The following is a 288,358-nucleotide window of genomic DNA, read 5'->3' as shown; positions in this document are numbered from 1 at the left end:
AGTGGGCTCCATAGATAGATACATCTACATGCACACATAGAGATAGCCAGCACTAAGACATGCACGCCTGCCGGAAGCAACACAGATACCACATACAGAGGGGAGGAAACCATCATTCTGAATGAGGGACCGAAATGAAATAAGCCTGGAGGCGCTGACCTGGCGCAGTCGCTGTTGTGCTGTCGTGCGTCTCAGTTGGAATCAGACTCGCCAGAGAGGAGCTTCCCCCTAGTACCATCCTGACTCAGTCCTGTGGGAGGCCACAGCCATACATACAAACACAGCAGGTGCGGCATTTTCAGCTCATCGAGTCCCGGAAGCCACCCCAGGCTGTTGTTTCTTTCATCCCTGCATCCACATGGCACAGGCAGGACTGGCGTGGATGGGAGACCTAGGTGTGTGGGTCACCTGGACGTACGGCAGCGCAGAGCACCTGGGCTTCCTCCCCACCCCCCCACCCCTGTTCTTTGAGACATCCTCATCCTACAGATCCAAGTCTCCTGTCAACTCACAGCTCCATCAGCCCCGGTGAAGTCTCCCCAGTCAGATAACCTCCCAGACACAGCCTCCCTCCCTTGTCTTATTCTGCCATTTACACCAAGCGATATTAGGAGAAAACATCCCTTGAGGTCACCCAGGCCTGAGGGCAACCCTTGGCTCTCAGGTGTCATGTTTCAGAGACAGGAGCATTCAAGAGGTATGCTCCACATCAGCATTTAGGTTTGAGTATTTAGCCCCTGCAAAACTCACCTTGAAATTTAGTTGCCACTGTAATGATATTGGGAAGCAGGGCATTTAAGAGGTGATTAGGTTGTGAGGGTTCCACCTTCATGAGTGGATTTAATGCCTCAAGAAGAGAGCTTTGGGGGCCGGCGCTGTGGGGTAGCAGGTAAAGCTGCCACCTGATGTGCAGGCATCCCATATGGGCACCAGTTCAAGTCCCTGCTGCTCCACTTCCAATCCAGATCTCTGCTATGGCCTAGGAAAGCAATAGAAGATGGCCTAAGTGCTTGGGCCCCTGCACCCATGTGGGAGACCTGGAAGAAGCTCCAGGCTCCTGGCTTCAGATCAACCCAGCTCCAGCCATTGCAGCCATTTGGGGAGTGAACCAGAGAGGAAGACCTCTCTCTCTCTCTCTCTCTCTCTCTCTGACCCTGCCTTCAATTAAATAAATCAATCTTATTTTTAAAAAAATTAAGGAAGAGAGCTTTGGGGGAAGTGGCCTCTCTCTCTTGGCCTCTCTGCCTCCCGCCATGGGATGACACAGCAAGAAGCCCTTTGCTAGATGCCCATATCTTGCTATTAAACTTCTCAGTCTCTGAAGCTCTGAGCTAATAAATTTTTATTTACGATAAATTACCCAGTCTTGGGCGTTCTGTGATAGCAACACAAAATAGACTACTGGGAAGCATCGTGTTGGGCTAAAAGAAACAGAGGAACTTCACCCAATATTTGCTTCCACCCACCAGGCCGTATTTTCACACAGCAAAATGCCCAGGAATGCAGTGTTGAGCTGGCGCGGCTGCCCAGGGGAGAATGCGGGGGTCGTGCACCTCTGATGATGCACATCGCTTCTGGAAGTCATGGAAAGGCAGCAGACTCCCAGAGAGACGACAAGCAGGAAGAAGAGGGAAGAGGAGAGGAACCCCAGACAAGAAAGCAAAAGCAGCAACCCTTGGCGGCGTCCCATGGCCACCACTAGCTGCAAGAGCGTCATGCAGTGAGTCAGCCTAGGCAGGCACAGACTGACCCCCCAGCAAAATGGGGTGCTGTGGATTAAAACAAGAAGGGAGACTGGATGTTGGGTAATCTGCCATCTGTGTCACATAGGACGACCTTGAACCTAACCTCTCAGGTCCCCCAAGGCCAGAACAATTTGAGACAGCCTCTTCCAAGCTCCTCCCCCAGGCTCAGCTCCTCCCTCCCATTCCCCACAGCAGGGAACTAAACACAGGTGTCCCTTCTCAGTCCTCAGGGCACACACACCCCCACCCAGCCTCCAAGGAATTTATAGCCCAGGCCTCCTTTTTAGAGACTTGGGAAGATCCTAATTGGTACAATATGGAATTTGGGGAGAACTGCTTAAGAGCATAGCAGAGTGGCTGGCAACGCACCCTCAGGCAAGCCCCTGGGTCTGCTCGTTTTTTCATTCTGCCAACAAGAGGCTAGCCTCCAAGTTCTGCTTTAAAAAACCAAGTGGCGGGGGCAGTTGCTATGGCATAGCAGCCGCCTGCAGTGCCAGCATCCCATATGGGCACTGGTTCGAGTCCCGGCTGCTCCACTTCCTATCCGGCTCCCTGCTAATACTTCTAGGAAAGCAGCCGAGGACGACTCAAGTGCTTGAGCCCCTGCACCTGTGTGGGAGACGGCCATTGCGGCCATCTGGGGAGTGAACCAGCAGATGGAAGACTTCTCTCTCTGCCTCTGCCTCTCTGTAACTCTGCCTTTCAAATAAATACATAATTTTTTTTAAAAAAAGTGGCTGCTATGACCTAGATACTTGGAGAGATGTGTGGAACTAGTCCATTGCAGAGTCTTTTTGAACTGCCCGTGGGCGAACTTGACTTAGGAGGTAGTAAGTTGCAGCCCAGTCATCTGCCAGTCCCTCTTAAAGACCACAGAACCAGGTGCACCCAAGAAAGCCTTGACTCCAAAAGACATTGATATGCATCTCTGTGGTTTTCTTTGGTTTCCATCATAAAAGGGCAGCAAGTAAAAGTTATGGGGCTCCCAAGGAACACGCAAAGGTGAGTCAGAGCATTCAAAGACTGAGTCAGGCTGTGTAGTGATGAATTCATGCTGTGGCTGGCTGGGATCAGGTTCCAGGTAGAAGTTCACAAAGAATGTCCTCAGGAGAGGTCGCCCCCAGTCACCTCAATGGCTTGGGAGCAGGGATCTAGGAGCTCTCTGGAGAACCACCCCCCACCCCCCAGCTCAGATTTCAGCACTTCAGGGACTGAAGCAACAAGGAAACTCAGTAATCCCTGGGAATTAGGACACTGACCAAGAACTAACTCAGCGTCTTCGGGGAGGGAATCTAGGGGATGATGGGAAGGCAAATGCTATTGGAAGAAAAAGAAGACAGCCCTAAGTGTGGGATTTTGAAAATCATAGCACTAAGGTTTTAGAGGCTAAAGGCTCTATTAAGAAGGGATATTGTGGCATAGTTGGTTTAGCTGCCACTTGGGATACCGACATCATATGTCAGGATGGCTGGGATCAAGCCCTAACATCTGCTTCCAGTTTGCTACCCGTGCGCACGCCTGGAGGCAGCAGGTACCAGCTGAAGAGGTTGGGTCCCTGCCACCCACATGGGAGACCAGGATGGAGACCAGTCCAGGCTGTTGCCAGCATTTGGGGAGTGAACCAGCACATGGAAGCACTTTCTCCCTCTCTCTCTCTCTCTCTCTCTCTCTCCTTTTCTCTCCCCAACTCTTCCTTTCAACTAATAAACTTTAAAAAGATGCCTGAAAGTCACAGGTAGGTCTCAACATCACAAGCAACATGGGAGAAAAGATCAGTAAATAGATAAAAGTCCTCTCCTTTTGCTACTGGGATGATATTCAGAAACACAACAATCCAGATATGGAAGACAATTACCAGGAAAGGCTTCGATTCCTCAGCCACACTCTTTAGCAAGGAACCTCGCCACCTGCCCCTCCAGTGGAGAGCTGTGGGCTACTTTCCCAGCTCAGAATCCAGGCCAAGCTCTCTGGCCAACGGAATGGGGCAGAAATGAAGGGGGGGGGGTCCACAGCCATGTTTCATCCTCAAGAGACCACGCTGGGGTTTTGCGCTGCCATAAGCTAGGCTGGCATGGTCCACAGGGGAACATGGAGGCTCAGGAGCCAGAGCCTATTTTTCCCAAACTATGCCACCCTGGAGATCAACTTCCAGCCCAACAACCTCTAAACACATGGGGAAGGCCAACTGTCAGCAGCAGAGCCACCTACTGGCTGGTCTCAGCATCACAAGGGAGTTCACCCAGGAGCCACAGAATGCAGACTTCCGAGAAATAACCAGTGGGGACTGTTTTAAGCCAGGGCCAGCAAACTGTCCCCACAAGGGCCAACAAGTCAGTATCTTCGGCTTCACAGGCCACGGATGGTCTGTGTTGCGCATCCTTTGTTGCTTCTTCAACACTTTACACATGTAAAGCCAATGCTCTCTTGGGGACCCTACCACAACACACCGTGGGATATGGCTGGCCCCGTGGCACAGCAGGCTAAGTTGATGCTTGCAATGCTGACACATCTCATATCAGAATACCTCTTGGAGTCTGGGCTACTCCACTTCCAATCCTGCCCCTGGAAAGTACTTGGACCCCTACCACCCATGTGGGAGACCTGGATGGAGGTCCTGGTGCATGGCTTCAGCCTGGCCCAGCCCCAATTGTTGCATCTCTCTCTCTCTCTCTCTCTCTCTCTCTCTCTCTCTCTCTCTCTCTCTCCCTCTCTCTCCCTCTCTCTTTCTCTTTCCCTCCATCCTTCCTTCTGCTTCTCTATAACTCTGCCTTTCAAATAAATAAATTAATTTTTAAAAAGATTTATTTATTTGAAAGAGTTACAGAGAGAGGTAGAGACAGAGAAAGAGGTCTTCCATCCACTGGTTCACTCCCCAGATGGCCACAATAGCTGGAGGTGAGCCGATCCCAAGCCAGGAACCAGGAGTTTCTTCCAGGTCTCCCACGCAGGTACAGGGGCCCAAGGACTTGGGCCATCTTCCACTGCTTTCCCAGGCCACAGCAGAGAGATGGATGGGAAGAGGAGCAGCCGGGACTCGAACCAGTGCCCATATGGGATGCTAGCACTTCAGGTCAGGGCTTTAACCCACTACACCACAGCGCCAGCCCCAATTAATTAATTAAAAAAAAAAAAAAAACTTTGGATTAAGCTGAGTCTCCTGGACTGGACTCAATTTTGGTTTTCCTGGCTGCTCCATGTGCTGGAAACTTAAAAGAGGACAGATCAGTTGTAGGAAATGATAAGAGTTTGCTAGGGGTTGAGGTGTGCTTCCCCCCACCCCCGCAAAGCCCCTGCAAGCTTACTTGTAAATAAGTTAAAAGATGAGTTCCTCGGGGGTGGGCACTGGTCCATATGCTGACCAGGTGCCTGAGAGGAAGAGGAGATGTAGAAACAGGAGAACGCCGGGCGTGGCTGACGGCAGAGACTGCGGGGATGGCAGCTCTGAGCCCACAGGCACGGGGACGTCAGGCAATGACAGGTGATGACAGGCGACCACAGCAGAGGTGCAGAGAAAGGCGTGCCGCCCTCCAGGGCGCGTGGCCCCACTGATAGCTTCTTTTCAGACCTGTGGCCCCGCGGCTGCGAGGAGAGAGCACACTTCTGCCTGGTGCCACCCAGTTCATGGTGCTTTGTTCATGCAGAGAAGGGAGAGTTATTGTTCCCTCCCTGGGGTGGGGGGTGGGGGAGGAGCCTGGAGAACCAGCAGGAGGGCAGAGCCCAGGTGCGCTGAGACCTCTGCTCCACTTTCTGATCCGGTTTGGAGCAAAAAAGCTGGCGAGAAGAGTGTTTTCTGGGGCCAACTCTGTGGCATAGCGAATAAAGCTGCCATCTGCAGTGCCGGCATCCCATGTGGACACTGGTTCAAGTCCCGGCTGCTCCTCTTCTGATCCAGCTCCCTGCTATGGCCTGGGAAAAACAGTAGAAGATGGTCCAAGTCCTTGGGCCCCTACACCCATGTGGGAGACCCAGAAGAAGCTCCTGGCTCCTGGCTTCGGATCAGCACAGCTCAGCTCTGGCCATTGCGGCCATGTGGGGAGTGAACCAGCAGATGGAAGACCTCTCTCTCTGTCTCTCCTTCCCTGTTTGTAACTCTGCCTTTCAAAGCCTTTCAAAAATTAAATAAATAGAAATTTAAAAAAGTGTTTTCCTAGGACGGCTCACCACTGCAAGGTCCCAGCTTTAGAAGCTCATAAAAATCACTGGGAATATTCTCAGAGATTCTGACTCACTGTGTCCACAGAATGAAACACAGAGCCTGCATTCTGGCAAAGCAAATTAAAACAAAATGAAACAAGGAGAAGCCTTACCCAGAAGGAGCCGTGGAAGGACCCCAAAAATCCAAAGTGGCAGAGAGCTCTACTATCATTGGGCAATGGAACTGCTCACCTGTGAGGCCTCCCAATAAGGGGTGGAGTGGGGGAGGGGGAGAAAGGAGGTACAAGAAGAGGGGAAGAAGGGGGGGGGCCTGGAGCTGCCCTTCCTCAGGGCTCTCCCTGGGCGAGGTTAAGACCCTGGACAAGAAGAGTCTGGGAGAAAGGCGCCCCCTAGTGGCCGCGTTCGGTTTTCCAGGTATCCAGCCCCAGACAAACACCAGGAAGGCAGGGCCGTGGAGCCGCTTACTGGGCTCTTGACCCACACGGCAATCAACATGAGATCGGGACCCACACTGAAGCGGAACAGCCACAGGAAGTGGCAGCTGCATTTTCTGGATCTTAAATTTCACCGAGGTCTTAGGTTCTCAAATGCACTGCAGAAGAAAGTCTACACGAAAACTGCAGAACCCAGGGCTGAGCCGCGGGCGGGTCAGCATAGGACAGAGGAAATGGAACCCAGTTGCTATAAGACAGTACAAGGATAGACCCCCAAATTCAGTGCCTGTTTCCAATCAGGTCCGTCCACTGGCAAGCATCTGTGTGTCGGCGATAAAATCATTTCACAGTTTCCCTGCACGTCTGCTAGGTGGCAGGCCCTTGATAGCTGACCCCTCTGATCCTATCTGAACCAGCATGGTATCCAGTGCACGTCTCAGGTGCGCGACCCCTGCTGAGAGGAAGCGACCCAGCTCCCGGGTTGTGAGTGAAAGAGTTGGGATCCGGACTCGGGTCTTCACAATGCCACAACCCAGGGGTCATCTCCTCCCAGCCTCGCTTCTGCAAAGACCTCAGAACATGTCTCCACTTCCATATTCCCTGATAAAGACAGTGCTGGGCATGAGAACTAGCACAAAATGAGGGAAGGGGCTTCACGGGGGCATTGGATGTCCACAAGCTTGGGAGTAGAACTTGGGGTGTTCCTAAAGGAACAAGCTTCGGTCCCAGGAAGGACGCTGTAACCTCCAGCCTGCCTCTCCAGCTGAATTGCCCACATCCCCATCAGCGTTGGTAGTGATGCCTAATTGTCCCCTTGCAAGCAAAGCCTGTGTGCAGATCTTGCATTTATACTAGTGTGTAAAAGACTGACTCGTGTTCAAAAGGCTTCCCTTCTGAAAAAATTGCAAAATGCTAAAGCTCCAAATAGGACATATCACTCAGACAGCCAAGCTACTTTGAAGTCAACAAGCTAGGGTTAAACCCATTACCCTGGCACCTCCAGTGGCCCCACTGGCCAAGCTGTCTCCCCATCTAACTTCCCTCACTCTGCTTCTCTGGCTCCAGTCTGCCGACACAGGTCTTGGCCAACTCACAACGTCTCCCAAGTCCCCCAGCACTTGTAGGGGTGACATCCTATCGGTTCTTGGCTTGCCTGAGGTTGGCACATGGCATTCACCGTAGGTACATGACGTCCTTGAGGCCCAAACGTTACTCTGCTGGGGACCGCCAGTGCCAGTGCAGGGAGCGCCTTTGCTAGCAGGTGTTCTGCTTTTGATGTGTGAATGCTTGCATGGCCGTCCCTCCCCCCAGCACCGCCAAGACACCACGAAGGACCTCAGTTTGCATTCAGGGGACTCTTGAAGATCAGAGCACGGTGTGGCACCCCAGGCTCTGAAGTTGCTCAGCTGAAGAAGTTTCCAGCTGCATCCCGCCCTCCTCGCCCCTACCCCATGGAAGAGAACTCACGAACTAAATAAAGCAACATTATCTAGGCACATTCTCTTTCTTGGAAGGCCACCTCGCAAATTGCCTCCCCTGTCATAGATGAAACCACCACGCACGGCTCCTCTGTAACCTTGATGGGCAAACTAACCAGGCGCTCTGCACTCTGCTACCCGGAGCAAAACCACACGGCCAGCAGCTTTGAGAGCAACCCGTCCCCGTCCAGTGAAGCTGTAAATTACCCCGGCTGCCAGAGGCCAGAAAAATTAATCCTGCATTGCTTCTGATATCATCAGCACACAGCAGGTCCCAGAACAAGACAAAAAAAGAAAGAAAGAAAGAAAGAAAGAAAGAAAGAAAGAAAGAAAGAAAGAAAGAAAGAAAGAAAGAAAGAAAGAAAGAAATCACCAAGCTCCTAGCGATTTTGCAGGGTGCTGTTTAAGAAATCAACCCCCCAAAATTCCAATTAACAGATGATTCTGGGCCGGTGCCGTGGCTCACTAGGTTAATCCTCCACCTGCGGCACCGGTACCCCGTGTTCTAGTCCTGGTTGGGGCGCTGGATTCTGTCCCAGTTGCTCCTCTTCCAGTCCAGCTCTCTGCTGTGGCCCGGGAGGCAATGGAGGATGGCCCAAGTGCTTGGGTGCCTGTACCTGTGTGGGAGACCAGGAGGAAGCACCTGGCTCCTGGCTTCAGATCGGCGCAGCGCGCTGGCCATGGCAGCCATTTGAGGGATGAACCAAGGGAAGGAAGACCTTTCTCTCTCTCTCCCTCCCTCTCTCTCTCTCTCGCTGTCTAACTCTGCCTGTCAAAAAAAAAAAAAAAGAGAGAGAGAGAGAGAGAGAGATGATTCTGTGAACTGATTTTCTTTTTTATAAGTCAAAGTATTAGTGTGCTAAGAAGCCTTACTCCTTGTGCATCTGGTTGGGTTTTTTGTGAGATTGATTGGTTGACTGATTTGAAAGGCAGAGTGATAGAGATAGAGGGAGAGACAGAGAGATCTTCCATTTGCTGGTTTGCTTTCCAAATGCTGCAGCAGCCAGGTCTGGGCCAGGCCAAAGCCAGGAGCCAGGAACTCCATCCAGGTCTCCTACTTGGGTGGGTGGCATGGGATACACGTACTCGGGAGGCATCTTCCACCGCCTCCCCAGGCACATCAGTAGGAAGCTGAGTTTGGAAGCAGCTGGATTGGAAGCAGCTGGGACTTGAACCAGCACTCAGATACCAGATGCCAAAGTCCCAAGCTGTAGCTTAACCCACTGAGCCACAATGCAGACCCCTCTGGATTTGTGGTTTTGTCTTTTGTTTTTTACCCCTTATTTTAATTCCTTGGTTTTAAACTCTTAAGTGTTGCTTTTTCAATGGATTATGCTCTCAAAACACTTTTTAAAAAACAGGAACTCGGCCCAGCACTGTGCTGTATCCCACTGGGCGGTGTGATACAGTGCCGGCATCTCATATGGGCGCCAGTTCAAGTCCCGGCTATTCCACTTCCAATCCAGCTCTCTGCTATGGCCTGGGAAAGCAGTACAAGATGGCCCAGGTCCTTGGGTCCCTGCACCCACATGGGAGACCTGGAAGAAGCTCCTGGCTTCTGGCTTCAGATCGGCACAGCTCCAGCCCTCATGGCCATCTAGAGAGTGAACCAGCGCATGGAAGACCTCTCTCTCTGTCTCTCTCTGACTCTCCCTGTCTCACTCTCTCCGCTCCTGCCTCTCTCTGTAACCCTGCTTTTCAAATAAATAAATAAATCTTTAAAAAATTAAAAACAGGTACTTTTAAAAAATATATATAGTTGAAATGAAGCAACATAAACTTGATTTCGTTTGTGTCTCCTGGGATGCTATAGCACCTAGAAATATCAGGCGCCCCCTCCCTGGGGCCCCAAGATGTCTTGGAAGCATCCACTCCCCCTCCCTCCCGGCTTTCCTCGCTGTCCTCACTGTCACAGGGATTGCGGGCCCCATCCTATTACTTGCTCCTTTCTCTGTGGACAGGGTTTGCAACGTATTTCCCTAAAGAGCTTTCACACTTTTCCCTGCAGTTAGCATTCTGAGAAGGAAGCCAGATAAACGCTTTGGCGTTGCCTGCCCTGTCTTAGGAAATGAGAACGAGAGGGCACAGCGGTCTCCTCCTTTGCCACTGTGCTCGCCATGGCTCCAGCTCCCGCGCAGCGAACTGCGGTCGGAAAATGCTAGTGTCGGCCTTTACTCTTTTCAAAGAGCCCACATTCACATGACTTCCATTCCACGGCATGGTGATATTGGCTGCGTGTTACGACGGGTCAGTCTCTTACAATGCCAGTTCATAAGCTTTATCATAGCTAAGTAGGAGAAAGCATGGCATGTGGTTCCAGGCACCTGCTGGGGGTCCTGGAATGTATCCCCCTGGGGTGATGGGGGTTGGGGAACCACTGTGTGCTCCCAGGCAGTGCGATTTCACCAAGCCAAACCCATCAGGACATCGCGACCCAGCAACTCAACACATCTCACAACCTGTGCCATCTGAGAGCAGCATGGCCAACCAGGGATTTTCCAGCAGGTTCAATGCTCCGAGTCACGCATGAGTCACCCACAGAACACTTTGACACTGCAGTCCAGCTGGGCAAATTAAATCACCTGCAGAGAAGCTATTAGAGAACAGAAAAGCACCTGCTAAGCTACAGGCGCCCGACTCTTGGGAACACAGGAGCTCAAGGAAAGCAGAGGGGATTGTAGGAGGTGAGACTGAAGCTGGGCCTCATGGAAAGGGCCTTAAATGAGGCTGGGGGTGGGGTGGGGAGCTGTGGAGAAAGTGGAAAGCCTGTAGGAAAAAGGCATTCACAGGGCCGGCGCTGTGGCGTAGCAGGTAAAACTGCTGCCTGCAGTGCTGGCATCCCATATGGATGCCGGTTCGAGTCCCAGCTGCTCCACTTCTGATGCAGCTCTCTGCTGTGGCCTAGGAAAGCAGTGGAGGATGGCCCAAGTCCTTGGGCCCCTGCACCCACGTAGGAGACCTGGAGGAAGCTCCTGGCTTCAGATTGGAGCAGCTCCGGTAGTTGTGGCCATCTGGGGAGTGAACCAGTGGATGCAAGACCTTTCTCTCTGCCTCTTTCTCGTCTCTGTGTAGCTCTTTCAAATAAATAAACTAAATCTTAGAAAGAAAGAAAGGAAGAGAGAAAAGCACTCAGTAAGCCGCAGGAAGAGGGGGAGCCTCAATCAGCCAGGGCTGGGGCAGGCAGACAAGAGGCTCCAACCCAGCAGGGGTTGAGAAAGGTGCACAGGTGGCCGCAGGTGTAAAGAACCCTCACATTGGTCAATAAATCCTGAGTCCAGCACCAGTGGGGCGCTGCTTTGCCCCTAAACCTAAGGCAGGCAGAGGAGAGAGAGCCAGTACCGGGACCAGGAGTGGCAGCTCTCTGGAGAGGACCTCTCGGTGGCTCATTGCCTCCCTCACACCTGCTCAGGCCAAGCAGATGCCAGAAAACCCGCCCGCTCCTCCCGAGATGAGAGGCTGAGGCGGAAGGAGACAGGCAGGCAGCAGAACTGGAAGGGCCCTGGGAAGAGAACCCCGCGTAGGCGTCACGGCCGGAGCCAGGCGCACGTGGCAAGTCTCCCAGCACACCTGGTGCAGGTGACGGGCCCCGGGACAGGGAAGCAGGCTTAACCAGCCCGCTTGCAGCCCAGGCCTGCACTCAGATCCTAAAAGTAGCCCCCCAAACTCCAACCTCCTTGGAAAGCATCGGCTCTCCTAGATTTTTCCCCACCCCAGTTCTCTGCTTCCTTGGAGAGTGGAATTTTCCCAGGAAAGTCTGGCCCTGGGAAGAGTGCCTGCTGGGGTGCCCACCTGCTGGAGTCTAGACGGTGAGCCCTGGCGCATGCGCAGAAAACACGCAAGCCCAAGGCCCAAGCTCTGGGCTCCGAAGGAGCAGCTGGGGCGCGCGGAGAGCAAGCAGTGGCCGGGAGGCAGGGCGGACATCGCCCCCTTCCCAAGTGCCCCCAAGATTCGGGGCTGGCGGGAGGCTTGGGGGGGGGGGGGCGGAGCGGAGGTGAGGGGGGCGGCGGCGTGGCCCCGGGCCCGCGGGCCCTGCCGTTGCCATGGAAACCGGCTCGCGGGCGCCTCGTTCTGCCATTCCTGGGGTTCAGACACGCACGGGGAGGGGGCCGGGACTGTGCATCTTGGACAAAAGCGCATTCGGCGGTTGAAAAACCGAAGAAGCTGGAGAACAAAGCCGCCGTGCCCGCACGTCCCGCAGAGGCGCCCAGAACGCCGTGGGGGCGCGCTCGGGGGGTGCAGCCCGCACACACCCGTTGCGGTGCACCAGGACCCGGCAGCTGCCCGGGGGCGGCGGCTCCAGCCCCGCAGGGCGCGCGGAGATCTGTCTCCCTCTCGTCCCACCCATGGCGGCTGTGGGGCGTGGGGTCCCTTCCCCTAAGGTTTCCGGATCCAGGGTCCCTTGGTGGTCAAAGACTGCAAGGATCCCCGCAGAGTGCTGAGGACCAAGGGCGCGTGGCTGGCGCGCGGGCCGCGCTGCCACCGCAGCTGGCCTGTCCCAGGAGCTGAGCCAGACTGGCTCGGGAAGAAAACGACAGCCTGCATGGACAAAATGAAACCAAACCGCCCATTGGCCGAAGCACTTGCGCGGCAATTCTGCACGGGGTGTTGGGGGAGTTCATCATCCCAGTCCCCCAGAGTTTCCAGGGTGTTTTCCTGGGGTTGTGAGCGCTGGGTGTGTGTGTGTGCGTGTGTGTGTGTGTGGACTCGTTTTTAAGGAAATCTGGGCAGTGTGGACACCGATGATGGTCCCTAAACCCCATCATCCCTGCTTTTTTCTGAAGTTTTTTTTTTTTTTTTTTTTTTTAATTTTTTGACAGGCAGAGTGGGCAGTGAGAGAGACAGAGAGAAAGGTCTTCCTTTGCCGTTGGTTCACCCTCCAATGGCCGCTGCGGCCAGCGCATTGTGCTGATCCGAAGCCAGGAGCCAGGTGCTTTTCCTGGTCTCCCATGGGGTGCAGGGCCCAAGCACTTGGGCCATCCTCCACTGCACTTCCTGGCCACAGCAGAGAGCTGGCCTGGAAGAGGGGCAACCGGGACAGGATCGGTGCCCCGACCAGGACTAGAACCCGGTGTGCTGGCGCCGCAAGGCGGAGGATTAGCCTATTGAGCCGCAGTGCCAGCCTGAAGTTTTTTGAATACTGGGCGGGGACAGCTCCTCCAACTGCCCTCTGAAACCAGGGAGTGAGTGAGGAGAGGAGGAATTCCAGTGCATTCATGGTCACGGTCGACCTGTTGTCCACAGTGTAAGTATTCTTTAAAAGCCAAGCACGGGTTGATGCTGTGATGTAGCTGGTAGAGCCACTACCTGCAGTGCCGGCATCCCATATGGGCACCAGTTCCAGTCTTGGCTGCTCCACTTTCGATCCAGCTCTCTGCTGTGGCCTGGGAAAGCAGTGGAAGATGGTCCAAGTGCTTAGGCCCCTGCACCCATGTGGGAGAGCTGGAAGAAACTCCTGGCTCCTGGCTTTGGATCAGCCCATCTCCGGCCATTGCAGCCATCTGGGGAGTGAACCAGCGATGGAAGACCTCTCTGTCTGACTCTACTTCTCTCTGTGTGTAACTCTGACTTTCAAATACATTAAAAAAAAAAAAAAAAGCCAGGCATATGTCTGAGGAAAAATGGTTTTCCCTACTACAGCTCACCGGGTTACTGTCAAGTTAGGATTATGTACACGTGATAGGGCCCCAAAGGAATAATGGCTGTGATGATATGAAAATGCATTTATCAGCAGCCTAGCATCATCCTCATGGGCCACCATCACTGGTAGAGTACCAGCCCTCACAGCTGCATTCCAGAGAGCAGGATGAGAAAGAGACAAAAAAAAAAACAAAAAACAAACAAACAAACAAAAAACAACCAGGGGTGGCATGGCAGAGGAGGAGGAGTGCAAGTTTTTTGCCTTGAAGACTTATGGGAGCTTCCATACAACAGTTTTGCTCACGCCCCACAAGTCAGCACTCCCTCACGCACAAATGAAGTGTGCGCGCTGGACAAGACATTCCCAGATTAAAGTCAGGGCTTCTAGAAGCAGGGGAGGAGCTTACGACAGCGCCAGCGGCTGCTCACACACTCTCATTCGCAGACTTTGCTTCGACCTCACTTGTTGCCAGTGGCACAGCTGCCGCCAGCCTCAAATCCAGGTTCAGTTTCATGCAACCAGGAAATTTCTGAGCTAGGCTGAGCCCTTCCACCCCAACCCGCCCTGGTGCGCCACTGCCCAGCACACAGCCAGCAGGGCTGTGGAAGGGTCAGAGCAGCTGGATCCACCCATCTCTAGCCTCCAGGGGCTTCCCTCCTTGGGCAAATCCCTTTACTTCTCCAGACACCCAATGGCCAGAGCCCAACCCTGCCCAATGGAGGAACTCCCTGGTGAGTGCAGGGTTCCCTTTGTGGGAGGCTATGGAGCAGGTGTTATCAGGCAATTACTCCCAAGGTAGCTCTTTAGATGCTCACATCCTCCCCGAGAGGGACTGCTGGCCTGCTCCAGGTAAGGATCATTTCCAAACTGTACAGAGAAGTGTCAAGCTGGGCTTTGTTTAAAGAAGCCAGGGGCTCTAGGAGATTCTGTCCTGCCTGGCCGATTCTTCATGGGTTCCTCTGCAGGAAGCCAGGAAGGTATGCAGGGCTGACATGGGGGTTGGGGAGCAGGCCGGCTCCATGCTGGGTTGTGTGTTTGGCCAGCTGCTGGGAGCTCAGGCAGGCGGGATGTCTACCTACTAGAGGGTGGAGGTTGCAGACACAGGAACCAGTGCCTTGCGGAATCTGGGGATCCACCCACACCCCCAGGGCATCTCACCCTGATCCTCAGAGCCTGGCAAGAGGACCCCTGCCGACAAGAGTAAGAGAGTGGATTTTGGGGTGCAGGGCTTCTCCTGAATTGTGCCCCCGTAGGAGTCCTGAACCTTACCTGGCTCAGGTCAGGATGGATTCAAAGCAAGAGTAAAGGGGGCCGGTGCTATGGCTCAGTGGGTTAAAGCCCTGGCCTGCAGCGCCAGCATCCCATACAGGTGCAGGTTCTAGACCCGGCTGTTCCTCTTCCGATCCAGCTCTCTGCTAATGCGCCTGGAAAGCAGCGGAAGACACCTCAAGTCCTCAGGCCCCTGCACCCATGTGGGAGACCCGGATGGAGCCGGGCAGTGTTGATGTTGTGAGTGGCTGCGTTCCTGCCGCCACGTGGACACTGTACTAGATTTTCAGCTCCCAGCCTCAGCCCCAGCTGAGGGCCAATGTGGACATTTGGGGAGTGAGTCCGCGGAGGCCAGTGCTCTCTCTCCTTCCCTCCCTCTCTTTCTCACTCGATTTCTCTCACCCAATTTCTCTCTCTCAATCTTCTCATCTCAAGTAAATTGTTTTAAAAATTATTAAAACACTAGACTTTATGTTATACATATTTTATCATGATAACAAATTTCGAAGTGTAGGATGGGTAAATTATGAAACATTCATATAAAGGAATACTAAATGAAGAAACTACCGCTTATACAACATAGACTTTAAAATTCCTAAAGCCAGCATCTACAACAGTATTTAGTGTGAATATATATATCAAAAAGTAAAGGCCGTAAACCACACAAGGATATGTTCACGTCCTTGGAACTACAGAAAAGAACTTTCTGAAGTTTCAGAATCATCATTGCTGTCCCAGTTTTAGCCATGAAGCTTCTGAAAACAGAGCCCAAGAAAACGTCAGCTGATTAAGACAAATATTTACAAGACATTTCTTTGAATACTTTTTTAAATTTAATGAGCAAGAAACAAGAGAGCCAGCCTGTGTCACCAACCCAGGCTCTGGCACCCGCTCCCCAGTGGTTTGCCCACGTGCTGTGGCATTCCCCGGTTGTAAGCAGCTGGAACCCAGCATGGTGAGGGGGCTGACGCAGGACAATATGTGATCTAAGATGTGAAAGAGACAGAGCCAGCCATGGCCATTGGGGGAGGGTAGGTTCTGTAGGAACGGCCAAGTCCTGATTCACTTCTGTCGCCACAGGAAGAATGCTGGAGCGTTTCAAATGTCCAAGAGCTAGAATTGCACCTGGCTGTTCCAGCATGCTTTGCAGTGAGAGAAGATTCCAGAAGGGGTCACACGCGGCCACCCCATCAGCCAAGTGCGGTGCAAGGGTGCTCATTCCCCAACCGTAAGATCTGAGGACCATGCCATCTTTCAAAGAGCAGGAAGACCAAGGCCAGTGCACACTGTGACAACTTGGAGCCCTAACAACTCTCCTTTAAAATATACATACATGAACTTAAAACAATGAGACAGACAGTATAGTAGGTTCAATAGTTCCTCTCCCCAAAAAAGAATTTTTTTTAAGATTTATTTATTTGAAAGGCAGAGTTACAGACAGAGAGAGGGAGAGGCAGAGACAGAGAGAAAGATCTTCCATCTACTGGTTCACTCCCCAAAAGACTGCAGAGGCTAGAGCTGGGCCAATCTGAAGCCAGGAGCCAGGAGCTTCTTCCGGGTCTCCCATATGGGTGCAGGGGCCCCAGAACCTGAACCATCTTGTACTGCTTTACCAGCCACAGCAGAGAGCTGGATTGGAAGTAGAACAGCCAGGACTCGAACTGGCACCCATATGGGATACCAGTGCTGCAGGCCAGGGCTTTAACCTATTGCACCACAGCATCGGCCTCAGAGAGAAAAATCTTCCATCCACTGGTTCACTCCCCAGATGGCTGCAGAGGCTGGAGCTGGGCCAATCTGAAGCCAGGAACCAGGAGCCAGGAGCTTCCTCCAGGTCTCCCATGAAGGTGCAGGTGCCAAGGACTTGGGGCATCTTCTGCTGCTTTCCCAGGTGCATTAACAGAGAGCTGGATGGGAAGTGGGGCAGTCAGGACTGGAACCAGTGCCCATATGGAATGCCGGCACTGCAGGTGGAGCTTCGCCCACTGTGCCACAGTGCAGGGCCCTCCCCCCCCCAAAAAAAGAATTTTATGTCTACCCCAGACTCTCAGAATGTAACTTGGTTTGTAAATAGTCTTTGCAGAGGTAACCAGTTAAGAGGACTTCATACTTTGGAGGTTCCTTGGAAAACTAGGAAGAGAATTCCCATGCAATCCCACAAGTCCACTTTGTGGGTTTGAACATAAGAAAATAAAAGCAGGATGCTCCAGAGACACCGCCACTCCCTTCTTCTTCGCAGCGCTGTTCACAGTAGCCCAACAGGGAACCAACCTAGATGACCATGAGCAGATGAATGGATCAAGAAAAGGCGGCATGCATGTATACAATGGAATATTATTCAGACGTTAAAAAGGATGCAACGCTGTCCTCTGGAGATGGAAGACATGACATTAAGTGAAATCATCCTGCACATAAAGACAAAGGCCACATGTTCCCAGTCCGAGATATTAATATCATGAAACAGAGAGGAGAATGATGAATACCCAGCACATGGGAGTGTTAAGAGTGGGGGTGGACCACACTGGGAAGGGCCAGTAAGTTGCTCCTTAACAGATACAGGGCTGCAGTAGGATAGGAGTAACTTCTGCTATTCTATCACACAGCACCTGACTTTGATTGACAGCCATTAACGATTTATCTGAAAACAGCTAACAGAGCATTTCGAGTATTCCCGACACACAGAAATGACACATGTTTGACATGATGGATATGCTAATTCCCCTGCTTGGTGTATGCATGTACTGAAACAGCACACTGGGCCCTTACAAGTTAAGTTTGATTGTTAGGTGTCAATCAAAAGAAATTAACATGGAAAAACAAAATGGTGAGTCCTAGATCTGGGGACTGGTATGAAGACATACAGGCTGGCGCCGCAGCTCACTAGGCTAATCCTCCGCCTGCGGCGCCGGCACACCAGGTGCCGGTTGGGGCACTGGATTCTGTCCCGGTTGCTCCTCTTCCAGTCCAGCTCTCTGCTGTGGCCCGGGAAGGCAGTGGAGGATGGACCAAGTGCTTGGGCCCCTGCACCCACTTGGGAGACCAGGAGAAGCACCTGGCTCCTGGCTTCAGATCAGCGCAGTGTGCCGGCTGCAGCAGCCATTGTGGGGGGTGAACCAATGGAAGGAAGACCTTTCTCTCTGTCTCTCACTGTCCACTCTGCCTGTCAAAAAAAAAAAAAAAGATGAAGACATACAGAGTCCGCCATAGGAGCTGACCTTGGGCAGGTGGAGGCACTGGAGTGACGGGGCTCCCAGGATGGCCTTGAGCCACCAGAAGCTGTAAGAAACAAGCCACGGTCTTCCCCCGGAGCCCCCAGATGGAGCATTGGCACAGCCAACACCTGAAGTTCACCTTTGAACCGTGAGAATAGGTGGTCTGTGTTTGAAGGTATCCCAGGATAACAATGTGTTGTGTCCACCCCAGGCTACTAATACAACCTCTCCTAGCAAAGGGTGCATGCAATTTAAATAGATGGCCCCAAATTAACAGCAATAAAATGCTCACCTGTCTACCCAGGACCTGACTGAGGAAAGTTCCTGATCATTTTGAAGTCCCCTTACGTGGTCCTCTCACAGCCCCACCCCTGTCCTCTCCTGTTCCATGTCCGCTACCTTTCTGTGGTTTCTTGTGCATACCTAAGAGCACACGCCCAAACAAGACAGTGTTTATTTTAAGATTTATTTATTTATTTGAAAGTCGGAGTTACACACAGAGAGAAGGAATGGCAGGGAGAGAGAGAGAGAGAGAGAGGAGAGGTCTTCCACCCACTGGTTCACTCCCCCAATTGGTCACAAACAGCTGGAGATGGAGCTGTGCTGATCCGACAGCCAGGAGCCAGGAGCTTCTTCAGGGTCTCCCACGTGGGTGCAGGGGCCCAAGGACTTGGACCATCTTCTACTGCTTTCCCAGGCCCTAGCAGATAGCTGGATCAGAAGTGGAGCAACCGGGACAAACCGGCGCCCATATGGGATGCCGGCACTGCAGGTGGCGGTTTTACCCAATGTGCCACAGTGCTGGGCCCGGTAGCATTTAGTTTAACCTGCTTTGAATGTTTACAGAAATTGAGTCAGACTTTATATGGTCTTCTTTGTGAGCTTTTATACAATATTCTGTTTTTGAGCTTAATCTGTGATGATATAGGACATCACATGTATCACAGAATACTTCAGTAGTCATTTTGCTATCAATAGCACTGTTGTGGTTTCCAATATTTTACTATCATAAACCAGGAACATCTTACATCTCTTAATACACGTAAGCATCATTTCGGGACTGGAAAAACTGGAACTGCAACAGGCCAAGAATCAAATACTATAGAATCAAAACCTAACAGAATTGCTGAGTTGAAAGACATATGTATGTTCAACTTTATAAAGAGCATACTTGTAAGGATATAATAGAATTAAGGGAAACTTTTTGGATGTCAAAAACAACAACTCTAAGGAACAAAATAGAAAATATAAGCTAGAGAATAATTACTTCATAATCCCAAAGTTGACAAGGATAGGAAAATATGGATAAATCTCATAAATATAAACAACTCAAATATAAAGTACATAATAATAATACACCATTACCAGATTTACCCTAGAATGGAAGGATAAGTATGAAAAAGAATGTATGTGTGTATAATTTATAAAAATAGGTCTGGGGTCGGTACTGTGGCATAGCAGGTAAAGCCTCCACCTGTAGTACAGCATCCCATGTGGGCGCCAGTTTGAGACCCGGCTGCTCCACTTCCAATCCAGCTCTCTGCTTGGGCCTGGGAAAGCAATAGAGGATGGCCCAAGTCCTTGGGCCCCTGCACCCGCATGGGAGACCCAGAAGAAGCTCCTGGCTCCTGACTTCAGATCGGCACAGCTCCAGCCATTGTGGCCAACTGGGGAGTGAACCATTGGATGGAAGACCTCTCTCTCTCTCTCTCTCTCTCTCTCTCTCTCTGCCTCTCCTCTCTCTGTGTAACTCTGCCTTTCAAATAAATAAATAATTAATTAAAAAAGAAAAACCAGGTCAAAACATAAACATATGTTGACTATCTCAATCAGTACTGAAAAGCTATTTGATAATATTCAGAATCAATTTCTCTCTTCTTTAAAAATCTCTTTATGAATCACTACTGAAAAAGCAAATTCCTAGCATGATGGAAACCATCCAAATAAACTAACTTAAGAACAAGACTGCCCTGATTAACACCCAATATCCAAAATAGTCCTGGGATTGCTGGTCTATATACTAAGGTAAAGAAAACAAGGTGAAATATTAGAAAGGGCACAAACATTAGACCGGAGAACATTTTGTTTGCTTGTTATGTGATCTGCAGATGATTTTCCCTAGAAAGCACAAGATTAAGCACCAGTGTCCATGGGCAGTGTTTGGCCTGCCAGCTAGGACATCCATGTCCCACGCTGGTGTGCACAGATGCAAAGCCTGGCTCTGGCTCCTGATACAATTTCAGTTAATGGAGACCCCGGGGGAGGGCAGTAGTAATGGCTCAAGTAATTGGGCTGCTACCTCTCACATGGGATACCCAAGTTCCTTGCTCCCATCTTTGTTCTGGTCATTTTGGCACTGGGGGAGTGAACCAGAAATAGGAGCTCTCTCTCTTCTCTGTTTCTCTCTGTGTGTGTCTGTCTCTCTCATATAGCTCCTCTCAAATAATGTGTTAAAAACTGTGTAAAACTTTAGCATTATAAAATTACCATTGAAAATCTCTCCCTGTGGACAAACATACATAGCACTCATCAGTGTGTCCAACGAAGACAATTCCTCCTTCCCCATTGGCACCTGTCTTTAGTAGGGCAACAGATCAAGTAGGAGGCTGGAGTAAATGATCCTTATTACATGGAAAATATTAAAGCAGCATAGGACAATGGCCCTGTCATTAATGGAAACAGCTGGGTCACCTCCCCTTTCTCGTGCTGCCTCTCAGCCATTTTCTGGGAGGAACAGGCAATGGAATTATCGAAACACTTTCAGGATTGCCTCTTTCCCCTTTTCTCTTTCTTCCCCTGTTTTCTTTCCCAACTGAGCAGATATTTGAACTCGTGTACTTGAAATGCATCTATACTATGACATCATTACAGATACAACCATGCCCAAAGGTGGCCTGATTTTGCTTGATGCCAAACTTGCTGAAAAACTCAACCTGCAGCCGGCGCTGGAGCTCAATAGGCTAATCCTCCGTCTTGCAGCGCCAGCACACCGGGTTCTAGTCCCGGTTGGGGCGCCGGATTCTGTCCCGGTTGCCCCTCTTCCAGGCCAGCTCTCTGCTGTGGGCCTGGGAGTGCAGTGGAGGATGGCCCAAGTCCTTGGGCCCAGCACCCCATGGGAGACCAGGAGAAGCCACCTGGCTCCTGGCTTCGATCAGCGTGGTGCGCCGGCCATGGCGGCCATTGGAGGGTGAACCAACGGCAAAGGAAGACCTTTCTCCTCTGTCTCTCTCTCTCTCTCACTGTCCACTCTGCCTGTCAAAAAAATAAAAATAAAAATAAAACAAAAAAACTCAACCTGCTATAAATCCCACCTCCCCAAACCATTCTCTTCCCCAAAACCTATTAGCCAAAGATCGACTGTGCTAATTGCGGAGCGCATTGTGAGCACTGGCGGTACACGGCACATGCTGCTTCTGTCGGCCAATCCCTTGCTGAGGGTCTCTTGCCAACAGGACCAGATGTGAGCAGCCAGGGCCACAGTGGCCCTTGGTCCCAGGATGGCAGACCCCAGCTCTGGCTTCTTCCAGCAGAACCCTCTTCCAACGATGTGGGGTCAAGAGTGTCTCCAAGGCTACCTCATTGTCCCCATCTGCTCTCTTCTCTCCTAACCATGAAGCCTTCTTCTTCCTCTCTCATTTTATTTGTTATTATTATCAGAGAAGCTTTTGTTTTATTTTCATGAAACCCCAGAGCAGCCACCTGATCCCACAAACCCATCAGCAGCCTTCCTACAGCAGTAAAACCGAGCTCTTCATAAAATGGCAAGTTAATATTTGTTGCCCAGAAGGTAACATAGTTTAGCCTCATTTACATATACAAAAATCAACTGTCTGTTACAAAGTAGCAATCATTTGTTCGAAAATATTAAGGAAAAGAAGTCTTGTTCACAGAGACAAAATAACTAGAAGTAAAATCCATAGAAAACATGTAAGATATATACAAGGAGACTCACTTTGCCAAGATCCCAAAAGGTACAAAAAAAAAAAAAATGGAGAGATAGTCCTAATTAGAAGCTTTTGTGTTGCAGGGGTGGCAATTATCTCGAAATTAACATCTAATGATATGAAATTCCAAATTCCCAATTGGGCTGTAAAAGTTTTTCAACAATAAAAATAAATGGAATGGCAAAACATTTATATTATCATGTACTGAAGAAAGCCTCCCTCGTAAACATAGAATGAAATCCAAAACCAATCACATAAAGTCTCAATAGATTTCACTCATAAAAATTTAAACTTTCTGCCTGGTAGAAAAAAGTTATGGGAAGGAAGAAAGTAGAAAAGTAGATGACAAGCTAAAATACAACATGTAAAGCAGAAAAGGGAATTTATATGTTTAAAGAGGTGTTTTTACTCAATAAGTTAATTAATGCTAAAGAAATTATTAAAGAATATGACTAGGTCAAAAGCGGCCAATAAGAGTATAAACTATTGCCCAGATGCACTAATAATCTAAGAATTATTTTTTTTGGTTTTTTTTTTTTTTTTTTTTTTTTTTTTTTTTTTTTTTTTTTTGACAGGCAGAGTGGATAGAGAGAGAGACAGGTCTTCCTTTTTGCCATTGGTTCACCCTCCAATGGCCGCTGCGGCCGGCGCATGTCGCTGATCCGAAGCCAGGAGCCAGGTACTTCTCCTGGTCTCCCATGGGGTGCAGGGCCCAAGGACTTGGGCCATCCTCCACTGCCTTCCCAGGTCATAGCAGAGAGCTAGCCTGGAAGAGGGGCAACCGGGATAGAATCCGGCGCCCCGACTGGGACTAGAACCCGGTGTGCCGGTGCCGCAAGGCGGAGGATTAGCCTGTTAAGCCACGGCGCCGGCCCAATCTAAGTATTCTTAAGATTTAATTTTCCTTATCATTAGACAAAAAATAAAATTCTCAAAGTCTCCAAAATTGCACATTTTCAAAAACCATCAGTTGATGTACACCTGTATAATTTTTTTAAAGATTTATTTATTTATTTGAAAGTCAGAGTTACACCGAGAGAGAAGGAGAGGCAGAGAGAGAGACAGAGAGAGGTCTTCCATCCGAGGGTTCACTCCCCAGATGGCTGCAACCAACGAAGCTGCACCAATCCGAAGCCAGGAACCAGGAGCATCTTCTGGGTCTCCCATGTGGGTGCAGGGGCCCAAGGACTTGGGCCATCTTTTACTGCTTTGCCAGGCCATAGCAGAGAGCTGGATCAGAAGTGGAGCAGCTGGAACTAGAACCAGTGCCCACACGGGATGCCAGCACTGCAGGCCAGGGTGTTAACCCACTGCACCACAGCACCGGCCCCACCTGTATAATTTTTAAAGATGATTTGGTGATGCAAGTGTTTGGCCTCGCCTGGACACCCACATCCCACATTGGAGGACCTGGATTCGAACCCCAGCTGTGGCTATGAATCCAGCTTCTAGTTAATACAGCACTGAGAGGAAGGAGGTCATAATCCAAGGATTGGGTCCTCACCACCTACCTGGGAGACCCACATGGAGTTCCTGGCTCCTGGCTTTGCCTGAACCAGCTTCAGCTGTTGCAGGCATTTAGGGAGTGAACCAGCGGACAGAATTTTCTCTGTCTTGCTCCCCTACCCAACCCCCTTGCCACCCCACCCCTCTGCCTTTCCAATTAAAAAAAAAATTAAAGACCTATTTATTTATTTGAAAGGCAGAGTCAGAGAGAGAGACCAAGACCCTCAGGGGCATTAGCAAAGACCCGGATCAGAAATGGAGCAGCTGGTTGCCCACATGTGGGAAGCCGGTGTGGCAGGCAATGGCTGAGTTTACTGGGCCACGGCGCTGGCCCCAAAACAGGCAGGCTATGAAGAGGCAGCAGATACGGAAGCCGATTCTGTGGGCAGCTGCATCTCCTCGGCCATCTGCTCGCTGTCCTCCTAGCTCTCCTGCTGCCTAGCGATGCTGTGAACGCAGGGTTTTTGGAAGAGCTAGAAATAAGCATGAGTGGCCGGTGCCGTGGCGCAGTGGGTTAATCCTCCACCTGCGGTGCCAGCATCCCACAGGGGCACCAGTTCTAGTCCTGACTGCTCCTCTTCCAATTCAGCTCTCTGGTATGGCCTGGGAAAGCAGTAGAGGATAGCCTGAGTGCTTGGGCCCCTGCACCTGCATGGGAGACCAGGAAGAAGTTCCTGGCTCCTGGCTTTGGATCAGCCCAGCTCCGGCTGTTGCGGCCAGTTGGGGAGTGAACCATCAGATGGAAGACCTCCCTGTCTTTCCCTCTCACTGTCTGTAACTCTACCTCTCAAATAAATAAATAAAAATTTTGAAGAAAAAAAAAAAAGAAATAAGCACGAGCAAGAAAGGAAACCTGCCTCGCCCCATTTAGTTTCATTACATTTTGAACACACGTAGATAAAGTGCAAACGCCGTGCTTAAAAGGTGCTTCTTTTTCTGCACAGTCAGGAATTAGCAGAACATTGAATTACGAAAGGCTGTGGTCGCTGGTGTCACAAGTTCACATCCCCCTGTAACACGAAGCACAGTTAAGTGCAGTTTGCAGGCAGAGCCCTGCACTCAGCGGTCCCCCGCATTTTTAATTGCTTAGCTTCAGTGCCCATGTTCTTTGGTAGAACAGGTTCCTCGAGCTCCGCTCTCTGTCAGAGCTGAATGCGTTCTGTGACATCTCTGGTGGTGGTCTTACAATGTGCTAATATGATGTGAAAATGTGACATTTAAAAAAATGTTCTTAGGACGATATTAAGTCATCAACCAGCAGAATTTCAGACCAAATGACTTTCCAGTATTTTATTATATTGGTCCTTGAAATTTCCTTTTTAAGGATAATTTGGCTCTAAATTGTAACTGCAGGGTGTGAGTATTTTAAAAAATTATTTATTTATTTGAAAGTCAGTGTTAAACACGGGGCAGGGGGGAGTCTTCCATCCACTGGTTCACTCCCTAATTTGCCACAATAGCCAGAGCTGCGCCGATCTGAAGCCAGGAGCCTGGAGCTTCTTCCAGGACTCCCAAGCAGGTACAGGGCTCAAGGGCTTGGGCCATCTTCTGCTTTCCCAAGCCACAGAAGAGAGCTGGATTGGAAATGGAGCAGCTGGGGCTCAAACTGGTTCCCATATGGGATGCCGGCACTGCAGACAGGGGCTTTACCCTCTACACCACAGCACCGGCCCCATGGTTCACATTTCAAATGCCCACAACAGCTGGGCCAGGCTGAAGCCAGAAGCCAAGAACTCCATCCAAGTCTCCCACAAGGGTGGCAGGGGGCCCAAGTACTTAAGCCAGTACCCATTGCCCAGCCCGGTGCATTAGCAGGAAGCTGGATCAGAAGCAGAGACAGAACTCCACCCAGGCAGTCCTTATATGAGATGCAGGCATCCCAAGGGGTGGCCCAGGCTGCTACACCACAATGCCCACCCTGGAGTAGATTATTTAGAAAGACGAAGAAGCAGGCAAAGGAGTTGTAAGAGCTGCAATAGAGGATGGGAAGTAAAGAGTAGGGTGAGGAGGGGGCGGTGCCTGCTGGTTTTCATCATAAGCCTGAGAGCAATATTTAGCTTCCAACTACTTGTATGCATGAATCACACACACAAAATATGAATTTTTGATAGAAAAGCAGACACAAACACAGACAATTACAGCAATATAAGATAAATACCCAAAGCGAAGCACGATGTGTGGTATACGTGAACCACAGTATAATTAAAGTTGTGTTTGGTTTGGTGGTTTGGTTGTAGGATTGGGGTAGCAGAGAAGGCTTGGGAATATTTTCATTTCTTTCATCCTGGGATGGTGTGTAAGAGAAAGATATTTTATTTTTTTAAGGTTATATTTTATTTATTTGACAGGTAGAGTTGCAGACAGTGAGATGGAGAGACAGAGAGAGAGGTCTTCCAGCCACTGGTTCACTCTCTAAATGGCAGGGATGGACAGAGCTGAGCTGATCTGTAGCCAGGAGCCAGGAGCTTCTTCCAGGTCTCCATGTGGGTGCAGGGGCCCAAGGATTTCTACTGCTTTCCCAGGCCACAGCAGAGAGCTGGATGGGAAGTGGAGCAGCCAGGACTCGAACCAGTGCCCACATGGGATGCCCGCACCACAGACGGAGGATGAAGCAACTGTGCCCCAGCGCCGGCCCTGAGAAAGACATTTTAAACAGCGAACAGGGAAAGGCCAAATAGCAGAGTTCCTGCTCACTAGTTCTGCTCCTGCGTGTGCACAGCTGTGAGGATGCCTGCCTTGAGCCTGGTCTGTTTTTACACACTTGCCTGGTGGGAACGAGACTCTTTGCTGACACCTGGTGGATGAGAGCCATAATGGACAGTCGAGTACAAACAGTCCCACCACCTGCAGAGCACACCCTGGGCGGGCTAGGCTTGGAGCAGCATCACTTGTAAAACACCCGCTGGCCTTGTGGCACCTGCTCCCACTTGCCCTAACCTGCCACATTTCTGTTGCCCTTCTCTTTCTCCTTCTCCCTGGGCTTTCTGTTAAGGGAGACAGTCTCACCTCCCACTTCCGGCCCCACTGAGGGACCTCCGGAAAGCACCCTGCTGGCTTCGGGCTGATTCTTGCCCCGCCCACTGGGACCAGTGCTGGGCCCGGACCCAACAGGGGCCAGAAAGCTTTGGGTGCCCTTTCTCTCTCCTTTTTCCTTCCCTTCCCTTGGGACTCTTTTTTTTTTTTTTTTTTTTTTTAAGATTTGTTTGAAAAAGTGATGAGAGAGATCATCCTCTGGTTCACTTCCCAAATGGCCACAACAGCCCAGGCCAAAGCTAAGAGCCTGGAGCTCCATCTGGGTCTCCTGTATGGGTGGCAGGGGCCCAAGCTCTTGGGCCATCCCCTGCTGCCTTCCCAGGCGCATTAGCAGGGAGCTGGATGGTAAGTGGAGCAGCCAGGACTCTCGACTGGTGCCCAGCCATGCGAGGCCAGTGCTGCAGGTGACAGCTGGGCCACGGCACCAGCCAGCCCAGGACGCTGGTTTTATTTGACTTGGCCTCGGCTCAATGCTCCTGACTCAGCCCCGTGGAACATCTGTCCCTCCCGTCTCTGCTGGTGTGCGTCACTCCGAGGACTGGCTGACACACACGGGCCTGACAAACACCCTCCACTCTCCCTGGGTCTCGGGCCTTCCTCTCTCGTACCGTGTGTGGGAACTTGAATGAGCAGGTTTATGATTTGAGAACGCAGTCCCCTATGCCGACCTGCACGGCGTGATGCTACCAGTTCTCTGGATTACTTTCTAAAACCCCTAATCCTGTGCTGGATTAAAAGATTGATCTTGTGTGAACCCTTTCCTCGCTTTCCATCTCCCCTAACACCACGGAAGGGGAAAGGAGGAGCCTGCAGCAAGGCCATCGCTGCTAATGGGAAGTTTCTGGAATTCTCTGGAACATTATCTAGAAACCAAGAACACTGTGAATCCAAGGCCTCCAGCCAACTTCAGTCCCCTATTGGGTTTCAACCCTGCGAAAACTTAAAGGAATTGCAGCAATTCAGTCCAGAAAGAAAAGAAAGAGAAAGAAGCTGGGAACAGTTTGAACACTTTCAAAAATTTTAAAATTAAATAAATAAAAAAAGGATAATTAAAAGAGTCTCACCATTCATTTTTATTTATGCTCAATAAAATTGTCTAACCTGCAATTACATAATGTTGGATTAGAGCAGTTGGTTAAGAGTGTGGATGGGGGCCGGTGCTGTGGTGCAGCGGGTTAAAGCCCTAGTCTGCAGTGCCAGCATCCCATATGGGCGCCAGTTCGAGTCCTGGCTGCTCCACTTCTAATCGAGCTTTCTGCTGTGGCCTGGGAAAGCAGTAGAAGATGGCCCAAGTCCTTGGGTCCCTGCACCTGCATGGGAGACCCAGGGGAGGCTCCTGCCTCCTGGCTTCAGATCAGCGCAGCTCCAGCCATTGCGGCCATCTGGGGATTAACCAATGGATAGAAGACCTCTCTCTCTCTAACTCTGTCTTTCAAATAAATAAGATAATTAAAAAAAAAAGAGTGTGGATAAATTAGAATGTGAAAGAGCACCTCACTCACACTGGAGAGATTTTTTTTTTCTTTTGATTTGTTGTAAGTCCCCTAGGGACTCTCTTGGGAGCTACCTAGAGCCCTGGGATTCTAGGTTATTCTTTCAACACGCACTAATCTGCAATGCTGCATTGTTAGACACCTGTGAAGCACCAAGGGTGATAACTCACATGGAGGCAAGCATCTATCCATGTATCATTTATTATCTATCCATCCATCCAACTACCTACCCACCTACCTGTTATCTATCTGTCCACCTGCCCACTCATATGTCTATCTATGGATCTATCACCTATCTATTGTCAACCTATCTTTAGTAATAAATAGGTTATTATATCTAGCATTTCTAGATGATCAGAAAAGGAGTGAAGCAAATCCTCCTTCCAAAAGGTACCATCGCCCTAGCCACTCAGCCGCTGTGCACTTTTTGTCCAACTCTGTATCATCAGAAACTAACTGCCATCCTTCATAGGTCATCGGAAAATCTAAACTACCGGTAACACCTTAGTAAATGCATCTAAGGTGTAGGAAATTGCACAGTGATAAAATTTCCAACCCTCTCCTACTTTTTAAATACCAATAATCCTTACTTTTCTTCTCAATGTTCCACTAGATATAATAATCTATTACTAAAGATAGATTGACAATAGATTGTCTACTGTAGATAGATTGATAGATTTTGTAGGTAGATCGATAGATAGCTAGAAATATAGGTGGGCAGATGAACAGACAGATAATAGGTAGGTGGGTAGGTAGTGGGATGGTGGATAGATAATAAATGATAGATGGATAGACAGGCGATAGATGATAGATACAGATAAGATAGAAATACGTGATACACATATACAGAACAAATGTATGTTCCAAAACAATGAGACTCGCCATTTGACATAACCAGTAGAATACAAATATCTACCTTTTCTCTCTCCCAGCTCCCACTGAAATAATAAAAGAAATAAAAATTATTAAAGTAAACCCATAGCAATTCCCATAAGCCAGAGCAGTGCCACAGAAAAGACCAGATGGGCGACAAATTTAGAAATAAAGCAGAGGGGGAATAACAGGTGCCAAACTCTACAGATCTGAGGAGCTCAGCAACCGAAGTCAACCAGGAGGGCCACCCAGTTAGGGTGCTACCCAGCAGCACCTCTGATCCAGCCCGAGCACCAGCGGTGGGTGCGCCCAGCTGGCGCTTGGCTCTTCTCTCTGTAATGGCCCATTTGCGAAGTTCCAGGTGTGCCCTTGAGCTCAGGAGTCGAGCTCTCGCACATCTGCCTTGTCACTTACCTGGCTGTCGGGTCCCAGGGCTCCTCTGGGGGCACTTTGGAGAGGGTCCCAGGCAGATCCACAAGGCACTGATGTGAAAACACGTGGCAGCTCAGGGAGTCCAGCCGTGCGTGTTGAGGGCGATGTTAAACAAGCATAGTGTTTAATTTTTTGCAGAGTAGTAATGAGAACATGGTTTGTTATATTATTATACTTCTTGCATGAGTAAAGTTCTTCCTAATAATTTTTAAGAAGTGCAACAATCTCATGATGGGAAAAAATATTTATCTGTTGTTTTGTTGCTGTTTCCTTTAGTTTCTTCTTAAATGACTTCAAATAATATTAAACTTAGGGGGTCGGCGCTGTGGTGTAGTGAGTAAAGCCGCTGCCTGCAGTGCTGGCATCCTATATGGGTACCGGTTCGAGTCCCAGCTGCTCCACTTCCCATCCAGCTCTCTGCTATGGCCTGGGACAGCAGTGAAAGATGACCCAAGTCCTTGGGCCCCTGCACCCACGTGGGAGACCCAGAAGAAGCTCCTGGCTCCTGGCTTTGGATCGGCTCAACTTTGGCTGTTGTGGCCATTTGGGGAGTGAACCCTCGGATGGAAGACCTCTCTCTCTCTTTCTACCTCTGCCTCTCTGTAACTCTGCCTTTAAAATAAATACATAAATCTTTATTAAAAAATTAAGCTTCGTAAATTTTGTTTTTACACACACTATGAGTGGTACCATTACAATTTTCTGAAATTATTTCTGAGAGTGCTTGTGTGGACACACGCACACAAATACACAGAAATGCGTCTGTGTCAGTGTCCAGAAAATATTAACATAGGTGTTTTTCAGGATACCTGGATGTAGTGTGATTTGTGGTCTTGAGTTTTATTTTTAAAATATTGTGGTTTTTTTTTTTAACAATGAATGTATTAGTCCATCACTGTAGCAAAAACACCTGACAAAGGGCTCTTTTAAATAAAGAAAGTGAGGTTCATGGAGCTGCAGCTTTGGAGACTCCAGGGCACAGCACCTGCACTGACTTATTTCTGTTGAGAACCTCCCAGCAAATGGCAGAGAGAGGATGGCATTGATAAGCATGTGTAGTGGGCAAACAGTCACATCTGGTTTTTATAAGATTTGTTTATAAAAAAAAAAAAAAAAGGCTGGCGCCGTGGCTCACTAGGCTAATCCTCCGCCTTGCGGCGCCGGCACACCAGGTTCTAGTCCCGGTCGGGGCACCGATCCTGTCCCGGTCGCCCTCTTCCAGGCCAGCTCTCTGCTGTGGCCAGGGAGTGCAGTGGAGGATGGCCCAAGTCCTTGGGCCCTGCACCCCATGGGAGACCAGGAGAAGCACCTGGCTCCTGCCATCGGATCAGCACGGTGCGCCGGCCGCAGCGCGCTACCGCGGTGGCCATTGGAGGGTGAACCAACGGTAAAAGGAAGACCTTTCTCCCTGTCTCTCTCTCTCTCTCTCTCACTGTCCACTTTGCCTGTCAAAAAAAAAAAAAAAAAAAAGATTTGTTTATTTATTTGAAAGGCACAGTTACTGAGAGCAGAGGCAGAGAGACAGGGAGAGAAGTCTTCCTTCTACTGGGTCACTCCCCAACTAGCCTCAACAGCTGGAGCTGTGCCAATCAAAAGCCAGGAGCCAGGAGCTTCTTGTGGGTCTCCCACGTGGGTGCAGGGGCCCAAGGACTTGGGTCATCTTTCACTGCTGTCCCAGGCCATAGCAGAGAGCTGGATGGGAAGTGGAACAGCCGGGACTCAAACTGGCACACATATGGGATGCCGGCACTGCAGGTGGCAGCTTTACCTGCTACACCACAGCGTCAGCCCCATGGTCACATCTTGAACCAGGAGCAGAGAGAACAGGAGAGGTCTGCTTGCTCCTCTTATAAAACAATCTTCTCTCAAGTACTCAGGGGATCCTTCAAGGACTACCTTCCAAGAGCACAATCCCAGTGATGTGAGGACTTCCATGGGACCCCAGCATCACCACCCCGGGGACCAACCCTCCAATCATGGACACTTGAGGGCACAGAACTGGGCATATATTATTTGTAGGGGGAAAAACAGGTGATAAACCTTTTGAGTTGAAAACCTTGGGACCTGGACCATGTTCAACTTCAGCATAACGCAGAGGGAAGCAGTAGTCTCCCATTGCTCTGTGGAGTAGCCGAGGCTCGCATTGGCAAGCAGTTGAGCAGTGGCTGCTGAGAGAGGGTAGGAGCCAGCAGCAAGGCCAGGGTGTCAACAACACCAGCTCTGAGCCCAGCCTCCCTCTCTGCTGATCACACCCACAAAAATGAGCGAATCACCAGCACAACCAACAGTGCCCGGGAATCCAGCTCTGGAGAACAGAAGGCGTCCTGTTGAACATGTAACCGCCATGGCAGTGAGTGTAAAGCCTGCATGTCAGCCTCATGGGGCCCTGGGTCACCTTGCCATGGAGCATGTAGATTGGGCAGTAGGGCTGGCATTGTGCTGTAGCAGGTAAAGACACCGCCTGCAGTGCCGGCATCCCATATGGGCGCCGGTTCAAGGCCCGGTTGCTCCACTTCTGATCCAGCTCTCTGCTATGGCCTGGGAAAGTAGTAGAAGATGGCCCAGGTGCTTAGGCCACTGCACCCGCATGGGAGACCCAGAGGAAGCTCCTGGCTCCTGGCTTCAGATTGGTGCAGCTCTGGCCATTGCAGCCAATTGGGGAGTGAACCAGGGGATGAAAGACCTCTCTCTCTCTCTCTCTCTCTCTCTCTCTGCCTCTCCTTCTCTCTGTGTAACTCTGACTTTCAAATGAATAAGTAAATCTTTTTTTAAGGGCTACATTCTGTATTATCCCAATCATAGCACATCCTAGGGAAAGCAGATCAATGGAGACAGATGAGTAGCTGCTGGGGATTGGGAGTTGTGGGATAGAGTGACAGCACAGAGGATTTCTAGGGCGCTGAGTGGAACCCTGTGAGCATGGATACATGACATGACATGTGCATTTGTCCAACACCAGGAGTGAGCAACAGTGTCAAGTGTGGGCTCAGGCTGACAGTGCTGTGTGCGTGTAGGACCATGAGTTGCAGCAACTGCACCACCCTGTCTGGGCTGCTGAAGACAGGGGAGGCTGTGCAGGTCCAGGGACAGGAGGAAAGTCCTAGAGAAGGCCAGCACCATGGCTCAATAGGCTAATCCTCCGCCTGCTGCGCCAGCACACCGGGTTCTAGTCCCGGTCGGGGCGCCGGATTCTGTCCCGGTTGCCCCTCTTCCAGGCTAGCTTTCTGCTGTGGCCCTGGAGTGCAGTGGAGGATGGCCCAAGTGCTTGGGCCCTGCACCCCATGGGAGACTAGGAGAGGCACTTGGCTCCTGCCTTCGGATCAGCGCAGTGCACTGGCTGCAGCGCGCCAGCTTTGGTGGCCATTGGAGGGTGAACCAACAGCAAAGGAAGACCTTTCTGTCTGTTTCTCTCACTGTCCACTCTGCCTGTCAAAAAAAAAAAAAAGTCCTAGGGAAATCTGAGTCTTCATAAAAGTCTTTCTCCCATTTCAGTGGTGGAAAAAAATTTCAGATACGCCGAGCACCACTGGTTCAGAATTCATGGTTTCTGCAGATCGTGGGGGGCAGTTGTGAAGGTTCCAGGAGCTGGGTCCCTGCCAGCTATAAGAGAGTTCCCAGCTCATGAATGCTTGGTCATTGCAAGCATTTTGAGAGTGAAGATGGAAATCTCTCTCTCTCTCTCTCTCCTCTCTCAAATAAATTACCAGCAAAGACATTGTCCCTGTGAACAAAAAAATTGGCAAATCTCAAAGATTCTTGTTCCAGCACAACTTACTATCCCATCCCTAACTTGACACACATCTGTAGGACTTTGTCAGCTAATGCATCACCCTGGACCACCATCAATTATCAAAGGAACCTTTCCCTCCCACAGAAATTTCCTTAAGAGCATCAGATGCAGGGACCAGAGTGATGCCCTGGATTAGGCTCACCCAGACCTGACTGTTGTGGACACGGGGGGGGGGAGACCCATAGGATGCCAGATCTCTCTCTCTCTCTCTCTCTCTCTCTCTCTCTCCCTCACTCCCTGCTGCCCTGCCTTTCAAATAAATAAATAAGTAAATCTTTAAAAGAAAAGAAAAGAAAAAAAAAAGAGCCTCACATGCAGCAGGAAAAACAGCTCAACAGGGACTGGCGCTGTGGCACAGATGCCCTGGCCTGAAGTGCCGGCATCCCATATGGGTACCGGTTGGAGTCCCGGCTGTTCCTCTTCCGATCCAGCTCGCTGCTATGCCCTGGGAAAGTAGTAGAAGATGGCCCAAGTGCTTCAGCCCCTGCACCTGCATGGGAGACCAGGAAGAAGCTCCTGGCTCCTGGCTTCGGATTGGCGCAGCTCCGGCCGTTGCGGCCAATTGGGGAGTGAACCATTGGATGGAAGACCTCTCTTTGTGTCTCTACCTCTCTCTGTAACTCTTTCAAATAAATAAAATAGATGAAAAAAGAAAAGAAAAGAAAAACAGCTCAACAACAACCGCAGGAAAATCTGCTCACGTAAAGATGTTTATAGAGGCTGCTCGCTGCTCTTCAGGAACCTGTACCTTGGATGATGACAGGGGACAGCGGGGCATTAGGAAGGTTCCTGGGGAGCTGCAGGCTGCAGAGAAGGAAACAGAAGTGAAGCGGACAAGCAAAAAGACACGGCTGGAAGCTGCACCACGAGCTTACTGGAAGTGAGCTTCAGGGGAGGTGTAAAACCCGACCAGCTCGCCCACACTGGGGCCAACACGGTACAGCTGAGTGAATGCACCCTGTGATGAGGCTGGGAGAGGAGCGAGAAGGCAAAGGAGTTCTGAATAAAAGGCAGGTGCAGATAAGCATCAGGCGGTGGTCCAAAGCCAAGTCCAAGTCCGTGCAGATCTGACACTGGCGGGTCGTCCAAAGCCAAGTCCGTGCAGATCTGACACCGGCGGGCAGGCTGACTCGGGGCAGCCCACTGATGCTGACAACAAGCTGAACTTCACATAAGAGCCGTGTCAGCTCCGCATCAAGGAGGCTACACTGCGCTCCCCGTGCCTGCAGGCCCCGGAGGGGATCTCTGCCCGTGGCTGTGGCCAGCCGCGGCTGCCTCGGGGCCATCGGGGCATGGGGACTTATTGTTGTGTGTGCCCCGGCGAGCTCAGAAGAGAGAGTTTTGAATTGATGAAAAAGCGAGGCCTGCATTTTGAAGGGCGGCTTTGGGATTCTATAAAAGATCTTGCTGAAAGCATTGTGAAGCGATTTATGACAGTGGGTCCTGCTCCCGGGATCACAGCTAGGGAACTGCTGGTTAACCAGCAACTAGCAGGCAACCCACTGCTTTGGCTGCATCAACAGAGACGGTAGAAGTGATTGAAGAATGCAAAAGAACCCTGGGGAACAGGTGAGGAACACACAGCAGCCCCAAAGAAGCACCATCAGCCACTCCAGGATGGGTGGGAAGGTACCAAGGGTTGTGGTGGGGAATGTCACCAGCATCAGACACCGAAGAGGAGAAACACCCACCCCCTCGTGGAAGGACAGCCTCCGTGCCCACTAAGGAGGCGAGCTGGATGGTTTGCACGTCTCCTCCTCAGGTTGTACACCTAGCTACCAGAGACACCCCATGTGACTTCAAGGCCAGGAGTAACAACCAAGTGCATGGCTCCACCCAAGCCCCGTGTAGAACTGAAGAGGAATGTTTAGGTCCCTCCAGGCAGGCTTCTGTTTCCTGAGCTCATGGGGCAGGAGAGTCTTGTGGCGTCAGACTGAAGCTAACCCTGCACAGTAGCCGGCATTGCATTGACATGATGGGAGAAATGCCAAGGGGCTGGGGGCAGGCTGCAGCTGCAAGGAACTCAAGATACAGTGTGTGCAAGAGTTGCCTGGGTGGGCAGATGCCCTCCAAGCAGCAAGGGCACTTGGGAAGGCGTAGGGTATATGTGCAGTTTTCCTTATTCTGATGGTTAATTCTGTATGTCCTGGGGCTAGCATTGTGGAATAGCAGCTTAAGCCTCCACCTGCCATGCTGGCATCCCTTATGGGCACTGGTTTGAGTCCTGGCTGCTCCACTTGCAATCCAGCTCCCTGCTAATGACCTGGGAAAAGCAGTGGAAGATGGCCCAGGTGGTTGGGTCCTTGCACCCATGTGGGAGATCCAGAAGAAGCTCCAGGCTCCTGGCTTCAGTCTGGCACAGCCCATTGTGGGCATTTGGAGAGTGAATCAGCAGATGGAAGATATCTGTGTGTGTGTGTGTGTGTCCTCCTCTCTCTATAACTCTGCCTTTCAAACAAATTTTTTAAAAGATTTATTTATTTAACTTGAAAGTCAGAGTTACACAGAGAGGTAAAGACAGAGAGAGAGGTCTTCCATCCGCCGGTTCACTCCTCAATTGGCTGAAACGGCCGGAACTGCACCTATCAGAAGCCAGGAGCCAGTAGCTTCTTCCGGGTCTCCCATGTGAGTGCAGAGGCCCAAGCACTTGAACCATCTTCTACTGCTTTCTCAGGCCATAACAGACAGCTGGATCGGAAGTGGAGCAGCCGGTTCTTGAACCAGCGTCCATATGGGATGCTGGCACTGCAGGCGGTGGCTTTACCCGCTATGCCACAGCGCTGGCCCCTCAAATAAATTTTTGAAGAAATTTCATGTCACCTTGACTGGCCACAGTATGCCCAGATTCAACATTATTTCTGGGCGTGTCTGGGAGGGTGGTAAATCCCTCATACAATCCAAATACAACCAATCCACACTTAAAGCCAGATTGTCCAGCTCTAAGCCTCACCTATGGTCTGTCTTCCCATGGGACAATCCTGACTCCACCTCTGACCCAGCAGGGCTGAACACCACAGCCTGGCTTCCAGGAAGGGCAGGGGCCTCTCTTCTCCCATTGCTTAACAGAAAAGCATTGCGCAGCTTCTGCGTGCGGGCTGCATGCTGGGTGTGGGTGCTGGCAGTGCAGAGGTGAAGAAGAAAGTCCCGGCCCGCGACACTGCACATGGAGGAGCCTGCTTACGGTGAATAAGGGGGTGTGATGAGGGAGGCAGTGGGACTGGATGGTCAGAAGATCCAAGGAGATCACGTTTGGAATGAGACCTGCAAGTGTCAGCAAGTGTCAGCAAGATGGAGGGTGGGAAGCCAGGACCCACCTTCACCCTCTGAAACATCCGTTCCACAACAATCCTCAGACAAACTCCCTTTGTGAGGAATCTGCAGCGATTCAAAGAGGAAAAATAAAACTGCAAGACTAGTAGAAAGCAAACAATAACATAGTAATAGTAACCCACCCCTTTAAAAAATATTGAAAATCCAAATGGATAAGCTCTTCAACCAAAAGACGTGATAGATGAATGGGGGAAAAGTTAAGGGACTCGGGAAGCCAGCTATTTTCTATCTACAAGAAACTCCTTAGAGTTAAAGGCATTTGTAGGTTGGAAGTAAAGAGGTAGGGAATGACATCCCACACAAATGACAGACAAAAGAGAGCAAGGATGGCTACACTGGTAGCAGATACATCAGACTTGAAGTATTTCAATTAAGAAATTGCCACAGGGCTGGTGCTGTGGCGTAGGGGGTAAAGCCCCCACCTGCAGTGCTGGCATCCCATTGGGGTGCTGGTTCGACTCCCAGCTGCTCCTCTTCTGATCCAGCTCTCTGCTATGGCCTGGGAAAGCAGTGGAAGATGGCCCAAGTCCTTGGGCCCCTGCACCTGTGTTGGAGACCTGGAAGATGCTCCTGGCTCCTGGCTCCTGGTTTCAGATCGGTACAGCTCCGACCATGGCGGCCAACTGGGGAGTGAACCAGAGGATGAAAGACACCCTTCTCTCTCTCTCTCTGCCTCTCTTTCTCTCTCTGTGTAACTCTGACTTTCAAATAGTAAATAAATCTTTTAAAAAATTACAACAGAAAAAGAAGGGCATTATACAATGACTAAAAAAAAAAAAAAAGGAAGAATCCATCAGGAAGATGTAACAGTTATAAATACATATATACCCAACATCAAAACACATAAAGCCAAGTATAGAAAGCCAACACTGGCAGAACTAGGAGAACAGATAGAATAATAATAGGAGACTCCAACACTCTGCCTTCAAGAATGGATAGAACATCAAGACACGAGGTCAATGAGAAAATAGCAGACTTGGACAACACCATAGACCAAACAGAGGTAAAAGACCTTCTAAAGGACATTTCACTCAGCAGCAGAACGAGCACCCTCCTCCAGCTCATGCACAACACACTCCAGGAGAGATCACGTCAGACCACAAAGCAAATCTTACAACTTCAAGAAAACCAAAATCATACTAACATGGAGACAACTGTGAATCAGTAGCAGAAGGAAAACTGAAAAACACCCAAACGTGTGGAAATGAAACAAAACACCACTGAACAACCCTCTAGCCAATGAAGAAATCAAGAGGAAATTGAAAAGTACCTCAAGACACATTACAATGAAAACACCACATGCCAAAAACTTACGGAATACAGCAAAAATGCCGAGAGAGAAGTTTACTGCAATAAATGCTTACAATTTCAAAAAGAAAAAAAGAAAGACCTCAAATAACCAACCTAATTTTATACCTCAAAGAGTTGGAGACAGAAGAAAAAAGCTAAGCCTAGACTTAGCAGAAGGCAGGAAACAACAAAGATTATATTAAAAATAAACAAAGTAGGAAGTAGAAAAACAACAGAAGAGATGAACAAAACTAAGAATTGTGGGGGTTTTTTGTTTGTTTTTTGCAAAGGTAAACAGAATTGACAAATCCTCACCTAAACTAATCAGAAGTGGGAAAGAGCAGAGAAATAAAGAAAATCAGTAATGAAATAAGACCCATTATAACTGATACCATAGAAATAAAATGGATCTTAAGAGACTGCTATGAACAATTGTCCATCAACAAAATGGCTAAGCAAGAAGAAATGGATAAATCCCTAGAAATACACCACTTGTAAGACTAAATCAGAAATGCACTTAAGTGTTCAGAAAAATTTTTATCTCTTTAATTGAGTTTATTCCTAAGCATTCACTGTTTGGCAGTGTGTTATAAATGGGATTATTTTTCTTTTCAGATGGTTTATTGTTAGAGTATAGAAATGCAACTGAGTTTTATACCCTGCAACTTTACTTAATTCATTCATTAGCTACAATAGATTTTTTTAAAAAAATAGAACCTTTAAGGTTTTCTACCTATTAGACCCTGTTGGCTTCAAACAGGGAAATTTTCTTTCTTTTCAGATTTGGAAGCCTTATATTGTTTTTATTGGCTAATTGCTCTGGTTAGGATTTCTTTTTTTTTTTTTTAGGATTTATTTATTTATTTATTTGAAAGGCAGAATTAGAGAGAGAGAGAAAGAGAGAGAAATATCTTCTATCTGCAGGGCACAAAACTCAGTTGCATTTCTATACACTAACAATAAACCATCTGAAAAGAAAAATAATCCCACTTATAACACACTGCCAAACATTGAATACTTAGGAATAAGCTCAATTAAAGAGATAAAAATTTTCTGAACACTTAAGTGCATTTCTTGATATGTATACTGAATGCATTTCAAGACCCCTAATGAGTGCATTGAAACTTGGATTGTACCAAATCTTATATATACTATTTTTTCCTACAAAAAAAAATACTATACAGTTTAATACCATTTCCATTTTTTATTCAAGATTTATTTATTTATTTGAAAGTCCAAGTTACAGACAAAGAGGGAGAGACAAAGAAAGAAAGAAAGACATATCTTCCATCTGCTAGTTCACTCCCCAGATGACCACACTGGCCACTGCTGAGTCAGGCCAAAGCCAGGAGCCAGGAGCTTCATCCAAGTCTCCCACATGGGTGATATATGCCCAAACACTTGGGCCATCTTCTACTGCTTTTCCCAGGCCATTAGCAGGGGGAGAGCAGGATTGGAAGAGGAGCAGCTGGGACACAAACCCAGTGCCCACAATGGGATTATGGCATTATAGGCACTGGCCTTACCCATTATGCCATAATACTGGCCTCACCTTTGCCATCTTAACTGAACACTTCTGCACTGTCACTACAAATTTTTCAGGTTGAGGTGTGGCAGCAAAATACTCAGGAATCTCTTTCTCCTTGCAATTTCGTGGCGAGATTTGTTCTTACTGCAGACCTTAGCAACCTCAACGTACACTTCTTTTTCTTCCATTAAATCAAGAACTTGCACCCTTTCACTTAGAGGAGGCACTTTGCAGTTCTTGATGGCATAGCTGAGTTGCCAGTACCATTGCTCTTGTGCTCTGGGGCCATGGGTAAATAAAGGTTATCTGAACACAAGCATTGCCACACCATGACAGTCGATCTGACCACCAAGGTGGCTGCTGAGTGACTAACATACTTAGCATGGAGGATACGTGGGCAAAACAATGAGCCAAGTGGCACGAAGTGGGACAGTAAGAGACGGCTCATCACACTCCTCAGAGTGGCCAACAGTTGAAAGCTTATGAGTTGCTTATTTCTGGAATTTTCTATGGAGGATTTTCAGACTGTGATTGACTGTGGATAACTAAAGCCATGGAGAACCAAACTGCAGGTAAGGACAGGAACCACTGTCTAGAGAAGAGAAGGGCCCAGGGAGAGAGTCCTTTGCTTATCTATAAAGTTGGAGCAATAAATTCGGCAGGGCCAACCTTGCAGGGTCTTTGCTTGGATTCGATGAAGTGAGGTTGGAGTTCTGCTCCAGGGTCAGCCATTGTCACTAAGCTTCAAATGCTGTCCAGCTGTTGCTTCTCAGAGGTAAGGCGGCTGACTGAGGATTTCCCAGAGTGGGAAATGTCCCAATGGTGGGAAAGCTCTCCAGAGGTGAAGAGCCTGTAAGAGCCACTGGCGAGACTGCCACCTTGCACTCGAGAAACAGCCGCTTGCTCCGAGCCACAGCCTCATTACAATGACCCTGGGACAACTGAAACTGAGCCGCTTTTCTTCCCATTCTGCCCATTGTGTTTGGGAGGCTCATTTACAAACTTGCAGAGTCTGTTGTGTTGTTGTGGTCCCATGATCCATTGGGCAGTTGCTCTGAGGAGTTGGAGCAATGCCAGTCCTCCCTCTGCTTTGGGAATCTACCACGTGCAAGGTCTCATTTTGTAAATGTTGGGTATTCTGTTATCTGTGAGGAAGACAAATTATGTTCCTTTTGGTGCATTAAACACACACACATGCAGGCAAACATCCTCCCGTCTAGTTGCAAAGCCAAAACATTTGTACTGAATAGTATATTTTCCCTTCTTTGGAAATGCAGGCCAAGCATGGAAATTGTCCAGCCAAAGGAAGAGTCCCTCTGTAAACTATGATGCAAAGCAGCAGAGGTTGGTGATGGTGAGGTGTTGAAGGTGTGTTCCTCTTGTCCAGAGGGACCACGGGTGGTCCAGGAGCCCAGACATCTGCACCTGATCCACAGCATCCCAGAGTGTCCAGCCTGGCAGCTGTCTGGGACTCCCCTCCCCTTCAGTGAAGTGAACAACACCATTTCATTTTCTCCCTGGAGACGCAGTGGGAAGAGTGTGCCACTACACACTCTTCTGATCTGAGTCACGGTAAAGTGCAAATAGAGTGAACATGTAGCAGGGTGAAACACAGGCTTAGGACTGCTCTTTGATCTCTCTTGATTAAATAAGTCACGATCGTTCATGCAGTAACAAGTGTCTCCTGCTTCTTCCCTTAAATATATTGTGTGTGTGTTTGTATGCACCCATTAACATACACACACTTCTCTACAATTATACGTAAGAAGGCTGGGCCAGTGCTGTGCTAAGCGCTGTGAATTCCAAATGAGGAAAAGACCTCTCCATATGGTGCTCACTCTCCAGCGATATCACACAGACCTGGAGACACACTCTCAGATGTGGACAGTGTTCAGAGGAAGACTCCAAGCAAGGCTATCTGGCAGAATGTGTGGTGGGTGGAACAACATGCCGTAGGTGGTGGCTCAGACGGAAGTTGAGTTGGAAGGCTGGAAGTCCACCATCAAGCTGGCAGCAGGATTGGTCTCCTCTGAGGTCTCTCTGCTGGGCTTGCAGAAGCCATCTACTGCCTGGGCGTTCACATGGTCAACCCTTGGTGCCTGTTCTGTGTTCTAATCTGTTCTTTGCAAGGACATCAGTCGGGTTGGATAGGGGCCACCCATACAACCTCATTCTTGACTTAATGACCTTTTAAACACGCTCTCTCCAAATATGCTCCCATTGTGAGGTACTAAGGGTTAGGACTTCAGCTTATGAATTTGGAGCTTTGGGGACACAACTTGGCCCACAGCACAAGGCTAAGTTCAGAGTCACTGAGAGTAGTGCTGGGGGCAGGATCCTGGGGAAAGGCAGGGGCAAGAAAATTTAGGTCCATTAATGCAATCCACCTGCTATATGATGAATTCAGAATTTTGATTTTGATTCATTAAATCATGGGAAGTCTGCAGATTTTTAACTGGGAGAGTATCATGATGAAAAATTGGATTTAAGGACATAACAGTTCCAAATATATTTCTTACTACACAGAACACTGACTTAAAGAAAATTAATAAAAGCAGATTCTAAATGTCACACCTCTGATCCAACATACTGATTTCAGTTATCAGCTGCACAGTAGCCCAAGCTTGTATGGATTCACCAACCATTTTAGTCAGTTTCACAGTTTTGTAGCTCAGGAACTTGGACTCAGCTAAGCTCAGCACATCGGAGCACCCAGAGAGTGTTCCAAGAGAGAGAGCGTGCTAATTTACAGCCTTTCAAAGACTGGACCTGGGAAGTAAGACGGAGTTACTTAGACTGCATTCCATTTGTCCAAGTTGCATTAACTAAGAGTGTAGGAGTCAGGCAGGAGCGGGCACAGGAGCTGGGCAGAGGATCCCGGACAGTCCTCTCACCTGAACTTGATTTTCCAAGGCTGTTCCGGGAAAGCTCACCTTGGAACATTGTCCTTGGAGGGCCAGACCAGCACAGCCAAGGGGAGCAGCAAGACATTAGGCTGAGCCAGAGGGTTTTTGTTTATTTGAAGATTTATTTATTTATTTGAAAGGCAGAAAGAGAGAGAGAGAGAGAGAGGTCTTCCATCCATTGGTTCACTCCCCAAATGGCTGCAATGGCCAGAGCTGCATCGATCTGAAGCCAGGAGCCAGGAACTTCTTCCAGGTCTCCCACATGGGTGCAGGAGCCCAAGCACCTGGGCCATCTTCTACTACTTTCCCAGGCCATAGCAGAGAGCTGGATCAGAAGTGGAGCAGCTGGGACTTGAACCTGCACCCATATGGGATGCCGGCACTGCAGATTGGGTAACCTGCTGTGCCACACCGCCAGCCCCTGAGCCAGCGTTTAAACACACAGTGGATGAAGAAGCATGTGGCTGGAGCAGGAAGGGCCTTCCTGCACCCCCTCTCCTCCATCCTGGACGCTCTCCTACCCATGGCTATGCAGAACGCTTCTCCGGGAAGCTACTTGTTTAAGGAGCTCGCCTTGCCTTGTCACAGAAAAAGTTCTCCTCTGAGCAGCTCCCCCTGATGGCTGATAATTTGGTGACCCCTCGCAGACAGATTGCGTGTCTGCTAACAGTACTGGCAAACAACATGAATCCATTCTCTCTACCCTGTTCCATCAAGGGGTGCATTGGCTCAGTGAAGCCTGCTTTAGGCCCTGGGTGACTGGCACCCCCCTCAATGACACACCTAAGACAGGAAGTCCACGTCGCCTGGCAACAACTGGCCCCAGATATCAGCTGCTGAAAATGAATCCAAGTAAGCCAGAGATTACGTTAATGGTGATGAGATTATCTTGCAAGCTGAGACTAGAATTATAAACATAAATGCCTTTTATTCAATAAAACTCAGACTGTAATGGTAACGGTGCATTAACTCCCAGCAAGAGGAAAGAATGCATCAAGCATTTAAAGGGTTTCGGGAGTAAATTTTCAGACCAAATTGGATGAGAAGGAAGGAGGAGGAAGTTGGGGGTGGGGGTGGGATGGGAAACTGACACTTTGTGCTGCGCCAGGCTCTGCTTAAACCAGCTCCTTCCATCCTCACAACATCATAAAGTATTAGGACGAGGCTGGGGTTTGAGTAAAGGTCTCCCTGAACTGAGGGGTGAGGTCCCCAAGTCTTAACAGTGATGAGGCTAAGCCAGGGGGCAGGGTGGGGGCGCGGGGAGTCACTCCAGTTGTGCAGTCTTGGAGAGGTGGTTGGGTTGGATCGGGTTGTTAGGGTACAGTCCCTGGGATTGACTCCTGCTGGCTTTGCACAGCTATGGACATATGGGCACACTCACGGTCTTGTGCCATAGGATGCTCTGTGCTACCTAGTGATTGCCAGCAAGGATGCCATCATCAGAGGTTGAAGCCATTGGCCCCTGATCTTAGACTGTGCACCTCCAGAACTGTAAGCCAATAGAAACCTGTTCCCTTAACAAAGTTGGGCTGCCCCTGGCATCTCTGATAGTCCTGAAACAGTGACTAATCCCATGGTGTTTCCCACAGTGCAAGGTAAAACTCGGACACAGAGTCATTTAGCTTATGAATGGCAAGACCAAGATGCAGGGCCCGGCATTGTAGTATACCTGGTAAAGCCACTGCCTGCAGTGCCGGCGTCCCATATGGGTGCTGGTTCGAGTCCTGGCTGATCCTCTTCCGATCCAGTTCTCTGCTGTGGCCTGGGAAAGCAATGGAAGATGGCCCAAGTCCTTGGAGCCCTGTACCTGCATGGGAGACCGGGAGGAAGCTCCTTGCTCCTGGCTTCACATTGGCACAGCTCTGGCCGTTGTGGCCAATTAGGGAATGAACCAGTGGATGGTAGACCTCAGTGTCTCTCTCTCTACCTCTGCCTCTGTATAACTCTGACTTTCAAATAAATAAATAAATCTTTAAAAAAATGCAAGACGTGAACCCCTGTAACCTGATGAAGCAAAAGCTACATCTTTGGTCAGAAGTGAAGAAGAGAGGGTTCATGGGTTAGACTGCCTTGCAGGCAATGGCTTTACCCGCTATGCCACAGCACCCGTATGGTGTTCTTGACCTGGCAGGTTGCCCCCAAAGGGAGGCATCCAAAGGGGATCCTACCAGATCCCACTAAAGAGTTGGCTTCTCGGCCGGTGCTGCGATGTATTGGGCTAAGCCTCTGCCAGCGGTGCCAGCATCCCATATGGGCACCGGCTCGAGTCCCGGCTGCTCCACTTCCGATCCAGCTCTCTGCTATGGCCTGGGAAAGCAGTGGAAGATGGCCCAAGTCCTCTCTCTCTCCTCACTGTAATTCTACCTCTAAAATAAATACGTTCAATCATTAAAAAAAAAAAAGAGTTGGCCTGTTTTTCGTAAGGATTTCCCAGTTGGTCCCCGGAGAACGGCGCAGATCTGCGTGTCTTCCCAAACTCAGAGCCCTGCTTTCTCCCTCCCCGTGCTCCCAGCTCTGCCTCCACAGGGCCTGTGCGGTGGAACTGCACTGAACACATGCTCCTTTGTCTTTGGCCAAAGCAGCTTCTGCAGAGCGAGGAGCAGTACATCCCTGCAGTCGGTGGACTGCTCTGTGTGTTACCAGTTCCCGGGCGGCCAGAAGTTTGTTCACTGGGGAGCGGTCCCCTAAGCTCCCAGCAGGTGCTTAGATCTTGTTTTGATGCCCTCTGATCATTAGGAGCAGAGTTTGAAAGGGTTTCTGTCTGAGGAGGCAAGCCTCACACTACTTGCTGACTACGCGATGTTTTCACAGTTGGGATGAATCTGTGACCCAGTGTTTGTTTGCTTAGTTTTGTTTCTCATCCTTGCACTCTGGATTCTGAGACAGCAAGGTGATGCAGGGTCCTTGACTATGTTTTTTTAAAGATTTATTTATTTATTTGAAAGTCAGAGTTACACAGAGAGAGGAGAGGCAGAGAGAGAGACAGAGAGAGAGAGAGAGGTCTTCCATTCACTGGCCGCAATGGCCAGAGAGCTGCGCCGATCCAAAGCCAGGAGCCAGGATTTGGGCCATCTTCCACTGCTTTCCCAGACCATTGCAGAGAGCTGGATTGGAAGTGGAACAGCCAGGACTCAAACCAGCACCCATATGGGATGCCGGCACTGCAGGCAGCGGCTTTACCTGCTACGCCACAGCGCCAGCCCCCGACTATGTTCTTAATTTGTGTTTTGTTTTCCCCTGAGCTCTAAGGAGGCAGTCTTGGGCTCCTTGCTTGCTGCTGGATTTCAGAACAGGGTTGTGCTGTGGGGTAAACAGCAGGACCCACCTGTACACCTGTTTGGGGGACAGGAGGCATCCCTAGGAACGTGTCTGAGTTTGGGAATCTCCAAATCAGGCCCCGAGAGTCCAGGATGTCGGTGCACGTAGCTTATCTGGGAAAATAAGATGGTGACGGAGGGAAGGGAAAGAAGCCACGAGAAGACATTGGAGGGGGTGGGGGCAGGGTCTAGGAGCCGGGGACACCTGGGGGCCCAGGCTGGCTGGGCACTCTGGGAGACAGTGGAGATGGCGCTAGGGGCGACCCCTGTGAAGGAGCCAAGGCCCTAGGGCTGCTTCCAGGCGGACAACAATTGCCCCAGACCACAGCTTGCCCTGTGCAGGTGCAAGTGGGCTCCCAGCAGGGTTTGAGTCAGGGGGTTTAGAAATGATGAAGCCTGGGGGGACGTGGTGGACATCACCATCCCTGCCTTGGTGCCACTGAGGAGAGGGCGGAGCTGGCACCTCTGAGGACCATAAGAGAGGAAGAAGGGTGCTCCTAGGGTTGTGGAGAGCTCACGGCTCCCACAGGATGGTCAGTATGCCAAAGCTTATGGCTTCTTGGACTCCCGGTTGGTGGCTGGACTACATTGACCACCCTTGTGTTTGCTTCCACGCTTACAGCCTGGGAATGAATTAGCCCTGGTAGGAGGGACTCGCCTGCGTAGGGGCACTCCACACTGCCCAGCCGACACGAGTGGACATTCAATCAATCAGGATAGATGTCTAGCTCCAACGAGTGAGGTCAGAGAAGCAGGGATCGGAACCAGAACTGGCCAGTGGCAGTGGGGCCTCCCAGCTGTGCCACCTGCTCTAATTGCAGGCAGAACAAAACCCAAACTGAGAGTTGAGGCCGGTGACCTTGGACTTCAGCTCCCAGCCTCATTGCAGCATCCTCTCCTCTCCCTCCTGTGCTGTCTCTCTCAGCACCCCGATACCTTCCTCTGGCCCGGAGCTCTTAGTTTCAGAATCCTCACTCAGGACAGGCTAATGGATCAGTCACTTACATGTAGTATGAATGTAAGATCCTAAAGCATCTGCATATCTCTGCCTGTGGAAGAAAAAAAACACGGAAAAAGAACGTAGAGGGTGGGACCAGCGCTGTGGCACAGTGAGTTAAAGCGCCAGCATCCCATATGGGCACTGGTTGTACTCTCAGCTGTTCCACTTCCAATCCAGCTCCCTGCTAATTCACCTGGGAAAGCAGTAGAAGATGGCCCAAGTCCATGGGCCCCTGCACCCATGTGGGAGACTTGAAAGAAGCTCCTGGCTTCTGATCAGCTCAACTGATGCATTGCTATGTGAAAAGACCCCTCCACAGGAGATGAAGGACAACCAAGCAGGCAGGAGAACAAAGCGCAATCACCCAGTCTACTACTGGGTTTCCAGAACAAGGTGTGTGCAGAGCAGGTATTAAAGTGGCAAGTTTACAGAAGCAAGAAGCAGGGCTAATATGATAGGTGTTTAAAAGAAGTAGGAAGAATGACCAAATGGACAGATGAGTAGGGGTGTGGATGGATGGATGGTTGGTTGTGCAGTTGGGTAGGTGGATGGATGGATGGATTGGGTGGATGGGTGGATGGAAGGATGGATGGGTGGATGGGTGGATGGAGGGGTGGATGCATAGATAGCTGGGTGGATGTGTGGATGGAGGGGTGGATGAAGGATGGATGGGTAGATGAAGGATGGGTAGATGGTTGGATGGATAGTGGGATGGGTAGATGGATGGGTGGGTGTGTGGATGCATGGGTAGATGAAGGATGGATGGATGGACAGGTGGGTGGGTGGGTAGATGGATGAATGAATGGTTCACAAGCTCATGGTTTCAGATAGTCCAAGAGATCACTGAAGCACTTACATTTTCCATCCTTTAGGGGTTTTTGTATATTACAAATATGGGAGAATTAGAGTTTATTCATAAAGCAATTCTTAGAAAAACTTGAGAAATAACAACAGTTTCCTTTCATAGTCTGGCCATGATGTGTGTGTATGTGTATACCATTATATATATATATATGTATATATATATATATACATATATATATATTATATGATACCATTTTTTCACAATGTTTTCCTTCTAACTATGGTTAAATGTTAAACTCATATTATGGGGGCTGGAGCCATGGCGTGGTGGGTGGAGCCACCACCTGCAGTGCAGGTGTCCAGTACGAGCACCAGTTCGAGTTCCGGCTCCTCCACTTCTGATCCAGCTCTCTTCTATGGCCTGGGAAAGCAGTAGAAGATGGCCCAAGTCCCTGGACTGCTGCACCCACGTGGGAAAGAGACTCAGAGGAAGTTCCTGGCTCCTGGCTTCGTATCGGCCCAGCTCCAGCGGGCCACTTACAGAGTGAACCAGTGGATGGAAGACCACTCCCCCACCCTCCATAACTCTGACTTTCAAATAAGTATATAAATCTTTTTAAAAACCTCATATTGTGCTTCTAGGGAGGGAGTGTAGAATTTGTGTTCACCATCTGGTAAACACAGTACAAATTGCCATCTTCTGGCTTTAAAAGCTCATTGGTGCCAATGGAATGTCCCAGATATGGGGCCAAAAATAAATAAATAAATAAAAGACTTAACAGAACTGCATTGCTGAGGGTTTTGGTGGCTTAAAAAGAGCCAAATTGAGGGGAATACCTCAAGCCCCTGATGGCGCTCTCTCTCTCTCTCTCTCTCTCTCTCTCTCTCTCTCTTTCTCTCTCTCTCCCCTCTAGTGCAAATACTAAATGTTAGTCAAAATTGGCATTTTGATGATTTCAAACCTATTGCAAACAGGGTTCCAAAAGAAAGGCAGAGTTTTGGAAGCAGAGCAGAAATCCAACTCAGAGACACACCCCAGAAATCTCCCCGTGTGCGCCCCCTACTTTCCTGCAGGGTTTATGTGAGTACACGGGGAATGTAACTCTTTAGTTTGGTATCATGGATCATATTTAAAATGCCCTGTGAGCTCATATGGACCAAATGAATAGAAACCCAGGCCTATGTAGGAGAAAAAAATGGTGGCGTTTTTAATACAGCAGAGAGGGAACAGCTGGCCACCGCAGAAGTCTCATCTCTGATGGTTTGGGTTCACTCCGCAGGATGTAAACGTGCGGTTTCCTCCTGGGGCCCCGGGTGGGGTTCGTGTGGCTTGGCCTTTACTGAGAAGCTCATAAAAAGGAGAGGAAAAAACCACATGGTCGCCAGGAGTACAAAAAGGACGGGATTCGGTTCAGCAGGCCAGAAAGTTTATTGCTTGTTCCACAGTTCGTTAAGCAACCTGGGGAAAGCCGCGTTCTAAATGCAGTGGACTCTCCGGGCAATGAAGAAAGAAGAACCGGCCATACTTTTCCCCCACAGGGCATCAGAAACAGGACTGGACCAAAGAAACTGGCAGCAGGAGGCAGGGAGCACACCCGCCTGCTCTAGCCCACAACTAACGACCCTGTACAAATGAGAGGGCCACGGCGGGCCAGCGAGACGTGGGCACCACCGCCGCCATTGTCACTGCAGCCGCAGCTGCTACTTTTTAAATATATTTTATTTTATTCGAAAGTCATAGTTACAGAGAGAGGGAGAGGGAGAGGGAGAGGTGGGGGGGGGGAGATCGTCTATCTGTAGGTTTACTCCCCAGATGGCCTCAAAGGCCAGGCCAGAGCCAGGAGCCAGGAGCTTCGTCCAGGTCCCCCATATAAAAGAAGGGGCCCAGGCACTTGGGCCATCTTCTGCCGCTTTTCCCAGGCCATTTAGCAGGGAGTGGGATTGGCCGTGGAGCAGCTGGGACACAAACCAGCAGCTGCAGTCTGTGTGCTGGGCACAAGAAGCCCCTGGAAGGTACCACCCTATCTTCTTTGTGCCCTGACACTGCCTCTGAGCCAGGGCCCCTCATCGCCAGGAGTACTTGGTCACTTGCAAGGAACTGTCCCACGCCCACCCAGGTCCCCACATGGCCCTTCCCCGCGGCAACTGATGAGATGAAAAACAGTCCCAGGTGGGATTCAGATGCAGGACCTGGGACTGAGAGCCCTGAGGGGTATCTCCAGGTACCAGGGGCTTTCCAAAGGTTCACAGAGGGACCAGCGCCATGGCGCAGCCAGCTAACCCACCACTAGTGACAACCGACATCCAATATGGGGCACCTGTTCGAGTCCCGGCTGCTCGGCTTCCAATCCAGCTTCCTGCTCATGTGTCTGGGAAAGCAGTAGCTGCCTGGGCTCCTGCCACCTACATGGGAGATTCCGATGGAGCTCAGGGCTCCTGGCTTCAGCCTGGTCACGCCCTAGCCATGGTGGCCATCTGTGTCCTGAAGCAGCAGCAGCAGATGGAGATACCTGTGTCTCTCTCTTCTCTCTCTCCCAGCTCTTCAAATAAAATAAATCTTTAAAAACTTAAATAAATAAGGCCAGCGCCGTGGTTCACTTGGCTAATCCTCCGCCTGTGGCATCGGCACCCGGGGTTCTAGTCCCGGTAGGGGCGCTAGATTCCGTCCCGGTTGCTCCTCTTCCAGTCCAGCTCTCTGCTATGGCCCGGGAAGGCAGTGGAGGATGGCCCAAGTGCTTGGGCCCTGCACCTGCATGGGAGACCAGGAAGAAGCACCTGGCTCCTGGCTTCGGATTGGCACAGCGCACCAGCCTTAGCGGCCATTTAGGGGGTGAACCAACAGAAGGAAGACCTTTCTCTCTCTCTCTCTCTCACTAACTCTGTCAAAAAAAAAAAAAAAAAAAAAAGAACCCTGGCTCTTTCAAATATGAGAGGCTGGTGGGGGCTCTCCATGAAAGTAGAAAACTCCCTATAAGAAATAAAAGCAGGGGCTGGCACTGTGGCATGGTGGGTTAAGCTACTGCCTGCAGTGCCGGCCCCGCCCATATGGGTGCCGGTTCGAGTCCCAACAAGCTCCCCTTCCGATCCAGCTTCCTGCTAATGCACTCAGGAGGTAACAGATGATGGCCCAAGTCCTTAGGCTCCTGCACCCATACGGGAGACCCAGATGGAGTTCCAGGCTCTTGGCTTCCGCCTAGCCCAGCTCAGCCATTGCAGTCATTTGGGGAGTGAATCAGTGGATGGAAGACCTCCCATCCAAACCGGGGAGAAATTCTCAAGCTATCTGTGACAAAAGGTGGGATGAGGTCATGGGGCTGGGGCCTCTCTTGCTCTCCTTTCCTTGGGGCCATTTGTTTAAAATAATAATTATTATTTTTAGAAGTTGTCTACAATAAGCACCTGCCAAAGTCTCCATATTTTCTGAGTATCTGGTGGAATTCAGCATGGAAAAATGGTGCTCCAAGGCCAGAAACAGAACAGGTGCAGCTGTCTTAGACTGTCTGAAAAGAGCCCTCGCCACACCCTTCCAGGTGCTCCATCAACCCAAACACAGCTGCCTGGCCAGGCTAGAGGAGACCTGAAGCTGCCCCCGAGGCAAGTCCTGGTTTTATACCGTCTGACAGGGCGCTGCCATAGCCATGTGCACACGGCTTCTGCGTGCAGACCAATGGGGCATGGACTGAGGTGACATGCGCAGTCTGCACCAGAACTTAAAGGCCAGGGCCAGCCGCTGGGCCTCCCTCCCCCTTTCTGACAGCTGCAGGTACCCTGGTGGGAGCTGGAGCCGCCGTGGAACCTGCTGTGAGCAGCTGAGTGATCGGGGCAGACATTCTGGATTTAGCTCGCTCTCCATCCCCTCAGAATTCTCTTCGGAAGCTTCGCAGTCTCACGTGCATCCTATGGGTCAACAGCTAAGACACAAGTGCCCCAGCACGCAAGCCCATGTGACAACCCCCACCCCCATCCTCACCCCCCCGCACGCACACACATACACACACAAACTCCTCTGGTGCAGGTCACCCAGGGTCCACGGCAGTGCCCTACAAACTGGCAAGTTTTATTAAGGAACCATTTTGCATGGCCAACTTTGCAGCACTCGGTTGCGGCAGGCACCGCGTGGCTCCGTGCTGGCCGTGTGCACACCCTGTAGTTTATTTCCATGCACTGGGCCCAGCTCACTGTTATTGACACCACAGCGCCGCTTTTGGCCAGCATGCAAGAGTTCTCTACTTGGGATTTCCTCAAAGCCGTGTGGTTGCCGGCAAGGGTGACCAGTTTTGCTTACAGTTACAGAAGATAAAGAGAGAGATGCCCTCCATCCGCTGTTTCACTCCCTAGATGGCCACAATGGCTGTGGCTGGGCTGATCTGAAGCCAGGAGCCAGGAGCTTCTTCCAGGTCCCCTCCTTCTCTCTCCATAACTCCGACTTTCAAATAAATAAATCTTTTAAAAAAAAGTCAAAGGAAAGGAGAGAGGGGACATAATCTTTAACACCTAGGAAATGTGATGCACTGTATCAGGGTAACTCGAAAAGTTCATTGAAAGTGGAATTAAAAGGTGTTTATTTTGCTGCAAAAAAATTCTGAAATCCATGCATACAAGGGGTCTTTTAAAAGTTTAAAAAAGTGGGAAGCTGGCGTTGGCAGGAGGTTAAGCCGCCACCTGCAACACTGGCAGCCTGTATCAGAGAACTGGTTCAAGTCCTGGCTGCTCTGCTTCCGGTGCAGCTCCCTGCTAATGCTCCTGGGAAAGCAGCGGAAGACGGCCCAAGTCTCTGGGCCCCTGGCACCCACATGGGAGACCTAGATGGAGTTCCTGGCTCCTGGCTTTGGCTGGCCCAGTCCCAGCTCTTGCAGCCAATTGAGGAGTGAACCACAGAATGGAAGATCTCTCTCTCTCTCTCTCTCTCTGTCTCCCTCCACTCTGTCACTCCACTTCTCCAACAAATAAATCTCAAAAACAAAAGTTCATGAAAATGCATGTTATGGAAAAAAATACTATGCATGGATTCCCCCAATTTCTCATGCCTCATCAATGTCCACTAATCTTCAGAGGTCAGTGGCACCCTCATTTCCAGATGAGAGCATTGGAAACGGGAGACATTTGGTAATTTGTCTCAGATCCACAGCAGAAGCAGAAAACCCTAGTGGGGTCAGTGCTTTTCTCTCGGCTGTGACATGTCCGACCCTCTGCGCCTCTGTGTTGCGAAGTCCACCTGTGTCAGGAAGCCCTTCCCCCGCTGCTACCAGCTCCAGGCTCCTGGGCTGTGGCAGCATTCACCCGTGTGACAAACCCCAGGCTCCGTAAAAGGCTCTGCGTCTTTGGAGGATCCCACCCCCGAGAGAAAGAGATGAAAACAAGAATCCTCCAGCTGAGGTCTGCTGGTCTATCTGGCTGCTTTTCCCTGCTTGCTACATCACTGTTATTCCTAGACGTGGAGGTTAAAAATAGCTTGGCAAACACTCTGCCTCCTCATCTCCCTAAAACGCAGTATGGATGATGTGAGTGTTCACACCTTGCAAGAGGTGCCTTGTGACATGATGCCTGCTGACAGGTGCTCAGGGAATCCACACATGTGGGCTCAGTGTAAACAGAGCCCCTGTCCCCAACACACACACACACGAAGCCGAGAGGCTGAGGCCCCTCTCTCTCTTGCTCGCTCCTATGCAGGTAGATGATCAGAAAGATGCCTGATGCGGCAGAATGCTAAGGAGCAGGCTTTTCTGACTGCCCTCTGTCTGCAGGAACTGAGTGCCTCTTCTTCAGAATCCTGGCTCAGGCTTCAACAGGTGCAGAAGCGGTGGGTGGGGCCTCCCCTGCTGGCTGCGCTGGGGTGGATCCCTTCTGACCTGCTCACACAGCAGCCTTCTGGACAGGAGAGAAGCCCTTTGCTGTGGAGCCAAATGCCACCCAGGGCATGGGAGGCACTGTGGTGTGGCTGTAGACTGTGCTGGAAGCTTGGTTCCCTGCAGGGCCACAGCGGGGGTGGGGGGCGGGCTCGTGGGGGTGATTGGGGGTCCACCTTCAGGAATATATTAAAGGGGGTGCCTGAACCAGTAAAAGGAAGCTCTATCAGCCTGCCCTTCTCTCTCTCTCTCTCTCTTTCTCTCTCTCTCTCCAAATCACCACCAGCCGCTCCCACCCACCCACCCACCTGTCCCCGGGTCCCAGAGGAGGAAGAGGAGCCCAGCTTGGAAACGCCCTGGTGCAGTATCTATCTGCTGCAGCCTCCAGTCCCCTTGCATCCTTGCAGAGACGGGGAGCTCACTCCTCCTTGGCTGGCTTTTTCCATCACCTCCAGCAGTCGGGCTCCAATAGCAACTCTCACCCAGAGCCTACGGGATCCCCTGGGGCCAATGCACTCCATCATCCCCACAACACCGGCCCCATATCTTGAGCGGCTCTCAGCTCTGGGGTCTACCCACAAGACAGTTTTCTTTTTCTCCAATGAGTCCCACCGCACCTATTCTCCCGTCTCCTGCCTTTGGTGGCATCGGGTGATGGATTTTGATTCCATGTAAGCCTCCTCCTTGTCCCTAGGCTGGGACAGGGCTCTGGACCCCATAGTCAGGCGTCACAGCCTGCTCTAAGCCCTCCTTCTTCAGGGACATAAATGGCACGGCTTCTGTTCTCTGGGTCTCACCATGGTCCTCTCTCGCCATTACCTCTGCTTCCAGGGCTCAGAGTTGGAGGATGTGGCTCGGCCCCGGCCACACAGTACACTCACTGGTAATTGTTGGTCCCCCTGAGAGCTCCACAACCGAGTCCCTCCATGGGCCCCTTGCAGTCCTCTCAAGGCACAGCTCCTAACAGCCTGAGCTGCGCTCAGCTCCCACTGCCAGCCTTGGGTGAGGGGGGTGGCAGGACAGAGTGGGACCATGGGTCGGGGGGCAGGCATTTGGCCTAGTGGTTAATACCAGTTAAGACACTCACATCCTATATTGGATGTACCTGGGTTCAATTCCAAGCTCTGGCTCCTGACTCCAGCTTCCTGCTGGTGGGGGCCCTGGGAGGCAGCAGTGCTGGCTCAACTACTTGGGTTCCTGCCACCCACGTGGGAGACCTGGACTGAGTTCCATGCTTCCAACTTTGGTCTGGCCTCATCCTGCAATCACGAGTACTTGGGGAGTGAACCAGCAGATGGGAGCGGTCTTTGTTTGCCTCTTGGATAAATAGCTTTTAATGTCTTTAAAAGTGACAGGGAAAAGACCCACCGCAATGGATGGAGAAGCCTGCCCGCCCGCCTGCAGGAGGAGGTGGAGGGGCGTGAATGTTTGCTGGACCACAGTCCTAACAGTTCCAGAGGGTCAAGGATGGTCACTCATTGTGTAGGGGCTGGGAGAGATTTGCTCCTGCCTCCAGCTTGCACCTGCTCTGCCCACTGTAAGCTCTGGGGCTGCCTGTGTCTGAGCAGATGGATTCTGTTTGCCAGATCCCTACAGCTGTCTTGCTTGCTCATCTGTTTTCCAACTGCTGAGATGGTGTGGCTGCTTCCTAGTCTATTCTCTGGGTCCTTCTGAGTTTGTAGCTATTAGAAATTACCTCTCTAGGGTTCTTCCTGTGCTGGACCAGTTCTGCATCTTCTGTTGTTACACAGAGTCACACGTGATGACACTGCATGGGACACGCACGCACACACACACACACAGGTGCACGGGGAATTGGAGAAATCGGAATAAACTCCGTGGGCTGTACCAATGTCACTTTCCTGGTTTTGAGGCTGTATTTATTTTTTTAAATGCATTTGCACTTTAATTCCATTCTCCACATGGATTTTTAGAAATTTTTAAAAATAAATTCTTGTAAAAATTTATGCATTTGAGAGAGAAAAGAGAGAGAGAGAGTGTCCATCTGCTGGTTCACTTCCCAAATGCCCAAAAATAGCCAAGGCTGAGCCAGGGCCAAAGCTGGGAGATGGGAACACAATCCAGGTTTCCCATGTGGGTGGCAGGGACCCAATTCCTTAAGCCACCACCCTGGCTCCCAGGGTGTGCATTAGCAGGAAGGTGGAGCCAGGGGCCAAGCCAGGACTCAAAACGCAGGTAATACAGGGTGTAAGCATAGCAACCATTTGGCCCAGTACCCACCATGTTTAGCATACTTCAAATATGCAAGATATTACCATCAGGAGAAACTGGATAAAGGGTATACAAACCTTCCCACATGTGTTTGGCTATTTTCTTGGAATCTTTATTATTTAAAAACAAGATAAAAAATTCTCCTGACTCCTTGCAGCGAGGTGTTGGGGGGGTGGAGTTTAATGCAGCTTCCAAACCCCTGCCTTGAGTTGAATGTCCTCCCCTCCCTAAGTCATGAGTTCTAACTCCTGGGTCAGACATGTTAGTAGGAAGTGCCCATGCTGTCACACACAATGCTGCATCCGAAAATAACTACTGGTTTTCTTTGTTTTGAACGTTTTATTTATTTATTTATTTATTTATTTATTTGAAAGTAAGAGTTAGAGAAAGAGAGGCAGAGAGGCAGGGAGAGAGAGAGAGAGAGAGAGAGAGAGAGAGAGAGAGATGTCTTCCATCCAATGGTGCACTCCCCAATTGGTTGCAATGGCCGGAGCTGTGCCAATCCAAAGCCAAGAGCCAGGAGCTTCTTCCGGGTCTCCCATGTGGGTACAGGAGCCCCAGGACTTGGGCCATCTTCTACTGCTTTCTCAGGACATAGCAGAGAGCTGGAGCAGCCAGGACTCAAACCAACGCCCATGTGGGATGCCAGCATTGCAGGTGGCAGCTTTACCCGCTACGCCACAGCACCGTCCCAGCTTTTTTTCTACAAAGGTTTGTTCTTGTAGTCCTCACTGACCTTGACAGAAACACCTTCCACTTGTGCAGGTGGCAAGCCCCAGACAAACCTATCCTAACACATAGTTTCACCCATGAAGCTGCCCTCAATGGTTTACAGAGACGGAGGGCTTCTGGTACTTCCCATTCAAAACCTTGACAGACTAAGAAGCTCACATTCAAGGAAATGTGCTACTGGCCCACCACTCGGTTTGATCCAGGCACATGGAGCAGACACGCTGGCTCCCTGTTTACGCTCTCCCCTTGCCCAGACGACAATGACTCAGCAAATTCACCAACTGGGAATTGGTTCGCAGAGAGAGAGAAGGAAAGTTCTTTGTCCATTCCTACAGAGGGCCTGCCAGCCAGCCTGAGAGAGCTGTCAATCAGTGCCGACACTGATGCTGCCTGGAAGTCCTCAGCTGAGAGGTCCAGACCTGCAACACGCGAGAGCTTGTGTGCCAGGTTCACCAGCCCTGAGCCCATGTCCCACTCCACATGACTGAACCAGCTTTGTAACCTGGGACAACACACTGGATCTCTCTGAGCCTGGGCTAACACAACAGTAACATGGCAACAACGGTGCCTTTTTTGAATTGTTGTGTGGGTTCAATTATATTCGTCAGACATTAGGCACAAAATATTCGGCACAAAATAGGAGCTAAATAAATGGTGAGGTTGTAGATGGTGGCCCCAGTGTGGCTTGTCCAGTGATTACAGTGGACATGTGACTTCCGGGCTGCTAGGACAGCCTGCAAGGGGCCCTGGCCCAGGGAGAGGGTGGGTCCCAGTTCTCAGAGCCCCTTGTGAGTTTGTGGTACAGAGAGTAGGGCTTGAATATAAACTCATCCCCAAGGAAGAGCACTGGGAGGCGACACTCCTCCAGCTGATTCTTTTGTCCTAAAATACAGCCATCACTGCTGGCTTGGGACACCCCCCACCCACACCCACACCCAAGTCCATGACTGGACCCTGCTTCCGGCTCCTCCGCTCCATCCTGGATGCCTTCCCCCGCCTCTCACTCCTCACCTGCCAGCCCCCTTCTTGAACAGCTCGATTCCCCAGGGTCTCCCTGCATTGCACACCTCTCCCCGGGGACCTTGACAGCATCTGTCACCTTGCCCCTTGTCCCAGCACACTGTGCCCTGTCCTCCATTGCTATCAAGTTGGCTTTGACCAACGTGACCAACAGACTTGGCATCTGGCTCTTCCGTGGGGGCTCCAAGTTCCTTGCTCCCTTTTCCATCACTACGCCATGGGAGTTTGCAAAGTGCTGCTACCCCTTAAGCAGCTTTCCGGATCTGGTATTTGCCTCCAATCTAATGGCATTTCACCTCCAGGAACAGAGCAATCGATCATTTAGGTGAAGGGAAAGAAATTAATTTTTTTGATAGATTTACAAACAACTAAACAAAGGACAGAGATATCAAACACAAAGCTTTGGGCTTGTGTGTGTGTGTGTGTGTGGGGGGGGGGGATAGCAACCTAGAGGTATTTTGCTACAACTCTGCAAGAGAATCAAAGCCTTCATCAGTGTTTGGGCAAGGACATGACATTTTGTGTCTTTCAAAATATAAAATGCACAATGTCAGCGCAGACCTCTGATCAGACAAGTGCTGTCCCTGTCAAGTCCATTACCAAATCGCATTTGCTCAGACTTCTCATTTCACGCGAGCTGTCATCCTCTGCCACCACTTAACAGCCTCATTATGAGGCAGTGAGTGCACACATTTGGATGGAAGAGAGCATTTGCAATTATATTTCAAGGGGCTTCCCAGAGCTATAAAGTCAGAGCTATAAATGTGTGATGTTAATTCTCAACAGAATATGAAAGGAGTCTGAAATTAAGAGTGAGCTCCACTCAGCGTAGTGGATTGGGGGGATGGGGGTGGCACCCAGGGGCACAGTCAGAAAGCTGGGTGACCACAGACAAGTTGCTTAACCTCTCCTGGAGGAATTTCTTCATCTAAGTAAGAGAAGGGCACTTGATGATCTCTGACGGTCCAACCAGCACTACGGGTCTCTGGAAAGACAGGGCAACCCCCAAATATTAAGTAGAATCCATGAAACTGAGCCAAATGGGCCACCATGCACAGCCTCAGTATTCATGGAGCTGTTATTTTGTGCTGAGCTTTGTACCTGATATAGTACCAATGTAATTCAATCCACGCAATTAAAAAATGGCACCGCTGTTGCCATTTTGCAGTGGTGGGAGCCCAGGCTCAGTGAGATCCAGTGTGTCATCCGTCCCACGTCACAAAGCTGGTTCAGTCATGGGCAGTGGGACGTGGACATGGACTTGGGGCTGACAGAGCCAAGTCCTTCCAATGAGGCTATGCTTTCTCTTAGCTCCTTGCCTTTCCCTCTTTTTAGAAAAGACACCCAAGTGTTGATTCTGCACAAATCTCACATATTGCACTCATGTTGTCTACACCTTTTCAAGGTTGCCCCGATAGCTTATTTAAGTCCAGCTCGACTTAAAGCAACAATGTGAGTTCTTGGGAATATTAGGTCCTGATTCACCAATAGAGACCATAAAAAAAGGACTTGGGTCCAATAAAGAGAAACGGTGGTGTGAGGGAGGTACAAGCCTCCCGAGCTTGCCTTTCTAGTAGTTCACTGGGCAGAGTGTCTCCAATGATCATGAAGTCTTAGGAATTTTTTTCACCCAAAACAAATAATTTCTAGGCAGTTCAAATCAAAAACAGAGGGAACAGAATAACTGCTGCTCATCGTGTTTACAAAACAGACTAAACTGTGTTGTGCCCTTTTCCCACACCCCATATGTGGCTGCTACTGCCCCAGGTCTTTTAAGCTCATGAGCCATGAGCGTGATATTGGGTGACTCGATTACATGGACATTAAATCGTCTCCACCCAGCACAAGCTCATCCCACATTAACCAAGGAGAGCTACTGCAAACAGCATCCTGCATCCAGTTATTTGAAAGAAATCTGCCATGAGTTGAAATCCCAGGATCTCTGAGCTAGGACACAAAGTACACCCCCTGCAGCCCGCTGGAGACCACGGGCCGCTGGAGAGGTCAAAGCCCAAAACCATCGCTTCAGAGCCGATGGTGAACTTAACACCTGTGGGTGGCACAGCTGTCCCTTATAAATTCCCAGCGGGGAGAGCCGTGACCTGGTTGAGGACTGCTTACAAATTCACCCACTGTGCCGGTTCTAGTCCCGGTTGCCCCTCTTCCCATCCAGCTCTCTCCTATGGCCTGGGAAAGCAGTAGAAGATGGCCGAAGTTCTTGGGCCCCTGCACCCGCATGGGAGACCCAGAGGAGGCTCCTGGCTTTGGATTGGCGCAGCTCCAGTCATTGTGGCCATCTAGGGAGTGAACCAGCAGATGGAAGACCTCTCTCTCTGTCTCTATCTCTCTAACTCTTTCAAATAAATGAAAATAAAAAACAAAAAACCAAATTCACCCACTGAAGAATTAAAGGTACATTGTGGGTTCATCTTCCTAGGGGGACCTTTGAGGGGATACAATGTCAGAGACAAGTTTCCACTTTTCTATGTCTCTCAAAGTCAGTTTCACTGTCCTGGTGAAGTTGACATTTGAACATGCAATGCCAAAAGTCTGTTCTTCAGGCACGGGGCCGGGGCCTGCTCACAACTGTTCCTCAGCCCACTCTGCCAAGTATGTGATACAACACCTCCCACTCAGGTTGCAGCAGACGGCACCTGCACACGATCAAGTGTTGCGTCTCATCAGAGACCGTGCTGGGCTCCACACACACAGCCACCCGCACTGCACCTCCAGTACATCCCAGGAAGTGCACCAGGGTGTAGGGCTTGCTTAACCTGGGACTTCCCTCAGGAAGCAACACTCACATTCTGATTTCATGGAGCCTTCAGGCTTACAAGTAACACCAAGCTTTCTGTTTGTTCTCAGTCCCTGCATCCATCTAGACAGCAACACAGTTCTGTTTGTTTTCTCCCTTTCTAACAGTGAAGTCCACAGTGAGCATTACTGGCAGCTAGGCCATGCGGTGCCTGACCTGGATCCCACCAAGAAAGCGTGGGATCCAGTGGGGTGGTCTGTGGAGCTCCCAGAGAATGCCAGTGTGGTGGGACAGAGGCCACTGCTGCTAAGCCTCAGGGTCCAGTGTACATGCCACTGCTTTACCACATTGAGGGGATCATAGGTCAAATGCTGGGCCCACATCAGTAAGCCCACTCTTGTGCCATACTATGCTCCTCAGACAGATATGTGGAACCTGGAAGAATGCTACTTTATAAAACTCCCAGGGCCGGCGCTGTGGCGCAGCAGGTTAATCCTCCACCTGCAGCACCGGCATCCCATATGGGCACCAGTTTGAGTCCCGGCTGCTCCTCCTCCGATCCAGCTCTCTGCTATGGCCTGGGAAAGCAGTAGAAGATGGCCCAAGTCCTTAGGCCCTTGCACCTGCTTGGGAGACTCAGAAGAAACTCCTGGCTCCTGGCTTCAGATTGGCACAGCTCTGGCAGTTGCAGCCAACTGGGGAGTGGACCAGCAGATGGAAGACTTCTCTCTTTCTCTCTTTGCCTCTCCTTCTGTCTGTGTAACTCTTTCAAATAAATAAATCATAAAGAAAAGATAAAAAAAAGTGTAGCCAACAACTCTATCATAAACTAACACAAAGTTGCAGTGTGTCAGCCATCTTGTTCTGCACCATAGAAAGGTTATATACTTCTAACTAAAATTGCCTCTTGAAAAAAAACCAGGTAATTTGGGGCTCATTTCTAGAACCTGCCTGTGAATGTGACTGAATAAACTATCTTCCAAGTGAAAATGTAAATTCTTTAAAGAAGAGGAAGCTAAAAAAATTACTTTGTACAGGTCTGTTTATATGAAATTCCCCTCTCTCGGCATCACGGATGGAAAAGCGCCTTGTCCTACACCATCACCTATTTTGTTAGACATAAAATTAAAAAAAGATTCAAGGCTCTGGAGAGGAAACACGATCTTTTGTCTCTCCCTCCATCATTCTGCCTTTCAAATAAATACATCTTAAACAAACAAGTAAAAGTATGAGAACAAAATTTTAATTATTTTGGTGCAAATTACTCTGAAACCCAAGCATCGTTTTCTCATAACACACATCTTCCAGGAACTTTTTCAAGATCCCCCATACATTCCCATCTTTTTTGCACCCAAATAATCATCTCTTTTCCACCGACTTTTTTTTTTAAGGGAAAGGGTTTATTGGGGAACACCCAACAGACCGGAGTGAAGGGGCGGCGAAGGAAAAAGAGAAGGAGACTGTAAGAGAGAGAGACAGAGAGGAGGGAGAAGAGAGACGAGAGGAGGAGAGAAGCCAAGAGAGGCCAAGAGAGCAGGGAGCAGAGCCAAGAGAGCATGTGTTCAGGAACAGGCCCTTTTAAAACTTTGCCTAAGGGCGGGCAGGGAAGCAGGAGCAGTGAATCCCATTAGGATGGGGGTGGAGCCTGGCTCAGGTAGCTGGGCCATGCAGCCACCTGGCTAAGACTGTGCCAGTTTCCTACCATTCCCCCCTTTTGTTTTTTATAAAGCAGGATTTGTATGGGGTTACATTAGTCCCAAAAGTCCAAGAGGGGTAGAGGGACGATGATCTGTCTTTAAAGCTACTTCCTGCTGACATGGGGTGACGAGGTACTCTTTCCTGGCATGGGGCGATGTCTCAGGCCGCTGTCTCCTGGGTTCCACCGACTTTTTCGAAGTTCCTTCTTACTAGCTCTGAACACACCCAATTTAAAGTCTCATCACTGGAAAAAATACTCCAACTTTAGGGCAATAATGACAAAAATGTGGCTCACTTCTGGTCCAGCAATTAAAAACTGGTTTGCCTGAGGTATTAGAGCAACATCTGCTGTTCTTGCCCCATGTCTAACAGAACTCAGCCCTTAAACTTCCCGGCCGCTGGGCGGTGGGGGGTGGCGGAGTCATAGCTTCAGGAATGGACACTCGGAGGCACTGCTGTGCAGACTACCTGTGACCTGTGCTGTGCGCAGGCAAATGCAGCTCAAACAATTGGAACAAGGAAAGTGACTCACCGGCCTGCAGAAGTCCCTCTCGGTGCGGCCAACATCTTGGTGCTGTTCCTTTGACGTTGGTGAGCTCTCCTCCGGGGGCTGCAGGATGGCCGCTGGCGACTGTCTTTCCTTGCCAGAGAAAGGCCTTGTTCTAGCATTGCCATCGCCAGGGCTAACATCCACTCTGCTGGATCTGGCTCAGGTCACGTGCCCACGGGCCCCAGCGAGTCACGGGGGATGTTGGTGAGCTCACAGCACAGAGATCCAGGCCATCAGTTAAGCAGAGGTGAGAATGAGTATCTCCCTCCAGGGATGTGGGGATTTTCCCATACGTGACAGTCCCCGTGGTGGAGTCTGGGACATCATTTCATTGTGTACAGCTCTTGTGGGAAGGAGAAATGAAACACTGCAACTGTACACTGGGCACTGTCCTGGCTACATTACATACAGACAACAGCTGTGTACAAGGGATATTTTCGGAGTTTCAAGTCTATCTTTCTTTGTGTGGTTACACAATTCACTCTATTTCAAGGGCCCACATTTTGAAACAGAAAGAAAACAGATGGGAGTGTCAAGAATTTCTAAGAATATGAGGAAGACAGGAGGAAGCAGCAATCACGGATGAGGTGAGGGAAGAAGGGGAGTGTGCAAATAGTAACAACGTCAACATCGTTTGACTTCATTGTATCTTTAGCACTGAACGTCAAAGCAAGTCCTTAGTTTAAAAAATTCTCTACCATATCGTTTAGCTGGAGAAAAATGTACAGAGAAGCCAATTCATTTTCAAAGGTGCAGACTTTTATTAAACTCTAGTCTTTTCTATTTCAATTTTCAGCAACAAGCATCTTCTGCCTTTTACAATTTCTTCACATGTGCCATTTCTTAAGGATCTTTTTATGATTTCAAAGTACATTACAAACATTTGCAGGATCATGCATCATAATTACTCAGACCAGGTTTCTGCAGCCGTGCACCTCATACTCAGTATTTTTTATCAATGATGTCTTTAAAAGGAACAGTTGTACACCTGGCTACATCTCTGACCTTTTAAAGTCTTCTAGGATTTCAAGGAGCAGAGTACCACAAATCCATGCCCACTTCACAGGGGTTTGTATGTGTGTTCACAAAAGCACATCCACAAAGATCACCACAGTACTCAACAAACCGCCAACCACATCCAAGTCCCTGTGTGGCCCCAGAAATGCCATTGCTAAGAGAGTCCATTGCTTGGATGTGGGCCATACGTAGTCGGCAATCTCAAATTGGGGGGAAAAAAGGCTAATCATTCAATGTGCCCAACATTCAGCCAAGCTCTGAAGAAACAGATCTGACAGAGGATTTCGGGAGTCTGCCTTGTCAACAGGACTTTGTGGAAGGAAGGGGTGACCACAGACCTGAGTTACTGCACACTCACAGCTGCCCAGGACAGGCACGTAAGAGTGCTCTGTAAACACGGCTGACAGGGGACATCTCGAGGGTTAAAGAGACTTTAATCAGAGAAGTATTACTTATCAGTGACATTCTATTGCATCAAGTAGAAATACTGTTTCAACAGGTTTTTCCTCGCGGAAAGAACTCGAGTTTGTATACAGCTACTAAACCTTCACCAAAACAAGAAAAAAAAAATGCATCGCTATTCAATACTTTGCAATGTTTAAGGTCTGACTAGGAGAACAAGATTGATAAGGATACATTTGAAGATTTGTTACTGTCACTTACTACCATGCAAACAATTCCATTAATACATTTATCGTCCACTTCAGCGCTTAAACTAACATAGTCATCTTGATTTGGGTGCTGCTAATTTAGAGAGAGCATATTCACTGCTCTCAGTGCCCTACCTGGAGCAGAACTCCAGGTTACTCGGTAATTAGAATTCAGACAGGTCCACATTTCTACAAAAAACTAGAGACTGATTCCTCTTCTTGTGTTCAAGCAAGTCTAGGACCAGGACAGAAGGCCCATGGGAAGCAAAGGGTCCTGCCTTCTACCTTGCCTGGACAGATTTCACAACTTCAAGACACTCTCAGGCTTTGCACAGTCCTTGCTCTTGGGGAGGTGGGGAGAGGCAACAGGTGAGCAAGTTGTCAGGAGACCCTGGCTCTGCCTGAGTGGCCCTGTGACCTTATTTGACCTCTGTGCCTCTATTTCCTGGACTGCACCAATTGGTGACCCTCAAGGTGACAGCCTGCACTGATATCACCAGCTGGGAACTCGCACAGGCGGCAGGTCCTTGGGCCCCAGCCCTGATCTACACACCAGCAATGTGTGTTTGGAGAGGCTTCCAGGCCCAGAATTCAAAGTTCCAAACACAAGGGGAATCAAAAAGATCTAAACTGGATCATTAGGCTCAGTTTATCAGGCTTTGTCACTGCTGCACAGGGCAGAATATTAATTTTCAGGACTATGGTATTGAAGATTTTCTCCACCATTCTTTGGGAAAAAAATGAGGCCACAGAGTTAACATGAGGCCAATTTTAGCTACTAGTAGCCAATAAAATGTAGTTACAGTCCTAATTAGGAAAGTTGGGATATTAAGTTATTTTTTATTTTTCCAAAGCTACTTACTGTTGACCAAAAAATCATCCTTTAAGTCTAAAGACTTTCCCTTCCATCTCTTTAATAAAAAAAGTATATTCAAGTTTGCAATATATGCTGAAAGTTATACTTAATGTAAAATGTTCTAACAGTACAAAGTAAGAGATTTTTACACTGCTAATGTAATAAACTTAAATTGCTAAGTCATCCCGAACATGACAGTAACTGTAGTTAGTTACCTGACATACATGGCTACCTTGGGTTTTAGTTTCTAATTTTCAACTCTGTAAAAGCCGCCAAAAATTCTTATGTGGGTGTAATGGCTCCATAATCTACCCTCTGCAAAAAATATGATTTTAATGACAGATGTAAATTATTTACATTTTAAAATATTATAATTATAAATAATTAAATAAATAGTACTTTCCCTTGCTACAGTATCCTGATCTTTCCTAAATTAAGGTTTGTGTACTTAGAGAACTGGTTCGATTTCCCAGCCCGGTTAATCTCTATTTCCTGAGATGGATAAGAAGTAAGTGCCTTTCAGCTGCCCCTTACTATGTTTTTAAACACGGCTCCCAAGATGACAAAAAGAACTTACATTACAGATGCAATACCTTCAGTTGTACAAAGAAAAAAATCAATGGTTTGGAGAACTGTAAACCTGAGAAGCACGTTTAGAATTTCTTTTCCATTATAATTAGTTGAAAAATATTCTACTCTAGGAACAAGCAAGGAAGATGGGTGCCCAAACACTTCATCTTGGCAAGAACCGGTTACTGGAGTACCTTCTGGGGTGTGTTTTGTCACAGCAAAACCTGTTGCCCATCGCTTGAAGACAAAGGCATTTCCTGCAGCAGCGTGGCTACAATTCAGGAAGCTATCGCCACACAAAATGCTGTCCGTCCACTGCTGTCACCTTGGACTCTACCTTTCACATCAGCAGCCCCAAGACTTTCCCATCAGCAGCAGCACTACTCAGGGGACGCTCACAAAACACACCATCAGGGAAAAGAGGTGTGCAAATACATCTTTTATGATATGTACAAACACACCCATACATCATAAAAGACTTAAGACTAGCAAATTGGGCTTTTCTTTTCTAAATTTATCAATGTGTCCAGAGATTCTCACACAGTGCTATGGACCAAAACATCTGAGCTGGCCGAAAAGGATGACGAAATAAATGCAGCATTCAATAGAGTTTTTATTTGCTTAATTTGGTAAAGGTAGAATGTGATGGTTTCAAGGCAAACGCTTGGAATATTTCAGTCACAACCCATAACATGATTCTGAAGCACAGTCTTAGATATCTACCTGACCTTACACAGACACATCTATAGAATTCCATGTACAATATATACTGGTCACCAACGACTCAGGGATTTCAACAGCTCTAAATTTAGATGTCATATTCTGACACACTGCAGGACATAAGTATAACAAGATAAAAAAAATCCATGCAATGCTACTCGGGTTTCTTTTTAAAAGTAAATCTAGTTTTGGATCATTCAATGCTATATAAAGTGCATTGAATACCTAAAATAAAACAAGTGCCAATTTTATCACGAATTAATAACATATTTATTGTCTTGAAACCAAATAGGCCCAAGTTACTTTTTGTCCTTTTGAGTCAGTTCTCTATAAACTCATTTCAGCTTCCCCGTGCAGGGTATTTCGCTTCTTCTTTGCGGTTGGTCAAGAGATGACAGGGGCTCAAGGGAGGTGCGTTCTGGATAGTTCTGAGTCAGAGAGCGCTTCTTCGTGAGCAGAAGGTTCATAGTCTCCCACATTTTCGGTCAGTTCGATATCTAACTCATCATTACTTTCTGCGCTGTAATCAACTTCTTCAAGGAACCGAGGTTCATCTTCATCCAAAACGTAAGTGGTAGGGCTGTGGTCAAAACATACACAACACGCAAGACTTCATGAGACGCTGCTGTTCTAACACAAGGCTAGCTCGCTAAACGGGATCAACTTGGATTCCCATAGAATACGAGCAGCTTGTATTAATTTTTAAAATTTTGTCCAAATGAACAAGCTGAGAGATGTATGACAGTTGAAAGCTGCTTGTATGAACAATCAAGGGTGACATGCTTACTTTCAATTCTATTACAAGAGTGTCAATATACATCCTACTCAGATTTCTAAACAAAAAAAGTGGGGCTCTCTCATTAGGTCCTTTCTTGGAAGGATTTCAACCGTTTGCAGGCTATTAAGATTTATATGTAAAGTTCTGTAATAATTAATGTAAAGCAGACTGTATAGGAAACTGTAGGTATTTGGTTCAACTGATGCACTGACACCACTTGTGCCAAGACTATCGAGTGATCAGCCACTATAAACACAGCCCAAAGACCCATTCCCACGGCTGCCGCAGGTCGGGAATAAAAGTGAAAAACAAGTGAACACTCCATCCTGAGACTAATTACTCTCCCCGGGGACACAGAGTAATGTCTGCCCGAAAGCACCGGGCACTTCTCAATGCTCAGTAGGTAGGCTGGCTGGGAATGAGACCGCCTCTCCACTAGGTCTCCTGACATACTCTTTATTCTTGAAAAAGAAGTCACAGCATTCTGATTTCTCTCCATTTGTGAGATATCAGACACACGTGTAAGCAGCACGCACACACGTGCACACTGTAACAAAGAAACATCACAAACATTTGCAAGTTCCAAAGGCAGTGACCAAAACCACTGTGATTTCACACAGAGGTACGTTTGTTTATATCCTGTCTGTTTCCAAAAGGCATTTCCAAAAGCCATCAACTCAAATAATGCAAAGGAACAATAAATTGCTAAGATGATCAGAGAAGCAGATGTCATTAGGAACCTAAAATTAGGGCATTCCTGCAACTGACTGTTAAATAAATCCAGTTTGGATACCCACAAGGCAAGGATGGAGAATTAACGGATGGTATAGTTCTAATTTTTGAAACGGAGAAAACAAAATCAATCTGGCAGGAGCACTTTTTTTCCTAGAGTTACTTTAATCTTACTCATTAAAGAGAAGAGAAAAATGCATTGGAAAACCACCTTGAGCTAATATAATATAGCAAACTCTGCAGTGCTCAGAGCTTGCCCATGACAGAGCAGTCCTGATAAATCAAGCTGAACAGCCGGGGATCATGTGAGGCTCCACGCCATACCTAACGCAAGAACAATGTCACAAGTTCAATACTGTAAATCAAATATGTAGAGTAAATTGGCTAGGTCTTTAAAACACGAAGCTATATCGAAAGAGAAGGTTAGGTGCCCTTTAAAATGCCTGTTGCCACCTTTCTTTCTTTTGGACTACAATCACTCGTTTCCCCTCCTTGACCACGGTCTTTCAAATTCTCAGGAGACGTCCCAGGTGAGTCTTAGAATAGATGGAAATGGAGTTAAAGAAGGAGGCGAGAGAGAATTGAGAAAAGGCGAGTTGTCTATTGCCACAGACTCGGGTGTCACTATTTTCTTCCTGGCGATGTTGTAACAAGAAGTGACCATGGAACGCAAGAAGGACCTGCTCCAAGGCCATGCCCTGTGTATGCACAGGGGCTGGACCCAGAGACAGGGTGCACGGGGATCGATGTATCCTGACACAGGCAAGGAGTGTACAGCCTCTGTAATGTGGCCGGCTGGGTGAGTGGGCTCCCAGGACCCCAGCAGAAAGCCGAAGGCCATATATGAAAGTGGTTGTGGGGACTGCAGTCATGTGCTGGTTCGGGGCCAGGACCTAGCTTTCCACACGAAAGTGAGTTACCAGAAAAGTCAAACCAATCTGAACTAAAGGAAAGGGTTTAAAGAAAAAGCCTTGTGTCAGAGGCTACGAGGAAGCAGGAGAGGAATGTGACATGGGAGGGACAAAAATATCCTAGGTGGAGCCAAACAAGCTAAACAGCAAGAACACTCAGAACAATGCTGATATTAGATGCTGATGTGCACTAAAAAAAAAAAAAAAAAAGGATTTATTTATTTATCTGAATGGTAGAGTTCACAGAGGGAGAGACACAGAGGTCTCCCATCTGCTGGTTCACTTCCCAAATGGCCACAACAATGGCAGTGCCAGGGCTAAGCCAGGAGCCTGGAACTCCATCTGGGTCTCCCTTGTGGGTGGCAGGGGTCCAAGCACATGGACCGTCTTCTCTTCTGCTGCTGTTCCCAGGCACCTTAGCAGGGAGCTGGTTCGGAGGTGCAGCAGCCAGGACACGACCTGGCATGCACACGGGATGCAGGCCTCTCAGGTGGAGGCTTAACCCGCTACGCCACAGCGCTGGTGTGTACTTTTTAAGACAAAGCAGCACACCCTGGAGGGCAAGCTCTTGGAAAATCAGAAGCAGCGCCATGGCGGGGAATGTCCACAGTCCAGAAAATGATTTCACCCTGTCAGCTCTTGATGGTGGCTCCCTCTTCAAGCCGTGACAGAAAATATGGGTATGAAGTAGTCCCCTCCTCTTATCCCACTCCTGTGACTCACACTGGCCCTGCTCTTTCACTCCTGTTCCAGCAGATCCCAACAAAATCATGTTCCAAGACCTCGTTTCCCTTAGACCTACACACCGCGACTGAAGTAGACCATGCGCGACCAGCATGGCCCAGTGCTCCCTGCAGAACACGAGCAGGATCGAATGGACCACAGGGAAGAGGAGGCTGGCTGGAGGAACAGGCAGGCACGGCGGGGGTCGGGGAGTGAGGAGAGAAGGTTCCAGGCTTAAGTAACTCAAACGCTAACACAGTAGAAAGACAGGCAGGGATTACAACTCTCAACACTGACACTCACCTTTGTCATACTATACCAACTGCCATTTCCAATCCCTTTTTTTACTAGATCTTTCCATTCCATGAAACAGTGGTGAAAATCCCTGATAGCCTGCTGTTCTGATCTGCTTCATTCCTCTCTCCTTCTCACCGGCTTCCCGTTATCTAGATAGTCCTCAGTAGGTATCTAGAGAAAGGTTCTTGGTGGACAGCTCTTTTTATGTGAGGGAGTCCATCGATTTTCATCTGCATTGGGATGATTCCCAAATCCAAATTTCTAGCCCCCACTTCTCCACTCAACTTCTCCTGGAAAGTGTGGCCTTGCAAGATTGATTCTCAAGGCTCTCTCACTGCAGCCTGTTGGAAACACAGCACTGTTGCTCCTCCACCCAGAGCCTGCTCTACCCCAGCACTGCCGCTCCCCCCACCCAGAGCCTGCTCTACCCCAGCACTGCCGCTTCTCTACCCAGAGCCTGCTCTAACCCAGCACTGCTGCTCCCCCCACCCAGAGCCTGATCTAACCCAGCACTGCCGCTCCCCCCACCCAGGGCCTGCTCTACCCCAGCACTGCCGCTCCCCCCACCCAGAGCCTGCTCTAACCCAGCACTGATGAGTGTCCCCCACCCAGAGCCTGCTCTACCCCAGCACTGTTGCTCCTCCACCCAGAGCCTGCTCTACCCCAGCACTGCCGCTCCCCCCACCCAGAGCCTGCTCTACCCCAGCACTGCCGCTCCCCCCACCCAGAGCCTGCTCTACCCCAGCACTGATGAGTGTCCCCCACCCAGAGCCTGCTCTAACCCAGCACTGATGAGTGTCCCCCACCCAGGGCCTGCTCTACCCCAGCACTGTTGCTCCTCCACCCAGAGCCTGCTCTACCCCAGCACTGCCGCTCCCCCCACCCAGAGCCTGCTCTACCCCAGCACTGATGAGTGTCCCCCACCCAGAGCCTGCTCTACCCCAGCACTGCTGCTCCCCCCACCCAGAGCCTGATCTAACCCAGCACTGCTGCTCCCCCCACCCAGAGCCTGCTCTACCCCAGCACTGCTGCTACCCCCACCCAGAGCCTGCTCTACCCCAGCACTGCTGCTCCCCCCACCCAGAGCCTGCTCTACCCCAGCACTGCCGCTCCCCCCACCCAGAGCCTGCTCTACCCCAGCACTGATGAGTGTCCCCCACCCAGAGCCTGCTCTAACCCAGCACTGATGAGTGTCCCCCACCCAGGGCCTGCTCTACCCCAGCACTGTTGCTCCTCCACCCAGAGCCTGCTCTACCCCAGCACTGCCGCTCCCCCCACCCAGAGCCTGCTCTACCCCAGCACTGATGAGTGTCCCCCACCCAGAGCCTGCTCTACCCCAGCACTGCTGCTCCCCCCACCCAGAGCCTGATCTAACCCAGCACTGCTGCTCCCCCCACCCAGAGCCTGCTCTACCCCAGCACTGCTGCTCCCCCCACCCAGAGCCTGCTCTACCCCAGCACTGCTGCTCCCCCCACCCAGAGCCTGCTCTACCCCAGCACTGCTGCTCCCCCCACCCAGAGCCTGCTCTACCCCAGCACTGCTGCTCCCCCCACCCAGAGCCTGCTCTACCCCAGCACTGCTGCTACCCCCAACCCAGGGCCTGCTCTAACCCAGCACTGCTGCTCCCCCCACCCAGGGCCTGCTCTACCCCAGCACTGCTGCTCCCCCCACCCAGGGCCTGCTCTACCCCAGCACTGCTGCTCCCCCCACCCAGGGCCTGCTCTACCCCAGCACTGCTGCTCCCCCCACCCAGGGCCTGCTCTATCCCAGCACTGCTGCTCCCCCTACCCAGAGCCTGCTCTAACCCAGCACTGCTGCGTGTCTCCCCACCCAGAGCCTGCTCTAACCCAGCACAGCTGCTCCCCCCAACCCAGGGCCTGCTCGTTATAACACAGCACAGCTGTGTGTCCCCCCACCCAGAGCCTGCTCTACCCCAGCACTGCCGCTCCCCCCAACCCAGGGCCTGCTCGTTATAACACAGCACAGCTGTGTGTCCCCCCACCCAGAGCCTGCTCTACCCCAGCACTGCTGCATGTCTCCCCACCCAGAGCCTGCTCTAACCCAGCACTTCCGCTCCCCCCACCCAGAGCCTGCTCTAACCCAGCACTGCCGCTCCCCCAACCCAGAGCCTGCTCTACCCCAGCACTGCCGCTTCTCTACCCAGAGCCTGCTCTAACCCAGCACAACTGCGTGTCCCCCAACCCAGAGCCTGCTCGTTAAAACACAGCACAGCTGTGTGTCCCTCCACCCAGAGCCTGCTCTAACACAGCACTGCCGCTCCCCCCCACCCAGAGCCTGCTCTAACCCAGCACTGCTGCTACCCCCCACCCAGAGCCTGCTCTACACCAGCACTGCTGCTCCCCCCACCCAGAGCCTGCTCTACCCCAGCACTGCTGCTACCCCCACCCAGAGCCTGCTCTACCCCAGCACTGCTGCTACCCCCAACCCAGGGCCTGTTCTAACCCAGCACTGCTGCTCCCCCCACCCAGAGCCTGCTCTAACCCAGCACTGCTGCTACCCCCACTCAGAGCCTGCTCTAACCCAGCACTGCTGCTCCCCCCACCCAGAGCCTGCTCTAACCCAGCACAGCTGCTACCCCCCACCCAGGGCCTGCTCTACCCCAGCACTGCTGCTCCCCCCACCCAGGGCCTGCTCTACCCCAGCACTGCCGCTCCCCCCACCCAGAGCCTGCTCTAACCCAGCACTGCTGCTCCCCCCACCTGGAGCCTGCTCTAACACAGCACTGCCATTCCCCCCACCCAGAGCCTGCTCTAACCCAGCACTGCTGTGTGTGCCCCCACCCAGAGCCTGCTCCTCCTTCTAGTAGTCCCAGATCACTCAGCGAGTCACGCCAACCAAAATTACCCATGTGCAAGTCAGCCACTGCGTCCTTGGCCCAACTCCTCGTCTCACACTTCACGTCACAAGCCTTCACCGATGTCGCTTCCTCTGTGTGAGGTCTACGTCTCACCACCCTTCTGCTTCTGTTTCTTTCCAAACCCAGTTCATACTCCTCTTCTGGTATTCTTCCGTAAAGCCCACCTTGGGCCAAATGCCTTCTCTCCATTCCCGCTTCTACCCTGCACACACATTCTATCGGAGCGCTCACCATCTGCAGCTGACCACCCACTGGGGCCTGTATCCCTCAGTAGGATGTCAAAAGCCTCAAAGTCCGGAATGGCAGCTTCCCCATCTGAGTCCCTCCTGGAGGTCTGACAAGATCATCAGTTTTTTTCTGGAGTACGATCCCATCCCACTGAAATTACATTACTGAAAACGCACTGCAGGCACAAGACCAATCACAGGAATTCATCTTTACTTTTATTATCAATTCTTTTTTTTTTTTTAAATTTTTGACAGGCAGAGTGGACAGTGAGAGAGAGAAAGGTCTTCCTTTTGCCATTGGTTCACCCTCCAATGGCCGCCGTGGTAGGCGCGCTGTGGCCGGCGCACCGCGCCAATCCAATGGCAGGAGCCAGGTGCTTCTCCTGGTCTCCCGTGGGGTGCAGGGCCCAAGCACTTGGGCCATCCTCCACTGCACTCCGGGGCCACAGCAGAGAGCTGGCCTGGAAGAGGGGCAACCGGGACAGAATCGGTGCCCCAACCGGGACTAGAACCCGGTGTGCCGGCGCCGCAAGGCGGAGGATTAGCCTAGTGAGCCGCGGCGCCGGCCCTACTTTTATTATCAATTCTAACTCATGCTTCGCGCACACAGCTTATTGAGTGTCTTCATACCCATCATCTCGCTTTATTGTTGGGGCAACCTTCACTTAAAAGACAGACCAGCCCCTAAGGTCACTTGCCTGAGGGTTCTAAAACAATCCTTGTGTGTCGGCAGATGGGAATTCAAATGTCCTTGGAACCATAAGAAAGAGAGAGGCTGAATCAGGAGGTGACTATTTCCCATCTCTGTTACTTTGCTTTCCTGCCACTCCCGACTGGTTCCCTTCATTCCCTTCACGCACGTGTACTTCTTTTCTGTGTTTTGTTTCATTTGCCAATGGCCCTTTCCATTCTAGATTTTTCCCATCTTTCCATTCTAGATTTGAGTTCTTATGGTGAACGGGAGCAAGGCATTAAGAAAATACTACACTCTAAAAAAGGACAGTAATTTAGACCAAAAACAAACGCTGCTTCATGCAAAATATCAAAACCTGTGCTCCAGGAGCCTTCTCAAAGGATGAACGCATTGACACACTCTGCTGTACGGCACCACTACAATGCACAGGTTTACGATGCCAACTGCTTTCTAAAGAAAACAAACAATTCTGCTTCATGCTAAGCTAGTAATCACTATACAAAATTAAACCTAAGAAATCTACCTTCTCTCTCAAGTACCCACCGTCTACTTCTAGTAGAGCTACTCTGCCAGCCACAGCAGCAGATTCAAGACCTGCACTGCCCACGGAGCCAGAAACTCCGGGCTTCTGCCTTGATTCTTCTAACCAGCCGGGGACCCAGAGCTGAGCCCAGGGTCTCAAGTGCGGAGCTCTCTAGCTCACAACGCTGTTTAGCTCAAGTTAGGTAATAAATGCGAAAACACTTACTAACATTATAACACAGAATGTTATTATGACAAGGATAAAACCTATCTTGTTAAAGAAAAAAGGAAATCAACTTTTCTCAGCTTCTAAGCAGGTCAGACAGCAGCCTGTCCCAGGCCAACTGGACCAAAACACTCGTTCTAACCTCTGTAGCCCAGAATCCTCCCTTATGCAATTTTGAGAATAATCCACCTGTTTTAAGACAGGACAGTAAAACATCACGGGGAGTGGAGAGGGGTGTTGTAACCGATGCACAAACAAAAACATCCCAATTTGTGGACTGCCTGTGTCTGGCTTTCTTGTGTTGAAATGTCAGATAAGGTGAAAGCACAAATACTAGAGGATAATTTATTTATACAGTTTGATTCCAGTCTTCTGAGATAATTACATCACATCCTAAACATCACAAAATAAACAAAGTCATCCACAGAAAATACAAGTAACAATTTTTGTCAGTAGATACTGCATACACACAGAGCTAGTGAACAGAATATCTATTTGGAAAAAAAAGGAAAGAAATTTGCCAACTTATTGATACTTTTGTTGAAAAAAGTACAAGCCAATTGCAGGAAACAGTAATTAGTGAAGTCACTAAACTCCACTTCACTTGCTATCCATCTAAAAGCATTCCTTACACATAAAGAAAATGTTCAATGGTTAGAATACCATGCAATAGAGTTCCACCAGCTGAAACCAGTGTGTTTCAGTAATTCTGCTTATATATTTGGAGTGCGACACAATGTATAACGAAAGAATGGGAGTTTCCAAGTTAGAGCTGGGTCCAGTTCCTGGTTTGGTCAGGTACTGCTCCGTGGATTCTTGGGTCACTTCATCTCTCTGAGCTTCAGCTGCACACATATGTAAAATGACCACAATGCCATCTGTCTCTGACTGTTCTTACGAGAACACTAGACTCTCTGACACGACCACACTCAACAGAAATTCATCCAGTGTCCCAAGACCAGGTTCGGCGATTTGCTAGGGAGACTTTGGACTCAGCAAACAGTCAGGTTCACGGTTGTGACTTATTACAGTGAAAGGATACAATGCAAAATCAGCGAACAGAAAAGGTGCAAGGGGCAAAATCCAGTGGACACCAAGGTCAAGCAAGGCGCAGCTGCTAAGAAGCAGGGGGGCCATCCAAGTTTTCAGTAATTTCAAAGGACTGCAGGCAAAAATTGGAGTTCAGAACTGCCAAATTTCCTGAAAGAAGGGAGTTGCAGAGATGTGACCCCAATACTTGACAGTTTTCTCCTAGAGGCATCTGACAAGTTCTTAAACTATACAGAGCAAGAAGCTAAAATAAAATGCAAAGCAGATAGCAGCAAAACAAACAGAACAAAATTAACAAATGAGCAACGTGTATATCGGCAGTCTTGTGGAGCTGAGGCAAGGAGGAGCGTGGGCCTTCCATGGTGACCTCTGGAGGGCTACAACCTAGAAACCAGGGGAGGGTAAACCAGGCATTAGATGACTTTCACACATTTTTGCGCCCTATCTAAAGTCAGCTCAGGAATTGAGGTGATCTGCTGCGCTCTGTTCCAACAGCCTATCAGAAGAGAGAAAGGAATTTACTTAGAGCCTTTAGTTTTGATACACAATATCTGGCATTTGGCCAATATTACCCAAGTCATGTCAAGAAACAGAATGTGAAGGAAAAAAAGTCCACTAGAAACAGATTCAGAGCTGGTGCGGTGCTGGAGTTTGTCAGATACGAACTTTCAAGTAACTGTGAAATAGATGACAACAGCAAGAATTAAATGGAAAGGGTGAACTGAAAAAATAAATGAAGTTAAGAAGTCCAAAATTGGTTTCACAGAACTAGTGAAGCAGAAATAGGGAAGCAGAAAATTTCCATACAGAAGCAAAAAGAGTAGAAAAAAGGACAACAAACTTAAAAAAAAATACTCACAAAAATTAAACCTTCAGAAAGAAAAGCATGTGGCAGAAGCTACATTGAAGAGCTAATGGCTTTGGGTTTTCACGAACAATGAGAGACTCCAGCCATGTATTTAGGATGGACTAAAATTCCAACAAAGTAGAACAAATACAAGGAAAATCCACTGTCAGCACTCATAGCAAACTTGCTTAAAAACAACAGCAAACAACAAAGGAAAGATATCCAAAAGAGACACCCCCACCTTCAAAGGAACAAGGAAAAGAAGACTGACAGCCAAGTTCAACAAAAACAGTGGTGCTGGGTTTACGGGAAGTGACATTAAGCATCCTAAGATCGCAGCATTATCTGTGAAGAGGTAAACAGTGATTAACTTGTAGCCTAGTAACTCAAGGACTCAAACTGTCATCTCCAGGCTGTCAATACAAGAGAATGCAGAGCATGGAAGAAGCTTAAAGAGAGACAAACATGGAGTAACAATAAAATAATTAATTTCAAAGTAGACAAGGGAGACTAAAGGAACATAACACAGGTGAGACTAACAGGAAGTAAATATGGTCCCTGATGGCTCTGCTGCCATCAGTAATTCATTACATGGAAATGGAGTAATACTCCAATTAAAAGACAAAAATAAATATACAATCATAAGATGCATACAAGATTCACCTATTAATTTTAAGGACACAGAAAAGCTGAGAGTAAAAGGAAGGAAAAAGACAGATTATGCAAATACTAACCAAAGAAAGGCAGGGTAGTTGTGGCAAAACAAAGTAGAATAGGAAAAGATATTTCATGATGCTAAAGGGATCAATCCGCCAATCAATCGATTGTTCGATCAATCCAGGATGGCGTTAACAATGCAAACGTTTTATGCATCTGGTATATAACCTCAAACTACGTAAAGTAACATAGACGGGACTAAAAGGAGAGGCAGACATGTTCAAAAACATAAAGAAACATGCAAATACCTCTTCTTCTGAAGTGTGGCTGGAATCAGGAAAAAGAGGAAGTGGATGAGATCTAAGGGGAGAGTGGCATGAGAGGACAGCTGTGCTGGAACTCAGCAGTGGCAAAAACAAGAGGGGGCCCTTGAAGAAGACTGAGAAGGACCTAGGCAATAGGAGACTTCAGAAAGTGCTAGAGCCGCAGAAAAGGCTCAGAAAAGGGAGGCGCAGTGTCAGATGCTGTGGAGAAAGAATTCAACATTATCTTTTGGATGTTGACACCAGAAAAAGTGATTTAAGTGATGTGGTGAGGGCAGCAGCAGACCGGGCTGTAAGTGAGCAGGTGGAAGCAGACAGAGGCTGCCAGGGGCACTAAAGTGGGGACTACACCAGCCCCAAAGCCAGCTGCAATCCGAAAGCAGGAATGACAGACTCAAAAACTCGACTTTATCAGGGATATGTGAACACCGCACTCAGCAACTGAAGACAGCATGTACTGAGAACGTGTGTACCTATGCTTCCTTCACGTCATGTGCTACATTCTTATTTTGAAGTCTCAAATAAACACACGTGAGAAGAATGACTTCACTTGTCCGAGAAAAGTCTGTAAGCACAGACGGTCACCACATTGGCGGCACAGCCAGGTGCTGGAGGCTAACAATTACGAATGGGCTCTCTAGGTCTCAGTTAGGAGAATCATTGAACTCTCTTACGTTCAGTAGCAAAGCTTTCACTGTGATCCACTGTGTCTAGGATCCTGAAAGGTTTACATCAGGGGCCACCTCTTGCTTGCATCTCACGTACTTTTCTGGATTGTTTCGATCTCCTCTGTGTTTGTGAATTCAATAGCATTTCACCCACTTACACAAACACAAATGCTTTACACTTAGTTATAAGCAACAATGGTTTCCAATGGACTAGAAACTGAGAGAGTGATTTTCAGTTATATGGCACGATTTATCTGCCTAGAAATTATTCTAATAGCAATTCAAGCTGTAAGAATTCTCTACGTGTTAGCAATAAATAACCCCAGAAATGCAAACCCGACTGACTCATGTATGTTTATCACAGCTATTAAAAAATATTTTTTCTTAAGATCATCTTAAGTGGTAAACTGTACAAGTAAAATAAAGCATGTTAGTATCAGTAAGCTTTACTACACAGTTACGTACCAGAAATTGCAATTAAAATCTGGCCAGAGGACGGATGTTGTGGTGCAGTGGATTAAGCCATTGGTTGGAAAGCCTGCATCTCAAATGGGAGGTGCCTAGGATGGAGTTTTACCTCCATGCTTCCAACTCACCTTCTGGAGTCTACCCTAGGAGCCAGCAGACTACGGCTTAAGCACTGGGGTGATGGACGGGGAGAGTAAGGACTGTTCCAAGTTCTGCTGAGCCCCTCGAAAGCCTGCTACTAGGTGTATGTCCCCACAGCTGTATTCCTAAACTTTTCAAAATCGCCCCCTAAGGAATATTTCTAGACAGTTATTTTTCCTAATTTCTTCCTTGATTAACTACAGCTAAGAATTAATTCAAAGGGTAAAATCTTAAATCTGATAAGATCCAGCTAAAGATAGAATGGACCAGTTAGAAGGCAGGTTAAGAAAAACCCAGAAGAAAGCACAATAGACAACAGGGTAGAAATTTATTCACAAGAAAATATGACACAGAATATATGAAAAGGTCTACCTAAAATATAGAGGAAATCCCAGAAGGAGAGAGAGGATGGGGCTGGGACAGAGACAATGTCTGAAGAGAAAATGACTGAGAGTTTCCAAAAATGATAGACACCAAGCCATAAATACAAAAAGAGAGAAAGAAAATCGCGAAGACTAAGACAGACTTGTAAAAGCGACTTAGCCTTCAAGCAGGCCACCTTTCCAAGGGCAGCAACTAGGCCAAAGGCTCCCTTGACAGTGAGCAAAAGCCAGCAGAACGCTTTCTTCCAGGGCTGGGAGAGAGCAAATGTTACCTCGCTTCTCTCTCCGGCAAAAAGAAGGTTTAGACGTAAATGTTGAGAAGAAAAATGACTTCAGATAAAATCCCCAATGTAGGGAGCAATGATGAGAAAAGAGACGAAATGTGTGAGGGGAGCCACGCCTGCATGAAATGTCTGTAATGTTGAGAGTACTCACAGTAACAGACTGACAACAGTAGTATATGTGTGTGTCGGGGGTAAATGGATTGGACATGCTCCAAGGATCCTGGATTGTCCAAAATGAGACAGAAGTACAAGTTTACATTAGGAGTTTGACAAATGGAGAATTATGAAGTAAAACCAAGAGGATAAAACCAGCCCCAAAGAGGGTGAAATAAATACCCTTACTTGAGAAGAGCCCCCAGTCCAGCCACGAGTCTACTCAACTCCAAGGCAGGCAGAAGTAGCTCCTATAAGGCTTACAGAGCGCCCCAGAGGCAGGAAACTAAACCCAGACCCATGAGCCCAGTAGCTGGAGTGGAGATACCCATGCTTCAGAGAGATTTCACAGATTGTAACGTCAGAATGGATACAGAAAGCCACAGCCGAAACCTCCTGCACTCAGTAACTCGGCCCCCACAATTCCTAACCACTGAGGGCTGGAAGACTAGTACCGTGACAGCACACAGCACCACGGGCTCAGCTGCGAGCCCTCAGCGCAGAGACAAGACAGGGTGTGAGGTGGGCACTTTCTCCTCCAAATGAAGTCGAAGAACTACAAGGCTCACGAGAAGAATTCACTGACACTGTGGGATTAAACGGCAAAATCCACAATCAACTTCAGGGTCTCCAAAGAGTAACCACCACAGGAATCCTCTTCTGATCCAGTTCTCTGCTGTGGCCTGGGAAAGCAGTAGAAGATGGCCCAAGTCCTTGGGCTCTTGCACCCGCGTGGGAGACCCAGAAGAAGCTCCTAGCTCCTGGCTTCAGATCGGCTCAGCTCTGGCCATTGTGGCCATCTGGGGAGTGAACCAGCGGATGGGAAGACCTCTCTCTGTCTCTACCTCTCTCTATAACTTTGTCTTTAAAATAAATAAAATAAATCTTTAAAAACACACACAGAAACAAACAAAAATTGAATTAGATGAGAAATATAGAGTCAATAAAATACAAATCTCTCATGAGATAAGCTCTATGGATAGTGAATTATAAACTGCTACTGAAGACTCCACCTAGGGGCTGGCGCTGTGGCGAGGAGGGTTAAAACATTGCCTGCAACACCATCCCATATGGGAACTGGTTTGAGTCCCGGCTGCTCCACTTCCAATCCAGCTCCCTGCTAATGGCCTGGGAAAAGCAGTGGAAGTTGAAGAAGCTCCTGGCTCCTGGCTTTTGCAGGGCCAAGCCTGCTGCCATTTGGAGAGTGAACCAGCAGATGGAAGATATTGCTCTCTAACTCTTTCAAAATAAATACATAATTTTTTTTTTTTTTTTAAGACTCTACCTAGAGTGAAGAGGTAGAAAATAGGACAAGACAGCCAACAGCCATGTGTGAAGAAGAGGCTCCAATACAGGAATTCTGGAAGAACACAATAAAGGGAATAGTTAAGAAGCAATTTTCAAAGAGGAAGTGGTTCAGAACTCTTCACTCAAATGTGTCAAGGTCTATTAAAAATAAACCCATTCCTGTACACAATGTGCCAAAATTAAATAGCACTGGAGGTAAGGATAAAATCTTAGAGTTGGAGGCAGCAACATTCTGTTCTAGAACAATGCTACTTAAAGTGTGATCCACAGACCAGTGTGGCTCACGGCCCTCTGTCCACAAGGACGAAAGCACAAATAGCAGCCAGTATGATGTGTTTAGAAACTCACACAACAATCGGACACCGTGACTATGTGCTTGGTGACCCACAACGAGAAACTGGAGCTGAGGTCTGTATTCCCTTAGGCCCCTTCTGCCATTTTCATAGTATTTCATTCTGATATTGTCACTTGAGTATCAATCAAACAAATCGGAAAACAGAAACTAGCTATTTGCTCTGGCTGGTTTCGAAGCACCCTCAAAAGCTAGACCGGTGAGAAGAGAGCGCGAGTGGGGCCGGCTGAGAGGAGAGGCAGGCACGGCTGGCTCACGCTGCCCCTCTGAGACGCTGGCAGTAGATGGATATGTTTGCTGAGGACACAAGGTGGCTGCTGCGGGCAAAGCGGACGGGAGCAAGACTTAGGAGGCCACAAGAGGAGCCCTGGCAGGAGACGACGGCAGCTGGAACTTGCCTAACGGCAGAGACAGCCGGGATGTGGAAAACCAGCGAGACATTTCAGCGGAGCAACCCGAGAGCACCCGGTGACTGATTAGATTAAGGGCAAGGCAGGGAGTGGGAGACACCAAGATGTGAGCAACTAGGGGGGTGGAGAATGAAGATTTGCTTTGGGACAGGTTGGGGGGGGCGAAGACTCAAGCTGGGTTGTAGACAGGTTAACCCAGTGTGCAAGTGTGTGTCGTCAGGTTGGAAGCTGGACACGCAGGTCCAGAGCTCAGAGCCAGAGAACGAATGGCACCCGCAGAAGATGCAGCAGAAAAGCTCAGAGAATATTTACGGTCACCTCCCACCTGCCCCCTCCTTTTTCCTCCTCAACAAACATACTCAAGTGATCTGTATTACATTCCCTAGGGCTTTCATTTCCAAGGTAACTGGTATTAGTGACCACTAAATGACAAATACAAAAAGCTAGGAGAAAAGAGGTTAAGATACGTACAACCCTCCACCCACTTTACCCATAAAGTAAATAATGACAAGAATCTACAATTATTCCTGAAAGCTTTCCGAGAAGAAAAGGATAGTTGAATGAATAAGCAACTGCTATAAAATGATTGAAATCATAAATGGTAGTAACTGAGAAAAGCTTTGCTAAAATAGGGGTGGGGCAGAGGGGTGGAAGTCCGGCTTAGTGGTTCAAACACTGCTTGGGGCACCCACATGCCATATCAGAGTGAGTGGGTTCCAGTCCTGGCTCTGCTTTTGATTCCAGTTTTGTGGAACGTGTGCCTGGGAGGCAGCAGTGGGGTCCCTGACATCCACGGGGGACACCCAGATTGCGTTCTGTGCTCCAGCCCTGGCTGTTCAGGGCATCTGGGGAGTGAACCAGTACATGGGAGATGTCTCTGTGACTCCTTCTCTCTGCCTCTCAACAAAACAAAAATAAACAAGTTTTCAAAGAAGTCAGACTTAGAATCATCAGTACGTGCCAATTGATCCTGTCTGGAATTCTGAAGCTGGCTGGGATTGCCTTCGGCCCACACTCAGAACTTCTTTGCTCCATCTGTATTATATGGAAACTGGTTCAACAACAAATGTACATTGAAGGCTCTAGCAGTGTACTACATTACACTGGAGCCACTGGCTCTGCGGTCACCACTCCTCTCAAAGCGCCACATCGCCTGCGGCTTGTGTCCATTCCTAACATGCTGAACTTACACACTGTACATGGAGGATGCATCAGATTATCATTCCATGCTTAACAACATATACACTTTCTCACTCTCGCTCTCTCTCTGCCTTTCAAATAAAATCTTCAGAAAAGTGGGAAGGGAGCACAGCCTTGTGGCACACCAGGGTTAACCCTCTCTCTGCCTGCAATAACAGCATCTCATAGGAGCACTGATCTGCGTCCCGGCTGCTCCACTTCTGAGTCAGCTCTCTGTAATAAGACTGAGAAGACAGCAGAAGATGGCCCAACCGGTGCTGTGGCACAGCGGGTTAACGCCCTCGCCTGCAGTGCCAGCATCCCATCTGGGTGCCGGTTCTAGTCCAGGTTGTTCCTCTTCCCATCCAGCTCTCTGCTATGGCCTGGGATAGCAGCAGAAGATGGCCCAAGTGCTTGGGTCTCTGCACTCACATGGGAGACTTAAGTTTCAAGCTCCTGGTTTCTGCCTGGCCCAGACCCAGCCACTGTGACCATCTGGGAATGAACCAGTGGATGGACGATCTCTTAACTCTCCATCTCTCTCTGTAACTTTGCCTCTCAAATAAATAACAAATCTTGGTAAACACACACACACACACATCCATTTACTATTTCTTCTTGAGCCTAGATCTGGATACTGGCTCCCTTGATTCTTCCACCTTAGCTTTTGTAATCGCCCAATAAGCCTTTCTATCTTACCTCAATTAGTCTATTTCCCATGGCTAATTTTGTTTACTCTACATTCAGCTGCTGTTTCTTTGCCAACCCTTATCTAGTACCTTTTAAGTCGTAGCCTAAAACTCAGGGAAACTTTCAGACACACAGTAACTCCTCGCTGTCGGTGATGTTTCACTGTTCCCCTTCGTGAGCCCCGCTGTGCCCCTGCACGCGGCTCAGCTGGGCAGCTTCCGTTCACATTAGCTCCCTTGGCACACTGAGCTCTCACCCCTGCTTCCCGTTTCTTCTGTTCTCACAGAGCCTTGGACAACACTCTGCCTGCAGCAGGTCTGCAGTAACACCAGAAATAAGGACTCACGAAGAAGACACGGCCAGCCAGCCAGCAGATACCACACGGCAGGCTCTGAATTACCAAGACTGCCTTTAAAAAGCTCCTTGCTTTGGAGAGGTGGAGCCTGAGCGGGGTGAGGAAGATACCCAAGAGAGGGCCGTGGGGATGGGAGACTGTGATATACAGGTGGGCTGACCAATAAGTAAAAATACTAAAGATCATGGAAGCCAGGTTTCTTCTGTTAAACAAGGGAGTCAGAAATTCAAAAAATAGCCTGAACCCCTAGTTATAGGATTGGAATGAAAGGTTTCACTGGGAACTCAGGATTTTCAAATTATGTCTATGTTACGCCGGTAAATACTTAAATATATTCTAGATATCTCTGTCTACTGAGAGAACTTGAGAGCAGTGACACCACAAAAGCATTCAATACAACCAATATCTAGACGTACTGTGTTACACCAAAAGCAATCAAGGAACCCTGAAGAAACGGCCGATCCCAATGCTGGGATTAAGCTCAATGCAAACACGTGCCTGGAAAGCCTGTGTGCCAGAAAGGAAGGAAGTCCTCAGAGTATGATAGGAATGTGTCCAAAATGTAGGGAAGTTGTTCAAAGAGGCCAAATCCAGGCAACTGTGAGTTTCAACATAAATAATAATAAAAACTCATTGAATTAGAACTGTTGAGCCATAAGTCAACACATATAAATTTTAAAATGAATTCAAAGTTTCCTAAAAGATAGAATATTGGGACTGGTGCTGAGGCATAGTGGGCTAAGCCTCCACCTGAGGTGTCAGCATCCCATATGGACCCTGGTTCGAGTCATGACTGCTCCTCTTCCAATCCAGCTCTCTGCTATGGCCTGGGATAGCAGTAGAAGATGGCCCCAAGTCCCTGGGCCCCTGCACCTGTGTGGGAGACCTAGAAGAAGCTCCTGGCTCCTGGTTTCGGAACAGTCCAGCTACGATCATTGAAGCCATTTGGAGAGTGAACCAGCAGATGAAAGACCTTTCTCTCTCTCTCTGTAACTCTACCTCTCAAATAAATAAATAAAATCTTAAAACAGAAAGAAGAAGAAATAGAATATTGACATATACCCATAAAAACACTTGTTAGTTATGAACGGGGAGAAGAGTAAGGTTGACAGACACCACCTTGGTAAAGTGTGGTCAAGAGAACGTTCTGAGTAGTGGACCACATCAAATCTGTGTTTACAACAGCACAGATACAAGGAAAAGAACACAGTATTCTTGCCAGGGTTGCAGAACTTGAATATAATGCCAAGGAAAGGCAGACAGACTCAGACGAAGGATTTATGATCTTCAAAAGCATCAAGATCAGGGATCCACGGAAAATTCACTTGAGATTTCATAAACAAGAATGGCAGCATGGAGGGAGAAGTCAGTAAACAGGAAAAAAGGGCAGAGTAAAACTTCAGGGGCAAACTTCTTTCAATTTCTAATTGGCTCTAGTAGGCATAGACATTTACATGCATACACTGATGAGAAGTAGAGACTGTTAACCCCTTCTGTGCCACAGTCACCTTGGAGAGTCTGATGAGGCTTAGGAACTCCTCAGGGCAGTACTTTTAAATACATAAAACTAAATAAATGCAATTACAAATGAAACCAACTATACTGAAATTCAATGATCAGACGCTAAGAACAAATATAACTGTGTATGTGGTTTCTTTAAAATATGTGCTTTTCTAAACACACATATATTCATTTTAAGAGTAAAATTAGGCAAGAGTGTAAAAAATAGACAGTTATGAAGTACTGGTAAGTCTAAATGATATTTCAGGATATCTAAAGCAACTGTAGTATGCCTGTAGTTTCTGGGTTATGAACTCATCAATTAAAAGTTAACAGGAAGCTTCTAAATTCAGTGAGAACTTCACTTCCATTGTTTTTAGCAGGCACTCTGAAGAACAGAGAATGCAGATGACCACCTGTCTAAATTAGCATATTTATAAATAATGAAGTTCCAAGTAATGCTTCAGTGACACTCAAAACTGCAATGTGTATCAGTGATACAGATGATAATGCATGCCAATAAACTAACAAAGTTGAAAACAAGTTCATATCTAACAACGAAAATACTGAAGTTTCTTTAAAATAGAACTATTCTTACCCATATGCACCAAAATATAGAGTCTAAGCCCTGGCATTATAAAGATAATTATGGTATTGAGCTAATAACCAAGCAAAATTTCCATAGCTGGCATTAGAAAAGAAAAGGATGAGCAAATTTAGAAGAGGTAGAAATAGGCCTCCAAAGGGAGGCTAAATTTAGATGTTTCTAATATGTAGAACCAGAAAGTTACTGGATAGACATCCGATGTGTGTACACATCAACAAAATAAAGGTTCTTGATGTATGAACCCTCACTCTAAGCCTATTCTTTATAGATTACCTAGGTGCAATATTTCTCACATTGTTTCTTTCTGAGTTAAAAGTAGGCTTGTAAGATCACTACCAACAGCTGCAAAGTATATCCATTAAAATCTCATCCAAATATCAACATGCAGAGAATCAGGAATATGATCACAGTTTGGAACAAATGTTAGATAAGCAAAATTAATTATTGTCAATTCTAAGCATATTCGTGGCAGTCAAACTCTCCAAAGCCTAAAAGTACACTACAATAAAATAAAAGATAAAAAGGTGTGTCCTACCTAGTTACTTTGCAGCTTGATTCAATTAAGTCGTTTTCAAAGTCAAGCAGGCTGGAAGGCAGATTGTATTCCAATGGGGATGTCAATCTTTTCAAACGCAACAAACCAACACAAAATTTTGCTCCCATCTCTTCTAGTTCTCGAGTACCAATCTGTAGACCCTAGAAACAAAGAAATATTACATATGTACTTAGAAAGTCTAGGGGGCAGGTATTCGGTGTGGCAGCAGAGACACTGCTTGGGATGCCTGCATCCCATATCAGAGCCTGGGTTTCAGTCCAGCTCCACTCTAGCTTCCTGATAACGTGCACCCTTTGGAGGTGATGGTTCAAGTATCTAGGTCCTTCTATTTATGAGCTACAACTGGACTGAGGGCTGGTGTTGTGGTGCAGCAGGGTAAACCACCACCTGACGCCAGCAGCCAGCATCCCTAGGGACACTGGTTTGTGTTCCGGCTCCTCCACATTTGATCTAGTTTACTGCTATTGAGCCCAGGAAAAGCAGAAGATGGCCTATGTACCTGGGGCCCCAACACCCATGTGGGAGACACAGTTGGAGTTCCAGGCTCCAGGTTTCAGACTGGTCCATCCAGGCTGCTGTGGGTATTTGAAGAGTGAACCAGCAGATAGAAACTCGCTCGCTTACCCTCTCTCCCTCCCTCCCCAACCCAATGCCCTGTAACTCTGCCTTTCAAATAAATAAAATAAACCCTTAAAAAACTTTTAAAAACAAAGTTTGCTATTCTCTGCTACACTGCGTTAAAATTCCAGAAAAAGAATTTAAGCTATATTAATAAAATTAAAAAGCTGAACCAGAACTTGACAGGGATAATGTCTTTAACATGTAACCATTCTGGGTCACAAAGGAACTATCTTTCCTACAGGACATTGCTAGAATGTCTACTGACATTCAGTGTGGTGCAAACTGTTATCATCAATGCACTGGGGAGGAAAAAAAAGGTAGATGAATAATTTGTGGTTGCTGTTACTCTTGGAGTCAATATGCTCAACTATCCTTAACAAGATCTTGATGGTATTTCTTCTAATCTGCTACTTCGGATGCCAATGTTGAGCTACTACAGTGTTTAAATGAAGGCTCCAATATGAATCCTTCAATATATATTTTAGGACTTTTACTGTATGATAAAAGAAATTGGTCAGTAAAAAAGCAACAGACAGGTAACTGTCAAAAAAAGAAACAAATCTATGTCAATGAGGCATTAGTAATGTTAAATATCTATGATCCATGTCAATTAATGTCCACTCCAAATTCTCTCTACCAAAGAAGACTTTATCTCAACTTCTCCCCTCTTCTTACCACTAGTTTCTAAATAAGCACCATAAAGTTTACCAAAAGTTAAATGTTACCACAGAAAATAAGACTGTAAACCAAGATACTGCTTATTGTTTATTCTTCAGATATAAAAACCAATCTCTAATCTAAGTGGGATTCTTGTACCAACCAAAGTTGCAGATGAAGATGAGAACAGAGCCCCAGAGAGAGGCATCATGGAACAGCTCCTCAGTGCCTGGGCTACAGAGCTCCTACGGCTCATGGTGACTGAGGAAAATGAACCGTGGAAGCCACTACTTACTGTACATGATGTATGTGCCTTTACAATGGTTTAACTAAACAGTCGAGCCAGCTCCCACATAGCCTAGAAAATATGACTCAGTGGCTTTATCAGAACGTGTGTTTGCTCCTCAACTCAAAAGTTTTAAAAAGGCCAGGCCTGTTTCTGAATTAGTTCATACAAAATAAAAATAAAGAATATTCAAAGCCAAAACTCAGCTCATAAAAATATTGTTGAGGCTGAAGGAGACTGCTTCCTAAAACATTATTAGATTCCTAAAACAAATCAGCAAACAAGTTTAAAACTTGTTATGCATGATAAGCATGTGTGGGGAGAAAGCAATACGGGAATTCGGTACTTCCCAGTCAATTTTGCCCTAAACAGGAAAGCTATTACACACACAAAAATCCTGACTTGGTAAGACACACTTCTCTCCATTAGTTTTGAATGAATGTACACTCTATTAAGTGAATCATATAAAAGAGAAATGAGTATTTGTTACATATTTTATTTTTTAAAGGTTTAAATATTTATCGGTTATAAACAACAACTTCAGAAAACTGGTTTAACAGTGTATGTTTCAAAATAGATTTTAGCTTCCTTTAAAAATTTGGATATTTCATGCCCAAATTTATCAAAACACAAACATAGTGTTTTGTTTTTATTTTGAAAGACAGAGTTATAGAGAGGCAGAGAGAGAGTCTTCCATCTGCTGGTTCACTCCTCAGATGGCCACAATGGCAGGAGCTGCACCCATCCAAAGCCAGGAGCCAGGTGCTTCTTCCTGGTCTCCCATGCGGGTGCAGGGCCCAAGCACTTGGGCCATCCTCCACTGCCCTCCCGGGCCACAGCAGAGAGCTGGACTGGAAAAGGAGCAACCGAGGCTAGAACCTGGCACCAATATGGGATGTCGGCGCCACAGGCAGAAGATTAACCAAGTGAGCCACGGCGCCGGCCCCAGAGCGAGATCTTCTATCCACTGGTTCACTCCCCAGATGGCCATAATGGCCAGGGCCAAGCCAGACTGAACCCAGGAGCTTGATCCTGATCTTGATGTGGGTAGCAAGGACCCAAGCACTTGGGCCATCTTCTACTGTGGAAGTGGAGCAGCCAGGACAGGAACTGATGCCCACATGGGATGCCAGCTTTGCAGGCAGTGGCTTAACCCATTATGTGTGTATTTGAAATGCGAATCTCTTCACTGAAGAAGAACCAACGGAAGGAAGACCTTTCTCTCTGTCTCTCTCCCTCACTGTCTATAACTCTACCTGTCAAATTAAAAAAGAAAGAAAAAAAGATCTTGCTCTATTGCTCCCTCTCTGTAACTCCTTCAAATAAATAAATAGAAATATTAAAGACACAAAATCTAACTAGCTGATTTATGAATACACAAATCATGTTTAATTTTAAATACATAAAAATAAATTTATATCCAACATATTAAAATATTTTTGTTAACAATGTCTCATTCATTATAAATTACTTATCAGTATTTGAATATTACTCCAGTGTATTTTCTTAAAACTTATGAATGTAAATAGATGCGAATAACAAAAACTTAAGCATTCCAAGCAAGCTCATGAGTTCAGAGAGGTAGAATAGAAAAACCTGTTCTGAAGATTGCATGTAATTCAATTCCATTATCATAAATTACATATAACTCAACAAAACAATTGCATTATTTAGTACATACTTGAAAGCCCCCAGAAGTACATAGGAAAGCAAAGTCCTCACATGTTTTTAATGACTGAGAGCCTTAGAGTGTTTTACCTTGTACTTTCCCTGGTCACAGCCACACAAAGTGCTCTCCATGGTGTAGCTTCTTTGCACTCCTATTTCTCTCCAAACCACAACACGTGCCGTGGATTCTTTAGACTTCTCCACTACGAAGCTACAACTGCTCATGCAAAATGCTGGGGCAATATGACTCAGTATCTTAGGCAAAGTCTGTAAAACAGGAAAGATAATAAAGCAAGAGTTCTTTTTAATTAAAAATGTTTAATTTTTTTCATGAAACCATAGTGTTTATAGTGAATCTCCTCGCTGACATATCCTCTGCTAATCAAATATCAAAATGATCCTCTTGTAAATTTAGAATGTTCTGCATTGCTAAACAGATAGCAATCAGAGCATATAATAGGATACAGGATCACATTTATAGCATCAATCAATACGCAGACTAAAATGATGCAAGCCCTGCTGATGGCACTAAGTGACCGTCAGGAGACAGAAGTTCCTATGGTACACAAGATGACTATGGATAACTATAGGACTGTGTGTATGATTTTTTAAAATAAACTATAGGAGAGGATTTTGATGTTTTCACCAGAAAGAAATGATGAATGTTTGAGATAATTCAGTTTACCCTGAAGTGGACCTTGCACAATGTCTACACATTTCCAAAACATCACATGCTACTCCCTAAATGTTTATACCTTTTATATATTAGTCGAAAATAAGAATTGTTTAAAATGTGGAAATTTAATCATGAAAGATTTAACACTATAAATGTCAGTCACTCCTAAATTAATCAATAAAGCTAAGAAAAATCACAATTGAAGTGTACCCAAATTTTTGCAACTTGAAATTATTCCTGGGACAGGTGTAGTGCAGGTTAAGCTACCACTTAGGAAGCCTACTTCCCATATCTGAGTGCTGGTTCAAGTCCCAGCTACTCCACTTCTGACTCAGCTTTCTGCTGATGTGCAGCAACCAGGTATGCAGTGGGTGAAGGCTCAAGGGTTTGGGCCCCTGCCACCCATGCAGGAAACCCAGATGGAGTTTTGGGGCTCCTAACTACAGGGCCTGGCACAATGCTGACTGCTGTGGGCACTGGGAGAGTAAACCAGTGAATGGAAGGTCTGGGTCGGTTGGTCTCTCTCTCTCTCTCTCTCTCTTTCCAAGTAGATGCAAAAAAATAAATAAACATTAAAAGATTATTCAAATTCACCTGGATGTGTAAATAAAGTATACATCCTAGAAAATCCTTAGGAAAGAAAAGCAATGCCTGGAGAAATAGTCCAATAGAGATAGAAACCTGGATCACAAATCTAAAATAAGTTACACTGTGACAATACCGTAGGAACACACAGATTTCCGGAAAAGAGAGAATCTGGAATTAGAACTAAAGGTATTACAGTAATCATTAGTGAAGGAAAGATATGTCACTGCTTAAATGTGTACAACTCAGTGTTCACTGAGAAAAACATCTTAAGTCACTCTTCATTCAGTTAAGTTCTATCTGGACTCAGAATTTAAACTTAGTAAGTAAACTTTTCAAGTGAAAATAAAAATAATGAACATGAAACTGTACTTTGAAAAATTTGGAACACAAATGCTACGTTAAAAAATCAACAAATACCATAAAAGTTCTAAATTACTACATACCATAATAAAAAGCTAGAAAACATATTTGTAATATGCAAAAGAGTTCTTATTTTAAAAGTAATAACTAGATAATTAGTATAAAAGGAACCAGAGGGGCTGGCGCTGTGGCACAGTGGGCTAAGCTGCCACCTGTAGTGTCAGCATCCGATACCGGCAACCGGTTCGAGTCCCGGCTGTTCCTCTCCTGATTCAGCTCTCTGCTATGGCCTGAGGAATCAGTGGAAGATGGCCAAGTCCCTGGGCCCCTGCACCCCCATGAGAGACATGGAAGAAGCTCCTGGCTCCTGGCTTCAGATCAGCCCAGCTTTACCATTGCGGCCATTTGGGGAGTGAACCAGCAGATGGAAGACCTCTCTCTCTCTGTCTCCCCCCTCTCTTTGTAACTCTGCCTCTTAAGAAAATAAATTTAAAAATCTTACGAAAAAAAAAAAAAGCAACCAGAGAATATAAGAAAATGCTATTTGAAAAGAGGGAGATCATAACTGGCCAAACATAGGAAAAGATGCTCAGCCTCATTTATAATTACAGACATGGAGAAACAGCACTTTCATGGTATCTCTGAGACTCAGTTCTACAATCTTTTTTTTTTTTTTTAAGCAGAGTGGCAGACTGGCAGAGAAAGGAGGAGAGGCAGCAAAAGAGAGATCTTCCATCCACTGGTTCACTCCCCAAATTGCTGGAACAACCAAGGTTGAGCCTGGCCGAAACTAGGAGCCTGGAGCCTCTTCCAGGTCTCCATGTGGATGGCAAGGGTTCCCGCTGCCTTCTCATGCTCATTAGCAGGGAGCTGGATCTGAAGTAGAGCAGCTGGGTCTTGAACTGGCACCCATATGGGATGTTGGCATTGTAGGCAGAGGCTTAACCTGCTATGCCACAATTCTGGCCCCCAGTTATACTACCTTTATGATGAACAGTTTGGCAATATGAATCAAATTACCACCAACAGTGGACTACTGAACAAATACATTGTGGAACACCTGTATAAGAATAATGAAAATGCACCATGGAAATCTTGGATAATTATTAAAAGACTGAGATAGAACTAGCAAGAGGCAAGAAGCTTCACTGAGCACACTGATAAAACTGACTCATTAGTATTGAGAGAGAGAGTGGGAGATGACTTTCACTTCCTACTTTATGTGCTTCTGGAATGTTCTGTTTTACACTAAACATTTTATTTACTTGGAAAGGGAGAAAAAGAGACAGGAGACCAAAAAGAAAATGTGCTTTAAAATTCTGTTAGGAGCACTGGTTTGCTACCAAAACCTTTTTTAGGAAAACAACCTGGGGTGCTTGTTTTGGCATAACACTGTGACAGAATGTAGAAGTTTAGAACTTGAAGCAGTAACATCTCATCCCAGTGTGATCCACACAACGTTTTAGCCAAGCAAGCGTGTCAAGGCACATAGAAGTTCTGTTCTCTCGTCTGTCCAACAGCAAAGATAATCTTATTTAGGATTAGGGGTCTACTACAAGCATAGTTCAAACAGTTCATGGGAAAACAGATTAGAAAGTAACTTCATTTTGTTGCAAAATGAATTGATACTCATGAAGTTTTTGTCACAGTATGTGTTTTCCATAAACTTTTTGGACATCCCTCGTATCTATAATATTTAGCGATATTAGGTGCCTTAGAAGCTAATATTTCATTAAGCCTAAATCATATGTTTTCTCCCAATAAGATGATTATCACAGTGTAGTAATAGTAATAATAAAGGTTTACTTTTATAACTTATTTTGAACTTATTTAAACAGTGAAAAAGTGCAAAACTAGTACAAAAAAAAGTCACCTCTCTCCCTCAGCTACTCTTAATGTTAACAACCACAGAACAGCATCAGGACAAAAAATTAATCCTGATTTAATACTCTTAGCAAAACCACAGATCTGTTTTCAGTGTCATCAGTTTTTCTAATATCTTGTTTCTGTTTCAAGATCCCATCCGGGGCCGGTGCCATGGCTCAATAGGCTAATCCTCTGCCTTGCGGCGCCAGCACACCGGGTTCTAGTCCTGGTCGAGGCACCGGATTCTGTCCCGGTTGCCCCTCATCCAGGCCAGCTCTCTGCTATGGCCCGGGAGTGCAGTGTAGGATGGCCCAAGTGCTTGGGCCCTGCACCTACATGGGAGACTGGGAGAAGCACCTGGCTCCCGGCTCTGGATCAGTGCAGGGCGCCGGCCGCAGTGGCCATTGGAGGGTGAACCAACGGTAAAGGAAGACCTTTCTCTCTGTCTCTCTCTCTCACTGTCCACTCTGCCTGTCCAAAAAAAAAAAAAAAAAGATTCCAGCTCCCATCCGCAATCTCATACTGCATCTCGTTACCAGTTCTCCTGCGGTTGCTAGTCTTGCCACAGCTTTCATGATCTTAACAACCCTGAAAATTACCAGCTTTTGTATCAAATGTCCCTTGATTTATTATGCTGTAACTTTTTGTATTTTTCCTCACTAAACACATACACTAACAGGACACAAGAGAACTAAGATTTATCATCAGAATCCCAGCATTTTTGAGTATTAATCTATCAAATTATCTGGGGGGGGGGCATGGCACTGAGTGAAAAACAGAGGCCCATCAAAGATGTTCACGTCTTAACCCCAAACCAGGGAATTCGTTGGCTAATACGGTATGCGACTCAGAGACTCTGAGCAGGAGCAGGGTCTCGATGGACCCTGTAAGCAGAAGTGGAGAGAAGCTGATTACAAAAATGGAAGCAGAGGTCAGAGGTCATTTTATTCCATGAAACAAGGAATACAGGCAGCCTTTCTATCCCCCTTGCTCTCTGTCTCTGTCTCTGTCTCTCTCTTTCTCTCTCTCTCTCTCTCTCACACACACACACACACACACACAGATTCCCCTTAACATCCCTGGAATGCAAGATGATATTAAAGAAATGAAGAAAAATGGACACCATAGGTAAACACATTTTCTCTCTCATGACTGTGCAGCAAGCTCATTTCTGGAGGCTAAGTAAGAACTCCCAGAGGGAAAGACGACAGAGAAGCAGGAAGGATGGTGATGGCAGTGGTGTCCTAGAGGCCAACACATGGGAAAGTGCGCCCTCTGCCATCCTCCGCGCCTCACTGGTGACTAGTCCTGGGCTCTGCTAAGCTACCGTCTCCTTCACTTAACGTGGCCTCACGCCACAGGGCTCCAGAGCCCTGGACGGCAGGCAGGGCAGTGGCATGGCTGCTGTGCCCACACGCTGGCCTTCTACTCTCTTCTGTGGCCTCTCACCCCTATCCTGGGCCTCTCTTTTCAATTTAGTTTCCTCACACTTTCATCGTTTTCAGAATACTCCTTTATTTTTGTGAGACTATCTTCCAGTAACTCCAGAAAAAAGCTATTTGTGATGTAAATTATTAAGATTTTCAAGGTCTGAGAACATCGTTTTTACTTTCACATGGATGCACAGGACGGAGTATGAAATTTTTAGGTTGGAAATGTGAGAATTGTGAAGGCTTGCTCCATTGATGTTTTAAGTGGGGGCAGGCAGATAGGATTCCCAAGCACAGCAAAACTTGCACAGTACTTGGGAATAAGACTAATGAAGGCAGCAGACCTGGCTGCAGAAATTTTCTCTTTGCTGAAGAATATGAAAGACTAAATTACATGGACAGGCATAAAATTCACAAAGAAGAATAAGAGGCATAAAAGAGTCACAGTAATTTTTTTAAAAGAACAAGAAAGAGAAATTCGCCCTACCAGGTATCGGTACTAACTTAACACTAAAATGATGTGGTATGCAAAGAAACAGAACCAAGACTGATCGCAGGAACAGAGAGCCTGGTAACACATAGCTACAGCAGATCAACACAGGAGAGACTCTAGGGGAAAATGGTATGGCTACAACTGGTAGCCAGGGGAAAAATAAAATTATACCCTCATATCTCACACAAAAATAAATTCCAAACAGATGAAAAATCTAACTACAAATCGCAAAACCTCAAAATAAAAAAATCTAAAACATAAATGGCAAAGTGTCAACATCAACGAATCTGAGTAGTTCATGAATATTAAGTCACTTTCTGTAGTTTTACACGCTTGAAATTGGAAAACTCCTGAGTTATCTGTAATAATTACCCTGTATCCCATGTCTTCCACAACATCACATGAAGAGGCATTTTCGTTGGTGTGCCACACTGTCTCTTTGATGCTGCAGCCATACATAAACACATTTTTCTTTCGGGAATGGCCATGATAATCACAATAAACCTTGAAAAAATAACAGATTTTTAAAATAACAAGATTTCAAATTCATATACTGCTAAGGAAAGGTAGGTAATATCATGCCAATGAACAAGTCTGTGTCCCTTCGTCGTTTTATTGTAACAGAACCACTACTTAACAAGTAGAACCAATAAAAGTAATGACATCTAGTTTTGGAAAGGATTTATAATTAATTCTAGAATTGCTAAATGCTTTGAAGATCCTACATCAAGCAGCAAGTCCCACTCTACCTTTTGTATCTACTTTCCATCACTCAAAAAATAATCAAATCTACAGCGAGGCAACACTGCCTCAAGAATACTAAAACATTTATTAATTTAAAAGAATATAAAAATGTTCTCATGAAAAGTATCATAAAAGAGGTATGGTTTCAATGCAATTTTTAAGAGCATCATTTTTAAAATAAGAATAAAGGACAGACTCACATGTCAATTTAACCATTCTGCAAAGTTTTTCTACCTTCCCCAAAGAAAGATGAAGTAATTTAAACACGATACAAGAATATTCTAATGAAAGGCTGCTGAAAACACATGGAACGTGTGTGTGTGTGTTTACACAGAGTTCAGGATCGTCTCACAACACACCTGTACCACATTTCCCATGTGTGAACTGGAGACATCAGTATCCGAGCTGACAAATGAACCTAGAAATACTCCTAAGTTTGCACTAGTGAGAATTTGGAAGACATACACCATCCATTGCCTTAGTACTGTTCAACAGTAAAGTTAAACCCCTAAAATTCATAACCAGGGATTATCAACATTCATAGACCAAAAAGAAAAGCAACCTGACAACGTAATACAAACACAGTATATTAATCTGAAACCAAAGTGACTAAATGAGGAATTGATAATAAAGAGACATCTTAAATAAATTGCTTTTGACATTATAAACAGAAAATACGTACAAAATACTGAGTTACTCATCAACAAAAACAACATGGATTAGACTAAGTAAGAACAAACGCGGCCACCTACCAGGGGTAAACGCTTCACAGCAGCCAGGTACTGCAGCAGCCCTTTAGCGTGGTAGATTGTCGGGTGCAAATCTGGATTTGGACTCTGCCACTGTCTGTTTAAATCCTCTCCACTTAAAGAACAGCGGTGACTACACACACAGAAACACAGAGATGGAAAACACTGCTAATGCACATCTGCTACACACCTCTGACCCCTTCATGATTTTATTCCACTAACTACTTCCAATAGGTGTAGGTGGTGGGCTCTACCCAATACATGTTATATTCATCAGGTACACAGCTACTCCACTATTTGCTGCATGCAAGATCTTGTGTCGCATGCATTAAGCTGTGGTTTATAATCGAGGTTTTCCAACTACATAAAAAAGTCTCAATTCTGGGGTTTTGTTCTATTTATGAAATGGATTGATGGTCACATCTTCCATTCTGAGTACATCATAATCATTGGCTATGCCGACATTCTTTATATTGACTGCATTAGTTGTTTTCTAAGAGTGCTGAGCCCTCTTTCTGAGAAGAATAATGAGATAAACAGGATTCACATTATTGTAAAAATTCAAATACATTTTACTTATCTACAGGTACTAAATATTAAAGCCATTAATTAAGCAAAAACTTAAGCAAACCATCAGGTGGAAACAGAAATATAAATAGAATTCTGACTGGTTTATATGTTTCTGTATTAAAAATAGACATCAAATTAATTCCATAACTGTAATATACATATTAACTAAAAAGATACTTCCTTTCTAAAAAATTCAGTAATTCACTAAAAAATGAGCAACATTCATGTTACTTCTATTGAATAAACAAGATGAGGTATTGTTCTCTTTGGAAATGCTCATGGCAGCTAAAGTAAATCAAATCCAGGAGCACCAGAGACCTTGTCCAACGGCCAGAATAAATTATAAGTCACCACCACTTAAAAAGTAATTATATTCCAGTACTTCTGAACTACAGAATTCGTCCTGTCAGAAACTACACTTCCACGTATGAAAAGCCATTAGCAGATGGGACTAACGTTCAGTAACAGTGGAAAGATTCTAGAAGTTTCCCTATCTCAGAAAACACTGATTGTACCATTAACAACAACAAAAAACGTTTAAGTATGTGTTAGAAGTCTTTCTCATATTCTGACACTGTGCTTTTTCTAAAATATATAAGCAAAACACAGATGCTTTATAAAATCCCATGCTCATGGATACAAAATTTATTGATTTATCATGCTACTAGTAATATATATGTATATTTAGAAAAGTTTATCTTAGATGATAAATTTATTACAGAAAAATCACTAATTTGATTCCCAAACTAATCTGGACACTATCACTTCAACAATTTTATACAAGACAGACACAACAAACCAACAGAATTTCTACAACTATTGTTTTACTTACTTTCCATTGATGACACCATCTGGATTGAGCATAGGGACAATTTTAAAAATATAGGACTCTCGTAAGCTTTGAGCAGTAGGGTTATTACTCATGAGATACTCCAATGTTCCTTTCATAACCCAACTTGCATTAGTTTCTCCAGGATGTACCCGAGCAGACAGGAAAATGTAAGGGCGATTTCCTAAAGCACACATAAAATCTCAAATTAAAATGAACAGCTACTAAAAGTTCGTATGATATTTCAACTTTGGGGCTTTAGAAATGTCTCTACTCAATTGCGAATTCTAATATAAATTCATAGTAGAACTCACTGTGCACCTACCACATCCAAGTACTGCACTATAAACCATGTCCTAAAGGAGCTCATAACAGGAACATTAAACAACAAACAGCACTTAAGTCACTTATTATTTCCCAATGATTAATCCAACAGACAAAATCAGTTCTTTTACGCAATCCTGATTTTATTCAGTTAGGAAACCAAGGTACAAAATTATTTTTCACCAAATCATGAGAAAATACAATATTATCCCTATATTATACTCACTATAAGAAGCACGGGGGAAAAAGTATATTTGCTCAAAGACTCACCAATAAGGCATATTTTCCACCACACATTTAGGTAAACTACAGTTCTACAAAGCTGATCGCTAAGTTTTCACACATGAAAAAAGCTCGCTCTTTCTCCTGAAAATACTTTACCTTTCTGTCAAAACTGGAACATCTTCTTTTTACTATCACAGCTATACAGCTAAGGCAATTTTAAAAACATAAATGGCAGGGAAAAACAAGTAACTATTCAGTGTTAGCTTTTAAAATACTCGATACATTTCTGGTTTTTTTACTGACAAATAAAACCAGCTGCTGTTTTTTAAATCAATGATACTGTTACGTGAAGTCTCAAAATATTTTCTTGTACTCTGCTTCAAGTAGGACTTCCAAGAATAAGAACAAAGATCAACGTTATCATAAGGGACTTAGAACATCTCACACGGCTCCTTTCCCTTCAAGGTGAGGGACGCCAGGCGCAGGAGGTAGGCCCGTGGATCGGCAGTTACAGGATCAAAGCTGGAACCCATGCTTTTTGATTCTTGTTCTCGTGTGGTTCCCACTATACAATACACGTAGGACAGAGAAAACTAAGTGAGAAAGACAGATACTTTTACTGACGACAGACTTACTGAATTGACAGATATGTTCGTAATAGTTGGATTCTGGCATGGCCGTGATAGTCACCAGTGGACAGCTGTTTCCGGACAGGGTTTCACACAGCACATCTTTTCGGAAATAGATTTGCTGAGGATTGTGTGCTGATTCCAATTTCTGAAGATGCATCTTGATAAAACATGAAAGTATATAATTATTTAAAACTCCCTTTGATATACAGAAATCATGCTTCCAGATTTCCGAATAACTAGATGTGAATCAGGTTCTTAATCCCTTATCCAAAACCCTCTGGATCAGACATAGTTCAAACACCTGCATCTGGGAGACGTGAGAAGGGTGACACCACGTATACTCCATTAATTATGTAACAGCACCAGCTGGGTCGGGGCAGCAGCCTGCAATAAACACAGTAATCTTTCTGCACTAAAACATATTGACGAGTCAGACCAAGCGTAACCAATACTCTAAATAAGCTGACAGCAGTGTGGGTCAGGATTTGCTATCAAGTGTGTTACAAAAAAGCTCTTGATTTTCAGAATTTTTTGAATTTTGAGTAAAGTAACTAGAGAGCTGTACCAGCAATCTAAGGAAGGATGAAAGATATGTAGCACAAATTTTTAACTACTTATTTTTCCAATTTCAAAGTTAATACAAGTTCACTGTAAAACATGTGAAGGAGTATAAAGAGGGGCCTGCGCCGTGGCTCACTTGGTTAATCCTCCGCCTGCAGCACCAGCATCCCATATGGGCGCCAGGTACTAGTCCTGGTTGCTCCTCTTCCAGTCCAGCTCTCTGCTGTGGCCCGGGAGGCAGTGGAGGATGGCCCAAGTGCTTGGGGCCCTGCACCCGCATGGGAGACCAGGAAGAAGCTCCTGGCTCCTGGCTTCGGATCAGCGTAGTTTTGGCTGTGGCAGCCATTTGGGGAGTGAACCAATGGAAGGAAGACCTTTCTCTCTGTCTCTCTCTCTCACTGTCTAACTCTGTCAAATAAAAAAAAATAACGAAAAATTTTAAATGTCTACCAACTGCATCACCTAGATTACTACTAACAAATGCAATGTATGTAAATAAAAGTGTGATTATATATGACCTTTTTTTTTGGACAGGCAGAGTGGACAGTGCGAGAGAGAGAGAGACACAGAGAAAGGTCTTCCTTTTGCCGTTGGTTCACCTTCCAACGGCCACTGCGTCGTGCTGATCCGAAGCTGGGAGCCAGGTGCTTCTCCTGGTCTCCCATGTGGGTGCAGGGCACAAGCACTTGGGCCATCCTCCACTGCGCTCCCGGGCCATAGCAGAGAGCTGGCCTAGAAGAGGGGCAACTGGGACAGAATCCGGTGCCCCGACCAGGACTAGAACCTGGTGTGCTGGCGCCACAGGCAGAGGATTAGCCTATTGAGCTGCAGCGTCGGCTGATTATATATGACCTTATAATCTGATGTTTTCACTTATTAATTTATGCATGCATAACTACACACATACAGTCACACAATACCAATAAACACAGTAAGTGTTTCTGAGTGCACAAATTTCGATGGTTTTATTATATAGCTATACCAAAATTGCCCAAGTCCTTATTTTTAGGTACTTAGCTGGTTTTCAAGGCCTGTACCTAGGGTCATTCATACAATCACTAGTGACTCAGTGGTCACTAACTGCCAGGGACTGCAGGGCACTGGAGATGCACCAATGAACAAAAGGATCCTGTACCCTTGGGAAAATGCAGTGTGCTATGCGAGCTGGGGGGAGCCTCACTGGGTCTGGGCAGTGAGGACAGCTCTTCCAGAGAGTTACACACAAGCTGAGATCTGAAGGATGAGCACAGAGGACAGAGCACAGAGCAAGACCACAAGGTAAGACAAAACAAAGGCATTGTAAATACCTCAGAAATCTTCATTATAGCTGGGGCAGAAAGAACAAGGGTAAGAACCAGAGAACCCAGGGCCAGTGCTGTGCTGTAGCAGGCTAAGCCTTCACCTGCAGTACTGGTGCTGGTTCGAGACCCGGCTACTCCACTTCCCATCCAGCTCTCTGCTATGGCCTGGGAAAGCAGTAGAAGATGGCCCAAGTCCTTGGGGCCCTGTACCCGCTTGAGAGACCTGGAGGAAGCTCCTGGCTCCTGGCTTTGGATAGCCCAGCTCTACCCGTTGTGGCCACTTGGGGAGTGAACTAGAGGATAGAAGATCTTTCTCTCTGTCTATCCCTCTCTCTGTCTGTAACTCTAACTCTGAAATAAATAAATAAATAAAATCTTAAAAAAAAAAAAAAGAAAGAGAGAGAGAGAGAGAGAGAGAGCGAGCCCACTACAGAATGAAGAGCCTCGTAGACTGGTCTTTCCCGAAGCATGGTCAATGTACTTCTGGAATTGACATAACTGATATGTGAATAGTCTTCACAAAAGAGCTTAAAAAAATTTAAGGAAAGTGGGACTATGAGATAAATTTATTTTGGTGCAAAACATTTTTTAAATCCCTGCATACGTTTTCATAACATGCATTTCCTATGAACTTCATACACAGGGATTTCAAAATTGTTCACACCAAAATAAAACTTATCTTTTAAATCTATTTTTTAAGTTTTTTTTTAAAAAAGTCAACATCTTTTAAGATTTATTTTTATTTATCTGAAAGGCATAGTTACAGAGAGAGAGAGATACTCCATCTGCTGGTTCACTCTCCAAATGGCTGCAATAGCCAGGGCTGGGCCAATTCAAAGCTAGGGGTCAGGAGCTTCTTCTAGGTCTCCTACCCGAGTGCAGGGGCCCAAGCACTTGGGCCACCCTCAGCTGCTCTCCTAGGCATGTTAGCAGGGAGCTGGATGGGAAGTGGAACAGCCAGGACCTGAACCAGCACCCCTATGAATGCCAGCATCACAGGCAGCAGCTTTACCCACTACATCACAGCACCAGCCCCTTCCATCAATTTTCTGAAAGGTATAAATTAGAAAAAAAAGTCAAGCAAATTAAGCTTTTTATTATTCCACGTATATTAACTTAGGATCAGGTCATTTAGGAAATGACCTATTCTGAAGTATGCTTGAAGATAAACATTAAATAAATAATAGTGCAAGCAGTAGGTGGATACGTCCAAAAAAATGTGAAAAAATAGTAGAGAAAGGACAGAAAGAACCATGGTAAGCATTACAGCCGTCATACAGAGGGCAAGACCAATCACTAAGAGTTTTAAGCAGAGGATTTATGATAAGATTTTCTGTAAAAGAGCCCATCTGACAGCAGTGTGAGGAAAATACGGATGAAAAAGAAAGGGGTAAAAATGAATCTGACAACACCAGGCAGGGTTGGTAGGGTTCCAGGCAAGAAATATGGTAATGTCCTGCCAAGGTCAGGGCACTGTGACTGCAAGAAGGCAGAAGTACTCAGAATAAAGATAACACTAGTATGTTGAACCAACCCTGCATACCAGGGATAAATCCCACTTGGTCTGGGTGGATGATCTTTCTGATGTGTTGTTGCATTCTATTGGCCAGAATTTTATTGAGGATTTTTGTGTCTATGTTCATCAGGGAAATTGGTCTGTAATTCTCTTTCAATGCTGCATCTTTTTCTGGTTTAGGAATTAAGGTGATGCTGGCTTCATAGAAAGAATTCGGGAGGATTCCCTCTTTTTCAATTGTTCTGAATAGTTTCAGAAGAATTAGAGTTAGTTCTTCTTTAAATGTCTGTTAGAATTCAGCAGTGAATCCATCTTGTCCTGGGCTTTTCTTTTTGGGAGAACCTTTATTACTGATTAAATTTCTGACTCGGTTATGGGTCTGCTTAGGTTTTCTATGTCTTCATGGCTCAATTTAGGTAGGTTGTATGTGTCCAGGAATCTATCCATTTCTGGTAGATTTCCCTGTTTGCTGGCATACAACTCTTTGTAGTAATTTCTGATGATTCTAATTCTATGGTGTCTGTTGTTACATTCCTTTTTTCATCTCTGATTTTACTGATTTGGGTCTTTTCTTTTTTTTAGTTAGTTGGGCTACAGAACTAAGTCATCAAGTGCCATGTATTCTAATGCTATGGTACTGCACACAGACACATACCCGAACATGACCAGAGTGTAGGCTGCAGCCTACATTTAGTATTCCCAGCCTTCATTCTTTCTTTTATGCTATATAGATTATGTTTCTCTCATCCCCCTCCCCCTCCAAGCCTGCTTCTAATCACAGAGCTCAAATTCTTTCCTGGTCAACTGACCGTATTATCATGATCCTCAGCAATCTGGATAGACACTCTGCTCGCAGAATGAATCTACCTTAGTTGCTCATTTAACAAATATACTTGTCTTAGTTTGATTCTGTTTTATAATAAAAATATCCAAAAGTCCCAAAAAGTCTGACAAAACAACTCCTATAACTCACTATTTTCAGAAAATCTGGATCTAGTACTCCGTAATGAAACCATTTCCTACAGAAAAACCCACACTGCATCTTTACTTCTCCAACACTTCTGATGGCAAGTAGAAATCTTACCTAGTGAAAACTTATAAATCATGGGATCTTACCTATAGCTTTCTACAAAAAATGGGAAGTAAAAATTATGTCAAATTTCCTTAACATTTCTTTCTATTAAAAGTAAGGACCAGGGAACCCATGCTGTGGCACAGGTTAATCCTCCACCTGCAATGCTGGCATCCCATACGGGCGCCAATTCAAGTCCCAGCTGCTCTTCTTCCTATCCAGCTCTCTGCTATGGTCTGGGAAAGCAGTAGAAGATGGCCCAAGCCCTTGGGCCCCTGCACCCGTGTGGGAGATCTGGAAGTAGCTCCTGGCTCCTGGCTTTGGATCCGAGCAGCTCTGGTCATTGCGGCCATCTGGGGAGTGAACAAGCAGAAGGAAGACCTTTCTCTTTGTCTCTCCCTCTCACTGTCTGTAACTCTCTCAAATAAATAAAATCTTTAAAAGAAAAATAAGGACCACATTCCCATTTTACTCCCTTTAACATTTTCAGTAAACACTATAATGTTTTCTAAAATCTTCAACACTGAATTGTACTTTATTAAGATATTCAATGAAAAGCAATTTTGCTTCAATTGTCTGACAGACATGCATTCAACACAGTAATAGCCACAATACAACTCAGAGTTCTCACCTGTAAAGTGGAATACGTATATGGATAGTGATAAGCGAAGTAGCAAACATCATCTTTATGTGGGAAGTTGACAGTAAATGTAATTGTATAGTAGGATTTTCCCTTTTGCCCACCTGCAGCAACTGAACTTCTTGAGAAGTGATTTCTGTAATAGAAATGCATAAAATGTTTTTTCAGTCCACACAAATTCAAATTTTCCTGGCCTCTTTTAATAAATAGAATCCCAGAGTGAGAAAAAAAGAAACCCTAACCTGTAAGAAGTTTAATTTATATACCCTATAAAAAAAACCAGATTTGATCTATGAGCTACATGGAATCTGTTCTCTTTGTATTAATGTCACATTAACACGGGAATTGATGAGAACTGTGTTGTAGTAATTACCATGCATTTGCAGTGACCCTGAGAATCTAAACAGCAATAAATTCCTTTCAAAACTAAAAAAAAAATCTAAATATAAACTGAAGAGAAAACAGATTAGGTGCTCGCAAAGCAATTCATCATTACTAGTCAAAGACATTACTTATCATGCCTGGATTTCTACCTAAATGGAACTACCTAATATGACACATCAATAAAATTTCAGAAGTCCATTCTTTGATGACTACGCATACTACCCAACATAAGCAATGAGCAGCAATGGCTGCTACAATCAGCTGATGAAAGGCTACAGAAAAGTACATAATAACAGATCATTTTGATACTGGACTCATCAGGTTACAATCCCCGAATTCATTAATCATCTTAAAATTACAAAGACACAAATTATCAAAGATAATTTTGTTTCTTGATGTGATACAATAGGAATTCACTGCACTACCTCCGAAGTATTCTTGCCAAAAACCAAAACTGAAATTGATTAAGCTTCCAGAAGCACCAGTTTAATCAAGACAGCAGAATTTGTTGGAGCTGGCATTGTGGTGTGGCAGGCAAGGCAGTCCCCGGCAATACCAGTATCCCATATGGATGCCGATTCATGTCCCAGCTACTCCACTTCTGATTCTAGGAAAAGCAAGAAAAGATGGCCCAACTGTTTGGGCCCCAGCACTCACATGGGAGACCTTGGCTCCTATTCGGCCTGGTCCAGCCCTAGCCATCTGGGGAGTCCAGCAAGATAGAAGATCTCTCTCTCTCTCCCTCTCTCTCCCTCTCTCTCTCTCTCTCTCCCTATCTTTAACTCGGACTTTCAAATACATAAATAAGTCTTTAAAAAAAGACGTATTTGTTAACATTCTTGGAATTCAATTTACAAAATCCAAATGTGAAAAATTTTTCATGATGAATAATCCAGTTTCTTTGACAAATGAACAATTTAAAAAATAGAAAAAACAATGTGAAATTGTGATTGAAACAAACCAACTATAAAACAGTAATTTTGAGGCAACTGGGGGATTTTGAACACTGACTGGATTTCTCATCATACCAAGGCACTTTCTTTTCTGAGGTAGGATAGTGGTACTATAGTCAGATTGTCTTAAAAGATCTTCATCTTTCAGAGATATACTTTTGAGTATTTATGGATAAAATCCGCTATCTGGAAACCACTTTAAGGTTCAGTGTGGTAGCAGGGGTGAAAGTATAGCTAAAATAAAGCTCCCCATGTACTGATAGTTACTGAGAGGGAGTGATGACCTGGGGCCTCCTGCTCTGACCCTCTGCTTGTGTGAATGCCTGAAGACATCCATAATAAAAAGGTTTTTAAACTATAAGTACTTCCCAGACTTGAAGGACCACTAGCATATGCTGATTTAAAGAGGCTATCTTTACCAACGTTACTTCCAAAATCTGTAATCATTTTGAATCATTTAAAGCTTAACTGAAGAAAAATCAGGGCCTGTAGTGATTTATTTGTGCACATAAATATTCAGGTATTTTCAAATTGGTATAGTCTGCATCAGCTTACTGAGTATATGTCCAATGGCAAGTGCTAAGGACTAAGAAACACACACAACAAATTCAAGAACCACTCTTTGTCAACTCTTCCTTAAAAAGTTTAAAACCTAGTTGGAAAGGTATGCACATCACCATACTGTAGCTTACGGCAGTTTACAGCCAATAAATCTGTAAAACTCACATTATTTCATATATTTGTGGAAGGTAGGTTTATTCTGTTTCATATAAAAGGCAAACAAGCATCCCATTGACTTAACTAACATGAAAAGGTAACACACTGCAAAAAAATAGGTTTCACTCCATGCTACATGAAGTTCAGGCTTTGGAAAAGCAACCAGAACAATGTCTACATAGAAAATGGTTAATAAATGTTGAATTGAACTGATTCCAATTCCAGATCTGGAAGCTGCCGAGAGAAAAAAACAAAAACTGAACATGTGAAAAAGCCTTCCATCACTGCTCACGTAGAACAATCTGCCATGCTATGACCAGTTAGCCTGCAATATGAAAATCATCCATGGACTGATGACTGCCGTGCAAAAGCAGAGATGCACCGAAGAAACAATGTATCCTTAAAACATTTCACCCTAGTGGTCTAAATAACTCTGCAAAAATCTAGCCAAGCACTGCCCAGATTGTCAGTGCTCCAATCCAACCTAACAGAATGAGAACAAGATCAAAGAGTATTTCCCTATGAGCCAAGGGGAGTATGAGATACTCCCAGGTACACATGAATTACTCTATCTCTATTCCTCACTTATTTGCTATTTATTTTGCTAAGAAAAGTCAGGCTAGGGGTTGGGGGACTTTACTAAGATAAATATCAAAGAATATTTTCCCCAAAAAGTAACAGCACTTAAGAACAAGATTTTTCCAAAGCCATGCCATAAAGTGTTAACAACAGTTCAGTTTTTAAAGTCTGCTAACTGACAATGCTAAAAAAATAAAGGACACTAGTGTTAGCTAAGCACAACATAAAAAGTCAAAATCCACTCTGGAAACACCAGGACTGAGACCACAAGAGAGAAGAAAGGGGATGTCCAGTGGATTCAGCAGTGGAACATGTCTGGACACGTCACATGCAGTAACAGGTAAAACTGGGAAGCAAGAGAGACGAGAATCCCGGATTATCTAGAAGCAGAGTTGGAGAATAAGTCAATTTTTCCACAGAAGCAATAAATGATTTCTAGCATTTATTTCTCACTTGCTGAGCACATCACCTGGTTGAAGTAAAAATCGCACTGTGTAAGCTGACGTAACGTACCTGTGGGACACATCTCCAATTAAAATATTTTGGAAATCAAGGTGAAGTAAACATTTGTAAATACAGGAAGGGAAAAGGTAAGAATTTTAATAGCTATCACAGGAACAAAAAGCCACTGTAAATTACCAGCTGTAATTCCTAACTTCAGTTTTATTCAATGACGTTTTCAGTTTAAAGCTAGGTTAAAGATATTTAGTAGCAGAGACAAGGTTTGGGCCTAGCTCTGTCCACACACACATTTTATTTCTATTATATGTGAGGGGAATATGTTTTATGAAAAAACTACACACAGTTATCAGTATTTTTATGCATCAAAATAAACTTATTTTATTAAAAAGACTTTCTGAAGTCCCCTTCTATACTTCCTAAGTGGACCTCAAATTCTAAAGGACTTCTTAAAATTGCAAAGGTGTAACATCACAACTTGACGAGTGCAATAATTCTATTTTTATCTTTACATTGAAATAGAATGAAGGCACTATCCCCTTTCTGTAAAGTTGAAATCCTATTATTCTTTGCATACTTACTTATAGTAACAAATGTCAGTTCCCATACGAATCCACCATGGTCTGGCATTTAATGCTTCCTGAACCGAATACATGAGTGGTTGCATACCTTTGAGAGACAGAGAGGAAAAAAAGAGAGAGAGAAGAGAGAGAATTCTTTTCAGCATCTTTTAGTTAAAAAGTAGTCTTGCCTTTGTAGAAAGCATCAAAGTTCAGGAAATCCGAACTCAGTTTCTTCATATGTGTAAGAAAAAAATCTGAGAAATTTTTTTTAAGAATCTAGGTCAATCAATATTATGCTTTTGCTCTTTAGTTGAACTAAAACAGGATTACAATTTTTGGATGAAAAACCACTAAACTTTTTTCTATTAAATTTTCAATATTAGATCAATTAAAGATCCTTATAACAAGTCAGTCAGAAATATATGAAGAAATACTGTCTAAGCATCTCTGCAACTCCCCATGAATTCCCTTCTCCACTAAAATTCCATGGGAAAAATCCATCCAAATAGGTCTTTTCTTTCCTTACTCTTTTCCATACAAAGGCATGCCTGCAGTAGAGAAGAGGAGGAGTGACTGTTAAAAACAGTATTAAGTATCGCTTTTCGGCCTTTTGGCTAAGATCAAGTGTAAAAATAGGATTAAATGTACAGTATGCTTTCTTGGACATACTTAGAAAAATGTTTTCCATGTAAACTTTAAAAGCATCTCATTTCTTCAAATTATACACTACTTTGCTAACAAGAAATAATTTCACATGTTAATTTTAGAAAGACGGACAATTTTTACTGAGATCTGGTTTGACTTCACTTAAACTCTGCTTTAAGGATACGATCATATTCTTGGCACAGAATTTACATTTATCTCTTACATTTATCTGGGAGGGGAGGACATTTGGCCCAGCAGTTAAAGATGCTGGTTAAGAGGTTCACATCACATGTCGTAGTGCCTCAGTTCAACACCCACTCCCCTCCGGCTTCCAGCTTCCAACCAGCGCAGACACTGGGAAGCAGTGGGTGCCACCCACCCACGGGGCAGACTTAGATGGAGTTCCTGACTCCCAGCTTCATAACCAACCATTGCAGGCATTTAGAGAGTTAACCAGCAGATGGGAGTGCTCTCTCTTGCTCTCTCTCTCTTTCATAAATGAAAAAAAGTTTCTAAAGAACTTATTTGCATCTTTACAGGATTTTTTCTTTCTGCTTTTCTTCTTTTTCCCAGTTTTTATTTATTTGAGACACAGAGCTAGATAGAGAAAGAGACGGCTCGTCCATAGGTTCACTCCCAAACTGCCTGCAACAGCAGAGGCTGGGCCAGTCTGAAGCTAGGTGCCCAGATCCCAATCCAGTGTCTTCCACGGGCACCGGGGAAGTGAGTTCCTGTGGCTTCCCTGGGTACACGTTAGCAGGAAGCGGGAACTGGAACGGATCTGAGACCTGAACCCAGGAACTCTCACTTTCTTTCGCATTTCTAACTGCTTGTTTCAACAAGGAATACTGGTGACTCTTTGAATTTATCTTATATTCACACTGTCCAATACACTCACTACTTGGAACAGGTTTTGGGTAGTCTCTGGATTTCCTAGGTATACAATCATATTATTTGCAAATTAAAATCTTTTATCTCCATTTGTTGCATTTAGAGTAGTTATTTCATTTTACAATTTCATTGCATTTAAAGAAATCAAGCAACCTCAAAAGATGATACTAAGTTAGAGCAGTAATATAAGCAGGTATACACGGCAGGAGGTGGTTCCTGTCATTATCAGATGCATGGCAGCACGTTCCCCCAATGAACACTACTCTCATTCTAGCCACATGATGCCTTCCCAGTCACTGTTAGAAAGCCCCACATGATGCTACACTTCAAGGCTGACTCGCTGGCTCTGCTGTTCACCCGGGCCACAAGAATGCTTTCATTCTTTTCTGGATTTCTCTTACAGGCAGCTGGAGCATGGGATACGGCTGACTGCTCTGGATCTTAATCAGAGCTCCCCCAAAGGTCTGCTCCTGCTCCTGAATGTTCTAGGAAACCGGGGGCTCCCTCCCCGCAGCCTCAATAAAAACCCCAAACTGGCCTCAGGATGCAAGGTGGGAGTTCTTCTACTGACAGGTTAAGCTTTCTCTTTTACCCTCAAACCTTGTCCTTGTTGTTTTGGTACGGCAACAGGGACAGAGACCAAGCTTTGGTGACAGTAAGAACACACAACAATGTCTTGTCTCTAATTTTAATCAAGATGTTCCACCACTCAATGTTATATCTGCCATTTCCTAAAAACCAACTGTATCACATTTAAGTAACAAAAACAGCTAACGCTGAATAGTTTCTAAGCACCAGACATGGTTCTAAATATGTTTACGTATACTAAGGTATTAAACCCTCACATTTGCATTATGTGCAGTAGATACTACTAGTATTCCCATAATTTGGGTGGTTTCACCATAATTCTTATTACACTAAAAAGTTTTAATCATTATATCAAATGCCTCTTCAGTCTCTACTAATAGAATCATAAGGCTTTTCTCCTTTAAACAATTGGCATAATACATCATGCTGGTAGGTATCCTACTGTGAACTCATTCTGGGAAAATATTATTCTTCTATTAGCATGTAATTTAATGAATTGATATTTAGAATTTTTGCAATTAAATTCCTAGGTTTTTTTTAAACTACCTATACCAACTACTGGTTTTCAAGATTAGACTAGCTGCAGAAAAATTAATTCAAAAGCTTCCTAATGTTCACTGGAATAATAAAACCACAATCTATTTTTTAAAATATTTATTTATTTATTTATTTGAGAGGCAGAGTTACAGAGAGAGGGATGGACATACACACACACACACACATACACAATCTTCCATCTGCTGGTTCATTTCCCAAACAGTCACAATGGCCGAGGCTGGACCAGGCTGAAGTAAGGAGCCTGGAACTCTGTCTAGGTCTCCCATGTGAGTGTAGGGGCCCAAGGACTTGGGTCATGATCTGCTGTCCTCCTGGGTACATCAGCAGGGAGTTGGACTGGTAATGGAGAAACTGGGACTCAAACCAGCTGCCCACATGGTATGCCAGTATTGCAGGCAGCAGCTTAACCTGCTGTGACACAATGCCAGCTCACATACAATTTTTTTTAAAAACATAATAATTTGCACAGTTCATCTGGAATACCATCTCAATATGGTAACTAATAAATACATATATTTATTTCAACAGTTATAGCTTGTATAGAATCATTTTGTTTTCTTTTTCACTATTTTTGGCATTTATTGTTATTAATTCTTTTCTCTTCCTTTTGGCTTTATTTTATTCTTCTATTTTCTCTTTCTAATTTCTGAAGTTATTTTCAGTCTTTTTCTACTTTAAACAATGGAAGCTACTATAGACTTTCAAGTTCCTCTGACGGCCAGCTGACTACAAGTCATACTCCTGAAGTCCTCCCCCCCAGACTCCTTTCTAGATCAATGCTGGCCAGCTCAACTTCCATTAGGAAGCAAAGGTTTTATATATGCTCATCTAGTCGGGCAGCCTCAAGCACAGGAAATGAGCCTAGCTCCACTGAAGATCTGTATTTTAAAAATATTTTAATTCACTTAAGTTTAAATAGGGAGATGAGAAACCAAGATGGCAGCTGAGTAAGGCGCTCCATAACCACCTTCCTGCAGAGACACCAACGTGAACAGCTACACACACAGCAGGTCTCCTTTACAGCGAAGCCAGCTCAGAGACCGCAGCATCTCATCTTGTTATGAGTCACATTACAGGAAGCAGGAAGGAAAGGGTTGTCTGCATCGCCCTCCTTTGGCTCCATGGAGCAGGACATGGAGCAACCATCCCTCTTGGCAGAGAGAGACAGTAGACTGAATCTCATTACCAGGCCCACTGCAAAAACTCCAATTGCACTCAGCACCCTGCCCCAGCACCCCGGCACAAACATGTGGAATGAATATTTGGATTTCTCCACAGCCAGGTAGCCATTGCCACTGCTTCCCCAATGATCGGCAGAAAGAAAAACTCCAGTTACACAGAGAGGCCAGGAAAGGGAGCTCAGAGCTGGGCCTACCATGCTAAGACCCAGGACCTGATAAGACCCAAATGTCTCTGGCCTTGGGCCAGGCTGGTGTTCCCAGACCGAGCCTCTAGAATTGCCTGCCATTGGCTGGAGACCTGAGCTCTGGGGAGTCTGCTCATGTTGGGCTGTTACTGCTGGCCTCTGGTGGGCTTGGTGGTCATCCCCAGGACTTTGTAGGGATCTGTGACTGGGACCCAAGGGTGACCAGCCTAGGGCAGACAGGAAGGGGCCATGAAACTGTGTCTTGGGACCCAATACTGAGCAGGTCTTAACAGTTTTAGTCCCAAGGCCAGGACCGGCCCCAGGATCAGGCAGAGAACTTGACCTCGGTGACACAGACTTTTTTGGTGTGTATCAGTACCAGCCTCTTGTGGGCCTGGTGACTGTGATGCCCAAGGATGAGCTACCCTAGGGCCTGCCTGAAGAGTTGAGGGGCTGCCTCTGTCATCTTCCCCATCCCCACCACCTTGGGCAAAAAGCAAAGAACTGGAGGAGTGTTTGGGGACTCAGCATCAGGCTGATTAAACTCAGCACAGAGCACATCCTATTGGTCCCTGCATCCAGGACGGTGCCTGCAGAGACCCTCATGACAGACGCTGTTCCATGGTCCTGGCTGAGCAGTCCTACACCCCAGCCAACAGCACCAGTGGCTGATGGGTGTGGCGTCGGGCAGTGAGCCCACCTCAGCAGCAGACAGCCCACAGCAGGCTGAGCCCTGGTCCTACCCCCAAGCTGCACTGGTCGTTGGTAGGCTGAGGGCTCTGGAAATGTTCTAGCATTGTGGTGTTGGTGGACACAGAACAAGGAGCCTGAGTCCTCCGTAGGCCAGGAAAAGGCGTACAAGGACAGACTACTCCCTCTAAGGCCTCTGCCCATCAAATGCCGATTTTGGGAAAATCTGAGATTGGGGGGAATTATAAATCAGTAAAAACATATCAATTGTGGGCCTGGAACAAACCACAACTTAGGGTACTATCTAGTGTTGAGACAGAAGTATCCATAGGCTCAGAGAAAAGAACAGATGGCTTAGGATTTCTAGAAAGCGAGCCACAAATGCAGACAGATGATCACACTTAAGCCATCAATGCACAGACAATGTGCTACACCAAGAAGCATCCGGAACTCCCAGAAAGCTGTGATTTCACCCAGAGGGCAAACAAGGCATTAGAAACAGGGGCGGAGCCAAGATGGCGGAAGAGTGAGGGTGCACACAACAGTATGGGAAAAGAAATTTTAACAAGGGTGGAGTTACTGCACCCTTAAGAAGAGACTCAGAGGAAAAAACTGCAGAGGAAACTCTTCCGGATCTAGTGGATGTGACACGGAGGACCTACGAGGAGAGCAAGGTGGCCCACTGCCGCGCCGAGCCGAGCCCTGCCGAGCTGCACGGAGCTGCGCTGAGCCACACCTAGCAGCACCCAGCCGCGCCACTCTGACCCGACCCGTGCCACAGACACGGGGGCCACGAGAGTTGGGAAACAGCGAGACCAGCTACAGAAGCCCACCCACAGAATTTGAGCCCCGGCGCTGGAAGGAAAGGTAACCTGAGACATTGGCCGTGAAGATTAGACCGTGGTCCGAGCTCACGCGGTGGGGAGGGGGAACTACACCAGGCTGACTGAAGAAAAAAAAGGGGGGGGGAACCAGCTGGGACACTAGCCTTTCTCTGCACTCTCCTTACAAACCCCAGAAAGACAAAGAGCAGGGACGACGTTACATAAGAAAAACAAACTCTTTAGCCTAGGCAACACTGAAGAAGCAAACAGAGCTCATTGGCCACACCTCCAAGATGCCAAACAAACGTAGAAACCAAGGTAACAAGAGCAAGGAAGACACTATAATGCCCCCAAATGAAAAAGACACCCCAATTCAAGATTATGAAGATGATGAGATAGAAGAAACACAAGAAGCGGATCTCAAAAAATTGGTAAGATCATTAAGAAGCTCTCAAAAACAAATTCTTGAACTACAGAAATCCTTAATGGACAAGATAGAAAATCTCTCTCGTGAAAATGAAATATTAAGGAGGAATCAAAATGAAATGAAACAACTAGTAGAACAAGAAACAGTGATAGTGACGAGAATCCATAATGAAATGAAGAATTCAATAGATCAAATGACAAACACATTAGAGAGCCTTAAAAACAGCATGGATGAAGCAGAAGAGAGAATATCGGAATTAGAAGACAGAGAACAGGAAAAGAAACAGGCAAACCAAAGAAAAGAAGAGGAAATTAGAAATCTAAAAAATATTGTCGGGAATCTACAGGATACTATTAAAAAACCGAACATTCGGGTCCTAGGAGTTCCTGAAGGCATGGAGAGGGAGAAAGGATTAGAAGGCCTTTTTAGTGAGATACTAGCAGAAAATTTCCCAGGTTTGGAGAAGGACAGAGACATCTTAGTACAGGAAGCTACATAGAAAGACTTTACATTCTTCTCAGCAGTACATGGAACCTTCTCTAGGATTGACCACATGCTAGGCCATAAAGCAAGTCTCAGCAAATTCAAAAGAATTAGAATCATACCATGCAGCTTCTCAGACCATAAAGGAATGAAGTTGGAAATTAGCAACTCGGGAATCCCTAGAGCATGTACAAACACATGGAGACTGAACAACATGCTCCTGAATGAATAATGGGTCATAGAAGAAATTAAAAGAGAAATCAAAAATTTTCTGGAAGTAAATGAGGATAACAGCACATCATACCAAAACCTATGGGATACAGCAAAAGCAGTGTTAAGAGGAAAATTTATATCAATAGGCGCCTACATCAAGAAATTGGAAAGGCACCAAATAGATGAACTTTCAAGTCATCTCAAGGATCTAGAAAATCAGCAGCAAACCAGACCCAAAGCTAGTAGGAGAAGAGAAATAATTAAAATCAGAGAAGAAATCAACAGGATTGAATCCAAAAAAAAACATTACAAAAAATCAGCCAAACGAGGAGCTGGTTTTTTGAAAAAATAAACAAAATTGACACCCCATTGGCCCAACTAACTAAAAAAAGAAAAGACACAAATCAATAGAATTAGAGATGAAAAAGGAAACGTAACAACAGACACCACAGAAATAAAAAGAATCATCAGAAATTACTACAAGGACTTGTATGCCAGCAAACAGGGAAATCTATCAGAAATGGATAGATTCCGGGACACATACAACCTACCTAAATTGAACCAGGAAGACACAGAAAACCTAAGCAGACCCATAACTGAGACAGAAATTGAAACAGTAATAAAGGCCCTCCCAACAAAGAAAAGCCCAGGACCAGATGGATTCACTGCTGAGTTCTACAAGACATTTAAAGAAGAATTAACCCCAATTCTCCTCAAACTATTCAGGGCAATCGAAAAAGAGGGAATCCTCCCAAATTCTTTCTATGAAGCCAGCATCACCTTATTTCCTAAGCCAGAAAAAGATGCAGCATTGAAAGAGAATTACAGACCAATATCCCTGATGAACATAGATGCAAAAATCCTCAATAAAATTCTGGCCAATAGAATGCAACATCACATTAGAAAGATCATCCACCCAGACCAAGTGGGATTTATCCCTGGTATGCAGGGATGGTTCAACGTTCGCAAAACAATCAATGTGATACACCACATTAACAGACTGCAGAAGAAAAACCATATGATTCTCTCAATAGACGCAGAGAAAGCATTTGATAAAATACAACACCCTTTCATGATGAAAACCCTAAGCAAACTGGGTATAAAAGGAACATTCCTCAATACAATCAAAGCAATTTATGAAAAACCTACGGCCAGCATCCTATTGAACACGGAAAAGTTGGAAGCATTTCCACTGAGATTTGGTACCAGACAGGGATGCCCACTCTCACCCACTGCTATTCAATATAGTTCTGGAAGTTCTAGCCAGAGCTATTAGGCAAGAAAAAGAAATTAAAGGGATACAAATTGGGAAGGAAGAACTCAAACTATCCCTCTTTGCAGATGATATGATTCTTTATTTAGGGGACCCAAAGAACTCTACTAAGAGACTATTGGAACTCATAGAAGAGTTTGGCAAAGTAGCAGGATATAAAATCAATGCACAAAAATCAACAGCCTTTGTATACACAGGCAATGCCACGGCTGAGGAAGAACTTCTAAGATCAATCCCATTCAAAATAGCTACAAAAACAATCAAATACCTTGGAATAAACTTAACCAAGGACATTAAAGATCTCTACGATGAGAATTACAAAACCTTAAATAAAGAAATAGAAGAGGATACCAAAAAATGGAAAAATCTTCCATGCTCATCAATATCATCAATATCATCAAAATGTCCATTCTCCCAAAAGCAATTTATACATTCAATGCAATACCAATCAAAATACCAAAGACATTCTTTCCAGATCTGGAAAAAATGATGCTGAAATTCATATGGAGACACAGAAGACCTCGAATAGCCAAAGCAATCTTGTACAACAAAAACAAAGCCGGAGGCATCACAATACCAGATTTCAGGACATACTACAGGGCAGTAGTTATCAAAACAGCATGGTACTGGTACAGAAACAGATGGATATACCAATGGAACAGAATAGAAATACCAGAAATCAACACAAACATCTACAGCCAACTCATATTTGATCAAGGATCCAAAACCAATCCCTGGAGCAAGGACAGTCTATTCAATGAATGGTGCTGGGAAAACTGGATTTCCACGTGCAGAATCATGAAGCAAGATCCCTACCTATCACCTTACACAAAAATTCACTCAACATGGATCAAAAACTTAAATCTATGACCAGACACCATCAAATTATTAGAGAGCATTGGAGAAACCCTGCAAGATATAGGCACAGGTAAAGACTTCTTGGAAAATACCCCAGGAGCACAGGCAGTCAAAGCCAAAATTAACATTTGGGATTGCATCAAACTGAGAAGTTTCTGTACTGCAAAAGAAACAGTCAGGAATGTGAATAGGAAACCGACAGAATGGGAAAAAATATTTGCAAACTATGCAACAGATAAAGGGTTGATAACCAGAATCTACAAAGAAATCAAGAAACTCCACAACATCAAAACAAACAATCCACTTAAGAGATGGGCCAAAGACCTCAACAGACATCTTTCCAAAGAGGAAATCCAAATGGCCAACAGACACATGAAAAAATGTTCAAGATCACTAGCAATCAGGGAAATGCAAATCAAAACCACAATGAGGTTTCACCTCACCCCGGTTAGAATGGCTCACATTCAGAAACCTACCAACAACAGATGCTGGAGAGGATGTGGGGAAAAAGGGACACTAACCCACTGTTGGTGGGAATGTAAACTGGTTAAGCCACTATGGAAGTCAGTCTGGGGATTCCTCAGAAACCTGAATATAACGCTACCATTCAACCCAGCCATCCCACTCCTTGGAATTTACCCAAAAGAAATTAAATTGGCAAACAAAAAAGCCATCTGCACATTAATGTTTATTGCAGCTCAATTCACAATAGCTAAGACCTGGAACCAACCCAAATGCCCATCAACAGTAGACTGGATAAAGAAACTATGGGACATGTACTCTATGGAATACTATACAGCAGTCAAAAACAATGAAACCCGGTCACTTGCAACAAGATGGAGCAATCTGGAAAGCATCATGCTAAGTGAGTTAAGCCAGTCCCAAAGAAACAAATATCATTTGTTTTCCATGATCGGCGACAACTAACTGAGCACCAAAGGGTAACCTGTGGAAGTGTGATGGACACTATGAGAAATAGTGACTTGATCAGCTATGGTGCTGACTATTGATGTACAATGTAACACTTTATCCATTTTAGTATTTTTTTTTTGTAAACTCTGTCTAAATCTTAACTGAAAAGTGATCCCGGTTAAATATAAGAATGAGAAAAAAAGAGGGAGGAGATGTACAAAAGGGGACATGCTCAATTGGATTTGCCCCAAATGATGGCGTTAGAAAAGTGCCAGGGGATTCCAATACAATCCCATCAAGGTGGCATGTACCAATGCCATCTCACCAGCCCAGGTGATCAATTTCAGTTCACAACTGATCACACTGATAGGCCTAAGAGTCAAGGGATCACACAAACAAGATTAATGTCTGCTAATACTAACTGATAAAAAAAAAAAAAGGGAGAGAAGGATCCAACATGGGAAGGGGGAGACACAGCAGACTCATAGAATGACAGATGTCCTAAATAGCACTCTGGCCTCAGAATCAGCCCTTAAGGCATTTGGATCTGGCTGAAGAGTCTATGAGAGTATTTTAGGCATGGAAAGCCAAGACACGCTGGGGAGAAAAAAAAAAAAAGATGAAGAAGAAAAAGGAGACCTAAACGAAGGATATCAGCGAGTGTGAGCCCAGTGGAAAGAACAGGGCCATCAAAGTAGGAGGTACCTTTCTCTGAAGGGAGGAGAGAACTTCCACTTTGACTATGGCCTTGTCGGAATAGGATCGAAGTCGGCGAACCCTAAAGGCTTCCATAGCCTGGCAACTCATGGCTAGAGCCTAGGGAGATTACTGACGCCATAAACAAGAGTGTTAAATTGTTAAATCAACATCAGGAGTCACTGTGTACTTACGTCCCATGTGGGATCTGTCCTTAATAGGTTGTCCAAGGTGAAGTAATGATATAGCTAGTATTGAAACAGTATTTTTTACACATTGTGGTAATGTGTGGGTGGAAATTGATGAAATCTTTACTTAGTATATACTAAAGCGATCTTCTGTATATAAAGATAATTGAAAATGAAAAAAAAAAACCCCTTGGTTTTAAATTGGAAATTACATAGAAAAATAATCAATCTTTTTTTAAAAAAAATATCTTGCAGAATCTCTGCCATTAATGTGATGTACACTGTTATTTAATGCTATAACTAGTACTCCAACAGTATTTTTTTCACTTTGTGTTGCTATGTGAGGGCAAACTTTTGAAATCTTTATATATACTAAACTGATTTTCTGTATATAAAGAGAATTGAAAATGAATCTTGATGGGAATGGAAGGGGAGAGCGAGTGGGAAAGGGGAGGGTTGCGGGTGGGGGGGAAGCCTTTGTAATCCATAAGCTGTACTTAGGAAATTTATATTCACTAAATAAAAAATAAATAAATAAAAACAATTAAAAAAAAGAAAGACTTTCAACCCCCCCCCCCAAAAAAAAAAAAAAAAAACCACCAGGAACTGAAACTTCCAAAGGCTTAGATGAAGATCTCCAGAAAGCTGTTTAAAGAAACTCAATGAAATTCAGGAGAATATAGAGAAAGAATTCAATATTCTAACAGAGAGCTGATGGAGAGATGGAAGTAATTAAACAAAACCAGGCAGAAACTCTTCCACTGATGCCAAATAGATCAAACAGAGAATCAGTGAGTTCCAAGCCAGGCTATTTGAAAATACACAGTCACAGGACACAAAGGAAAAGAGGATCAAGAGGAATGGAGACAGCATACAGGAAATATGGGGTGAAAAGAGCAAATATGCACATTATTGGGGTTCAGGAGGGATTTGAGACTTGCAATTGGGTAGAAAGCATATTCAAAGAGATAATGACAGAACACTTCCCCAACACAGAGAAGCAAACAAGTATCCAAGCAGGAAGATCAAAGATTTAACCCAACCAAGTCTACCTTAAGACCTAATCAAGTTCTCTGTGGTTAAACACAAACAGATGATTCCAGAGCTGCCCGAGAAAAGACGCAAATAAAATGCACAAAGGGATCCCACTGGCCCAACTGCAGACTCCTCAAGGAGCACTTACAGGTTGCGGGCATGAGGGACACCTGTGACGGCACCCAAGGGGGAGAAAACTGCCAGCCAGAACACTGTTTGCCTGGACAAAGGATGTGAGACCTTAGCACCCTCAGACCTGTGTTAGAGAAATGCTGCGGAGAGCTCCTCAGACTAAAAGAGAGAGACACAACCAAGCGGGAAGAAGACATCAGAAGGCGGAAAACTCACTGGTAGAGGAAACAAACGCAGAATGCTCTGACATCGCAAACATGGTGTGTGTCTTTACCGTGGAGACTTTAACAAATTAAAATCACAAGGCCAGCGCTGTGGTGAATGGGTAAAGCCGCCACCTGCAGTGCTGGCACCCAACATGGGCACTGGTTCAGTCCCAGCTGCTCTATCCGGCTCCCTGCTATGCCTGGGAAAGGTTCCTGGCTTTGGATCAGCCCAGTTCCAGCCGTTGTGGCCATTTGGGGAGTGAACCAGTGGATGGAAGTCGACCTCTCGCTGTCTAACTGTGCCTTTCAAATAAATAAATAAATCTTTTTTAAAAACATTATAATCACTGCATTATAATGTTAAGAGATAGGTAATACTGAAAGAGATCAAATGGAATATCTAAAGTTCAAAACATGGAGAGGAATGGAAGACAAACCTAGAGTTCTTTGCTACAATTTATCTCTGTTTTTTGATTCTCTATTTCCCTATGTTTATAAACAAGGTTTTTTCCATTTCAAGATAGCTGGTTATACCCAAAAGAAAGTTTTTGTAAGCTTCATGATGACCACAAAGTAGAACCTATAACAGTCTTGCCAAAAATAATAAGTAACTTTTCTATAAATGAAGATTGCAGGAGAGGGAGAAAAAAAGAAACAACAATAAAATATAAAACAAGTATCAAAATGGCAAAACTAAGACTTTACCTAACAATAATTACCTTAAAATGTCAATGGACTAAATTCTCCAATTAAGATACTGAGTGGCCAAATAGATTTAAAAATTGGACTCAACTATATGATGCTTAAAGAAACTCACTTCACCTTTAAGGATACATATACATATATTGAAAGTGAAAGGATAGAATAAGATATTTCATAAAGGGGCCGCACTGTGGCATAGCAGATAAAGCTGCTGCCTGCAGTGCCAGCATCCCATATGGGCACCGGTTCGAGTTCTGGCTGCTACACTTCCAGTCCATCTCTGTTCTGTGACCTGGGAAAGCAGTAGAAGATGGCCCAAGTTCTTGGGCCCCTGAACCCACGAGGGAGACCCAGAAGAAGCTCCTGGCTCCTGGCTTTGGATCAGCGCAGCTCTGGCAGTTGCGGCCAAGTGGTAGTGAACCAGTGGATGAAGACCTTTCTCTCTCTGTCTCTCCTCTCTCTGTGTAACTTTCAAGTAAAATAAATAAATCTTAAAAAAAAAAAATTCCATGAAAATGGAACCCAAAATAAAGCAGAAGTAGATTTTAAATCAAAAGCAGTAAAAAGAGACCAGGAAGGTCACTGTACACAGATAAAGGGCCGAACAGAGAAACAGGAGACAATGCTTATAAATACACATGCACCTAATCCTGGAGCACCCAAACACACAAAGCAAATATTAACAGACCTAAAGAGAGATACGGACTCCAATACGAAACAACAGTGTGCTTTAACACCCCACTTTCAGAAATGCGCAGATACCCGGGCAGGAAAGAAACAGGAAAGTCAAGTAGCACCTAGACCAGCTGGACCTAACAGACAGTTACACAACTTTCCATCCAGCAAGTACAGAGTGCACATTCTTCTCACTGGCACACGCAACATTTGTTATCCAACAAATCATACGACAGCTCACAAAACAAGTCTCAACGAATTTAAAAGAAATCATATGGAGTATTTCTTCTGACCACAGTGCAATAAACCAAAAATCACTAACAAGAAAAACTTTGGAAACTACACAAATATATGGAAATGAAATAACTTACTCCTGAACAACCAATAGATCGAAGAAGGTATCAAGGAAGAAGTTAAAAAATTTCTTGACATGAATGAAAATGGAAACACAGTATACCAAAACCTATGGGATACAACAAAAGCAGCAGTAAGAGGAAGTCTGTAGTAATCAATGCCTGCATTAAAAAAGAAAAAAAAAGGGGTAAAGTCACAAAGAACTTACTACTGCACCTCAAGGAACCAGAAAGAAAAACAAGAACAAACCTAACCCAAAATTGATAGACTGATACAAACAACAAAACTCAGAACACAAATAAATGACACAGAGACCAAAAAACAACACACAAAAATAAAATCAATGAAGCAAAGAGCTGGTTCTTTTAAAATACAAAAAAGTTGATAAATTCTTAGTGAGACTAAGAAAAAAGAAAGGATTTAAACACATAGAATCAGACAGGAGAAAAGAGACACTATGACTGACACTACAGAAATACAAGGCATTATTAGAGATTACTATGAAGTTATATGAACAAATCCATTAATTTTGAAGAAATGGACAAATTCTCAGACACATATGCCTTATCAAAATTGAATCACAAGGAAAGAGAATACCTACACAGACCAGTCTTAAGTACTGAGATTGAATCTGTCATTAAAAGATAAAGGAAAGAAAAAACTCCCATGAAAGTCAACCGGCTTTACTGTTCAATTACACCAAACTGTTTTTTAAGATGTATTTCTTTTTTATCTAAGATTTATTTATTTTTAATTCAAAGTCAGAGCTACACAGAGAGAGGAGAGGCAGAGAAAGAGAGAGAGAAAGAGAGAGAGAAAGAGAGAGAGAAAGAGAGAGAGAGAGAGAGAGAGATGGTTCACTTCCCAACTGGCGGCAACAGCCAGAGCTGTGCGATCCAAAGCCAGGAGCCAGGAGCTTCTTCTAGGTCTCCCATGCAGGTGCAAGGTCCCAAGACTTGGGCCATCTTCTATTGCTTTCCAGGCCACAGCAGAAAACTGGATGGGAAGTGAAGCAGCCGAGTCTCAAACCAGTGCCCATATGGGATGCTGGTGCTTCAGGCCAGGGCGTTAACCTGCTGCACCACAGCGCTGGCCCAAGGTTTAATTTTCTTTACTTACTTACTTGGAAGGCAGAGTTGGGGGTGGACTGGAAGGGGGTGAGACCTTCCAGCCACTGATCTGCTTCACTCTCCAAATGGCCGTAATGGCTGGAGCTGCTCTAGGCTGAAGTCAGGAGTCCAGAACTCCATCCAGGTCTCCCATGTGGGAAGGGGCCCACATACTTGGGCCAGCTTTCCCAGGAGAAAGCTCGATCAGAAGCAGGGCTGCACTCGAGCACTGTTGCAAGCAGCAGTTTAACCCACTGCGCCACACCCCGAACCCCTTCTACCGAACTTTTAAAGAAGAAAAATGCCGATCATTCTGAAATTATTACCAAAAATAGAAGAGGAAGGAATCCTTCCAAATTCATTCTATGAGGCTAGCATTACCTTTAAACAAAAACCAGGCAAGGACACACACACACACACACACACAAGCTACATACAAATCAATATCTTTGGTAAATACAGATGCAAAAATCCTCAACAAAATAGTAGGAGATCGTATGAAATGGCACATTCAACAGATCTTCTGACCATGATCTAGTCACTCCACGGATTCCAGGGTTCAACACATGCAAATCAACAAATATAATATACCACATTAACAGAATGAAAGACAAAAATCATATGATCAACAAAAGGCAAATAATAAAATCCAACATGCCTTCAAGGTAAAACTGAACAAACCCAGTACAGAAGGAACACACCTCAATATAATGAAGACCATATCTAACAAGTCAACAGCTAACAGCATATTGAACAGGGAAAAGGATGCTCACAAGACAAGGATATCCACTTCTATCACTCCTATTTAACATAATACTGGAGATCCTAGTTACTGTGATCAGGCAAGAGAAAGAAACAAAAGCAATCTAAACTAGAGAGAAGGGACTCTAACTGTCACTGTATACAGATGACATGACCTTACCCACAGAAAACCTCCATGGAGCCAGCATCAGGGTATGGAGGGCTAAGACACCATTTGCAATGCCCGCATCAGTTCAAGTCTCAGCTGCCCCACTTCCCATCCACCTCCCTAGTATTTCACCTGGGAAAGCAGAAGATGCCTGATTACTTGGGCCCCTGCCAACCACATGGGAGACCTGGATGGAATTCCAAGCTCTTGGCTTTGCCCTGGCAGAGCCTACGCTGTTGTGGCCATCTGGAGAGTGAACCTGGCCATCTGGAGAGTGAGCCAATGGATGGAAGATCTATCAATCAATTTCTCTGTCTCTCCCTCTCCATATGTAACTCTATCTTTCAAATAAATAAATATTTTTATTTGTTAAAGATTTTATTTATTTATTTGAGAGGTAGAGTTACAGACAGAGAGAAAGGTCTTTCTTCTGTTGGTTTACTTCCCCAAATGGCCACAACGGCCAGAGTTGTGCTGACCTGAAGCCAGGAGCCTCTCCCAGGTCTCCCATGCAGGGCCAGGGGCCCAAGCACTCAGGCCATCCTCTACTGCTTCCCCAGGCCACAGCAGAGAGCTGGATTGGAAGAGGAGCAGCCGGAACTAGAACAGGCACCCATATGGGATGCCGGCACCGCAGGTGGAGGATTAACCAAGTGAGCCACGGCCGGCCCCATAAATAAACAAATCTTAAAAGAAAAGCTCTGGCCGGCGCCGTGGTTCAATAGGCTAATCCTCCGCCTTGCGGCGCCAGCACCCCAGGTTCTAGTCCCAGTAGGGGCGCCGGATTCTGTCCCGGTTGCTCCTCTTCCAGTCCAGCTCTCTGCTGTGACCCAGGAGTGCAGTGGAGGACGGCGCGAGTGCTTGGGTCCTGCACCCACATGGGAGACTAGGAGAGGCACCTGGCTCCAGGCTTCGGATCAGCGCAGGGCACCAGCTGCAGTGCGCTGGCCGCAGCGGCCATTGAGGGGTGAACCAACGGAAAAGGAAGACCTTTCTGTCTCTCTCTCTCACTGTCCACTCTGTCAAAAAAAAAAAAAAAAAAAAAAAAAAAAAAACCTGAAGACTCCACTAAAAAGCTGCTAGAGTGAAAGAATTCAGCAAAGTTCTGGATACAATCAATATACCAAAATCAGTAGCACTGTTAAACACCAATAGTCAATTATCTGGGAGTCAATGCTATGGCATAGCGGGTAAAGCTGCTGCCTGCAGTGCTAGCATCCCATATGGGCACCGGTTCTAGTTCCAAAGACCCCAAATAGCCAAAGCAATTTTTAATAAAAAGGACAAAGCAGAAGGCACTCTACTATCTGACTTTAAAATAGATTACAAAGCTACAGTAATTGAAACATGGTATTGGCCAAAAAACAGATCCAAAGACCAATGGAGCAGAATAGAAACCCTAGAAGTAAACCTACACAACTAGTCAATTAGTCTCCGACACAGGTGCTGAGAACATTGGAAAAAGGATGGTCTTTTTAATAAACAGTAATGGGAAAATTAGATAGCCATATACAGAAAAGTAAAACTAGATCCCTATCTCTCACCACGTACAAGAATCAAGTTGGGGCCAGCGCTATGGTGTAGTGGGTAAAGCCACCACCTGCAGTGCCAGCATGCCATATGGGCACTGGTTTGAGTCCCAGCTGGTCCACTTCCGATCCAGCTCTCTGCTATGGCCTGGGAAAGCATTAGAAGATGCCCCAAGTCCTTGGGCCCCTGCTCCCACGTGGGAGACCCAGAAGAAGCTCCTGGTTCCTGGCTTCTGATCGGCACAGCTCTGGCCGTTGTGGCCACTTGGGGAGTGAACCAGTGGATGGAAGACCTCTCTCTCCCTCTCTCCCTTTCTCCCGCTCTCTGCCTCTCCTTCTCTCTGTGTAACTGACTTCCAAATAAATAAATAAATAAATCTTTAGGAAAAAAAAAGAATCAAGTCAAAGTGGAATAAAAACCTAAATGTGAGACCTGAATCTCTGAAACTACTAGAAGGAAACATAGCAAAAACACTTCAGGACATGGGAACAGCAAGGATTTTCTGGGTCAGATCTCAAAAGCACAAGAAACAAAAGCAAAAATAGACAAACAGGATTTCATGAAACTAAAAAGCTTCTGCAAGACAAATACACAATCAAGAGAGTAAAGAGACAACCTACAGAGTAGAGGAATATATTTGCAAGCAGTATGAACATGTAACAAGGGGTTAAGATCTAGAATATGTAAGAACGTCAATAGAAAAACAAAAACAAAATCCTAATTCGAAAATAGGCAGATTCAAAAAGACATTTCTCAAAGGAAGAAATATATATGGCCAACAGGTACATGGAAACACGCTCCATATCACTAACCACCAGGGAAATACAAATCAAAACCACAGTGAGAAACCACTTCACTTCAATGAGATGGGCTACCATGAAAAAGACGAAAGTTCTGGCCTGGACATGGAGTAAGGGAAGACTCGCACGCTGCTGGTGAGTGTAAATTAGCGCGGCCATCGTGTAAAACAGTATGGAGGGTTCCTCACCAAAAAGAAAAGGGGGTGGGGTGTCTATAATATGAGTCAGCAATGCCACTCCTGGGCGTTTATGGAGGGGAAGTGCAGTCAGTCTGCGGGGGACATCTGCACTACCGTGTTCACTGCAGCACTATTCACAATAACCAAGAAAGGGACAGAGACAACGTGGTACATATACACAGGGCAATACTAACCCAGCCACAAAAATGGATAAAATAGTTTCATGGGCAGCAACATGGATGGAACCAGAGGTCATCATGCTAGGTGAAACAAGACAAATATCATGTGATCTTACTTAAAAAAACAGGTGATCTCATAGGAGCTGAAAATACAATGGCAGTTACCAGCGGCTGGGGAGGGAAGTGGTGGGGAAAGGTTGATTGACAGGTACTAGGCTATGATTAGATAGGAGTAGGAAGTTCTGGGGATGAAATCCTGTCATTTGCAGCAAAATATATGGAACTGGAGACATGGTGTTGACTGAAATTAACCAGTCACAGCAAGATAAATACCACATGTCCTCCCTATAGTGGCAGCCACAATTAAACAAAGAAAACAAATCTCAATCTACACACAGAATGTTAATGAGCAGAGGTCAGGAGGGGAAGCAAAGACAAAGGAAGTGTGGAGTAAAAAACAACAGAGGAAGCTGAGTATGGCTATTTATTGTGACAAAGATAATGATAAGAAATGTTAACAGGAAAATGAGGTGAGGGGTACACGGGGAACTCTTTGTATTACCCTTCGTAATTTTTGTTTTATAAATTTAAAATATTTTGAAATAAAATGTTAAATTTCAAATGCAAAAATGATGGGAAAAAAGAAGTTCTGGGGTTCTACTGCATGGTATTTTTCTCTATATTTTTTCTCTATTTAAAAAAATCTAGAAGATGGGATTTTGGATGCTTTCTCTTTAAAAGGAAATGTTAAACGCTTAAAAGGAAAAATAACTTTACCCTGATTGGATATTACACAAAGTATATATGCAACGAAACATCACACAGTACCTCACAAATAATCATGATTTTTGTATCTGATAAAATTTCTTATAAAAGATAAAAAGACTTTTAAAGAAGAAAAAATTTAAATAGCCACATGTAGCTGGTGGCTATTGCATTAGCATTATTCTAGATAATCTGCAATAGCAGATTTAAATTTTGTCTCCTGGACTTTTTTAAAGAATAGTATATAATTTCCAAGTGCCAAATTTTTAATCCACTTTTTGTTGATCCCTAATAATATTTTGGTACAAAAGCAATGACATCTGTAGAGTTTTTTAAAAAAAATTTAAAGATTTATTTCAAAGGCAGAGTTGGTGGCGGGGTTGAGAGAGAAAGGGAGAGAGAGATCAATCTTCCACTCCCCAAATGGGCACAACAGCCAGGGCTGGCCTGGCCAGGCTGAAACCAAAGGCCTGAAACTCCAAATCCAGTCTCCCACATGGGTGGCAGGGGCTCAAGCATTTGGGCTATCCTCCCATGCTTTCCCAAGAGCATCATCAGGGAGCTGAATGGGAAGTGGGAAATGGGAAACGAGAAACAGAGCAGCCAGAACTCAAACTAACACTCATATGGAATGCTGGCACTGCAGGCAACAGCTTAACCCGCTGGGCCATGATGCTGGCCCCTGCAGAGTTTTTTTTATAAATCAGTATCTTCTTTGTAACAAAATATATAACAAACTTTAAATGTTTCATGCACCTAAAGAAGATTACTACAAAGCGAAGGTATATACTCCCTCCAAAAAACTGCTCCCAGGGTCCTTTCACACTTCATCAAATACTTCAACTCGCAGACATTTTAGTCCCCCCCCCCCAATTTGTTTTGTGATATTTTTTGCAGTCCTTATGCTATTTTATCCTATGGGCAAATGCTCATGGGCCTTCTGACCATAACTCTAATAGGTAACCTACATATTTCCTCCATCTTAGTTTCTTTCTACTACTTACTAATTGCTTTTCTTCTCCTTTACCTTCCTCCTCCACTGGCTTGGTTGCATTTCCTCACACGTCCTTTTCTTCCTCCTTAACATGGAGGATTTCTATGGTACTTTCCAATTCCACTTCCCATCCTTAAGTCATGACCAACTGATGCTTTTCTAACATTACACCAGATGAAAGCCATTATGCCAAGACAAGTTGATTTTCACTTCTCCCACATTACCCTCTTAAAACATTTTCAGTTAACACAATTATACATAGCAAGTCTTATATCTGCCGACTTTGTGCTCATCGATCTTTCTCAGAGAAGGATCAGGCAGTATATTTTCTGAATTCTTATATACTCAAACGTGCCATTTTTGGCAGGGACAAACAAATTATAGATGTTGCAGAGGCCACCTGTCTTCCAGCTTACAGCACCACTGATGAGTCATCCAAAACTAGTTTAAGTTTTCCCTGCGCAGGACAACATGGTGATTAAGTGCATGCAATCCACAAACAGACCACCAGGGCTTGAATTCTAACTTCACCACTAGCCTTGGATGTATTATTAACCCTCTACGCTTCATTTCTCTTCTGTAAAATCAGAGTAACAACCTTGCTGGTTGGTTGCTGTTGAATTAAAAGCACTATATGTGCTAGCACTTAGAACAAGGCCTGGCAGGCACATGGTACACAGTCAATGGATGTCACATGTTGTTGTTATCATTATTTCAAGTAATTCACTCTTTCAAAGTAAAGATGTTCAGATTTTTCTCTTTATACCTAAAAATCAGCAGTTTCACAGGAACACATACATGATGTTTGCCTTTCTTATCCCTAACTGGAACGGTCCATGTTGATCCAGATTGCTTAGAAGTAGCAACAGTCCAATGGCTGACTTCAGACTGGGGCAGGGGGAGGGGCAAGGGAATCCTTACGTATCTTGAGCCCCAAATCAAGGACATTACGAAGAAATAATGGGGACATGGCAAGAACCAATGTGAAAGGGAGCCTACTGGTTAAAGCCTGGCTAGCCTGAGCATCAAAATAAATAATGATAGCAACAGATTAACCCATTGAGTAAAGACAGAAACCAAGTCTATACGAATATTAATAAAATGAAAGCTTGAGCAGGCACAAGATAGTTATAAAGTCTCAAAATACTGAAATGTAAAATACAAGCTAATTACAAAAATAAAAAGGATGGCTTTATAATGAGAAACCCTAGTAGCCCCCGACTTAAGCAAGTTAACATCAGGAACAGGACAAAAGAAAATTCTGTGCCATCAGAACACACCGGTTCTGTGATATTCCTGCCAAAGATGCATAACTTACATCAAACCATAAGGAACAGGAGGCAAGTCCAAACTGAGAACCAAACCAACAGGCCTATTTTCAAAGCATGAAGGCCACGAATTTCAAAGGCTGCAAATGTGGTTTGGAGCTAAATTCTCAGACTGAGGAAAAACTGGAGCCTTGACATGGGTCTCAGGACTAGAAGGAATTCACGATATCAATGGTAATTTCCGGATCCTGAGAGTTACACTGTAGTGCTACAGAAAAATGCCACTATATAGAAAAATTTGGGTAAAAATATACCCAAAGCACTCTACGACAATGCAGCAACAATTCAGATGCTCAGGATCATCTGGATAACGCGTACAGCTTTCCCTTAAATTTGAAATTATTTCATAGTAAAATATTTAGAGAAACTTGATGATTGCAAATCGAACTGGGATCTCGTTGACATCTATTTTGTGCCTGTTCACTTTATGTCCCCAGTGGGATCTTTTCCACAGTGCATTCAACCACTGCCTCATGCACTGGACAAACACTGCCTGAACATCTACTAAATGCCATGGTATGAATGCTGACCACAGTCAACAGCAGGAGCGCCATTCCTGATCTCAAGGAGCTTATAAACAAGGTGGGGCGGGGGAGAGGGGGTGTTGCCAGGAAGGGTATTCATCAGTCACACACATAATAACATAAATCTGTAAAAAGTCCACCGAAAGAAAGAAATTTATGAGGAACATTTGTCAAGGAGACCGCTCCGGTCTGGGGAGACAGAGAAGACTCCCCTGGTCCAGGGACAGCTCATCTCAGAGGTATGGAATTCTCTAATGTGAGCCTGGGGCTGGAACACTACAACCTAGAATCCAAATTTCTGCATCGTTGCCTGGTTCCAAATGCATCCAATTTATGCAAGAAGGTAATTAAAATCCTCATATATCTGAGAGAAGGCAGAGAGAAAGTGAGAGAGAAGCCTGCTACTAAAGCTTCCAGATACAAAGTCAAGACTGCCATCTAGTGGTACTTTGAGCAAATCCCTTTCAAGGAATGGGTGGAGGGGGAGGGTAAGAGGAGATGTGGCACATTATTGGAGGGAGCCTACACTCTCACATTCAGCATTCAAAGGCAGCACTCTCTTCAGAAATAAGAACAAAGCAACAAATGTAAATGCTGTGACTGCTTAACATGACGATCATTCATTTGTGAGAAAACCAAGTATTTAACAGAATCACCTAAAAATCTCAAGGAAAAGAATGGCCACGAGGGGACACTGCCAAAGAACACGGCCTCTATTAGGCACGTATTCCACCATCCAACCAACACCTAAAGACTCCCTCGACCACCAAGCGCTCATCAAGTGCAGGAGAACGCTGGCAGACAGTAAGCTGCTTCTAAGTATTACGACCTCCTCATTGCAATCGTGTGAACTTCAATCGTGTGGACAAGTTTCCACGGCAGGCATTTCCCAGGGCCCTCAGCACCAACCCCGGAATGAATTCAAAAGGGACCTGATGGCCACAGGGTTAATTACACATGGGTTAGTTATGATTTATTGGTCCCTTTATTCTTCTAATTGTACTGATGTTAAGACAAAACAAGATTTACCTTATGCTATATTAACCACACAAATCAAATGGCAGATTTTCGTAAGAAAATTACATCTACCTGAACAGCCTCTTTAGTTTCTACTTACTTCCTAAATACCTACAATTACATGGGAATAAAAAGAGAACTCACGACAAGCAATTTTATGTTAGAATATGAGAAGAATCTTTACTAAACTTAGGACAGATGGAATAAGACTGAGAGAAATCCAACGCAGAGCATGTCTCATGATCTAATTTTGGGGATTTTTTTAATAGATTTTACATTTTTTGGCTTCCACAGCTAAGAGAAATGTCATACTACACTTGAGGTCCATTAAGGATTAACAAATAGAAAAAAAAAGTGAAGAAGTATAAAAATAGAAAGCATAAGAAACCAAAAATAGCAATATAAGACAACTTTAAACAGGTTAAAAACACCTATCAAAAGAAAAAAAAAGTCAAACATCAAAATTCAACTCTAAGAAGACCAAAGGCAAAGAAAACTCAAAACATCACACAAATTCAACTGAAAACAACATAAAATAGAATTCAGGACTAGGGATCTTGGGTGAGATGATGTGATTACTTTATGAACTATAAAAGGTAAACACAGCAGGAAGACAGAAAAACTAGAAACACTTTTTTCCAAATAATACTGCATCAAAATAAGAGAAAAAACAATTGAAATGTGGGACAGGACCACAAGAGAACTGAAGAATGGCCGAATTTAACTGTTAGGAGGATAGAGAAAGCCAGACTAAACCAGGATTCAAAAAACTGAATGAACAGGATGCATGTTGTGACACAGCAGACCGGGACACTACTTGAGACACCTGCATTCTTGTAGACAGAAGTGCCCAGGATAAAATCCCGCCTATGTTTTGGATCCAGCTTCCCGCCAATGCACCTGCTGGGTACCAGATGATGGTCCAAGTGCTTGGGCTCTTGCCTCCCACATGGGAGACCCGGATGGAGTTCCCAGCTCCTGACTTCAGCCTGACCCAACTTTAGCTATTGTGGGCATTTGGAGAGTGAATCACTGTATGGAAATCTTTCTATCCCTCCCTCTCTCTCTCTCTGTCATGCTGCCTTTAAAATAATTAAGTAAAGCATTTTTAAAAAGAAAACTGGATGAACAAATCTACACAACTAAATGTGAAATTAGCATAGGTACATCTTGCTATCTGCCCCCCAAGTTCCTGACACAGAGCTCCTCAAAGACTTAGGATGTGTCATGTGAAAAGGGTGCTAGGAGCACCTTTTGTCCCAAGATGTGGTCAATGACCTCAGTTCCTGGTGTACAGTTCCTAAAATCCTTGTCATTTTGTAAGTTGCAGAGGAGTGCTGGGAATTTTTTACCACTATATTTGGTTTTTGACCTGGGTTCCTGAAAAACAGCTGCTAAATAAATCTCTCAGAATACCCCGGGTAATCGGAGCACCTTCGGTTCTACTCGGCTCCTTGCATAGGGGCTGGTCAGCAGAAAGGCCAATCACCATTGGAAGCCACCCCACATCCTCCAGGGAGGGGAAAGGAGCTGGGGATGGAGTGAGTCATCAGAGCTATAAAAAAACAACTATGCGGGTCAGAGAGAGAGTTTCTGAGTTGATTAATCCTTCCAGACGTCATTAGAGTGGTGCATCCCCACTCCCCAAGAAAATATGCTTCTGCGCTTGGGGCCCTCTGGGCTCCACCCTATATACCTTTCATGTGGCTGTTCACCCGTATCCTTTATCATATCCTTTACAATCAGTCGATGAACCCAGAGTTTTCCTGAGTTCTGGGAGCCATCATAGTAAATAATCACCCAGCCTGAAGAGGGGATTGTGGGAACCTCTGATCTGTAGCCAATTCAGACAAAATGTGGTAACCTGGGGAATCACTACTTCCAACCAGAATCTGAAGTTGGGGGTAGAACTAGGGGGTGGTGGGTGTCTATGCCCTTAACCCACCAGGTCTGCACTAATTCCAGGTGGTGCTGTAACTGAATTGTAGGACACCCAGCTGTGATGCTGAAGAACAGGAGACTTGCAATGTGTGGGCCAATTATCACACAATTGGGCACAGAGGGTTGAAGTGGCATGAGTAGTAAGAAAACACCAAGAATTTTTTTTTTTTATGATTCGGTGAAACAAAATTTATAACTAAGTACCAAGTGATAAAATATCCACATAATTTTTAGACTATATATATTAACTTCCACAAATTACAGAAAATGTAGCATTTGCCTTTCTAGGTCTAGCTTATTTCACTTAGCATAACAATCTCCAGTTGCATTCACTTTGTTGCAAATGTCAGGATTTCATTCTTTTTATGGCTGAATAATATTCCATCATGCATATATATCACATTTTCTTTACCCAATCATCAGTTGACAGACATCTAGGTTGATTCCATACCTTTGCTATTGTGAAGTGAGTTACTACAAACATGGGTGTGCAAGTATTTCATATGCTAATTTAATTTCCTTTGGATATATTCCCAGGAGTAGGATAGGTGGATCATACGGTAGATCCATTCTCCATTCTGTTTTCCATAATAGTTCAAACAATATGCATTCTTACCAATAGTGTATTCAGGTACCTTTCTCAACACAACCTCACTGAACATTTGTTATTTTTTGATTTTTGGAATAACAGCCATTCTAACTGGAGGGAAATGATACCTCGCTGTGGTTTTTATTTTCTTTTTTCTTTTTTCTTTTTTTTTTTTTTAAAGGCAGAGTGGATAGTGAGAGAGAGAGAGAGACAGAGAGAAAGGTCTTCCTTTTTGCCGTTGGTTCACCCTCCAATGGCCGCTGTGGCTGGCACATCTCGCTGATCCAAAGACAGGAGCCAGGTGCTTCTCCTGGTCTCCCATGAGGGTGCAGGCGCCCAAGCACTTGGGCCATCCTCCACTGCCTTCCCGGGCCATAGCAGAGAGCTGGCCTGGAAGAGGGGCAACCGGGATAGAATCCGGCGCCCCAACCGGGACTAGAACCCAGTATGCCGGCTCCGTAAGGCGGAGGATTAGCCTGTTAAGCCACGGCGCCGGCTATTTTCATTTCCCAGATAGCCAACGATCCTGAGCATTTTTTTTTCATGTATTTCATCCTATGAAAATTGCCTGTTCATATCCTTTGCCCATTTCTAACTGGAATGTTTTGTTGCTGTTGAATTTCCTGAGCTCCTTATATATTCTAGATATTAATCCTTTAATGGAAGCATTGTTTGCGGTCTGTCACTTGCCTCTTCACTTTGTTGTTTCCTTCACTGTGCAGAGCTTCTTAGCTTGATAAAATCCAATTTGTCTATTTTTGTTTTTATTGCCTGTGTTTCTGGAGTCTTATGCAAGAAGTCTATGCCTTAGTCAATGTCTGGCAGCATTTTCCCTATATTTTCCTCTAATAATTTGATAGTTTCAGGATTAAAATTCAGATTGTTGAACCACTGTGAGTTAAGTTTTCTGCAAGGTGTAAGGTAGGGGTCTTGTTTAAAATGTCTGCATGTGGAAATACGCTTTTCCCAACACCACTTGTTGAAGAGAATGCTTTTTCCAGGGGATGATTTTAGCTCTTTTGTTAGTTGTAGATGTGTGGGTTGATTTCTGGGGTTTTATTCTTTTCCATTCATCTACATGTCTATTTTTGTGCCAGTACTAGGCTATTCAGATTATAACAGACTTATCTTAAAATCTGGTATTGTGATGCCTCCAGCTTTATTTTTATTGTTTAAGATTGCTTTGGCTATTTGGGGTCTTTTGTGTTTCCATATGAATTTTAGGATTGTTTTTTCTAGCTCTGTGAAGATTGTCCTTACAATTTTTATTGGGATTGCACTGAATCTGTAAATTGCTTTGGGTAGTAGGGACATTTTGATTATATTACTTCTTCAGATCTATGAACATGGATTTTTTCCATGTTTGGGTGTGTGTGGGTGTGTGGTCTTCTATGAAAATTATGCTGTGGGGTGAGCACTTTGTTAAAGTGATGGGCTAATCACACCCCACATCAGAATGCTTGGGTTCAAGTCTCAGCTCTACTCTTGATTCCGGCTTCTGGCTAACACATACCCTGGGAAGCAGCAGGTGATGGCTCAAGTATCCAGTTCTCCACCTCTCATGATGGAGTCCCAACTTCAGTCCCAGGCTTCTAGTTTCAGCCCAACCCAGCCCCAGTTGTTGTTGATATTTGGGAGTGAACTGGCAGATGAAAGATCTTTCTGTCTCTGTCTCTCTGATTTTCAAATAAATAAAATTAATTTTTAAAAAAATTATGCTGCCTACAAAGATTACACATGACTTTCCAAGTGCCTATGAAAACAAGAAGTATCCAGATATTAAATTATAAAAATATTGCAAATGATACGTTCTATATGCCTGAAGACAGAATGGGTTAAAATTTGAAAGTAATGAGAAAAGTTCAAACAAAATAATTCCAACTAAAAATATAACAAATCCCTTCCTAAATAATTCTTAAGTCAAAAATGGAAGGGTATCAACACTCCACACAATTAGAAGAAATATAAAACAAAGAGAATTTACCATTAAAATCTGAAGGGAATACAGAGTTGTAATAAGGAGCAAATGCAAAACTTAAAATGTTTTGATCATCAAAACAAAGAGCTTGGTTTTGTTCTTCTTTTTTTTTTTTTTAAGATTTATTTATTTATTTGAAAGACAGAATTACAGAGGCACAGAGAGAGAGAGGTCTTCCATCTGCTGGTTCACTCCCAAAATGGCTGCAACAGCCAGAGCTGGGCTAATCTGAAGCCAGGATCCAGGAGCTTCTTCCAGGTCTTCCATATGGGTGCAGGGGCCCAAGGACTTGAGCCATCTTCTACTGCTTTCCCAGGCCATAACAGAGAGCTGGATTGGAAGTGGAGCAGCCGGGAATTGAACCAGTGCTCACATGGAATGCCAGCACTGCAGGCAGTAGTATTACCTGCTATGCCATAGCATCGGCCCCAAGAACTTGGTTTTTAAAAATGTTAAAACAATGTCAAATGTTTAGTCTAAGGGTTGTGAGGCCCACATCCTGTAACAGAGTACCTGGGTTCAATGCCCAGGTCTGTCTCCCAACTCCAGTTTCTTACTAATGAAAACCCTGGGAGTTAGCATGATGGCTCAAGTGACTGGATTTCTGCCACTCATGTGGGAGACCTGGATCAAGTTCTTGGCTCACAGCTCTGGCTCCAGGCCTGGTTGTTAATAGGCATATTTTGCAAGTGAACTGCTGGGTGGGAGTGTTCTCTCTTTGTCTCTCCCCCTCTCATAAAAATAAATTTTAAAAAGTAAAAAATAATAAAAATAAATAAAATAATAAAACAAAATCGTGTTTTAAGTCAAGAAAGAAATACACATACTGAAAATGCCACATACAAAACTCTCTGCTACTTGAAACTTGTCTACCTCATGACCAGTAAGATAAAACCTTTAAACAAAATACTAACAATAAGGCAAAACCTTTTAAGCAAAATACTAACTAAGAAATGGTATATTAAAAGATCAATCCATGTGGCAAAGTGGCCTTATTTCTGAAATTCAAGGATGGTTTAATGATGGGAACATTATTAATAGTGTATAATCTATCAACATATAATGGCATTATACAGTTATATATACTGATAAATATGAAAAATAAAGTAACTGACTTTTAAAATCAAGTAAAAAGAAATTCTTAATGTGAGAAAGAATATCTATCTCTAAATAAGAGTTAACATGTTTAATATAAATACTAGTAGCATTCTCATTAAAGGGAAAATAAATCAAGGCTGTCCAATGTTGTTTTCTTTTCTTTTTCTTTTTTTTGACAGGCAGAGTGGACAGTGACAGACAGAGAGAAAGGTCTTCCTTTGCCATTGGTTCACCCTCCAATGGCTGCCACGGCTGGTGCGCTGCGGCCGGCGCACCGCGCTGATCCGATGGCTGGAGCCAGGTGCTTCTCCTGGTCTCCCATGGGGTGCAGGGCCCAAGCACTTGGGCCATCCTCCAATGAACTCCCTGGCCACAGCAGAGAGCTGGCCTGGAAGAGGGGCAACCAGGACAGAATCCGGCGCCCCGACCGGGACTAGAACCTGGTGTGCCGGCGCCACAAGGCGGAGGATTAGCCTAGTGAGCCGTGGCGCCGGCCCCAATGTTGTTTTAATTTTAGAACCTTTAATTCTCAAAGGTTCTATCCATAAACAATGAAATAATGAAAGACACACAATATAACCATAAAAAACAGAAATTCTAGGTACACATTAGAGCCATGAGAAGTTATAAAAAGTTCAGTACTGAGACTAATCTTCAAGTAAATTAATAAATCAATACTAGGTTTTAAAATAGAAGAGTACGCTTTAGTAACAACATCAAAAAGCATATTAAAAACTTTTAAGAATAAATATAAATACAAATATAGAAAACTGATAAAAACAAAACTAAAAAACTTAGGTGAGGGCACAAAATAATTGAAAAAACAAAATATACCACGATCCTAGGTAGCAGAACTTAAATTTTAAAAATCCTCAACAAATTATTCTATAAATCTAATACAGTAGAAATTTTTGGCAATTGATAAAATTATTGTGAATGGTATTTAGAATAAACTGTTCAGAAAAAAATGAATGGGTAGAAAAAGTTTTTAAATTGTTTTTGTAAACAATGACAGGATATTAAGCTACATTATAAAGTCAAAATAATTTAAAAATAAAATGGTACTAGGGCAACAAATAGTTCCCAAATATGAGTGGGCACTTAGGATCATAGCTTACGAGAACTGTGATATTACAACCTAACAGGGACACAGAATGACTCAACTCAAATTCAAAACGTGAGGAACTCTTTGCAAGACAGGGTGTGACCACTTATCAACCAATCTCTAATCTGTGTGTACTAATCTGACCATTTGCTATACCTGCTAACAGAGAAACAAGGCATGGTGTCTCTAAGCAATGTTTCTCACCCTTCTTTTACATGTCAGGTATGCAGCTGCAAATGAGTTATAAATGTGAGATGCTGGACAACTCAATAAATTCATTAAAGCAGCATTTCCAAACTCTGATGAATGAGAGAAAGTTCAGTCAAAGTTACTTTACTAAGAATAGGATTAACTTAAATCCCAATTCACAGAAAATATCTAAATAAATTCAGATGGATGAAATCAAATATAAGCCTACTATCAAACATCCATCAAACAGGGTGAACGAATTTAATACTTCTTCCAGGACCCATTTCCTCCTAATTCTCAGCAACGTCTGTTCACTCTCAATGGGGAATTCTCTTTCTAGGAAATCATGGCAAAGTATAAGTAAGCATATCCACTTCAAGAGAGCTTGTAATTCTGAAATGCTGCTGTAGACTTAAATTTCTGTCAATCTGTTACCATTTACTATACATTATTCAATAGACTATTACACACTATTACACAGATATTATTTACAACGTTGCTGGATAATATTTAAGGGCATAGGGGAAAATTTTGCAAATGATTGTGTAGCTTTAAAAAATGCAATGTTGCAATTGAGTTTTCAAACTGCAACCTCAAATCTGTAAAAGGATAAAATTTAATTGCAAAATTATGTGAATCAGTTTAAAGACAGACAGCAAGTATTAAAGACTGGTTGTCTGGATGTTCTCTCCTTTCCTACCTAGAGTTTCTTCTCCGCACTGTTTTAATCTTGCTAAATCTCAAGTCTATTCTTAGTTTCCACTGCTTTGTAATCAGAAAAAAAAGACGTACGTCTAGAGGGCACACAGATGAGGAAATTCCACTTCCATGAACCTGTTACTAAGAAATTACATACACAAATATAATAATGTTCATCTAAGTAATATTTAAATAGCAAATAATTAGAAATAAATGCCTAACAGAGTTTTGAAAAAATGAGTTACAACACCCCTCCACTGGATGTCCATTAAAACCCTGCTTCAGAAAAGTATTGCTGACAACATAATATTTGATTAAAATATAGAATATGAAATTACCTGGTTATGGCCCTTATTCTGTACAGCAGGTACCTGACTATGTGTATGTAGAGATCATACAGAGCATTATCTTAGCTGGTGGGAACTGACAGATGATGATCTCTGGGTGTTGTCAATAGTTTTAATTTTCTTCCTAAGGCCATTCTGTTTTCCAAATTCTCTACAAAGTCGGTTTGGAAAGTGTGATATACATACAAGAATATCCAAAGGAGAAAGGGGAAGTAGGAGAGGAAATTTAAAAATAAAGCAACCATCTGTCCCGCTGCTTTGATTTAGATTTAGTTACAGAATCTTAAAATTTCAAATGACACTAAAGGAAGAAATTATTCTATCTACCACATGGAGGTACAAGTGTTTTTCTTTCTTTCTTTCTTTTTTTAACCAGGAAGCACTGCTCCAAATGCACACTTCTAATTTTCAGGTTTAAAATACTTAATAAAGTTTCAAGTGTTGAGTATTATTTTTTAAATGAATAAATAAATGCTGTTAATAAAAATATCTATTTGTAACACTATTTGAAAATTACATGGACATATCAAGTATAAATCTGGCTGAATATTTTACTCTTGGGAAATACCCAAAATATGAATAAAATTAATTTAACTATTCTTCTGTCTTCCAAAAATATTATGCCTAAAACTGTTAACATATACTTTTGGGTTAAATAGGGGAAACATAAGATTTATTTATTAATTTTGATGATAATTATATGTCATTATTTTTATATGAAAGGTTAAGGTCACTGAACAAAAGTTTCTGAGAAATATTATGTTCAATGATTGGTATTTATTCACTAAACTCACAAAAATCAAGAATGTGAAATAGACTACATCAATAATACTCATAACAGTATTAAACAAATCAACATAACCACTGAAGAAGCTTTAGTAAAATATACATACTTTAAAATCATAAATCACTTAAAATTAGATTTAAAACATTTAAAAATCTGAAAAGTGTTTATAACTAAGCTAGATATATATGCTACATTATCTTCCTATAATTATTGCATTAAATAAATGAATCTGATTAAGCTCGTATCCCTAATTTTAGAGTATACAATTTCTATTTTCCACATATGCAATGACAGGTAGGAACAACCTCTTTTGGAAATATTAATTTTTCAGAAACGCCTCCTTAAAGAGTAACAAGACACTCATGCTTTTAACAACCTAGAGGACCCCTTTGAAACAGACAACATAGCATTATCGCGCCTCAGTTGTTTAAGTCTTTTCTTTCAGATGATTGAGATCTCTTGAGATTTTGGAACTCATCACACACAATACAAATTTCTCCTCAACTGCAAATGTAAGATTTTTTATTATATACCAGAAAAAAAATCTTCTTTTACAGACAAAAAATTGCTATATTCAGGTTAAGTACCTGACATTTAAGGTTTCAATTTTTAAATGCTGGTGTGAAGTATACAATTATATTACTTTCCACGGACATGCCTGACTATAAAGACAAAATGTGTGGCCAACAGCCCTTAGTTTTATATCTGTTAAAGTACTAAACAAAAAAGCCTTAAATGAGGCTACATATATTTAAGATTTTTGCTGGCATATCACCAAAGTTGCTTAAAGATAGTCTCATAAGAAAAGATAGTAGAGAAAAACCAACCCTTGAAATTGTCCATAAAACCAGGAAATCTCTGGAAGACTGACAAGGAAGGAGAGGAGCCACAAATTCTCGCTGGGAGGAATGAGCCAGGGGCTCTCACTGCAAACTCCATGGACCTAACAGGAGAGTACAAGATTGCTACAAACGGCCCTACACATGCATCTGATAAGAAAAGTGTCCAATTCTCAAAAAGTACAAACTGCCACAACACAACTCTGAAACTATTAAAGAAACTGAATTCCTAGCTTAAAAGATTACCAGTGTCACTGGAGAATTCTACCAAACATTTAAGAATTAACACCAATTCTGTACAAGCACAAGGGGAATACTTGACTATTCCTCAACTCATTCTGCGAGCACTACTATGATATCCAAAGCAGATACCGTACCAAAAGAAAACACTACACATCACGCTGAGTATGAATACAAAAATTCATAACAAATATTAGCCATGAAAACCAAGTGGGTTTTATTCCACAGATTAAAAGGCTGACTCAGGGTTCAGCGCAGAGTAGGCTGGCATAGTAGGTTAATCCTTCCCTGCACTGCCAGCATCCCATTTGGGCACCTGTTCCAGTCCCCGCTGCGCCACTTCCTTTCTAGCTCCCTGCTGATGGCCTGGGAAAGCAGTAGAAGATGGCCTTAGGTCATCTTAGGTCCCTGAACCCTCATAGGAGACCAGGAAGAAGCTTCTGGCTCTCAAGTAAATAAATAAATTAAAAAAAAAAACCAAAAAACAAAAAACAAAAACCCCATAGCTGAGTATTCAAAAAGCAATCAATTAGGCTAAAGAAGAAAAATCACATGATCAGATAGAAGCACTGGAGCACACATCATAAGTCTTTTAGTCTATTCAACTTGGATGAAATTAACCATACCTATTACATTTTAAAGCACTTGGCTATATACAACGGTAACTCTTCTCATCATAAAATCAAAGCTTAACCTATTTCAAATTTTGCATAATAAACATCTGAATTTCGAGAACTAGAGAAAACAAAAGATACTGAAACATTAAAAAAAAAAGTAATGGTTTTTTAAACTTCAGTTCTACAGTTACAATGCTTATTGGCCCTCTCAATTGGGAACAAAAACTGTCTTACCATAATTAAACTGACTGTTGGACTTCTCACAGTTAATGATGTTAAACCTGTAAGCAACACCTGGCCGCATCCCACTGACTTCAAAGTAAAACCACTGATGATAGTGATTACTGTTTATATCTGAGTTCAGAATAAGATCATACTCATTTCTGAAAAGAGAAGACAAAGAAATTTAATGAAAATTCGAAAAACTTCTACACACAAATACACACACACACAAAATAAGAAAATCTGAAATGACTTACTTTCTAATCTGAATTACTTTACGTAGATTCCCAGATTCAAATTTGGAGTTAAACTTTAAAATATCTCCTTCTTCTGGAACAGTGTAACTAAATAAAAATTTTAAAGCAAGTACATTAAAATACATTGCATTTAAACACTATTGCCACATCACCTTCCTTGTTAATTTCAATACCAAAAAACCTAACAAACACATGCAAAGTACCAAGTCTGGCTATTGTTTATAGACAAAAAAATAATTTATAATTAGTTAGAGACTTCCTTGTATGCTTGTACTTGTGTAAGAACTTTTGCCTCACTATCTTAAGGCCAGACTTATTTTTAAAATTGTTTATGACCTAACAATAATTCTAATAAACCATTCTCAGATGAAAATATTATAATTAATTTAGAAACAGAGAATATCATCTATTAGCACTAAAAAGGCACACGAAACCTCCAGTGCAAGGGCACAGAATTCCAGCTTAAGAACATAGTACCCCTTCGTGACCTTTACCTTAACCCCATTAACAACTCACCTAAAAGCAAACAAAGCTTGTGAGAGACTCAAGTTAAGTAAACAAGTAGGATTTACCCTTAGCATAAATCCCTGCCAAAAAAGGAACACGCAGGGAAGATAAGCTAAAATGATGTCCATTACAATTTCTTAGCTTTTAGAATGTTGCAGGAAAATAAGTTTTTTTAAAAAATCACACTTACTTTGGATTATCTAAGTCATACACCACTCGATCTATGATATCACTCTGATGTATCAGCCTCTCGATATCTTGGGCAATTTTTGTCCTGAAATCATAAAAGTATGTTCAAAGTTCATTATTATGCAGCAGTGCAAAGCTTCTGCACAAGTGTTGGATGAAAAATAATAACTTCTCAAAATGAGCATTCTTCCATCTACGTATTTCATGTACAAAAAAGTATCAATACATAACAAGACAATAATCAATATTTATCAGTCTCATTCTAGAAAACAGACATGTAGAATATAACCACAAGTCCAATGGTAAAAACAGAAACAAAAACCTTCAATGTGTATTAAGACTTTTTTATTAATTAATTAATTTATTTGAAAAGCACGGAGAGTGACAGCAAGAGACAGACAAGAGATCTTCCATCTGGCTGGTTCACTGCCCAAATGGCCTGCAACAGCCAGGGCTGGGCCAGGCTGAAGTCAGGAGCCTAGAACTCCATCTGGGTCTCCCAGTTAGGTAGTAGGGACCTTGAGCCATTACCTGCTGCCTCCCAGAGTAGGCTTCATCAAGAAACCAGAATCAAAAGCCCAGCTGATACTGGAACCTAGGCACCATGACGTGGGATACAGGTATCCCAAGCTTAGTCTTAAACCACTGTGGCAAATGCTCACCCCTTTTATTACAACTTTCTACATAAAAATGGCATGGATCCACTACCTAACCCTTTGGCGAATCATTCTGTATACATAACAACGCATTATTACAAGCAGTAAGAAGGAGACTTTTGTAAACAAATCTAGAGGGAGTTAAGACACCACTTAGGACACAGGCATCCATAATGCAGTCTCTGGTCGGAGTTCCGGCTACTCCCCTTCTGATTCTACCTTCCTGCCAGCGCACACCCTGGGGGGCACCAACTGACAGCTCAGGTACATGGGTCCCTGCCATCCTCATGGAAAACCCACACTGGGTTCTGGGCTCCTGTGTTCAAACTGGCCCAGCTACAGCTGTTGAAGGTACCCAGAAGTGAACCCACAGATTCTGTCTCTGTCACTCTCCCTTTCAAAAACCACATCTACGTGGAATTTAGCTAAAAGGCAACTGGCAAACAGCTTGTGTGTTCTGCAGTACACCCCTCTCCTGTGGTAGGAAAAGGAAACAAACACCCATCAGGGAGTGAAGGTATCCCTTCAGGATTCCCCAGGCCAGATCCCCTGAATCAGTCCAATGAAATGGACACAAACTGGAAAACTCCTAAAATCCCACCACCAAGGCGCCCACAGGACCCACAATCTTCCCCAGCGGGGCTAGCGCTATGGTGTAGCAGGTAAAGGCACCGCCTGCAGTGCCAGCATCCCTTATGGAAGCCGGTTTAAGTCCCGGCTGCTCCACTTCCAATCCAGCTCTCTGCTATGGCCTGGGAAAGCGGTAGAAGATGGCCCAAGATGGGCCCCTGCACCCGTGTGGGAGACCCAGAAGAAGCTCCTGGCTCCAGGCTTCAGATTGGCACAGCTCCAACCGTTGCAGCCAACTGGGGAGTAAACCAGCAGATGGAAGACTGACTTTGTTTCTCTCTCTCCCTCTCCATCTCCCTCTCCTATCTCTAACTTTCAAATAAAATAAATAAATCTTTCAAAAAAAAAATCGTCCCCTTCAATATTGAAGTCCACAAAGATAACAATCACCAGACAGAACTAAACCATAGCTGAATCCCAAAGCCAAATGCCTGGAACTGCAGGTAGACTGGCCCAAGACCCTGCTAGAGCAAAGCTACCTCTCCAGTGTTAACTTGTTCTTAAAGAGGAAGCCCACTGTGTGCACTCATTGAAATCACAACTTTGCTAGTTTCAGCTAGAGACAGGGTATGCCGATCAGAACTGTGGTTTCTAGATTCATCAAAAACAGAGTAAGAAAAAAAAATCTGTCAATATGGTGAAAATAAAATCTCAGGAACACACTAAACCCTGAAAGTCTCCTTCACTTTGGACAAACGGGAAACTAGTCTCTTGCACAAAAGTACTTCCCTGTGGTTAAACTGTACTCCCACACAGTTTAGAAATGTGCCTAACATCACGGTGTCATCTTAAATTCAAAATAAGCCAAGAACCTATTCTAATTGAAGAATTAAAAATCATTAGGAAAACACTAAGAAGTGTGATAAACAAATGAAAAAGAACACTGAAAAAATAAAGTGCAATGATAAAATTCTTAATCTACTAAACAGTTAAGCATAATGTACTTTTAATTTTATTCTCCAGGTGATGGATAAAGTAATTGGGCCCCTGCAATCCATATAGACCTCAATTGAATTCCTGGGTCCTGACTTTGACTATTGCATGCATTTGGGGTCTAAAGCAGCAAATGGGGGGCCAGCGCCGTGGCTCACTTGGTTAATCCTCCGCCTGCAGCGCCGGCATCCCACATGGGAGCTGGGCTCTAGTCCCAGTTGCTCCTCTTCCAGTACAGCTCTCTGCTGTGGCCCAGGAAGGCAGTGGAAGATGGCCCAAGTGCTTGGGACCCTGCACCCGCATTGGAGACCAGGAAGAAGCACCTGGTTCCTGGCTTCGGATTGGCACAGCACCGGCTGTAGCGGCCATTTGGGGAGTGAACCAATGGAAGGAAGACCTTTCTCTCTGTCTCTCTCACTGTCTATATCTCTACCTGTCAAATAAAAAAAATAAAATAAAGCAGCAAATGGAAGATCTCCTTGTGGTTCTCTGTTTCTCTGTCTCTCTGTCAGTGTCTCTCTGTGTATGTAATTGTCTCATCTTTCAAATAAAATGAAAATAAAATTTTGAATTAAAAAAATTTATTCTCCAAAAAATAATTCATTACTAACAAACCAGTCTATCAGGGAAAAAAAAAGACTTAGTATCAAAGAATTAAGCTATAAATTCTTGATTTAGGTTCAATGTCATAACTTTAAAATACCAAATTCTTTCTAGAGAAACAAACTTTTTTTTGGTAAGGATTTATTTATTAATTTTAAAGTTAGGGTTATAGAGTGAAAGAAAAGAGACAAAGAGAAAGAGATTTTCCAGCCACTGGTTCACTCGCCAGATGGCCAACAGCCCAGGCTAGCCCAGGCTGAAGCCAGGAACCAGAAGTTTATATACAAAAATCAAATATGGCATAAAGTAGAAAATGAAAAAGAGTTTCATTTTCAACACAATCTGTATCTACCTTTTGTTACTTTCCTTTCAGATGCTATTTTAGGAAACTGCACACTTGAATTGCTTTCTGTCTTTGGAATACAAAGCCTAGAATGCCATAAACAAGCACCCTGCTTATTTCATTTAATAGTCCATCGTAAGAGCTCCTTCATTAGTGCAGACAGCTTTTCGGTTTTCAACCATGGCATAGTCATCATAAAATGGATACGCAATAATTTGTGACTAGTCTCTGATTGATGGGCATTTGAGCTGTATCTAATCTCAAAATAATGCTGCAATGAAAAACCTGGCACACCATTTCATACATATGTGGGGTGTGTGTGTAGTTGTATGTGATTTATGAGATAAATGTACCCCATAAGTTCCCGGATGCGAGGTCAAGTGTGAGGAAATCTGTACTACTAACTTTGATAGTCCCTGAGAGACTGTCCTCCACAAGGGATTACCATGGACACTATCACCCTGAATGTATTAGGAAAATGTGTTTGTTCCCACAGCCTCATCCATAGAATGTGCTGTTAAAACTCCTAGTTGCTAGGTGTGAAATGGTATCTCTGTACATTTTAATTTGCATTCCTTTTATTTTGTATGGAGTTGGATACATTTTGTGGTTAAGAGTCACTGAATTTCCTTTTCATTTTATTTAGATGAATGTATTTTCAGCAAAACCTTTAATGCCCCTTAATGCAGCCTGTATGTATGAAATTATAATTTTAATACATATATAAAATGTAATCTTTTGAGGCATGAGGAAATAGAAAATAAAAAAATGCCAATTCCAGTTAATCTTTCTTCTCTCTTTTTCTCATGTTCTAATTTTATGCAATATGAAGAAAAGGAAAAATGCATAAAAATCCTAAATATAGTTTACAATGAGTTGAGTTTCATTTTCAAATCTAACTTAAACCAAAAATGAGAGTTTACATCATCAATATGATTACACAAAACTTTTTTAAATCTTAGCATGTTATGTATAAGATCTGAATGTTATAGTAGACTTTTTCCCTTCTAGATTAGGTGATTTGTTTTTTCCAAAATTTTTAAAAATGTATTTACTTGAGAAACAAAGAAAGAGACAGAAAGAGACCTCCCAAGCAGCGGTTCACTTCCCAGATGACCACAGTAGGCAGGCATGGGCCAAGCATAAGGTGGGAACCAGGAACCCAATCCAGGTCTCCCACATGGGTAGCAGAAACTCAGTTACTTGGGTTATCATCACTGCATCCCAGAGTCTGCATTAGCAGGAGCCTGGAGTAAAGAGCTGGGGCCAGGTATGGAACATTGGTACTCCACCCCGGGGTACAGAAGTTTTAACTGCTAGGCTACATGCAGCTAAGTCTCAGCAGAGTTTTTTCAATGCAGTGTTACTCATTTTATACTGAACTTTCTTTTAAAAAGATTAGTGACTGCATACAAGAAAGAGAACCACCCAGCAGAAAATCAAAATAATTTTAAGGAGTGTTAAGCTTCCTTTCTCTGAAAGCACTAAAACACTAAATCTGTGTTCATTTACCACGCCATTGGGACTAAGATGAAACCAGTAAGTAATTCACAAAATGTTCATCATTGTTTTATTAAAAAACAAAACAAAGAGGCTCTAGAAGACTAGGCAAGTAAACAAACTATAGTCAACATCTCCATGTATTCCAAAAATAAGCCATTAATCAGTGCTTTAGAAATACCTATGATCTGGCCCATATTTGAATTATAAGGACTACCTAGCTTCACGGGTCAGCATATTTTTTCCTGTGGGGGACCAGACAGGAAATATTTTAGGCTTTTCAGGCCATATGGACTGTCACAACTATTCAACTCTGCCACTCTAGGAAGAAAGCAACCATAGCTAACATATTTCAAAGTAAGCATGTATTTACCTTGTGGATACTTACGTGGATTTCATATAATTTGCATAATAATTTTCTCTAAATCATTTTAAACAGTTAAATACGTAAAAAAAAAAAAAAAAAAAAACCAAAAACTAAGATTTTATTTTATAGAAAGCCAGAGTGATAGAATGAGGGAGAGAGGGAGGGAAAGGGACCGGTTCACTCCCCAATTGTCTGCAACAGCTAGGGCCAGGCCAGGCCAAAGTTAGGGGCCTGGAACTCCATCCACATCTCCCACTTGCGTGGCAGGGGCCCAAGCACAGGGGCCATCCTCCCCTGCCTTCCCAGGTGCATTAGCAGGGAGCGAGACCGGAAACAGAACAGCCAGGACTCAAACCTGAGCTGATATGGGGTGTCCAAGATCAGGAGCAGCTTAACTCACGGGGCTACAACACCGGCCCCCATGAATAAATATTTTAAGTTTGGAAGCAGAAGGGCCGCAAATGACTATCAAACTTGTCAGATGACAATCAGTAAGTAAGAAATGAATTTAAAAACCACAGAGGAAGAGCTATGAAATAAAACGAGGTTTGAAATGACACTTGGTTGTACACTTGGTGTGACATGCTATTATTTTCTCTTTAAATATTGGTTACTAAAGAGTATCAGTTAAATTTGAAAAACACTAATCTAATTCTCTGCTTTTAGTTGAGCAAATTGGTATCTGGAGAAAATGAAGTTATTTGCTCCCACTCACACAGAGTCTGTGGGAGAGCCAAGTCTAGGAGTTGCTGTTGGAGAGTCCTCGCTGCCAAGTTGTCTCAGCATACCACACGGCCCACCACCCTCAGCAAGTCTACTCCAACTGTCCAAGTACTGCTGCTCTACACATCTGTTCTCCCAATCTTGAACAAGTGTTACTTAAAGGAGTACGCAATTCTGAAGACTTCCTGCCCATTATTCAAAAATAATGGGTAAAAAAGTGAAAGACAAGAGAGGCTTTAAGGTATACACCTCTGAGCATCAAGACCATGCTGCTCATGCTGGAGCTGTGACGCAGCAGGCAAAGCCACTGCCTGCAGTACGGGCATCCTATATGGGCGCTGGGTCAAGTCCTAGCTGTTCCACTTCCCATCCAGCTCTCTGCTGTGGCTGGGAGGGCAGGAGAAGATGACCCAAGTCCTTGGACCCATGTACCCGCATGGGAGACCCGGAGAAGCTCTGGGCTCCTGGCTTCAGATCAGCACAGCTCTGACCACTGTGGCCATCCAGGAAGTAAAACAGAAGATGGAAGACCTCTCTCTCTGCCTTTGCCTCCCTCTAACTCTGCCTTTCAAATAAATAAATAATCTTAAAATAAAAAATAAGTCCACATTCCTCAAAACTTCCACATCAACTCTTGGAAAATACTTGCAGGCTATATGTAAACTAAGGAGGGGAAAGGCAATAACTCATAACCCTGTTGCATACTGTACAATTTATAAACATTTCTAAATAAAAATACCTTATTTTTATAGTAGCTATAGCTAAGTTAACATTATTGAGGAAAGTTCTACATATCTAAATAATTTCAACTAAATCTTATTGTTTCGTTGAAATGTGAAGCTTCATCCCCCATCAACCTAATCACTCTCAGGCACAAAGGTCCATACTGAAATATGGCTAGATTTATCCTCATATCAAACATCTGTTTCCCGTGGAAATTCTGGCAAATATGACATGAGAATGCACAAGTATGATAAAAGGTATTCTGTGCAATACAGTGTATAAAATTAAAGTTGGTTATAGTCACCACTTCACAAAATAGATGAGAAACTAACAGAAAAAGGCTTTCAGATGCTTCAGAAATAACTTATTTCTTCACCCACAAATCAGATGGCAAAATAATGTTTTCATCAATAATGTTTCATCAAGAGGGAAGTCTACAAGAAAAAAAAATGCTTCAAACTTATGGAGAAACACAGATCCCTCAACGTTAAAATGTATTCTGGGAGGATGGCCCAAGTGCTTGGGCCCTGCACACGCATGGGAGACCAGGAGGAAGCACCTAGCTCCTGGCTTCGGATCAGCACAGCGCGCTGGCCATAGCGGCCATTTGGGGGGTGAACCAATGGAAGGAAGATCTTTCTGTCTCTCTCTCTCACTGTCTAACTCTGTCTGTCAAAAAAAAAAAAAAAAAAAGTATTCTGGGGCCAAATTCTGGTTTTTCTTTCTGCAAACTTTCTAAGAATAAACAGGCCAGCAGGTGATTTCTGTCTGTGTTTTTGCTGCCCTGAGCTTCCTCTCTGTTATACTTTAACTTGCATACCAGCACACCCTTCTTCAAAACACACACACCAACTCCTTCCTCACAGTGTTCATCTCACAGTGTCAAAGTCTTCTTAAAGATTCAGTTTGGCTAGCAGACAAGCTTGGTGGTACATGACACAGTGTACACACGCAGCTAAACAACAGTCAGTCACTTCCGGAAACGTCCCACAGGCGGCCCAATGTGAGGGAAAAGCTGGACTCTGATCTGTGGAACAGACTTTGCAGGGGAACTCTAACAGCTGTGTTTCAGAGACAAGGTGAGGAGAGAGCTGCTGAAGGGGACAGTAATCCTCAGTCTCTATAAACTCCTCAGCCATCAGGACAAGCCCCATGCGGAGGACAGAGGAAGTGCAGCGTGGGCCACATGTGGAAACACAGGTCAGGCAAGGACAAAGCCCATCAGGAACACCTGCTCAGAGGAGCACGCTCACAGGTCTGCGGGAGGGGCTCCTCCTCGGCAGTAGGAACCTGAGGGCTCACAGCAGTCTGCCAGCTATTGCAGGCCAGCACACACTTCTCTGCAGTAAGGCTACATTAGCAAAACACCAAGTTTCCTTCCATGTCGATGCCTGTATCACCCAAACAGGGTTGGCCCTGGTTATCCAATGTGGAGCAAGGAATCTTCTAGAAGCTCTTATGCCCCTTATTAACATAATTTACATAAATTAGCATAACATTAAGAGAGTTGGTTGATGAAGGCTTTCAGAACATGAGATCCATGATGGGAAACAAAAAGGACTGGACTCTCAGTGGTTAAAATTAAGGCTGGACTGGTGCCGCAGCTCACTAGGCTAATCCTCTGCCTGCGGCGCCGGCACTCCAGGTTCTAGTCCCAGTCAGGGTGCTAGATTCTGTCCCGGTTGCTCCTCTTCCAGTCTAGCTCTCTACTGTGGCCCGGGAGTGCAGTGGAGGATGGCCCAAGTGCTTGGGCCCTGCACCTGCATGGGAGACCAAGAGGAAGCACCTGGCTCTTGGCTTTGGATCATCGCAGCACCGGCTGTAGTGCGCCAGCCGTAGCAGCCATTTGGAGGGTGAACCAACGGAAGGAGTACCTTTCTCTCTCTCTCTCTCTCTCTCTCTCTCTCACTGTCTAACTCTGCCTGTCAAAAAAAAAAAAAAAAAAAAAAATTAAGGCTGAAAGGCTGGTGCCGCGGCTCACTAGGCTAATCCTCCGCCTGCAGCGCTGGCACCCCGGGTTCTAGTCCCGGTTGGGGCGTTGGTTCTGTCCCGGTTGCTCCTCTTCCAGTCCAGCTCTCTGCGGTGGCCCGGGAAGGCAGTGGAGGATGACCCAAGTGCTTGGGCCCTGCAGACACATGGGAGACCAGGAGGAAGCACCTGGCTCCTGGCTTCGGATCAGCACAGCGTGTCAGCCACAGCGGCCATTTGCGGGGTAAACCAATGGAAGGAAGACCTTTCTCTCTGTCTCTCTCTCTCACTGTCTAACTCTGTCTGTCGGAAAAAAAAAAAGAAAAAAAAAAGGCTGAAAATCAAAGACTCATAGAAAAGTCCCATCTCTGTCCCACAGTCCTCTCCATTCTAACCCTAGGCTGGTAAGGCTAGAAAGAGGGGGGGGACACCTTTGGTTTGAGGCAACGTAATAAGGAAATTTGCTTTCAGGGTTCAAAGAACACTTATAATTCAGTAAGTGCCTTCTGTAGACAAGATGGCAACTCCGCATTGTCTATTTCCATCTAAAATTCCAGATCTGTGACAGGTATTTGACCTAGCAGTAAAGACACCAGTTAACACACTCACTTCCCATACAGGAGTGGCTGGCTTCAAGCACCAGCTCCACTCCTGATTCCAGCTTCCCACGAATACAGACCCTGGGAGGCAGCAGGTCACGGCTCAATTAGTTGAGTCCTGCCACCAAGGAAGGAAACCCAGACTGAATTCCAGGCCCCCAGCTCCAACCTGGCCCAGTCCTGGCAGTCACAGGCATTTGGGAAATGAACCAGTTGATGGGGACTCTGCCTCCCTGACTCTGTCTCTCAAATAAAAACATAATTTAAATTTTGTCCAATTTTACAAGAAAACAGTACTGTCCATATTCTTTCCTTTATAGCCTATTTTAAAGATCACATACCTAAATCAAGTTCAAATGATTTACCAAGGTAATATTTACTCAAAGATCATTAAATAATCTTTTATACTTTTAAGATTCAGTCTAAATAGAAAATGTCTAAATTATTAAATGGCCATGTTTACTATTCTGGCTTCATTTGAATAAACAAGGAACTTAGAAAATAAAGTCCACCCACAAGGACAGTTTGAACACAATGCAAAATTTTCAAAGCAGGATGAAAAATCATAGTACCTTTAATTTAGAGCAATTTCACCTTATTTAGAAGGGGAAGAAACCTGCAACTCACCTTTGTACACCATAAGGCCTTTCCAAAATTGGCTCTTTGAAGGGCGGTGGAATGTGACCAAAATAATCAGGATAAGCCACCTCTGAATATTCTGGGACAGACTTTGTATTTTTCACAATCTCGATATAGAGGTCTGAGTCATGGAGTGTTGGCCCGTCCGGCAATTCAACGGACGCCTGTTCCACGGAGGAGTTAGACTCGGTGTCCTCATCGTCTTCAGTTTCAACTCCTGCACAGCACAGCTTCCCCAACTGAACTGTTCTTCCCTCAAAGAGGACATTGCCACAGGTGGCCACGTGCGGACAGACTTTCGTGCACGTGAGGACAGTGAGAGGGAGGTTGTAGTCCTTCTTCACCCCTGGGGCTGCTGCGGAAGGCATATTCTGCAAGGTAATCCTGTCCAAGGCCTTCACAATGTCGTTGTTTAAGCCATGGGTTGATGAAACAGTTCTACTCTGATCACCGAGAGGCGGCTGTAGCGTCCGGCCACTGTCTTTTGTATCGTCTTTTGCAACATCCATCGAGGCAGGTTTCCTATCACCTTCCTCTCCTCTAGGCGACACATTCTCCTTCGCAGCAGCTCCTCTTCTCGAACTGCCTGAACTCCCGGACGCCTCCTCTCCAGCCGTAGGAACAACAATAGGACCTCGTACCTTCCCCTCAAACACAAAAGGCTTTGGTTCTCTGGAGATTAAATCATAGCCCTTAAAAAAAAATTCAATCTTTTAACTGCAAATATTAAAATATATAAGCAAAACTAAGGTCATATTCATTTTATATGCTGCTTCAGAAATCTAACATTTGAAATCTTTACAGATAGACAAGACAGAGTACCTTTTCATTTCACTAATGAAAAACAAAATATTTAGCCACAATACAAATTCATAACAATTTTCTTTTCTTATATAAAATACTGCTTATATACCACAGAAACAAGGGAACTTTTTGAAAAGTAGAAAAATATTTATGGAATATCTGCCTTGTGCCAAGCACTGATCAGACACCTAGACACATCAGTTTAAACAACAATATGAAATTCTTTCTTCTAAAAACTACATTTGTCATAGGTATGGAGGGGGTAAGATCGTCAATACAACAAGAGACAAATATTATATAAATGCATCTTACAGAACATTCCAGAGGTAAAGTGTCACAGGAAACAAAAAAATTTAAAAGGTGGAGGGAGAAGGTGAGAATGCCAGGGAAGAAGAGGCGAGCGGCATTTCTGAACTTCCGATGCCACCTGTTAGGGAGCCTCACTGGACAGAGGAGATACAAGCAAAGACTTCAGGAGAGGGAGCCACACACGTGGACAGCACTCCAGGAAGAGATAACTACCAGCACACGAGACCTAGCATAGGAGAACGCTGAAGAAATTAAAGGTTGACAAAGCATATTTTTAAACCACCTAAAAGTAATCAAAATTCAATGCCTAATGTGTATTTCTGATGCAATAAACTGGATACAGCAAAGAAAAATAGAGATGAAAAGCTTGTAGAAGAGATTAGCAAACATGGAAGAGAGTAAAAAGTTCCAAATTCAATGCAAATTGCAAAAAGAAGAGAGAACAAAGGGCATGAGAAGTAACCAAAAAAGAGATTTTCCAGTTCTGTGAGAAAACAACATACAGAAGCCAAACTCAGTGAGCATTATCAGGCATCTGCAGACCACTAGACAACAAAGTTATCTAAAGCACCACCAGAAATTGTTTCTTATAAAGTAAAAGCACACTTAACCATACATACTACTCAGTTATTTACCTGAGAGAAGTGAAGGTGTATTTCCACCGAAAGTTTTATACACAAATGGTTGCATCAATTTTATTCATAATAATACAAAACTATAAATTTTCTAATACTCAACAGCTGAATAAAGAAATTGGAATATATTCCATGGATAAAAATCTCAAAAACACAGCTGAGCAAAAGAAGCCTTATACAAGAGTAAGGATTCCATCTATAAGAAGTTCTAGGATAGGCAAAATTCTACAGTGATAGAGACCAGACAAGAGACATGAAGGGAACCAAGGACTTCCGGGGATGATAAAAACAATCTTACCTCTTGATTGGGGTAGCAGCCACACAGTTGTTCAAATGTATCAAAACAGCAATTTTAAATAAATGTAATTTATTGCATTTAAATTGGACCTTAATAAAGGTGATGTTTAAAAAGTAGTCAGAGAAAAAGGAAAACAACTATCAAAAATGATTATGAAATAAAGGTATTTTCAGAGAGAGAAAGAGAAGCATCATTCCTGGGGGAAATAATCACAAACAGAAACTCTAAGAAACAAGAAGAAAGGAAAATTTTAAGGTATTAAGAATGTGAATACATCTACAATGAAGAAAACAAAGCAGTAATATCATAGTTTTTTTAAGCTAGAGTTAAAATATAAATCAAAAGCATGTAAACTGATTTGGAAAGTGATTAGAGTACTCTATTTCCTTTTTAATTATTTTTAGTGACATTTTCATTTTATTTGAAAGGCAGAGAGAGACAGAGATCTTCCCTTTTCCAGTTCACTTCCCTGGGCTGGGCCAGGTTGAAGCCTGGGACTTAACCTGGGCCTCCTACCTAGGTGAAGGGACCCAAGCACTTGAGCCGTCACCTGTGGCATCCCAGGGTGCACATTAGCAGGAAGCTGGATCAGAATCAGAGGAACTAGGACTCCAATATGGGATGGAAGTACCTCTGTGCCACACACCCGCCCCTCTAAGTTTACTTTACCACTAAGGGAAGGAAAGGTCCTGATGTTTCAGACTGTTGTAAACAGAAGTAGACTTCAAAATGCTTGAGGAAAATATAATTAAAAATAAGTTTATTTACTTTTTTTTTAAAAAAAGATTTATTTATTTTACTTGAAAGTCAGAGTTACACAGAGAGGAGAGGCAGAGAAAGAGAGAAAGGTCTGCCATCCGCTGGTTCACTCCCCAAATGGCCACAACAGCTGGAGTTGAGCTGATCCGAAGCGAGGAGCCAGGAGCTTCTTCCAGGTCACCCACGTGGGTGAAGGGGCCCAAGGGCTTGGGCCATCTTCTACTGCTTTCCCAGGTGACAGCAGAGAGCTGGATCAGAAGTAGAGCAGTTGGGACTCGAACTGGCGCCCCTTTGGGTTGCTAGCACTGCAGGAGGCGGCTTTACCTGCTACGCCACAGCACCGGCCCCCAAAATAAGTTTATTTTGAAACAAAAAAAAATTTGAAATCCATGCCAACAAGAGGTCTCCAAAAAGTTCATGAAAAAACACATAATATGAAAAAAAGTACAGTGATTTCAGAATTTTATATCAAAATAAAGTCATTCTTAATTCTACTTTTTCCCATAAACTCTGAGACTCCTTGTATGTTAGAATATCAAGAGTAACTAAAAATTGTGCACATATGTCAACACTCAAGCTTATGCATTCAGTGATGCAGCTTATTATACATAAACTGTACCTCCAGAAACTTAATTAAGTTAAAAGTAACAAAAATATGTAGCTTTCAAACTTGTGGTAAAACAAAATAAATTGAAATGAATGAGGAAAACATAGGGACTAGAGTTGTGGTACAGCATGTTAAGCCACCAACTGTAACATCAGGATCTCAAATGGACACCAATTCAAGTCCTAGCTGCTCCACTTCTAGTCCAGCTCCCTGCAATGCACCTAGGAAAGCAGTGGAGAATGACCTAAGAGCTTGCACCCCTGCCACTCTCACGGCAGTTCCAGGCTCCTGGCTTTGACCTGCCTGTTGCAGCCATTTGGGAGGTAAACCAGCAGATTGGAAGAGGTATGTGTGTGTGTGTGCGTGCATGTGTGTGTGTCTTCCCCCTCTAACTCTGCCTTTCAAATAAATCTTTAAAAATAAAAAAAATTCAAATGAAGGCAAGACAAAACAAATGAAAATCAAAGTAAGTTCTCCCACACATAATTCTAGATGTACGAATAGTATGTAAATCATCTAAATGTTCGATACTTGACAAAACTCAGACTCAATTTTTTAAAAACCCAACTACATGCTTTTAAAAAACACACATCCAAAGATGTGTAAAGCAGCCAAGGATACTGCAAAACTGAAAGACTTACCAAGACATCAGGCAAATAATTAAGGTTAATGTGACTACATTAGTATTTTTAAAAATGCTTTTTGTCTTAAAATCTTAAAAACAAAGATAATAATTTCATAATGATAAAAAGTTCAATTCCAAACGGAGTAAAACTCGATTCAACTTTATGTAAAACAAACAAGACTCAAAGTCTGCAACAAAAACTGACTGAGCTGCACATTCACAACCACGAGAAATTCTTAACATACTTTTCACTTTTTAACTACTTTTCACAGTAATCAATATAAGAAAAAAATCCATTAGGATAGAAAAGAACTTCCGGATATAATCAGCAATCTTGTTTAATAAACAAATGCACACACCTGTGCCTCAAAACAGCCACACAACGTTTATCAAACACATTAGATTATACAACATAGAAAAGGCTGGATATATTCAAGGACAAAACAAGCCTCAAAAATTTCAAGATAATACAGAATATGTCGGGGGCCAGCACTTTGGTGCAGCAGGATAATCCTCCACCTGCTGCACCAGCATCCCATATGGGCGTCGGTTCTAGTCTCAGCTGCTCCTTTTCCAATCCAGCTCTCTGCTACGGCCTGGGAGAGCAGTGGAAGATGGCCCAAGTCCTTGGACCCCTGCATCCACATGGGAGACCTGGAAGAAGCTCTTGGCTCCTAGCTTTGGATCGGCACAGTTGCAGCCATTGTGGCCAATTGGAGTGTGAACCATTGGATGGAAAACCTCTCTCTCTCTCAGCCTCTCCTTCTCTCTCTGTGTAACTCTTTCAATTAAATAAATAAATCTTTTTAAAAAAATTAAAAAGAGAGGAAAAAGAAAAAAATACAAAATCCACATGGTGAATGCCATCACACTACCACAGATATATACAAAAAACAACTGTGAAAATGCAGAATTTCGACATTTCCAATACCCTGCCATCCAGAAATAAGTGGCTGGCGCCGCGGTTCACTAGGCTAATCCTCTGCCGGCAGCGCCAGCACCCCGGGTTCTAGTCCTGGTTGGGGCACCAGATTCTGTCCCGGTTGCTCCTCTTCCAGTCCAGCTCTCTGCTGTGGCCTGGGAGGGCAGTGGAGGATGGCCCAGGTCCTTGGGCCCTGCACCCACATGGGAAGGCCAGGAGGAAGCACCTGGCTCCTGGCTTCGGATCAGCGTAGCGCGCTGGCCATACCAGCCATTTGGGGGGTGAACCAACAGAAAAAGGAAGACCTTCCTCTCTGTCTCTCTCTCTCACTGTCTAACTCTGCCTGTCAAAAAAAAAAAAAAAAAAAGAAATAATAATAAGAGCAAATAAAATTGTGACTATGAATAAATAAGCATAGCTTTAAAATCACAAGGTCCTTTAATAAAGACCTTGATATTTGCATTGTGGCATAGCAGATAAAGCCGCTGCCTACGATGCCAATATACCATATGGGTACCGGTTTGAGTCCAATTGCTCCACTTCTGATCCAGTTCCCAGCTAATGTACCTGAGAAAGCAGTGAAAGATGGCCCACGTGCTTGGGCCCCTGCAACCACATGGGAGACTTGGAAGAAGCTCCTGACTTTGGTCCTGTCTGCTGTGGCCACGGGGAGTGAACCAGCAAATAGAAGATATTTTCTCTTTCTCTCTCACTCCCTCCATCTTCCTCTCTCCCCTTTCTCTCTCTCTCTCTCTGTCTCTCTAACTCTGCCTTTCAAATAAATAAAATAAATCTTGAAAAAAAAATCACTTTTGGGGCCAGAATTGTGGCAGAGTGGGTAAAGCTGCCACCTATGATGCAGGCATCCCATATGGCCACCAGTTCGAAACCTGGCTGCTCCACTTCCCATCCAGCTCCTTTCTAACTCACCTGAGAAAGCAGCAGAGGATGGCCCAAATGCTTGGGCCCCTACACCCATGTGGGAGACCCAGAAGAATATCCTGGATCCTCGCTCAGCCTGGACCAGCCCTGGCTGTTACAGCCATTTGAGGAGTAAACCAGCAGATGGAAGATCAATCTCTCCCTCCCACCCTCCCCTTTCCCTTTCTAACTATGCCTTTCAAACAAATGTCTTTAGTAAAAACTGTAATTTGCGATACTATATACTTCTTGTATGCACAAAAACAGAGGGTAGGTGATGTGCTCACATAATGATCAATTCCCCCCTCAAATTTGTTGCCTTGATTTACCAGTATGTCTTATCTCTGTAGTTTTGGCTGGACACAAATGTGTTAAGAGTACCCGGATAACTGCTATAGGCTGAATGGAAGAAAACGATCCTATATTCTATCCCAAACACCTCTTCTGCCTTCTGCTTTTCCTTCTTCCCGACCACTTCTCTTTCTTTGAAAGGAAGAGAGGGAAAGACAGAGGACAGAGAGCTCCCATCTACTACTGCATGCTACAAATGATCAGGGCTGGGCCAGGCCAGCGCCAAGAGTCATGAACTCCATCAGGGTCTCCCACGTGGGCAGCAGAGGTCCAAGCACTTGGGCCATCTTCCCCTGCCTTCCCAAGCACATCACCAGGAAGCTGGATCAGAAGCAGAGAAGCTGGGATGCCAGTGTTACAAGCAGTGCTTTAACCTACTGCACCACCATGCCGCACGCCCTCCCCCTTTTTTTCCTCCCCCAGACAAAGCGCTTCTCCTTCAGTCTTGCCATCTTTTCTATCATCCCCAATCTCAAAGTATCTTCAGATATACTTCAAATCTACGGAGAGTACCAAGGAAGGAGTGGCAAGAGGAGGGGGGAGTTGTTCCCTCTTCTACATCCAAGGCTCATAAGGTCCCAAAGAGAAACTCGAATAATTAGAACCTTAGAACTGTAAAATGTGAGACCATGGCTGGTAACTGTTCCCCTCTCCTCTCTTTTTAATTTCTCATATGTATATGAGGACATTGAAGAGTTTTTCTTTAAACAGGTAGCTATTACATATATGGAATTTGGGAAGCAAAGGGGCTTACTAAGGGCTCAACAAATCTTTGACGTTATTTACTTCTAACTTTTTATTTTACCCTTTAAGTCCTGGGGAGTTTCACAGGCTTATCCAAGGGCTCACCACAAGTCAGCAACAGAGTGGGAGTAAGAACTAGATCTACTGACAGCAATCGATTCACCTGTCCTTGCTGTGTGATCCAGGGGGGTGATTACACTGATAAACAAAGGTAAGAAATGTTACTGAGAAGTCACTTCGCTGTGAGCACTGAGCATCTGTCCTGACAGCTGAAACACTGGTTGGAACACCCATATCCCATACCGGAGTGCAGAGGTTTCGCACCTGCCTCCAGCTCCTGCTGATGCAGAATTGGGAAGGCAGTGGTGATAGCTCAAGTAATTGGGCTCCTGCCACCTACATATGACACCTGAATGGAGTTCTTGGCTCCCTGCTTCAGCCTGGCCCAGTCCCTTTGTGAACCACTGGATGGAAGTTCTTGTTGTCCCCTCTCTCGCATAAATAAATAAATAAAATTTTACAGCCATTCTTTCTGTGAATCAATTTAGATTTAAAGTCTTCAAAATGTCATCTTCCCTCTCTCCCCAACCCTCTTCATGGTTACACAGTAAACTACCAGGGAAGAAACTTAACATACATCAACTCTATTCTTAATTCAGCACATTTTAGTCCCACCTCTCCTAAAACACTAATGATACAGGAAGACTGTAACAAAATGCGTAACACGATTTTGAAATGTCATTTTAAAGAACTAAGAAAAAGAATAAAAAACTGTTATCAATTAAAAGTGATGAACCAAAGTGGCAAAAAAGTTCAAAAATAGCCCATTTCTTCTCATTCTATGGATAAGCAACTTGCTGAGTTCAGAATGGTGGTATATTATTTTAACATCACTCAGAAATGCAACACCAGTTTCACTTTTTAGAAATGAACAGCAGAATAAAGATAATTATTACAGGAAAAAAGAGAAAGATTCTTTTTACTAAAATCAGTGAAGACATTAAATTTCTATATTATCTATAATTATCTATATTTATACCTGAAAATCATCAACAAGCTCAGGAAAAAGGTGTTCATACATTTTTAGTTCTTCAATTGTTCGTCCTGGTTCTTGCTGGGGCTTTAGTTTGTTAATATCTGTTTCAATATCATCATTCTGAAATATAAAAAAAGCATATCACCAGTTTACAAAATATTGAAATTACAAAACACATTGTGGAGTTAAAATGCCCCAAATTACTAATTAAGCGTAATTAGAGATGACCACCAAATACAGACAGCATTAATTTCAACATAAATTCAAATCTGCTTATTATTTTTGGGTTGTTTTTTATGATTGTTCTGGTCACAGTTATTCCAGTATCACAGTATAGCTGGCTCTTCAAGAGAACTACCTGTGTCAAGACTAAGACTAACATGTGTTCTCCTCAATCCCCCTAACTGGCATTATTTTTGCTCAGTACAACTGAAGAAAACTAAACTGAAAAAAACGTGTATGTATGATGGTGGTGATCAAAACAGCTAAGACTTACTCTGCACTGAAGATATATGAAGCATTATGCTAAGCATTGTATTATCTAAATTAATCTACATAAGAACAATGAAGATATAGCATCATTACCTCCATGCAACTTAACAAAAAGAAGAGATACAGAGAAGTAGCTTGCTTAAAATGATACACCCTGCAGGGACAGGAGCCAGGACACTGAGGGTGACCCCAGGGCACACACTGCCAGCCAGGGGGATGCACCACCTCCGTGAAAACTGATGAGCATCACACTCCTACACTTCATGGCAAATAAAGCCCTTAGAAAACTGTCAACATCCACTCTGTTTTTCAGGGGGAAAAAAATAAACCCTGGAACAACAGTCAGGAATGATTTCCATGCCCCACTAGGAAAGAAGGAGGTACGTTAAAAGGAAAAGTATGTTCTTGTATAGCAGGATTCCTGTACTGAGACAAGACAACAAGGCCTTGTAACAGGAAGTAGTCTTTATTATGGCGGCATAAGGCCCAGGTGGAATTTCTTATCCAAAAGCCTGAGCCACGGCCGGCGCCATGGCTTAACAGGCTAATCCTCCGCCTTGCGGCGCCGGCACACCGGGTTCTAGTCTCGGTTGGGGCGCTGGATTCTATCCCGGTTGCCCCTCTTCCAGGCCAGCTCTCTGCTATGGCCCGGGAAGGCAGTGGAGGATGGCCCAAATCCTTGGGCCCTGCACCCGCATGGGAGACCAGGAGAAGCACCTGGCTCCTGGCTTTGGATCAGCACGATGGCAGCGGCCATTGGAGGGTGAACCAACGGCAAAAAGGAAGACCTTTCTCTCTGTCTCTCTCTCTCACTATCCACTCTGTCTGTAAAAAAAAAAAAAAAAAAGCCTGAGCCCCAAACAAAGAAGGTTTTCCCTTATACGTGGATTTAGCCTCTTTGTCTCCCTTACCTGCATACATTTGATTGGATGTTCTAACGCTACACAGTGGCACAATACTACAGAATGTAGTTACCGAGGATGATCTTTCCACACACATACTGAGCCGTCTGCCGTCCGGCAAGGGTTAACACCACTGTTCTGTGCTAACAGGCAGAAGCTGAAAAGGCTGTGTACAAGCAGACAGGGACAGGTCGAAGCACTCACAGGCAAACAGGGAACAGCCACACTTCATTCCCAGAACCAATGCCTCCCTCTTTCTTCTTCTGACCTCGGGAAGGCTTCTCCCATGACGTCAATCATGTCAGTTAGAAATAAGTCTAATTCAAAGACAAAGGCCACAACTCTAGTACATAACTCATACAGGTAACTAAAGATTAGAAGTTTACTAACCTTAAAATTCTCATCTGGGTCATCTTCGTTTTCATTTTCAGTTTCAGCTTCTAAATCAATATCATCGTTGTCATCACTTTCATCTACTACGTCATCCACTGTGATACAAAATGTGCTATAAGTAGGTCAGAGGTAAACACTCGACAACATGCACATCAAAGGGAGAACGTTATATAGAAACTAACGTAATCGCCCAAGGAAAAGCGAGCGAGATTTCCTATCAAAAGAGCTCTACAGCTAGCCTGCTGCTGAAAACCCATGAGACATGTTGGAAATGCTGTAAGATTTGTGTTCTCTGTTTTTAAAAGGCAATAATACCTTCACTATAACAGCCTTAAGGAAACACCCTGTTTTCTCTTTATGATCAATTTCAGTGACTCAGACTTTATCCTTTTACAATCACCACCCACCCATCTGTTTCGATGATGACCCTGTGCTCTAGGAGGGGCATTCTTTTCTCTAGGTTTCTTTTTAAGATGCTTCAGTCTGACCTCTGGGAACTCAAAGGTTAAAGAGGAGGAGGAAACAAGTCATGAGAATACAAAAGAGAAATAGTAATGAAGACCTACACTCCAAAACAGGAAAACCAGGAAGGCAATAACTAATTGCAGATTGCCTGGGGCCAAGGACTTGATCTCCAATCACTTCATCAAACAGGTAATAGTCGCAGAAGAGATAAGCATCATGTGAGGCTTCTGTGTCACTATAAAGGTGAGTGTGACTTTTCAGAAGAAGCAATAATGGGAAAACAAGCCCATGAAAAGCTGTCTTTGGGATGCTGAGGCTGAGTTCCACTGGCAGGCACAGGTCACTCAGGAAAGTGCTGACAGGCCAAGTAGGAGCGAGAGAAAGAAAGGCCAGAATGCAGCAGGCCAGCAGATTGGATTTTATCCTGTACAAGATAAGCGCTGAGGGTTTTCAAGAGGAGAACGACTGAATTCAACTTGCATTTTCCAAACAGCACCCTGGCAGGAATGAGAGAGCGGGCATGTGGTGGAGGCAGACCGTAACTAAAAGAGGAAAAAATACTAAGTGTCTGGACCAAGACGGAGTAACAAGAATGAAGGAAGTAACAAGAATGAAGACGGGAGTAACGAGAATGAACATGATGGAAAAACTCGGGAAACGGAAGGGACAAGGACACGGGCAGCAGGTGTGCAGGAGACAGGGAAGCAGGGCAGGACTTCCAGGCGTCTCATTTAACAGTGCCTTTCGCAAAGTAAGAAATATGTTGAAAAGATACTTTTCCAAACTCTCTTACTTCTATTTCCTGTGTGACTGAAGGGCAAGGATTATCAACCGTCCCAGTAGGATGCACTCTCCTCCCCTTCCTTTCAGCGACAGCGCCCTTAACTGAGTCCAGCCTCCCTTCTAGTGGTTACGTTCACACACACACATCCAGTTTTTGGCCAGGGGGGTACATGAAGTACAGTGGTGAGGAGATTCCAGGCCACAATATATCGAAACAGAAAATGACACTCTCCATTTTCCACATGCACATAGGAGGCCACCATAGGAGACGATGGAAAAACACCTATTGCCCTTGATGACTTAGAGGAACAGAGGTCTACAGCCAGGGATGGTCTATTTTCTGGTTGGCTATGTAAGGGGAAAAAAAAACAAGCCCACACAACTTCTATCTCCTGAAGCACAGCACATAGACTCTGGAGACAGAATATCCTAACTTAAATCCTGGCTCCCCACTTACTGACTGACCTTAATTAAGCAAGTTACCAAAGTTCTTCCTGTCTTCGTTTCTTCATCTACAAAATGGACATATCTACACATTAAAGGGGTTAGAAAAGTGCCAGGCAAATAAAGAGCAGGAGATATTAACACGTTTATCATTACTGTTGTCTGGTGACTGTGCTACTGGGTCAGCTCTGTCTCTCCTGACACAGGCAACAAACTGCCTCCACTTCCTTTTGGAAATAGGTAGCAAAAATAGGTAGCACTGCGTTACTGGGACTACTTGTGTGTATGCCCTAACAGCACTGGTCAGGGACAAACGGGGGAAAAGCTGACACTGGAGAAAGAGGCAACTAAAGAAGTCTCAAGAAAAAAGAAAGGGAATGACTTGAGAAAAATCTATTCCAAGTGGGGAAAAAAAAATGACTGCTAGAATAGACAAGAGGGGAAAATGCATTTCAGAGTCAAAGAGAAAAGACAATTTTAATTTTCAGTCAAGCCTTCCAAATATTTTCCTCTATGTGATACTTTTCTTTGGGTTTAAACTCCATATGTGAAATACCATGTAGCTTAGTGAGTCTCAGACCATGTCTTCTATTTCAAAGATCTATTCTTATACTATTACCAATATTTAACAATATTATAGTTAAATCATACGATTAAAACCAGGGAATGTAAATAAGTATTCTGGTTATTAAGTTTCAAAATGTCCTTGGCTCATTCATCACAAAAATGGAAATTGAGGAAACAACTTAAACGTCTATCAGTAGGAAACTAGCTGGATAAACTGCACTGTATCTCTACGATTTAACCTCTGAAAGGAATGAGTCAGCACTTTCTGGTAATGATTTGGAAAGTATGTTCCAGGAGGACTGCTTTGTTGTTGCTATCACTCTTGTATCTACTTCCCTTTATAGTGGACAGCCTAGATAGTATGTGTGTGTGTGTTTGTGTGTGTGCCTGTGTGTATTTTTCTGTTTGCAACAGGCTGTGCATATGCAACAGTTTTGTCATTTTCTTCCAACTAGCATTTCACTGAAGTTTTATATAAGCCATGTTTTACAACTGATTCACTTGGATTTCCATATAGACAGTAATGTATTCTACAGATATTAATACATTTATCTCACTTTTTTAATGGTTAAGGACCTTTCTTATCCCTCACTTACTGATTTTAGCCACAGTTTTCAAAATTATGTTAAACAAAAATGGTTGAGAAGGCATCCTCTAACATGTCTTCGCTATTTGCCAGGTCAGTTACAGATTTAAGTTAGGCAGTACTCAGATTGTTTAGAAAATAGTTCTGGTTTCCTTAAGAAATTTTATCTGGTACTGATAGGACTTTCATGTAATCTCTTCATAGCATTCACTGAAGTAATAGCTTGGTTTTCTTCTCTTGATCTACTGATAATAAATTTTATTTAAATCTTAATGTTACAGCAACTTATTTTCTCAAAAATAATTCTTACTTGTTCAAGGTGCCCTAGACATGAAAAATACTTAAGTCAATTTGCTAATGTTTTAGGATTTTTGACATTTATTTTGATGACTGACCATTAATCTGTAGGTGGTTTCAAGTTATTCTTACCAGGTTTTGTTTTCAACATCATTCTAGCTTCCAAACTTTGCTTTTTTTTCTATGCTCTGGAAAATAAAGCATAGGAAAATTTCTTGAAAGTTGAGAGAACTAACCTATGACGTCATTAATACTTTGGTGTCTTCATTGAAGAAATCTGACTGCAGAGTCATGTTTTTTACTATTTAATTTTAGTTAGCCAACATTTTCCTAAAATACTGTCCATTTCAATTATGTATTCAAGTATATTAGGAGTTATCTTCAGCAGCCACATAGATTGATGTAACCTCTATTTATTTGCCAAGAGTTTAGAGGTATATTAAAATCACCCACTATCGATGTGTTTCTATCCATTTCTCCTTGTGATTCAAATGATTACAGCTTAATACATTTGACATATTCTTTAGCACATCATCATCTATCTCATATAAAGTCATCTTTGCTGTCTTACACTGTTTTGGTTCTAATTTACATTTTGTGACACTGTCTTCCTTGCCTGTAAGTGGAGATGACAGATATTTGCCATTCTGTGCACATTCAAGCTTTCCACCCTAGGAGTCTGCAGTATGTATCAGCTAGATGTATTCTGTTTTTTAACCCAGTCTGAGAACCCTTTTTTTTTTTTTTAAAGATTTCTCTGAAAGGCAGAGAGGGAAAGAGAGAGAGGGGGAGAGAGATCTTCCATCCATTGGTTTACTACCAAAATGTCTCCAATAGCCAGGGCTAGGACAGGCCCTGAAGTCAGAAGTTTCAGCCAGGTCTCCAACCTGTGTGGCAGGGACTCAAGTATAAGCCATCATCTGGTGCCTTTGGAGGAAGCTGGGCTTGAACCAGGCACTCTGATATGGAATGTGGGTGTCACAAGCAGCAGCTTACCCTGTAGCACCCGTAGCACCCCAATGCCTGCCCCAGTCTTTGTTTTCAAAGGTATATTTAATTATCCAAAAGGCAGAGTTAGAGAGAGAGATAGAAGGAGAGATAGAGAGAAGGATCTTCCACCTGCTGGCTCATCTCCAGGTGGCCACAACTGCCAGAGCTGGGCCAGGCTGAAGCCAGGAACCAAGAGCCTCGGCCAGGTCTCCCACATGGGTGGCAGGGGCCACCTCCACTGCCCTTCCCAGGCCACCAGCAGGGAGCTGGCTCACAGTAGAGCAGCTAGGACTAGAAGCGGCACCCACATGGAATGCCAGTGTCCCAGGCAGGTGGCTTTACTTTCTAGGCCACAGCACCGGCCCCCCAGACTTCCTTTTAATAGGACTACTTCGTTACTTGGGTTTATTATTTCTAAAGCGGATATGCTCGTTCTTGCTTTGTGAGCACTTTACAGTTTGTTTTTTTTAACTGCAATCTTTGAAATTTCCTTACCTTTAGCCTTCAACAAGTTTTTCCAAGGAGGAAAAAAAGCCATAATTTTACACAGAAATTCAAAGTGTTCAGTCTCTGAAGCCCATCCATGCATTCCTAAGGCTCAATGACCCCGTTCTAAGGATCCCTATTACTTTTCCATCTGTAAACTTTGGTTTATTTAAGTAAAAGTTCCAGTTTATGGTAACTATGTCTTATCTATCTTTCGCCAAGAATCAGTTGATATGTTTCATAATAGTACAGCCATCTATTTTAGTATTGTGTAGTTAATGTTTAGCATTTTAATTAAAATTTAATTAATACAATTGCTCTTCCATGTCTTCTGCATTCTTGACATCTGACATCTTTAGCTCATCACCTGACTGGATGGAGCAATACACCACGTAATCGTGTCAGGAAGGGGCCCTGGGCAAGCACACACCTAGGAATCCATCCCCTTCACAGATCACGGCGATGAATAGGCCTCAGGATTCTTGGGACAGAGATTCTTTTTCTCCAAAGCTCCACAGACACTGCTTCACTATCTTTTGACATTTAATAATCGGAAGAGTGAAGGCCTGAGGTCGGCTCTATTCATTCAACAAATACTAAATACATTCTAACTGTGTCCACTGGATCCTAATGGATGCTACAGATAAAACAACAGTCCTCTTATGCAGGGGCAGGCAGTGGTTAACACTGGGTTACAGACGCCAACGCTCCATTCTGGAGTGCCTGGGTTAGATTCCCAGCTCTGGCTCGCAGTTCTAACTTCCAACACAGCCCCTGGGAGGCACCAATGACGCTTCAAGTAGTTGAGGCCCTGCCACACACAGCACACAGAAGAGACCTAGAAAGACCTGGCTCTGATAGTCAGCCTCAGTCCAGGCCCAGCTGCTGCAGGCATTTGGCAAGTGAACCAGCACATCGGAGCTCTCACTCTCTGTTGATCTCATCTCTTCATTCTCTCTAACACACACAGATTCGCTTTTCCCTGGTTCATGGCACAGACTCCTAACTCTCTTGGGGCAGGAGTGTCTTTTGTTCTAATGAGGTAACTTTTTGGTAGGCTCCTATACAGCTTCAGGATACCCTTGGCTAGAAAGACCAAGGGTTGGAACTTCAGCCCCATTCCTCAACATGAGAGGAGGACAGAGGGCCTGGAGACTGAATCACTCACCAACAGTCAATGATTGGATCAATTATGCCTATGTAACAGGACCTCCATTAAAAACCATTGGTTTTCTTTGGCTCCAGTGGGGCTGAGAGAGCTTCTGGGCTGCTGAACCATGGTGGTGCTAGGGCAGTATGCCTGCAGCAGCCAGAAAAGCTCCCCGCCTGTTCCCCCACACCTGTCCCTGTGCACCTCTTCCTCATAGCTGCTCCTGAGTTGCATCCTTTACATTAAACCAGGACATGTATGTAAATGGTGCTCCTGAGTTCTGGGAGCCATTCTAGCGAATTATCAACCCTGAAAACTGCCCTCCACTACCAACTTCATAGCCAGGCAGAATTACAGGAGGCTCAGACTAATTGGCATCTGAAGAGGGCTTAATCTTCTGGGACTGAGCCCTTCCTTAGCTCGTGGGGTTTGTGCTAACTCCGGGTCCCTGGTGTGATAACTGAACCGAACTGCAGAATATTCATTCGGTGTGAGTTGGAGAATTGGTGGTGTGTTGATGTGAGTAATGGTGAGTAATTGGTGTCAGTAATGTGAGGAAAAAAAGCTCAGATCTATCCTCGTGGAATTTATATTTGAGCTGAAGAAGGTAAATAATAAATAAATAAATAAAAACGGTGACACATGTAACAAAGGCTGAAACATGAGAAAATAACAGTGAACAGAGAGAGGGTATTTTCCTGTGTCGACACAGGTAGTATCAGAGATCTCCCTCACATGTGAATGATGAAGGCTTGCCAGCTTATCAGTGGAAATCTGCATTTCTAGTTCAGCGATTCATCAAGTCTGAGGAGCAAAGAAATCAGCAGAAAAATATCATCTCTCTCATTTCCCCCATGTCTGGTGAATCCTATCCATCAATCTAGCCACTGAATAAAGAACAGCACGGCATATATCCTACCTCGCTCCTGGTGTCACTACCTGCTGTATCACAGGGCCTCAGCAGCTTCCTGCCACCTAGAATCACCCATTTAAGGCCCCAGAATAAAATTCCCTTACCCTATGTTGAGATCCAGGGCAGAAAAAGATTCCAACTACTCCTTGACTGTCCCTCAATATCAGGTGCTAATGGTACCTCAACACGGAGCCAGAGACATGGCATTTCAGGGAAGGAGAGGTAGAGACTTGATGTCTTCCTTAATATGCCTGTGTATATTCCGTGTATGTTTGCATGTTATGTGTTTGTTCCATGAGGATGCCTCGCTTACCTAGTTCTTAAATTTGGTACAGATTTTTTTCCCTATTTGAAAAATCTGTTGGTAATTTCAAATGCAATCTGAAGAAGGCAGACCAATATTTCACTTAGTTATCTGATGCAGAAGACCCTAACTTAATGCTATACTTTTAAACTGCTTAAAAGTGATTTCTGAATACTGCAGTTTGATATTTTTATGTCAACTAAATATGTGTTTCAACAATTAAATATTTTAGAAATAAAATCATAATAGTGTGCCTTGAGATTTATCATTAACAAACTAGTATTAAGGATAATACAACTAAAGTTACATGAAAATTCCTAATATCTATCTTAAATAAGTGTTGTTATATATAAGAGACCTTCAGTTGTTTTCAGAAACATGGTCAACTGGCAAGAAAATAATATAGAAACTCTATTACTAGACTACTTTCTCTTTTCTAGATCTCAAGAAAAACATCCTTTTTCTCCCCACATTAAGAAACTGAAAGTCTGTCTTTCCTATACATATAAGCATTAATAGAAAACAATAGCCTACCTCTAATATAATTTCATATTTTCATCCCAGGAAGTCATGTGCAAGTTTTGTTCATCATCAACCATAATAATTTTGATTAGGTTCTTATAACTTAGGAAAAAAGTTCATAAAAAAGCTACAACTGTAAAGCTATCCATAATTACCCATTTAATATTTACATTCTTTGAAAATGTATATAAACTATCAAATAATGTTCCTACGTGAGGCTTGAAATTTCTTAGAATTCACATGTACATACATGCAACACAACCCACAGTATGTCACTCAATTACTAGGTTTAGAGTCCTTATATTTGCAAAAGTCTCTAATAACTAAGATAAAACGTGAACGTTTGTCATGTTGATTAGAGTCTTCTTTCGCTGAGGACGTGGACACAAGTTTCAAAAGAAAGCCATCAACAGAATTGCACAATTCCAACAGGGAATCCGAGTCAGCAGTAACCCTGGCTCCTACCTTCAGGGGGCAAATTGTACAGCTGGGCCACGGGACCGGTCATGGGAACGACTGGCAACTGGAAATGGAAAGAACTTTTAATTGTTGGCAGTGGCAGGCGATTTTTCGGGAAGCATTTCCTCATTATCAGACTGGAGGTGTTGACAAGAGGATCCAGAGTCCTGACTGCCAAGCATTCCTGTTTGTCAGGAGAGGAGAAAATGAATAAATAAAACAGAATGCCTCTGGTGGGTAATGAGGCAACTTTACAGTACTTCAGAAAGAAATCCACTAGTAATCTTCTAGAAACAAATATCACAAAAACCCATACTGCAATACAGGGTGATTATACAGCAGCTTTACTATTCTCAAGTATGTACTTCTAGGTCACACTCTGCTGTGGCAAATCTGGTCGGACTTGTCCTTAAGCCTTTACCTAAGCAGGAATCAGTACCATCTTTGAAACCAGAAGTCACTGAGGAAGTACTGAACATCTGAGTAGAGTCAACTAAACATCCCAGCAAACATGGCTCTCTGGAAACCCTGCCAGTACAGTGGATGATTTATACACAGTACAATTCTCCCACTCAGTCAAGGGTCACACAGGAAAAATGATTGCTTTTTAGTTTTACATTTTTAAAATACATCCATCATATATATATGTATATATATATATATACACACGTTTTTGAGCGTTTGTGCACCAATTCACTTTTCTTAAAAATCAAATCATGTAGGCCGGCGCCGTGGCTCAACAGGCTAATCCTCCGCCTTGCGGCGCCGGCACACCGGGTTCTAGTCCCGGTCGGGGCACCGATCCTGTCCCGGTTGCCCCTCTTCCAGGCCAGCTCTCTGCTGTGGCCAGGGAGTGCAGTGGAGGATGGCCCAAGTCCTTGGGCTCTGCACCCCATGGGAGACCAGGAGAAGCACATGGCTCCTGCCATCGGAACAGCGCGGTGCGCCGGCCGCAGCGCGCTACCGCGGCGGCCATTAGAGGGTGAACCAACGGCAAAGGAAGACCTTTCTCTCTGTCTCTCTCTCACTGTCCACTCTGCCTGTCAAAAATTAAAAAAAAAAAAAAAAAAAAAAGAAAAAAAAAATCAAATCATGTAATTAGTACATCAAAACAACAGGAAGTAAATAACTCACTTGTGAAGTGTTATACAAAACTTTCATCCCATTGGCATCAATAAATGCTTTTCTTCCCAACTTGATGTTTGTAACACTTTTTAAGCTCTGTAAAATTCCTTTTCGAATGAGCATGTTTCTATGCCGATTATCATGGCGGTGCCAATCTATATAAATTGTTAAAAGCACTTGGACATATCCTCTGTCTACAGCTCTCCTGGCATTTGTTTCTTTAACAAAAGAAAATTGAGAAAGAATATATTTTAAATAACAAGAAAAAATGGTAGAAGAAATCACATTACAAACATAAACCTCAATATGGTGGTGAATTCTTACACTTCTTTTTTTTCCCCAGAAAATTACTAATCATAAATTTAAGGTTTTTTCCTAATAAAATAAATATGACAATTTCTAGAAGGAAAATTACAACATTTTTCAAAACCTGACCCTATATTGTTTTGTGATTTATAAATACCAAAAATCTCACTACTAAAATAGGGCTACATCTTTTTAAATGTTAACACTAACAAAAGCTTCACATAATTTAAAACTCTGATTTAAAATACACAAATATAATAAATCAATCTTTAATTTTCTGGCTGTGAATATGAATTTGTGAAAAGCCATTATCGTTTTTTTCTAACTTCAATTACAAACACTGGGTTCCCATTAGCTCCACTGGCTTGTACCTCCTATTGCAAACTTTGTGTTTTCAGTAAAATTCATTGCTGCAATTACTCCTCTAATTACCACACAAGTATCTATGATACCATAAATGAGTGGTAAGGAGCATTACATGATTGGAAAATAGGGCTTTCTAGTCATTAAAGCTTTTAATATAACAAAAATTTCATACTTTTTTTGGAAACAGTCAATTTAACTGGAGTTGACCTAATTTGATTATTTTTAAAGTATTAATATTTACAATTACTAACCAAAAGAGTGCACCTACTAAGACAGCAGCATGGGAATCATACCCCAGAGCAATGTACCAAGAGACCAAGCCAGCCGGCACTGCTGTAGAGAGCTGAGTGCAAGCAGCACAAGAGACTGGAATACCAACCTGGCTGAGGTTGGGCAGTTGCAAGGAAGTACTAATCTCCTCTCAATCTCAAGCTGAACTGTCAGTGTCCCCCCGTTCAAGGCATGGACACTAAGGTCAAACAACAGTAAGGCTCTACTGAATTTAGTTCCCTGTAAGAATCCCTAACGTGCTAACACATACCTAAAACATAACACTGACAGAAACTTACTAATTCCCTTGCAGAACTATGTTCTGCCACTACAGGGGCGGGAGAAACTTACCAGAGACAGAAAGTTTTCCCTGTTGCATTCAGCAATAGACAGTTTGCTAAGGCTACAAGCTATCTCCAGAATCAGTTCCCACTGTTCTGACCACTAACATTCCAGGCATTTTAAATGAACATACACCTTTTTACACCAATGAGAATATATAAGCCATTACCATCACCCTATTACAGACTCTGTGCTTCTGCCAGGATTCCCAACAGCCTAACTGGTATTTGTGGGAAAATTAAAATTCTTCATGAAAAATCAAGTAAGAAACTTGACCAGATGCTGAATGAACCTTAAAGGAAGTCAACAGAGCCACTCACAATCCGCAGCAAGTGTAATTAAATCAGGTAGTAAAGGGGTTTTTAAGCAGTTGTTCAGGGCACCAAACTCCCTCCCGATCAGCCTATATGTCTCTTGTTTCCTCTAACTAAAAAACTCCTTAGGTTAAGCTTCAGGTTGCAGCGTCTAACCTGCACTCCAGCCATGGCCACCGGGCTATCTTTCTGGACTGTGTATGTATTCTCCTGCCTGGCTTTGCACTTCACCACATTTATCAATAGTCTGATTTTATCCTTTTAAAGTAAGGCTGTCCCCCACATACAGAACAAGGGATTCTTTTTAAATAAATGAAAATGCTCCAAAACGCCAATGGTTCTCTGTAAAATCTATAGGGTGTGCTACTAGAAATTATTTTGGTTTTATTAAATTTTCGTATTATTTAGTGTCATGGATCATTTAAAGCAGAGGTGGGGAACACGCAGCCCATGGGTCACATAAGACCGAAAAATCACTTGCTCTGGTTCTGTCATCATAACAGCAGCTGGGACTCAAAATTCAATAAGTCTGTAGCAGGCTAATTTTTAAGTGGATAAAAATTCATCTGGCCCACAAATACTGTATATAAATATACACATACACAATGGTCCTTGGCAGAAAAAAGGTTGCCCACTTCTGATTTAAAGATGTGTTAAACAAAAGTCATTCTACTCCTCAGTTACTTCTTTTTAGCCTGATGCAGTCAACAGGTGTGTGTGGTCACCATCCTTTGAAGAAAGGCAGGGCTTAAAATAAAGACCTCCACTGAAAACTAAAAATGCCAATTTCAGTCATCTTGGATTAAATGACTCTCATAAAATACAGGAAACTTTTGAAAGTCTTAGTTTTGACTGAGAATTAATGACTTTGACATCAGTGATTCTGAAAATTAATTTAAGCTTTACAAAAAGTTGATTTTAAACAGCTGTTCTAGGCCACTGCAACTTAAAAGTATATGTCCATACCAATTTAAGAATAATCTTTACAGTTTGAACCACACAGGACATATCAAAGCGAAACCACACAAATACTTTTAAAGTTTATTCGTGTCTCGTGATGTTTGTCTAAAGTTTATCACAATATAAATTAGAATATGGCTAATCTGAATACCATACATTTAATTTCAAGAATAAAATTATTACATGAGAACTCTGGAATATAACACTAATACCAAGGTGAAATTTTTAATTTAAAAATTTTGAAATTTTTAAAATTAATTAAGTTGTTTTAAAAATTTAAATTTTTCCATTTTAATTTGTAATTTTAAGGATTTAATAAGCCATTAGTTTATCAAATATCAGATTCCAACAAATTAATCATATGCTACCGTTCAAAAAATTTTGGTGACTCAAACTTAAGGCAAAGCTGGTCTCACCATTGAGAGTTTTTGATGTCACCCTCCTGGGAGAGTGGGGACCACAGGCAAACCATCAACATAAATCCTGAAGCCTAAATGTTATCTTACTGTGGTTAAACAAAATGTTAACTAATGGCCAAAGGAGTACTTACAAAAACCAATATTTAAAATAGATACTAAGTATCTTAGAAAAATGCATAGATGTAAATCACTCTCAAAAAACATAAGACACATCTACTTCAGTGCTTCAGTTCTGAAGATAAAGAGAACAGTGCTGTATTTTGTAAGTTTATTAAACTGACAGTAATAGTCAACTTGTCAAAAGTTATAAATTTGTATTTACAAATAAATGTATAAACAACATTTCTAATAAGGTTCTAAGTTAACATCATAGGTTAAATAGACAGTATTTGTTCAAGATATTTCTCATAGTAAAAGTTCTCAATATCCTGCTAGCTTCACTTTTTAAAGATACATATACAGTTATATATTTTCCTCTACTAATAGGGTTATATGCTTATGCTAATAACTTAGAAATGTGAAATAAATGTGCTTGAATAACATATAAATATGCTAAATGAATCACAGCTCAGTAATCATAACAGTAGTTATGGCATGTATCAACTGCACTGGAATGTAAAATCAACTTTGACATTAGAATATTAGGAACCAGCTATATTACCATAAACTGAATCTACATTTCCAGTTTCTTTAATACAGTAAACAGAATGCTCAGAAACATAGTATCTAGTATTTCTAGTATTTAAAAACTTACTTGATTTTAGCAATGCAGCAAGAGTGTCTAAAGCAACCCTGTCAACACAACGAGAAAACACAAACAACAACAAAACTAGTAAAATTAATCTCCAATAGGAAATTCATACAGTCTTTTCAGATACGTAATTATCCCATTATCTATTCCAAAATGTATTCTGTTATCATCAATTACATGTGGTGTTTCTCTGCAGCTCTCTTTGCACTTTGAAACTGGGTATGAGGTATACTGAAGTTACAATAGAAAAGAACAACAAAAAAAGTTTTAAGATAGAAAAAGAAAAAAAATTAATGTGTCAGTCTTTTTATCAGAAGTTGGATAAATGGAATCCATTACTGTACCTACATCTGATCCTGAGAAATTTCACAAAGGAACCACACTATTAAGAATCATAGGCCCTGACTAGCTAAGGAATTAAAACAAAAACAAGTTTTAGCACAAATTAAGCTCAAAACTATAAAGTTTTATAGACATCTTGTTAACTTTCTGAAAGGATTTCTGTTCAATTAAGCTAAAATCCTCATTAAGGTCATAATCAATATAAAATATCTTAGAATTTGCAAGTTTTGAGGAAGTATGGAACCCTTAATGTTTTTCAGCCACAAGACACCAAAGGGAATAAGGCATGTAATATCTCACAAACAGTTTTTACTGTCTCTTAGAGAGCAAAAAATAGCCCTAAGTATTTAAGAAGCTTGTAGTTTCTCTGAACGTAAACATTCACTTTACACACAGTGAAATCACCTGGCATTAATCAGCTATACAAATACATACAGAATCACTGTGGGAAAATCTGTAACTTAAACAGTTATTTTTAAAAATGAGTTCCTGAAGAAATGGTGTTTAATTTCAATAACTTTACAAATGTAGGGCTAACAACTGTAATTAAATTGCACTAAAATAATTATGTATGTTAACAACTTTTAGGAAGATGTCAACAATTACAATTAATCTGCATTAAAAACATGTATGGCACCAAACTTAAGTATTTCACTCAACAGCATTTGTTGAATGCCTACTAGATACCCACAGCAGCAAGTTCTTCATGGGTAGAAAATTAGAAAACAAACTTATCTCTTCCATGGATAATTTTACGGTCTACACAATGCAATAAAATGAGCATTTCTATGGAAAAAAAAAAACTACCCAAGAAATTAAACCAAAAATGTGGCAGTACAGGTAAGAGTGGTAAAGGGCAGAGTCATGACCAGATGTAGTAAAGGCAATGGGCGTAACTGCTCTGCAGGTTTAAGGTGGATCCTGGTTCACAACGAAACCCACAACAATCCAGGACCAAGCACAGAGCTAGTAAGTGCTCAACAAAACCTCCAGTGAGAGGAAGTCCTGAACAATTAACTTTGGGTTACTGACACAAATGAAGCAACCATGTAAACTTTCATTCATAAGAACATTAATAAAGGCAAAGTATATGTTTTTGAAAAATATTACAAACTTACATCTGTAACGTACATGAAGTGGTGGCAATGATGAGTTAAAAATAAATGAACATTAAGAAATAATCTCCATTTTCATCAGAGTGAATCACCAGTAAGAAACTTTTCACACTACTATAGTCAGGCAATAAAATGTAGAACTGTAAAACTATCAGAACAAGATGGCTTAAAACTGGTCAAATAGAAAACTAAATAGATCTTCCAAATTAAACTGTAGTTTATCAAAACTAAAACAGAAAACTGTTCACCAAGATAAAGGTGCTTTATTTATATGCTTCTAGTTTAATTCTCAAAACAATTCTAATCCACAGAAGCAGCACATTTTACAGACCTGGAAACTAAAGATTTTAGAATATATTGTGCCTGGAGCCACATAAAAACCCAGTGACATGGAAAATGAGTTCTCTCACTGAGAAAGGGAATAAGGACCTGAGTCTCCTTTAGGAGACAAGCTGAGGGCCAGTGCTGTGGCATCACGCCTCCTCCGGCAACACCAGCAGTCCCGATGAGTGCACTGCTTCAAGTCCCACTGCTCTGCTGCCCAGACAGCTCCCTGCTGATGTGCCTGGGAAAGCAACAGAACTTGATCCAAGTACTTGGATCCCTGCCATCCCCTGCCACGTGGGAGACCTGGATGGAGTTCAGGGCAACCATTTGGGTAGTGAACCACCAGATGGTAAATCATTCAATCAATCTCTCTCTCTCTCCTCCCCCCATTCCCCCCACTTCCCTCCCCTTTCCCTGCCTAATCCCCTCTTTCTCTGTCACTCTGTCTTTCAAATAAATAAAAAATGAAATCTAAAAAATAAAAGAAGCCAACCTGAACTCTTATTTGCAAACAAGATGGAGCAACAGGAAATGGATCCACCCTTTCACATGACATAATTTCTAAAAAATGGACAAAATGGAAAAGTCATTTAAGATATCAGATATCTAGTAATGAAAGATCTGTAAGAGATGGAAACAAATGAGGTAGCTGCAACAACCGCTCCTGCTTATTACACCCAGAGAGAGGGCTGCCAAGCCATACCACAGAGGGACAGAAATCACACAGCACCCTGGCAGATTCCAAGTTGAGCACATGGATTATTTGAACTGGACATGAAAAATTCAGGAAGAATCTGCAGAGCATCCAAAGAAGGAAACCTTTGCAATCAGAGAAGCTTGGGGATTTTCAGAGGGTTGGTTCTCTTTAAACATGCAGAAAGTAGTTATCAGGGCCATGTGTGACTGAGGGAAAGCACCCCGAACAGGCATCATGGGTGTAACAGTACTCACAGTACCTGTTTCCACCAGCCACACCAGCAACCTGGAAATCCAGGGGGCATGTGGCAGAGCACTCAGAAGGACCTGCCTCAGCTGTGGTGGGTCATCAGTCCTAGAACGCTGCACACATGCCATCTTACACATCCAGAAAATATTTCAAGAGGACAAATGGCTTCCAAGTATCCTAGCTGCATCCCAGAGCAGACCTCAAGAATATTTACAGAAATACAAAAACACCCAGCACCAATAAGGTGAAATTTACCATGTGTGGCACCCAATCAAAAAGTATCCCAAAATGAGGAGGGAAAACCAACTGAAAGATTAAAACAGGGGCCGGCATTGTGGCATACCAGGTAAAGCCACATCTGTGATGCCAGCATCCCATGTGGGCACTGATGCATGTTCCGGCTGCTCCCCTCCCAGTCCAGTTCTCTGCAAATGGCCTGTGAAAAGCAGTGGCATGATGGCCCAATTGCTTGAGCCCCTGCCACCCACGTGGGAGATCAGGAAGAAGTTTCGGCCTGGCCCAATGCTGCCTGTTGCAGCCATTTGGGGAGTGAACCAACTGATGGAAGATCTCTCTCTCTCTGGCTGGCACCTCGGCTCACTAGGCTAATCCCCCGCCTGCGGCGCTGGCACACCGGGTTCTAGTCCTGGTCGGGGCGCCGGATTCTGACCCGGTTGCCCCTCTTCCAGGCCAGCTTTCTGCTGTGGCCTGGGAGTGCAGTGGAGGATGGCCCAAGTCCTTGGGTCCTGCACCCACATCAGAGACCAGGAGGAAGCACCTGGCTCCTGGCTTCGGATCAGCGCGGTGCGCCGGCCGCAGCGCACCGGCCACAGTGGCCATTGGAAGGTGAACCAACGGCAAAGGAAGACCTTTCTATCTCTCACTGTCCACTCTGCCTGTCCAAAAAGAAGATCTCTCTGTCTCTTCCTCTCTCTTTGTAACTCTAACTTGCAAATAAATAAATAAATAAATAAAAATTAAAAGAGCTACCATAATTGTTGCTGATGCGTTAAATATCTACAGATTTATTATGAAGGAAAAGCAGTTATTTCAAAAGGTAAAACATATAGATACCACTGATGCAGTCATTCCACTCCTAGGTATCTACCCAACAATAAAAGCATAGGGCCATATCAATGCTCTTCCACAAACACAGCAGTCCCGAAAAGACAAATGGCATATGCTTTCCCTGATCTGTGGTAATTCACATAGAGTACAAAAAAATGTAATGTATATGAACAAAACTGACATTTTGAGATGTAAGTATTGTTTGTAGTCCTTGTCTACATTCTTGAAGAACAGTGGATTTTCTACTTACTACTTGTTGTATCTTGTATTTAGTGGAGGGTTAATTTTGTGATCATAAAGAAAACAAAGTATATCAATGTGAAAATTGGAAGAAAAGTAAGGGAAAAAGGAGGGAGAAAAGGAGGGCAGGCTGGGAAATATCACTATGCTCTTAAAAACGTGTATATGTAATACATGAAATTTGCTTTTATATAAATTTTTAAAATTTAAAATAAAATGGGGCCAGCACTGTGACATAGTGGGTTAAGCCAGTACCAGCATCCCATATGGGCGCTGGTTCAAGTCCCAGTTGCTCCACTTTTGATCCAGCTCCCTGCTAATGGCCTGGGAAAGCAACAGAAGATGGCCCAAGTCCTTGCACCTGGGCCCCGTACCCATGTGGGAGACCTGGAGAAGCTCCTGGCTCCTGGCCTCAGCCTGGCCCAGCTCCAGTCATTTCAGGAGTGGACCAGTGAATGGAAGCTTTCTCTCTCTGTCTCCCCCCCCCCCCTCCTCCCCCAACTCTACCTTTCAAATAAATAAATCTTCAAAAAATTTTAAATAAAAACAGAAACAACTCAAATGTCTATCCACAGATGAATGGGTAAAAAAACACTATGATCTGGCCGGCGCTGTGGCTCAACAGGCTAATCCTCCGCCTAGCAGCGCCGGCACACCAGGTTCTAGTCCCAGTCGGGGCGTCGGATTCTGTCCCAGTTGCCCCTCTTCCAGGCCAGCTATCTGCTATGGCCTGGGAGTGCAGTGGAGGATGGCCCAAGTACATGGGCCCTGCACCCCATGGGAGACCAGGATAAGCTCCTGGCTCCTGCCTTCGGATCAGCGCAATGCTCCGGCTGCAGCGCGCTGGCTGCGGCGGACATTGGAGGGTGAACCAATGGCAAAGGAAGACCTTTCTCTCTGTCTCTCTCTGTCCACTCTGTCAAAAATAAAAATAAATAAATATTTTTTAAAAATAAAAAAAAAACACTATGAATAAAAACACTACTCAGCATGACAAAGAATAAACTATCGATCCATGCAACAACAGAAGTGACTCTATGATGCATGGAAGAAGGCAGAGCCTCCCTCTAACTGAATGCCACAAAATGTTAAAAACTGGCAGATTTAAAAATTTTAAAAACCACTTAAAATTAAAAACAGAGTACATGCTGTATGATTTCATTTACATAAAACTGAACATGCAAATGACTCTGTAACGACAGAAAGTACAGCACAGAAATGACTACAAGCTGGGCCGGCACTGTGGCGTAGCAGTCTAAGCCTCTGCCATCTGTGGCGCTGGCATCCCATATGGGCACTGGTCTGTGCCAGCTCAAGATCAGGTGACCCCACTAGTCTGGCATCTGAACAGGGCAGAATGTGTATGGAGGGAGGATGCCAGGGTGAGCCAGGAAGCAGAGTGAAACACAATGATCGGGAGCTGGCAATGGCGTAGTGGGCTAAGCCTCTGCCAGCGGTGCCAGCATCCCATGTGGGACCTGGTTCGAGTCCTGGCTGCTCCACTTCCAATCCAGCTCTCTGCTATGGCCTGGGAAAGCAGAAGATGGCCCAAGTCCTTGGGCCCCTGCACCCACATGGGAGACCGGAAGCGGCTCCTGGCTTCTCCCTTCAGATCAGCACAGCCCCAGCCATTGCAGCCATTTGCGGAATGAACCAGCTGATGGAAGAACTCTGTCTCTCCCTCTCTCTGTAAGTCTACTTCTCAAATAAATGAATGGGGGGGAGGGGACTGCCAGGACCAACGGGCCCCAGTCACAGTGAGGCTCCTGGAGGTGCTGGAGCTTCAGCTTCTTGATGGTGCTGGGAGTCTCACAGGCTCAGCCACACCAATAGGACCATATTATGACTTTCACGGGCTCCAGGAAACTGCTTGCCTTCATGGGCCCCTTACTCCACAAAAAAATTTGTATTTAACAATTGAGTTGCTACAAAGATGAATATTAATATCACAAACTAACATTTTCTTCAACCTAAAGGTTCATTTTTTTCTTATGATTTTTAAAGAAATTAAGCATTTTTGTGGGTTTATAAAATCAGTGTGGGTCCTTGGCAATGTGCCTATCAGCCTAAAGGCTAAGCCAGCACTGCATGCTTCCATTCTTCTCAGACTGTACCTGCCAATAAGTACAATTTACTATATGTCAACTTCATCTCAGAGTATTCTTGGGGCCGGCACTGTGGCACAGTGGGTTAACGCTCTGGCCTGAGGTGCCAGCATCCCATGTGGGACCTGGTTCCAGTCCCAGCTGCTCCACTTCTGATCCAGCTCTCTGCTATGGCCTGGGAAGGCAGTGGAAGACGGCCCAAGTCATTGGGCCCCTGCACCCACTTGGGAGACCTAGGGGAAGCTCTTGGCTCCTGGCTTCAGATTGCCGCAGCTCCGGCCGTTGCGGCCAACTCATCGGATGTAAGACCTCTCCCTCTCTCTGCCTCTCCTCTCTCTGTGTAACTCTGACTTTCAAATAAATAAACAAATAAATTTTTTTAAAAAGAGTATTCTTAAAAACAGAAGACAATCAGGTCTACTCTAAGAGAAAAAAAATGTATCTCTCTTCCTATGGCACTTTATTCGATTGCTGTGTAACAAATCCATTTAAAAAATGACAAGAAAGCCAACACAAAACATATATGCTCCAAGACACAAAACAGTCTGCTTATCCGTCACGTTAAAATCTCGACTCAGTAAGTTACATTCGTTCTCTGCTAGATTCCACTGCGTATTTATTACTCAATGGAAGCAACCTGAATGTCAACTGTTTGACAAGGTACTGGTAAACGTTAACCTCTATGTATAGCTAGAAGTCAGGGTTTGCAAAAGGCATTTTAGGAAACTATGCAAAGTGAAAACACAGCTATCACAGGATCCAGAAGATCACAAGTTGTATTTACCATTAAAAACGTACTATTAATATATTCTTAGTCACTGTTGAAAGTACTAATACTCAATTCATGAGAATGTGGCCTATCTGGAAACAGGGCCACTGGGGACAAAAGATGCAGTCGCAGCAGAGCAAGGCTGGCGCCCTTGCAGGAGGGAAGATGATGTGTGGCGATGGAGCAGAAACTGAAATGCTTTGTCTGCAAGCCTAGGAAATCCAAGATTGTGAGCAACCACCAAATGCCAGCAAGAGGCAAAGGTGGCTTCACCCCAACTGGCTTCAGAGGGAGCAGGGCTCTGCTCACAAGCTCATTTTGAATTTCCACCCCCTCCAGAGCTGAGACAAATTCCTGTCATCTTAAGCCAGCAAGTCTGTGGTAGCATGAGACAACAGCCCTGGGAACCAATACAATACAATAGATACAATCACTTGCAACGAACTGAGGATTTTCCCATCTATAGCTGGTTCTTTATTCATAATTACAAACATTTTAGAATACTTTCAGAAAGTCTTCCTCCTTGCTGGTAGTGTTTTACAATATGTTTGAACCAAATAAGTGTGCTTCTAATGGTTTCTAACCCTATAACTCTAATTTTCATTAGGTTTATTCTTCAACACTGGAAAGCTGAATCCAGTTGTTTCTTACTCCACTGCCCATCATGCTTGTTCCACTAGATTAAAAGAAATCACAAAGTTTGATATGAAGCTTTTTTACATTTTTACCAAAATATTAACTTAAAGGTATCTTTAGAACCTCAGTACAAGGGAATTTCTGAAATTCTGATACTTACAAACAAGTGTGAATTTATAATATAAAGTTCCAAAATAATTTTAAAATACTAGATTATCATAATGTATAATTTGTATTACATCAGTATTTCTTAGTCTTGAGAATTTATATTTTCTCATATATTTTTCTACTTTTCATATTTGCCATACAGAATATAACTGGGGCCAACGTTGTGGCACAGTGGGTAAAGTCACTACCTGCAATGCTGGCATCTCTTATGAGCAACAGTTCATGTCCTGGCTCCACTTCCAATCCAGCTCCTTGCTAATGCACCTGGGAAAAGCAGCAGCAGATGACCCAAGTGGTTGGGTCCCTGCTACCCATGTGAGAGACCTAGAAGAAGCTCCTGGTCTTAATCTGGTCCAGCCCTGGCCACTGCAGCCATCTGGAGAGTGAATTAGCCTATGAAAGCACTGTCTCTCTCTCTCTCTCTTTCTCCAACTCTGACTTTCAAATACATACATAAATAAAACTTGAAAAAATTATGTAACCAAAATAACTCAGAACGTAGTCCCCGGCTCACGGGTTCGGGAGCGGTGAAGGAGAAGCAGACCCACTCCCAGGTGCTCATCAAGTTCTGTCTACTGCACCTTGGCAGTCAGTCTGCAATGATCCCACGGTAACTTCCAGTAATCTCCTGAGCTGCGTCCCTCTGGGCTGACAGTTTTAAATCCAAAACTTAAAAATAGAAGGGAAAGGACACTCTAAAGGGAAGCACCACCCTTTAAACATAAACCATCCTCAATCTTCTTTCCATTAAATGCACAGTATTGTTTATGGGGAGGGAGAACTACAAGAAAAGGCTGCAGACATGTGAGTTGTTTTAGTTAACTGGGGACGGGGGAGTCAGTCAAATTACTAAAATGACAGATCAAGAAATAAGCGTGTAGGGGCTAGCATTGTGGTATAGCAGGTAAAGCTGCCACCTACAATACTGGAATCCCATATGGGCATTGGTTCATGTCCTAGCTGCTCCACTTCCAATCCCACTCCTTACTAATGGCCTGGGAAAAGCAGTGAAAGATGGTCCAAGAGTTTGGGCCCCTGCCACCCACATGGGAGACCTGGATGATGCTTCTGGCTTCTGGCTTTCGCCTGGCCCAACTTCAGCCATTGAGGACACATGAGGAGTGAACCAGCAGATGGAAGATTTCTCTCTCTCTCTCTCTCTCTCTCTCTCTCCATCTCTGTCTCCCCACCCCCCTCCTTAATTCTTTCAAATAAATAAAATATTAGAAAATGTTTAGTCAATATATGGTTTCTTTTATTTTCTAAAGCTTTTATTTAATGAATGCAAATTTCATAGGTAAAACTTTAGGAATATAGTGGTGAGTGGTTTATTTTAAAGCAGTTTATTTTAAAGTAAAAAATAAAGTAGAAAATTTGTTTTTCTTTTTGAAGTATAAATAGGAAACAGAATAAGGGGATTGTTTAACTACATTTTCTTCTCAGAAATTTTACACCCACCGAGTTCCACATGGTTTTGGATGTAGTCATGTGGTATGTTATAAAGGCCTTTGAAATGTTCCATTTGTCCTTCAAACAGATTGGGTAACTTGGATAAAATAGAGTAATGAAGATTTTAAGTATGGGGTCATGACCAATACATGAGAAATAAATGATGAAGTACTTTGCAGATTAAGAGGTGAAATGTTACATTAAATAAAAGGCAAAAAATATTTTTTTAGTATTAATTAGGACATATCCATATCCAATTACACTCTGTTTACCTAAACAATACTACATTAACATGGGAATGGTGCTATTTATATATATCATCTCATTAAATCCTCATAAACATGATAATGGAGAAAACTAATATTATTACTATTTTAGGGACAAGGAAACTGGGGCATTACAGGTTAAGAAACCTACTTCAGATCTCATGGCCAGTTACAGAGCTAACGTGCAAATCCAACTCTGACTCCACAGGCTACTCCAAACCACTCCACTCCACTGACTTTGTAAGCCAGTTTTACATATTTGTGTTATTACCAATCATCAGATGCTCTAGGATTGTGTATAATCTTTGCATAAGTAAAATATGTTGAGTTGCCCCACCAAATGGTATTTAATAAACAATTACATGTAACACTCCCAAATTATTTTAAAATATTTTGAATAAAAGGACTGACAATGTCCTAAATCCTATCTGTTTAAGGGTAAAATTTAACAAATAGTTCATGTGAATAAGTTCTTCTTTACCAATAATTCACAGCTAATAAACAGGAAAAAAAAAAAAGAGCAAACTGGAAAAGTCTTTAGTTTGCACTCCCTACTGAAATAACAGGCCTTGGCAATGTGATAGATGGCTGCTGAGTCACTAAGAGCAAAGTGAATGGAGACGCTGCTATGAGATGGATTCCCTCAGCACACTGACCTCGTCTGATGCAAAACAACATGCCTAGACTACCCATGAAGTATTCCTGATCCCATAGAGCTCAAAACTAATCAAGCCACTAGCTTTGCTGATCTACAAAAAATGCAAGGGACACACAACTTTATAGCAAGCAATCTCAGGATGTAGTCATCTGAATACAAAATGTGGTGCACTCTAAGAGTCACAACATCCAGGTCCTTCAACAAATAAAACATAACCAAAAAATGGGGGGCAGGGACTTTTATTGACTTAAAAAGATTATGATGCAGGGCCAGCGTTATGACGCAATGGGTTAAAGCCCTGGTCTGCGGCCTCCATATGCATCCCATATGGGCACCAGTACGAGTCCTGGCTGCTCCACTTCCAATCCAGCTCCCAGTTAATGTGCTTGGTAATGCAGTGGAGGATGGCCCAAGTCCTTCAGCCCCCAAACCCATGTGGGAGATGTGGAAGAAGCTCCAGGCTCCTGGCTTCGAATCAGCCCAGCTGGCTGTTCTGGCCATTTGGGGAGTGAACCAGCAGATGGAAGACCTCTCTCTCTCTCTGCCTCTCTGTAACTCTTTCAAATAAATAAATAAATCTTTAAAAAAAAAAAAAGATTAGGACACCTATCAATCAAATGGAACATACACATCTTATCTGAACCTGATTTGAACAATTCAAATGAAAATAACATATTTCTTAATCAAAAAGTCTGCATATTAAGCAATTATTAATATTGTTGGCCACAGAAATGACATCATAATACTGAAACAGTCTGCATCTGATAGTGTTCATAACAAGGAATTCAAAGATCACACATAATGGCTAATCTTCACTTTAAAATACTCCAGGAGTAAACAAGGCCAGAGGGAGAAGATGAAATTAAAACAGATTATTAACTATTGTTGAAATTAGGTGACAAGCACGAGTTCATTATACTATTCTCTGTACTTTTATGTAGGCTTATAAATTTCATCAATGGAATAAGCCACAATGTTTCTTGTATAAATTCTGATTCAAACAAACCGCAAAGATGCAGAGGTTTGAAACATCCGGAGAAAACTGAAGCCTAGATTTTAGATTGCATTAAGAAATTAATAATTTTATTGGATATATTTGTATGGTTATTTTTAAGTCCTTATTTGGAAGACTTATATACTGTAGTATTTAGGAGAGAAATGATAGTATTCAAAGAAAGTAACGGGGATTTGTTTACAGAAACACACACACACACACACACACCATCTGCAATTTGCTTAGAAGGGTACCCCAGAAAAAAAACAATCAAAACCATATGGGAAATAAATGAAACAAAAGTGGCAGAAAGTTAATAACTGTTGAACACATAAGCAATAAGTAACTTCTTAAATTAGTTTAATACAATAGCATAGAAACTATATTTTATAGATGTTTGAAAATCCCACAAAAAAGCTTCAAATACCTCTAATTCAGCTTAGGAAAATACTAAACATAAATAGATAACTAGAAACCACTTTATTTTCTGCAGTTTAAAGTCCTATGAATGGATGAGAATTACACAGTCACACATATAAAAGAAAGAATGACATGACTAATAAAATATAAATGTGTAAATGTAAGGCATATTTGGGTAGCTGTGAGAACAAAAGAAATAGTCATTAAAAGACTGCAAAACTGAGTGGGAAATATAGTAGGCACTCAATAAATGTTTTTGAGTGAATGATATTCTATAAATTATTTTTCCTTCTTATGCTATTTAGCAATGTTCAAAATCTAAATTTCTATGAAACCTATAGATCAGTGAATCTAAAACTTTCTAATGTTGATGTAATCTGAAGATAAAAATCTTTATATGATAAAAATCATAATTTAAGCACTAGGAAAAGACCCTAGATACAATTTAATTCAATCTGCTCAATGTACATATGAAGATACCGAGGTCCAGAATTAACAATGGCTATTTACTCACTTCATAAGACTGGAATTCTTCTTACTAAATGGTCCAATGATTTTAAACATCAATTCCACAACTCCATTTTTCCCTAAGGATACCGAATTCACAGCTGGAAGGGAGAGAAAAGATGCAAAGTGGTTAAAAAAAAAAAAAAGAAAACTTCAGTAACTAAAAATGTGTACACCTGGTAATGCATAGCCAAAAAGATACACAAATTGTTAAGTAAGTGTGAACTCAAGTGTCTCTTAAAGTCCACCTTAGCTATGGTGGACTTGAAGTGACGGGGTTTATTTTTCTCTTTTAAATGGAAGTTGCAGGGCAATCCCAAAATAAGTCACAGACCAAAAAAAAAAAAAAAAATTAAAAGAAGAGTATGGGAGACCCAGAAGAAGCTCCTGGCTCCCGGCTTTAGATCAGCAAAGCTCTGGTCATTGCAGCCATTTGGGGAGGATGAAAGACCTTTTTCTGTAATGCTACCTCTCAAGAAAATAAAAGTTGAAGGAACAGTAGAATAATACATAGATACAAAAGGAAATAAGAGCATCTTTTTTTTTTAAAGATTTGCTTATGTCTATGCTGTGTTCCTTTTTCCTTTTCTGTGATTTTTTTTTAAATCCAATTTTTTTAAATCAACTGTTTTCCTGTTTTTCTAATATATGTTTCCATTTTTTCCATTCCTATGTTATGAGTGTTTTTCTGTTCTTAACTATTTTGGTTAGGTATCTATTCATTTTCTAACAATAAAACTATTTATTATGTAAGCATGCAAAGGTATTTTCCTCTAAGCACATCATTAGCCATAGTGTTAAAGCCTAGATAGACACACAGGCAAAGCATTTTCTGTTACTTTGCAATGTTCCTCACTCCATAGCAGGGGAGTGGGAAGGAAACCCCTACCTCACTGAGGTGAGACCTAGGGCTGGTGAGTAGGAGAGTCTGGGAGACCCATAGAGGATATCTCTGCCTTCCTTCTCCGGCTTCCCTAGAAGCTCTCGCACCATCTTTCTGCACTCTGCTGCTTCCCTACTAATGGGAAGCACCTTCAGGGTCTCTTATACCCTACTCTTCCACACCTACTCAGCACCCTTACCCCAGTTCTTTACAAACTGGGCAGTTACTGAGAATTCTCAAGATTGCGTCAACTCACGTCCTCACCCCACGTCTCTTTTGTTGTAGTTGGAGTTAGGAGTTACTATAAGCCATATCTAATCTTCTCTTTCCTTGTCCACAAGTTTCAGAATTTTACAGAGTTAAGGTACTCTAAGGTTTTCCTTTTGTGTAACTTCAAACACTGAATTAACCAAAGGCCCCTCAAATACTCACAGTTGGCAGAATACACTCGTAAAAGCTGAAGACAAGGTAAAACTAAGCGATGATTCTGCAAATTCTGTTTGACCAAATTCAGGGTGATATTCAGAGCCCCATTAATTCTAGCTTTCACTCCAAATTTTTTATCTGTTTAAAAGAAGAGAAATGCAATTTATTTACATGTAAATTGTGAATGAAATGAAGGTATCACAAAGCAATAATACCTTAAATTCATATTGTGAATTCATACTGTCAAATAAAAACCTGACTGGAAGGAACTAAAATCACAATCTGTAAAAACGCCCCTTGCATCGGAAGCAACATACCAAAGGGCGGTGGGGAAGAGGCTCAGGTGAGAGGACACAGCTGGAATAGCCCAACAGTTAGACTGTCATAAAAGGAAGAATTTACCTGACCCACTGCACATGTCAAGTCTGCCTGGTTCAACACATTTCCTAGGAATCCTATATATAGCTGAGCAGAATAGGGAACAGGCTAAATGTTCATTACCAATATTCTTCTCAGCCTTACAGAAAATTATAAATCGACTTTTTAAAAATGAACAGCCTATGTAGAAAATAATCTGGCAAATATCATTCAGTAAATCTGTATAATAATGTAACTCAACATAAAAAAGGAAGAGTTGCTCTTGGTTTTTATGCCTACCAAGAAACTAAAAGAGTAAAAATAAATTTAAGTAACAAGAACATAAGAATGTTAAGATTTAAACAAAAAAGTATGTTGGACCAGCAAATAGAGAAACTTCACAAACAAAATTCTAAGTCAGGGGCAGGAGTCTGGCACAGTGGATAGGATGCCATTTGGGGTGCCTACATCTTGTATCGGAGTCTGTGGTTCCAGTCACAGCCTCTCTGCTTCCAATCCAGCTTCCTGCTAATGTGTACCCTGGAAGGCAGATAAGATGGCTCAAGTTCTTGGGTCCCTGCCACCCATGTGGGAAACCCAGATGGAGTTCTAGGTTCCTGGCTTCAGCCTGGCCCAGCCCTGGGTGCTACAGGCACTGGGGGAGTGAACTAACAAATGGAAAATCAATCTCTTCCTCTCTGTCTCTCTCTCTCTGTCTCTCTCTCTTTCTAATAAGATGAAAACAAATAATGATGAAAAAAAGAATTCTAAGTCAGAGAAATAAATAATACCAGGGGAAAGTAATTCTGACCTCTCAAGAGAAAAAAAAAACAGGATAAAAAATCACTATTACTGAAGAAATTACTGTTCGATGCTTTCAATGACATGAAAACAGAAAACTAGGTCAAACAGTAAAGGAATAGCACACATTTTTTCAAATACATAGAAAAAGTACAGAGTCCTACAACTTGAACGTTAAATACAAATATAAATTAAATACATAAATGGCTTAACTTCATGAAAAGTACAAGATAACTTGGTTCTAATTAGAGAAGGAAACATGAAGTAATATTCAATAATAAATAATATTTTCTTACTTTTTCATTGTTTGCAAAAATCTCTAAAGGGGGTCCTTAAATCTCACATACAAGAGTTAAAGAAAAATAAAAGACAACTTACATATTTCTTTTTTATTATTTATTGTGAAAATCAGAGTTATAGAGAGGGAGGGAGAGACAGAGACAGAGAGATCTTCCATCTACTGGTTCACTCCCCAGACGGCTGCAACAGCCAGGGTTGGGCCAGGCCAAAGCCAGGAGCTTCTTCCAGGTCTCCCAAACACCTGGGCCATCTTCAGCTGTTTTCCCAGGTGCATTAGCAGGGAGATGGATTGGAAGTGGAGCAGCTGGAACATGAACCAGCATTCATTTAGATGCCAGCATCACAAATGGTAGCTTTACCTGAACATACGCTTACTTCTTAAGGCCCCTAATATACCAGGAAAATTAAAACCCAATCACTATTACTTATCTGTTGAAAAACTAGCTAAATAATATAAAGATATCCATTAAATCTATACATATTAAATATTCACACTAAATAGTAATATACATTAAATGTAAATACATAAACTATGTACATACTACATACATACACACATTTCTGAAAAGGTAGTTAAGCTAAATACTCTAAAATTTAAAACTCATATGCATTTGCCACAGGCAAAACTCTTAAAACAATTCAAAGAGGTTAAGAAATCATTTAATCTTTGTGCTTACACAAAGCTGCAAAATGAACTCAGATTCCATTCAAAAGATCCTTCCTCCATTAACCTGACCTAAATCAGCTTGTTCCTTTGATCCATGGGTATATCCCACTTTTCTTAGTCTATTTTTTAAATATTTTTGCATGTCTTACTGCGGTAATAATCGGTCTCATAAATGCATGTATTTTGCTCTTCTTTACTAGATTGCAAGTTTCCTAGGTATTGAGACTATGCAGCACAAATGTAACTTAATGAAAAGCAATGACCCACTCCGTCTCCATGTTCCCCAACATTCCTATCCACCTGTAGGCGTTTGGCAAAGCAGTTAAGACTCATCTTGGGATGCACACATCCCAAACTGGATCACCTAGTTTCAAGTCTCAGTTCTGCTTCTGACTCAGACCTCCTGCCGATTTTCCCTGGGAAGTTGCAGGTGACGGCTCCAGGAATTGGGTCCCTGCCACCCACCCAGACTGAGTTGCTAGCTCCTGGCTTCAGCCTCACCCAGACCTGGCTGTTGCAGGCATTTAGGGAGTGAACCAGAAAATGGATGAGATGTCTGCTGTCTATTTCTACCTACCTACTTCTCCTTCCCGCTCCAAATAAATAAATAAAAATATTTTCACTTGACTGATCTTCCACATGTGGCGCCAGAACCCCGGGTTCTAGTCCCGGTTGCTCCTCTTCCAGTCCAGCTCTCTGCTGTGGCCCGGGAAGGCAGTGGAGGATGGCCCAAGTGCTTGGGTCCCTACAACCGCAAGGGAGACCGGGCAGAAGCACCCAGCTCTTAGCTTCAGATCAGCGCAGCACTGGCCGTGGCAGCCATTAGGGGAGTGAAACAACAAAGGAAGACCTTTCTTTGTCTCTCTTTCACTGTCTGTAACGCTCTCTCTGTCTCTCTCTCTCTCACTGTTTAACTCTGCCTGTCAAAAAAATTTTCAAAAAAATTTTAAAAATTTTCAAAAACAAGAACTTTCCCATGCATACTGTTTCCTTCTAGCCTCAACCATACCCCTATCACAGATACCCTTTACACCTACATTCATGTGTACACACACACACAATTTATACACACTTGTGATTCTGACATTTTTCTGCCTTTCTCTACTACATGCAGAACAATTTCATGAATTTGGGGTCCTCCATTTTTTTTTAAAAGAATTATTTATTTGAAAGGCAGAACTACAGAAAAAGAGGGGGACACACAGAGAGAGATCTCCCATCTGCTGGTTCACTCCCCAGATGGCCTCAAAGGCCAAGTCTGGGCCAGGCCAAAGCCAGGAGCTTCATCTCAGGTCTCCCATGTAGGTGGCAGGGGCCCAAGAACTTAGGCCATCTTCTGCTGCTGTCCCAGGTGCAATGGCAAGGAACTGGATAAGAAGCAGAGAAGCTGGAACACAAACCAACCCCATATAGGACACCAGCATCACAGGTGGTCCCAGGGTTCTCCACCCCTGAAAGTCACTAGGTAATTGTAAAAATCATTCCATTGCTAAGGCAAAAAAAAAAAAAAAAAAAAAAAAAACCACCAACAACAAACAAACAAACAACAACAAAAAAAAAAAACAGTAGCTTTTAGATTTTTTTGAAGTGAGCAGAAAGAATGAATTTCACAAAGATGGTCTGGATTCAAAATGAATGCAAGGGAAACCTTTACCTTTTGGTCCAATCTTTGCAAGAATTGAATGAATCTGTACCATTAACTCCTCATGTGGGGGAGATTCTTTGCTGGCATTCACAAGTAACTGTAACAATATTTGTGAACCACCTTTGCCAACTAAGAAACTCGCTCTTCGACCTCCGCCTAAAAGTTTAAAAAAAATGCTTTTCAACAACAAACCTTCCTATATCAGGTATCACAATTTGTTAACATTCAATAAATGTTTAAAGTGCTGATTTCTAAAGCCAAGTAAATAGTACCAAAATCACTTTTATTTCATATATTTAACATACAGCACACAAAGAATAAGCATGTATGATACCAACATTATAGGTTAAGTTCAAGGCTATTAAACATAATTTTGCTTGGGGTAGTTTGAGGAATACTTGAAGATACCAAAAACAAGCAGTAACAAAACGATGATATTTCAGTGTCTAAATTCCAGTATTCAGAAAAGCCCCTCTATGAGTATCAGAAAACTCCAAATAAAGTACACACGATACATTGCTGCTCACTGTTTATAAACAAATCTTACCAAAGGAAATAAAACTCACCAGCTGACACCAGCTCAACAAGAATGTTTAAGATATTAAGTGTAGTTTGCAGATCTTTCGTGTTCTGAAATAAATAATTGATTTGCTTTATTAAAACACCATAAATTTGTGATTCCCAAACATTTTTTTACCTGCTGGGAACTATCTATATTTTACAAATGACTCTTCCAATTTCTCTAAGAACAAATGCATTCAGGTTTCTACTATTCTCATATCACTTCCATCATTTTTGCCTGAATTTTCACAAGTCATTTGAGTTATCATTGTCTTAGTATCAGCGCTACTGTAGGAGGAATTAACTGAATTCTTCATCTTTGTTCCAGACAGACAATAAAAGCCAGGACGGGCATCCTGTATGGAGTCCGGGTTCTAATTCAGCTTCCAGCTGAGGCACACCCAGAGATGCAGCCGCCACCCTTGCTGGAGACCCAAATGGCGTTCCAGACCCCTGGCTTCAACCTGTCCCAGCTTCAGGGGAATAAGCAAGCAAAGGAAGATCTCTACATCTCTGTCTCTTATCTCTTATCTATCTGTCGCTCTCCCTTTCAAACAAATAAAAATAAATAACGTAAGAGGCACTAAGATGTATGCATGGTGACTGCTCAGTCATCCAGCTCCCTCTCGGAAAGTAATCATGTTAGTTTCTTGTGTATTCTACCAAAAATAAACACACAAAAAAGAAACCCATCTACACAAACATGTAGACAGATTCACTTCTTCAAATGGAGCTACCCAGCAGATACTACTCTGCACTTTGATTTTTTACAGGGCAATCAATAAATAGCTTCTTCACTCTTTTTAAGGGCTACCGGATAAATTCCATTCTACGAGAGGTTCTCAAAAAGTTCATAGAAAATATTAATTTTATTGTTCCATGAATTTTTTTGAGTCTGCTCATGTGACTATACCATCATTCATGTAACTCAGTCACTTACCCACGGATGTTTAAGTTGTTATTAAAAAACTGCAAAAAGTAACTACATATGTTTACATGTGATGAAGCATATCTGTTTGTGAAATAAATTTCTAGGTCAAAGAATATGGGGACTTATGTTGACAGACAATATCAAACTGCTCTCCATGGGATAATTCACACGTCATCTGCAATGAAAAAGAGCCCAATTCTCAAAGCCTGGATGGACAACCAACCTACAAAGCGAAAATGTTCAAACACTGTGCTTCGGTTACATTTCTCTTACTGAAAATGATGTTCAATCTCAAGTAACATTGGTCTTTCCATATCTGGGAACTGTCCATTCATAACTTTTACATGGTCTTTATTTTCCTCATTGACTTTTAGAAGTTCTTTACGTTAAAGAAAATCTATGAGTTTCCAATTATTGATAGTGGTTTTATCCAAGCATTTTTGTGGTTAAAAATGCATCAGTCTTTTTTCTTCTGGCTCCTGTTTGTTTCCCACATAAAAAAAGCTTTCTTTTTGTAAGATTATTTTTTTGAATCCCAATGTTTCCTCTAGTATTGGGATTTTACTTTTCAAACTTCAATCTCTATTTTATATAGAACTCATTTTGATGTAGAATGCATGAGATAATTAACACGTTGAGATGGGATGACTTTCAACAGCCCTTAATCTCTGTTGAACTCTATTTAGTGTAGGGTTAGTCTTACATCTATAAAGTTAGATAGAAAATAGATCTTAGTGGAAAATACGAATGGGAATGGGAAAGGGAGGAGGAAGAAGGCTGATTGAGTGGGAGGGAGAGTGGGGTGAGAAGAATGACTATGTTCTTAAATTTGTATTAATGAAATGCATGAACTTTATATACCTTAAATAAAAGGTGTCTGGGGGAAAAAAATGTTACGCCTTCCCAGATGGCTACCAACTTGTCCCCCGTCTACTTATTAAGTAGGCCCTCTGCTCCACACTAATCTGAAGTGCTTTTAATTACGTAGTATTAAATTCCCTTAAATATCTTAATTCATTTTTCGATTTTTCTATTCTATTACATGGATGCCTATCTACTACCTATATACAATTTCTAAACCATTTTAATTAATAAAGCTTTATAATGTCCTTTGATGTTTGGTAATAGTTCTAATTTCTCTTTTTCAGAGATGTTCTTTCTATTTTTGCTTTATTTGTCTTCCCACTTTAACTTTAGAAACAAAACTCTTAGTATTCCTTTTTTTTTCTTTTAAGATATATTTATTTATTTGAAAGGCAGAGTTACAGAGACACAGAGAGAAGAAGATCTTCCATTTGCTGGTTTACTCCCCAGATGGCCACAACAGCCAGGGCTGGGCCAGGTTGAAGCCAGGAACCAGAAACAACTTCTGGGTCCTCCATATGGGTGCAGGGACCCAAGCACTTGGGCCATCTCCCACTGCTTCCCTAGGCACATTATCTGGACAGGAAGTAGAGCAGCCAGGATTCAAACTGGCACCCATATGGGATGCCAGGGCTGCAGGTAGTAGCTTAACATATTCTACCATGACACCAGAACCAACTCTTTTTCTTTTTTTAAACATTTATTTAATGAATATAAATTTCCAATGTACAGCTTATGGATTACAATGGCTCCCCCCTCCCATAACTTCCCTCCCACCCACAACCCTCCCCTCTCCCACTCCTTCTCCCCTTCCATTCACATCAAGATTCATTTTCCATTCTCTTTATATACAGAAGATCAATTTAGTATATATTAAGTAAAGATTTCAACAGTTTGCACCCACATAGAAACACAAAGTGAAACATACAGTTTGAGTACTAGTTATAGCATTAAATCACAATGTACAGCATATTAAGGACAGATATCCCACATGAGGAGCAAGTGCACAGTGACTCCTGTTGTTGACCCAACAAATTGACACTCTAGTTTATGGCGCCAGTAACCACCCTAGGCTCTCGTCATGAGTTGCCAAGACTATGGGAGCCTTCCAAGTTTGCCGACTCTGATCATATTTAGACAAGGTCATAAAAGACAGGGTGAGGATAGTAACCAATGATCCTAAGAGTGGCGTTAACCAGGTCTGAACAATTATACAGCATTAAGTGGGGAAGAGGACCATCAGTACACACAGGTTGGGAGTAGAGCCATTGGTGGTAGAGTAGAGGTTATGATTACAAAGGAATGGGGCCCAAGTGCGCTAGACAGGGTCTAGAACAAAGGACAGAGTCATTATTAGAGGAGCTAAGAAAGGTGCTCTCTAAGCTACAATTAAGTTTTCTGACTGAGAGGCAAATAGAACCTGATAGAAGGGGCTTGATAATAATCTGTTGGGCTTTAGGCCTTGTAAGTTAAGAGGCCCAGACCTATCTATCTCTTCACATGGGCTACATCCTAAGGGAGGTGTGAACCTCCTAGGGGAAGGCACTCTGTTGACTCTCATTACTTAGCTGGCCTGGGAGGAGAGATGGCCAGGTAAAGGCAGGTGGCATCTCTAACAAGAAATTTACAGTTTTGCCTGCAATGTTGCTGACCCTACTTGGCCATCCCCTCAGCTGCAGGGGTCACTTTGGAAGTTGGGCTGAGTGAAGGGCTTTTCAGCTTAGAGCCAATAAGATCTGAGGCTCTGACCTGGGCATCCTTCGACTCCAGGGCAGGTCCATTTCCAGTGATCCAACTCTTGGCAGAGCTGCCAGGGCTCTTCACAAGCTGACTTCTGCTGAAACCCAGGCTTACCACATTGAAAGCCACTGCAGTGGACTGGCCTGTTGGGTCTCCTTGAGGGCAGATCACTGTACAGATCAGCCATTAATAGGCCTGCCACCCATTGCTTCTGATGCCTAGCTTTCTTTTCCTCCTGGTTTGTGTTAAAGCAGACCAGAGGATGCAAGTCAAGGGAGTGCCCATGTCCCATCTCTAATCTTCAGTGGCCTGAACTACAAGTCTATAGTCACAGGCATGTTCTGTAGAAGTTTTTCTAAGGTAGACAATGCCCATGAGGAAAATTATATTCTCACTTTAAAACTTTCTTTCCCTTTGGTCTGAAAGGGAGGTTTGTTCTACTTACTGTTTACTTCGCTGATGGCGAAGTAAATCTACCTATGAGATTATTATTTAAGCTCTTATTTTGGCTATGCTATTACAGAAAAATGTTAGCCATCTCTTTTATAAGGTCTAAAGATTAAATTGTGTGTCCTACAAATTCCTTCATAATAGAATTAGTTTCCTACCTTGAGGAGAATAGAGAAATGAAAGAACAAGTTGGGCTTAGAATAGAGAAATGAGGGAGCAAGTCCTAGATTGCTTGCTGACAATAGCAATATTACATGAATACTTAGAAAACAGTTTCAACCATTAGATATAAACTTAAGAAAACATCTACCAGAAGGTCCAATGCCTCCTATAAATTTTAAGAATCATGTATTTGAAAACACCTCTTAAATATCTAACATAGTGTAGTTTGTTTAACCAGTAAACTTAAGCACAACCATATAAAATGTTTTTAGTTTCTTTCTACCAACAAGTATAAAACATATGATGCAGAGATTCAGGTCACACGAATTAAAATGTATCTTTGATTGATTTTAGCAGCTTAAATTTATGGACAATCTTATCTATAAGCCAATTAAAATAAAATTCTTAATAAAATTTTCCCATGTGGACATACAATATGTACACACATATAATATAGCATAATAGACCAATATAGCAATTTTAATAATAGCTTTTAAAATCTTTAACTCTTTTTGTAGATTGCCAATTGATTTGAATTGCTTTTTCTTTTTAGTAACCTCAGTTAACCATACTTTCTCTCAGTTGGTACTGTTAATACATTATTGGCTTCATCTGTTTACAGAGCCATCCCAAAGTACTGAATACAACAGAAGTGGCTGGAAAAAGTCCATAGGAACCTATAGGAGGACAGCTAAACACAGAACCAACAACGCTTTAGTTTTATGAGCAGCACATCATATATAACTGTGGATGACAAAAGACTTTAAGTTGCCATGTTTAAAATTATAAACTCATCAACCGACAAGAGGCACTTGCTTACTTCACAGTATTTTTGAAAGCACCTGTAGGATTTTACAAGTATTTAACCCTTTAGGCCTCTGGGGCTTTCTCATTAAGGTAACTATCATGTCTAGTAACACGAGATCATTAGACTTTTTAATTCTCAAACATTTGTATTAATAGCATTTTCCATTATAGAAACTTAAAATTTAGTACCATGTCACATCCTGACAGTACTTCTAATATAATCCAAATAGCCTGATTAGTTGGTGTCTCTATAAGATGAGAGACATAGGTCCTTCGATTTTTTCTCTTGGGCCCAAACTGGAAAAACCAAAGTCCAAGATTTACTGGAAATTTTAGAGTCCAGATTGTTTGAAACTTTGATTTTTTGAATGCCTGTCAAGAATGCCAAGAAGGCTCAAAATCCAAAATATCTGGTTGAAATAAGATTCCTTAAAATCATGACATAACATAGACCAAATTTGATCATTGTTACAAGGTGATTATTCAAATCTTTGAAAATAAGCACATATTTAAATAACCCATAGCTCTTAATAAAAATTCAGCTGTTTTTGAACAATTAGAATTTAACAGACATCAAGAGAACATAATAGATTACTTTAACACATTCCTTTAACAGAGAATCAGATTTTAATTCTATATCAAAGAGAAATTGAGCGTCCTGTGATCTTTTGCTGGGAGGTTTCCTTCCTTTACCTTCTTTCATATTGGTTACCGTGTTTCTCTGTTTCTGCGTGTAACACATCTTTAAGCATCTTTTGCAGGGCAGGATGAGTGGCAACAAATTCTTTCAATTTCTGTTTGCTATGAAAGGTCTTTATTTCACCTTCATTCACAAATGAGAGCTTTGCAGGATACAATATTCTGGGCTGGCAGTTTTTCTCTCTTAGTACCTGGGCTATGTCTCGCCATTCCCTTCTAGCTTGTAGGGTTTCTGATGAGAAGTCCACTGCGAGTCTAATTGGAGATCCTCTGAGAGTAATCTGGTGTTTCTCTCTTGAACATTTTGGAATCTTTTCTTTATGTTTCACTGTAGTGAGTTTGATTACAACATGTCGTGGTGAGGATCTCTTTTGGTCATGTTTATTAGGGGTTCTATAAGCTTCCTGTACTAAGATGTCTCTGTCCTTCTCCAAACCTGGGAAATTTTCTGCTAGTATCTCACTAAAAAGGCCTTCTAATCCTTTCTCCCTCTCCATGCCTTCAGGAACTCCTAGAACCCGAATGTTGGGTTTTTTAATAGTATCCTGTAAATTCCTGACAATATTTTTTAGATTTCTAATTTCTTCTTCTTTTCTTTGGTTTGCCTGTTTCCTTTCCTGTTCTCTGTCTTCTAAGTCCAATATTCTCTCTTCTGCTTCGCCTATTCTGTTTTTAAGGCTTTCTAATGTGTTTGTCATTTGATCTATTGAATTCTTCATTTCATTATGATTTCTCATCACTATCACAGTTTCTTGTTCTACTAGTTGTCTCATTTCATTTTGATTCCTCCTTAATATTTCATTTTCATGAGAGAGATTTTCTATCTTGTCCATTAAGGATTTCTGTAGTTTAAGAATTTGGTTTTGAGAACTTCTTAATGTTTTTATCAATTTTTTGAGATCCGCTTCTTACATTTCTTCTATCTCATCATCTTCATAATCTTGAATTGGGGTGTCTTTTTCATTTGGGGGCGTCATAGTGTCTTCCTTGTTCTTGCATTTGTTTTTGCATTTGTTGTTTGGCATGTTGGAGATATTTGGTTTCTTCACTGTGGTGTTTTTTCTTGTTATACTATGACTCTGTCTGCTTTCCATGGAGCCGTAGAGGCTTGAGACGGGTGTGGCCTGACACCTCTGTTTGGTTCCTCAGGGTTGAGGGTGTGCCAAAGGTGACACTCCCATGTTAGGCGTGGTAATGCTTTCTTTCTTTCTTTGATTCAAAAGGGAAGTAATTCCACACAGCTGAATGGAATTGGAGGTAGTTAGCAGGCGAATGATATACCCACAGGAGCCAGAGATCGGAAGCTCTTTCCCAAGGACCACACAGGGAATCTCTGCTGCCCTCAGTGTGGGCTCCAATTCTGCTGCAGTCTCCCACTGGGTTGCCAAGTTAGATCCTAATCTCTTGTTATTTAACAACCCCCCCCCCCCCGAGTCAGGTTTTTCTGCTAGGCTCAGGGCCAGTGCAGACCTGAGGTCGCCCTGCTTATGATGTATGTCCACAATGGCGCCTGCTCTTTGTCTTGCTCGCCTTTGACAGGTGAGCGGAGAGAGAAACTCGTGTCCATATCGGTCACTTTTTTTTTTTTTTCCTCTCTCTCTCTCTCTTCTAGTTAGCCTGATGAACTTTTCCCCATGGAGTTTCAAGCCTCGTTCCCTCTAGTCCCGAACTTGGGCTCCCATGCTCTCCACACAGGTCCACTGTGAATCACTAGTTCCGGCAGAGTTTCCTCTGCTGTTTCTTCCCCTACTCTTCCTTGAACCTGCAGTATCTCCACTTTTATTAAACTGTCTCTTCCTGGATTATCAGTGTGCTCCCTTCCTATTCCACCATCTTGCCACTCCACCCAGAACCAACTCTTAATGTTTCTATTGAGATTGCCCTAAATTGCCAGATCAACTTAGAGAGAAATGACACTTTTACAATGTTAAGACTTCCTACCAGCCAGCGCTGCAGCTCACTAGGTTAATCCTGCAGCACCGGCACCCCAGGTTCTAGCCCTGGTCGAGGCGCCGGTTCTGTCCCGGTTGCGCCTCTTCCAGTCCAGCTCTCTGCTGTGGCCTGGGAAGGCACTGGAGGAAGGCCCAAGTGCTTGGGCCCTACACCTGTATGGGAGACCAGGAGGAAAGCAGCTGACTCCTGGCTTCGAATTGGCACAGTGTGCCAGCTGTAGCGGCCATTTGAGGGGTAAACCAACAGAAGGAAGACCTTTCTCTCTGTCTTTCTCTCTCTGCCTGTCCAAAAAAAAAAAAAAAGACTTCCTACCAAAGAACATGAATTCGGGGACAGCATTGTGATACAGCTGTTAAAGCCGCTGCCTGTGATGCTGGGATCCCATACAGGCACCAGTTCATATCCCAGCTGCTCCACTTCCCAACCAGTTCCTTGCTAATGGCCTGGGAAAGGCAGCAGAGGATGGCCCAAGTGTTCAGGCCCCTGCCACCCATATGGGAGACCTAGATGAAGCTCTTGGTCATTGTGGCCATCTGGCAAGTAATCCAGTAGTGGAAGACCAAGATATCTCTCTCTCTCTCTGTCTCCATCCCTCTGTTAACTCTTTCAAATAAATAAATAAATCTTTATTTTCCTTTTATTCCTTGTATTGAATAAAATACAGAATTCTGATTCTGAATACTGAATATATCCTGCTGTCTACCCAAAACTTCTACACTAACACTGAATATCAATTATCATCAATATAATGTACTCAACTAATATATATACTAAAGCAAATCATGAATGTATATCAACTAATACAATAAAAAAGAATTTCCATTATGTATTGCTTATTTGAAATTAAAGATTTATTTCCAGATAATGTTTTATTTTCTATTATTAGATCTAATTAGAATGGCATTAAGATTAAAATTTGTTTAATTATAATCACAAGGAAATACACCTAGAAGTCCACCTAATCACCATTTCAAATAATATAAGACACAAAACAAGCTTTCATTCATTGGCTTTATCTCTAAGAAAAAAAAATGTTATATTTCATACATACACACACACACACAGACACACAAAATATGAGGCCTGTTTCCTTCAGTATTGCTTCATATTAACAATTACATAATTAAAGCCTGTTAGTAATTTACCTCTAATGTTGTCAGCAGAATTTCCATTCCTGTAGAACCTTTGGCTGTCATTTCTCTCCTCGTTTTTTCTGAAAAATAGAAAACAATTTTTCTTAAAACACCAACTGAAAATGTATACACATTTTGGGGCTGGCACTATGGCATAACAGGTAAGGCTACATCCTAACAGTGCCAGCGTCCCATATGGCCGCAGGTTTGAGTCCTGCGGCTCCACTTCCAGTCCAGCTCTCTGCTATGGCCTGGGAAAGCAGTAGAAGATGGCCCAGATCCTTGGGCCCCTGCACCCGTGTTGGAGATCGGGAGGAGGCTCCTGGCTTCAGATTGTCGCAGCTTCAGTCATCGTAGCCATCTGGGAAGTGAACCAGCGGATGGAGGACATCTCTCTCTCTCTGCCTTTCAAATAAATAAATCTTAAAAAAAAAATAAAAGTATCTACATTTTGAAGAAGTACACACATCACTAACAGAGAATCAACAAGTCTCTACTGGCCCAGTAAATATTCCAGACTCCAGGATGCTCCTACTTCCACTCTGTGTAGACCTCTAGATTCCAATTCACAAGACCTTCTGTGCATTTCACCACAGTTCCCATCACGGACCAGGTGAGTGCCTGTTAGTCCACCTAGAACCTTCGAGTCAGTGGTACAGGGCAGGTGCTAGAACTGGGGTAAGGGTCAATGGTTAAGCCTTTTTCTTCATCGTTATGAGTAAGTATATCTAGAAAACAGTTATCACAACGAGGGAAAGCAAAAACAGTGTTAACTGCTTTCAAATGTTTTGATTGTATTAACACCATTTAAAAATTCTGGAGTCATGCAAAAATAAACATCAGTAAGGAAGAGTTACTTCTGTAGGAATCTGGAGATCCGATCACCTAATGATTCACTTCCTCTCACTAGGATGGGGGAAAAACCTGCTTCTACTATTTAAAGGTTCCTAGAGCTCTTCTTACTTATTCTATTTGATTAACAAAGGAAAATAGATCATAGGCCAACATTCCATTTACTTTACATTATCTCATATTTTTTTTTACTTTAATGCTGTGGAGAAAACAGTACTTTTTTTAAGGATCAAAAATCCAAGTTAACAAAGAAGAAACCCTGGTAAAGTCATTAATCAAACAAGGGAAGGTGACCTAGATATATCTGAACTCAAAGCTTATGGTCTTCTACTAATTCAATGCACTTTTTTTTAAAGACTTATTTTAAGTACTTGAAAAAATTACAGAAAGAGGTAGAAACAGAGAGAGAGAGAGAAGTCTTCCATTCACTGCTTCACTTCACAAATGGCCACAACAGCTGGAGCTGAGCTGATCCAGAGCCAGGAACTTCTTCGTGTCTCCCAAGGGAGGGCAGAGACCCAAGCACTTGGGCCATCCTCCTCTGCTTTCCCAGGCACATTAGAAGGGAGCTGGCTCAGAAGTGGAGCAGCCGGGGCTCAAACTGACGCCCATATGGGATGCCGGCACTGCAGGCCGGGACTTTAACTAGTTGTGCCACAGCGCTGGCCGGTCAGTGCACTCCTACCAAGAGCAACAGAAGACCATTCTTTTAGCGGGATTATTACACAATAGACTTGATGTTGCTCCCCAAATGAATACCAATGCAAAAACTTTTTTTCTAAGGTTTATTTATTTGAAAGGCAGAATGACACTCCTTTTGCACTTGAAAATTAAATTAGTCTAAATCAGCAGTTATTAAAGAATAAATGGACTCTCAAGAGGAATAGCAAATGTGGCTTCATAAAATGAGAAGAAAAGCCAATTTGAAGTAACTGGGTGGTGCCCAGCTTACTCACTAAATGAGGCCGGGGGGAGGCACTGTCAGGCATTCTTGTTTTTACAAGAACTGTAAAGTTAACAGCTCTGTCTTGGTGTTTGTACTATGTCACGCATGTAATACCTTTTAAATTTATTGCTTTTTTGCTTATTAAATATTTTTCATTTTGTCAAAAAAAATGAGCTACAGAGAGGTTATAGTAGTATAATGTTATTTGTGAAACTATCTATAATTACCTACAAAAGAAATACACTGAAGATTAGATGTCACATTCATCCATAAATCAACAACCACAGGCCCAGCGTTGTAGTGTAGTGGGTAGATCACTACCTGAGACCCCAGCATCCAATATGGGTGGCAGCTCACATCCTGGCCGCTCCGATGCCGATCCAACTCCCTGCTAATGACCTGGGGAAAGCATCAGAAGACAGCCCAGGTGTCGGGTCCCCGACACCCACATGGGAAACCTGGAAGAAGCTCTTGGCTCCTGGCTTCAGCCTGGCCCAGCCCTGGCCATTGCAGCCATCTGAGGAAGTGAACCAGTAGATGGAAGATTCAAATTCTCTAACTCTTTCAAATTTAAAAAAAAAAAAAAAAAGTGATAGCGTAAAGGAAAACAAAATCTCATGTTATTATGTGCCATCTCAGTTCCAGCTAATCAACTGTGTTAAACTCACAGAAACTTATTTCTTTTAAAATACAAACTTCCAGAAGTGATATAAAGATCCAAAATACTGCACATCTCTGTTCCCTGCTGCCATAATGCTAATCTTAAAACAATGACAAATTTCCTTACCTACAAAAAACCAAAAAGCTGATTAATGTTGGTAAATCTAAACATCTCCTTTTGAAAAGTATCATTCCTCTGCCAACCCAACCTATCCTTCACCCTTTCCCCGGGCCACCGGCCTCCACCAAAACATATTCAGTTGTTTCAAATACCCAATATACCCTCAATGTCCTATTTTAAAGATCACTGATTTAATATAAAAGTCAAATCATTTTCAATATTAATATCACAAAATATTCAAAAGACAGAGGTCACTACTACTAAGAAATCCATACATTTCATCTTCACGGGAGAAAAACTCTCTTCCTCTGAAGATAAAACAGCAGAGCCTCTAACTCCCCTAGTTACCAACAGCCAGCATCATCTGTTACTGCCTCCACTAAATGAAAAGCAGGTGTTCCACCAACCATTTTCTACTCTACATTCATTTGCCAGTGTGGATAATCCAATCAAGTCCCTACTTACAAGTTTCTTGACCTCATAAAAACAGAATCCTTGTTACAGTGTGAACAGCATTTGGCCTCCCAAATTCATGTAGGTGTTTAAACCCCAAAGTCCTAGGTTAAGAGCTGGAGGATGAACGTCAGTGAGTTAAGTGTGGAGACAACATAATTACAGCACCTGCGACGTGGTCCAAGGGGAAAGTCACTGAGGGTTTCTCATGAGAGGGGGAGAGAGAGAGAGAGAGAGGTCTTCCATCCATTGGTTCTCTCCCCAAATGGCTGCAACAGCTGGAGCTGCACCGATCCAAAGCCAGGAGCCAGGAGCTTCTTCCAGGTCTCCCAAGTGGTGCAGGGGCCCAAGGACTTGGGCCATCTTCTACTGCTTTCCCAGGCCATAGCAGAGAGCTGGATCAGAAGTGGAACAGCCAGGATTCGAACCGGTGCCTACATGGGATGCCGGCACTGCAGGCAGAGGCTTAGCACACTACACCACAGTGCTGGCTCCAATCCCTGTGTTTTGCTCTGCCTCGTGGTTCACCCTGGGATCCTTCCTCCACACATGAGGTTACCTGATCTTGAACTGTGAACCTCCAAAACTGTAAAATTTAAATAAACCTTCTTTCCTTCTAAATTGTTCCTCTCATAGATTTATAAAGTAACAAAAAGCTGATGAACAGAACCCTCTCGATGGTCATTCTCAGGAACTCAATGTGCTCCAGCTCTGATACATTAACCTCTAATCTCCCACTTTCATATCAGAATCTCCTGTTGTCCCTAGTCCTCACTCCCTTATAGGAATTTTTTTTAAAAGATTTATTTATTTATTTGAAAGGCAAAGTCTCAGAAGCAGAGGAAGAGGGAGAGAGACAGAGAGGTCTTCCATCAACTGGTTCAATCCCCTAATGGTCACAATGGCCAGAGATGGGCCAATCCAAAGCCAGGAGCCTGGAGACTCCTCCAGGTCTCCTACACATATGCAAGAGGCCCAAGCACTTGGGCCATCTTCTACTGCCTTCCTAGGCCATAGCAGAGAGCTGGATTGGAAGTGGAGCAGCCGGGACCCAAATCAGCACCCATATGGGATGCCGGAAACCACAGGTGGCAGCCTTAACCACTATGCCACAGCGCCAGCCCCCTTATAAGAAATATTAACCAGTCACCTTCACTGAAACTTATTTACCAATATTGTTTCCTTATTGTATCAGTCTCCTCTATACCTTAGAGTCCAAGTCCTCCCCTCCCATTACAAACCCTTATGCAGAAATTAATTCTATACTCCTAAATCGGTAAAAATAATGTCACAAGAATTACTTCTCCCAATTTAAGGCTGTTAGTATGAAAAATTCAGAAAATCCCAGCTCCACTTGGGGACATAAAACTGCTCCTTTCATGTATCTTAGTTCCTGTCTGTCACCATCTGATCTGCTTTGCCTGGAGCTATTCAAAATTTCTATCAATCCTCAATCCTCCCTCTTACATCTTTGGACTTCAATTCCAAACACTCAGCACCTACATTTCTCCTCAGGGAATTGAAACAAAGTAATTGGGTAACACAGATAACACTGTACACATAATGGCCATTATTTCCACGTCCACAGTCTGTGGACAGGAAAGGATGTGAGTGAGGGTCATGAAGGCCCGTTCTCCTTGTTCTGGATCCCATCCTTTCCATAGTGAGGGTCATGAAGGCCAGTTCACCTTGCTCTGGATCACATCCTTTCCACATTCCCATGAATCTGGACCTGTCACTTCAGCCTCCACCCACATGCTGACCACTCCCTGCCAGGTTTTCCATTATCCCACTACTTACCAGACCTTAGTCTACCTTTCCTCCCCTACTCCCATCGCCTTTCTGTCTCAGTGGAGTGCCGTCAACAAGCCCTCTACAGTCCCCATCATAAATTCATCACCACTCACATTACAACACACTGAAACCTTGCTTCTCACCCTACCACTTGACTGTACACTCGTTCAAGCCAATAGTTTATTCATTATTAAATTAAAAAAGAAAAAAAACCTTCACTTTATGGCATGTAACTTTATCTTTTTTTTTGTTTTTCTTTTTTTTTTAAGATTATTTTATTTATTTTAAAGAGTTACAGAGCCAGAGAGAGAGAGAAAGAGAGGTCTGCCATCCGCTGGTTCACTACCCATATGGCCGCAACAGCCAGAGCTGAGATGATCTGAAGCCAGCAGCTTCTTCCACGTCTCCCAACTGATGCAGGGGCCCAAGGACTTGGGCCATCTTCTACTGCTTTCTCAGGCCATAGCAGAGAGCTAGATCGAGAGTGGAGCAGCCAGGACACAAACCAGCGCCCATATAGGATGCCAGCGCTGCAGGCCACAGCTTTAATCCGCTGTGCCACAGCGCTGGCCTCTTACCTTTTCTAAGGAAAATTAAACTGAGAAAGTTATTATTTTTTACTTATTTGAAAGGCAGATAAGGTAAATATTTTTGTAAACAAAAAACTACCTTTCATTTTATTCTCTTTAAAATATGCATGACTGAGTAAAACACAAATTGTCCTACAGGAGACATAAAGTATACAGGTGAGATTTATACAATGGCAGCTGAAGAATGATAGAGATGACAACATTCTAATGGGGGCTGGAGCTGTGACACAGCAGACAGAGCCACCAACTGGGGTGCCAGCATCCCACATGGGCACCAATCCAGATGGGCACTGGTTTGAGACTTGGCTGCCCCATTTCTGATCCAGCTCTCTGCTATGGCCTGGGAATGCAGTAGAAGATGGTCCACTAGCGCCAAGGCTCACTAATCCTCTGCCTGCGGCACTGGCACCCCGGGTTCTAGTCCCGGATGGGGCGCCAGTTCTGTCCCGGTTGCTCCTCTTCCAGGCCAGCTCTCTGCTGTGGCCTGAGAAGGCAGTGGAGGATGGCCCAAGTGCTTGGGCCCTGCACTCAAATGGGAGACCAGCAGGAAGCACCTGGCTCCTGGCTTCGGATCAGCCTGGTGCGCCAGCCACATCACACTGCCCATAGCAGCCATCTGGGGGGTGAACCAACGGAAAAAGAAAGACCTTTCTCTCTGTCTCTCTCTCTCTCTCACTGTCTAACTCTGCCTGTCAAAGAAAAAAAAAAAAAGAAGAAGAAGAAGAAGAAGAAGATGATGATGATGTTCCAGTGCTTGGGTCCCTGCACCCATTGTGGAAGAACTGTAGGAAGCTCCTGGCTCCTAGCTCTAGATCGGCCCAGCTCTGGCCATTGTGACCATTCAGAGAATGGACCAGCAGATGGAGGATCGATCTCTCTCTCTCTCTCTCTCTCTCTCTCTCTCTCTCTGCCTCTCCGTAATTCTGCCTTTCAAGTAAATAAATAAAAAAAAGTTCTAATGTCCTCATATTTTACAGGAGGTTACAATATTGTTTCTGAGTAAACTAAAAAGTTAATTATGTTTGTAGCATTTTTTCAAACGCAAAAGAGTAATAACTATGAAGTCACCAGATGTCCAAATAATCCAAATGTAGGTAGGACAAGAAGAAAGAAGGAGTATAAAAACAGAAAGAAGAAATAGAAAACCACAAAACTGTAGGCCTGATATAGGCAGGCGGATTGGATTATATTGATTAGATGGGTGAGCTGGAGACCACGCCTTCCCCCTGCCCCTTTCTGTGATCTCAGGCCCCTGCCTGACCTCACCTATATGCCCACCTGCCAATCAGACTACGTAACCACTCCCCCTATGAAGTGAATAAAAGCCTGGAGCATGGTGGGCCCCTCCCTTGCTGTCCACTGCCTCTGCCTTCCTGCCTGGGTGCTCTGCTCCACATGGCTCCCGGCCTGCTCTCTGCCTGGTCTGGACCCAGCCTGTGCTTCTAGACTTCCTTCTCCCCTAATTAGAGCCCTCACTTTCCTGTGCATTTCTCCCACTGAATCAGTGTGAAACACTTACCATTCACCTGGCTTCTTTCAGCTGATATTCAGAGTTCTTGTCTGAATAGACAGCAAGAACTCTCAAAATATTAAAAATCAATAATAAGGCTGGGCGATATCAGGCCTAACTCTGATCAACCATTAGATTAAATATCCAAATTAAAAGGCAGAGACTGTCAAACTGGAATTTTCTTTTTCAAAACAAAAAAGAAAAGATCCAGCGATATGCTGTTTACAGATGGTCTTTGGACTCAAAGATACAGAAAAGACTGCAAATGAAAGAGGAAAGAGGAGGAGACAGAGGAAGAAGGAAAGAGGTGGTGAACTGTGATGACTGGAAAAGCTGTTATACAGACAATAAGGTAAGAAAGCTGAGAGTACGTGGTAGGCCTGGAATAGCTCAGAGTTCTGGCCTTTCGTACCCTCAGAAAAAAGAGACAGAGCAGACCTCTACAGAGACAGGTCAGTTTATTGAAGCAAACAGGGGCAATGGTCTGTTCTTGTGAAAAGACTTGGTGGGGGGGCCAGCACCGTGGCTCACTTGGTTAATTCTCCACCTGCAGCACTCGCATCCCATATGGGTGCCAGGTTCTAATTCTGGCTGCTCCTCTTCCAGTCTAGCACTCTGCTGTGGCCCGAGAGGGCAATGGAGGATGGCCCAGGTGCTTGGGCCCCTGCACTCATGTGGGAAACCAGGAGGAAGCACCTGGCTCCTGGCTTCAGATCAGTGCAGCGCCGGCTGTAGCAGCCATTTCTGGGGTGAACCAATGGAAGGAAGACATTTCTCTCTGTCTATACCTCTGTCTGTCAAATTAAAAAAAAAAAAAAAAAAGACTTGGTGGGTTTTATCTAGTCTGGTTGCCAAGGGAACTTGGCACCAGGGGCTCTCCAGAAGCCTTGGACGCCTTTTGCTTATCTAGTTTTGTAAGCAGTTTTGCAGGGGCTAGACAGAGAGAGACCACGGTGGGGGTGGGAAGGTGAAATTCTTTTTTTTTTTATTTAATGAATATAAATTTCCAAAGTACAGCTTATGGATTACAAAGGCTTCTCCCCCCACAACTTCCCCCCCACCCACAACCCTCCCCTTTCCCACTCCCTCTCCCCTTCCATTCACATCAAGATTCATTTTCAATTCTCTTTATATACAGAAAATCAGTTTAGTATATATAAAGATTTCAACAGTTTGCCCTCACATAGCAACACAAAGTAAAAAAATACTGTTGGAGTACTAGTTATAGCATTAAATAACAGTGTACATCACATTAAGGACAGAGATCCTGCATGATATTTTTTTTGAAAAGATTGATTACTTTTCTATGTAATTTTCTATGTAATTTCCAATTTAACACCAAGGTTTTTTTTTTTTTTCATTTTCAATTATCTTTATATACAGAAGATCGCTTCAGTATATACTAAGTAAAGATTTCATCAGTTTGCACCCACACATAACCACAAAGTGTAAAAATACTGTTTCAGTACTAGCTTCATTACTTCACCTTGGACAACCTATTAAGGACAGATCCCACATGGGACATAAGTACACAGTGACTCCTGATGTTGATTTAACAATTTAACACTCTTGTTTATGGCGTCAGTAATCTCCCTAGGCTCTAGCCATGAGTTGCCAGGCTATGGAAGCCTTTAGGGTTCGCCGACTTCGATCCTATTCCGACAAGGCCATAGTCAAAGTGGAAGTTCTCTCCTCCCTTCAGAGAAAGGTACCTCCTACTTTGATGGCCCCGTTCTTTCCACTGGGATCACACTTGCTGAGATCCTTCATTTAGGTCTTCTTCTTTTTCTTCATCTTTTTTTTTTTTTTTCCCAGAGTGGGAAGGTGACATTCTTGTGAGCAGTTTCATCCTTTAATACTAGTATCAGACAAAATAAATTTCAAAATAAAGCAAACCGCCAGAAATAAGAAGGAACTTACCCTAGTGATAAAAGGGTAAACATCAATAAAACATAAAAATCATAAATATAATTGCCTATTAATATCTTCATAAGACACCTCTCACAGCCGTATCTAAAACTGGGACAGTTCCCAGGACACAAACCTCTCCTTCCTCACTCTGTATTTCCTCCCAGATAAATGCATTACACTCCCAATCCACTGGCTCATATCCAGACCTCCCTTCAGAACTATGTACTTGGCTTCCCACTGTTCTCTCCTGGCTTCTTTAGAAGGCATAGTTAATATAAGCAATAATTATAACACTGCATTATTGGATTTCTGACATGTACAGACAGAATACACACAGCATTAATAACATAACATAAAGGAGTGAGAAGGAAAGAAAGCTGTACTGGAAGAAAATTTTCATAGTTTCTTGGAATTAGATAGGCTGAAATACACTGCAATATGATGCATATTTTAATCCCTAAGAACTAAAATTTTCAAGTTTAAAAAAATCAACACATAACACAAAAGAAGAAACAAAGGATGAGAATTTAAAAGACCTAAAACATTTAGAAAACAAATATCAAAAATGGCAGACATAAATTCAATTATATCAATACGTACCTTAAGTTAAAAGCACCAAACATTCAAACTAGATAAAAAGCAATATATTATCTTCAATAAACACAATTTGGATGCAAAGTACAAACAGGTTCAAAGTAAAATGGAGAAAGTATAACATGCAAAGAGGAATCCAGAGGCAGCTGGACTGGCTATGTTTTTATCTGGCAAAACAGCCTTTAAGTCTAGAAATACTACTAGAGACAAAGACAGAGATTGCATCACAATGAAAGAGTCAAAGCGGCTGGAAGATGAAAGATCTACATAGGCAACAGCAGAGTCTAACAGAAGGGATGGGCCCAAAACTGCCAAAGGTAAAAAGAGGTCACCAGTAATAGGTGGAGAATGCAATACCAGCTCATAAGAACTCATAGAGCACCCAGACAGAAAATGAACACGGTATAGAAGAACACCAGCATCAGCCAACTTGACCCGACATTTACAGAGTACTCCACCCAGCAGATAAAGTAACAGCAGAGCACACATTCTTTTCAAGTATACATGGAGCATTCTTCAAAGAAGACTATAGACTATCACAACATCTCATCACTATCATAATATCTCCTCTCCTCTCCCTGCAGCTTCCTCTCTATAACCCTGACTTTCAAATAAATATATAATTCTTTAAAAAAGAAAGAAAGAAATTTGGAAAATCCTAAAATACTAGGAAATTAACAACACACTTCTAAATAATCCATGGGTCCAAGAGAAACCACAAACTTATATTTTGAACAGATTAAAGCACAATTATCACGTATCAAAATTTAGAGTATGCACTCAAATCATTGTTGACAAAAGAAAGGTCTCAGAAATAATAACCTAAGTTTCCAATGTAGTAAAATGGGGAAACAAGTGCAAATTAAGCTCATGAAGGAAACAATAAATAAATAAGATAAATAAGACAGAAAAACAGGGAAAATCAATAAACCAGACATTGGTTCTTTCACATAATACTGACATTAGGCTATACCAGGGTTTCTCAGCCTCAGCTTCATTGACATTTTAAGCAGATAATCCTTTCTTGCCGGGGAAGCAGAGAGGCGTGCAATATACTGTACAATGTTTAACAGCATCTCTGATCTCTACCCAACAGCTTCCAGTTGCAACACCCCCGAAAAGCATTTTATGAACAAAACGGTGTCCAAACATTGTTTATGTCCCCTGGGGGGAAAAATGGAACAAAATCAACCCTGGTGACTCAGAACAAGCAAACGAGAGAGAAGAATCAAACTACCAAAATCAGGAATGAAGAGGGGACAGTCCTTCCCATTCTGTAGAAACTAAGAATAAGAAAATGTTGCCAACAAATTAAAATTAGAACATTTGCATGAAATAATTAAATGATTTTAGCAAAAATAAGGACAAATTACAGGAGGTATTGTGCATACTACAAATAAGTAATCCAATATTAAAGACAGAAAATGTAATGAATCCAAGAAACACTTAGAGCAAACTGTGGAAATTTTGTTTCAGCCTTTTTTTTTTTTTTTTTTTTTTTTTGGTGACAGGCAGAGTGGATAGTGAGAGAGAGAGGGACAGAGAGAAAGGTCTTCCTTTTTGCCGTTGGTTCACCCTCCAACAGCCGCTGGGGCTGGCGCATCGTGCTAATCCGAAGCCAGGAGCCAGGCGCTTCTCCCGGTCTCCCTTGCGGGTGCAGGGCCCAAACACTTGGGCCATCCTCCACTGCCTTCCCGGGCCATAGCAGAGAGCTGGCCTGGAAGAGGGGCAACCAGGATAGAATCCGGCGCCCCAACCGGGACTAGAACCCGGTATGCCGGTGCCGCAAGGCGGAGGATTAGCTTGTTAAGCCACGGCTCCTGCCTGCTTCAGCCACTTGAATAAAGTGCACTGCAGGAGTTTATTTGCTCTTTTAATTATTTAAATACACATGTGTGCCTGCTGTAACAATTCTAACAGTATACAACATCTAAAGTCAAAGCAAGAGTTCACACTTCATTCCTCTCCATATCTAGTCCGCTGATGCAATATTGCCAACAAGGGGTAAGGTAGCTTTCCTTTATGTGTGTGGGCACAGCCTGTTCCTGCAAACATCACATATAATTGCTGATTCTGTACAAAAACAAGACTATACCTACAGAGTTACATGAACCAAATGGACTTGCTTTTTATTCAATATATTACATGTAGGCCTGCAGACAATTCATATACTTCCACCAATGAACCATTATGTTCCACATGATAATTATTTTTCAGTGTCCATTAATAAAGTCTATAGGAACACAGCATACCTGTCCATTTATGTGTCATCTATGGCTGTTTCTGTGCTACAGGGCAGAGTGCAGTAAATGTGACAAAGGCTATATGGCCCACAAAACCAAACACATAGGCTATCTGGCCCTTCACTTAGTAAGCTTGGCATTCTCTGCTTTAGAGCAGTGGCTTTCAATTTTGGAGTCACCTGGAAAGCATTAACAATGATGATTAAATTGGTTGTGGGTGAGCCTGGGTGCTAGGATTACAAGACCCACAGTATTTTATTTATTATTGATAACACTTGCATAATATGGCTATCAAGGTCTAGTTTGAATATATTAAAATTTATCTAACCATTTTCCTGATGGATATTTAGACTGTCTCTTGATCTTTGATCTTATAAATAATACTGCAATAAATACTATCAACATCTTTCTTTTAAAAAAAGATTTTTTGTTTGAAAGGCAGAGTTAGGTTATTGGGTTAAGCCACTGCCTGCAGTGCCGGCACCCCATAAGGGCACAGTTCAAGATCTGGCTGCCTCACTTCCTGTCCAGCTCTCTGCTATGGCCTGGGATAGCAATAGAAGATGGCTCAAGTACTTGGGGCCCTGCACCTGCGTAGGAGACCGGGAGGAAGTTCCTGGCTCCTGGCTTCAGATCAGCACAACTCTGGCTGTTGCAGCCATCTGGGGAGTGAACCACTGGCTGGATGACCACTTGCTCGCTCACCTGCTCTCTCTCTCTTTAACTCTTCCAAATAAAATAAATCTTTAAAAAAAAAAAAAAGAAAAGAAAGGCAGAATTAGAGAGAGAGAGAGAGAGAGAGAAAGTATCCACTGGTTCACTCCTCAAATGGCTGCAATTGCCGGGTCTAACCCAGGCCAAAGCCAGGAGCCAGGAGCTTCTTCCAGGTTTCCCATGTCAGTGCAGGGAACCAAGGACTTGGGCCATCTTCTGCTGCTTTCCCAAGTGTAATAGCAGGGAGCTGGATCAGAAGTGGAGCAGGGGCCGACGCTGTGGCATAGCAGGTAAAGCCGCTGCCTGCAGTGCCTGCATCCCATGTGGGCGCCAGTTCAAGTCCCGGCTACTCCACTTCCGATCCAGCTCTCTGCTATGGCCTGGGAAAGCAGTAGAAGATGGCCCAAGTCCTTCTGCCCTTGCACCCGCATGGGAGGTCCAAAAGAAGTTTCCGGCTGCTGGTTTCAGATCTGCCAGCTCCAGCTGCTGCGGCCAACTGGGGAGTGAACCAGTATAGGGAAGAACACTCTCTCTCTCTCTTTCTGCCTCTCCTTCTCTCTCTGTATAACTATTTCAAATAAATAATTTTTTTTTTGACAGGCAGAGTGGACAGTGAAAGAGAGAGAGACAGAGAGAAAGGTCTTCCTTTTGCCATTGGTTCACCCTCCAATGGCCGCCGCGGTAGGCGCGCTGCTGCCGGCGCACCGCGCTGATCCGATGGCAGGAGCCAGGTGCTTCTCCTGGTCTCCCATGGGGTGCAGGGTCCAAGCACTTGGGCCATCCTCCACTGCACTCCCTGGACACAGCAGAAAGCTGGCCTGGAAGAGGGGCAACCGGGACAGGATCGGTGCCCTGACCGGGACTAGAACCCGGTGTGCCGGCGCCGCAAGGCGGAGGATTAGCCTATTGAGCCGCGGCGCCGGCAATAAATAAAATTTTTAAAAAAACATCTTTGTTGTTTTCATCAGCATTTCCTAAAATTTAAGAAGGTAAAGAAACATTTCAATATTTTTATTGGTTATTTGCATTTGCATTTCTTTCTCTTTAAATTACAAATTCCTAATCTCTGTTTTCCAAATGGATACCCAATAGGATTATCCTACAAATGACAAGATGATCTTTTATTACTAATTTGTACTACGTTGGCTGGCTAATCACAAGTACCATAAACAGTGCTTATGTTACACAAGCCCAGGGGACAATATTCAAAGGGCAGTGGATGGCAGGGTGGGAAGAGGTGGCAAGTCTCTGGCAGTGGTAATGGCTGTGAGCATGTCTGGTGGAGATGTATCAGAGGGGGCTTCCATGCCGTGATGGTAAGGGTCTACAGTGGTGGGAGGAATGGCCAAAAGTGTTATGCATTAAGTGGGGGATTTGGTTTCTTCTTCCTTTTTTGTTGAGTTGTTGGGTTTCTGAAAGGAGTCATTTCATATGACAATATAGTGAATAAACCTGACACGTTTAACTTGGCGCTGAGACAATGAGCATCCTTCTGTGGCTGCATTAGCTGATAAGCACTGTATTTCCAAGGCCTAGAATCCAATATTGATACTCTGAATTACAAAGCACAGGTATTTTAAATTTTGATAGGAACAAACACAATCTGTAGAGACCTTACTGGGTTTTGGTGGTGGTGTCACCCATCTTCCAAACACACAGACTGTACAGAAAGTTGTTCTCAAATAAAGTAAGGGTCAATGATCAGGAAGAAGGGCTAACAGCCACTGAGCTCCTGAGAACACTCTTGTTTCAAGACCTGGAACTCCAGGACAATGAAACATTAACAAAATCAAAATAAAGATATAACTGCGAAGGGATCAGCACTGTGGCACAGAAAGTGAAGCCTTTGCCTGCGATGTTGCCACACTGGTATTCCATATCAAAGTACAAGTTCAAGTCCTGGCTTGCTCCACTTCCAGTCCAGCTCCCAGCTAATACTCCTGGGAAAGCAGTGGAAGATGACTCAAGTACTTGGGTCCCTGCCACCCAAGTGGGAGGCCCAGATGCACTTCCAGGCTCCTGGCTTCCACCTGGCCAAGCCCTAGCCATTGTGGTCATTTGAGGAGTGAACCAGAGGACAGGAAGATCTCTTTCCATTTCGGTTGGTTCCTCTCTGTGTATCACTCTGCCTTTCAAATAAATAACCTTTCTAAAAATTGTGAATTGGCAAAAGAATTAGAATCATACCATGCAGCTTCCCAGACCACAGCAGAATGAAGTTGGAAATTAGCAACTCAGGAATCCCTAGAGAGTATGCAAACACATGGAGACTGAGCAACATGCTCCTGAATGAACGCTGGGTCATAGAAGAAATCAAAAGATAAATCAAAAACTTTCTGGAAGTAAATGATGATAACAACACAACATATCAAAACATGGGATATGGCAAAAGCAGTGTTCAGAGGAAAGTTTATAGCAATAGGTGCCTACATGAAGAAATTGGAAAGGCACCAAATAAATGAGTTTTCAGTGCATCTCAAGGATCTAGAAAAACTGCAGCAAACCAGACCCAAACCCAGTAGGAGAAGAGAAATAATTAAAATCAGAGAAGAAATCAACAGGATTGAATAAAAAAAATTACAAAAAATCAGCCAAACGAAGAGCTGGTTTTTTGAAAAAATAAATAAAATTGACACACCATTGGCCCAACTAACTAAAAAAAGAAAACACCCAAATCAATAAAATCAGAGATGAAAAAGGAAATGTAACAACAGACAACACAGAATTAAAAAGAATCATCAGAAATTACTACTAGGACTTGTACGCCAGCAAACAGGGAAATCTATCAGAAATGGATAGATTCCTGGACACATGCAATCTACCTAAATTGAACCATGAAGACACAGAAAACCTAAATAGACCCATAACTGAGAAAGAAATTGAAGCAGTAATAAAGGCCCTCCCAACAAAGAAAAGCCCAGGACCAGATGGATTCACTGCTGAATTAAGAAGAACTAACTCCAATTCTTCTCAAACTATTCAGAACAATCGAAAAAGAGGGAATCCTCCCGAATTCTTTCTATGAAGCCAGCATCACCTTAATTCCTAAGCCAGAAATAGATGCAGCATTGAAAGAAAATTACAGACCAATATCCGTGATGAACATAGATGCAAAAATCCTCAATAAAATGCTCACCAATAGAATACAACAACACATCAGAAAAATCACCCACCCAGACCAAGTGGGATTTATCCCTGGTATGCAGGGATGGTTCAGTGTTCACAAATCAATCAATGTGATACACCACATTAACAGACTGCAGAAGAAAAACCATATGATTATGTCAAAGGATGCAGAGAAAGCATTCGATAAAATATAACACACTTTCATGATGAAAACTCTAAGCAAATTTGGTATAGAAAGAACATTCCTCAATACAATCAAAGCAATTTATGCAAAACCCATGGCCAGCATCCTATTGAATGGGGAAAAGTTGGAAACATTTCCACTGAGATCTGGTACCAGACAGAGATGCCCACTCTCACCACTGCTATTCAATATAGTTCTGGAAGTTTTAGCCAGAGCCATCAGGCAAGAAAAAGAAATTAAAGGGATACAAATTGGGAAGGAATAAGTCAAACTATCCCTCTTTGCAGATGATATGATTCTTTATTTAGGGGATCCAAAGAACTCTACTAAGAGACTACTGGAACTCATAGAAGAGTTTGGCAAAGTAGCAGGATATAAAATCAACGCACAAAATTGTACACACAGGCAATGCCACGGCTGAGAAAGAACTGCTAAGATAAATCCCATAAACAATAGCCACAAAAACAATCAAATACCTTGGAATAAACTTAACCAAGGACATTAAAGATCTCTACGATGAGAATTACAAAATCTTAAAGAAAGAAATAGAAGAGGATACCAAAAAAATGGAAAAATCTTCCATGCTCATCAATATCATCAAAATGTCCATTCTCCCAAAAGCAATTTATAGATTCAATGCGATACCAATCAAAATACCAAAGACATTCTAAAAAAAATTATGCTGAAATTTATATGGAGACATAGGAGACCTCAAATAGCTAAAGCAATCTCGTACAACAAAAACAAAGCCGGAAGCATCAAAATACCAGATTTCAGGATATACTACAGGGCAGTTGTTATCAAAACAGCATGGTACTGGTACAGAAACAGATGGATAGACCAATGGAACAGAACAGAAACACCAGAAATCAACCCAAACATCTATAACCAACCTATATTTGATCAAGGATCTAAAACCAATCCCTGGAGTAAGGACAGTCTATTCAATGAATGGTGCTGGGAAAACTGGATTTCCACATGCAGAAGCATGAAGCAAGACCCCTACCTTTCACCTTACACAAAAATCCACTCAACATGGATTAAAGACTTAAATCTACAACCCGACACCATCAAATTATTACAGAACATTGGAGAAACCCTGCAAGATATAGGTACTGGCAAAGACTTCTTGGAAAAGACCCCAGGAGCACAGGCAGTCAAAGCCCAAATTAACATCTGGAATTGCATCAAATTGAGAAGTTTTTGTACTTCAAAAGAAACAGTCAGGAGAGTGAAGAGGCAACCAACAGAATGGGAAAAAATATTTGCAAACTATGCAATAGATAAAGGGCTAATAACCAGAATCTACAAAGAGATCAAGAAACTCCACAACAACAAAACAAACAACCCACTTGAGAGATGGGCCAAGGACCTCAATAGATATTTTTTGAAAGAGGAAATCCAAATGGCCAACAGGCACATGAAAAAATGTTCAGGATCACTAGCAATCAGGGAAATGGAAATCAAAACCACAATGAGGTTTCACTCACCCCTGTTGGAATGGCTCACATACAGAAATCTACCAACAACAGATGCTGGCGAGGATGTGGGGAAAAAGGGACACTAATCCACTGTTGGTGGGAATGCAAACTGGTTAAGCCACTATGGAAGTGAGTCTGGAGATTCCTCAGAAACCTGAATATAACCCTACCATACAACCCAGCCATCCCACACCTTGGAATTTACCGAAAGGAAATTACATTGGCAGACAAAAACGCCGTCTACACCTTAATATCTATCACAGCTCAATTCACAATAGCTAAGACCTGAAATCAACCTAAATGCCCATCAACAGTAGACTGGATAAAGAAATTATGGGACATGTACTCTATAGAATACTATACAGCCATAAAAAACAATGAAATCTAGTCATTTGCAACAAAATGGAGGAATCTGGAACACATCATGCTAAGTAAAATAAGCCAGTCCCAGAGGGACAAATATCATGTATTCTCCCTGATCAGTGACAACTAACCAAGCACCAAAAAGGAAACCTATTGAAGTGAAATGGACATTATGAGAAACAGTGATTTGATCAGCCACTGTCCTGACTGTTGAACAACTTAATACTTTATCCCTTTTAGTTTTTTTTTTTTGTTTGTTTGTTTTACTTAGTACTATTGGTTGAACTCTGTAATTAACACACAATTATAGGCCGGCGCAGTGGCTCAACAGGCTAATCCTGCGCCTTGCGGCGCCAGCACACCGGGTTCTAGTCCCAGTTGGGGCGCCGGATTCTATCCTGGTTGCCCCTCTTCCAGGCCAGCTCTCTGCTATGGCCCGGGAAGGCAGTGGAGGGTGGCCCAAGTGCTTGGGCCCTGCACCAACATGGGAGACCGGGAGAAGCGCCTGGCTCCTGGCTTCGGATCAGCACAATGCACCAGCCGCAGTGGCCATTGGAGGGTGAACCAACGGCAAAAACGAAGACCTTTCTCTCTCTCTCTCTGTCACTATCCACTCTGTGTGTCAAAAAAATTTTTTAAAAAAAATTAAAAAAAAACCCACACAATTATTCTTAAGTGTTGAAATTTAACTGAAAAGTGATCCCTGTTAAATATAAGAGTGGGAATAAGAGAGGGAGGAGATGTACAATTTGGGACATGCTCAATGGGACTTGCCCCAAATGGCAGTTAGAAACATTTCAGGGTATTCCAATTCAATCCCATCAAGGTGGCATGTACCAACGCGATCTCACCAGTCCAAGTGATCAATTTCTGTTCACAATCAATCATAATGATAGGACTAAGAGTCAAAGGGATCACATAAACAAGACTAGTGTCTGCAAATACTAAGTGATAGAATAAAAAAGGGAGAGAATGATCCAACATGGGAAGCAGGGATACACAGCAGACTCATAGAATGGCAGATGTCCTAAACAGCACTCTGGCCTCAGAATTAGCACTTAAGGCATTCCGATCTGGCTGAAGAGCCCATGAGAGTATTTTAGGCATGGAAAGCCAAGACACTCTGGAAAAAAAAAATACAAAAACCTATATGAACAATCTCTGGGAGTGAGATCCCAGTGGAAGGAACGGGTCATCAAAGAAGGAGGTACCTTTCTCTGAAGGGAGGAGAGAACTTCCACTTTGATTATGAGTTTGTCTAAATAAGATCAGAGTCAGCGAATTCAAAAGGCCTCCATAGCCTTGGCAACTCATGACAAGAGCCTAGGGTGGTTACTGACACCATAAAGAAGAGTGTCAATTTGTTAAGTCAACAATAGGAGTCACTGTGCACTTAGTCCTCATGTAGGATCTCTGTCCTTAATGTGTTATACATTGTGATTTAATGCTATAACTAGTATTCAAACAGTATTTTACACTTTGTGTTTCTGTGTGGGTGCAAACTGTTGACATCTTTATTTAATATATGCTAAATTGATCTTCTGTATATAAAGATAATTGAAAATGAATCTTGACATGAATGGAATGGGAGAGGGATCAGGAGAGGGGAGGGTTGCGGGTGGCAGGGAAGTTATGTGGGGGAAAAAATCCACTGTAATCCATAAGCTGTACTTTGGAAATTTCAGTTCATTAAATTAAAGTTAAAAAAATTGTGAATTGGGGCCCCCCTGAACTGTGGCACACCAGGAAAAGCTACCACCTGCAGTGTGTGGCACAGCAGGTAAAGTTACCACCTGCAGTGTCAGCATCCCATATGGGCACCAATACAAGTACCAGGTGCTCCACTTCAACTCAGGTCCCCGCTAATGTGCCTGGGAAAGCAGAAGAAAATGACCCAAGTGCTTGGGCCCCTGCATCCACGTGGGAGACCTAGAAGAAGTTCCTGGCTCCTGCCTTTGGACTCACTCAGCTCTGGGCATTGCAGCTATTTGAGGAGTGAACCAGTGGATAGAAGACCCCCCCCACACCCCGCTCTGTGTCTTCCTCTCGCTCTCTATAAATCTTGCAAATAAATAAATGAATCTTTTTAAAAAATTGGGAATTGTCTGGACCTTAATTTTAACAGAAATGCCATTAAAGTGTTGCCAGTAAGTATTAAGCTAGTTGCTCATTTTTCCCTTATTGTGAGACACACACACATACACACACACAGAGAAATCAAGCACAAGTTTTCAAATGTTAACAAAGTCTTTTATTGTTAATATCTACTGAGATAATTACATGGATTTTATTCAACTTGTGAAAATAATGTTATACTAATATACTTCCTTACATTAAATCATTTGTATTTGTATTCATTTTCTTTAGCAATGATCTTCATTTCTCTTGTACCCTTGTCAAGGTTTGATATCAAGTTAATATTACTAGCTTCATAAAACAGAAATAATTACAGGTGACATCTACTGAACATTTTTTATACTCATTTTCCTGCTGTTCATGTAAATTTCATCACAGTCCCATGATATCTGTTACCTCCCTTCCAGAGATGGTGTAGCTAAATCCTAGAGATTCAGTAACTTCCTAAGGAACCCAGTCACTGAGGGCAGAGGTGAATTTCAAGGTGGGGGCATGCTAATAACCAACATTCCATGCTACTTGACACCTTTCTGTCAACATTCTATGGAGAGTCGCCCTGGGGTTACTTGATGGGCTAGGAAAGTCTCTAGCTAAGGGTATTGCAAATTCCCAGCTCTGCCAACAACTGGGAAAATCTGCTAGACCATAAGAAAGCTGACCCTTTGCAAGCCAGACATTCAGATCCACTCTGCAAGCAGTCAGCCTCTCGCTGTCCTGCCTACCTGCTGCGTCCCTGTAGCCTGTTCAGTACATCTACCTCTGCTCTCTCCATCTGGATGGCGACACACCCTACAACCACAAATAACACTGGAATTCAGAATTTTGTAAAAACAGGGCAGTGAGAACCATACATTAGTAAAATTGTAAAAATCAAAAATAATGTATTGGGGGTGGCACTGTGGCGCAGCAGGTAAAGCCACTGCCTATAGTGCCGGCATCTCATATGGGTGCCAGTTTGAGTCCTGGCTGCTCCACTCCCAATAAAGCTCTCTGCTATGGCCTGGGAAAGCAGTAGAAAATGGCCCAAGCCTTTGGGCCCCTGCACCCGTGTGGGAGACCTGGAAGAAGCTCCTGGCTTTGGATAGGCTCAGCTCTGGCCAGTGTGGCCAATTGGGGAGTGAACCAGTGGATGGAAGACATCTCTCTCTCTCTCTCTCTTCTCTCTCTGCCTCTCCTCTTTCTGTGTAACTCTGACTTTCAAATAAATAAATCTTGAAAAACAAAAAACACAAAAAACAAAAAACAATGTATTGCAGATCAGTCTCCTCCAAAGTTCTTCAGTTTTCTACTTGTTGAGCCAATTTAATAAAGTTCAATTTTTATAGAAAATCACAGATTTATCAAGTTTGAACATTCCTCGCATCTACTTTTAAATAACTTTCAGAAAGCACTCCAAAAAGCAAAGCAGAGACTCAAGTTTACCTTGACTTTGAGCAAGATGAAGAATCTTTGATGTGACATATCTGGCAGTATCTGATTCTGCTGATTCAGTGTTTATCTTCTCCAGCTGAGCCAGGAGTCCCACAATCCGAGAATTATTGGCAAGGCTAAAAAAGAAAAGCAAATGTTATCTTACATCAGGATACATTCTAAACCAACTGTAAAGTCAATACTACAAGATCATTGTAAAAAAAAAATTGCACTCTTCTCAAAACATTAAGCATTTACACACATGACATTTCCTTATTGCTTTATAACTTATTATTATTAAATTTCTACTAACTTAAGCAAGCAATTCATTCTATTCCAGAAAATCATAAGTCACAAATACGCACTCAATAGTAATCTTACATCTTTTTTTCTCCCTCTGTCTGCTGAGACTTGCTTTATGGCCTAGCATGGGCTCAATCCTAGAGAAAGTTCCCTGCTCTGGTGAGAAAAATGTGTACTTGAAGGTTATAGGGTGGAAGACTCTGTAGATATCTGTTAAGTCCATTTGGTCTATAGTGTCAATTAACTCTGCTGTTTCCTTACTAATTTTATATCTAGTTGATCTGTCCCTTGGTCAAAGTGGGATATTGAAGTCCCTCATTACTACTGTATTGGAGTCTCTTTCTCCCTTTAGATCCATTAACATATCTTTTCAATAGCCAGGTGCCTTGTAATTAGGTGCATATACATTTATAATAGTTACATCTTCCTGTTGAATTGATCCCTTAATCATTACATAGTGCCCTTCTTTATGTCTTTTAACAGGTTTTGTGTTAAATTCTATTCTGTCCTATATTAGGATGACTACATCAGCTTTTTGGTTTCTGTTAGCATGGAATACTTTTTTGCATCCTTTCACTTTCAGTCTACATGCATCTTTGTTGGTGAGATGTGTTTCTTGTAGGCAGCAAAGAGATGGGTTTTGTTTTTTAATCCATTCAGCCAGTCCGTGTCTTTTAACTGGAGAGTTGAGGCCATTTACATTGATAATTAATGACTTTGCTCTGCCATTTTTCCAAAAATATTACTTTTTTTACTTTGGATTTCCTTTGACTTTTACTGGGAGATTTTCTTCCTTTACCTTCTTTTGTAGTGATGGCCATGTTTCTGTGTTTCTGTGTTCAGCACATTATTAAGCCTCTTCTGCAGGGCTGGATGGCTGGTGACAAAGTCTTTCAATTTCTATTTGTTATGGGAAGTCTTTATTTCACCATCACTCACAAATGAGAGCTTTGCAGAGTGTAGTATTCTGAGTTGACAGTTTTTTTCTTTTTTTTCTTTTGACAGGCAGAGTTAGACAGTGAGAGAGAGACAGAGAGAGAGAAAGGTCTTCCTTCCGTTGGTTCACCCCTCAAATGGCTGGTACGGCCAGCAGACTACACTGATCCGAAGCCAGGAGCCAGGTGTCTCCTCTTGGCTCCCATGTGGGTACAGGGCCCAAGCACGTGGGCCATCCTCCACTGCCTTCCTGAGCCACAGCAGAGAGCTGGACTGGAAGAGCAGAAACTGGGACAGAACCAGCGTCCCAACCGGGACTAGAACCCGGTGTGCCGGCGCCACAGGCAGAGGATTAGCTAAGTGAGCCATGGCGCCAGCCAATTTTTTTCTCTTAAGAGTTTGAATGTATCTCACCATTCTCTCCTAGCCTGTAGGGTTTCTGATGAGAAGTCTGCTGTGAGTCTAATTGGAGATCCTCTGAAAGTAATCTGGCATTTCTCTTGTGCACATTTTAGAATCTTCCCTTTATGTTTTACTGTGGAGAGTTGATTACAACGTGTCGGATGAAGATCTTTTCTGGTCATGTCTATTAGGAGCTTTATGTGCTTCCTCTACTTGGATGTCCCTTTCTTTCTCCAAATAAGGGAAGTTTCCTCTTATTATTTCACTAAAAAGGCCCTCTAATCCTCTCTTTCTTTCCACACATTCTGGAACTCCTAAGATCCATCCGTCAACCATAACACAACACAAAAACCTATATATGTGTGTGTGTACATATACGTCTGTATGCATTCATCTCTGTATGTGTTTGTGTCACAACAGTTTGAACTCAGAAGCAGATAAAAGACTTCTGCTTTCTTCCATTAAGCCAAACATATAAGAGATCTACAAAAATGTTGTCAAACTATGTCACTCTTCTTACTAAATATGTTTGCTTTGGTAAATGAGTTATTTTCAATATAAAAATGTTATATGTTATGCAATGAGTTTATTTTTAAATGAATTAATATGTTAATTTCTGTTTTAATTTATACTATGATAAATAACAACAGATAAAATAATCCATGTAAACAAAAGCTTTTTGGAGTCATCATTAATTTATGAACATAAGAAGATTCTGAAGTCAAAAAGTTTGAGACTGGGGCCCAGCACTTGTGGTACAGTGGGTAAAGCCACCATCTGCAGTGCCGGCATCCCATATGAGCGCTGGTTCAAGTCCCTGGTTGCTTCATTGCCAATCCAGCTTTCTGCTATGGCTTGGAAAGCAGTAGATGGCCCAAGTGCTTGGGCACCTGTATCCATGTAGGAGACCCAGAAGAAGCTTCTGACTACTAGCTTCAGCCTGGCCTGGCCCTGGACATTGTAGCCATCTGGAGAGTAAACCAGCAGATGGAAAATCTCTCTCTCTCTCTTTCTTTCTTTCTTTCTTTCTTTCTTTCTTTCTTTCTTTCTTTCTTTCTTTCTTTCTTTCTTTCTTTCCTTTCTCTCTCTCTCTCTCTCTCTCACACACACCCACACTAACTCTGCATCTCAAATAAATAAATAAATCTTAAAAAAAAAAAAAAAAGTTTGAGGCCGGCGCCGCGGCTCACTAGGCTAATCCTCCGCCTTGCGGTGCCGGCACACCGGGTTCTAGTCCCGGTCAGGGCACCGATCCTGTCCCGGTTGCCCCTCTTCCAGGCCAGCTCTCTGCTGTGGCCAGGGAGTGCAGTGGAGGATGGCCCAAGTGCTTGGGCCCTGCACCCCATGGGAGACCAGGAGAAGCACCTGGCTCCTGCCATCGGGTCAGCAAGGTGCGCTGGCCACAGCGTGCCTACCGCGGCGTCCATTGGAGAGTGAACCAACGGTAAAAGGAAGACCTTTCTCTCTGTCTCTCTCTCACTGTCCACTCTGCCTGTCAAAAAATTAAAAAAAAAAAATTAAAAAAAAAAAAAAGTTTGAGACTGCTGTTCAAGCTAATCTCACACATTCTGTGCTCCTGACTCCAAACTGATCCCTTCTCCAAAATACCGCTGTTCTTTTTGGTGGAAAATGGGGTTTAAGACATCACTATTTATATACTGGAAAGCAAACACATCTTTTTAAAAATTTTCTACAACCCAGATTTGAGAGAAATTCACACTAATGGAAACCAAAATTCTGAAATTCAGTAACTGAGCATTCTGTTTTCTCCCATTCTGTTTCTCTTAAAAAGTCACCCTGCTGGGGCCAGCTTTGGGGTCTAGTGGATAAAGCCGTCACCTGCAATACTAGCAACCCATATAGGTACCAGTTCATCTCCTAGCTGTTTCACTTCCAATCCAGCTCCCTGCTAATGGTCTGGGAAAGGCAGCAGAAGATGGCCCAAGTGTTTGGGCCCCTTCACCCATGTGGGAGACTTCATTTCGATCTCTGTTTTGTTTTTAAAGATTCATTATATTTATTTGAAAGTCAGAGTTAAAGAGAGAGGTAGACACAGAAAGAGAGGTCTTCCATCCGCAGGTTCACTCCCCAGTGAACTCACTGGGCTGGAGTTCACTCACTCACGGCTGGAGCTGTACCGATCCAAAGCTAGGAACCAGGAGCTTCTTCTAGGTCTCCCACGTGGGGGCAGGGGCCCAAGGACTTGGGCCATCTTCTACTGCTTTTGCAGGCCATAGCAGAGAGCTGCATCGGAAGTGGAGCAGCCGGGACTCAAACCAGCGCCCACATGTGTTGCCTGTACTTCAGGTCCGGGCATTAACTTGCTGCTCCACAGCACCAGCCCCTCATCTCAATCTTGATCTCTCTCTGTTTCTCCCTCTCTATTGGACTTTCAAATTAACAAATACACTTTTAAAATAAAAAGAAAACATCAATTTATTTTTCAGTAGCTAATGAAATATCTACTATTCAAAAAATTCAAAATAAAACATTCATACACAAAAAAAGAAACTGAACACAGGGCACATTCCATTTGAAATTAACAGCCTGCTTTGTCAGGAACCCTGAAAAGTTAAGCCATTACCAAAGAAATCATCCACCTACATGATTCCTTTAAAAGAATCAAGTTCCTGGAAATGATGGAAGGATAGATTTTCTAAAGGAAGGCAAATAAACAGACATTGAGAGAACAGATACATGACTCTCCCTATTTTTATCTTTCTCATATACAGCGTGAAAACTGGAAAACTTTACATTCCAAACCACTCCCCAAGGCAGTTCACTGCAGACTGTGGACACTAGCATTGAGGGAGTCACAGGGTGAACACCAGAGGGCAACTTTACCTTTGAATGACTGTTAGATTGAAATGGAAGAGAAAAGCTTGTACATCCTGGGCAATCTGAGACTACGCTGCAAAGCAGGAACATTTCAAATCAAGACACTAAGAAGATGTCTCTTCCTTGCCTTACTAACTTATTTTTAGACCAAATCAAAATTAGATTGAGCCTAACCTTAGGAGATTCCATTTATAATTACAAATGTTACTCATGGTACAGGAAGAAAATCATGGAATTAAAAATATGATCAATGAGAAACACATTGAGTCAGATTAACTTCAAATGTATATGTTAAGGGCAGTGTCACTCAAATATTTGTTTTAATGTCGTGGTCTTGTGCTACTTTTGATTCTGGGTTTATATTCAATCTTACAGCTATTTTCCTAAAAATACAAATTTTTGTGGATGTTGGAAAAGTGTCAACGGCACACAGAAGTTACTTCAGAAACAAAAGATTTTCCTAAGCAAGGGCAAGGAACACAAAAGTCACCTTCACATTGTAAGTAAATTGTATCTTTTTTACCTTAAAATGTAAATCTAGTACAGGTAATAGACTTCCTCACACATAACAGCAAAAAAAAAACATAAAAATATACTAAAGCTTGCAATCAAATAGGATTCATAGAAATAAAGACTTAATTTCCAACAATATGGCCCTATTTCTAAAATGCCCACTATTTTTCAGAAATGCTCCTCATTTAAAACTATTATTTCAGCTTTAAAAATAGTTTTACTCTTTCTCTTCAAGCACTGGACAACTTTGTTTTCTCCATTCATATGGGTTATATAACCATATCAATACCTACTATATTATAAATTAAAACTGAGAAGTTTTTCATTTTGTATTCATTAACATTACTAACACACTGTTGTGAAGGATGCCTACATTTTGAAAACAAAAACTTTAGAAAGAGTAGCACTGTTTTATATTCAAAATGTCTTTGGTGAACAGCTCACTAGAAGATGGATTTTCATGTCCACATCTATATTCCATCTGGGACATACCACACATCACCAGCCCCTGGGAACCTCCAGAGAGAATGTCTCAACATTACTCTGAAAACAGCTGTGACCTCACACCCCTGGTCCACAGACCCCACCCTGAGAGGCTCTGGGCAAGACCAAAGACTCCACAGTCCCCTTGGCTCCTTGAACATAACAGAGCTGAATTCCCTTTGTGCAAATTAGCAGGAGACTCTGCTCACAAGAACCCCTGGGTGAGGTGTTTCCAGGATCATGAAGGCAGGAGGATTAGAGAGAGGGTGCTGGGGCTGCCCCATAGGGGCCCTGGCTCTAGTCTCAGCTGTTCCATTTCCAATCCATGTCCCACCTAATGAACCTAGGAAAAGAGGAGCAGCTGGCCCAAGTGTGTTGGCCCCTGCTACCCATGTGGTAGACCCAGATGAAGCCCTTGGCTCCTGTTTTTGTCCTGGCTCAGCCCCAGCTGAAGCCATCTGGGGAGTAAAATAACATATGGGCTATCTCTGTCTCTCACTCTCTGCATACCTGCCTTTCAAATAAATAAATCTTTTTTTAAAAAGAGCTGGGGGCGAAAAATACGAGCCCTCTCGGGGAGCCACTTCAACACCTATCCCAAAGGCTGGTGGCCCAGGACTTTCAGAACCACATGCAAGACACTGAGCTACCTCGGTTTCTAGCTTGCCTGTGACTAGAGCTGTTCCACAGTGTGTTCATTTCAAGGTGGATAGGCTTCCTGGTTTTAGGCAGCCTGATTATTTCTGCCCCACATAAATGGTTTATTCTTTCTACCTGACTACCAGAAAGACTACTTTTAAGGCCCACAGCTTTTCTGAACGTATCTTCTCTGGCCAGTCTTCTTGGACACAGCCTCCTATCCCTTCTGCCATCCAACCAAAAGTTTTCTTTGTCAGTTTCTAAAAACAAACCTTGCAAATATACACATCCTACTCCATTGTTCCAATTTCCTTCTTTGGGAATTCCAATTATAAGCGTACTGGACTATCTTTGACAGTCTTTCATATCTAACATTTTTTTTCTGTAATCCTTTTCTAATTCTTTGTTTAGCCTCATCAAATTGTGTTCACTTTCTCTGACTACTGTCTGCCTTTATAGGATCTGTGTATCCCCATGCTCCATCTGCTCTAACCAGCCTTTCGGGGATCATTTCCTCTACCTTGTTGAGTACTGCCAGGCCACAGTTCAGCTCCTCCTGCTGACTCACTACATCATCTTTCAGTGTGTCCACTTCTAATTTATGATCTTCTCAGAAATGGGCGCACCATCCATTTTTTTAACCCCTTATGGGATATTTCATATTTTTAAGTCTATAGAAGAAGAAATTTTACCTGCTTCTTAACAGTGTTAGTTCTGGTAAAGGACTCTGTGAATAGGTGTTAAGGTCCCCCTACTCTTCTTTTTCTTACAGAACCCTTTTTTTTTTAAAGATTTTTTAAAAAATTTTATTAGGCATAGTTAGACAGTGAGAGAGAGACAGAGAGAAAGGTCTTCCCTCCGTTGGTTCACCCCTCAAATGGCCGCTATGGCCGGCGCGCTGCACCGATCTGAAGCCAGGAGCCAGGCGCCTCCTCCTGGTCTCCGTTGCGGGTGCAGGGGCCCAAGCACTTGGGCCATCCTCCACTTCCTTCCTGGGCCACAGCAGAGAGCTGGACTGGAAGAGGAGTAACCGGGACTAGAACTGGCACCCATATGGGATGCCCACACCGTAGGCAGAGCATTAACCAAGTGAGCCATGGCTCTGGCCCCTAAAATATTTATTTCTTATTTGAAAGTCAGAGTTACACAGAGAGAGGAGAGGCAGAGAGAAAGAGGTCTTCCATCCGATGGTTCATTCCCCTACTGGCCCCAATGCCCGGAGCTGTGCCAATCTGAAGCCAGGAGCCAGGAGCTTCTTCCGGGTCTCCCACACAGGTGCAGGGGCCCAAGGACTTGGGCCATCCTCTACTGCTTTCCCAGGCCATAGCAGAGAGCAGGATCAGAAGAGAAGCAGACGAGACTCGAACCAGCACCCATATGGGATGCCAGCACTTCAGGCCAGGGTTTTAACCCACTGCACCAAAGCACAGGCCCCGTTACAGAACCTTTTTATTACTCACTGAATAAGCTGGATTTCCCCTATCAGTAACTTGGACAAGCTCTTGTAAAATGACTGGCAATGCAGACAGGCCAGGATAGTATTGTAGGTTAATTAGGGCTCTCTCCTTTGCTGCCAGAGACAGACTGCTTTGGATAAATACTATTTATTTACAGAATTATTGAATCACCCACCTACTCTGCTTCTCTGAACCAATTCAGGCCCAAGAAGATTCTGCTCCCACCCCCGCACAACCCAGTTACTATGGATCGTAAAATTCTGCATACAACTCATTGCCTACTCTAACCCTGCAATGACTATGTCGTTGCCGGAGCTTGCTGAGACCTGCTATCCTGGACCCGCTGTGGCCTTTCCACACTTATCCTCACTTCCTCCCAAGTGGCTTCTGCCCAGTGTCCCAGCTGCATGTCCACGGAATGCTGAGTCTGCAGATAATAGTCTCTACTATTGCCAACATTTGAATCTTTAAAATCATGAGGCTGCTTAGCTCTGGTTTTGCAGCTTTTTAAACTGTGTGTGTGGTGTGCTTATATTTCTAGGAGGACATGGGGAAATCACAACTATTCAGTGATATCCAAAATGGAAATTTAGATACACAATTTTTTAAAGGTCTCCTGGCTCTAATCAACAAAACAAGTTAGACAAGGAAATCAGGCTGGCATTGTGGCACAGTGGGTAAAGCCTCCACCTGTGAGACATCAGCATCCCATATGTGTGCCAGTTTATGTCCCAGCTACTCCACTTCTGATCCAGCTCCCTGCTGATGCACCTGGAAAAGCAGCAGAAGATGGCCCAAGCACTTCAACCCCTGCACCCATGTGGGAGACCCAGATGAAGTTCCTGGTTCAGCCCTGGCTGTTGTGGCCATTTGGGAAGTGAAACAGCAGATGGAAGATCTGACTCTCTCTCTGCCTCATCACTCTGTAACTCTTTCAAACAAACAAACAAACAAACAAACAAACAAAAAAAGCAAGAAAGTATGCTAGATGCAAGAGGAGGAAAGACCCACTCCTTCTTGTAAAAATAAATAAGTAAATAAATAAAGAAATCCAGAGTGGAGATAAGAAATGAGTAAGGAAACTATGACAGTGGTCTAAGGTGGGGATGATGAAAGCCTGGTCAAGACAGCATCAATGGGCATAAAGAAACATCCTTTCAGTGACAGACAACAAGAGGGCCAAGGGTGACGCTGACATTTGTAGCCTACCTATGGGCATGCTAGGATGTCATCAATGGGACAGGCCAACCCTGGAGGAGGAAAAGACCTGCAAGGGCTCACTTGGGGGAGTAGGTTACGTTGGCGATGAATGAGACTGTCAGGTGGCAATACCTAACAGGCACTCAGATACAGAGGCGAGGTCTCTACACAGAGGAGCTTTCAATCAACAGACTCAGCTAAGACTGCCTTGCCTAAGGAGAAACAGCTAGGGGAAGGCCTGAGCCCTGAGGAGTGTATGAGATCCATAAGTAGTTTCAGAAGTTCCATGAGCAGATTTAGAAGCAGCAGCCAATAAAGGAGGAAGAAAAGAGACAGTAGTACCACAGAAACCAGTTGAAGATCATCATATCCAACCCCAGTGGAAAGACAGGAAATACATGAGGTGAACCCAACAGCCACCTCAATTTACCGCCTGGAACTTTCCCATCAAGGCAGAAAGGGAAAGCCCAGGCAAGGCCATAAGAATGGGGAATGGAAGAGGAAATGAGCTAAAAGTCCAGGAAGACCAAGGTGACAAATTCAAAGGAAACACTTCCAGCTGCAGAGAGCTCCCCTCAAACACAGAGCAGAGTACAGATCTACTGACAGTTATGGAAAGAGCCAGCTCAGCAGATGTGGGGTAATGCTGTCAACTGCCCACACAGTAGGAAGAACTGTATGTGTTCCCACCAATGCAAGCAGAAAACCTCATGATTAGCAGAGCTCTGGGTATAGTACACACAGGGCTGTCACCTCAGTACTGAGGAGTTTAGACACAGGCTGAGAACAGCCCCAGTCCATCTAACAAAAATGCAAAGCAAGACTCAAAAGACTCAAACCAGTTCTAAGCAACTGACCTGTATCCCAGAAGAAGGCTCAAAAAGATTTTAAGGAATACAAAAATATCCAGGACAGCCCACAGCAAAATCCACTAATCAAAAATTACCAGGAATGTACAAAACAGGTAAGTACACTCAATAACAACAACAATCAACCAAAAGAACAAGGAACTGACATAAACATACAGGAGACACAGAAGGTCCTGGCTCCTGACATCCAGAACCAGCAGATGGAAGATCTCCATATCTCTCTCTACCTCTATCTCTCTCTGTGTTTGTATGTGTGTGTATGTGAAAGAGAGAGACAGAGAGAGAGAGAGAGAGAGAGAGAGAGAGACTCTGCCTTTCAAAAAAAAAAAAAAAGAAAAATAACCATACTCACTTGAATTTGGGCTGTGGTTAAGTCTACTAAATGTATATTTATATTTCACCCTTCAGAAACCACTAACAAAACAGAGTTCTAGCTAACAAGCCAACAAAAGTGATAAAATAGAACTAGAAAAAACTACTCAGTAACCTAAGAGAAGGCGGAAAAGGAGGAAGAAATGAAGAATAAATGAGACAAATAGGAAATGAATAGTTGAGATATTTTTAAACACATTAAATTAGAAGGTCTGAAAGCCTCAATTAAAAGGCACAAAAGGTTGGAACAGATATAAAACAAACCCAATATCTGCTGCCTGGAACAAACACTTCAAATGCAAAAACAGAAATGGGCAAAAAGGAAAAGAACAGAAAAAATGCATCCTGCTAATACTAATCAAAAGAAGGCTGTGTCGCCAGCAGAGAAATCTACTGCCAGGACTACAGGCCATCGCACAGCGACCACTTCACCAATACCACAGGAACAGTGTCCCAGCACGCCAGCGGAGAAATCTACTGCCAGGAGTACAGGCCATCACACAGCGACCACTTCACCAACACCACAGGAACAGTGTCTCAGCACACCAGCAGAGAAATCTACTGCCAGGACTACAGGCCATCGCACAGCGACCACTTCACCAATACCACAGGGACAATGTCTCAGCATACCTGAAGCAGAACTCAAAACCATAAGAGAAAAAAACAAACTCATGGAGTTTATTATCCCTGTCTCTATAATCAACAGAACAAGTAGCAGAGAGGAGTAAAGATTAAAATATGTGAATAATAAATAACTAGCAGCCAACCTACCCTACTGAACATTTCTATAATGCCCCCATCTAATAACAGCAGACTATTCATTCTTAAGTATTCATGGAATATTTACCAAGATAGACCACTTTCTGCAGCATAAAACAAGGTTAAAGAAATTTAAAGACATATAAATCATACAAGGGGTGTTTGCTGACCACAATGGAACTAAATTACATATGCCAAAACTTTGGTAAATCCTCAAGTATTTGGAAACTGAATCTCATGCTTCTAAATAACTCATAGACAGTGAGACCCCAAGTGGAAAGAAAGGGCCATCAAAGAAGGAGGTACTTTTCTCTGAAGGGCGGAGAGAACTTCCACTTTGCTTATGGCCTTGTCTAAATAAGGTCGGAGTTTGTGGTCACAAAAGACTTCCACAGCCTTGGTAGCTCATGGCATACACAAAAGTATCAATTGTTAAATTAACAACAGAAGTCACTATGCACTTACTCTTCATGTAGGACCCCTGTCCTTAATGTGTTGTACAATGAGACTTAACAGTAAAATTTGTCTTCAAACAGTATTTTATACTTTGTATGTCTGTGTGCGTGCAAACTGTTGAAATCTTTACTTAGAATAGAGTTGGTCTTCTGTATATAAAGTTAATTATAAATGAATCTTAATGAAGAATGGGATGGGAGAAGGAGTAGGAGGCGGGATGGGAGAGGGGGGTGAGAGGGTGGGTATGGAGGGAAGAACCACTATATTGCTAAGTTGTACCTAAATAAAAATAAAAGCTTTTAAAAATAAATAAATAAATAATAACTCAGACAAAAGAAGAAATTTCAAGGGAAATTAGAAGGTGTTTTGAACTGAATGAAAATACAACATATCAAAATTAGTTGGATATCACTAGGACAGCACGTAGGGAAAAATTTACAGCAATAGTGCCTTCATTAGAAAAGAAAAATCTCAATGACCTGAATTTCCAACTTACATGAAACTCAAAATAAGCAGAAGTCAGCAAACAACAGAACAACCCAAACAGAAATCCAAGAAACAGGCAATCAGGGAAAGCATAAGGAAAAAAAAATTCAATGAAATCAAAACTTCTATTTTGAAGAAACCAATTCAACTGATGAACTTTCAGGCAGACTTACCAATAACAAGAATGAAAAAGCTAACATCACTGGGGCTGGCGCTGTGGTGCAGCAGGTTAATGCCCTGGCCTGAAGCACCAGCATCCCATATGGGCGCTGGTTCGAGTCCCACCTGCTCCTCTTCCCATCCAGCTCTCTGCTATGGCCTGGAAAAGCAGTGGAAGATGGCCCAAGTCCTTGGGCCCTGCACCCACATGGGAGACACGGAAGAAGCTCCTGGCTTCAGATCAGCTCAGCTCCAGCTGTTGTGGCCATCTGGAGAGTGAACCAGCGGATGGAAAACCTCTCTCTCTCTCTCTCTCTCTCTCTCTCTCTCTCTGCCTCTCCTCTCTCTGTGTAACACTGACTTTCAAATAAATAAATGAATCTTTAAAAAAAAAGGCAACATCACTACAAATTCTATACCCATTGAAAGAAGAAAGAATATTTTGAACAACTCTGTCAAGTAATTGGACAATATGGAAGAAATGGACAATTTCCAACTTCTACTGTAGTAGTCAATTACCACAAACTATTAAAACAACACAAATTTATAATCTTAAAACCTGCAGGTCAGAAATCCAAAATCAGTTCTAAAGCCAAGGTGCAGTAGAAAGATGGTCCCTCTCCAGGATCTAAGAAAGCATCCAGGCCAGCGCTGTGGCTCACTTGATCAATCCTCCGCCTGCAGCGCCAGCATCCCATATGGGTGCCAGGTTCTAGTCCTGGTTGCTCCTCTTCCAGTCCAGCTCTCTGCTATGGCCCGGGAGGGCAGTGGAGGATGGCCCAAGTGCTTAGGCTCCTGCACCTGCATGGGAGACCAGGAAGAAGCACCTGGCTCCTGGCTTTGGATTGGCGCAGCATCGGCCGTAGCGGCCATTTGGGGAGTGGACTTTCTCTCTTTCTCTCTGTCTCTCTCTCTCACTGTCTATAACTCTACCTGTCAAATAAATTAAAAAAAAAAAAAAAAAGAAAGAAAGAAAGAAAGAAAGAAAGAAAGAAAGAAAAGAAAGCATCCATTTCCTCACCTTTCTCAGTCTACTCCTTGACTCAGGGCCTCTGTCACACCTCTGGCTCCCCTCATCGCATCTGCTGCTGCCTCCGACCCTCCTGCCTCCCCCTCACAAGGACTCTGTGGTTACATCAGGTGCACTCAGACAATCCAGGAGAACCTTCCCAGCTCATAGTCCTTAATTTACTCACATTCCCAAAGTACTTTAGACCAAATAAAATTAAAATAACACACTCATAGGCCATGGACATCTCCTGGGGCCTTTATTCAGCCTATCACAGACACAAATTACCAAACCTCACTCAGAAAGAAAGAAAAACGTGAACAGTGCTGAATTAAAAAGTCTGTATTCTAGAAGTTTCCCATAAAGAAAATCCCAAGCCAAGATGGAGTCACTGGAGAATATTACCAAGTATTTAAAGAAGAAATAATTCTACTGAACTCTTGCAGAAAAAAAAAAAAAATGAAAAGGAGAGAATACTTCCCCATTCCAAAATCCCAGGAGGCCAGTGTGACACTAATAACAAAATCTGGCCTATTTCATTTGAACACGGATGAAAAGTTCTAAATCACCTTTTAGTATATTAAATTCAACAATATAAACAAATGGTAATAATGATATCTTGAGAAGCATATCAATCACAGTAATGCAAGGTGAGTTTAACATTTAGAAGGCATCCAGTGTAACTCATTTGCTAACAAAAACAGAAAAACTCTGCAACCATCTCAGCAGACACAGAAAAGGCACTTCACAAAACCCAACGCTGATTCTGGATTAAAATGGCCAGCAAACCAGAATACAAGGGATTTTTGTCAACCTGACCAATAGCATCTACAGAAACCTACTACTAACAAAACACTTCAAAGGGAATAAAAGAATGTTTTTTCCCTAAGATCAGAAACAAGACAAGAATATCCACTCACACCATTTCCATTCAACATTATATCAGGGATTCTAACCAGTGCAAGCCACGGGAGGGTGGAAGACAAAAAAAGACAGCCAAATGGGTAAGGAAGATGTCAACGTGTCTTCACTCACAAACAGCATGTCTATCCATGTAGAGACTAAGGAAATTTACAAAAAAAAAAAAAAAAAAAAGCTACCAGAAATATTATTAAGTTCAGTAAGCTGACAGGATGCAAAAGCAATATATTTAATATATATATTAATATATAAAAATCAAGTATATTTTTATATTTAGTAACAGCCAATAAGAAATGTAAATTGACAAATACCATTGACAGCAGCATGAAAACAAATGAAACAGGGATAAATCTGATAAACTACCTGAAAAGCCAGTACACTGAAAACTATAAAACACTACTGAAAATGTACAAAATAGCCAACATCTAAGTCAAAAACGTTCTGATCTTCCCATATATGATTCTGAACATGAATAGACTAAATGGAAATGTTTGCCATTCAATTATCTGATAAAGGATTTGTATTCTTAACATATTAAGAACTTCCAAAACTCAGTAATTGTTAAAAACACAATCTAATCAATGGGAAGAGCTAAAAAAAATCACAAAGTAAAATATGCTGAAGGTAAATAAGTACATGAACGGATGCTCAATATGATTAGAAGGGATTTTTGTCAACCTGACCAACAGCATCTACAGAAACCTACTGCTAAGGAAACAAATTTGCAGCTCTAATTTGCATTAGAGAAATGCAAATTAAGATGACAATGATTCCACCACACTCCTACTAGAAGCTACAATCAGAGAATACCAAGTGTTGGTGGGCCTGTAGAGGAACTAAAACTCTCATATGTTACTGAAGGGACTATACTATGGTGCAACCTTCTTGGAAAACAGGCTGCTGGTAGTTCCCTTAAAAAAAAAAAGAAAAGGCCGGTGCTGTGGCTCACTTGGCTAATCTTCTGCCTGCAGTGCCGGTACCCCGGGGGTCTAGTCCCGGTTGGGGCACCAGGTACTAGTCCCGGTTGCTCCTCTTTTACTCCAGCTCTCTGCTGTGGCCAGGGAGGGCAGCAGAGGATGGCCCAAGTGCTTGGGTCCCTGCACCCGCATGGGAGACTGGGAGGAAGCACCTGGTTCCTGGCTTCAGATCGGCACAGCGCAGGCCGTAGCGGCCATTAGGGAAGTGAACCAATGGAAGAAAGACCTTTCTCTCTCTCTCTCTCTCACTGTCCATAACTCTACCTGTCAAATAAAAATAATTTTTAAAAAAAGGGCTTATCCTATGATTAAGTCGTTCCATTCCTACCTATTTAGCCAAGAAAAAAGAAAGCACGTACCCAAACACATGTACTTACACATGGATGCTGCACTTGTATATACATACTTACTTGTAATAGCCAGAAACTAGAAGCAGCCCAGAGGATAAATGCACAAGCAAATGTAATGTTCTATTCTCTGGAATATTGCTCAGTAATCAAAACAAAGTATGGGGCGGGGAAGCCACAGTGACGCACTGACTGGGGACATTTGCATCCCATAACAGAGTGTCAGCTTGGGTTCCAGTTAATCCACTTCTGATCCAGCTTCTTGTTAATGCACCTGGGAAGGCAGCAAATGATGGCCCAAATACCTGGGGTCCTCTCACTCACATGGGAGACACAGATGGAGCTCCTGGCTCCTAGGTCCAGCCTGACCAAGTCCTGATTACTGTGGGCATTTGGGGAACAAACCAGCAAATGAAAGCACATGTTCACTCACTCTCCCACCCTCCCTCTCTCCTTATCATTCTGCCATGCAAATAAATAAATCCTTTTTTAAAAAAAAGTATGAATTATACACACTACAACAGAGATGAATCTCAAGAGAGATGAACTGAACTATAATTGTGTAGAGTAGAAAAGCAAGACCCATGCATCTCCAACCCTTACACACATTGCCAAAAAAGACTTTGCTTAGCACTCACAGAAAATTCTAGAAAAGTAATAAATAAATAAATAAATAAATAAATAAAAATAACATGCTGGGGCTGGGGCTGGGGCTGGGGCCCTAGCCTGCAGGGCTGGTTCAAGTCCAGGCTACTCTTCTTCAGACCTGGCTCTCTGGTGTGACCTGGGAAAACAGCAGAAGATGGGCCAGGTTCTTGGGCCCCTGCACCCACACGGGAGACCTGGAGAAAGCTCCTGGCTCCTGGCTGTGGATCAGCTCAGCTCTGGCCAATGCAGTCATTTGGGGAGCTAACCAGCAGATGGAAGACCTCTCTCTTTCTCCGGCTCTATCTCTTTCTATAACTCTCTTTCAAATAAGTAAAATAAATATTAAAAAAAAAAACCACCACATACAGATAGAAAACAGATCAGTGTTTTCCTGGAATGAAAGACAAGATGAGAGGGAAGGGTTTCAGAAGAGTACCCAGAAACATTTGGGTGTGATGAATACATTCATCATTTTGTTTGAGGCGACAGCATCGCAGGTGTAGAAGGTCAAATCTTACCAAATTGTACATCAAAATCATACATAATTGTTGCATGTCAGTGACATCTCAATAAGGCTGTTTAAAAATTTCTGAGTGGCCAAATAAGAAATGTTGGTGCAGTGGATAATACCCAATATAAACAGGAGTAGTTGGAGAGTACTAAATGAGATATGGATTGCATTTATAGACTATCTCAAAATTCTTGGCTTTTAAGGCACTCCAATAAATTGTGTAGTAACAGAAGAGCAGAGAGGAATATCAGAAATCCCAAATCATGCTTAAATGATAAGGAATGGAATTAAAAATAAAATTTAAGATAAAATTGAAAATAAGACATTAGAATAAAGGATGATTAAAAGACCCTGAAAAGAAAGGATGGCAGGAGAGGAGTGTGAAATCTAGAACACAGGTGACAGTATAGCTCTATTTAAAAAAAAAAAAAAAGTTTTATTTATTTATTTGAAAAAGAGACAGAGAAAAGAGAGAAAATCTTCCATCTACTGGTTCACTTCTCAGATGGCCCTAACAGCCAAGACTGAGCCAGGTCAAAGCCAGGAGCTAGCAACTTCATCCGGTTGACCTCCCACATAAGTAGTAGCAGGGGCCCAAACACTTGGGCCAACCTCCACTGCCTTTCCCAGGCCATTATGGCAGGGAGCTGGATGGGAAGTGGGGCAGCTGGGACTGGAACCTGGGCCCATATGACATGCTGCCATCATAGGTGGCAGTTTTATCGGCTACACAACAATGCCAGCCCCATTTCTTGACAAGAAAGACACATCCCCTGTTAGAGTGAATAACCAGAGTAGAGAGAGGGAGGGATTTAATAGTACAGGGTCTATAAATGCAGTGCAAGAAGCAGGAGGAAAATGGATTGCATTATCTCTATGGTCTATTAAGGAAGGTCATCAAACCTGTGATGATCTTAAAGGTTGAAGGACATAAAGAACAAAGCAGCTACTATAACAATTGGGAAAATGCACTTTCCAAACCACAGCAGATTACTGGGTTCAATTCAGGTTGAGGATCAATAATGTTTAGTGAAACCTGCCAAGTTCATTCATCTTCCAAGGTCATTCATCTGCTCCGTAAAGGTTATCCATGGTAGGGGCTCTGTCAAGCTGTGATGGAGAAACACAAAGCAAGGCAGAGACATCCCACGTGCCTGCAGAAGTGTGTAACAATGAACTGAGAAGGGAGGAGATGAATGACAGACAAAAAAAGTCAACAAATTATAGCTCTAAGTGAGATCAAACTCATACACTACAGACTTCCAAGCAAGAGCCAGGAAGATAAAAGATACACTTGGAAAATGGAATGTCAGAATTAGTACTGAGGGTTCTTCTGGTGGTAAGACCCAGGGCATGACCCTGATAGTAGAGAAAGTATCTGCTTCTTTTATCTTACTACTTATTGCATTTAAATCACCCCCCTGACATGCTCTGTACCTCTGCCCACCTAATGCACTGAATTTCATCCTTGGCTAAGCCTAGCACATTGGAATATTCCACCAACCCTTCAGATATGCTACAAAAGAACAAGGTTTCAAGCCAGCCACTCCTCTTCACGAACGCACCATGAAGCAAACTCCTATGATGAGAACCTTATTCTCCAGGCCTAAGGACCTCTCAGTTTAACACTTGACTACACACTGGGTAAGTCAGCATATTGTAGTTTCCCTCAGGTATTCTCTTTGTGATTTATTACAAGCTTTGCATAAAAGGGAAATAGGGTTTTTTTTTCTTTAGGAACACACTCAACACCCATTTTCCTCAAAGCTCTATGTTAATTATTGTATCTATGTTTCTTTTCTATTCTCTAAGATTTAGTTCCAAGCTACGTGTATATAAAAGGATTTAACAGCTACCTCTCTGCTGACAAATAAATCTAAAGAAAACAAAAAAACGAATATGCAGCCGGCACCTAGGCTAATCCTCCATCTGTGGCGCCAGCACCTCGGGTTCTAGTACCAGTTGCTCCTCTTCCAGTCCAGCTCTCTGCTGTGGCCTGGGAGTGCAGTGGAGGATGGCCCAGGTCCTTTGGCCCTGCACTCGATGGGAGACCAGGAGGAAGCACCTCGCTTCTGGCTTCGGATCAGCACAACGCTCCGGCCGCAACACACCGGCCGTAGCTGCCACTTGGGGGGTGAACCAATGGAAAAAGGAAGACCTTTCTCTCTGTCTCTCTCTCTCACTGTCTAACTCTGCCTGTCAAAATAAAATAAAAACAAATAAGTAACCAAAGACAGCATCTAGAGAAGCCTCTGGAGATAGGGGAAGTGGTTCAATAGGTTTTCTCTGGAAATTGGTATGCTTTGATCTAGCTTGAGGAAACAAACAATTCAGAACAATACCTACAAGTATTGTTTCTCTGGGGGACAGTTTTGTGAATTCTCAGACATGTCTCAATATGCCACACAGTTGGGGTGACTAGTTCTGGGATTCCCCTAGATACGACCATCTAGAGGTGTTCAGGTCCCTTGTAAAATGGCACACAGTGTGCAAACAACACAGAACCTGCACACCTCCTTCCACACACTTTAAGTCATCTCTACTTATAATATCTAATAAAATCTGAGTATTACATAAATATTTGTAATGCTGTATTATTTAGAGAATAGTAAGAAAAAAGCTGTACATGTTTAGCACCAACATCATCTTTCTTTCAAATATTTTCAAACTCTAAGCAACTTCACAGTCTTAGAAATAATGATCTAGAGACTCATAGCTCAACTAAATACTTGCTTGACTTGATCTATTAAAGTAAGGAAATCACTTTTTCTTTTTAAACATAAAAAAGGCCTAATTCCCTTCTTGAAGAAAATATACAAGTATGCGAACAATGTAATTTTAGACAGACAGCATGATTATCTCATATGATTGATAACTGAAACACTTAGCAACCCCAGACAAATCTTATTTAAATCTAATGTTTCGTATAGCACATTACTGTTCATGATATAGCAAACTTAAAACACAGCTAAAATGCAAAGTTGCACGCATGTAAACATAAAACACTACCATAACGCAGAAATGTTGGGGCCGGCAGTGTGAGGTATTGGGTAAAGCCACTACCTGGGGCACCAGCATCCCATATGGATGCTAGTACAAGTCCTGGCCACTTCACTTCCAATCCAGCTCTCTGCCATGGCCTGGGAAAGCAGTGCAAGATGGCCCAAGCCCTTGGGCCACTGCACCCACATGGGAGACCCAGAAGAAGCTCCTGGCTCCTGGCTTCAGACTGGCCAAGCTCTGGCCATTGCAGCTATCTGGGAAGTGAACCAGTGGATGGAAGACCTCCCTCTCTCTTCTGTAACTCTCTCAAATAAATAAAAAAATCTTAAAAAAAAAAAACCAGAAATGTTGGTTACTATGGTTACTATCAATATTAACAAGCCGCCATTTACTGAGTCAGCCAGGCACTATTTAATCTTCACATCCTTATTATAACAGTATTATCATTAAACTAATTTTATAGATGACAAAACTGAGGTGTAGCAGACAGAGTTAAGCAGACTGTTCAAGGCTGTACAGCTAAGAAAACCTGAACATGGAACCAGTCTGCCTGACTTTTAACCAAACTTCAGACAATTCCCTGGCACTTTAGAACTTTCACAGAGATGATATAATGAGCTCTGACTCCGAAGACAAACTTTTCCTGTGAAGGTCCAAATAACAAATATTTTAGGCATTGTGAGCCACAGTCTGTCAAATTCCTCCACTTGGCAACCACAATGCAAATGCAGCATGGAAGGAGCAGGCCTGTGTTCCAATAAAATTCTCTTCACATAACTCAAACCCAAATTTCCTTCAGTCCTCAGGTGTCACAAAGTATTATTTTGACTTTTTAAAAGCAATTAAAAATATAAAACCCATTCTTAGGTCACAGGGCACACAACATAAAGAGAGGCCTTACATGGCCATGAGCCATAGTATACTGACTACTGTTTTAATATTAATAAACACTAACAAAATAATATAAATGTACTATTAAACATGAATAGCATTTTGAAGTAATGAGTTTCTAACAATTATGTCTGCAATTTCTATACATAAAAATATTTAGAATTACCTTTTCTCTGATACCACTTTTAACTTGCTCATCTTGAGTTACTTCATTTCATCATTGCAGGTAATCTGAAAGAAAAACGTTAATGACATTAAACACTTACACAACTGTGTTTTCTATTTTTATGATGTCATAAAAGCCAGGCAATGAAAAATGTTCATGGTGGGCAACACAAGACAGCACTGGAAACCAAAAGGGTTTTTTAAGTGCTTCTGGAGGGTCCCCTCAATGTGGAACATCTGACTATTAAAATAGCTAAAATCAGCCAGGAGGACGTGAGCAAAATCCTGGTGCTACAAAAATGCAGTTTGTGATCTGCTGTTAGGAATTCTTTTGAGACATTCTTACTGTTCTAATATTCCACCTTAAAATACTTGAACTACCCACTGCATCCTGTGATTAATGTACTTATTGTTTGCCATTCATACAATGGCCAAAGACTGGTAAATAAGTATGGTTATTTCTATATGAGAACACTTTCAATTAGTAACAGGTTGATTCTAAAGAGTAAAAAATATCTATATCATTATCTTGCTGAATGTACATAATACACATTTTCCCTCCATATTAAGAAAATACACTTTGTACACTTGAAACAACCTTCAATAGCAAGACACACAATTCTTATTATTGTTCAGATTTATTTTCTATTCACCAAAAAAATACTCTGAATGTCTTTTTACTTTTATACAGCAATGCTTAGAAAAGAAGATTTTTGTGGTATCACTAAAAAGTGAAACAATGACACTGTAATTAGTAATGCTATATTTAAACCAAAACATGCAAAATAGCAGTCTTGAAATGGTTTAACTTAGATTCAGAATTTTTTCTGAATCTGTAATTTTTCTATCAATAAGAATGTTTCAACAAAATACAACTCCAAAGCAAAGGATATAGGTATTTAGGACCATGCACAAAAAATTAGGACATTTTAAAGTCCATGAGGAATTTTACACTGCTATTTATTCTTTCTTTTAATAGGCTCATCTTTTTAAAGTGACTACAAATTCAGAGTAACTTTTCCCAGCTTCTGAATTATTATTTTTTTTTTTTTGACAGGCAGAGTGGACAGTGAGAGAGAGACAGAGAGAAAGGTCTTCCTTTTGCCGTTGGTTCACCCTCCAATGGCCGCCGCGGTAGCGCGCTGCGGCCGGCGCACCGCGCTGTTCTGATGGCAGGAGCCATGGGCTTATCCTGGTCTCCCATGGGGTGCAGGACCCAAGGACTTGGGCCATCCTCCACTGCACTCCCTGGCCACAGCAGAGAGCTGGCCTGGAAGAGGGGCAACCGGGACAGGATCGGTGCCCCGACCGGGACTAGAACCCGGTGTGCCGGCGCCGCAAGGCGGAGGATTAGCCTGTTGAGCCACGGCGCCGGCCCAGCTTCTGAATTATTAAGAATCACTATATACCTAAAGGCAGGAGGGGAAAAAATATGTGCTTTCAAAAGCACTATTGCTGTCATAAACAGAAATGATGTCACTTCTACTTGTTGAGTGCTAAGACTCTCTCTAAAACTACATTAACAGCGCATGTCATGTAAAGGTCGCTGCAAATTTTATTAGAACTATAAAAACTAATGTTGGGTACTTGCCATAGCCAACTCTATTTCAACAGTTAAGAAGTTATTCAAATTTGCAGGTCACAATGCAGGTTAACCACATTCTCCTCTCCCTCCAGAAAGAGTTAAAAAAAAAAAATAGCAGACAGTAAAGAAATAAAGTTCTGTTTAAGTCCACAGAGACAAAAAAGAAAAGTAAGGGGCAAAGAAGCATGGGTATTCTGTCCAGAATCCAGGAAACTGAGACTCCATGAACTCAGGAAATGTTCAGGACAGCAGAGAAAGTGACCATGAAACTACCTAAAAATTTCTGATTGCAATAACTTCTTAGCTCCTCCATATCTCCAGCCTCACCTTTATGGAAAATTCTCAGCCACTAAATACGTAACTCCTGACAAACAATTTTCTCTAATGAAACTGACAACATCAAAGAATTCTACTTTCTGGGACTTTTAGAGTTAGCTGGGAAAAAAGATCAGCTTTCAATCCTATCCTATTATCCTAGGGCGAATCCACTGCGTCCTACAGCTTTCAATTGCTGAAGCTGGAAGCCAGAGCGCTTTAGAGTAAATAAAAAGCTTCTTATGCTGTGAATATCTGTGATCACTGCACTATGATGCAGTAAGATCGGGCACCTAGAAACAGAGGCCTTGCATCTCACCAAGTTCAAGGCTTTGCCAAGCAAGTGTGACAAGACAGGGGCAAAGAAGCCACAAGCATAAGCAGAGGAGTGATTACAATAACCAACCACTAAATTCAGACACAATCTACTCTTTCCACATCATTGGATGTTTTCATCACCATAAAATCTGTCTTAAAGAGAAAAACTCCCCCCCCCCCCCACTGCCCCTATCTAGCTGGAGTCTCCTTTCTCTCCTCATGAAAGCAGTTACACACAGTGTGCACAGCCCTGTCTTCCCCTCTCTAGAGAGCACATTACAGGCAGGCTCTGCCCTTGTCAGTCAGCAACCAGCGACCTCCTGTTATGAAACCCAGTTATTGGTCCATGACCAGTCCTCTTCTCACACGTCCTACCGGCAGCAGCAAACACACCCTCTTTCTGCAAACACTCTCTCCTGGCAGTAGTCTGTTTGCTGCCTACCGCACAGGTCACTTCAAAGTCTCCTCTACAGAATGCCCGAGGCTCAGGTCCTTCTTGTCCTCTTCTACCTACAGTCTGTTCCCTGGTCACACCATCCAGCTTCCTGACAACTCAAACATCTCCACCTGGATCTCCTAGCAATATTACCAACTCAAAATCCACCCAACAGTGCTGCACCCTAGCTCTTCCAGAGTCACAAACAATCCTCTCCCCAGATGCTCAGCCCAAGACCTTGGCTACTTGTTTGTCTCCTGCCACACACACACACCAATCCATCAGAAAGTCCTGACTCCCACTACTTTCAAAACATACCCAAAATCTCATCTCCTCACTACCTACTAACCACAGTCAAGCCTTCTACCTTTGACCCCCCACATTCGATTCTCAATATAACATCCTGAGTGGCCCTTTTAAAACTCTGGAGGGACAGGGAGGAAAACACTTTAGTGAAGGTATCAGAAGGTGGAATCTTTGAGAAGATGATAACTGGGTCATCAGTGTAGAGTCTTCATGAATGAGATCAATGCCCATAAAAAGAAAACCAGAAGATCTGGTGTTCCCTTAGCAAGAAGAAGCCATCTGTGAACCAGGAATGGGCTCTCTCCAGACACCAAATCCACCAGAATCTTGACCTTGGACTACAAAACTGTGAGAAATAAACTTCTGTTGTTTATAAGCTACCCATTCTGTGGTATTTTGTTAGAGCATCAGAAGTGGACTAAGACAACTTGAAAACTGTTATCACTGAGTAATTGGTTATATACTATGATTACATATCAAAATCAATTTTAAGGGAATAGTTTCTATAAACTTACAAATGCTTAATATATGCCCCCATTATACCAAATACATCAATCCTATAATCTAATTCATCCCACACTCTTAACAACTTAAAAATGCATGGCTGGAGCTGTGGCATAGCAGGTAAAGCCACCACCTGCGGCTCCGACATCCCACATGGGTGCTGGTTTGAGTCCTGGTTGCTCCACTTCCAATCCAGCTCTCTGCTATGGCCTCGGACAGCAGTAGAAGATGGCCCAAGTCCTTGTGCCCTTGCACCCTTGTGGGAGACCCAGAGGAAGCTCCTGGCTCCTGGCTTCACATCGGCACAGCTCCGGCCATTGCGGTCATCTGGGGTAGTGAACCAGTGAATGGAAGACCTCTCTCTCTGTCTCTACCTCTCTCTATAACTCTTTCTAATCAATAAAATAAATCCTTTAAAAAAACTTACAAATTGTTTATTTCTAGAATTTTCCATTTAATATTTTCAGACCACAGTTGACCACAGGCAGCTGAAACCTTGGAAAGCAAAATCAGACAAACTGGGACTATGGCACGTGCAGAGATCCCAGAATCTAGTTCGGGGATTCTCAACCTAAGGTCTACAAGACATTGATATAGTTCTTTCGAGACATCACAATTTTTTAAATTAAACTATTTTTAAAAGTCCCCTGCACCATGCAATGCACATGAGCAGCATCAGTTTTGTCAGAAATCAGCCACATGTGGGTGTGGGTGGTAGGCCCATGTCCATCTGGTGAGGTGGCTGTGGTGCCTGCAGACTGCACTGCACAGAAAGGACGGGCTGACCAACATCAGCCTCTCCATGTTGGGTTACATCCCTGACCTCACCCATGCCCAAGACACAATTTACACCAGCTTTTCACATAAATCAACTATTTTTGGTTTTTACTCATTGGTAAGATGAGGCTCAAATAAAGATCCAGAGTTACAAAATTATATATATATATATATATAGAGAGAGAGAGAGAGAGAGAGAGAGAGATATTTTGATTTCTTGATTTTGCATAGTCATTTAAAAATATTTTTCACCAAAATAAACACAGATCACCTGAGGTTGTTTACTCCAAGAGCTCCATGAACCTTCTTAAGTACCCTCATATACAATAAAATTGTTTTTAAATAAAGAACAAAGCTGATTCACTAATATTTTCATTTTGCTGAACTTAAGCATTTACAGTTTTCACTGTCTACTGACAAGAGACCTTTCCTCCCTGTTCTTGAAGCTTATCAAGCAAGAAAAAACAAGTCAAAAAAAACCACGGCAAAGCATTCATTACTTTCCTTTGATTGACAGGTTGCTACTCTTTCACAGAAATCCAGAACTTTTGAAAGGACAGATCAATAAATCTCATCTTGACTGTGAAAAAGTTTGATGGTTCCTCAAAAAGCTAAAGAGAGAATTATCCTATGCCCCAGCAATTCAACCCCTAGATACACATACAAAAGAACTAAAAACAGGGATGCAAACATTTACACTGATGTTCAAAGCAGCATTTTTCACAAAAGCCAAAAGGAAGACAAATAAAATGCCTAGGAACAGTTGGAACGGTAAACAAGATGTGACATATGAATATAATGGAACATTATTCAGCAATCAAAAACATCAATGAGGAGAGTGCTGCAGGGTTAAGATAGCACTTGGAAAGGCCCCATTCTGTATCAGAGTGCAGGGTTCATGCACAGCTCTGCTTCCATTGCCAGTCTCCTCCTAGAGGCAACAGCTGATGACAACTAAGGATTGAATCCCTGCTGCTCACAGGGAAACAGATTGAGTTCCAGCCCAGCCCAGCCCAGCCCCAACACTATGGGCATTTGGAGAGTGAACCAGCAAATGGAAGATATCTCGATCTCTGTTTCTCTCTCTCTCCTCAAATAAAATGAAAAGAAAGGCCAGTGAAGTTCTGACACACCGTACAAGGATGACCATAAAGTTGTTATGCTAAATGGACTAAACATAAATGTGAAGACCTGAAGCCATAAAACTCTTACAAGAAAGCAGGTGGAAGGATTATCTGTATCTGTCTTCCAATGATTTTTTAAACTGAGACACCAAAAGCATGACCCACAAATGCAAAAATAAACAAATGGAAATATACAAAACAAAAGCACAGCAAACAATCAACAAAATGGAAAGGCAGCCTATGTATGGATACCTTACATACCTTATAAGGGATTAATACACAAAATAATAAAGAATTCATACAACTCAACAGCAAAAAAAGACTGCCTGATTTAAAAATCAGCAAAGGATCTGCACAGACATTTTCCCAAAGGCAACATAAAAATTGTTAACAAGTATAAGGGAACTTCAATAAGTTCATGGAAAATGGAATTGAAAGATGAATTTATTTTCATACCAAAAATATTTAAAATTCATGAATCAGGGGTCTTCAAAAAGTTCATGAGTAATGCGCACATATGAAAAATCTATGCATGTACTTGAAAAACTTTGCTTAAAAATAAACTTATCTTTTGCCAGCGTCATGGCTCAATAGGCTAATCCTCTGCCTGCAGCGATGGCACACCGGGTTCTAGTCTCAGTCAGAGCACAGGATTCTGTCCCGGTCGCTCCTCTTCCAGTCCAGCTCTCTGATGTGGCCTGGGAGGGCAGTGGAGGATGGCCCAAGTGCTTGGGCCCTGCACCCGCATGGGAGACCAGAAGCACCTGGCTCACCGCCTGCAGCGGCCATTGTGGGGTGAAACAACGGAAAAGCAAGACCTTTCTCTCTGTCTCTCTCTCTCAATGTCCACTCTGCCTGTCAAATAAATAAATAAATAAATAAACTGATCTTTTAATTTCTTTTTTTTTAAATACTTTATTTATTTTGAAAGAGAGATCTTCTATCCGATGGTTCACGCCCTAGGGCTGCAACAGCCAGGGCTGGGCCAGGCCAAAGCCAGGAGTTAGGAGCTTCATCTGGGCTCCCACATGGATAACGGGGCCCAAACACTTGAGTTATTTTGCACTGCTTTCCCCAGGTCATTAGCAGAGAAGTAGACTGAAAGTGGAGAGGCCAGGATAGAACCATTGCCGTTACGGGATGTCAGAGTCACAAGCGGTGGTTTTACCCACTACACCACAACGCTGGCCCCTTTATTTCCATTTTTCCACTAACTTTTTGAAGTCTGATCCCCTCAGAAATAAAAAGGCATTCACCATTACTTACTAGGACAATTCAAATCAAAACCACAATGAGGTGTCACTTCAAAACATTATCATCAAAGAGACAGAGATCTACAAATTGCTTCATGGTGCCTCTAGGTATAAGGGTTGAGAAAAGCTGATCTAGTTACTAGTAGGCAGGGCTAGCACAGACCAGAACAGGCCCAGAGTGGTTCTACCACAGGCAAGTACAGGTGGAGGTTCCTCATCACCACAGACTCCTCACCCCAACAGCTTCCTGATTCTGAAATAGCAGTCAAAGAAATGAAGCATTGGAAGCAACTTCACAGCTAGGTAGGAAGCACCCTAGCCACAAATGAGACTATACAACCTTCCTGCCTGCATGCTAAGGTTTTGGGAGTTGTTCCTCCAAGGTCAGCCTAGGAGTGGGCATCTGGCAAAGCAGCTGATCCGCTGCTTGGGAGCCCCACATCGCACACTGGGGTGCCTAGGCTTGAGTTCCCACTTCCAGCTGCCTGCAAATGTGCATCCCAGCAGGCAGCAGATGGTTCAAGGGCCTGGGCCCCTGCCACCCACATAGGAGGCCCCGCACTGAGCTCTGGGCTCCTGGCTTTGGCCTGGCCCAGCACCAGCTATTGCAGGCATTTTGGGAATGAAACAAAGATGGAAGATATCTATATATCCTCTCCTCCACCCCACCCCTTCACTTCTTCTACCTTTTTAATAAAAATAAATAAATAAAAACTTTAAAAACTCAATCTAAAGTCTCCTTCTTTAGATCTCCCAACAATTCTATCAGCCACTTAGTGCCTGTGCCAGATACTGATTTACTGTTCCTCATCTCCCAATCCATCCTTTTTTGTCTGCTCCACGAAAATGGATTTATGTTCATTAAATATTTTTCCTTTGCCAGCTGGCATGGTATTAGGCTTGGTTGGCAGAGAGCACTAGAAAGACATTTCGGGGAATTCTGCTTCCAGGCTCCAGGGCCCCGCTCCTACATCAGGGCTTCTCCCCCACCAGGCTTCTGCAGTATGCACACCCTGGGCAACAGGAGCCCAGGCAGCTTTGCAGCACAGAAGCCTCTGGTGAGACATCCCAGTGAACAGCATTCCCTGGCACCCCAAAGGGCAAGGTCCCAGCAAGATCCACTAGTGAGGAGCCATTACTACTAGCCTTAACCTTGTCCTTTCTCTGTTTTAAAAAAGAGTGACTCATTTAATTTAAAGGCAGCATCACAGAGAAGGGGCAGGGGAGAGAGAGAGAAAAAAATCCTCCATCTGCTGGTTCACTCCCCAAATGGACACAGCAGCCAGGGCTGAGCCAAGCCACACAGGAGCCAGGAGCTTCATCCAGGTTTGCCACGTTGGTGGCAGGGGTCCAGGCACTTGGGCCATCTTCCACTGCTTTCCCAGACCATTAGCAGAGAGCTGGATCAGAAGCAGAACAGTTGGGTCTCGAACTGGTGCCCATATGGGATGCTGGCTTTAAAGGCAACAGCTTGATCACACAGACCCACTCCTGTCCTTTCCAACAAGGGCTAGCTCTCACCTGGAAGGTAAGGAAGCATTCTACTCCTGCCCTGGGGTGGCCCTGCTCCTCATATTTACTACTCCTTTACTCTTTAATCTGTACTTCTTACTAGGAAATTCCTCACTGATCCAATCCCTTCTGATAGTCAATAATGATTCATTATTTTTTCTACTTCCTGATTGAACCCTACTGATCATACACCAACAATTCTCTCTAGTATTTAATAGCCAACAGCAAACTCTCTGCAACGGTCCCTTCACAGTTTAAATAAAGAACCAAGAAGAGAGTAGGGTAGGTAGTACAATATCCTAAGAGATAAAGTTGTGGCACCAATATTTTAATTAGGAAGTGATAGTAATTATACGTACCTAGGATACGAACTGCTGGTTCATATTCGTAGGTCAGCCTACTAAATACTCTAATTGTAATATTAACTCCATCTTAGAATACTATCATTCCTGCCATGCTTAACCTCTACTTTAAAATTTAGGGGGCCATCACCGTGCTGGAGCAGGTAAAGCCAACGCCTGCAGTGCCGGCATCCCATATGGGCACCGGTTTGTGTCCTGACTGCTCTTCTTCCAATCCAGCTCTCTGCTATGGCCTGGGAAAGCAGAAGATGGCTCAAGTCCTTGGGCCCCTGCACCTGCATGAGAGACGCAGAAGAAGCTCCTAGCTCCTGGCTTCCCATCAGCGCAGCTCCACCCAATGCGGCCATTTAGGAAGTGACACAGCAGATGGAAGACCTTTCTCTCTGCCTCTTCCTCTATATAACTCTTCCTTTCAAATAAATAAATACATCTTTAAAAGAAAAAAAAAAAGAGAACATTTAAAAAATCGTCCACATCCCATTCTAGAGTACTGGGTCATTGCCTAGCTCTGGTTCCTGACTCCAGCTTCATGCTAATACATACCCTGGGAGGCAGCAATAAGGACTCAAACAGTGAGATTCCTGCTACCCATGTGGAAGATGTGGACTGAGTTCCAGGCTGCTGCTGCAGGCATTTGGAGAGCGAACCAACAGATGGGAGCTCTCTCAGATCTCTCCACACTCCCTGCCCCGTCTCTCAAATAAATAAGTTTTATTTAAAGTGCCCACCATAAGACTCAACTAGTCCACTCCTAGGCATATACTCGAAAGGAATAAAAACATTCGTCCATATAAAAACCTGTATGAATGATCATAAAAGCTTTATTCATAATAGCCAAAAAGAGAAAACAATTCAAATGTATGTCCTTACAAAGGAATATTAGTTGGTGATGCAAAGAACTTAAATATTGGCACAGTGGTTAAGATGCTGCTTGGGATGCCTGCCTCCAATATCAGAGTGCCTGGGTTCAAGTCCTGATCCCACTCCCAATCCTGCTTCCTGCTAATGGAGACATTAAGAAGCAGGAGGTGAGGGGCCGGTGTCCTGGCGCAGTAGGTTAATACTCCACCTGCAGCGCCGGCATCCCATATAGGTGCCGGTTCTAGTCCCAGCTGCTCCTCTTCCAATCTAGCTCTCTGCTATGGCCAGGGAAAGCAGTGGAAAATGGCCCACATGGGACACCAGGAAGAGGCACCTGGCTCCTGCCTTGGGATCAACGCAGCTCCGGATGTTTTGGCCATTTGGGGAGTGACGGAAGACCTTGCTCTCTATCTCTCCTTCTCACTGTCTAAATAAATAAAATCTTTAAAAAACAAAACACAAAAAGAAGAAACAGAAAGTGATTTAGGTTCATGTACTTGGGTCCCTGCCTTTCATATTAATTTTAAGTTGTCTGGCTGGTGCCGCGGCTCACTAGGCTAATCCTCCTCCTGCAGCACCGGCACACTGGGTTCTAGTCCCCGTCGGGGCGCTGGATTCTGTCCCGGTTGCTCCTCTTCCAGCCCAGCTCTCTGCTATGGCCCGGGAAGGCAGTGGAGGATGGCCCAAGTCCTTGGGCCCTATACCCACATGGGAGACCAGGAGGAAGTAACAGGCTCCTGGCTTCAGATCGGCGCAGCACGCTGGCCGTAGCAGCCACTTGTGGGGTGAACCAACGGAAGGAAGACCTTTCTCTCTGTCTCTCTCACTGTCTAACTCTGCCTGTCCAAAAAAAAAAAAAAAAAAATATACTTTAGGCTGTATACTTTAAATGTATAATTGGTATGGTATGTAAGTTATACCTCAACAAAACTTAACAATTTATGTGGGAACCTTAATAATTCAAATGTTCCTTTATGCTGCCTCAGTGTCTACCTCCTACCATACAATACAATGCAAAACAAAAGCAGAATTACTAACCCACCAGGTCCTCGGCGATGGACTCCGAATTAACCAGCAGAGGTGCAGAGCCACACTGAAACATCCATGTTTCTTTTATTTATGATTTATTTATTTATTTGAAAGTCAGAGAGAGACAGAGAGGGCAGAAAGATCTTTCATCTGCTGGTTCACTCTCCAAATAACTGCAACAACCAGGACTGGACCAGACCAAAGCCAGGAGCCAGGCACCTCATCCAGTCTCCCACGTGGATGCAGGGGCCCAAGCACATGGGCCACCCTCTGCTGCTTTTCCAAGCACATTAGCTGGCAGCTGCATCTGTGGAGCAGACAGGACTTGAACCAGTGCCCATACAGGAAGCCAGCATTGATGATGGCAGCTTAACCTGCCACACCACAGTACCAGCCTCCATCCATACTTCTACATAAAGATTCACGGTGTATAGTTCCCTAAAGTGGGATGTCACTAACGTATGAGTTGATTTTTTATATATTTAGAGGAGGCTTATGCTAGAATTAAATGTGGGGTAGGCATTGAGTGCAGCAGCTGAGATACAGGTTGGGATGGCCACAGGCCCCCTCAGAGTGCCTGGACTCAAGCCCCTCCTCTGCTTCCAAGTCCAGCTTCACCTTGACTCATACCCTGGGAGGCAGCAAGGAATGGCTCCAGTATCTGAGTCCTTGCCACCCACAGGGTAGATCTGTATTGAGTGCCAGCCTCCTACTTCAACCTGGCCCAGCCCCCAGCCCCAGCTACCTAATTCTTTCTTTCTCTCTCTCTCTCTCTCTCTCTCTCTCTCTCGCCCTCTCTGACTTTCAAATACAAGTGCAAATAAAAGTAAATACATTTAAAACTTGTTACTACAGGAATTTGATCTTAACAGCAGAAAATCATAAAAGCAGTATCAGCCTGCTCTAGATAGCCTAACAAAAAGCACCTAACAAAAAGCAAACAATTTTGTCTGCTCTTGTGTTAAAAAAAAAAGTACACATTTTTTGAGGTTATCCTGATCTTTTGCTCTCAACTGGAGCTAGTTCCAGAGCATGATGGATCTAAAAGCTGTTCTGGTCTCACTGACTTAAGACTGAAATCAAGCCCATCAGCAAGCCAGCAGGCACTGGTGTGCACACACAAGGTATTGGAATCTCACACACTTAAGCTGTCCTAATTTTCATTCTGCAGAAAAGTCAAAGAAACTCTGATGCCTACTCCAAAATTCAAGTTGTATATTCTAATTACATGACTAGTTCACATATACAAGTTTTTAAGTTAAATAAACTGCTAAAAAATACAAAGAAACACACAGCTCACGCTTGCAAGTTCAATCTAAATCGTTTAAATATGCTCAGTGTGAGAAACTATCATGCCCTTTCATTGTTTTTGCTTACATGCCCCGATCCAGTTCTCATTCCACCAGAACAACTTCACTATTTTATTCTCATCTATTTACACAAGGAATTCCCTGCCAAATACCATTAGACAAAAAGTTTCCAGTGCTGAAAAACATCTGCAGAACATTGGTCTACTGAACAATGATAAGCTTGACTGTAAAATATTAGATACTGTTCTTGCTAGACTGTGGACAACTGAGCAAACTGAAGATCCTGGAAGCTGGCTGGAGAAAACAAGAACACTGAGAAGGCATCACCTTCTGTCAACTTCTCATCGCCGCTTCATGATCGGAAAGGAAATCACTTTAGGAACACTCAAAGGAACGGACTATTTCACTATTCCCCAATACCAGCTCTATCACTGAAATGCAAAATGGCAAATCCATGGCACAGCCTGTGATGCTGGCACCCTGTATGAGCACTGGTTCAAGTCCTGGCTCCTCCACTTCCAATCCAGCTCTCTGCTAACGCACCTGGGAAAGCAACAGAAGATGGCCCAAACACCCACATGGCTTCAGCCTGGCCCAGCCTCAGCCTTTGAGGTTACTTGAGAAGTGACCAGTGGATGGAAGATCTCTTTGTGTCTTCCTCTAACTCTGCTTTTCAAACAAATAGATGATTAAAAGAAAAAAGAAGGAGGGAAGGAAGGAAAGAACAAAGGAAAAGCAGACCAGCAAATCCAGGTTATTTAACAAGAAGCAACCCAAAGAAGATGGCCTTGACAACATCACTAACGAAAAAGTGAGAAATCTTGAGCACAAGAGGCAAATAACAGCTGTAATCTAAAGAAAGACTACTACCATTTCCAGCAACAGTCATGGAGATTCCTTCCTGAGATTAATGGTTAAGGAATAAATACAAACACTGTAGAGGGTTTGAATGATATTAACCTTGTCTAAATTACTGTAGTGAGGTACACATTTTTATCTAGTTACCTTACTCACATGATATCCACAGATTGCTTTATGAATGTTTTAGCCCAATCTGCAAAAAGGCAAATTTAATTTACCTAGATTACTGTCATCAATTTGAGGATAAAAGGTAAGAGGCGATCTACAAAATAAAAAGAAGCTTTTACGTTTTCTCTTTCCTGATTTTGCATCCTAATGGCTATCAAGTCTGGATGGATGGTTCAAACCTGCTCCACAAAAAATGTTCAGACACTTTAAAAAAAATTTTTTTTTTGCTCTATGACATTTTATTACAAATAAATGGAGCCTCATGTCTGGAGAAAAGTATCTCATTACACTTCAATTTAATTAAATAATTTCTTTAAAATGTTTTTCCTCAACCCAGATTTAAAATGACTGTCTTAAGACTTAACCAGTGCTGAAATCCTAAGTCTATATATGAATGACACATGATATTAAAATTCTTTTTTTTTTAAGATTTAATTTATTTTATTTGTGAGGTAGAGTTACAGATAGTGAGAGGGAGAGACAGAAAGAGATCTTCCTTTTGCTGGTTCACTCCCCAACTGGCCGCAATAGTCGGAGCTGGGCTGATCGGAAGCCAGTAGCCAAGAGCTTCCTCTGGGTCTCCCACGTGGGGGCAGGGGCCCAAGGACTTGGGCCATCTTCTACTGCTTCCCCAGGCCACAGCAGAAAGCTGGGACTAGAACCAGCGCCCATATGGGAGGCTGGCACTGCAGGTTGAGGATTAACCTACTGCACCACAGCGCCTGCCCCAGATCAATTTTTTTTTTTTTTTTTTTTGACAGGCAGAGTTAGACAGTGAGATAGAGAGACAGAGAGAAAGCTCTTTCTTTTCCGGTGGTTCATCCCCCAAATGGCTGCTAGGGTCGGCGTGGTGCGCCGATCAGAAGCCAGGAGCAAGTTTTTTCCACCTGGTCTCCCATGCAGGTACAGGGCCCAAGCACTTGGTGCATCCTCCACTGCCTTCCCAAGCCACATCAGAGAGCTGGACTGGAAGAGGAGCAACTGGGACAGAACCGGCACCACAACCGGGACTAGAACCCAGGGTACCAGTTCCGCAAGCGGAGGATTAGCCTAGTGAGCAGCGGCGCCAACCCAGATCAAAATTCTTAACTTGAAATTTTCTCTGCCTCTAACTTACAATTATGCCCATTAAAATGAATAACTTTTTTTAGGGAAAGTACCATATCTCAAAATCAGTCCCAGTAGAAATCCAAATATTCAGGACATGAGGAATAAGAAAGCAATACAGCATATACAAAGCAATCACAGTAGTAAAACAACAGAAATGCATCCTCCTTATCAGTAATGAAATGTACATGGACCAAATTTGCCAACCAAAAGACACACATTGGCAGAGTGGAGATTAAAAAAAAAATCAATCCCACTAAATGTCACCTGTAAGGTTCTGACTTTGGAGTCAAAGGCACAACAAGGTTCAAAGGGAATGGATGGAAAAAGATACCCCGTGCATACAGTAACCAAAACTGGGCAGCAGCGTCTACTCTAGTATCAGACAAAATGGCTTTAAATCAAACAAGGACGCCAGAGACAAAGAATATATTAATAAAACAAGATATTACCAAAAGGTTCAGTAGAAAGAAGGTATAATTATCAACCTATGCAAATCTAATAATAGACACCAAAATACACAAAGCATAAATTGTCAGAATTAAAAGGGGAAACAGAAGATCTGGAAACAAATCAGCACATGAAAGAGACAGCTGCACTCCTCACAACAGCCAAACTATGGAATCAGCCCAGATGCCCACTGATGGATAAACAAAACCTGGTATACGTCACAATGGAATGCTACTGAACCATAACAAGGAAGGAAATCCTGACATTTTCAGAGATGTAGACAGAACTGCAGATCGTTCTGTTAAGTGAAACAAGCCACATGCAGAAAGACAAATATTGTAGGTTCACATACATATGGAAGCTAAAGCGGGTAAAAGCCACCACTTGCAATGCGGCACCCCACATCAGAGAGCGGCATCCCAGCTACCCTGCTTCCAATCAGGCAGTGGAAGATGGCCCTGCCACCCAGGTGGGAGACCAGGATGCAGTTCCTGGCTGATGGCTTCAACCTGGCCTACATCTATCTGCTGTGGCCATTTGGGGAGTGAACCAGCACACAGATCTCCACCCACCCACTCACCCACCACCACCATTCTGCCTTTCAAATAAATACATTAATTTTTTTTTTAAGTAGTCCATCTGAACTTAGAACAGTGTTCACTAAAGGTTGGAAAGGATAGAGGAATAAAAAGGATCTGAATAATGGGTCCTGAAGCAAGTCAGACAGAAGTACCAAGTTCTAGTGTTCCAAAGCACAGTGGGACAACTTTAATTCCTAATAATATATTATATAAATTATAATAAACTGGAAAAGAGGAGCTAGTAGGATTTAAGAACAAAGATAAGGAAATTTACTTCCTAGTTTGATTGGTTCAAGATGTATATGCACTCAAATGTTGTACCCTATAAATACATATAAGTATTCCATGTTAATAAAAACAGTTAAATAAAATAATTTTTAAAAATTAAAAAAGGCCGGTGCCACAGCTCACTAGACTAATCCTCTGCCTGCGGCGCTGGCACCCCAGGTTCTAGTCCCGGTTGGGGCACCGGATTCTGTCTGGTTGCTCCTCTTCCAGTCCAGCTCTCTGCTGTGGCCCGGGAGTGTATTACAGGATGGCCCAAGTGCTTGGGCCCTGCACCCACATGGGAGACCAGGAGGAAGCACCTGGCTTCTGGCTTCAGATCGGCGCAGCGTGCCAGCCGTGGCAGCCATTTGGGGAGTGAACCAACGGAAGGAAGACCTTTCTGTCTCTCTCTCTCACTGTCTAACTCTGTTAAAAAAATTTTTTTTTAAATGCAGAAGTTGTTCTACAATAGTTAGGGTTCTCAATACCACCCCCACCCCCACCCCCAATAAAAACAGAACAACCAGGCAAAAGTAAAGAAATAGAGGACTTGGCAACTAGACCTAACTAAATCTAAAAAATCACAGAGAGGCTGGTAAGGCAGTGCAGCGGGCTAAGCCACCACCCAAAACAAAGGCAAACCTTAAGCAAGATTAAGAAAAAAGAAGATTCAAATTACTAACATCAAAAGTGGATACGGGGCCAGTGTTGTGGCACAGTTAAGCTAATGCTGGCAATACGGGCCAGCATCGTGGCATAGCAGGTAAAGATGCCATTAGCAATGCCTGCATCCCCAGTGGAGGCTGCTTCAAATTCTGCTTTTTTCCACTGCCGAACCAGCTCCCTGCTAATGGTGGAAGATGGCCCAAGTTCTTGAGCCCCTGCACCCATGCGGGAGACCCAGAAGAAGCTCCTGACTCCTGGCTTCGGATCAACCCAGCTCTGGCCACTGCAGCCATTTGGGGAGGAAGATCTGTCTCTCCCTCTGTCTGTAACTTTGCCTCTCAAATAAATAAATAAATCTTTTAAAAACATAGAAAAGATATGAGGCAAAGCCAGAGTGCTGGGCACCTCTCCCTAAAATAGCTCACACTCATCATAAATTGAGAGAAATAAATGAGAAGTAAATGGAGATTTTTTTAGTTTATGAGCTAGAGATTAGTTGAGGTTTTCACACTGTGCGTTCAGTATTTTATACTTAATTTACACATGTCAACAGAAATGTACAACCAAATCTGGTTTTTATTCTTAGTGTCATTTCAGATTATTGTAATTCCTCCAATTCAATCGGCTCCTGACTACAACCATTACAAAATCCCTGTATTTTCTGGGAATGACCTTTATTGTGCTGAGTATAATTTTTAATAAGGCCTTCCCCAGAGCCCAGGGTCTGACCCAGGAAAGACTAGATATCCTCAGTGCCATTTCCCTTCCTAATCAAAGTCTTGTGGAAATCCTCTTTATAATTTAAATCTACAGGTTCTCAAAACATGGCCCATAACTCCATGGGTCCTGACGCTCTCTTAGGGTCCCCACAAGATCAAATTATTTTTATACTAAATTTAATATACTAAATTTGTATAAATAATTTTATACAAAATTACTGGCATCTTGGAAAAAATAAGGCCGGTAACACCAAACTGTAATTTTAGTCATTCTACTTGTCATTCCCGGGACCAGCAGTTATTAAGAAAAAAGAAAGAAAATGCAGGTTTTCTTAACACAATGTCCTTGAATAATCAAGTTCCTAATTCCCCTAAGTCTCAGCCTACAAATACACCACCTTTTAATACTCTGGGTGGCAGAAAGCACATATGTGTGAAACACTTGTGCCACACACTGAATTACAGTAATTCGTCGCTATCTCAGGGCAAAGTGCTTCTCTAACGGAACTGAGAGCTTGAACTAGCCTCTCTGTTCATGAAACAAACATCGCTTTGAGAAGTACTGATGGCTACAGTTTCTCAAAATTGGGTATACTGTCTCTCTCTGCCTCTCTGTAACTCTGCCTCTCAAGTAAATTTAAAAAAATCTTAAAAAAAAAAAAATTGGGCATACTGGCAGAGGTTTTCTCAGAAGTGAAGTGAGTCTACTGTCCCATTAAAGAACCAACTGCCGCTTACTGGTTGCCAATGATGAACTGTAAGCTTTCAGGCAAAAATCAGAATTCTGAGAAAACAAATCATGATGATTTTAATAAGTGTGACTTTCTTTGAAAGCTGTATAAAGAACTATGCCAATATTTGGAAGATGCTACAAAGGCATGTGGTGTGCGCTAGTATTAAAATTGCTTTGTCTTAAAACTGAGTGTGAGGATATTAGCAATACGTTGTGAAGGAGACTGCTTATCTCACAGTGAACATACTGCGGCTGAAAAAGCTCTGGTTTGATGCTTAAACGACCAAAACCCCCCAACTTTGAAGCTGAAGAAGGCAACCCTCTCCATTATTGCAGCACAAGTTGTGGAATCTCTTGAGTGCACAGACCGTCCAGTTGTATGTATCAGACTATTCCTACTGATGGAGTGCTCCAGGTAAGGAAGGGAAATGCTGCTTGTTTTCATTTGCCCGACTCAAGTGTCTGAGAACCCACTCTCTCTTGTTCTCCTAGGCTGCAATGGAACAACTTTACCAGGGTTTGGGCATTTTCTTTTCTGTATAAAACATGCTCAGCAAACTGCACCAGTTAACTAGGGTTTGGTAAATTGTTATGTTAACAATTATGACATCTGCAATGTTTTACAAAGCAACTAATTAAATAAAATCACTATTGTGAGGACTTCTCATGTAGCACACCATGGAAAAAAAAAATCCACTGATAACGACTTCAGATTCCACACCACATAACCTTCAGAAACTACTATTGGTGGAGTTTGTGGTGTAAAATCAAACAAGAACATCAACAATTATCTGAGAAGGCTATTACTACGTCTTTGCCTTTCCCACACATTAACTGTGTGAGGCTGGATTTTCTCCAGATGCTTGTAGATACTTCAACCTGGAGAACTGACTGCAACAGACTTGATGCAGAAGCCAATATGACAATACAGCTGTTTCTATCAAACCACACAACAAAAGAGTGAGAACACTACTGTTTTGTTTTCAAAGGTCATTTTTCATTAAGAATATGTTGTGTTCATATATAAAGAGTTTACAAATGCCATTTCCAGTGAAGTAACAAAAATTTTTATATTTATTTTGATTTACAATACAGTAAACATACACACATAATCCACAAGTAGCTCGATCAGGGTCTTAACTAAGTTTTGAGGCAGGAAAAGGAGTCCTAAGACCAAAGATTTGCAAACATCTGATTTAAAGGACTGAGAATTAAAACTGGTTGAGCATTCTGCAACTGAAAATCCAAAACCGGAAATGCTCCAGGATACTAAACTCTCTGAGGGGCCATAAGACTCCAGAGGGGGAAGATTTCAAACACGATCTCATGCAATCAAAACATAGCCACACTCGGGGCTGGCACTGAGCATGGCGGGTTAAGCCACCACCTGTGCTGCCAGCATCAGTTCTAGTTTCCGCTGCTGTTTCCAATCCGGCTCCTGCTAAGGCACCTGAGAAAGCAGTGGAAGATGGGCTCCTGCCACCCACTTGGGAGACCAGGATGGAGTTCCAGGCTCTCAGCTTCAGCCACTGTGGCCATTTGGGGAGTAAACCAGTAGACGGAAGATCTTTCCATCTCTCCCTTTCTCTGTAATTCTGCCTTTCAAATAATAAGTAAATCTTTCTAAAAAACCTTAAAGACATAGCCATACTAAAAATATGCTATGAAGTTATCTTCAGGCTATGTGTATAAGGTGAATACAAAACAGAAATGAATTCTGTGTTCAGACCCGGGTCCCATTCCTCAGATATCTTATTACAGATATGCAAATATTCCAAAATCTTAAAAAATCCAAACTCCCAAGCACTACAAACAAGGGGTACTCAACCTGTATCAGACACTGCAATCCAAGAAGAAAAGCAAGTACACAGAATTATTAACGGAAAAAAACTAAGGAAAATTACACAAAAGCTGAAAATGAACACACAATCAAATCAGAACTAACCTCATTGTACTCAACATAAAAGATCCTTAGATGACAGCAATTTTGCATGTATTCTACAAACATGTACTATGCTGATCAGGTAAGCACAAATATACCCACTAATAGTTTGATAGACACTATTTTTGATAGCAGTACACGACAGGCAAAGAAACACCCAATAACAAACTCAAGACCAGACGATTAAAATAGCAGCCGTCACCCACAGGAGGGAGGCAGTCCAAGGTTCTGTCAGAAGGGACAGACAGGGATATTTCAGCACTTCTTCAGCAACAGGGGCACCCACTGCAGGGTCTAAACTGTTCTATTTAAAACTGCCTCACAGGTGGCCAAGGCAGGCCAGTGACACTAACCTCTCAGCCCCTCAGGAGCAAATGAAGGACAACGGAATGAACCTGTTGCCTAAGGGGAAGCAGCAGCAGCAGCCCTGACAGGTACCAAGCACGTGGGATTTACCAGGCACTTTGGGCTAGACTCATCTAACACTCTAGATCACCTTAAGGTTACACCGTTATTATCCCATAATCGGAGTTCAGAAAATTGAAGCGCAAAGAGGATAAATACATCGCCTAAAACAAAGGCAGGATTCAAACTCACTCTGGCTCTAAGGCCCAGCCCTTGGCTACCACACTATAGTACACAGACAAGTACCACACATCACACATCTTGGACCTCCTCTTCCCTCTGCTAATGGAGGTAAACCTGTTCTTACATAGCAGTTCAGCTCAGCTAGATTTCTCTAAAGAGAACAAATGACTCAGGCCAGTTGGAACAGCTTCTCCAAACTGCTACCACCCAAGTTTTCCTTGCATTAATACACTCGGCTGTTTCTGCAATGTCCACCAGATACCACAGTAGTTTCAAGTCTGCCCCTTCATTTCCCAGTTCAGAGTGCATCGGGGATGGCTCTATTGCAAACAGAATTTTGAGGGCCCTAAAAATGAACCTATAGGTTGGCACCATGGCTCAATAGGCTAATCCTTCGCCTGCAGCGCCGGCACACCAGATTCTAGTCCAGCTATCTGCTGTGGGCCGGTAGTGCAGTGGATGATGGCCCAAGTCCTTGGGCCCTGCACCCACATGGGAGACCAGGAGAAGCACCTGGCTCCTGGCTTCAGGTCAGCACGGTGCACCCGCCACAGCGGCCACTGTGGGGTGAACCAGTGGAAAAGGAAGACTTTCTCTCGCACTGTCCACTCTGCCTGTCAAAAAAAAAAACAAAAAAAAACACCTATAACTTCACCGTACAATCTGCCTCCCGAGAAGTGGAATGGGAAACTGAACAAGTCATATAAGAACTCTGGCACACCCTGTCTGGCAGAGATGACAGCTCCAGCAGCTAGATTTCTACCACTCAAGTGCAAGACCTGGACGGAGCTGCCAGTTCCAGGTTTCAGTACTGCCTGGCTGTAGCTGTTAACCGGCATTTCAGTGAACCACTGGACGAAAACTGTCTCCCAAAATACATCGATAAAAACTTAAAAGAAAAAAAAAAAACCCTCTGCCTTTAGGGTGACTAATAAGGTGTGGATAAGCCAGCACTATCTGACAGTCACTCTACATAGGAAATGCCTAAGGGCAGATCTTCCACAGTTCTGTGAAGTTTCAACATTTGGCACATGTTTTTAAAGTAGGTACCATGTAAAGCGCCTAAAATAAATCATCGGTTTGGCTTACAGAGCTGAAAACATTCCACAACACAATCACAAAAACAACTTTCTGGTTTTCCAAAAAAAGAGAGAGAGAGAGAGAGAGAGAGAGAGAGAATTTCTAAGAATAATTCCGAGGTTAACAAAGTACTGATGGTTTACAATAAGAAAAGTGAAAACGAGCGATCAAAAAGACCAGTGAGGTCGCCTCTAAGTACAAATTGTCCTGCACTGGAATCAAACGCTCCTACAATTTTGAACTCCTGCAGAACAAAAAAAAGGGGGGTAAGGAATGGGATGAAAAATAAAAAAATCAAAAGCATGCATGCACACAGAATTAGTGCGGTATTGCAAAAGAGAATGTCCGCGTCAGGTCCCGGAGCCAGCCGCGTTAACGGGCAGTGGGCTCAGCTGTCCAGACGCACAGGGACTGCTCCCAGCCCCTCCCCGGACTAGGAGCCCACCCCGAGCAGACCGTCCCGGGGCCCTGGCGGCAGAGCCTCTGCGTTCGGGTTCCACCGCAGCCGCGAACCCGCAACCCCGGCCGGCGGCTGCGGCCAGACTCTGCACTGTCACCCAGGGCCCTGCGACCGGGGCTCCCGAGCCGGCGACAGAGGCGCCCACCGCGCCCGCCCCGCGGAGCCCGCGTCTCGCCGGCCGCCCGGGGCACCGGGCAGGGCCAGCGCCTCAGGCCCCGCGCTGGGGCCACCCCGCCGAGGGAAAACTCGTCACCCACAACCTGTCAGGTGAGGGCGGCGGCCGGGGGCGCTCACCGGCTCCGGGTGGGGGCGCTGGCTGGGGGGCCGCGCCGAGCCGCGGCACCGGGCTGGGCGCCGGGCGCTGGGCGGCTGCTCGCTGAGCGCACGGCGGGTCTGTCGCCGCCCGCCGCCCGGTGTGTTCATACAAACCCCGGAGGCCGGCGAGGCGAGGTGGCGGCTGAGGCGGCGGCGGCGGCGGCGGCGGAACCTGCCCGCATCCCGCCAACGTCAGCGCGGCGCCCCGCCCACCTCACGCCTTGGCCGGCTGACTCGGATGCGCGTGCGCGGCAAGGGGGAGGGCACTCTAAGCGGCCGGTGGCGGCGGCGGCGCACAGGCGGAGGCGCTGCGGGAGAACTGGCTGCGCGCGCATCTCCGCCCACCCTGTGCCTTGCATCTTGCAGCCCCGCATGCGCGCGGGCACCGCCCAACCGCCCGAACCGAACCAGGTGGCGGGGCGGCTCCCCACGTTCTTGCCCTCACCTCTCTGTGCGCCCAACAAGGGCTTCTCCCCACTCCCCGCCTTTTCCCAGAACTAGGCGGCGCCCACCCGGCCACCCCCAGTCACCCTGCAGAAATCACTCTCCCACCACGCATACATCCAACTTGGGGCGGGGTCGCTGGGAGGGGGCAGTGGGGGTCTCGTCGCTCCCTGCGGCCCGCCTGGTCTCCCCCCCATGGCCCCAGGAGACCCCGGAGAGGCTGGGCGGGACCTGGCATTAGCACTGCCCAGCACCTTGGAGAAGCAGACAGTGGCACCATGTGGCCCAGCCTCATTTTGGGGTGTCTGGTGCTCTACGGCTGGCTGATCTGTTCTCTGTGTGCCCACGTGGACCACAAAGACGGCCCTGCGGCGCTGGCCGCTGCCCTCCGCCCGGGGAATGGCTCCTGGGCAGCCAGAGCCATGTCCAGGGGAGAGGGGGAATGAGTGACAGCGACTCCGTTTTGCTTTTGTGCTGCTGTCTATGGTGGCCAAGGGGGTTGGGATGGGGGGTGGTACGCAGAGTCAATCTGCTGCCGCCAGCTACAGGAGTTCTGCGGAGAGCCACGAGGATTTTTCATGTTTTCTTGCCATTTGGCTTAAACAGAATTAAAGCAGGTTCACAGTGCAGTGCAGCGTGCCCCCTGCAGATGCACGAGAGACTGCCATTTTGTAAATGCCATGCTTTCCTGCATCCTGAGCACCCACAGGTAGGTTATGGTATTGAATTTTCAACAACGACCACACCCGAGCTACACAATCTGAAAAGGCAGTATCTGAGAACACCTAGGTGAGAATATTGAACATTGTGCAAAAACTGAATATATGTGATCTACATGAGGAATGTATTTAAAGAAGTGTCCCTAAATGAATCAGTCTGCAATAAGCATTATGTGTGTTGGGGGCTGGCACTGTGCCACAGCAGGTTAAAGCCCCAGCCTGTATCCCAGTTGGTCCACTTTCAATCCAGCCCCTGCTAATGGCCTGGGAAAGCAGTGGAAGATGGCCCAAGTGCTTGGGCCCCTGTACCACGTGGGAGACCTGGAAGAAGCTCCTGGCTTCAGATCAGCCCAGCTCCGGCTGCTGCAGTCATCTGGGAAGTGAACCAGCAGATGGAAGACCTCTCTCTCTCTCTGTCTCTACCTCTCTCTAACTCTGTCTTCCCAAATAAATAAAATCTTAAAAAAAAAAAAAAACATGTGTGAGTGTGTGTAGAATCTGAATTCTTCAGCAAAGCATTGTTAATGTGGTTTAACAGCTAGGACTCAGGCCCAGACTACCACACACAGCGAGGTAAATAGCAGACTTAGGGAGCTTTGAAATGATTGCAAACGCATAGTTTGCTGTGTGAGTGACATACCTTTTGCTGTGGCAAGAGTTGGGAGGACTCACCCTCCCCTGGACAATGTGACTTCACAGCTTCTGGGACACCACGTGTGAGAACGTGGCAGGAACAGTCTCTCCCAGTGGGAAGGATACATTACCGCTTCTCAGGTCCTACATGTGAGCTGCTGACCACACCTACTGGAGTTCAAAATGCATGTAAATGCAAGAGTTTGGCACAGGGAGGGAGGGCTCAGGTGGTGTCAGCCCACACCCTGCCACCTGCTTTTCCAAGCACCACTGGGCTCAGAGTTCATCTAAACCTTGCTAGCAACACCCCCATCCAAAAGCGTCAAGGGACCACCGTGAATCTCCTCTGTGTTGGATGACACGTCTCTTGAGAGCAATTCATGAAAGATACACCTCTTTCCTTAATGCGACTTTATCTTCCACAAAGGCCTCCTTCTGTCCTAACTGAGCTATTACTGATTGGCATGTACTGGCTATGTGAATTATCTATCAAATATATGCCCCATAAGCTCTGTGATTAGTCTCTTTTTTTATATATAAGGTTTATTTATTTGAGAGGCAGAGTTACAGACAGAGAGAGGGAGAGACAGAGAATGAGATCTTCAATCCACATCTTTGCTTCAATCATGTCTGTCCCAAGAAGTTTCTATAAAGTCACAAAGGACTGGGGTGGGCATTTAACCTACTGGTTAAGGCACTGATAAAGACAGCCACAACCCTCATCAGAGTGCCTGGGTTTGAGATGAGGCTCTGCTGTCATCCCAGCTCCTGCTAATGTTCAATCAAGGAGACAGCAGGTGATGGCTTAAGTATTTGGGTCTTGGTCACCCACATGGGAGACCCAGGTCTTGGAGCATCTGTGGAACGAACCAGCAGATGGAAGCTCTCCCTCACTCTCTAGGACTCTCTCTCTCTCTCTCTCGTAAGCTTTTTTTTTTTTTTTTTAAGAGAAGATGTCATCTTTCTTGCAGAAGAATAGTAGCAAAACAGAGTCTCCGTTTGAGTTGGTTTTTCCCTCTATATCTTTAGTGGGAATACCACAGACCAGTCTTTGATTCTAGATTTCAGGACAATCATCAATTAAATAAATCCAAGGGCTTATTTATTCTCTATATCAGTTTGCTTGGGGTGAGATCCAGACTTTGAAGAGTGCACAGCCATGATTTCCTGGATGGCAAACAAATTATTGTACTGCTGTGTCAATGCAACTTGCTGGAATTACATCCCCTGGAACTTTCTTTTTTTTAAATATTTACTTATTCATCTGAAAGGCAGAGTTACAGACAGGGAGAGAGAAAAAGAGAGATCTCCCATCCACTGGCTCACTCCCCAAGTAGGCCACAACTATCAGGGCTGGACTAAGCTGAAGCCAGGAGCCAGGAGATTCATCTAAGTCTCCCACATGGGTGCTGGGCCCAAGCACTTAGGCCATCCTCCACTGCTTTCCCAGGCACATTAGCAAGGAGCTGGATTGGAAGTGGTGCAGCCAGATCTCAAACCATCGCCTACACCACAACACTGGCTCCCTTTGGAACTTTCTGGAAACCTACCTACCGAGGTGCTGGGGAAAGCCATTTGCAGGGAGGTGTCTCACTGTAGAGGCCCGTGACTGGCCACCACATGCTACCAAATCTGTGCTGCCTGAAGAGCTTCCCAAAGGTACTTAACATTGGCAGATGAAGTACTCAGCTCTTGCAACAGGAAATCTGTGTTGCTGAGCCCATGCCCATCCTTCATCCCTACCACCACGAGCACTTTGTGTAATGTTCCATTGAGCAGCCCTTGGGGTGGCGTGGAAAAGAGGCTGAGACAGGATCAGCATGTCCATCTCATTGAAAACTTTCTCCTCTGCAGTGCCTGCTCTTTGGCGGCCCACAAATATAACCCAAGTAGCTTCACAGTCTGTGCCACTCAGAGGTCCACTCTCGTGTCTCTTTCCCAAATGTTTCTGTCATCAGTGTTTCATTCAGGTTCCTGACCCTCCAGCCAAACCATTGGCAACTGCCCACAGAGCAGTGGCGATGTATACAACCTATACTGCTGGCCATCTCTCACTCCAGATATGAATAAGCAAGCATACTACTCGCAGTTCTCACCCTGTCCGTCAGGGTCACCCCCCTGGAATGCTACAGCATCTGCTTTGTGCAGGTGCCTCTGTAGACCAGGCTTGATTTTGCTTCTAAGACAGCTGGTCGCATATACAATATTCTAACAAAATATATATCCAGGTATTAGCTACAGCACTTTCTGCCTTTCTCCTAGAGGTGGGAACATTCTAGAGAACTCTAGCTCAACCTGTAATTCGTTCCTGAGAATTGAGGGCAGACAGCAGCATGGTGTTTAACTTGATCTTACTGACCAAACTCCACAAAGTCAATTCTGGGACACAGGTGAAAATACTTGTATGAACTTCCTGTTGCAGTGTTTGGGATTCCAGGTGATATGCTTATACCTTGACTGTTTATAAAGAAACATATTTCAAATAAGTGTGTTTTTTGTTTGTTTGGTGTTTTTTTTTTTTTTTTTTTTTTTTTTTTTTTTTTTTTTTTTTTGACAGGCAGAGTTAGACAGTGAGAGAGAGAGACAGAGAGGAAGGTCTTCCTTTTTCTGTTGGTTCACCCCTCAAATAGCCACTACGGCTAGCATGCTGCGCCCATCTGAAGCCAGGAGCCAGGTGCTTCCTCCTGGTCTCCCATGTGGGTGTAGGGCCCAAGCACTTGGGACATCCTCCACTGCCCTTCTGGGCCACAGCAAAGAGCTGGACTGGACGTGGAGCAACCGGGACAGAATCCGGCGCCCCAACCAGACTAGAACCCGGGGTACTGGTGCCACAGCCAGAGGATTAGCCTAGTGAGCTGTGGTGCTGGCCACATGTGTTATTCTTACACAGTATAAGAAATACATATTTTGGTCTCGGTCCAAATTCCTGCCATAGAGCTCCTAAAACATCTGGACTCTTCACAGGGATAAGTGTCTTTCTGTAGCTACTGAGATGACTGGGGACTCCCAGACAACCTCCCAATGGGAGCTGTTTCTCATCAAGAGAACCAACTTGGTAGTGATAGGTTTAGGAATTTCAGCCCATGCCCCAACGGCAAGCAGGCAAGAGGGGCTAAGGGTTTCCTTGATCACCAAAGACAACGATTTGATCTGGAACACCTGGGCAGTGGCACTCCCACAGAAACCCAAAAGGACAAGGCTTGCAGAGTTTTGAAGGTGCAAAACATGTGGTGGTAGTGGGAGGGTGATGAGACCAGATAGGGCACGGAGGTTCCACACTTTCCTCTATGTACATTGCCCTATGTGTTTCTTACAGTTGGCTGTTCCGGAGTGCAACCTGCAAATGACTCATGGTAAATAAAGCACTTTCTTGAATTCTGTAAGCCACTCAAGCAAGTAGCCAAACCCAATAAGGGAGTTATGGGACCCTCTGATTTTTTAAAAAAACATTTATTTATTAATTTGAAAGTCAGAGTTACACAGAGAGAGAAGGAGAGGCAGAGAGATAGGTCTTCCATCTGCTAGTTCACTCCCCAATTGGTCACAATGGTTGGAGCTGCGCTGATCCAAAGCCAGGAGCCAGGAGCCCCTTCCAGGTCTCCCATGCAGGTGCAGGGGCCCAAGCACTTGGGACATCTTCCGCTGCTTTCCCAGGCCATAGCAGAGAGCTGGACTGGAAGTGGAGCAGCTGGTACTCGAACTGGTGTCCATATGGGATGGTGACACTGCAGATGGCCACTTTACCTGATATGCCACAGTGCTGGCCCCCCGGGGCCCCCTGATTTGTAGTTGATCAAACAGAAACATAAAAACAACATGGATATGCTGTTAATTGTTGTCTTTCGGGACTGGGCTCTTGTGGAATTTGACAGTACCTCTAGGTTAAAAAATGTTAGTATTCAGTTAAATTCTGAATGTCTGCCAGAAAAGGAGAATTGCTTAGTGTATAGCAGGGGGTGGAGCTCCAGAATTTGGGGGACTACAAGTGTGATGAAAATACTGAAGAGGGAAAATGTCTTAGTATTCCCTATACCATAAAGAAAGAGGATTTACAGATGAAAGAATTCCAACCACAGGCTGAGCCAACATAGCACACTGTCGGGTGTCCGTGGTTTCCACAGGTGACCCTGGGGCTGCCTGGGAGCTGCACTCATTGCCACTGGCCAGCATCTGCAGAGAGGATACAGTGTATCAAATACAGATCCCTATGTGGGGAAGGGTCAAGCCTCAAAATTCAAACTATGGACTCAATTCAGCCCTTACCACATTTGCACAACCAGAAAGTTGAAACATCCACCCATCATAGCTCAGGTACCATCTGTGCACCAAAAGTAAGAACAGCTGTCTTTAGATGGTAGAGAAATGGCTTTTGCTGTCTCCTTTAGCTTCCCTAGTTTTATAAGTTGTTATAAGGAACACAAGGTCACTGTTGTAATTAGGAGTGAAGCTATTGTAAAAGACAGAAAAAAAAAAAATCTCATGACTTGAGCCCAGCTCACCTGGCTGACTCATTTTCCAGTCTCCTTGTAACAAATAGAATGTTTCCAGCTGCTCCATTTTAAGAGAGATCTGTCAGGGGCCAGCACTGTAGCGCAGCAGATTAAAGTCCGGGTCTGCAACTCTGGCATCCAGTTAAAGGTACCGGTTCAAACCCCAGCTGCTCCACCTCTGATCCAGCTCTCTGCTATGGCCTGGGAAAGCAGCAGAAGATGGCCCAAGTCCTTGGGCTCCTCTCTCTGTGTGGGAGAATTGGAAGAACTTCCTGTCTTTTGGCTTGGGATCAGCGTAACTCCGGCCATCATTGCGACCAGCTGGGAAGTGAACCAGTGGATAGGAGACCTCTCTCTTTCTCTCTCTTCCTCTCTCTCTCTCTCTCTCTCTCTGCCTCTGCATCTATATAACTCTGCCTTTCAACTAAATAAATGAATCTTTAATGAGAGAGAGGGAGAGAGAGAGAGAGAGAGAGATCTGTCAGAGAGCATGGCCTGCTGATGACCCTGGTACAAATTCCTGAATAGCGATGCCTCACGGATGGTTAACATGGTTAGCCACGACATTTGGCTTTTCAGTAGATGCATCCCAACTTTATCCTTTTCTGGAAAACTAATCATTGCTGGCTAAACTCATGAATGGCTGCCTTCCACCCTTCATAATAATCTGTTATTCAGCAGGAGTGTGCTTATATAGCAAAGGAAATGTTCTAGTCTTCCACGAGTATCTTCAGTCGTTATTGGGGTGTATTGTTTTTAGCAGTGATATGCTTTCTCCAAGCAGAAGTTTGTTCTGTGAGCACAGACCCAAAGTGAAGAGGATCCAAGGCATACCAAACCCAGGCTCTGGGGAATGTCAGATGGCACTCCCCCAGTTGCACTATGGCACACAGCTCTCTGAGGGTTGCCACTCCTGATGGATAAAATTACTCCACCTGCAACTGCACTAGACTGACTCACTGAAAACAAGCCAACCCCAAATAATCCCTTATCTTCCATGACTGTCATCTTCTATGCTGTAAATAGCTCCCACAGTGGCCTGTTTCAGGCTACACACAGAATTCAACAAGAGCTCGCAAAATCCTGAATGTTTGTCAGTTCCCATGAACCTCTATCAGTGACTACAGCACAACTCATGGATTCCTACATGTGTGCTCCTCGCAAAACACAACCTGCCATTCCCTCTTTATGTGTTCAGACTCCTGGGTCCTAACACACTCATGGCATCTCAGGCTACAGCTTTCTTTGGGGAGTGTTCCTGTCTTGATAATATACCTAGATGGCAGTGTAGGGTTAATATTATGAGGAAAAGTAAATTGAAAGTAGATCATTGTAAAAATTAAGAGAGGGGATAGGAGAGGAAGGAGGAGGAAGGGTGGGAGTGAGGGAGGGTAGGGTGGGAAGTATCACTATGTTCCTAGTTCTGTATACATGAAATACATAAAATTTGTTTATGTTAAATAAGCTTTTAAAAAAAAACAAATAGAAGAAAGATTCTCCAAGGCTCCAATTATAAAACAATTTCAAAGAAAAGGAACTGCTTGTTGCCCTGGTTTGATCAGAGCACATTGTATACGTGTGTTCAAATGTTCCACTGTAGCCCATATATATGTGTGGTGGACACACCAAATGATCATGACAGTTGATACAAAAAGTTACAATAGTGGAAATCCATGTGAAACACAGATGGAGCACACAGAAGCCCTAAAAAGCGGGAACAAGCCCAATGTCCAACAGCAGGTGAATAACTCAGTGATCGGTGTTCCATTCAGACCAAAAGTAAACTATTGAACCACACAGCAGCATAGAGAAACCTCAGAACTGTTAACGCAAAGCAAAGGAAGCTAGAAACAAGAGTGCAGCTGTTGTTTGATCCTGTCTCTAGAAAATTCTGGGAAACACCAGTCTAATCTATAGTGAGAGAAGGCAGGTCAGGGATTGCTGAGGGCTGGGATAGAGGTGGAGTGATTAACTAGAAAGAGCAGGACAGAACTTTCTCAGTAAGGGGAGTTCTCTAAGCATTGATTATGGTGGGGAATATGCACCTGTATACATGGGAAAATTCCCTGAACCGCACAGTGCAAGGAGTACATTCCACCGTGTGTAAATTGTATCTTATTAAGGCTGATTTTTTAAATAATCACTGGTAAAGAAGAGGGGTGACTGATGTCCACCGGGGTGGTTAAGGAAGGTTAGACCATAGAGGGGATGAACTAACTGGGCTGTGACTGAGGACAAGAGGAGAGAGATGCAAATGTGAAATGGATTGGAGACCTCTGCAGACAAAGAACATAATGTGCAAAAAGGACCCGTGAGTTGCCATGGGAAGCTCTAGGAAAGGACCGTGGGCTCTACGTGGAGTGAATAGGGAGAAATCCAGGGCCAGTGTGTGGCCAAGGTAAGCCAAGCCCTCTCTCTGAGCCTTGGTTCTCTCCTCCGTAAGACTGAAGGGTTGGAAAATAAGCAGACAGAGGCACTGGACTGAATAATCTCTAAGACAATATTTTCAAACAGATGAGCCACAAACTAATTTTTTATTGATTGATTTTATTTGAAAAGCAGAAAGGAGAGTCAGTCAGAGACAGAGACAGAGACACAGAGAGACTGAGATCTCCCATCTGATCGGGACTGGGCCAGGCCAAAGCCAGGAGCCTAGATCTCAATCCCGGTTCCCCATGCCCATGGCAAGGACCCAAGTACTTGAACCATTACCTGCTGCCTGCCAGGGTACGCATTAACAGGAAGCTAGAATGGAAAACAGAGGCAAGACTCAAACCAAGGCATTTCAGTATGTCTGGGGGCATCCTCACGACTGTGCCCAAATGTCCACAGTGGTCAGAGCTGAGCTGAGGTTGAAGCCAGGAACTCAATCCAGATCCCCCACGTGGGTGGCAGGAACCAATTACTTGAGCCATCACTTGCTGCCTCCCAGGGTGTGCACTTGAGGGAAACTGGAGCCAGGAGCTAGAGGCAAGGATTGAACCCAGGTACTCTAATGTGGGATATGAGTGTTGTAGCCGCTAGGCCAAAAACACCTGCTCCACTTGGTCAGTCTTATACTAACCACTTATGTATACCTGTCGCATCCACTGTCCTCTAAAGGCCTCTTAAACAATCACAATTTGTTTTCCAGTGCTTAGCAAATTGTTTTGGATATAGTATGCATTCAGTGCACGTTTGTAGAATTTAATGTAATTTAGAAATAGCAGTTCCTCCTTTTCTTTTTTAAGATTTATTTATTTAAAAGAGTTACACAGAGAGAAAGAGAGGCAGAGAGAGAGAGAGAGAGAGAGAGAGGTCTTCCATCCACTGGGTCACTCCCCCATTGTCCACAATGGCAGGAGCTGTGCCTATCTGAAGCCAGGAGCCAGGAGTTTCCTCCGGGTCTCCCATGCGGGTGCAGGGGCCCAAGGACCTGGGCCACTTCTACTGCTTTCTCAGGCCACAGTAGAGAGCTGAATTGGAAGTAGAGCAGCCAGGATTCGAACCGGTGCCTATATGGGATGCCGGCACTGCAAATGGTGGCTTTACCCACTGCGCCACAACACCAGTCCCACAGTTCCTCCTTTTAAAAAGTTTTCAGTGCATAGAGGCAGGGGCAAGGAAAACAAATTATAATAATTACATATTACATCCATTTACAGGAGAAACGATGATAACAGGAAAGCAATTGTAAGAACGCTTACTGAGAGAAAAGTGCATCCTTTCATCTGCATCTTTCAGAGCCGGCCCCTGTGGGCTTGAATGGACATGACTGGCTTTTCCTATTGGATAATTCTCTCTCCTTTCAAGCCCATGCTCCTTCCAGTGCTGTCTGTATGGCTGGCTCCCGTGCAGCGCTCAGATCTCAGCTCAGCCTAGTTGGACCTGAGTTGCCTGAGCAGGGACTGACACAAGACTCAGGAGCAGACTTCTGGAAGCAGAGGTGCAGACACAGGGCAGAGCAGAGATCTATCAGCTGGCTATGGTTATCGTTGTTGGCTGACTGCAGCCATGAATTTCAGCAGCAGTAAAGAAGGCTCTTTAAAACATAAGCATAGGGGCTGGAGCTGTGGCGTAGCATGTAAAGCTGCCGCCTACACTGCAAGCATCCCATGTGGGCACCAGTTCAAGTCCCGACTCCTCACATTCGAGCCTGCTCTCTGCTATGGCCTGGGAAAGCAGTAGAAGATGGCCCAAGTACTTGGGCCCCTGCACCCAACGTGGGAAACCCGGAAGAAGCTCCTGGCTCCTGGCTTCAGATTGGCAGAGCTCCCACAGTTGCGGCCAACTGGGGAGTGAACTATCAGATAGATAGATCTCTCTCTCTGTCTTTACCTCTCCTTTCTTCTCTGTGTAACTTTTTCAAATTAATAAATGATTCTTTTAAAAAAACAAAAATAAAAACACATAAGTCAGTTCCCTCGCATCACCACAGATGATCAGTGGCATTTTTTTCTTTAGTGTCATCATGAACTTATAGGTTTGAACAACAACTGAAGTATCTGAATATTTTCAGTGATTATCCTTATTAATTATCAAATTTCTTCCTTTCCTCAGTGAAAGTGTAATTCACATTGGTTCCAAGTTACTTTGATACCACCAAGTAGTCTTTTTTTTTTTAAGATTTATTTATTTATTCAAAAGGCAGAGTTTACAGAGAGAGAGAGAGAGAGAGAGATCATCCATCCACTGGTTCACTCCCCAAGTGGCCACAATGGCTGGAGCTGGGCCAGTCTGAAGCCAGGAGCCAGGTGTTTCTTTCATGTCTCCCACATGGTCCAAGAACTTGCACCATCTTCTGCATTCCCAGGCCATAGCAGAAAGCTGGATTGGAAGTGGAGCAGCCAGGACTTGATCCAGCACCCATATGGCATGCCGGTACTGCAGGCTTTACCCACTATGCCACAACACCGGCCCCTTGGGAGGTTTTTAAGCAGCAAAATCTCACTGAAAGTAAAATATGTATTTTAATTTGTATTTATTTTCCTTTTATTTGAAAGACGGAGAGACAGAGAAAAAAGAAAGACAGTTATCTTTCCTCTACTGGTTCACTTCCCAGATGTCCACAACAGCCACAGCTGGGCCAGGCTGATCCCAAGACCTAGAACTAAATCCGGTCTCCCAAGTGGGTGACTGGGACCCAAGTACATGGGTGGGCATAACTGGAAACTGGAACCAGAAGTGGAGTAGCCAAAACTCAAACCAGACACTCCAATATGGGGTACAGGAGCCCCAAGCAGTGACTTCACAGCAGCGCCAAACATCTACCACCGAAATTTATGTTTTAAATATAAAATGCAGCATGTGTTCACATTAATCATCTAAACCAAAGTCTAAATCTCCAGAGTTTTTATTTCAATCTTCATTTTTCTTTCACTAAAACTCCTCTCTCCTACTCCCAAAATTCTGATTTTGATAAAAATAAATGTAATAAGAATATGATAATTCATTTGTTTTATCTCAATCCACACTTATAAAGTTCTCCAAATAATAGTACTAATAATAATACATCTGTCACAGGCTGGGTTCTCCAGAAGATGACACTGAAACGGAGTTTGGGGTACAGCAGAGAAACAAAAAGAGAACAGGAAGAATAAGGCAGAAGCCAGATCAATGTGATATGACACAACCAGACTCCCCAGAACCTGGACCAGTCCAGCAGGGAATTCTGGAATGAACGATGCCCTTCACAGATGTCTCACTGACCAGAACTTATAATCCTGTCCTAGTTGGTCACCAGATATGGACTGCGCCAGGAAGAGCATGACCCCAGGAACCCGAAGACATCCCTACAGAGAATCTGGGACACACTCCTAGTCTACCATGGTCTCCAACCATGTGGTTATTGAGAACAGTCCAGGATTATTTTTATAATTCTTTCTGTTTTTAGGGTATATTCCTTTAGTTATCGGCAACTGAATTACTATATATATTATCTTAAAGATTTATTTATTTCTTTGAAAGAGTTACCGAGAGAGAGAGAGGGAGAGACAGTGAGAGAGAGATTTTCCATCTACTAGCTAATACTCCCCAAATGGTTATAACTGCTAAGGTGGGGCCAGGCTGAAGCCAGGAGCCAGGAGCTTTATCCAGGTCTCCCATTTGGGCAGTAGGGACCCAAACACTTGGGCCATCCCCCCACAGCTTTTCCCAGGCCATTAGCAGAAAGCTGGATCCAAAGTGGAGCAGCCGGGATGAGAACCGGCAGCCATATGGGATGCTGGTGTTGCAGGCAATGGCTTAACCCACTATACCACGTGCTGGACACTCAAATTACTGTATTTTAGAGACATTCAGAAAGATGTCTTCCTCCCTAGTAATGCTGTCAATTGTATCTTTTTGTAAGTTCATCTGTTTGTATTTTAATTCTACTTCTAAGTAGGATTTTTTAAATGTTTACATGGACCCAAAACCAAAGTAAAAATAGAACTTATAGATGAAATCTAGCATTTATCTCTGTACCTACAATTCTCTCTATACCTAAAGGTAATAATGGATTGGGGCCGGCGCTGTGGAGTAGTGGGTAAAGCTGCCGCCTGCAGTGCCAGCATCCCATATGGGCGCCAGTTTGAGTCCCGGCTGTTCCTCTTCCTATCCAGCTCTCTGTGATTGCCTGGGAAAATAGCAAAAGATGGTCCATGTCCTTGGGCCTCTGCACCATATGGGAGACCCGGATGGAGTTCCTGGTTCCTGCTTCAGCCTGGCTCAGTCCCAGCTGTTGTAGTCAACTGGGGAGTGAGCCAGTAGATGAAAGATTCTCTCTCTCTCTGTAACCCTGCCTTTGAAATAAATAATAAGGCTGGTGCCGCAGCTCAATAGGCTAATCCTCTGCCAGCGGCGCCGGCACACTGCGTTCTAGTCCTGGCCGGGGCACCGGATTCTGTCCCGGTTGCCCCTCTTCCAGTCCAGCTCTCTGCTGTGGCCAGGGAGTGCAGTGGAGGATGGCCCAAGTCCTTGGGCCCTGCACCCTCATGGGAGACCAGGAGAAGTACCTGGCTCCTGACTTTGGATCAGCACGATGAGCCAGCTGCAGCGCACCAGCTGCGGCGGCAATTGGAGGGTGAACCAACAGCAAAGGAAGACCTTTCTCTCTGTCTGTCTCTCTCTCTCACTATCCACTCTGCCTGTCAAAATAAATAAATAAATAAATAAATAAATAATAAATCTTTTTTGAAAACCTTTTCAATAATTTAATGGTTTATCCTTCTATTTTACTGCTAATTTTAAATGACTTCTCTAAGAAATTCTAAACAAACAATTGTGTTGAGTTATAAGAGTAAATTTATTAAGCCTTGTGTTTACAGCTTACAGAAGCTTTTTTTGGGCTCTCAGTACATTATTTAAGTTGCTTCCAGAGGGAAACATGGAGCGAAGTCTCTGTGGACATGTTCTCGAGTGAGGTGCTCCAGAACACACATGTGTGACCTCTGAAGATTACACGGACTGAGGCAAAGTGTACTTTTTTGCTTCCAAGTCATCCCATGGGCCCTACGTGGCATGGTACTGCAGTGCGTCTTCTGAAAAATGAAGTGTCACGGGTTCACTATTGCCTCTTTCCAACAGTTACTTGGCTCAGGCTCCTATGTTCTTTCTTGGCTCCATTCTGATAGCTGAATTAAATTAATAAGAATCTGTAATTTATGTCCACAGTGTACCACGTGCAATTTGGTACAATTTGGTTGCTAGGTGCTGTTGGGAACACAAAAGGCCAGGCCTGATGCTTGCTTCTAGTGTATTGGGGGAAGAAGGAGCCATTTCAATGATCTTCAAGCTGATTTTTATTGTTGTTGTAAACAGTCCCACCCGCTGTAGAATTCCTGTTTTCTAGGAAGATTCCTCAGGTGAAGAGATTGAACCAGGGCTTGAGAATCAGGTGAAGTGCCCCTGCTTCCCTGTTTTCAGATGCGTTTGGAAACACTGACTTGGGGTGTCAGGAGGGTACTCTGGATCTGGAAGAAGCGTCAGTGCTTCCACCCAGGGTGACAGCAGAAGGCAGAGCACCGTGGGTCTGTCCAACACTGTAGCAGTGCTGTGAACAGAGCCTAGGAAACACAAGCTAAACACACTGTTAGAGAGTGGCAGAGTTCCACGTAGCAACCGCTGCTTTCTCCCTGAGGTTTTTAACTGGTGTCCCCGGAGAGCCTCCTCGAAAATGAAGCTGCTCCAAACAGATCCACAAAGGGTGCGTTTTTTTTTTCTTCTAAAATTCCATAATTCAGAAGTACCCTTAAGAAAAGTCAAGGGGCCGGCGCTGTGTCTCACTTGGTTAATCCTCCGCCTGCAGTGCCAGCATCCCATATGGGTGCCAGGTTCTAGTCCAGGCTACTCCTCTTCCAGTCGAGCTTTAGCTCTCTGCTGTGGCCTGGGAGGGCAGTGGAGGATGGCCTAAGTGCTTGGGCCCTGCACCCGCATGGGAGACCAGAAATAAGCTCCTGTCTCCTAGCTTCGAATCGGCGCAGCTCCGGCCGTTGCAGCCATCTGGAGAGTGAACCAATGCAAGGAAGACCTTTCTCTCTCTCTCTCCCTCTCACTGTCTGTAACTCTACCTGTCAAATAAATAAATAAAATATTAAAAAAAGAAAAGTCAAAATGGCTTTTCTTTCTCTTTTTAAAAAGATTTGTCCTATTTATTTGAAAGGCAGAGTTACAGAGAGAGAAGGAGAGGGAGAGAGAGAGAGAGAGAGAGAGAGAGAGATTTTCCATCTGTTAATCCACTCACCAGATGGCCACAACTGTGGGGGGGTGGGGGGGGTGGGTTTTGGGCCAAGCCAAAGCTGGAGCCAGGAGCTTCTTCTGGGTCTCCTATGTGGATGACAAGGAACCAAGTACTTGGGCCATCTTTCACTGCTCTCCCAGGCACATTTTCAGGGAGATGAATTGGAAGTGGAGCAGCCAGAACTTGAACCAGCATCCGAACAGGATGCCGGCATTGCAGGCAGTGGCTTAACCCAATGTACCATAATGTGGCCCCTTCTTTTCTTTTCTTCTTTCCTTCTTTTTTTTTAATGGTATTAACCCTTTATAAAGGATAAAGATGCAAAGATTTGTCACTGTAAATCTTTGGATCTGTGGGTAGGCAGGTGTTGTTTTGACATTTTTAAAGGTCATCAAATGAAATTATAAAGCAAATTTGCATGATCTTATAAGCTGCCAGAAACATAAAAGACACAGATGATAATATGATATGCAATCAAATGATTTACCAAAATTATTTATTTAGAGTGCCTTAGTGAAGTTATTGGAAATTAACAATAAAGTGGAAAGACAAGCCATAAAATTTAAAAATAAGTTACCTTGTTTATATAGCTATGGAGAGAATTGTGGGGACAGAGAGGGACAGTAGATTTGTTTTTCTTTAAGATTTATTTATAATTTTTATTATAAACAATTAATTATTATTATCTCCACCCACATGAGAGACCCCAAGGCTCCTGACTCCTGGCTTCAGATTGGCGTAGCTCTGGCCATTGAGGCCACTTGGGGAGTGAACCAGCAGATGGAAGACCTCTTTCTCTCTCTGTCTCTAGCTTTCTCTCTGTAACTCTTTCACATAAGTAAAATAAAAAAAAGATTTATTTTATTTATTTAAAAGTCAGAGTTACACAGAGAGAGGAGAGGCAGAGAGAGAGAGAGAGAGAGAGAGAGAGAGAGAGGTCTTCCATCCAATGGTTCACTCCCAAATTGGCCACAAAAGCAGGAGCTAAGCCTATCTGAAGCCAGGAGCCAGAAGCTTCTTCCAGTTCTCCCACTCGGATACAGCAGCTCAAGCACTTGGGTCATCTTCCACTGCTTTCCCAGGCTCGTTATCAGGGAGTTGGATTGGAAGTGGAGCAACCGGGATTAGAACTGGAGCCCATATGGGATGCTAGCTCTGCAGGTGGCAGTTTTACCTGCTGTGCCACAGCGCTGACCCCAAGCATACAAATTTGACCCTCTGTGATGTTGATGAGTTCAGGAAGTTAAAGCCAAAGCATGTGACAGAATGAGAGCTTGAAGAAAAGCAGGTTCTGGATCTGACACGGCTGCACGGGGACAACTCTGCATCGGTGACTGGAGGGGCCACCTCCCAAAGATCCTGGCATTGCGTGGGTACCACTTGCTGGTGCTGCAGGATGCTCTGCTGGCAGAGGGGACCAGCTGGGGTCCCAATCCCCCAGGCTCCTGTCTGAGGACCTAGGGGACCAGCATAGTGAGTATTGATTGACTCTATAGGGAAGAGATGCTGTAGCAGCTACTGCTGTTGTTGCTACTGCCTGCATTGCTGGAGCCCCACCACAGTACCCAGCAGGGCAGGGGACTCCACCCTTTCCTCCTGGTGGCAGAGCAACCCCACCTCCAGGCATTATGGCACCTACATCTGGGATGAGACCATCCGTGGTCCACCAGTTCTCCCTGCTCAAGGGACACCACAATGCATGCCCCCTCCATAGGTGAGACCTCCTCCACCAGGAATCAGAGGCCCACCTTCCCCAGGGTTGTACCCACCAAGACCCTAGGATACTGCCAATCTATCTCAATCACTGTTTTCCCTGCAATGTGTCTTGTGAAGTTGTGCAGAGTGTGCATTTTTATCATCTCTTTCTGCATTAACAATTGCCAATAATAAGTGCATAGAGCAATTAAACTGCTTGGGGGGGCTCAATATAAAGTTAAAATACAGATAAGGGAACTTGCAAAGAGGTTGCATTGGCAGCAAGACAACAGAGGGAAGCATCATTGTGAATGGCTTTAAAATAGAATCATCTGATTGCACTACTATCTTATAATACCTCCTTGGGATCAATGAATGACTCACCGTGTACTTGGCCAGGAGTCCACAAACCATGTCCCTGTATAGATTTAGGACTTTGAAAAATAGTACCCTACTTACTGTTTCCACTTCTTCAGCTAGTTTTTTGGTTTTTTTGTTTTTTGTCTAATTCAATGAGCTTAACGTTCTGGTTAGCTGACTGAGATTTTGGGTATATATGCTTGGGATCTGCCGTGAGCTTCAATGTCGGCATAAGAATGATTTTTACCCTTTGCAACGTAGGGGGAAATTTTATGTTAAAGATTTATTCATTTATTTGAAAGTCAGAGTTACACAAAGAGAGAGGAAAGGCAGAGACAGAGAGGTCTTCTATCCACTGGTTCACGCCCCAACTGGCTGCAACAGCAGGAGCTGGGCCTATCTAAAGCCAGTAGCCAGGAGCCAGGAGCTTCTTCCGGGTCCCCCACATGGGTGCAGGGGCCCAAGGACTTGGGCCATCTTCTACTGCTTTCCCAGGCCACAGCAGAGAGCTGGGTTGGAAGAGGAGCAGCAGGGACTAGAACTGGCGCCCATATGGGATGCCGGCACTGTAAGCAGCAGCTTTACCCACTACACCACAATGCCGGCGCCCCTCTCTCTCTTTGTAACTCTGCCTTTCAAATAAATGAACATTTTTTAAAAAAGAAAGAACATTTTTTTTAAAAAGAAAAACCATTGTGGATTTATAAAAAAAACTGAGCTTGAGTTATCCTACAGAGAATACCAAAATATTCCCTCCAATCTCTGCTCACGGTGACCCCTCCTATTGCCATTTGACATGAGTATGACCCGCATGTTACAGTTAATGAGCCAATATTGATGCATTGTTGTGAAGTGAAGTCCACAGTTTCTTCAGATTTCCTTAGTCTGCTCCACATATCTGTTTCCTGTCCTCGGCTCTCAGCCAGGTCCCCCTGTCACCTTGGTCTCCCTGGCTCCCAAGGCTCCTGATGGCCAGGAGAATCTCTCCAACTTTCCTTGTCTGTGCTGGTTTTGACAACTTTCAGGAGTACTGTAGGTCAGGTGTTTGGGGGAAAATACTCAATCTGAATTTGCCTGATGTTGGTGATCACAATGAGGCTTTGGTCATGGGCTTGGGAGAGGTACTGGGTCCCAGTCATCACACCATGTCAATGGTACTGACCCCCAGAGTAAACTGTAACTGCTGCTGTTGACCCATAACACCTGGCTGGCATAGTGTTTGCCAGGTTTCTCGGCAATGAAGTTGTTCTCTTCCCCTTCCTTTCCCATGTTGTGTTATATGGAAGTGCAGCCTGCACTTAGAGTGAGAAGGTATGTGCTCCTCTTTGGAGTGCGGCATCTACACATATCATTTTGCTTTTTTTTAAGATTTATTTAGTTAGTTATTTTTGAAAGGCAGAGTGACAGAGAGAGAGAGAGAGAGAGAGGGAGAGAGAGAGAGAGGGAGATCTCCCATCTGCTGGTTCACTTTCCAAATGGCTGCAATATCAAGGGCTGGGCCAGGCAGAAGCCAGGAGCCTGGAACTCCATCCAGGTCTCCCATGTGCATGGCAGGGGCCTAAGCACTTGGGTCATCTTCTGCTGCCTTCCCGAGTACGTTAGCAGGAAGCTAGTTCAAAGCAGAGTAGCCAGGGCTCACACTGGCCCTCCAACACGGGATGCTTGCATGGGATCAGTGGCTTAACCCACTACACCATAGCACCAGCCCATACATGAATTATTTTGAATTCTTCTTCACAGGAGATTTGTTTCTTCTCCCCCATTTGTTAACTCACCCATGTATTTATATCAGCTTGAACTCATGGACATTTATTTGGTTCTTTGGGTTATAATCTAGTGCTATTTTATTTTGTGGCTCAAATTCTTCCAGGTTTGACCATTGAGAGCCATTCCAGTTGGCCCCGTGCCCCTTTGAAATCCCCCCCATGGAAATGGGTATTTTTTATGTTATTTTGAGAAATTCCTTCATTTTGGGCACTACAAGAAGCCCATGAATGGTCCCCATTCTTTGTAATTCTATTAGGATTATAAGTGCACCCAAACTATGTTCTGCCCTACTGATAGGTTGACCTACTTGCCTATAGCTCATTCTCATTGCTTCCCTTATGCATAAGTAATACTGTATTTTTTTTTCAAAGATTTTATTTATTTACTTGAGAGGTAGAGTTACAGACAGTGAGAGGGAGAGACAAAGGTCTTCCTTCCGTTGGTTCACTCCCAGATGGCCACAACAGCCGGAATGTGCCGATCCGAAGCCAGGAGCCAGGAGCTTCTTTTGGCTCTCCCACATGGGTGCAGGGGCCCAAGGACTTGGCCATCTTCTACTGCTTTTCCAGGTTACAGCAGAGAGCTGGATTGGAAGAGAGGCAGAAAGGACTAGAAATGGTGCCCATATGGGATGCCGGCACCGCAGACAGAGGATTAACCTACTATGCCGCAGCGCTGGCCCCATAATAATACTGAGTTTTTTTTTTAATACCAATTCTTAGCCCAATGTCTGATATATGCAAGCCATTCACTAAATGTTCACTGCAAGGATGAATGGATGATTTGGAAGCTAGAGAGAACCTTAATTGTCAGTTAGGGCATATGCCAGATAAAGTAACCACACCCTGAGGTATTGTTGGGGTGATCGTATATTCTACATCAGTGGAATCTGAGTTACGAAGGAAGCGGTTGAAGTTTTGATTCCGCATTCAGCGACTTGCTCGTTTTACTTCCACTTGGTATTTATTGTCCACTGTGAAGTCAAGACACAGCCAAGCACAGCCGTTTAACTAATCCCCCAAGAAGTCTCAGGACTGCACCTGCTACGATGGACTATCTGAAATCTAGCTGCTGGGGCTCCTGGCTTTCCACAAAGACCAATCAAATCAGAGTTTTTGGGAAGATGTAGGCATTTTCAAAACAATTAGCATAAAAATGTGAGATTAGTGAAAACAGAGTTGTGGCAGATACTGAAAAGTATTGCACTGGTGCTGTGGCGTAGGGGGTAAATCCTCCACCTGGGGTGCAGGTATTCCATATGGGCGCTGTTTCGAGTCCCGGCTGCTCCACTTCCGATCCACCTCCCTGCTAATGCACCTGGGAAAGCAGTAGAAGATGGCCCAAGTGCTCAGGTTCCTGCACCCATGTGGGAGACCCAAAAGAAGCTCCTGGCTCCTGGCTTTGGATTGATGCTGCTCAAGCTATTGTGGCCATTTGTGGAGCGAACCAGCAGATGGAATACTCTCTCTCTCACTCTCTGCCTCTCTCTGTCTATGACTGTGACTCTCAAATGAATAAATCTTTTTTAAAAAGTTGACCTAGCAGGAGTGTTTTAAAAAAAGAAGAAAGGTCTTGCATCAAGGGCAAGAGGAGACCACAACACAGCATAGTGGGGAGGCTGAAGGCAGAGCTCAGCAGGACAGGAGCTTCGGTCAGGGCTGAGGCAACTCAGAGGCCTTGAAGAAATAACTGGTGAACGCCCCACTTATAGCAAGTCAGCCGGGTGCCTGCCCCAGGTTCTAGCACTGTAGCTCGGATTCCATTCAGAAGAGGAGGGGACACTCAAATACTGCATTCCAATTTAATGCAGATTGGGGGAATTTTCATAAACATCTTGATTCTGGGGCCAGAGTCTTGTGGTGGAGTGGGTTAAGCAACTGCCCGACTGAGATAGTCTGATATTCTCAGGCCACCTTCTTCACAAATACCTTAAATTCACTCCTTCCCCTCACCCCACCCCATGACTGCTTTCCCCTTCCCTAGCTCAACTTCCACTACCCATGACACCCGGAGACAAAAGCCCACATGGGGCGGCTCAGCAACCCCTTCCCCGTCATGGCCATCAGCTGCCTTGTGCTATAAAAACCCAGCCAGTGACTGAATTCTGCCCTGCTTCCATGCCCACGCCGGCAAGGTAGCCCCTTGTTGCTGTGGATTCCTTTTGAGAGGAGGAGCGTGGTGAGGGCAAGAGGCGCGGAGTCACCACACAGACCCCGGGAGACGGGTGAAAGCGGGCCAGAGGTGAGCAGCCTGCAGACTCGTTTATTTCAGGTGCTACAGTAGCTTAAATAGCCAAGGCAGCCAATCCGGTCAAGGGGCAGTTTATGTGCTACCAATCACAGCCTGTTGCTAGTCATGTTCCGTTGCCATGTGGTTTCCAAAGCCATCCAATCACAGCCTGTTGCCAGGCAGGCTCTGTTGCCTGGTGGTTTTCAAAGCCATTCCTGAGTAACTGATGCTCGCTTGCCAGAGGCCATCTAGGCATGGCCTTCTCATTCCACCACAGCCCCTCTCAGGTTCATTCCCTTTTGAATAAACTTGCTGTGAATTTGTCTCTTGCCTCCTCATCTCTCCTGCTCTTATTCCCTTATACTCTCTGACTCTGCCTTTCAGATGAATAAATCAATCTTTAAAAGTAAAACTTTAGGAATATCAGAGTCACATTTTTATGTCCTGATTTCCTGGCCTGAGAAATCCAGGCTTACTACCGCTATCATCTTTCCATGTCCACCTTGAATCTTTCTAGATGTTTCCCAGGTCATAATTAACTATTCATCTTTGAGAATTCCCATCTTATTTAGCTTTCAAAATGTATTTTAGCAGATATTCCACACATTCCATGTATCCCAGCTATTTAAGGCACAGGTGTGACTATCTTTTCTATATTGATTGATTGATTTGAAAGGCAGAGTGGCAGAAAGAGAGGCAGAAAGAGAGAGAGAGAGCAAGCATGAGAGGGCGTTTCCATCTGCTGGTTCACTCCCAGAATGGTCACACCAGCCAGGAACTCCATTTGCATCGCCCACATGGGTAGCAGGGGCCCAAGCACTTGGGCCATCTTCTGCTCCCTGTATTAACAGGAAGCAGCAGGGACACAGAACAGTCACTGGGAGACTTAGCTTACTGTTTCCCAACACCAGCCCCTATCTCTTCTCCTTCTCCCCAAACACAATGACTCATTAACAGTGCTCTGTAATTGCTCCTTGAATTGAAAATGTTGGCTTCAAGACAGGATAGCTGTAGAATGAGAACAGTATCTCAAATTCAAGTGCACTGTAACATCAGCTAACCCGCCAGCATTTGAAGAGCCGGACTGAGGACAGTGGCTGCTGGTCTGACATTTCTTGAAACAGCAGAAGGAAATGTTCTCAGTTGGGTGACACAGAGGATTCAGTTGAAACAAGTCCAGGCTTCTCTGAGTAATTAAGTTTTTAGCCTTTCAGACAACAAGAGCACCGTAAATGCAGTGGCTCCATAATCACTCTGTAGCCTCTGTAGAGCTACTACTAGTCACCACAGGCAAACCTTCAGTTAGTTTACAGCTTAAGGAAAGCTCTCACACATCAGCTTTCCTTCTGTAGCAGTATTTTTTAGAAATTAGGTAATATAGAATTGTTTCATGCCAGAAGTTCAGTCCTAGTAAGAAAGCCCAAAATTGAGTTTAGTTCAAATTACTCTAAAAAAAATCCTTAAAGAGGGTTGGGTGTTCAGCACAGCTGCTGAGACCCCACTTGGATACCTACATTCTATATCAGATGGCAGTTTTTGCTCCTTTTCCAATCTGGCTTCCTGCTAATACACATCCTGAGAGGTACTTGGGTCCCTACTGCCCACATGGGAGCCCCGGATTGAATTCCAGGCTCCCAGCCCTGACTGTTGCAGGCATTTGGGGAGTGAACCAGCAGATGGGAGATCTCTGTCTCTCTGTCCATATGTTTCTCTTTCTCCCTGTCTCTCTGCCTTTCAAATAAAAGCAAATTTTTTTAAATGTTAAATTAGGGGCCAGTGCTGTGGTGTATCAGGCAAAGCTGCCGCCTGCAGTGCCGGCATCCCATATGGGCATCGGTTCAAGTCCCAGCTGCTCCACTTCCGATCTAGCTCCCTGCTATGACCTGGGAAAGCATAGAAGATGGCCCAAGTGTTTGGGTCCCTGCACCCATGTGGGAGACCTGGAAGAAGCTCCTGGCTCCTGGCTTCAGATGCAGCCAACTGGGGAGTAAACCAGCAGATGGAAGACCTCTCTCTCTGTCTCTACCTCTCTCTGTAACTCTGTCTTTCAAATAAATAAATAAATCTTTTTTTAAAAAGTTAAATTAAAAAATTTGACACCAATAAAGTATACAGAAGGATATATTTTATAATGTTCTCTTTTTTTTCAAAGAATATGCCATTGAGTTCATTGAATCAAATGTATGCAGTAAGCTAGAAATCTTCTAGAGAATACTGGGAAAAATTAAAATGCTAAAAATGTATTTCATTAGGGGCAGTGGGCATTGTGGCACCGTGGTGAAGCCGCTGCTTGGAGCACCAGACATTCCACATGTGAGAGCCTGGTTAGAGCCTCACTTCCACTTCAGATCCAGCTTCCTGCCAATGCATTCTGGAAGGCCCCAGATGATGGGCTGACAGCTCCAGGACTTGGGCTTCTGCCACTCATGTGGGAGACCTGGAAGGAGCTCCAGGCTCCAGCTCCAGCCTGGCCCAGCCCTGGCTGTTGTGGACACTTGGGGAGTAAACAGTAGATGGAAAATATCTCTCTCTCTCTCTCTCTCTCTCTCTCTCCCTCATCACTCTGCCTTTCAAATAAATAAATAATAATAAACTTTAAAATTTGTATTTTTTTTAACACTGACTTATTCTGATTTTACTCCATTAACAGATCACTGTTAATCATTTGGCAAGGACTTCTAGCATATAGAGAAAGAGAAAAAGCTCTCGGCCGGTGCCGTGGCTCAACAGGCTAATCCTCTGCCTTGCGGCGCTGGCACACCGAGTTCTAGTCCCGGTTGGGGCGCCAGATTCTATCCCGGTTGCCCCTCTTCCAGGCCAGCTCTCTGCTATGGCCCGGGAAGGCAGTGGAGGATGGCCCAAGTCCTTGGGCCCTGCACCCGCATGGGAGACCAGGAGAAGCACCTGGCTCCTGATCAGCGAGATGCGCCGGCCGCAGCGGCCATTGGATGGTGAACCAACAGCAAAAGGAAGACCTTTTTCTCTGTCTCTCTCTCTCTCACTATCCACTCTGCCTGTCAAAAAAAAAAAAAAGAGAGAGAGAGAAAAAGCTCTCTTGGGTTAGAAAAAAACAGTCCTCTGCTTCCCCAAATTAGGACCACTGGCACAGGAGCATGGATTAGGAGACTTCAAAGGATATCAGTTAGCAAGAATGTTTGCAGGCCAGCTCTCTGCTATGGCCCAGGAAGGCAGTGGAGGATGGCCCAAGTCCTTGGGCCCTGAACCCGCATGGGAGACCAGGAGAAGCACCTGGCTCCTGGCTTTGGATCAGCGAGATGCGCCGGCCGCAGTGGCCATTGGAGGGTGAACCAACGGCAAAAAGGAAGACCTTTCTCTCTGTCTCTCTCTCTCTCTCACTATCCACTCTGCCTGTCAAAAAAAAAAAAAAAAAAGAATGTTTGCAAAAATATACACACTCACAAAGGAGGGATGCAGAAGTGAGCTATGAGAATGATCATCAGAAATCTGGAGAATGTTTTGTTACTATAAAATCCTGACATAATGATCACAGTTCTTATAAAAAGATGAAACACTCAGGCTGGCATTGTTGTATAGCAAGTAAGGCCACCACCTCTGATGATGGCATTCCATATGGGTGCAGGTTCAAGTCCCGGCTGCTTCACTTCTGATCCAGCTCCCTGCTAATGTATGTGGGAGAGCAGCGGAGGATGGCCCAAGTACCTGGGCCCTTGCCCTGACATGGGAGACCAAG

The 288,358-nt window shown here is 43.8% G+C and overlaps 1 protein-coding gene and 1 pseudogene across 4 annotated transcripts; one reads left to right on the top strand and one right to left on the bottom strand.

The window, feature by feature from the left end:
• Nucleotides 1-62,766: 62,766 nt before the first annotated feature.
• AGTPBP1 (ATP/GTP binding carboxypeptidase 1) lies at nt 62,767-263,764 on the bottom strand. Of its 4 annotated transcripts, none has more exons than XM_062208617.1 (26): nt 263,726-263,764; nt 241,984-242,048; nt 221,651-221,775; nt 200,563-200,630; nt 191,817-191,880; nt 191,260-191,406; nt 187,487-187,618; nt 186,179-186,272; nt 174,165-174,202; nt 170,443-170,651; nt 169,315-169,492; nt 161,340-161,437; nt 159,559-159,675; nt 151,533-152,236; nt 141,862-141,945; nt 141,165-141,251; nt 140,920-141,068; nt 107,224-107,311; nt 103,542-103,686; nt 98,464-98,617; nt 97,283-97,463; nt 95,884-96,013; nt 94,760-94,891; nt 89,065-89,241; nt 85,722-85,882; nt 62,767-66,403 (listed from the first exon to the last, which is right to left on the bottom strand). In XM_062208617.1, exons 2-26 carry the CDS (start codon nt 242,013-242,015, stop codon nt 66,226-66,228), a joined length of 3,672 nt encoding a protein of 1,223 aa, XP_062064601.1. In that variant the 5' UTR covers nt 242,016-242,048; nt 263,726-263,764; the 3' UTR covers nt 62,767-66,225. The 4 variants fall into 4 exon arrangements, with proteins under 4 accessions (XP_062064601.1, XP_062064600.1, XP_062064603.1 ...); XM_062208616.1 differs by lacking the exon at nt 263,726-263,764 and adding an exon at nt 263,591-263,642; XM_062208619.1 differs by lacking the exons at nt 62,767-66,403; nt 263,726-263,764 and adding exons at nt 73,799-75,011; nt 263,591-263,643.
• Nucleotides 263,765-271,532: 7,768 nt separating this feature from the next.
• On the top strand, nt 271,533-280,375 carry LOC133771088 (small nuclear ribonucleoprotein-associated protein N-like; annotated as a pseudogene).
• The last annotated feature ends 7,983 nt before the right edge of the window (nt 280,376-288,358 follow it).

Source organism: Lepus europaeus, chromosome 12 (genome assembly GCF_033115175.1).
Source record: "Lepus europaeus isolate LE1 chromosome 12, mLepTim1.pri, whole genome shotgun sequence".
Taxonomy (NCBI): domain Eukaryota; kingdom Metazoa; phylum Chordata; class Mammalia; order Lagomorpha; family Leporidae; genus Lepus; species Lepus europaeus.
Note: the sequence above shows the minus strand (reverse complement) of the source record. Positions and strands in the feature narration are given on the sequence as shown.

Excerpts from the sequence above, each read along its gene's own strand:
- AGTPBP1 (XM_062208617.1), bottom strand. The coding sequence starts at position 242,015 with ATGAGCAAGTTAAAAGTGGTATCAGAGAAAAG. Across the intron at positions 141,252-141,861 it reads TATGACTTAGATAATCCAAA|TTACACTGTTCCAGAAGAAG; the intron begins GTAAGTGTGATT and ends ATTTTTATTTAG. Across the intron at positions 141,069-141,164 it reads AAAGTAATTCAGATTAGAAA|AAATGAGTATGATCTTATTC; the intron begins GTAAGTCATTTC and ends TTCTCTTTTCAG.